General features: G+C 39.7%; 5 protein-coding genes across 8 annotated transcripts in view; 1 reads left to right on the top strand and 4 right to left on the bottom strand.

The window, feature by feature from the left end:
• Nucleotides 1–59,974: 59,974 nt before the first annotated feature.
• On the bottom strand, nt 59,975–67,531 carry mustn1.L (musculoskeletal, embryonic nuclear protein 1 L homeolog). The gene is given in 3 exon segments (NM_001171655.1): nt 59,975–61,768; nt 62,398–62,518; nt 67,474–67,531. Coding segments are annotated over 3 exon segments (243 nt in total). The 5' UTR covers nt 67,489–67,531; the 3' UTR covers nt 59,975–61,661.
• A 5,336-nt stretch (nt 67,532–72,867) lies between these two features.
• On the bottom strand, nt 72,868–100,722 carry stimate.L (STIM activating enhancer L homeolog). Its single transcript, XM_018258907.2, has 8 exons — nt 100,417–100,722; nt 83,631–83,679; nt 81,392–81,487; nt 79,329–79,450; nt 77,788–77,900; nt 77,413–77,490; nt 76,173–76,322; nt 72,868–74,809 (listed from the first exon to the last, which is right to left on the bottom strand). Exons 1-8 carry the CDS (start codon nt 100,571–100,573, stop codon nt 74,693–74,695), a joined length of 882 nt encoding a protein of 293 aa, XP_018114396.2. The 5' UTR covers nt 100,574–100,722; the 3' UTR covers nt 72,868–74,692.
• A 6,083-nt stretch (nt 100,723–106,805) lies between these two features.
• sfmbt1.L (Scm like with four mbt domains 1 L homeolog) lies at nt 106,806–152,618 on the bottom strand. The gene is made up of 21 exons (XM_018258908.2): nt 152,392–152,618; nt 135,127–135,247; nt 134,843–134,937; nt 134,443–134,683; nt 131,547–131,635; nt 130,783–131,017; nt 129,977–130,071; nt 129,453–129,554; nt 129,128–129,281; nt 128,009–128,091; nt 125,432–125,564; nt 124,226–124,339; nt 122,717–122,759; nt 122,343–122,404; nt 120,053–120,189; nt 118,047–118,156; nt 111,804–111,979; nt 110,689–110,867; nt 110,154–110,342; nt 109,140–109,268; nt 106,806–107,981 (listed from the first exon to the last, which is right to left on the bottom strand). The coding sequence occupies exons 2-21, from the start codon at nt 135,152–135,154 to the stop codon at nt 107,841–107,843; spliced, it is 2,535 nt and encodes an 844-aa protein (XP_018114397.1). The 5' UTR covers nt 135,155–135,247; nt 152,392–152,618; the 3' UTR covers nt 106,806–107,840.
• A 36,280-nt stretch (nt 152,619–188,898) lies between these two features.
• On the bottom strand, nt 188,899–208,791 carry rft1.L (RFT1 homolog L homeolog). Of its 2 annotated transcripts, none has more exons than XM_018258911.2 (13): nt 208,445–208,791; nt 205,937–206,022; nt 205,556–205,672; nt 203,744–203,933; nt 199,874–199,975; nt 198,657–198,791; nt 197,616–197,694; nt 197,358–197,408; nt 195,338–195,468; nt 193,449–193,593; nt 192,714–192,819; nt 191,736–191,985; nt 188,899–189,416 (listed from the first exon to the last, which is right to left on the bottom strand). In XM_018258911.2, exons 1-13 carry the CDS (start codon nt 208,511–208,513, stop codon nt 189,252–189,254), a joined length of 1,626 nt encoding a protein of 541 aa, XP_018114400.1. In that variant the 5' UTR covers nt 208,514–208,791; the 3' UTR covers nt 188,899–189,251. The 2 variants fall into 2 exon arrangements, with proteins under 2 accessions (XP_018114400.1, XP_018114398.1); XM_018258909.2 differs by lacking the exon at nt 208,445–208,791 and adding an exon at nt 207,733–208,424.
• A 44,937-nt stretch (nt 208,792–253,728) lies between these two features.
• Nucleotides 253,729–270,002, top strand: part of prkcd.L (protein kinase C delta L homeolog) — a 43,298-nt gene continuing 27,024 nt past the window's right edge. Inside the window, exon 1 of one of the 3 annotated variants that reach the window (XM_018256591.2) lies at nt 253,729–253,828. The gene's annotated coding sequence lies outside the window, so the exon portion shown is untranslated. 3 annotated transcript variants of the gene reach the window in all.

Here is a 270,002-nt window from a genome sequence, read left to right on the forward strand (position 1 = left end):
AGAGATACTCAGTATCATTTTAAAGTGCAGTGTCTAAAGACTGTCATCTGCATGAGCATTATTATACTGTGGTTTTGTATTGGCCAATTCAATATGACGGGATGTTATAGAGTGTTAAGAGGTGGCAGGTATAATGTATTTGGTGCAAAATTGTCATTCTTTTCCAAGAGAAACTTCTCCCCCCTGCAATCAAGCTGTTTCATGTAAGCAAAGTGGGTAATGGTGTGACTGCAAGATGACAGAAAGGGCTAGTGACCCCAAATGGATCAAGAAAACAAAAGTATGAAGAAAGAAATGATGGGGAAAATAAATCAATGGGGAAAAAAAAAGATTTCTTAAAAAGACAAAAAAAAGTTTAAAACACATTTAAAAAAAAAATCCCTGAAACGATAGAATGAACCAATGAAAAAAAAATGCATGAAACCCTCTATGTACTGTACCCGTTCATTTTACTAAACCATTTAAATAATGAAAAAAGGTGAAAAAAAAACGGGAAAAAAAAACTGAAGCTAAAGGACAAGAAAATCTGGGGAAACCAATGGGGATTGGGGACCAGAATATATCACAAAAGGGACTAGATTTTTGAGACAAAAAGAAATGAAAAGAAATTGAACAAAGTTGGAATTTGTATGACCAGGATTGTGTAGCAGGAGGTTTGTTTTTTTTTTCCTTTGGTTGCATTTTGTTTGTTTTTTTGTTTTTTTTGTTGTCTTTTTATACTAAATTAATTAGGGGAGGTGTACAGACACATAAAACTCCAGGTCAGGCTTTTTTAACCTATTTGGGATACGGTGGTCCAGCCCTATCAGAATACCAGCTTTGTATGCCAATTAGATGTTTTCCTTTTCCTGTTCATGCCAGCTACATAAAAGAACCATAGAGTATACACATAGATATCTTTATACCTACACGGAAATTCTGCCTAGGTTAAGATATATGTATATAGAGATAAAAACACATAATTATTTTATTTTTATATTCTTTAGAATTATATATTCAGTGCAAAAAAAAAAAGATTTATCTCATATGGCTATCTTCAGATTTTATGCTTTACTTACAAAGGGAATGAAATATTTTATGCAGAGTGTTCCCCTTCTAATGTTTTACAGAAATTATAAAGTAATGGATAAAACAGTGACCAGATACTTATCAATCATTTTCACTGACCAATATTAGTAGGAACCACTTTATATGGTTTTGTTTAAGAGGAAGCCTTCTCCATAGATAGTAAGAAGAAGAAGAAGCCTTGATCATACATTAGTAGTGCCTATGGAGACATTTTCGTCTTAAATACAAAGAAATACATCCAGTCGCCCAGTCGCACTCGTATGTAGAAATGCAACTCTATAGAGATAAGATGGCTTCTACTTTCCTATTAAAGGTGCAGTGTCATGAGCTTGTTAGCAATGAGTAGAAGACATTAAAGACAAGCCAATCCAATGATTATCATGTTGTTGAATTGTTAGTTCTCATGTGTACCCTTATCAGCTGCAGTTATTAGCTTTCCCACTCAATGATCTGTATGTTCCTCACCCTCTTGTTGATTGGATAATATTTGTATTCTTTGAAATTAAAGGAGCTGGGGACTGGGAGTCATACAGAGCATTGGGGAAGCACAATCCACATCTGACAAGTAGTCCTGTTAACTCTGACAGCAGCTTGTAGGGTGCCATTCAGGCCCTCAACTTGCATGGTACGACTTCAGTGGAGTTAGGCTAGACCATGATATCTCTTCAACATGAAATTAATAGGATATATTATTTAACGATTAATATCTGTGGTGAGCTTTCGGAAAGATGGTTGAGGGCAGGGTTGCCAGGTTGGCTGGTTTTCCTCCGAATTGGGCTATTTTGGGAGGCTTTGGCTGGTTTGTACTTGAAAACTAACCTAGTGTATCTGATATGCCATCCCAGTGCATGCTGGGCAATGTAGTTTTTATTTAACGATTGCCTACATCCTAAGTTAAAGTAATCTAAGGTAGAAGTAAAGTTCACTCTGGAGAACCACATTCGATTCAGTGTATTTTATTTAAACACAACATGTTTCGGACAGACATGTCCTTCATCAGGTGCTAGGACATGTCTGTCTGAAACATGTGTTTAAATAAAATACACTGAATCGAATGTGGTTCTCCAGAGTGAACTTTACTTCTACCTTGGATATATTGTGGCTTGGACGGTGCCACTGACTGTGTTGTATAGAACCCTGATACATTCGGAGTGAGGGACCACCCGATAATCAATAGAATTACCTGTTAAAGTAAGCTACAATACCCAGAATGCAATGTGAGTAGAAAGCTTCTTCTATTTGCTGCAGTTCTAACCTCTCAGGCCCAACCTGTCTGTACTACAGCCTGCAATACAGCCTGTGATTCCATGCTTAAAAGGTGGCTTTTGGGCTGACTTTGGGACTGACTTTGGCTGGTTTGGAAAATTAGACCTGGCAACTCTGGTTGAGGGACAAAGAGTAGAGGAATATTTTCTATTTTGATATACAAAAAGGTAACACCCATATTTATTGTCAAAATGAAAGAATAGAAAGTGTCAACAAAAGATTCTGATGCACCTACAGTATAAGTGGCAAAAGTAATGCCCCTAATTAACCCTTGTAAAAAAAAATTGAGGGTTTTTTTCTTCTTTTTTAAGAGTGAATTGGTTTGTCCCAAAATTGCTCTGATATTTTGATCCAATTTTCTTTTTTCATTATGAAGGGAAATACTCTCAATTTAAAGAGGGATTAAAGGGAACATATTATTCTTATATTGTATGAGTACATAAGCTTATTGTGTGTGCAGAACATTTCTTGCCATAGACATGCAAATGTAGTAAAGGCCACCAGAAATGAATCCATAGATCACACTAGCAACATATAAGCAATTATGCATCCATGCGTAGGCTGCATAATACAAAAATATCAATGTCTCATGTATCTTTAACCCAAATTATACATGTAACTACATTATGTTCTGTGCACATAATGTGATATGATCTCACGATTTACACTCACTATATGGGCGTGATTGCAAATAAATGCAGATTAAACATAGGGTGTACTTTGCCTAAATAATTAAAGGGGTAGTTCGCCTTTACAGTAACTTTTATTATGTTATAGAACGACCAATTCTAAGCAACTTTTCATTTGGTTTTCATCTCTTATTCAAATCAATGCCAGGGTCATTTGGGCCCTAGTTACCAGATTGCTTAAAATGCAAATTGAAGAGCTGCTGAATAAAAAGCTAAATAACTGAAAAACCTTCAATAATAAAAAATTAAAACAAGTTAAATTATCTCAGAATTTCACTCGCTACATAATACTAAAAGTTATCTCAAAGGTGAAGAACCCCTTTAAGGAGCAGAAGATAAAACCAATATACATACAGAGATAAACCGAGTTTATCACAGAGCTCTGTTTTTTAAACTTGGGTACTTAGATGTTGCTGGAATAAAACCATCAGAATTGATCAATGTATGATCAGGAGTAAAGCAAGCATGAAACTGTAGCTACATCTAGGGACGCAACAGATGTAACAGATTAATCCACAAATGACCATCTATGTTCCCAACAGTCAGGACCCTGACACCCAGCATCACAGAATTTACATTCTTTGGAAGTCAAGCATTTAAAGATATTCTAAGACAGAATACAAATGTGTGCAAGAGCAGAAACCCATAACAACAAAACAACTCCTGGTTTTGATTGGCCTAATTCAAGTAAGACTAAAAGGAAAATGTTTGATTGGTTGCTGTAAATTGATGTACTTTTCCACCTCGTGTTTGAGAGCTATTTACAAAGATGGCAGGTCTATCTTTAGTCCAAAAAGAACTGTATAACTGTGTTTCTAGAGGCACGTTAGTGTAATTTTTTTCTAATGCTTAATCCCAGGCTCATTACTACACAAACTGAGATCCAAAGCTTATGACAGACGCACAAACGCAAATATAGCAAACGTACACCTAAATGTGTAATTATATGTATAACTATATTTGCATTTGTGCAACTGTCATAAGTTTTGGATCTCAGTTTCTGTAGTAATGAGCCTGGGATTAAGCATTAGAAAGAAATGACACTAACATTGGAGACACAGATGGGTCTGAATTGTACAGTCCATTTGTGGATTCTTTTAACAACCAGATATTTACACAATCACGACACTGAAAATCAGTTTGATCAATAAACGCAAGATGTATCAGTTCAGAAGCCAACTCATAACAGCATGGCTTCATAACAAACGTGGCCTGCTTAAGACAAATGGAGATATACTGTAAAAATATGGGCACCATTAATAGCTTCCAAGTGGAAGGTATATTTATTTTCTGCATCTATCCCAGGGATAGGCCATCTCCCAGCAAAAGCCTTGATAATTTGATGCTGGGAGTTTAGCTCCATATCAGGCAGGGAGGCCCAAGTGGACTGTTGCAAAGAGTCTATTAAATGTGCCAAAATCCTGTGTATTCTATTGGTTCCCAGTTTTTATGTGAATGGCATTCCTACAATCAACCACAGACATATCTGTAATTTAGTAGGTGATTGTTCAGGTGAGCAAGTGAGGCCTAGGTGGGAAATAGTTGGAAAGAATCACATCCATATCCCTAATCTGTACTTTTGCCATCATCAGCATTTCTGCCTAAATTACCTAAACAGTCATCATTTACATTTTTTTTCTTACACATAAAGGAGTTTCTCCGTTGTTTAGAGGATAAATTGATAAACAGTTACATTTTCTCTTCTTTTTCTCATACAATCTGGGGATTTTTATGGTTAAAAGAAGGAATAGGAGTGTGACACTGAACCATTATCTAACTCACTCAGTTAATGCCATACATGAGGTTATAAAAGCCTGGCCTGTCTGTATTTATGTGTCTATATATATATATATATATATATATATTTGTATAATATGGTTTCAAACCTCCATGGAAGGAAGAGAATGATGAGCACTGATTGACCGACATCCAACAAGAACATTTCCGAGCAAAACATTAGGGATTTTTCTGATTCCGTTTTCAATTCTATATTTCTTTTTTTACTTTTAATTTTTTTTTCTCCTTTTTTAATAAAATAACCTCAAGATATATAAATAAATGTAAATATGTAACTGATGTCCTGGAGAGAAGTATGGGTATGGTGATTTATTTCATTTGTTGGATGCTGGGACAGAACATGATTGTTATCAATTTTTTTGTTTCCGCTAAACACTGTGACATCCAAACAAGAGATGCGTTTAAAAGTCTCCATTGGCCTTGCTGTACCTGTGCCGTGTATACCTGTCGTTGTGTTTGTGTGTTTGTGACTTTGCGCGGCTGTATACCGTGACCATGTCACTTAGAGGGGAGCCAACTGGAAGCCGGTACTGACACAGTGCTGCTATGTGACCTTCAAGGATATTACACTAACTGGTACTGCGACACAGCCACTGTGTATGGCAGGGAATTCAGTTGTTGGGGAATAGAACTCCCAGCATCCTCAATCGAGCCAGCTGCATTCCACACCAGATGAGTTTATCATTGTGGATATACACACTGTATTAGGGTGTGCTGTCGTGATGCTGTTTGGATCTGTTGGATGTTAGCTCTGAGGAATAGCCAGAGAAGAAGGAAGCTCCATTAACTTCAGCAAGTGCTTATGGCTGAGGAGCCGGCATGCGGAAGGGTAAAGCAAGTGTTGCAAGGTCATCTATTGCCTTCTCACTGCATTGCCTCCATACACTCTCCCCATACCTCTTTTAATAGTCTCGGTGTATAGTCACCCAGTAATACGGTGCTAAGCCCAAGGGTTAACCCCTTTCAAACCTTCTTTCTGCCTGTGTTGCTGATAAATCAGTCCATGGAACCTGTGGCAGCTAAAGTGTTAATCCGCCTTATACACAAAACACACAATTCTTTTTCCCTCCCATCTCCCTGCTTGACTCCTTCCCCCACTCAATCTGTCCCACTCCATCAGTCCCTATCTCTTCAAAGCTCTCTCTGTCCTTCCTCTCTCCTTTCTTTCCCTTCCTATGGTTCTTTCCTTTCTTCTTTTCTCCCACCCTCTCTGATTCTCTCTCTCTTCCCCTCCTCTTTTTCTATCTATCTCTCTCAACCTCCTCCCTCTCCCCTTGTGCTCAGTCGTTTTCTCTCTCCCGCACTGCAGGCCTGTTTATCCCCTGCAGTCCACTATCACAGTGAGAAATGTACTGCACCTAGCTTCTCATGTCAGCCTGCAGCAGGAGCTACTATGTGGGGGCAACTCAATGTCCACCCACCTGCAACGTCCGCTTCCATCTGTGAGTAGCACACATCCTATATGGATCTGCAACAGACAGATACATAGACAGACAGACAGACAGATAGATGGGATAGATATAGTTACTGAAACCTGCTTAAAATAAAAATATATCAGGAATTTTAAATCTGTACCACATTGCTTCGTATACAGCAGGAATATCACTTAACGAACTACAGCTCTCAGAATCCCCTTTGATTGCTGGGCCACACGGGGATCTGGAAAGCAACTGAGATCAAGCCTGTTCACCATCCATATCTACTTTTTTTTGGCTGGACGCCATTAAGTTTATATTATACAGAAGAGGCCTAATTTTTTTTTTGTTCACCTATAACTATATTACTGCTCTCTGCTAAAGACTAGAAGAACCCAAATGGATTATCCTTGCTATAAAAGTGACTCTTTCTTTCTGTTTAAAAAAAAAAAAAATACAAAGGGTAGTTCATTGAACTCTATTTTGGAACCTCAAAATCTGAGATGTTTTGCTGAACGGGGACAGCTATAGACATTATATATAATGTGTGTGTGTGTGCTAGGGTTGCCACCTGGTCAGTATTTTACCGGCCTGGCCAGTAAAAATGATGGTTGATCCCAATGTTATTAATAGGGAAAAAGGCAAATATATAGGAAGGCCAGTATTTATTTCCAGAAAAGGTGGCAACCCTAGCGTGTGCGTGTGTGTGTATGTGCATGTGTGTGTAAAATGTGTTTCAACTCACTGATGAATTCCATGACTATAAGGCTTTTATACAGGACATGGAATGCCAAGGTACATTATTTGTCTATAACTTACAAATTTCAATAGGTGAAGTGCAGTTACAGGTATCAACAAGCCACTTAAGGAAAACTATACCCCCCGAACAGTGTAGGTCTCTATAACAAGTTATTGCATAAAACAGCTCATATGTAAAACCCAGCTTTATGTAAATAAACCATTTTCATAATAATATACTTTTCTAGTAGTATGTGCCATTGGGTAATCATAAATAGAAAATTTTCATTTTAAAAAATAAGGACCGCCCCCTGGGATCGTAGGATTCACGGTGCACACAAACAAACCAAACAAAACATACATGATAGGTCACATGAGCCAATTAACAGACAGAGTTCTGTCTTTTGCTTCAACACTTCTTCCTGTTACAGTTGTAGTATTATCAGTTATGTAACTAGCTGGGGGCACAGGTCTGGGTACGGGACATGCAGCCAGGTCTCCCCAACCCCCTCCGTACACAATTTTCTGGTTACTTTAAGTGGTGCTCAAGCTGCTGGGGAGCCCCCCCTGCTCCCCCGGTAGTTCCGCCACTGAGTATCTCTGGTCAGGTGATCTCTGAGACAGCACACAGACATCACAAAATGGTGGTTCAAGGCAAGAGATGTAAAAGGGAAATATTTACTGATATATATATATATATACCAGTTTGGTAAGATTCTTTAATATGCCGTTGAATTTGACAGAAACTAACTGTTGCTTGAATATCCATTTTGGGGTATAGTTTTCCTTTAAAATACATTTCATCAGTAATGCAAAATAACTATATATTACTTTCATACATAGAACCCTAGTGAACTCCCATCCAAGCGTTCCAGCAGAGACTTTCTGAGAATTTCTGAGACTATGGGATCAGACCTAACCTAAACATATACACAGTAAGCCAGGACTGTCTCAGAGATAAACTAATCACATAGAGGTACTTCTCTAGTGGCACAACAATTGACATGTTCATTTGCAGTCCCTTTAAGATGCCCCTCCTGACCATGTAGCATGTGACTAGCCAATGTATGGGAGCACTACGGTGGCCTCTTTGATGCAATTCCTGACCAGATATAGATCAGGCAGGTTTGAAAATATCTGTAACAAATGTAGATAAAAGATGCACGCTTACAAATTGATGTGGTGTACAAAAAAGTATCTCCAAGTATTTATTTGTAAATACTTGGAGGTACTTTTTTTGTACACCCCATCAAGCTATGATGCTCTTAATGTGTTTCCCTAGGCACCTATTATGATCTGATCTCTGGACCAGGGCCCAGATCATCAGATCAACACCATCTGGGTGGCCAACCTCCTACAGCAGTGATCTCCAACCAGTAACTCCTGAGCAACATGCTGCTCTCCAACCCCTTGGATGTTGCTCCCAGTGGCCTCAAAGCAGGAGCTTATTTTTGAATTTCAGGCTTGGAGGCAAGTTTTGGTTGCATAAAAACCAGGTGCACTGCCAAACAGAGCCTCAGTGTAGGTTTACAATCTACATAGGGGCTACTAAATGGCCAATCACAACTCTTATTTGGAATACCAGGAACATTTTTCATGCTAGTGTTGCTCCCCAACTTCTTTACTTTTGAATGTTGCTCACGGGTTCTAAAGGTTGGCCTTTGCTAAATGATTGGATCCATTCTTGTATGCTTTCGTTTAGAACCTTTAAGGTTTTCAAAATCACTTTTAGAGAGTTTAGTTCTTCCTTACATTTCACTGTATGTATTTATAAAGCACAGATTATAAAATGTACAGATTTATTTATTGATGTTACAAAGTGACAGAATACCATATGTTTGCCAACCAAACTCTGATGAGAAGATTCAGCACATAAGCAAATTGCATCTTACAGAAGTGATCCAGACACTGAACAAGACAGGAAAGAAGAAAAACCCTTCCCTGCTCAAAGAAAATGGAATTTCAGGTACCTTTGAAATTAAAAGTAAAAAAGTTGAGCAAGGTTGGCTCTTCTCTGAAAGTGAAACTGACAAAGCAACCAGCCTATATGTGCTTTTGAAAAGAGGCAATTGAGTTTACTGGGGACAGGTTTCTTTGACATTATGTGGTACAACCTAGTTTGTGTCTTCTGTTGTTCTTAATGGCTGTGACCCATGCCAACCAATCAGCAAATACTTTTGATTTGTTTTGTTTATCAAAGATAATAAAAGCAAAAATCAGGTTGGTTCTATTGGATAATTAGATTCAAATTAGAATCACTAGGGACAAATTCGAATCATGTTGCTCCATAAGCCCAAGAAAAGAACAAGCCCTGGACATTATAAAGACAAATGAGCTATAAAGCTAAGGAGAAGTCCACCCCTTGGGGTGCAGAGACACATTTGGAGAGATGATGGAATCAAGGTAATAAACATAGCAGATGCTGGATATAGAAGAGCCTGGTTCTTGCTTTACACAACAGATTTTTGAATATTGGTGTTCTGGTTGAAAAGACAACCAACGTTTCTATGGGAATGCATTGACATGTTCTGTACAGGAAATCACAAGGATTACAGCAACCGGGCAGACAGTCACCCTAGTCATGTAGCTTAAAGCAACTTATCAAATGGATACTTCATTATGTCAACTGCAAGCTTACTGGTAACTATGGGTTATTGAGCAAAAGAAAATTAGCCCATGTTTGCACTTATCCTTTGGGCTTCATTGACATGTTTGAGACATCAGTATATAGACTTTCCATTTGTAGGCCTCCTGCTGTTGCTGAGCTATATTTTGCAGCATCATCTTACAACTGGATGTTTGAAGTTTAGATGAGTAACAAAGATCAAAGGGGTAACAGTCAACTCCTAAAAATGGATTCATTTCTGCTGAGGTTGGATTAAGTTGGCTTAGTTAATTTTAATGTTTATCATTATTATAGCTCATCTATTGAATATTTAAGAAATCAGAGCATTTTAACCAGTTCCAGGCACAACTGGAGAGTGGCAGGTTGCAGATCTCATATACACATATACAGGGCTGTGTATTACTTTCACCAGTGGCAGCCCAAAGACTGTACCAATGCTGCTGTAAACTATGAATAATACATGCTCAAATAGTGCTGCCTGGGCTACTAGCAACACTCTAACCCCATTCAGAAAAGCAGATATTAGCCTCCTCCCGATATATGTATTTTGATTATAGAGTCCAGGGGTAACCACAGCATGTGCCATTAAATTTAAGGTGCATTTTTTCCTACGTTGCCAGCATTGTAGGTGAGGAACGTAAAAAATGTATAGTAACTGGTATATTTTATTAATCTTTTTTACTTTATAAATTACATATTCTGTTGTGCTTAATAGAGATTATATGCAATTCACATCAGGGGCATAACTACAGAGGAAGCTAACCCTGCAGTTGCGGAGGGACCCAGGATTATAGTGAGGCCCTAATTATTGAGCAATTTTAATATATCTCACTAGAATAGGCCAATTTATGAATATTTTGGAGTCCTAAATTGAATTTGCTGCGGGGCCCAGTAACATCTAGTTACACAACTGCAGTGGATTTTATAATTAAAGGTCCCTATAACATCAATAAACTCAACGGTCACCTTTTTCAGGAACCAAAGAACCGGCCTGCATGTTTTTGGAGTGCGGGAGTAAAAATACAAACTACTTGCAGTAGTGCCTAGCTGGAATCAAACCCAGATTTCCTGTTTATATTAAAAGAAGTCTAACTTGTTGTCATTCAGACACTGTTGAACTGCAACTATCATGGTTGTCAGGGAGTTGTAGTGCAACACCTGTAGGTTGAGCATCCCTGACTCAGCTATTACTTTTAACCCCACTTCACCAGCTCTAGCCCTGTTAATACTAAATAAAACATGTTCACTCATCTGCTAGTTTGTGCAGATATATTTATGAGAATCTGATTTCAAAGCAGGGTTGAGTTTATGTGATGAAGCCAGTAACAAGGCTGCCCTCTGCTGGCTAAAATTGTCTCTGTAAGGTTACTCAGACCTCTAATAGCACAATGATCCCTTATCCTCTTTGGATTATTATCATGATTTTAAAATTAATCCAACTGGATGCAATTACCCCGATGAGTAAATCATCTGCCTTGAAATCCCCGCTGACAGTGTGGCAGAGTTAGCAATATTACACAGATAACAATTAGCAAGAGCACCAGCTGAAAATCTGCAGCGTTAATCTGGCTGCACTGAGATGTAGAGGCAAATGAAAATAAACCCAGGAACAGCAGTAAGCCTTGATTCGTATCATACCCGTTATTAAGGCTGGTTGAATACACATGCAGCAAGCGGGTTTTAAGTGCTGTTGATATTCGGTAATCCTCAAGTATATTTATATCACTAATATGGTAGCAAATATTATAACAGCTGGCTTGCAGTGTATCCTGAATTTTACGGCATTTCGGAGTTAGTCTTTGATCTACATAGACAACATGTGTGAGTGGCAAGATGATAGAGCCTGTGCAGCCGAGGGGTTAGAAAGGAGTTGCCATGATAACCGACATCTTTATTCTAGGATAGTAGTGTCCAACTCATTATATGTAGGGGGAGAATTATTCTCATACAGCCTGTTCGAGGGCCATATTATATCTACATATCAGCTCAGAAACCAGTGCAACTAGCATCAGAATTTAATAATTATTCCTGTAGCATCAGCTTATATTACTGGCCAACCTAATTCTCTGCTTGATAATTTGCAACGGCCCCTAAGCTTAGCTTCTCAGCAGCTGCTCCACTGAGCATGTGAGTGTTGCAGACACTTTCCAAGATGGTGCCCCCATGTGACAAGTTTGAAGTCCTGGATCATTGCTGCTATTGAGAAGCTGAAACTTTAGGCTGGCACAATAAGTGCAGTATATAAAATATGGCATTTTTAACCATTCATTTTCATGGTTTAGTTCTCCTTTAAGGCCTGGTCTTCCACACTACAGAATGGCCTAGGTCTTAAGCATTTAGCATAATAGGTCCCACAACTGTACCCATATGTAAGATTTAAGCTCTTTAGAGTATCATATGTTGGGGCTTCCTCTGTTAATGAGCTTTGATGATAGGAGCACCTGCCAATCAGAGCTGAGCACATAACTCCACATACGTTACAGTAGCAGTAGAGAAAACTCCATGACACACTTTGAATATTAATTGCATACACTGGGGTATTTTCTATATCAGGAATCCATTGATTGCCTTTGTATAAATGTGTCAGTATAATTTTTACTCCAAACAAAAAAATAGCTTGTTCCTGGTAGAAAACAAACAAACAAAAATAGACTAATGTGTATACATACACCCATACAGTTGCAATATTTGCGGGCCTCAGTAATATACAGAACCATGTTATCCTGATATGATGGATTACAGAAATTATGAGGCCCTGTACAGTTGAACCACCCTAGCTGTCCATCATGCAGAACTGACCATGCACCCTAGCTGTTCATCTTGCAGACCTGATCTTGCACCCTAGCTGTTCATCTTGCAGACCTGATCTTGCACCCTAGCTGTCCATTTTGCAGACCTGATCTTGCACCCTAGCTGTCCATTTTGCAGACCTGATCATGCACCCTAGCTGTCCATCTTGCAGACCTGATCTTGCACCCTAGCTGTTCATCTTGCAGACCTGATCTTGCACCCTAGCTGTTCATCTTGCAGACCTGATCTTGCACCCTAGCTGTCCATTTTGCAGACCTGATCTTGCACCCTAGCTGTCCATTTTGCAGACCTGATTATGCACCCTAGCTGTCCATCTTGCAGAACTGATCATGCACCCTAGCTGTTCATCTTGCATACCTGATCTTGCACCCTAGCTGTCCATTTTGCAGGCCTGATCTTGCGCCCTAGCTGTCCATTTTGCAGACCTGATCATGCACCCTAGCTGTCCATCTTGCAGACCTGATCTTGCACTCTAGCTCCATCTTGCAGACCTGATCTTGCACCCTAGCTGTCCATCTTGCAGACCTGATCTTGCACCCTAGCTGTCCATCTTGCAGACCTGATCTTGCACCCTAGCTCCATCTTGCAGACCTGATCTTGCACCCTAGCTGTCCATCTTGCAGACCTGATCTTGCACCCTAACTGTCCATCTTGCAGACCTGATCTTGCACCCTAGCTGTCCATCTTGCAGACCTGATCTTGCACCTTAGCTCCATCTTGCAGACCTGATCTTGCACTCTAGCTGTCCATCTTGCAGACCTGATCTTGCACCCTATAGCTGTCCATTTTGCAGACCTGGTCTTGCACCAAGCTGTCCATCTTGCAGACCTGATCTTGCAACCCATTGTTGGGGTGGAGAGTAATGGAAAGTACATTGTACTAGAAGCAAGAACTAAGCAAGGTTTTATTTTATATAAAACAATAATACAAAGTGTCAAACCTTGAATTGCCTTGTACTGACTGACTGGCTGATTATTCTGCAGAATAGCAATATTTTACATTGTTTGTTTTCTCTATACTGTATTATATTGTTAAAAAGGCAACAGCTATTAACCCAGCATATAGAAAGCTGGAAAGCAGTCATGAGGAGAAATAACTGTTTAACAAGGCAATGTTTCTCCAAAACTCACAGTTTAAATGACAAAGCTCCCCCTTGATGAGGTCTCTACAGAAATCTATAAAGAGGTATCACTACCTCTTCTTCCCTGCTGCTAATTCCCCTTACAGTCCGTTCTTAATACCTATTTCCCAATATAATCTCCATGGTTACCAGGAGAAATTCACATCATTGACTGATGCAGCAGCTTGCCATTGGCTGCCGAGTCTGATCTTGGGGGCTAATTCAAAACCAATGGTTACAAAATCAACTTTGCATGGTTTGAGGGACAGCAACAATTGGGAAAGAAAATAAAGTAATGTTATTAGGCATCTCTGTGGCCCATTAAGGCTCTCTAAAGGCTTCTGGCCTTCTGCTAGATATATCAGCCAATCCAACAGTAGCCCAGTTTGATTTTTCTTTCTGCAGTTTATTTCTATCACAGTGGCTAAGTCATATTTTCAGAATGCACACCCATTCACAATAATCTGAAATTTTTCCAGATTCCAGAGTAAAAAAGTACATTTCATTGCTTTGATTTAAGTGACAAACACTTTTTTCTGAAAGCAACCAAAATAATTTTCAGTACAAAATGCCACCTTCTATAAGTACACAAATCGGCAAGAAATAAAAATTCTTTAGTCTGCAGGTATGGGACCTGTTATCTAGAATGCTCAGGACCTGGGGTTTTCCGGATAATGGATCTTTCTGTAATTTGGATCTTCATACCTCAAGGGGCCCATTCACTAAGTTCGAGTGATGAAATAGAGGAAAAATAGTTCGATTTTCGAATGGTTTATTGGCTACTTCGACCATCGAATTGGCTACTTCGACCATCGAATTGGCTACTTCGACCTTCAACTTTGAATCGAACGATTCGAACTAAAAAAGCATTCGACTATTCGACCATTCAATAATTGAAGTACTGTCTCTTTAAAAATTTCTTTCGACCCCCTAGTTCGCCACCTAAAACCTACCAAGGCCAATGTAAGCCTATGGGGAAGGTCCCCATAGGCTTTCCACGTTTTTTCTGATCGAAGGATAATCCTTCGATCCATGGATTAAAATCCTTCGAATCGTTCGATTTGAAGGATTTAATCGTTCGTTCGAACGATTATTCCTTCGATCGTTCGATTGAAGGAATTGCGCAAAATCCTTCGACTTCGATATTCGAAGTCGAAGGATTTTAATTCGCCAGTCGAATATCGAGGCTTAATTAACCCTCGATATTCGACCCTTGATACATCTGTCCCTAAGTCTACTAGAAAATCATGTAAACATTAAATAAACCCAATAGGCTGGTTTTGCTTCCAATAAGGAATAATTAGCTCTTAGTTTAAGATATCAAGTATATACAGAAACTCCATTATCAAGTTTCTGTATAATGGATCCCATACCTGTATTTCCGGAGAATAGAGCCCAGTTACATGTGACACAACATTACTATGGGATATAATAGGTAATTCCATGCATTAATGGGTATATGCATGAAATGCAGAGAGATGCAGAGAGAAGTGAAACATACTAACTTCAGAATTAGATTTTAAGAAAATCTACATGAAATGTACCAACTTAAAAGGAACGTGTTGCCTTCAGTTGTCCAGAGCTTTAAAGTCAAACACTTTTATAATTAGGATTCAGTTTAGCTAAGCATTAAAGCCTTAAAGAACATGGATAAAAAATTCTGTATTTAGTATACTAACCTTACTATACCAGCCTAGAGATTCAGCAACCCTATAACAGCAACGTTCCAGGTATTCAAAGATGGCAACAGCAGATAATGTTTATCTTGTGATATTAATAAGGCATCTTTTAAGTGTCAGTGGCACTGTACATGCTCAGTTTGCTTTGGGCTGCTGTTTAGAAGGGAAGCTTAACCTGCCTAACTGCTAGTTGATCCAGAGGAAGGAAAAAAACCCCATCTGAAGCCTCTCCAATTTGCCTCAGAGGGGGAAAAAAGTCCTTCCTGACTCCAAAATGGAAATCAGACTAGTCCCTGGATCAACTTGTACTATGAGCTATCTTCCAAAACCCTATATTCCCTCACTTGCTAAAAAGCCATCCAACCCCTTCTTAAAGCTATCTAATGTATCAGCCTACCGGTAAATAAAGCATTAGAGAGATTATTATATGATCCCCTTATATATTTATACATAGTTATCATATCTCCCCTTAAGCGCCTCTTCTTCAGCGTGAACATCCCCAATGTGGCCAGTCTTTCCTCATAGCTAAGATTTACCATACCTTTTACCAGCTTAGTTGCCCTTCTCTGTACCCTCTCTAATTCAATAATGTCCTGTTTGAGCACTGGAGACCAAGATGGGGCTTTACCAGTGCTCTATAAAGTGGAAGAATGACCTCCTCCTCCCGTGACTCTATGCCCCTTTTAATACAGATCAAGACCTTATTTGCCCTTGATGCTGCTGCCTGGCATTGCTTGCTACAGCCAAGTTTATCATCTACAATGACTCCAAGGTCCTTTTCCATTATGGATTTGCCTAGTGCAGTCCCATTAAGGGTATAAGTGGCTTGGATATTTTTACATCCCAGGTGCATGACTTTACATTTATCAACATTGAATCTCATTTGCCACTTAGCTGCCCAGATTGCCAGTTTGTCAAGATCATGTTACAAGGATGCCACATTCTGGAAGGAATAAATTGGGCTGGATAATTTTGTGTCATCTGCAAACATTACTTACATACATATTTACATACCCGATCCTGTAGCCAGTTTCCTGTCCGTGTGCAAATGACTTCATTAAGCCCAACAGACCTTAGTTTAGAAAGCAGTCATTTGTGGGGCATGGTATCAAACACTTTGGCAAAATCCAAATAGATCACATCGACTGCCCCCCACTGTCCAGCATCTTACTTAACTCATCATAAAAAACAATCAAATTCGTCTGACATGACCTATCCTTCATAAAGCCATGCTGATTGTTGCTCATAATGCCATTCACTAGGACAACATTTTGAATGTGATCCCTTAACAAGCCTTCAAATAATTTTCCCACCACAGATGTCAAGTTTACTGGCCTATAATTGCCAGGCTGAGATCGTAATACCTTTTTAAATATTGGAATAACATTAGCTTTTCTCCAATCCATAGGTACCATACCAGATGACAGTGAATCTGAGGAAATCAGAAATAGGGGCTGGTCTAAACCTGAACTAAGCTCTCTTAGAATCCAGGGGTGTATGTATCAGGCCCTTGAGCCTTGTTTACATTAATCTTTATTAAAGCTTTATGGATCATATCCTGAGTCAGCCACTGACTAGATTGAGCTGAGCCATTAGTGCAGCTATGAAGTGAGCCTGGGAACTCAGACTCCTCTATTATATACACTGAAGAAAAGAATTGATTTAGCAAATTAGCTTTTTCTGTATCTGTTACAACCATACTGGTACCATGGTTTAAAGAAGCAACACTCTTAACCCACATCTTTTTACTATTAATATATTTAATATATTTTTGGGGTTAGTCTTAGCCTCCGCCGCAATGCACTCTTCATTTCCTTTCTTTGCCTTCCGGTTTGCTGATTTACAACATTTATTACAGTGTTTATATTCATTAAATGCAGCTTCTGTCCCAACAGACTTGTAGTTTCTAAATGCCTTTTTCTTCTTTCCTATTAACTTCTTTACTTCTATATTAAGCCACATAGGGTGATTCTTAGAGCATCTACATTTACTCCTTAAGGGAACAAATTGAGAACAGTGATGATTTAATATCATTTTAAATGACAACCATTTCTATTCTGTGTTTTTAGCTGAAAACCTAATGCCCAATCAATGCTGTGGAGGGCAGCCCTCAAGGCACCAAAATTTGCTTTTCTGAAATTCGTGGTTTTTGGTGCCCCAGTGTATATTTGTTTTTTGCACCAGGCATTAAATGATATAACATTATGGTCACTATTAGCCAGGGGTTCAATGACTTGCACATTTGCTATAAGTTCTGGGTCATTTGAGATTACTAAATCCAGAATAGCCTTTTTTTCTGGTTGGCTCCTCAACAACCTGAGCCATAAAATTGTGATGCAACATGTTTATAAACTTTTTCCTATTAACTGATCTGGCGGTACTGTTGCTCCAGTCAATATCTGGGTAATTATTATATATAATAATAATAATATATTATATGGGGACATCTATCTCTAGGGGCACAGATCTTCGCTGCTAAACATAAGGTGTAGCATTTTTAGCTTTATTCCTTTTAGTTTTCATTTGCCTTTATGGACTCAGCAGAATCGCAATCTGGCAAAAAGTGCTAATTCTAAATCCTACATTCAGTGCATTCCAATTGAAAAAAACAAAAATTAGACTTCATACTTATGTTGAGGCGAGTGACTATGTGGTTGCAGGGGGTTGAACTAACCTGTATAAACAAAACAAAACTGGCAAATTGATGGCTAGGCCGGCCAACACTACTAGATTAATGACTGGCTGCTTCTACGTCTGGCAGCAACAGAAACTGAAATGCAGATGCAGTGGGGTGTGCATATTCACTGGAAATCAAAGCTCAGCAGGAAGGACGAGTTTACTGCTTCACTGGCAGATGGGCTGGCAGCTAATTCCAGGCCTCTCTTGCTGCAGTTAAATGCCAATACTCAAGCTAAGTTTATGCTTATTTCAGGACCCCAGCACTTATAAACAGATTCTGAAATACTGAAATAATAGGGCTCATTTGCCAACCCAGACACATTATGGCAGGCACACAGACACAGGCCATTTGTTGCGTCTAGGTGTGCACAAATAGCCACAGGCCTCTGTGTTTTATTTGGGAGTACAGAGACTTGAAGCTCCCTTCACTAATACAGTACTGACTGCTTTAGTAAATGTTGTATAAGTGACGGCCAGGGGAAGGCATTTAGGAAGATTTTTCAGCCAGCACTGCAAAGTGCCATGTGTAATTAGCACTAAGGGGCATACTCTTGCATCCCCAGCATCATAAAAGACCCCTTACAAGAAACATATATAACCCTAATTTGGTTACTGTCTCTTTAAATAGCAATTTACCCATGGCAATCCAAGGGCCCTGAGTCCCTTTTGCATATGAAAAGTACTAGGAACTGGGATTTACAGTGCAGTGCCACCTAGTGAACACTAAGGAACACACCTCAGGGGGGTTCCACTAGGAATAATAAAACACACAGTTTGCAAATGAACAAATATAAACTTTATATAAACTGTAGTAAACACTTGGGCAACTAATACACCATGCACTCCTGCACTGGGGACACTACCTAAATCACTATGTTGCTTCAACACAGTCCTTGTTAAATATCAAAGTCCCAATCCTCCGGAAGAGGTTAATAACCACACAGTTCAAATTAAATGTCCCTTCCCCAGAGCTCTTATTCCTTAGGTAGCGCTACCATTTCCCAAAAGTACCTCTCCCTTTGGAAGTTAGCAGCAGCTTCCTTGTTGCAGATAAATACAGACTTGTCTTCACTTCGGGGCCCCAAGCTTGTATCTGTGCCAGTATCTTCCCTTGCGTGGCTCACTCACCGGGGTGCTCTCAGAGGTTATCACATTGTCGATTATAGGCAGCTCTGCAGCAGGATCAGTCTCACCAGTGGCACCCTTCTCCTTCTGAGTATCTAGCAGCTTGGCAGAGAACAGGCTAGGCTCAATCTGTACCTCCACAGATTCCACAGATTTAACAGCTTCTCTGTACTTGACAGTCTTACAGCTACTCGTGCTGGCTCTGTTCAGCTCTCTGGAAGACCCCTTGCATTTGGCTCCAAAGTCAGGCACACCCTCTCTCCCAAGGATGCACTGGGGTGCCCAGCCAATCAGATTGCTCTCCAGCAACTGGGCTGGATGATGTCACAGGCAGAAAAACAGTGTAAGGATTCCTCTTGTCCTCTACACATACATAAGACATTCTCCGGCCTCTGGATACGGACCACATCAACACCCAAATGCGATTATAGCTCAACAAGATTTTAATCCTGCCCAGTTGATGTAAGGGAAGATACTGGCCTTTCGTAGGCCTAGGGTTGCTACCTTTATTGTGTTGGGAAAATGGGCAGGGGGCAGGCCGGGTGACATCAGGGGGCGGGCTGGGTGATGTTGGGGGGGCAGACCAGGTGCTATCGGAGGCAAAAAACCCAATCCCCCTACCCTACGGAGACCCCCCTCCTTCCTCCCCCCCAGCCTAGCTAACATTTTTACTTACCCCTCGGTGCAGTTCACGGCAGCCATCTTCCAGGTCTTCGATAATCTTCGACTGAGACCGGCGCATGCGCAGTTGGAGCAGTTTCCCGGGTCTGTGGCAACTGTGCATGCACCGAAATTGAAATTGCCAAAGCGCCAGAAGAAGACACAAAAACCCGGAAGATGGCCGCTGTGAACTGCGATCGCTAAATCTGCACCAAGGGGTAAGTAGAAAGTTAGGGGCATCTCCCCGGGGGGGGGCAGCTAGGCTGGGAGGAAGAAGGGAAGGGGGTCTACGTAGGGTAGGGTTTTTTTAGTTAAGGACTGAATTCTCCTTTAAGCTGACGATTTTGTCAGGAGGGATCGAGTCAGCAGCTATTTCAGTCTGTGTTTGGCCAGCATTAAGTCCCTGCCCCATATATTTCACATTGATGTTGTTGGCAAAGAAACAACAGTGTCCTACCCATTGTTACAAGGACATTGCACTTCACTGAACACCTTCACTGATTAGGCCAAACTATAAGTGTCAAAAAGATAACAGCCCTTCTACAACTTCTACAACTGGAAAATATTTTTGCAGTAATATGAACACAAACATGTGGTAACAACATTAGCACAGAACCTTATTATGGAGGCTAATGGTATAGGCCAGTGGTCCCCAACCTTTTTTTTACCCATGTGCCACATTCATATGTAAAAAGAGTTGGGGAGCAACACAAGCATAAAAGTGTTTCTGGGGGCGTCAAATAAGAGCATTAATTGGCTAACTGGTAGCCCCTATGTGGACTGGCAGTCAAAAGGAGGCCCTGTTTGACAGATCACTGAGGGGGTTATTCAATAAAATCCAAAATTATCTCATATTTTATTTTAAAAAAAACCACAACCAAACTCCTGTGCCAATTTTAGCTAAAAACTAAAAATCATTGAAAAACTCAATAAAATCGACTGAAAATCTGAATCGCTCACCTTTTTCATGCTTTTCCTAAATTGTGCAATTTTTAGGTTTTTTTTGTTGGATTGCTCGAATGTTTCGAGTTTATGCACGAAAACACAGAAAAACCAGGGGTTTTTCCAATGGCAAATTCCAATGGGTTGATTTTGCTTACAAGGCACTGGTTGGGAACCACTGGTACAGGCCAAGATCTGCATCAAAATTTGTTGCTGAACTACAACACCCAGGTTTCATTGGTCAGGCCAGAAGTTGAAACTCACCAACAGTATCATGTAGTTATGAAGTAAAACAAAATAAGTACAATTGAAGTGCTAACAAGTAATGGGATAAAAAAAAACACAGCATTTAAAGGGAGGATTTGCTAATATGAATACAATTTGTATAATGCCATCATCTTTGAAACTTTCAGTTGTTCAGTATTTTTATGCCAGTAGCTCAAATTTCAATTGACTGTAACCAAATGTCACAAAATGTGCTTTAAGCCCTGAAAGAATTAAGATCTACAGAACTGTCAAAGATTGGTTGTCCAAATAAGTCATATACCTGTAATTTTTGGTAATGAGAAGGTGCAACTATGGATGCTGCTACAGTTGTACAGCTGTGTACAAGATACTGCTCAGTCCTGGGTCACCTCAGTTCTGGGTCATGTAATAATGAAAACTCTTTCCTAGAAGCCAGAAGCCTAGAAGCCACCATCTAACCTTCAAAAGGGTCAAGTTCCTTAGACCTGGATTGCCAGTGGATGGAGGACACCTACTAGTGCTTCAGAGGTTTTGGGAATGTTTTTGAGGGTTTTATATGGTCTGACTTTATTGCCAGAATAACCTAACCCTGTAATAATAATAAGTGATTTATATAATCAAATCCTTTGGCTTGCGCCAACTGAAAAAAAATCCCTATTTTTGGCAGCCTACCAGTTCAGTTGCTGGCAGATCTCAGCAATTTGCCCTTAACAGGGAAGTGACTCACAGTTACATTTAAAGTGCTGAGACACAGTTTGTGTAGCAGATGAGCTAGAACTGGCTAATCAGACAAGCTCTCCAAGAGAAAGCTATTCTGATCATCAATTAGCAAGCTGCCCAGAACATGCACATTTCAAGGAAAAAAGTAACAATTTTGTAAATTGCAAATAAGTAATAAATAATGCTCTTTTGCCCGGAGCCTACAAACCATCAATCGGTGTTCAAGTATGCATTTCCCTACAGCCTCTTCCCCAGTCCTAAAACATAACCTTTCTTCCATATCTACCAGTAAATTCATGGTCCTTATCTGTGAGTGTCTCTCCAATAATTTATCATTGTGTTCTCTCTGTATAAAATATGTGTGCTTCCAGGAACCAACTGTAAACGGAGAAACTACAGCTTGTTCCTCCTTGTCTCTAACTCCAACTGAAGTCTCATGCTGTTGGCTCTTCCTTCTTCTTTCCCTGTTGGTCTTAGGGGGAAATAAGCTTCATTAGTGGATAATTAGCAACCCATAAAAACAACCATTTATCTTGGTGTTGTCATATGCTGTTCCACTATCTTGAAAGTTTGTGAGGGGATTAGAAGAAATTGATTTACAGGTGCTGAAGTGATTTGAGTGTGATTTGGTCCTCCATACACATAGTTGGTCAAAAAAGCAGACCTCAAAGGAAACAGAAGTTAGATACTCCCCGAGTACAATGAGAGGCATCTGCTGGTTGGATTTTCTGTTTGGTGTAGCAGATGGGCACTCTACAAAGCCTTCAAAGGGGCTCCTACATGATGCTGCAGTCCAGGGCTTCAAGACAAGACCTGATGTGAATAAGTATTTTATTTATATTGGCGGTGAAGACTTGATTTTAAAAGGCAAATGCATTATTACTTACCTGATGTCTCCCTTTCTCCTTCATTGCTATGTATTTGTCACCAGCAATGGTCTTGTTAGAAAAGGGTCTTGACTGGATGACTCCAGGTCTTGGGCAGCCAAATATGCTGTTACCTGGGAATCCTTTGCCTCTACATCATTAGTATTAGTACAGCTGCATTGTTTCAGAATGTAGAACCATGAGTGGAACAAGCATGCCAAGGTATTCTTGACCAAGTTTTGGCAAATCCAATGTTTGGTGTACTTTTTGAAAAGTAGTTGCAGCTGCTCCATTGCAAGAATTGGCTTTATTCTCGAATGTGACATAGTGGCGAGACTTCAATAAAGGAGCAGAGATTATTCTTTATAAATCAGTTTGGAGTTTGCAAAACTGAGGAATTAAGTTTGAATAATATATAAAAAATTGTATTGGGAGCTATTACTAAGGAAAGGTTATACAGTATGGCTACACTGTGCCATACCACTTGTTCTGCATATTGCAATGCTCAGGGGGTTATTTACTAAAATCAAATTTAGCTGGTCTGGCTTTTTGGGGAAAAAACTAGAATTTTTGTAGAAAAAAACCCCAACATTTTTCAAGATTTATTATACCCTGATGCTGAAAAAAAGCCTTAACCAAAAAAATCCACCATCTCAGACTTGTCGAGGCCATGTATAACTTAATGGGAGATGTCCCTATGCCAGATTGAAGATATTGTGGTTTGCGCTGGGTTTATGTTCGATAATCCGATAAATTCTGGATTTTCGGGCAAAAACACGAAAACATTCAGAAAAAATCATCCAATTCAAATTTTTGCTCAATTTTATTGGATTTTTTCCCAAATCGGATTTATTTGCTATTTTTTATTAATAAATAAGGCAAAATCTGGCATGAGAGTTTGGTCGACCTTATTTTATTGTAATTATTAGATAAATTTGGATTCTGGTAAATAGCCCCCTTAGTGTTATTATGTTTTGTTCTAATTTGTTGTTTCATGATTATTAGGCACATCTATAAGACTAAAGTGAAGCTAATTTCTCAGCCTCAGGTCTCCAATATACTTTAATTAAAAAATGTGTACTGTTTTTATAAGAAACCTGACTGTATGCAGTGAAATTCCCCCTTCATTTACTGCTGTGGATAGGAAATGTCAGACACTGCTCTGCAGGGAAACAATCATACTTATGAACAACAGGGGGAGTCCCTGCCTTACTTCCCAGCCATGCAGAACTCAAGCTACATAGTTTTGTTTCCCTGTAAAGAGATTCGTATTGGATTTTATTTTTGCCTTTACATCCCCTTTACTGTTTCCAACTCCAGCTGCAGGGACAAAGATCATGGAACCAGATTTAAACAGATAAACTGGGATTCTATTTGAAGGATTATTGTGCTGCAGAGTTGGAGAAAGTTTGTATTAAACAGTACAAAAACTTTAAAATCCACATTAGATTACACAGGACCCAGTGCAGTCTGCATATTCTGATTATTAATGAGTCTTGCTGTATCGGCTTCTGGCAGATATTATTTGACTTGTGCTGTTTAGATAATTTATGACGATCCCTAAGCAGCCCAGACACTGAGCATGTGCACAGTCTTGGTCTTGCAAAGATGTTTAACAAAGTTACAAGATGGTGACCCCCTGTGACCAACTTTGAAAACATAAATCGTTTGTTTGATTAGGCTTGTGGTGCAGTAAATTCATGTTTATATTTAGTATACAAAATACAGCATTTCTAGAATTATTCTATTTTAGACTTTAGTTTCCCTTTAAGGAATTTCTAGAAAACAATGCATCTCTTGTGGATGTTTTACCTTCGCCAGTCTTTACCTCTTTTTCAGTCCGCATCAGGCTTCTCCGACTGTTGCCAATGCTGCTACTGGAAGCCCACAAAGAGTTGTGATGTCATTGCATGGAAGGTTGGTGTCTGGAAGAAGCATAGAATGGATGTCAGAAAACTGGGTGCTGGGGTGTGAACAAGGACAGGCCAGGATTTGTGGAAAGGCCACAAAGGCCCGGGTCTAGGGAGGCAGAATTTTAGGAGGGGGTGGCATGCCGCCCAACCACACCCTCATTGGCTTGGAAGCACTGGAGATTTGCAGGAGATACAATAGTTTTTAAAATTTCCTGTGCACCAATGCCCAGTTTTCCGAACCCGATGCTGAAAATTTGCGCATGTGCACAAAGAAAGGGGATGGGACGGGGGCGATGACCAGAAAGCAGGACTAGGGTGCCTGATATGTAAGTCCAACCCTGATATAATCCAGACAAATAAAAGAGACATTTATATTATGACCAATAGGAATAGGAACAATAGCCCAGTGTATTTATTAAATACAAAATAAGTGTCACTTTTGCTGGTGGGTCCAATAGCAAAATTAACAGGTGTGTGAATTCATGTTGTCAGTGTATAAGCACACGATAGGGAGGGTGGAGCACCTTGCATGCATTATGACCATATGTTACCACTCTTTTATAGCATTGAAAGAAATAGAGCTGACGTTAATTTAACCTTCTCCAGTTTTCATAACTTTTTATGTCCTAGAAAAATGATGGTGAAAATATTATCTTGGAAAGCGTCAGTAAAGCACTCTTTTTAAAAAATAAAAAGCCACCATTCCTCTATTATTCTGCTAAAGAAATAAAACTATGTAGAAATATACATAGGACCTGTTATCCAGAATGCTACAGTTATGGGACCTTGGGTTTTCCAGATACGGGATCTCAATATCTTAAATCTACTAAAAAATCATTTAAACATTAAACAACGATGATGATGAATTTTATCTTAGTTGGGATCAGGTACATGGTATTTTTTATTATTACAAAAAAAAGGAAAATCTTTTTTTTAATTTGAGATGGGAGATGGCCTTCCCATAATTCTGATTTTTCGCTATAACAGGTTTCTGAATAATGGATCCCATACCTGTATATATTTATGAAACTATATTAACATAATTGTAAACATATAAAGATAAAAGCAAATGTAATAGTCTCTATTAAAAATCTCCAGAATGCTTACATTTGAATTTCATTGCAGTAATGATCCTAAACGCTGAGCATTCATAGAACTCCCAATGTCAGCGGGGTCTAATTTCATACATCTTTGTGCAATGGGAGATCGCACTGCTCAAATTCAAGATTACAAGGATTAAAAACTCTATAAAGTGGACATAAATACAGTGGCAAGCTTTAAAGAGAAATAAATACTTCCTAAAATTAGCATAAACTATTTTTTCCCTGAGCATAAACAATTTTGTATACAAGAATAACTGGTAAAATATATGATATGATGGATAATGTAGCCCCCTACTGTAATTAATAAGGCTGTTAGATGGAGCTTTGTAACCACTGACCATATAAAAGTAGGGGTACATTATCCTTTATAGACTACAAATAATTGATGGGCATCTGCGTCAATAGAATTCTAAGGGGCAATTTTATGAAAGGGCGAAGTGGCTGTCGCTATCGAAAATTAGCCATAAATCGAATCGCTAATTTACTAACAGGCAAACAGCAACGTAACTAGAGGGGGGCAGGCCCTGGCACGGGACAGTTTTGCTTATGAAGGTGAACTGCCCTTTAAGCTGTGAGTCTAACTTCTCCCAAGGGACCTGTTATCTTATATTGTTACAATTACTTATTTGCTTATCTCAAAATTGTTACAAAAGTATCTTATCTGAACCTTATGGCTGTTCTGGGTTTTCTGCCAAAAGCCAGTTAGAAATGTTGTTTCTTGCAGAGAAAATCGTGACTTTCCAGTACAAACACGGGTCTGCGGGTTGAGCTGTCAAAAATTGGGACTGTCCAGCTGAAAATGTCTGAAGACGTATAAATGACCTATATGTAACCGCCCTGTTCAAATGGACCTATGCATAAGTGTATTAACAAAGTTTTGCTAGCCAGAAATGAACGTTAGTGAACTCACATTCTCTGACAATGGGATGCAGCTTGCCTGTCCACACAGCTGTCAAAGTTAACCCATAGCAATGCTTATTAGTGCTGTTGGCTCTTTCATTTTTCATTCATTTTTCATATGCTTTAGATAGCTCTACTCTAAGAAACAATTTAGCTTGTCTTTACTTATTTTTTTTTTTATTAGGCTGTTTTCCACCCTGCAACTAAAATGTAATCTATGTGCTGGGGTCACTGACCCTAGCAAACAACTGCTTATCTGCTTATATTTCTGTTTATCATTCTATTCATTTTCCATTCTGACTTCCAAGCAGTTGCCTGGTTGCAAGAAAGCTCAATATAAATCCACATAAACCCAAGTATTACTTTAATCACGTCTATTGCCTGATTCATTCCCATTAACAAGATTGTCACCCATAACAATGGAGGCTGGGGGGGGTGCATGCGTGCCATGACGTAAGGCGGATGCACTTACAGGAGACAAAAAGTCAGTTTTTATACCGCTATTCTAACACGCCAGGGGAAGACATGTGTAAGTAGGGAGACGCCGGACGAAGGTCCAAATTGGTTCAATGTCCCCATACCTGCAGAAGACGGGATCGCAGAGGCAGCGTCTTCAAGATGGCACCCGGGAATCAGACAATGATGCATTTCCCGACTCCACGCAACCCAGCTCTCCAGGATTAGGAGATACAGCTGCAGTCTCTCCCCAACAACTCTCCGGTGAGTCTTGAACTCCACTAGCTCACAATTCTATCCAAATACAAATGGCGCAAACGCCAGGTCTGGTTACCATCCAAGTCCTGGCCCAACAGCTCGAAGAACTGCATGAGAAACTGACGAGCTCCATTACTGACAATGTCCATATGGCCCTTAAAGATATACGGGTGGATATTACAAGCTTAGGGGACAGGACAGATCAGATTAAAAACAAGGTAGATGAGCTTATCGCTAGATACAATCAGCTGGAAGAAGAAAATATATCGATGTGAGATGAGCTTCACTCCTTACAGTCTCATACCAAGGATCTGGAGAATAGATCCAGAAGGCAGAACATAAGGGTTAGAGGGATTTCAGAAACCATTCTCCCTCAAGATATTAGACCCTTTCTACGCTCTCTTTTTTCTGCTATTAACGCGGATCTACCGGTAGACGCTTGGTGCTTCGATAGAACTCACAGAGCCCTGGGAGCTAGGCCTCCTAACGCCACAACGCCAAGAGACGTTATTGTCTGCCTGCATTACTTTGAAAGTAAAGAAAGCATCATAGCTAAAACCCGGAAGTACAAAGTACAGATCTTTAATGATATCTCCTCAATCAAACTGAACAAGAGAAGAGAACTTCGCCTTACAACCCAAATGCTGAGGGACCATAATATCCCATATCGCTGAGGTTTCCATTCAGGCTGATCGCGACCAAAGGGAATCGTCAGTATATCCTTCAGGATCACAATCAAGGATCCAAGCTGCTACGGGACCTTAATCTACCAGCACCCGACCCAAAGACACCCCTATCGACAATGAAGAAACCACAGTCTAACCATCTCTCCCCAATCTGGGAAAAGGTAAAGCCCAGCTCCATTAAACCAACGTCTCCTCCATACATGCACAGATCTTTCCAAATGATTAAGGACTATTTTAAAGAAAATGCTCAATCAGTGGAAAAGATCTCTGTTCTATGGGAAGCCCATAAAGCGGTGCTTAGGGGTAAATTAATAGCGATAACAGCAGCTAGAAAGAAAGCAAAATCACTCCCTAAGACTTCATTAATACACAAATTAAACCAACTGGAGCATAAAGCGCAACGCAACCCTTCAGCTGCCATACGAAAGGAGATCCTTGGGGTCCGGAGGGAGCTTAACCTATTTTCCTCAGGGGACATAGCAAAAACATTAAAATGGACTAAGCAAAGATACTATGAAAGGGGAGACAAACCACACTCCCTATTAGCTATAAAATTTAGAGAACAAATAGCCCACTCAGTGATAGTCTTGATAAATAAATCTAATGGGGAAATAACTTTTTCACCTAAGGGGATTGCCTTAGTTTTTGAGGAATATTACTCCTCTTTTTACAAACGCCCGACTATACAGCTTCCAACACATAGTAGGTTCTCAGTCCTTCAGACAATCCTTTTTGAAACAAAATGTACATACAGCCTTAACACCAACGGACTTAGAAACACAGATGAAGAAGTTAAAAACATAATTAAGTCACTTCCCTCCTCCAAAGCCCCAGGCCCAGATGGCTACTCATATGCCTATTACAAAAAATTTCACGAGTTACTAGTACCTCACTAAACAAAACTCTTTAACTCTTTCATGGCCGAGCAACCAATTCTCCAATCAATGTTATCTTCATATATAACCCTACTACATAAGGAAGGGAAGGAACACGGATTTATGTGGTAGCTACAGACCAATAGCCCTTTTGAACTCTGACCTCAAGGTAATCACTAAACTGCTTGCAAATAGACTGGGACCGCTCATGCCCAAGCATATTATTTCAGATCAAGTTGGTTTTATTTATGGCAGGCAGGCGGGGGACAATACCCGCAGAACAATTGATCTAATTGATGTTGTTGATAAGACCAAAACACCAATCTTACTACTAGACGGCCTAGACGCCGAAAAGGCTTTTGACCGCCTCAATTGGGACTTTATGTTTGATTTGCTGAAACAATTGGGCATGGGAGGCCCCTTCTATAAGGCTATCCAAAATCTACATACCAAACCTGCAGCTACACTCAAATTGCCAGAGGCTTCCCACATGCAAATTCCTATACGCAATGGAACTAGACAGGGGTGAATCTTTAAACAATTGGTTCAAGGAGAGCACTTCAAAGCAAAATGCTGTGGAAAAGTATTTATTCGCTGACTACCATACACCTACACATGTGTTTGGTAGTCAGCGAATAAATACTTTAATTGTTTAAAGGATTTGCCTAAGGGGAAGCGGTGACCTGAATGAGGATTGATGCACTGGAAAACATAGGCAGAGCGTAAGAACATTCACTTAAGGTTCTAGACAGGGGTGCCCTTTGTCACCGCTGCTCTATGCCCTATGCATTGAACCCCTGGCGACTGCGATTAGAAACCATAAGGATATAACCCGGCCAAAAATCCATCAACAGGAGTTTGTTATATCTCTATTTGCAGTTGACATTCTCCTTACCCTGACAAATCCAGTAGTATCCCTGCCAAATTTACACCACCTCCTGTCGCTGTATGGCAAAATTTCAGGGTATAAACTAAATATGGATAAGACTGAAGCTCTTCCCCTCAATATCTTCAAATCATGATTTCCATATAAATGGAAAACACACTCACTAAAATATTTAGGCATCCAATTAACCAAAACATATAGCCAATTATATCAAAGTAATTTCCCCCCACTGATACAAAAAATATCAAATCATCTCTACTTAAATGGAATTCTTATACAATATCATGGCTAGGCCGCATAGCTATGGTCAAGATGGCAATCCTCCCCAAGATTTTATATTTGTCCGAGACTCTCCCGGTGGCAGTCCCCAGACAGGTCCTCAAGGATCTCTAAACAACCTTGTTCAAGTTCATATGGGGTAAGTGCAGACACAGATTAGCTTCTACAGTCATGATGGCCAATAAACTGCAAGGGGGACTTGCAGTCCCATCCCTGAGAGCATATTATGAGGTAGCTCATTTACAACAGATCCCAGGATGGATGACATATTATTATACGACCAAATGGGCATATATTGAGGCACTCTGGGTCACTCCAATACACCTTAACTCTCTCTTATGGGGTACAGGGGAAAAGGGTCCCTTATCAGTCCTTTCCCCAATGTCATTTACATTACGGATATGGAAATTGTGCAAGGCAAAGTATAGATTAGCTAATTTCCTCTCCTTGGTAACCCCATTTCTGGCTAATCTCTCTTTCTCTCCAGACCTTTCAGAACGTTTTAAGAGTCATTGGGGTCCACAGGGCCTATTTAGGATATATGAACTTTTTAACCCGCAAGCCATTGACCTTTGAAGAGATTCAAAATAAGTTTCAAATCTCCCCCACCCAATTGTATGAATATGTACAGATCCTCCACTTCGTTAAGACATACCTCCCTAAGAATCTACCTATCTCTCCACTTACATATTTTGAGAGACTTTGCTTAAAGGGACTTCTTCGGAAAGCCTTGATTTATAGCAACATTATGACCATATCTGAGGACCCTTTCCCTAAGCATCCTTACATGTTAAAATGGGAACTTAAACAACCCTCTCTTTGGAGGACTTGTCGGAGATTTGGGACAATGCTAACAAAAGTGCAACATGTGTTAGACAAAAAGAAATTGAAGGACATGAGGGAAATGAAATTTATGACAGCAAATATTAGGGGTTACTGAAATAGATGGGAGAAAGTTTGGTCCAGATGGGATGTATACATAACTTTGACCCATAATGTGAATGATGCCATGCCTCAATTGGATAATGGAGCAGATATGATCTAAAGTGAATTACAACAGATTGACTGACCTTTACCCCCCAAGGGCTTCCCCCTCCCCCCTATTTTTCTCCCACCTCCATTTTCTTTTTTTGGGTATATCCCATGAAAGTTCAATGCTTAGAACTGAAAGGACACCTGCAAAGAAGACACTAGCCAGCATCAAGATATACCTGAAATGTGTTTCAACTTGTTTATTATACTACAACATTATATAAAAATGCAGATATCAAAACAGTTTTTTCATTCATGATTGTCGGACTGTATTTACCAATTGTTTTTGGTTTTTTTGATGTTACTTGTCTTCCTGACAATTGTGTGAACAATGGAGGCTATTACATTTTCTCCTGGCTTTTTCCCAAAATGTGAAGTCACCTTGCTTTTTTTTTTCAAGTTTGAATTTTATGAAACTATATGAAATATGTATAGAGTGATCTTCAGTACCGATATATAGTATGCCATTCGATCCTTTCGACATTGAAGGTTTTATGTATTCTAAGCATTCAGGGGTTTCACAGTATCACAGCTGTAATTTAAGGATTTATTAGGAATGCTCGTACAGATCATCATAACAGAACATAAATACAGAACATTACAGGGTGGGGATTCAGCCAAATCCTAGCAGTACAGGTATGGGATCTGTTATCCAGAAAGCTGGACTGAAAGGTGGTCTCCCATAGACTCAATTTTAGCTAAATAATCCAAATGTTTAAAAATGATTTCCTTTTTCTCTGTAATAACAAAACAGTGCCTGCTAATATATTTCATGGTTACATGATCTTCTAGTAGACTTAAAGGGGATGTAAAGGCAAAAAAATAAAATCCCATTTTTACTTTCTTTAATGAAAACAAAATCTATCTTCAATATACTTTAATTAAAAAATGTGTACTGTTTTTATAATAAATCTGACTGTATACAGTGAAAGTCCCCCTTCGTTTTACTTGTTCTGACTGCTGCAGATAGGAAACTTCAGACGGTCCCTAACTGCTCTGCAGGGAAATTATCATACTTTCAAGCGTCAGGAGGCCCCCCACCTTACTTCCCTGACCTCGAGCAGCTTTGTTTGTTTTCCTATAAAGCAGCCGGCGACCATGTAGAGATTTGTATCCGCAGACCCAGTGAAGTCTGCATATTCTGATTATTAATCAGTCTTGTTGTATCACTTCTATGGCAGATATTATTTGACTTGTGCTGTTTTGATCATTTATGATGATCCCTAAGCTTAACCTCCCAACTGAAGCCCAGACCACACTGAGCATGTGCATGGTCTTGGTCTTGCAAAGATGCTTAACAAAGTTACAGATAGCCCCCTGTGGCCAACTTTGAAAACATAAATCATTTGTTTAATTAGGCTTCTGGTGCTGTAAGTTCATGTTTATGTTTAGTATACAAAATACAGCATTTCTAGCATTATTCTATTTTAGACTTTAGTTCCCCTTTAAGGTATGAATATCCAAATTACAAAAGGTCCATTACCCGGGAATATCCCAGATCCCAAGCATTCTGAACAATAGATAACTGTATTTGCAGTAATTTTAGAAAGTATGAGTATGTTTCTAACATATATTACTGTCACGGTCGACACCCAACACCAGAACAAATGCCAAGCACCCTGGTCTCGGCTCGTGCTTCACCTGTAGTGTAGCTACTTGGATGCCACCAGGACTTAAACGAGAGGTGCAAGGCTAGAGGTTCTGGATAGACAGAGGGGCACGACTGTTAGTCTTTGGGCAGAAGGTCAAGGTACAAGGCGTTAGGCAATAGAGTAGTCAGATCAGGCCGGGTCGGGGCAGGCAGAATCATAGTCAGGCAGGCAAGGGTCAAACCAGGTAGTCAATCAGAGGGTTAAGCAGAATCGAAGTCGGTAATCAGGCAAGAGGTCAGGATATAGATTTTAGAATCGTCAAAAGCCAGGCAGGGTCAAAAACAGCTATCAAACAGGAACAGGATCAGAATCAGATAGCTTACGCTCAAAACACCACAAGGATAAACCTATAACGGGCAAGGTACTGAAGCCAGAATGAGCCCTATATAGGGGTTTGAATTTCGTGCCAAAACGTGCCTTTGCGCGTCTGCGTCATCACGCCAGTGCGCCAGCGTCAATAAAGCAAAAGAGATGCACGCACGCCCTAAGTAGCTGCAATGGTGTCCCCGCCGCACCACTGGACCACCAGGTACGTTTTTTATTACAATTACTTTGGCTTGTGGCCAAATGGATTTTAAAGAAAACAAATATATTTTTTTTTCATGAGTCATGAGCGGATTCAGGAACTCACGGTTTCTAGAATTGATTGCTCATGCCCAGAGATGTTGAGCGGAACCTAATCCATACACTTACAATCGAACAACCTAAAAGTTCTGAAAACTGAATGAAATAATTATTTTGCTCAATACCCAATTTTTTTTTGCAGAATTTGATTATACAAAAATAAGGGTTTGGTATTTAGCCAAATCCAAAATGTATGGATACTGTGGATCCCTATTAAGGAATAGATGTGTGGCTTTTGGCCCACTGCAAGACTATTTAGGCTTTATCAGGTGAGATATTGGGATACTAGTAATCAGCAAATTCCTGCTTACTATTTTCCTCGGCTCAAGCTTATGCATCCCTCTGAAAAACAGGGATAATTTGAAACACCAACAAAATCTCCTGTGCTTGTGACAAAAGGCGGCAAAGTAACAGGCCAAAAAAATATGTATAATAGATAACCAAAGTGCCAGACTGCACTGCAGCAGCTAAAAACAAAACTTACTGCATCCTTCTGTTAAAACAAGTGGATCCTTGGGATGCCCCCTCTTTTGCACCATGACTAGTGAGATGTAGGGGGCACGCAAATCTTTTTAACTCGATTTATCATCACACCCCTCTTCACTTCCATGAACTCCATCATATTTTGGGCTTTTCAGTAATATAACACATTTCTGAGTTTTTAAAGGACCCCTATCTGAATAAGGTTTGGGGCAGTGCAACATAGGGACCCATGGTAGCACCCCTTTTACCTACACCTGGTATAGTGGGGTGAGGGGTAGGCATGGCACAATCCATTTTTTAAATAGCCTAGCTGAGTTTTTTTCCATAATATAAATAGCATGAATAAACCATTTTTGTGTGTCAAAAACACAGTAAACAAGCCAATATTTCAAAAATATTACTTGTATATATATATATATGTATGTGTGTGTATGTGTGTATATATATATATATATATATATATATATATATATATATATATATATATATATATATATATATATATATACACTTTACCCAGAAACTGTGGTCAGTTGTGCTTTATATCAATTTTGTATTCTAGGAAAATATAATCACTCAAATATATGGAGAGCACATTGGAGCCAACCTGCTGTTTTATCAGTGAAAATAAGATATCAGCATTGCTACAGTAAGATGAATGTGGACTATTTACTGTTTATTTCTATGAATGTATTCTGTAAGAACATTTTTTTTCCAGAGGGTAATGGCTTGGTAGCATGCTGAACAGCAGCATCTATGTGTCTTTCATTCTGTAACCCTATTATTTGACTGCCAGCAGTGATTTACTCATTTTGGGTAAATTTACCAAATGGTGAAAGTTCGCCAGCAACGGCTTCGCAACACTTCGCCAGGTGGAAATTTTATTTATTTATTAAAGGGTATTTTACGCTTCTGCACATGCTGCTTTTTATTGCCCACGAAGGAGATATGGAACGTCAGGACTAGGAGCGGAACACCTCTTGAGACGGAATATCTTGAGACGTGCTTTAACTCATTGCTGTCTGTGAGTACAATAGACCACCGGGAATACCACAGATCTTAGTGTGGGTATTTAATATACCCCATCCTACTTCATCACCTTAAACTACACTATTGATGTTATTATTTCACCTCTTATCACAGTTTAAAAATTATCTGTGGGGTGCACTATTTTGCATAACACTAAACTCGTGTTTGGTGAGACATACTATGGGGCAGATTTTCATAGGGTCGAATATCCTCGATATTCGACTGCCGAATGTAAATCCTTCGACTTCGAATATCGAAGTCGAAGGATTTACCGCAAATAGTAGATTAAATCCTTCGAATTGTTCGATTCGAAGGATTTTAATCCATCGATCGAACGATTTTGATAGAAAGCCTATGGGGACCTTCCAACATGGCACCTCGGTAGGTTTTAGGTGGCGAAGTAGGGGGTCGAAGTTTTTTTTAAAGAGACAGTACTTAGACTATCGAATGGTCGAATAGTCGAACAATTTTTAGTTCGAATCATTCGTTTCGAAGTCGTAGTCGAAGGTCGAAGTAGCCAATTCGCTGGTCGAAGTAGCCAAAAAAAACATTCGAAATTCGAAGTTTTTTTTATTCTACTCCTTCACTCGAGCTAAGTAAATGGGCCCCTAACTAAAATTACTACACTATATTATTTTTTTCTTTCCCCCTTGACAACTTCTTTGAGGTGTACAGCGATTACTGTTGGAATTTACTATTTTTTGGGGCAGAGGAGAGCCTGACAATTGCTGGGCTGGGAACATGCTGTATTTGGGACTTAGTTTTTTTAAATAACACAGGATATGATGTAAGTGACATAAGATTGAGGAAGATGTGGCTTCTTTTTAGCACTTCCACTGATCTGAGGTGGCGAAGTCAACTCTGTCGAAAGAGGTAACGTTTAGTAAAATTTTTACTGAATTTGCAGAGTAACGACCTTTCGTCAGAGTGAGAAGTCGGCTGGCGATCGAGTGCGAACGAACGCTAGCAATGGTCTCTTTCGATAGCGAATTGGTGCCTGTTAGTAAATTGGCAATGTCCCTGCGGGTGGCAACGCTGGCGAATTGTCGCTAGCGTTAGCCACTTCGTCCTTTAGTGAATCTACCCCCATTTTGTTAGGTATTGTTATTAAGATATATGCCATATTAAATTGTTTTGGTGTTATGGAGAGCAGAGAGATCTCCCCAGAACTAAACCCTAAATATGAATATGGCTAAAAATGCCATATTTTATATAATAACCTTATTGCACCAGCCTGAAGTTTCATCTTGTCAATAGCAGCAATGATCCAGGACTTCAAACTTGTCACAGGGGGTCACCATCTTGGAAAGTGTCTGTGACACTCACATGCTCAGTGGGCTCTGAGCAGCTGTTGAGAAGCTAAACTTAGGGGGTTGTCACTAATTATCAAGCAGACAATGAAGTTGGTCTGTAATATAAGCTGATGCTACAGGGCTGATTATTAAATTCTCATGCTAATTGCACTGGTTTCTGTGCTGCCATGTAGTAATTATCTGTATTAATTACTAATCAGCCTTATAATGTGACATTTATATTCTTTGTGTACTGTATATTGTTAGTTGATCCCTAAGCTTAGTAAGTAACAGCAGCACAGAGTATGTGCAGTGAATCAGCAGAAAAGAAGATGGGGAGCTACTGGGGCATCTTTGGATCTTTACTGCTAAAGGGCTACGGTTGCCTGGGGCTGGTACAGAAGCCCAAAACATAATGTACAACATTTCTAGCCTACTTCTTTAGTTAAGCTTTAGTTCTCCTTTAACAGACATTAGGAACTTTTTGAGGGTTTTGCTTTCCATCGCTTGGGATGACAGTTTGGTACGATTTGCCATGTGTACTATGGGTGGTTGTATCTCTTTAATTTAGGAAAGTTTGAGAAACACAGATGCTGCACTTGCAAGAATGATGAAGAACTTAGATGATGCTGAGTTAAAGCAAGTCAATCATCCTTCATGGCCAAGATGCAGAGAAGAACAGACCTTTTATACACTACAATATATTTATAAGGGATTGCCTACTGGCATGATAAAGGAGATAAGAATGGCTGGCTGATTAGGAACAACACTATACCTAAGGAATTCCCAGGGTTAGTGGGAGAGGACAGTTCTGAGATTAACGATTCTCTCAGTTTGTGGGATGTTTCAGGAAAATCTATAAAATATTATATAACCTACCTAGACAATATATGTTCTCCTAGTAGTACTTATGTGAATACCTGGACTGTATTTCCTTCCTTAGCCCTCATACAGGCAGTGGCAGAATAGGAATACTTTATAACCTGGGTATGGCAAGAATTATAATTCTTTTTTAATACTTTTACTTTGCCCTTCCTAAATGATATGACTCATTTATCTCATTAACAAAACAAACAGGGTAACATCATGGATGAAATGTTAGTCATATGCCAAGATTACTGTTTAACTGATCAATTTGAATAATGGACGTTTGCACAGTAATGTCTCTGCAAAGCATGAAAACAATGGCACTAGGATTGTGGTATCTTTAGATACTGCTACAGCTTTCCACAAAAACGACAGAATCTCTGTAAATTTGGGATTGGGGGAATGTTTTTAATGCTGGCCCATTCAATTATTGGAAGAGACATGTCTTTAGCAGCCACAGTAATTAATCCATCATACAAAGAGAGCAAGGCTTGCCATTGATCTTTGGTGTAGCTAGTGAGACACTGGCAATTTGGGGAGAGTCATTCAAAATGGTCTCTTTATGTAGATGACTCAAGGCACTCCCCAAACAAGTATCTACATGTCATTTGATTTATATTCTGGGTTATATGTTAAATGAACAGTAAAGGTGGCCATACACGGGCTGATAAAAGCTGCCGACAGATCGAGTCGGCAGCTTATTGGCCCGTGTATGGGGGCCCCACACGGGCTTCCCCGATCGAGATCTGGCCGAAAGTCGGATGGGATTAAAAATCCCGTCGGATCGCGGCCGCATCTGTTCGTTGATGCGGTCCCGCGATCCGACCGCCCGTTTGCGTTCGCTAGGATCCGATCATTGGGCCCTAGGGCCCACGATCGGATCAGCCCGATATTGCCCACCTCAAGGTGGGCATATCGGAGGGAGATCCGCTCGTTTGGCGACATCGCCAAACGAGCGGATCTCTCCATGTATGGGCACCTTAAGCTCACCATCAGGTCAGTGATATTCCCAAGAGATCCCCTCTGGACATGGGTCACAGATGGTGAAGTCCTTCAGATATTTAGGGGTCTTAAGGTGGCCATACACTATAAGATCCTCTCGTTTGGCAAGGTCGACAAACAACAACGGCTGGACGATATTCAGATACTATGAATGGGCTCCAACTGGCCACAGGACCGCATCAACTAGCCGATGCGGTCCTGGAACGTACAAAAAAATCGAACTTGACCGATCGATATCTGGCAGAATTTTGGCCTGAGATCGATCGGGAGCCCCCACACAGGGGCAGATAAGCTGCCGAATCGGTCTAAAGGACCGACATCAGCAGCTTTAATCTGCCCATGTATGGCCACCTTTAGCCACGTTCTTTTACTTTTATTTCCTCTTTTTTTGCTCTACCTTTCCTTCGTAAATTGTTGGAAAATTTAAACAAACCATTGAAACATTTTTCAGGTATGTTGTTCATTTCCCACATAAAGATGGTTATTTATCCAAATCCGAATTTTTATGATTATTTCATTAAAAAAAAGTCCGGCCAAACTAGAATCCACAATTTGACTTTATTTATTTATTTAAAAAGCTTGATTTATTCGGATCGGGGAAAACTCGATGAAATTGCACGAAAACACGAACTCTACAATTTTTTGGATTATTTTTCCCTGAATAGCTTGATTTTTTCTGGCTTTTTCCGGAAAAGTCAGAATTTTTCAGATTATTGCCTGAAAAGCCCTAAATAGTTGGATTTGTGGGCTAATTCCAGTGTAGACCTTAGAAACTTCCAAATAGGATAGGGACCTTTCCCATTAACTTACAGTATATACAACCACGACAGGTCTTATATGGCGGATTTACGGATTCTGACTTTTTGCAGCATCGGGGTATACTAAAAAATAAGTGTTTTTTTCCACTCAAATTTTTCTTGTTTTTAGAATTTGGACTATACTATACTAATAAATAACCTCCTGAATGTTTCTAATATAACAAAATTTGTTAAACCTCTTCTGCAAGCACTGGAGCATCCTGCTACCTGGCAAATATACAAATAATATACTGCGGGCCCTGAAATGAAGCTTTTATGTCAGGAATGTAATGGAGAATGCATACAGCACACAAATTGAGGATTATGTACATACTAGGTGGTATTACCTTTAGGGCATAAACTACGTTTGGCAGTGCCAAATGAACCATATAAATTATAGTACATCTATTATACAGTCGAAAATATTTCTCTTGAATGTGAATAGTACAATATACAGTAACATTATTTTGGAGTTGTTTCTTTGTCTGGTACGTATTTACACGAGTGTATTTTTATTAATTAAATATGACCATAAAGCATGAAGCTTATTTATTAACAAGGCTCCCCAGCATTAAACATGGCTGAGTTTGATCTGACCAGTATTAGCCATAGGCTGCATAATTGCAGTTGGAAAATGTTAGTTCCCATTTGTTCGTTACGAATTATTTCATTTATTAAATCATTTATTGCAAGCCTCATGCTGTAATCTCTGATTGCATCCTGATTACATTCGCTTCTGTGCATTAAATAAATCAGAAGTTTTGCAAATGGAACAGACACCTGAATCAGTCACAGTTTGGGGCCAAAAATTAATATTATTTCCTTCATTTTACACAGACCACACAACCTCCTCCTAACAGTCATTAAGACATTTGCCTGTGTGATTGCCTCAAACTGGACTGATATGCATGTTGTCCTGTAATTGCTTTAATGTGGACTGATCTGCAGAGACACTCTCCTTATAAAGCAACTGCCCGGTGATCAGAGGCCACACTTACCTCTATCCTCCTTTTTGTATGTTTACAGTCTGACATATTTATTAATGAATTCATTGCCCAGAAGCAGCTTCAGGTCCTACTTAGCCTGGTTCCTGAGTTTTACTCAGGGCAACTGTTACAATTGATTTACAGGTATGGGACCTGTTATCCAGAATGCTCGGGACCTGGGGTTTTCCAGATAATGGATCTTTCCGTAATTTGGGTCTTCATGCCTTAAGTCTATAGAAATTAGTTTAAACATTAAATAAACCCAATAGGCTGGTTTTATTAGTTGGGATCAAGTACAAGCTACGGTTTTATTATTACAGAGAAAAAGGAAATCATTTTAAAAAATTTGGATTATTTGGATAAAATGGAGTCTATGGGAGACAGTCATTCCGTAATTCGGAGCTTTCTGGATATCGGGTTTCCAGATAAGGGATCCTATACCTGTATTAGTTGCTGGTATTTCTCTGATGCTGCTGAAAAATGTATCAAACTAATACAGGTATAGGATCTATTATCCAGTATGTTTGGGACCTGAGGTGGATCTTTCTGTAATTTGGATCATTTAAACAAAATCATTGAAACATGAAATTAACCCAATAGAATTGTTTTGCCACCATTATGGATTCATGCAGTTTAGTTACCATCATATACACATTACTGTTTAATTATTTCAGAGAAAAAGTCATTTTTTTAAATATTAGAACTATTTGCTTAAAATGAACTGTATATTAGATGGCCTTCCTGTAGTTAAAGGGGTGGTTCACCTTTAAGTTAAATTTCAGTAAGTTATAGAATGGTAAATTCTAAGCAACTTTTTAAACTGGACTTAATTTTTTATTGTATATAGTTTTTTTATGCGTTAGCCTTCTTCTTCTGCCTTTTTCCAGCTTTCAAAGGTGGGTCACTGACCCCATCTAAAATACAAATGTTCCATAAGGCTACAAAAGTATTGTTATTGCTACTTTTTATTACTCATCTTTCAATTCAGACCCTCTTCTATTCATATTCCAGTTTCTTATTCAAAGCAATGCATGGTTGCTAGAGTAATTTGTTCACTAGCAAACAGATTGCTGTAACGGCAAACCGGAAAGCTGTTGAATAAAAATCGAAATAACCTAAAAAAACACAAATAATAAAAATTAAAACCAATTGCAAATGATCTCAGAATATCACTCTCTACAACAAACGAGTACATTGTACTCGCTATTTAGACCCATAGAGAACCTAGTTGCTAGGACAAAAATCCACTTCGTTTCCAGATATAATAGTTTTTTTTGTGCGGTCCCCTCCTCTCTGATCAGGCATTACTCTCTGGATACCCTGAATCGAAAAGAAATCTAGATTGCCTTTGTTACAGTCCAAGAAGCGTGTGGCTACCTTTGTGTCAGTTTTATTTTATGTTGTTAATGTGTTCCCTTGTCCTTTCTTTTAGGGTCCTACCTGTTTGGCCAACATACTGCACGCCACATTTCTGGCAGGTAATGAGTTAAACCACATGATGGGTATTGCAATTAATATATTAGTTCACTTTATATTATTTCCCAGTAGTGTGGGATGTAAAGGTATTACTTATTGTGATGTAATTGCATGTGATGTACCTACAGCTAACACATTTCTTAGTGTTCTAGGCCTTCCGAACACGAAACGGCAACCTCTTTGTACGATATCATCTAGGACAGGGTCGTTTTTTTCGATTAGTTAGATTTCTTTTTATGACATTAAAAACATCCTGATACTGTGAGCTATAGGTAAGTATGCACCTGGTTGTATCAAAATTTTTAGTTTTACTTTTGGCATTTTTGTGCCCGATTTGTACTTATTAAAGGGTGTGTCACAAGATGTGAATAATACTTTTTTAAATGCTTTCAATAGGGTAGACATTTTGTAACCCCTAGTTATTAATCGATCTCTCAGATGATTGTTTTACAAAATCTTCCTGATCTGAGCACAAAGGCCTTAGTCTCAGGAATTGGCCTGTTTGTATATTTCGGATGAGATGGGGTGGGTGAGCGGACGTAGCTCTTAAAATTGTGTTACAAGTGCATTCTTTCCTATATAAGGATGTTGTTATAGTCTGTTCATGTGAGGTAAGAACTACATCAAGGTAAGAAATTGAAGTAGTATTCATAGGGGCAAATTCACTAAGATTCGTAGTTGCGCCAGTGTCAGCTTCACCGCACTTCGCCAGGTGTATTTTTGCCAGCGCTACGCAAATTCACTAAAATCCAAAGTTGCGCTCAGGGGAAGCGTAAGGTTGCGAAGTTGCGCTAGCATTAATTCGCCAAGCAAAGCGAAGTTACGCTAGCGATGCTTTATTTGCATACGGCGCCAAATTGAAGTTACAATGGAGGTATATGTAGCATCCCTACACAAGCCTGGGAAACCTTCAAAACAGCAAATAACATTTTTATTTTGCCCTACACATGTGCCGACTGTATAGTTAAGTTGCCATGAGTTAGGAAATGTAGGGGGGAAGGAGGGTACCCCCAAAATTTTTTTTGATCTTTCTCAGCCTATCACCCATAAAAAAAGAAAAAACGCCAGCGTTTTTTGGGAAAAATTTTAACTTTTTTTGAAGCAATCCCTATCTACTCTATTGCACTTCGCCTGGTCTGAGGCCGCGAAGGAAGTCTGGCGTAAAAGGTAGCGTTCATAAAAATTTGTGCATCAGTGAATTTGCGTAGTTCCGTCCGTTGCGCAAATTCGCCAGGCGTAAGGGTGCGAAGTAACACTAGCGAATTTACACCATCGTCCGTTAGTGAATCGGCAAATTAACAAAAATGCGCTACGCTAGCAAATTAACGCTTCGTTCTTTAATGAATTTGCCCCTTAGTATATGTAAATTTCAATCTAAGATCATTATTGTTAAGATATGAAAAAAAGTAATTGAAAATGTTATCGTTGCCAGTCCAAATGAGTATAATATCGTCGATAAATCGAGCATAAGAATGAATGTTGCATTTGAATGGATTTTCAAGGTTAAAGACAAATTGCTCCTCCCACCAACCCATGTATAGGTTGGCAAAGGAGGGGGAAAACTTAGCCCCCATAGCTGTGCCACATTTCAGTGCATAGGAATCTTTATCAAACAGAAAGAAATTGTGAGTTAGAAGGTAATGTATGGCATTTAGCAAGAATTCTTTTAGAGATGTTGAATAGGAGCTATATTTGTCCAGATGGTAAGCTACCGCTTCAATGCCCAAAGAATGTGGGATGCACGAGTAAAGCGAAGATACATCAATTGTAACCCACATATGGGATGCCTCTGAATGGAAATTTTGTAATTGTGTAATTAACTGTGAGCTATCTTTCAAATATCCCAGCAGCCTGATAACTAATGGTTGTAGAAAATAATCTACAAACTCAGAGAGTGGTTCCCCTAAGGATCCCATTCCAGCAATAATGGGTCTGCCTAGGGGCGGACATTCTGGTTTGTGGATTTTAGGCAAATGATAAAATATGGGGCAAATTGGTGACTGTACCTTTAAATAGTTTGCTGTAGTAGAATTATAAGAGGCTTTTCTTTTGACTAATCAATCAGTTGAAGGAGAACAATTTGGAATTTTTTCGTAGGGTTACTTGTAAGGTGAATATAGGTGGACTCACTTTTAAGTTGGCGTAATGCTTCATTTATATAATCTGTTTTATTCATAACCACTTTTGCTCCCCCTTTATCCGCAGATCGGATTACAATATCCTCATCATTTTGTAAATTAGCCAAAGCTAATTTCTCTGCATAAGTTGAATTGATTTTTTGGTTATTGTTATGGTGTATGTTAGTGGAGAGTTTAAGTTTAGTAAATTCCCTTTCTACCTGTTTTTGGAATGTTTTTACTGTATTAGGTGTACCGGGAATAAATCAGATTTAGGCCTAAACTTACTAGCATCCAGTTCCATATCTACACCTACTAGGGATGGGCGAATTTTTTCGCCTTGTTTCGCCAGGGAAATGACGCCATAGACTTGTATGGCGGCGTGCGTTAAAAAAAAAAAAGACGCGCATCAAAAAAAATTGACGCCCATAGACTTTAATGGGCGTTGGCGACAATTCGCCAGTGGCGACTTTTTGGCAAAACGAAACGGCTCAAATTCGCCCATCCCTACGAAGTGTCTCCCTACTTCGTAATCACTTTCTCTCTGAAGTTCTATTAGGTTTATGATACTACAGGTTTTAAGTCAGTAAAAGGATGTGTATCTTGTGATTCAACCGTACCAGGATCACAATTCTGTGAATTAGAAGGGGATAGTGCAAAATGTTTCTTTAATAAAATTATTAGTGTATTAAATAGATCAAAGGTCTGTGTAGGGCAAAAAGATAGACCTAACTGTAGTAGGTTTGTTTCAGTCTCTGTTAGTGTCCTTTCTGATAAGTTCAGTATCGTCTGTTCTTTTGTCTCTCTCGTAGGACATATTTCTGTGATGTTCTTGGATCGTCCTCCTCTCCTGATGTCTTGCCATGGAATCTCTGCTGGTAAGGTTTTCCTGTTCTGAAGAATGACTTTGGGAGTCTTTGACGTGTGTTGTTTTTTGAATCCTTCCTTTTTGGGTCATCATGTGAAAAGACATCTCTGGCCCCCATCTCTCTGGACTACTGTGAAGAAATCAAAGGAGGAGAGACAGCCACCGTATCTGATTCACAATTATCATCTGATGTTTCAAAGCATGTAAAGCTAACATGGTTTTTCTTTGATTTCAGAATAGAGCGTTTAGGAGTACTACTGAAATATTTTTCTCATAATGTCTCTATTGTATTTTTTTTGTTTTGATATCCATAATATCTGCTTCTAATGGTTTGATTTTTGTTTCCATCTGTTTATTAAGAGACAAAAAATCTACATGTGTCTTATGGGCATCCACTTCTATTCGTAGGGAATCTAGTTCTTTTTTTAATTCTATGGGCATCTCACTCTTTTTTTCGACTATCAAACCCATCAGTTTTAGTGAACATTCTGTGAGTAAAGTAATCAATTTGGCCATAAATTCTTTATCTTCACTCAAAGAAGTTGGAAACTTCTTTATTCTCAGCCCTCTAGGAATCATATCCAATGATATATCTTTTTCAAATGAAGCCAGTTCCCACCATACTCTTAGTTCCTTTTTAGATAAGTTCTCATATCTAAAGAACAGATCATGTAGACTAGTAGATTTGTTACTACATCCCGGGTTAGAAAAGACTTTATCTAGGTTCTTAGTTCTATCTAACAGAACAGCATCCATTTTAAACTGAAAACACACCCTTTTACCAAAAACAATAAAAACATATATATTTAATTCGCTATGAAAATTCTAGTGTTTATAGTGTCCAAATTTTAGTAGAGTATAAAGTTATAAATTAGTAATAAGTTATTTTTAATTAATTTGCCAATAAGTTATTTATAAATAATTAGGTAAAAGGTAGAACAGATCTATATCCAATAATTTACTAGAAAACCTGTAGTTCAGTTTATCAAGGTCATGAAATGTGGTTGGTAGATTATAGATGAACTAGGATATGGTGTAAAGGTTACACAGTAGTGCATAATTGATTGGAATAGAATTTCTCAAAATACATCCCATGCACAAGTGAATTTAGTAATAATATTTTCAAAACTAAGTATAATGTATGTGCTTTGGGGAGAGAAACACACCTCATATAGTACGCAAATCTGTTGAAAATTATACAGTAAACAATAAATGAGGTGATACTAAAGTTACACACTGTAAGTCACATAAGTTTAAAGGCTCCTGAAGTGTGGACACAAAGTAATGTCAAGAGGTAGCCTGGAGTTTACTGAAAGAAGTGAGCTATAATCAGGTCTACATAAAACTCAATGTGCAGTAAAAGATATGCATTATATGATTTTAGAGTGTCACAAGCTGACCTTTAATAAGTGGACCCAGGTGTATATAACCCTGGGTCAAACGCTGGGGGAGAACCCTGTATGTCTGAATGGTTCAGTCTATCATGTATACAACTTTTTAAACTTGATTGTCTGTACACTCACCGCATCAGGTATGTGAATTTGAGGGGTAGAGATGGGAAAAGATCCGTAAGGGTTATCCAAATGTATACATGTAGATGTAGTTGCTCAATGACTTTCATAAGTGTACGTAAATTCGATAGTCAAATGGTTTAGTCGGTGGTGAGTTGAAGAAAGTATTCACCCAGAGCACAGAAATAGAAGTACAAAGAAGTCTAGTACTAACAGTAGACATATAAGTAGAATAAAAGATAATATCGCTACAGTCCTAGGGTAATTAATAAATTCCAAACAAGGTTTGGTAATTTTTGGGCATTAGAGACTGAAGAGCTTATCACTGTATCAAGGGTTACATATAGGGGTTAACTCTATGTCTATGTATACCAGTGAGCAGGGAGAAAAATAGCAATGTAATACTTATGAGCGTCACAATTAGCACTTAGAGCCCATCAGTAGGTGAGGCTCAAAGGCTCCTGGAGTTTGTGGTGCCGTTGGCGTATGACTTCACTAGTGGCGCGCCGCCTACCAGATCGTGGTAGCGGTGCTCAGATGCTTGTGCTACTTGGGTAATACTAGTGCACGCTACGTGATGTCATAAGGGGGCGCTGCCCGAGGTCTCAGAGTGGACTATGAGACACCTCAAGTTTGCTAGCTATAATAACGGCACCACATTATCCCACCAGGGGAGCCGCGCTATAGGACCAAGAAAACAAAATAAAGACAAAAGAGATCCTCTATTGTCCTAGACATTAGCGAGTACAGTCTTTCTGAGCAGCAATCCTATTCCTATTAGAGAATTTATTGAGTACTCAAAATTTAAACAATGTATTTACCTTATTTATAGTTTTTGATTGTACTGCCCCTTAAAGAGGCAGGCTTATGTGATTTGCCTTTTGTGCAACTGCACCATTTTAGAATCACAAGGTAAAAATGAAACTTGTATAAACTATTTAAGCTCTCCCAAACTGGTTATTTATATATGTACCACATTATCCAATACAAAGTACAAATTCGCTTTCACAAAAAAAAAAACCACAGCCTTTTATAGAATGCGCTTCTTTTATAAGGGTATGTGAGAGTCTGGGACAAATTATATTTTCACGGTAACTATCCATAATCTTGTGTTTGTTTCCAGCTTTGCTCAATTACAACTCCCAGAATACACTGAAAGCCTAACGAGACTGCAGTTCAGCAACAACGGAAACAAGACAACTAAAACAGCTCCGTTCAGGACCCCCATCTGGGCCCCCTGCTGAGTCACCCCCTCCAGGGCCCCTGCCAAGCAGGCCCTTTTCTGAGTCACCTGCCAAGCCGGGCCCTCCCTCTGGGTCCCCTGCCAGGCTGGCCCCCTGCCGAACTGCGCACTTTGTAAAGGGAGGTTGCGTCAGGGAGATGCGTCAAGGAGTGGATCTGGGCCGGTGGGGCCCACAAAAGTCGATGGCCCATCAGGTCTTTTCCTGGTGCCCCGCCAGCCCAGTCTGACCCTGGCTCCATTCGCACACTTTAAAGGAACAGTAACACTAAAAAATTAAAGTGTTTTCAAGTAATAAAAATATAATGCAGTGTTGCCCTGCACTGGTAAAACTGGTGTGTTTGCTTCAGAAACACTACTATTGTTTATATAAATAAACTGCTGTGTATCAATGGGGGCAGATATTCAAAATAGAAAAGGCTCAGGTTACACAGCAGACAGCAGATAAGCTCTGTAGAACATAATGGTGTTATCCATTATCCACTATTTCTCCTGTGCCATATAGACTTTTTTAAATTTCTGCCATCGCTTATATATGTTTATATGAACTATAGTAGAGTTTCTGAAGCAAACACATCAGTTTTACCAGTGTAGGGCAACACTACATGATCTTTTCATTACTTTATAACACTTGAATTTTTTGGTGTTACTATTCCTTTAATAGGATATCACGATCTCTGTGATTGTAAGGCGTCCTCTCTAGTACTCAAACTGCAACTCGATGGTAGGGGCGTAAGAACGTAAGCCGTAGAATGAGCTTTCTTTTGACTTCACTGTAGCCTTGGGTGACTGGGTAATTTTGCGACAGTTCTGGCAAATGTGCTGACATGAACCTGGTATGTTTTTTGGCTGGTCTTGCAAAGAGTAGCGACTAGTTCTTATCCTCTGAAAGTACCGTCCCTCTATTGGATAGGAAATAAATGATTCATATGGCAGTGAGCTAGTTGCTATCCCTAGAAAGGACCTAATGCCTCTAGTGGTGAGGTACCAGGAAAGGATAGGAATTAGTCCAGTCTATGGTGACAAAGCTATAAGCCATCCAGTACAAGGACCTTCAAAGCAAGGACCCAAAAAAGGATAAAATCTAATCTGTTTTAACAGAGCTAGCTATTTCCAATCCTTATAAAGGCCCTAACAATATATTTACCTTTTGGTATGTTAAATAAATAGAAACTAATTTGCAACTCATTAAAGGACATATTTCTGCCATTTTTAGAGATAGTACTTAGTTATTCATATATAAGATGTGTGAAATCCATCATCCTTTGTTAAGTGTGAAATCCATCATACTTTGTTACTGCTACTTCATATGAGGTCCAGGAGGCTGAATTAAGGCCTTGGTGAAGCCTGCTAACATTAAACGGCAGATCCGGCGGGAAGCCCTGAAACCCAAGGTAAATCTGTTGCAGGGAGCGGCTGGTACATTGCTGGGGATGAGAACAAGAGGCTTCTGTTGGAGTGGGGCGGAATGAAGCCTGCAGGACCTGCTCAGTGGTTGCAGCATTAATACCGCCACATTTCCCTTAGACTTACTTTTATTAAGTAGGATGGCCTGGTGTATAACTGGTAATAATAGTGAACTATTGTTAGAGTTGAAGCTACTGTTGAAGTGTAATGGCTGCATGAACCTGCTAATAAAGCACTGTTATACTCTACTCATCCTCGGCTACCATAACATAACAACTATGAGGGGCGTTCTGAGGGTTGTAGTTCAGCTGTATCTTAGTAGAGTGCTTTCATAAACCAACTAAGTCTCTAACCCCCTGTATTTAGATATGTCATGTCCTTACTAGCTGGAATACAGCTGTGAGGTTATTCACCCTCACATACGGCATATGTCGTACTTAGAGATTAGTACTTGCATCCTTTATTACGTCTTACTTGTGAGACGATCATCTATTTCCCCATATGCAAACAAATAAAACCTATTTGTGGCTAGCTACAAGCAGCACTTACTGGTCAGAATGGCTGGAGTCCTAGAGGTACATTTACTATAAGTGGGTGAGGGGCAGAGTCTGAGTACAGCAGTCTACTGGAAGCCATTGCACCTTGTCACTTTGGGGTGAACGGAAAACCAGTTCTTTACTGCCGGCGATGGCAGCAGACTGTGGTCCAGGGCAGTTAGGGGGAAGAAGAGCAGCAGGATCACTAGGTTAGAAAGAAGTTATACTCTTATTTATTTAACTATTAGGCAATTTTTGAGACATCACGACTCACATTGAATGTGCATTTAGCATTGGCTTTGCCATGTCGATGTAACAAAGGGAGGCCGCTGGTCTGTCATAGCGCTAAGTCTAGGTTGCCTAGTGACCAGTATGTGTAGAGATGGGGTTCAGCAACAAACCTGCTCTTCCATTTAGGCTTATAATGTCCCTTGGATCTGCACCAGAATTAAGTCATTGATAGAACTTCGGGGCACTGCTTCTCATCCAAATAGGTCCCCTTGTTTGGCTGTTGTCTGCCCGGCAGCTGCTGCTTTATTCAGTCCCCTGTGTTCACAAATTGCAACCACAACCTGCAGGACCTACTATTATTATAGGGACTTGTGTGAATGCTGCGTAATCTCTAAAGTGCTGTGGAAATGTGCCAGTGCCACTTATAAGCACTTCCTAAATAGCTGAATCTCAAATCACTTGTTAAAATTATTGAAATGTTGTTTATATGCCTGTGTGTGTATTTGTCACATTAGAGTGACTTGATTCTGTGCTACCTGTCACAAGGAAGTCACCCCATCAAAAGCGGGTACATTTCTGAGATGAAACCAGTGTGATTCTCTACTTACAATACCTGCGCCAAGCCGATATTCTATATTCTCTTGCAATATCGTCCATTAAAGACATGGCACTGCTCTGTTTCTATGCTGCCTCAAGCAACGCCACAGTCCCTTCTGACAGTACTAAAAAAAGGGTTCACCTTTTAATTTTAATATATTACAGATATTTCAAAATATACTACTTTGTAAATGATTCATTCCAGGTGTTGGAGGCAAATATCCTCTGTAACTATATAATTGATATAGTTGCATACCAGAGGAACAGGCTGAGATTTGCTCAGGTAATTAGGGAGGATTTTATATTCCTGTTAATTATGCTTCTGGCATTAAATTAAGTTGTGTTGCTTAATAATCCAAGTCTGCATCTAACTTGGCATTTGCAAAAACATGTTCCAGGCTTGCTAGTACGATTACTATTAGGGATGCAACGAATCTACTATTTTGGATTCAGCCAAACTCCCGAATCCTTTGCGAAAGATTCGTCCCAAAAACAGTACCAAATCCTAATTTGCATATGCAAATTAGGGGTGAGAAGGGGAAAACATTGTTGCTACTCAGTGGCGTAACTAGATGTTGCTGGGCCCCACAGCAAATTAATTTTAGGGCCCCCAACATATCCAGTGTTTGTCCTGTTTTACCAATATATGTTCAAATTGCTCATCAATGAGAGCCTCATGGGGCCCCCTGTACCTCCTGGGCCCCCTGCAGCCGCAGGGTCTTCTTCCTCTGTAGTTACGCCCCTGTTGCTACTTTACAAAAAGTCACACAATTTCCCTCCCTGGCCCTAATTTGCATATGCAAATTCAAATTCGGTTCAGCTGGTCAGAAGGATTCAACCAAATCTGAATCCTGCTAAGAAAGGCCGATTTCTGGATTCGGTGCATCCCTAATTACTATACTATGATACAAGGTATTTCTGTAGCTGTACCTTAATAGCATGGTATTGGAAATATAAGCACCTTGAGAGACATGATTACATAAGCACATTATGTTGGGGATTATATTACATATATTGTCCTTTAATCTTGCAGAGGAATCTCCGACAAGACAAAGACAGGCACAATATACTTCCGTTTAACATGCAGAAACTGCCTAAGAGCGCCAAGCAGAAGGAGAGGTGAGTGCTTCTCTTTATTTTAGACTGTATGTTCTTGCAATGTGACGAGACAATTTTAATTTCAGAGATTTCAGAAGAAATTCCAGAAACAATTTGGTGTACGTCAGAAGTGGGACCAGAAATCTCAGGTACCTGCCCCAGTGTTGTTCATATTTCTCTCTGATATTTTTTATTTCATTAAATAATAAATAATGTATTCTATATTTGCAGGCCCAGCTGAAGCCCCGGGATTCCTCTGTAGAGGTGCGGAGTGACTGGGAGGTAAAGGAGGAGATGGACTTCCCACGGCTAATGAAGATGCATTACATGGAGGTGGCTGATCCAGTAGACATGTGAGTGATTGTTGTGATTTCATTTAGTTCAACAAATCTGTCTTTAAAGTGTGTTTCTTTTCATTTTAGTATCTTTTAGATGGCAGCAACCCAAACAGCTTAGCATTTATTTATTTTTGCTGGTTTTTAATTACTTGGGGTTTTATTGTGCTTCTCCTCAAAGAGAAATCTTTTCTGCTTGCTAGAGCCAGTCACACAAAGATGGATTCCTCACACCCCCTCTATAGCTAATCTTCTGTTTTACCTTCAGTCTTACTGCCCAACATATACCTGGTTGCCAGATCAGTGAACTATAAAGGCCAGTTGCCGACTGAATACCAATGTGTGTGTAGATCAACTTAAAATGTACTCTTATGGCAGCCTTTACATTAATAAGGCAGAACAGGAATCAAGGCATCAGTCGCCTTATTTATTGTACTTTTGTAGCAAATTTAAGATGGTTTTTGTGCTAATGCATAATCACATATACAGAACTCAAGTCAAGAACTGTGTCAATTACACAATCATGCTGCTCTGTAGGAGGTGGCCTAAATGCATTATTAATGTTGCATGCTAACCTACATAAAGTGCTTATTATTTCTTGGAAATAATCTAACAACATGAGTGTTGTAAACATTCCTCATGCCAGAGAGTGCTGTGGGTCCTTGGAATACTATGACAAAGCATTTGATCGAATTACCACCAGAAATGAGAGACCCTTGAGGAGCATTAAAAGAATATTCCACTCGGAAGGTGATGTGCCATTGTTTTTGTCCAGTGAATTGATATTTTGCTAGACTAATAACCTATCTTTTCAGATATCAGGCCAAGACCTAGGGCAATGTCTTTGCTACTGATGCCATACTTGCCATGCTTATGTGTTGCACACGTTCAGTCAATTCCTGGGATATTGTGGTCCAAAGGGTGGAGTCAAAGATCTTCTTTGATAAGAGACAATTCAGACTTTGGTGAGTATGCAAGAGGTAGTGCCAGTCTAAGCTTTGTGGGCACTGTTTTTATAAGTGGCAACCAAAGCCCTCAAAGGATGCTGTATCTAATGAACAGGGCTAGTGTAATAACTTGAAGGTAAAGAAGACAGTCTTCTAGATCCATGTCTCTGCATGTGCCACCCTTCTTAGCTGTGTATGATAACACTCCTGAACGTGCAGAGTGTAAACTGATCAGTACTGGAGAATGCCCATAAGCTCCCAGAGCAAATTGTGCAGCGCTGCCAAGGCCATAAGAGCTTAAAGGCCATTTAGAACACTGCAAAATAATCACTCTATCCTTTTAAAATTTAATTCCTGAACCAATCATGTATTATTTTTTATTTGTAATATTGGTGTGTAGGCAGCCATCTCAGGTAATTTTGCCTGGTCTTGTGTATTCAGAAAGAGCCAGTGCTGCACTATGGAACTGACAGGCTATTGTTTTTCCTTCTCAATGTAACTGAATGTGTCCCAGTGGGACATGGATTTTTACTATTGAGTGCTGTTCTACTATCTACCAGGGATCTTTTGTTAGGGAGCTGCTATCTGGTTACCTTCCCGTTTTTCTGCTAATAGGCTGCTAGGGGGGAAGGGAGGGGGGTGATATCACTCCAACTTGCAGTAAAGAGTGACTGAAGTTTATCAGAGCACAAGTCACATGACTGGGAGCAGCTGGGACACTGACAATATGTATATAAGTTGTATATGGTGAAGTCTGCACTGTTGTATGAGAGTCTATGGGGAGAGCAGCACCAGGGGTAGTGGATCCACACTTCCACTGTGAGTACTAATAGGCAAGTTTAGGTGCGCTGCTGTTCCCTATTAAATATTATAATAATAATATATTTAATAGGGAACAGCAGCGCACCTAAACTTGCCTATCACAATATGTCTAGCGCCATGTAAGCTTTAAAAAAAATGTAAATAAAAAAAATCACTTTTCTCTGATTTCAGTGCAGAAGTCTGCTTGAGCAGCCCTATTAACTAATGCATTTTGAAAAAAACAAACATGCATAGTCTAACAGAATATAAAAACATCGAATGTATATGCAATTGAGCAAATATGTTTGTAAATCGTTGTTAAGAAACCCCTCATATTTCATTACAATTTTATATCATGTTGCACATTTTGAAAATAAGCATCTAGAGTTTGATTCACATGGATTCCAGTATTTTCTTTATAGCTAAGAACTTTGCTTACAGTGAATTGTGGAAACTCTAGTATTTCAGTAATATTGTGTAAAAAAAATTTCAGGGGGGTATATCTTAATATTGATCTTTATTTCTCAAACACAAGCTGTTATGAAGTGCTATGGGGTGAGAAGCGCATAACAAGACTAGTTTATTTTTCATCTGTATAACTAACTAAGATTGCTAGAAGCACTCATTTCCCAACCCAAACCCCTTCATAGAGGATGATGTGGACAAAAATGAAGTGACAGCTGTAGCATTTAGGTGAGTGCAAATTTGTTGTCATATGTTTTAACACTAAATTTAGTAATGTAACAATGTCGCTTCTAACAGGCACCATGATGTGAACCTGCATATTTTATCTGCCTATACAGGTGCACTTGTTAGAATATGAAAAATACAGTTTCCTTACTAACTGACAGTTTTATTGGCTTATTGTATAGACGGAGCAAGGTTTTGTTTAGAACAGTAGTTCTAAAACTGTTGGGTAGCCTCAAAGGAGGCCCGGAGCCGGCCTGTAGGGGCCCAAACTTAAGAGCAGTTAGGCTGAGCCTTGGAAAGTATGCCTATTTGCCCTCCAAGATACTACTGGAGGTCTGATAAAATTGAAAAACGGCTATATGGCACAGGTTAACTAATGGATAACAGATAACACCATTAGACAGATAGAACTTATCTTCTGCGTAACCTGAGCCTTTCTCCTTTGAATGGCTGCCCCCATTGCTACACAGCAGCTTAATTGTATAAACAATAGTAGTGTTTCTTAAGCAAACACAGCAGTTTTACCAGTGCAGGGCAACACTGCATTATATTTTCATTACTTTAAAACACTTTTATTTTTTGACATTACTATTCCTTTAATACATCCTTGGTTGTCTTCCAATAGTAGGGTTGGTTCATGTATTTCCATACCCAAATCCATCAAGTGTTGATGTAACCAGATAACTTCTTGACAAGCTTGTTTGGTTCAAATATTTCTTGTGTTTAAGCTTTGTAAGAGTATCTGGGAGTTGGTATCCCTTTTTTGGTGCGGGTTGACCTTCGCAGTTCAGTTTTTGTCAGCAATGTTTCAGGCCTATGTATGACCCTTTATCAAGCACCTGTGGCTATTTAAAGTTGGGGATTATTCTGAGCTGACTCTAATTGTGCCAAACGTGGTTATTGCTTCTCCCCAGAATTTGTTTGGGAGGTTGGCATCATTTAGCATACACCTTATCATCTCTACAAGTGTGCGATTCTTTCTTTCTGCTACACCGTTCTGTTCTGGAGTGTATGGAGCACTTGTTTGATGTTGAATGCCTTGTTCCTTTAGATATGCTTTAGCTTCATTGCCTGTGTACTCCCCTCCATTGTCAGATCTTAGTGTCACAGGATTGCGCTGGAATTTGTTTGTGGATTCTGCTATATACTCCTTGAGTTTATCCAGTGTTTTACTTGTGTTCTTCATTAGATATACTTTTGTGTATCTGGAGTAATCATCTATGAAAGTCACAAAATACTTGTTTCCAGCTAGGGTCTGTGTTCTCATTGGTCCACACACTTCACTGTGGATCAACTGTAAAGGTTGACTTGCCCTGCTCTGACTTGTTTTAGGTAGTGGTAACCTTGTTGCCTTTGCTTTGATACAGCAGATTTTATTGCATGGTAAGATATCCATATCAGAAGTAATATTTTTGTTTAATAGTTCATGTATTGCATCTGGATGTCTGTGTCCCAGACTTCTGTGCCATGTATAAATGCATTTCTGATGAGGCAATTGAGTGGCAATTTTAGCCTTGTTTTCTCCACATTTGAGCACAAACAGGTGTCTGTCTGCTGTTCCCTCAGCTATAATTTCTGAACCATTCTGAAACATACTTTGCCTTTAAAATGAACAGAGCACCTTGCATTTGTTAAACATTTCACTGATAGGAGGCTCCCCTCTTATTCTGGAACATACAGAACATCCAGTGCCGGTCCAAGTCGGCCAGGCGCCCAAGGCAACCCGACCGACTACATCGGCCCCTTCTGAAGTGCACGGGCGATCAAGTGCACAAGCCGATCGTGCGCATGCGCAGAAGAGTGCGCGTCTAGGAAGGGTGCGCGTCTGTGCGTGGCTAGGAAGACGGCGAATTCTGCAACAGGTGGAGAGAGAAGCGGCCGAACTAGGGGCAAGGCACAGAAGAGGTACGGTGCCTGGCGCCCCTCCACATTTCGCCCTAGGCACGTGCCGAATTCTGCCTACCCCTAGTTCCGGCCCTGAGTACATCCTTCACAAGTATTTTGTGTTTTTGTCCTGTGCTTGTGACACACGTCACATAGCCTTGACCAATTCCTTTCACAGTGATGCTGTCCCCATTTGATCAAAGAAATGCTTATCACTTGTCATGTGACTCGTTGCTCCTGAGTCAATACACCAGTTTGATGAGCAGTTATCTTGAGTTAGCTTGAAACATCCACTCCGCTGTGTATCTATACTATCTGGAGTTTTATGTGCAACACCCTTTGCAATTTCTTTTGCTGTCTTTGCCACTGCATGTTTTTGTTCATTTTTCCATATAAAGCAGTCTTTCTTTAAATGGCCTGGCTTTTTCAGCGAAAACACACTCTGCTCTGCATCTCATTTTGCAATTTTCCACGTTTAAGAGCTGTTTCTGGTGCTATGGTTTCTTTCACAGCTCTGTTTTCCTTTCTGTGATTACATTCATAAATTAACTTGCCTTTGACATATTCTAGAGTTATTTCTGACTCTGGTCTGACTTCAATGGCATTTATCAGAGGGCTATATGATCCAGGAAGGCTGCTAAAGGAAGGAAGGAGAGCTGCTAAATGGTTGCCTGTCTTTAATTTACCCTCCAATTCCTCTGAGATATTCTGCAATTTCTAAAGTTGCATTTAAATATTCCTGCATTTCCTGATTTTTCTGCAGTCTCATGCTTAGGGTTGCCACCTTTACTCAAAAAGATTACCGGCCAATGGGGGATGGGCACAAAAAAGGGGCGGTCTGTGATGTAAAAGGGGGCGGAGCTACGCGGCGTGCCGCAAAAGGGGCGGAGCAACATCGCAGAGACGTCCACGGCGCTGGAAAAAGGTAAGTTCTTTGCGAATTGGTGGCAGGCCAGGGGCTTTTTTAAAGGGTATTACAAATTACCAGCAACTGCATTGCCGGTAAATTTGTAATACCGGCCCCGGCCTTTGCAGGTGTTTTACTGGCTAGGCCGGTAAAATACCGGCTGGGTGGCAACTCTACTCATGCTGTATAGCTTACGCAGCAGGTACAGTTTACTGTTTAAAGGAAAACTATATCCCCAAAATGAATACTTAAGCAACAGATAGTTTATATCAAATTGAATGACATATTAAAGAATCTTACCAAACTGGCATGTATATTTAAATAAATATTGCCCTTTTACATCTCTTGCCTTGAACCACCATTTCGTGACTGTATCTGTGCTGCCTCAGAGATCACCTGACCAGAAATACTACAACACTATCTGTAACAGGAAGAAGTTAGGAAGCAAAAGGCAGAACTCTGTCTGTTAATTGGCTCATGTGACCTTACATGTGGTTTGTATGTGTGCACAGTGAATCCTACAATCCCAGGGGGCGGCCCTTATTTTTTAAAATGGCAATTTTCTATTTATGATTACCCAATGGCACATACTACTACAAAAGTATATTATTATGAAAATGGTTCATTTACATGAAGCAGGGTTTTACATATGAGCTGTTTTACTCAGTATCTTTTAATAGAGACCTACATTTTTGGGGGGTATAGTTTTCCTTTAAGTTTGATCTCTCATGGAGTGCCTGCAGTGCATTCCGCATACCTTTTGCTGTAGATTCTTTCCTGATATGAATCAGTTGATCATCTTCCACCAGTAGGCTAATAACTGCTTTAGCCTGTCTGTTTCTTATATCCTGAGTACCTCCCACAGATCATCCTTACATAAAAGCATTTCCACCTTAAATTTCCATAGCTGATAGTTGCTGTTGCTATGCCTGACCTGAACTCCAGACTAGCTGCCATTTCACCATGTGCTCAGCTTCTGTCTGTCTCTCCAGATATTCTCAGGATCAGATTCCAGGGGTGCTGTGATCTGGGCCCATAACCTGTTAGCAGAGAGCTGATCTGAACTGCATGTGCAGCTTCTCTGTAAGTGAGGACAGACAACTTCTGTGTGATCAGTAATTTGGTTGTTTTATAGAACTCAAAATAACGTGTGCAACAGGAACTTTTCATAGAGAGAATACACAGGAAGAGGAAGAAGTAAATTACACAGGGTTACAGGTCAAACATGCATCACACTGCTAAGCAACAATAGACCCTCCCTGCCAGGCCCGGACTGGCAATCTGTGGGTTCTGGCAAAAGCCAGAGGGGCTGTTGTATGGTTCCATAGAAAGTTACCATATAGTGGGCTGGTAGGGGGCTGTTTGGGCCTCTGTGTACTTGGAATGGCAGGGCCTATTTTGACTCCCAGTCCAGGCCTGCAGTCCCTGCATTAAGTAACATCCACTGGAACAATCTCTGTCTGTTGTTTTCCAACATCTTCTGGGTCCTTCCAAGGTTTATGAGAGTTGCTATTAATACAGAGACTCTGGGATATTGGCACCAATAATGGAGGGCCTGTGCATTTGCTGAAACAGACAGGACTGTAATTAGGACTGATTGTATTTAACCTCACTGGGACCATACAGTATACCATCTAAAGAGGCTTTTATACTGTATTATATCACTATAAAGATGCTAATGGAGTTTTATGGAAGTAAATAAATAAGTAAATAAATAACAAAGTGTCTTCTTGGATCCTGTTTAAGTCCCTCTGACAGGCTGACCTGGAGAATTTGTAGGATCCGGTTTTGGTAAGCTTGTGCAGTTAAGAAGCTATTCCATAGGAATATGAGTAGGAAAGGTAAGTAATGACCTCCAATCTTTTCTTTTATAAAGATTTTGCATATTTGTATCTAAACACCTTCCTTATTGGAGGATTTAACCTCTGGACTAGGGCTGGCATCTGCAGGTGCCTCTGTCACATCTTGAATCTGTACTCAAAAAAACTAAATGCATAATACATATTACTAGTTTAGGATTAAAGGATGTAGGTTGTTGTGGACCAGGCTAGAAAGTGGAAGGGCTCATTTGTCATCTACTAGTTGGGAGTTCAGAAAACCTGTATGTGGATTAGGGGTATTTGATAAACTGCGGGGATGGTACGGAGTTAGGGAATTAATAGAAGTCTGTTTGTTTTGCTTGTGTAGAAAATTTACTTTCCCATGTACATTCCTACTCTGATTCAGTCCCCGAGGGAGAGATTTTATTTGGAATGTTGTTGTGAAATGGAATCATAATAGAACGGACTGTCTTGCTAATTTTCCCAGCTCCTCTGAGCTCCCTCCCAGCATCTTCCTACAAGAAAGTCTTGGTCTCATTCAGATTCTGTATTCCATTTAAAGGCAAATGGTAGAGAAAGAGAGAGAGGGAGGTTATTTGATTGTGATTTTGCTTCTTAGTCAGAGGCATAACTTGGGGCTTTGTGACCAACACCTGTGGGCCCTGCTCCCACCAGCAGTAGATGTAAAAGATGGAGGGGGCCCCAGAACAGAGACTGAGGTAGTGCTGCTGCCATCTAGGTTGGTGGAGCCTTTGGAGTCTGGTTCTCTAGTGGGTCCCAGGTGCCCCAGTTGATGATCATTGTGATTCCTATATTTATTGGTTAGACCTCATTTTGCGTTTAGATTTTAGGGTTGAGCACCAATTTACAAAAAGAGTTTGAGAAAAAGATTAGAGAATTGCAACAAAATCAGTTCAATTGCTGATCTGATTATAAAAGGTATTTTTCTCTACACAAGGTAAAATTACCTCCAAGCTGTAAGGATAAGTACAGGTATGAGATCTGTGATCCAGAAAGCTTCGAATTACAGGAAGGCCATCTCCCATAGACTCCATTTTAATTCAAAATGTTAAAAATTATTTCCTCTTTCTCTGTAATAATAAAACAGTGACTTGCATTTGATCCCAACTAAGATATAATTGGAGGCAAAATTATCTTATTGGGTTTATTTAATGTTTAAACCATTTTTTAGTATGGAGATCCAAATTACAGAAAACCACTGATCCCTAGCATTCTGGATAACAGGTTTTAGCTTTTCAGAGCATTTGTTTAAAATAAGGTGCAAGGTGGTGGGTACACGTATGTACTGAATAGCAATGTTTTTTCTGTTCATCCACATTCTTACCATTGTTATGGCTAGTTACCTTATGTGTTGGAGCGTGGAGTGAGCGGTATCTGCAAGTCTTTTCTGGTTATTTGATACAAATAGAATGATTCCCATGTGATCAGCAGAGGGGGTGGGGTGCTCAGTATTAAGGCAGATTTTAGAGGCTTCTGTGCTTTGTTCCTATCATCTTCTATATACAGGTAGGATCCATTATCTGGAAACCCATTATCCAGAAAGCTCTGAATTACAGAAAGGCCATCTTCCATAGTCTCCATTTTATCCAAATAATTCTAATTTGTAAAAATGATTTCCTTTTACTCTGTAATAATAAAACAGCACCTTGTACTTGATCCCAACTAAGATATAATTAATCCTTATTGGTAACAAAACCAGCTTATTGGGGTTATTTAATGTTTACATCATTTTCTAGTAGACTTAAGGCACGAACAGCCAAATTATGTAAAGATCAGTTACGTCCCAAGCATTCTGGATAACATTCTGTCTTATACTGTACCTGTATATTTAACGTGTAACTTTCCTCTGCAGATCTGATTAAGAGAGTCAATGTAATTAACATAAATCAGTTGTGTTCAAGAACAAATTCATTTGTACGACTTTGTTCGCAAGTTTAATTGTAAAACTGGGAAAGTTGAAAAATACAAGGCAAATATAAGAACATAGTGATACAAGAATGAGCAGGAATAATAAGCAAGACACTGAGGGTTCTGTTCTACAAGGTTCCATTCAATACGACCTCATTAATGGCCTGACATTATAACATTCCAAGCAGAAGACTAGTGTGATGCCACAAGGACTAAGACTGACGGTGCAGAAGGAGAATTAGGTTGGGGCCTCATAAATTTACCAAGCGTAGAGCTGACTGAATAGCTAGTTTCATTTGGACACAGTAAATCTCCCTTGCCAAGTTGAGCTGTCACTACTGGTCAATATCCCAATCCTAACTAATTGCTAATACAAGGTCACTCATTCATTGGATAGAAGGCTTCAAGGTTAACTTTCTCCTTCTTCTTCCTTTTAATACAATTACTACTTGAGATATGGACGACGTTTTCATGCTGTCATTTTAGCCTATAAAGGCTGCTCAGAATATTAGGCCTTATTTTATTAGGGATATCATTAATACATTACATTTTAATATGGTGCAACTCAAAATATCTAAATACCTTATTGAAAGTTTAATTTGTACATATAATGCAACAATTAAAGGTCAGTGGCATAACTAGATATTACTGGGACCCACAGCAAAAATTATTTTTGAGGTCCACAAAATGGCTAGAGGTTGACCTGTTTTGCAAATATTTATTGACATTGTGTATGAATTAGGCCTAATGGGGCTCCTATACCTCGTGACCCCCCTGCAGCCGCAGAGTCTGCTTCATCTGTAGTTAACCCCCTGTTAAAGTGATCCCTCCCCAAGCAGAAGATGATCTAGTCCTGAATCCACCTTAAAGAAGATTAAAGGAAGATTATTCCCAATAGATTAGCCATAATAATGCAAGCTAGAATGCTTTACCATACCAGAGTTAACAGCTCTAGAAACTCTATCTGGTTATTTAGGATAGCAGCTGCCATATTAGCTTGGTGTGACATCACTTCCTGCCTGAGTCTCTTCCTGCTCACTCATAGCTCTGAGCTCAGATTACAGGAGGAGGGAGGGGGAGAGAGGAGCAAACTGAGCATGCTCAAGCCCATGCCTTGGAGGTTTAAAATGAAAAAAGGAAGTCTGATACAGAAGCCCATGTGTACACAATATAAAGAATGAAATGTGATGTTTCTTTTGACAGAGGACTCAGAGCAGCATTACTTTGAGGGGTTACTGGTGTATTTATATAGACCTTTCTGATAAAGCTTACTTAGTTTAAGCCTTTCCTTCTCCTTTAAACAAAATGTTAACAAAGAAAAAATGTCCGGACTGGATCATATCACTCTGATGACATGGAGTAAGGCAATATAACTATTCAGGTCCCCCAACCCGATAAATTCACGTGAAAAAAATAACAATATGAATTTTACAAAATACAAATCCTGGATTTGCTACCTCTATGGTATTTCTGAAACAACTAAAAATCATTTAAAGGAATACAGACAGTGCAGTCCATGCGTGACCATAGGAGCAATGAAATAGTGAGTTCCAATCTTTGCACCAGCAGAACGTATAAGCAGGATACAACTTGCTTGGATATAGTGTTAGACTCGGCATGGTGTGCACAGCACAATAAGTAGAAAATGAGCACAAAAATAACTTGTTGGGTCGTTACGTTGTTTGAATGTTCTTTTGCCATTAACCAAAGACACTTTTTGCCGGGCCGGCCTTCGGCTTATCAAAAGCTGTTTCTCCGCCGGTCTTGTTCTGGCTGAACACAGAAGGGGCCATTGTTCCAGATTGTTCTGCAATAAAGAAGATACAAATGATCTTTCATCTACAACGTTGGCCTGAAAAGATCAAGACCAAGTTATTGATGCTGGTTAGTCATGTACAGGTATAAGAACTGCCAGTAATGCTATAATGCTCATTGGCATAGATTCCATTCGATACGGTTAAAACAATGATTTTATTATGGTGGAAAATGCTGTCTCAGGCCCAGTTCAGAATATCCCATAAATTCCATAACTGGCCTGACATCTGATGGTTGGGGAATGGATTACATCAATTTTAGGATCAACCTAGTCAATTATCTGTAATACCCAGGGGATGTGGGATCATTATCATCCAGGCACATTCATCTCATGTTACTAGGGGTTTAAAGGAATGCTCACTGATGTTAAAATATGACTTTTTAGCAAGAGGAGAAAACTGTTTGCTTGTACTGTTCACTAGGATTTTGATACAAATATGCTCATCACCTTAATATACCCCTTTCTGCCACATGAGTGCAATCACTAGGGCTTGGGCTGTACATCCTTTTGCCAATTGTTTTAATCAAGACAAAAATCTATGGCTTTTGTTATTTATTGAGCTAGACAGGGAAGCTGAAGCTACTCCATGTTTGGTCCTTTATACACCAGCCTGTACTCACCGCATTCCTTCATAACCTGGTATGTTTTGGATTTGATTGGGACTTGGTGGGCCAGCTTGTTTTTTGCTCCTTTAAGGTCTTCTTCCTTCATCGGAGGCCTCTTCTTCTTAACTGGGGCATCCTGATAAACATCCAGGCATCAGAGTAAGTTCACTTACAGACTATAGCTCTACTCAAATAGTTTCTCAGCCTCATGATACAGAAAGCTTTCAAATGGGGGGGGGGGGGGGTCACTGACCCTGGCAGTCAAAAACGGTTGCTCTGTGAGGCTACAATTTTATTTGCTGTTGTTACTTTTTATTACTTACAAGCCCTCTCCTATTCATATCCTTGTCTCTCATTCAAACTACTGCCTGGTTGCCAGGGTAAAATACCCTAGCAACCAGATAGATGTTAAAATATCAAACTGAACAAAAAGCTAAAAAATGGAAAACGTATTAAAAAATGAAGGCCAATTGCAAATTTTCTCGGAATATTAATGTCTACGTCATACCAAAAGTGAACCATCCCATGTAAAATTTAGCAGCTCTTTAACATCTTACATTCAGAACAATGTGATAAGATGTCCAGGACACCCTCTTGTCTTCCTAAACACGCTATTCTACAGTTGCAGTCCCTCCCTAGATAACGATAAAACAATTCAGTCCTCTTACTTTCCATATGGGGTATAACTATTCTGGTCTCAGAAGGCGGAGAAAGGTAGTGCCATCCATCTGAAAAGGTTTGTTGATGTTATAAACAGAAGCACAAAGTTCTCACCATGTGTTAGGATTATAGAATGCGCTCACACGTGACATAGGCCGAATGGCATGCTAAACTCATCTGGAGGCGGCTCACTGATTTAACTCTTCAGCCATGCAAGCCCTTTAGTGTGCCAGTAATAAAGATGAGAACATTTGTAATGAGGAACAGAACTGACATTACTTTCTATTTTAGACTCAGAGGGTCACCTTCAGCTGTTCACTTTGGAACACATTGGAACAGATATCAACATCCAGCCTTTCCACATAGAAAGAAGAAAGCAAATGATGCCTCTTCCCGAAGCTAAAATTAGACAGGGGTTTCAATTTGCTGACCAATTACAGATTTAGACAACAATGAATGTTATGGATTTAAAGGAACAGTTCAGTGTGAAAATAAAAACTAGGTAAATAGATAGGCTGTTCAAAATAAAAAAGGTTTCTAATATATTTAGTCAGCCAAAAACGTCAGGCTGGAGAAAAGACTGGAGTGAATATTTAATATGACGCGAACAGAACGCAACTTCCTGCTTTTCAGCTCTCTAACTCTAAATTAGTCAGCGACTTGAAGGGGGGCCACATGGGATATAAATGTACAGTGAGTTTGCAATGGATCCATAGCATGCAGCTCAGATTCAAAAGCAAACAGTTATGGCCCATGTGCACCCCCACCAAGCCTCTGATTGGTTACTGCCTGGTAATAAATCAGTGGAAACCAAGAGAGCTGCAAAGCAGGAAGTAGTGTTCTGGTTATTATGTTAGACATCCAGTCACTCCAGTCTTTATACATTACATTTTTGGCTAACTAACTAGATTAGAAACATGTTTAATTTTGCACAGCCTATCTATTTATCCAGTTTTGTTTTTATACTGAACAATTTCTTTAAAAACAAGGAAGCATTGTTCAGGTTGAAAGTGAATATGGCCATTTAAAGGTGAATTTTATATATGTGTAGTGGGCTAATTTACTATGAGAAGGGGTTCAAGTGCTAAAGGGGTGCAAATTGTGTCCCTTACAGCCTGTAGATTTAGCACTTGTGCCCTTGCTCATAGTTCATGTTGAGAATTCAACCCTAACGTTAAAAAACCCCTACCCCCCTAACTACATAGATCCCCTACCTTCTTCCCCCAGCCTAAGTGTTACCCTGGGCAAATGGCCCTTAGGTTTTATTTACCCCTTGGTGCAGATTCAGGCATCGGAGTTCACGGGCAGCATCTTCTTCTCTTTGGAAATGGCAGAATCGCTGAAGCGGCTGAAGATGGCTGCCATGAACTCTGATGCCTGAATCGGCACCAAGGGATAAGTAAAATCTAAGGGGCATTTGCCTGGGGTAACACTTAGGCTGGGGGGAGGAGGGAGGGGGGTCTTTTGAGGGTAGGGGGCTAGGGGTTTTTAACTTTAGGGTTGAATTACAAATTGCAGATATATTTGTAATTGTTCGTCTTTTCCTCCCCTTCCTAAAGGGTTTCACCACTAAAGCCTGCTTTTTAAAGGGGTTGTCCACCTTTAAATTAACACATTCTAATGATTTAGAGAGACAATTTCCAGTTTGTTTTAATTGCTTATTATCTGTGGGGGGTTTTCAGCAGCTCTCCAGTGTGTAATCTGGTTGCTAGGGTCCAAATTAACCTAGCAACCATGCATTGATTTGAATAAAAGACTGGAATATGAATAGGAAAGTCCTGAATAGAAAGATGAGTATTAAAAAGTAGCAATAACTGTAAATTTTTAGCCTTACAGAGCATTTGTTTGTAGACACGGTCAGTGACCTCCATTTGAGAATTGTAAACAGAAGAAGGCAAATAATTCAAAAACTATAAAAAATTAAGGCCAGTTGAAAAGTTGCTTAGAATTATCCATTGTATAACATACTAAATGCTAACTTAAAGGTGAACCACTATTTTAAAGCCACCCGCCCCCTCTAACCACTTACATTCACCCTGATCCACCCATTTCCCGCCCCAATGTCATAAACCCACCCATTCCCAGGGACATCACTGATCTGCCAACTTCCCACCCCCATGGTGACATTTATCAGCACTTCTCCCTGCAGGCGGTGAGGAAGGTGTAAGTAGAAAGTACATCGTTGGCAAATAAAGTTACAGAGTGATGTTGATCCATCCTTGTGTTATATTTACGTCAATGTGAATAGTGTATTGTGTAGCAACTCTTCCCAAGTATTTGCATCTGTGCTTTGCTTTTAACTAGGGGCTCTCAGCCTTCCGCTGACACATGTATCATATTCAGCACCCAGGCCTCACCCACTGTAAACATCACATGTCTGCTTTATATGGAGGCCTTACTTGTAGCCTTCATACAATACACATAATCAGAACCTGGGGTTTCTAAATGTTGGACCATTTGTCTAATGAAATCATCACCAATAACATCCCAGAAGTCTTTATAATTCCAATCTCCCCTCCCCCCTCATGGGGGTTTCTTTAATACTGCCTTTTCCTTCACTCCTCATATCCCATCAATAACCAAATCATGTCACTTTCACCTACAGACTGTTTCTTAAATAAGACCGTCCATCTTACAAGATGCCTCCATATTCCAATTTACTCTCCATGTCACATATTGACTATGGCAACACTCTATTGATTGGCCTTCCCATCTACACACTGTCACCACTCAGGCCCATAATAAATACTCATGCACCTTATATATTCCCCATCATATATCTCTGAACCTTCTGCCAGGGGTAGCCCTATGGATCCTTGGGCTGCACCTCTTCCCTGAATATTCCTTCAGCCTCCATAAGATTTTCTGCCAATCTTTCAGCATTCTACCAATCTCTTGAAATACATCTCCAGTAGTGTAACCATAGGAGGAGTAAACCCTATGACTGAACTGGGACCTGGTAAGGACAGGTGGAGGTATGGTCACATGCAAGTGCAAACATTGGGGGCCAAAAGCCAGAGCCATAAAATTACCCTGTAAACTGATACACTGTAAACTACTGCCTATGCAAAGTGCAATACCCCAAGTGCCACATGTTTCCTGATAAACCCAAACTCACACCTTGAATCTCATACCACCTTCACCTTTTACATTGTAAGCTCCAATGAGCACGACCCCTGTGGAATATACTGGTCTATAAGAGGAGAGTGTGTGTGTTTTTTTTAATTGTTTTTGCCTGTTTCTATAAAGGTTTTGCTTGGTTGGAATTTCAGTCTTCCTTATGCTGCCATTGGTTCCCAGGCTGACTGGCCACAACCCTTCTTATAATAATAGCAATGCCCTGTGCTACTGAATATTTCCCTACAAGCAATAAATATGTCTTTAATTGCTATTTTTCTCATCCACTTTTACCTTTAAAGGGATTCTGTTATGATTTTATGGTGTAGTTTTTAATTCTAAAGTACACTGTTTACACTGCAAATAATTCATTCTACAATATAAAATTTCATTCCTGAACCAGCAATTGTATTTCTTTAGTTGTAATATTGGTGTGTAGGCGCATCTCAGGTCATTTTGCCTGGTCATGTGCCAGCACTTTAGGATGGAACTGCTTTTTGGCAGGCTGTTGTTTCTCCTGCTCAATGTAACTGAATGTGTCACAGTGAGACCTGGATTTTACTATTGAGTGTTGTTCTTAGATCTACCAGGGAGCTGTTATCTTGTGTTAGTGAGCTGTTATCTGGTTACCTTCCCATTGTTTTGCTGATGGGCTGCTGGGGGGGGGGGTGATATCACTCCAACTTGCAGTACAGCACTAAAGAGTGACTGAAGTTTATCAGAACATGTAACGTGACTGGGGCAGCTCGGAAACTGGCAATATGTCTAGCCCCATGTCAGATTTCAAAATTAAATATAAAAAAATATGTTTGAGAAACTGATTTCAGTGCAGAATTCTGGCGGAGCAGCACTATTAACTGATGCGTTTTGGAAAAAACATGTTTTCCAGTGACAGTATCCCTTTAAGGGCTTCCTTCATGGATTTACCCTTTCTAAGACACTGGTTTGGAATTATAAGTCATTAAGGGGAAGATGAAAGCATTTAAAAAATTACCCTTCATAGTTCTCCTCTCTTCTGCAGGCAGATCCATGGCTAGTCGTGCAAAGCATAAAAGTATATAAACACTAACATTTGAGATTTGGGTGTAGGTATTGTGTCCCTTAATGGGGCTTATTACTAATGAAAGATGGCTGCTATGTGTCATGCAGAATACAGAAGAATAGCGCTATACATCACATCAGTATAGATTCTATGGAATCAGGTGCAGGTACAACAAAACACTGCCAATATTCTTTGTTCTTGGGAATATTCTGTTTTTTGTTAGTAGTTAGACGAAAAGGTTCCACCTTCCTGCCCTGCAGCACTTGACTTACCTGTGGTTGGGACATTCCCGCTTGCAGTGGTCACGCTGATGAGAAGCAGAGGGATTCCTTGTGTAACGATCTGCATACAGAGCCTGAAATCTGGGGCTATATACACACTGAGCAGAATGACGCGGGGGGAAGAGATCTCTCCAGATTCCAGACACACACACACACACACATAGCCTTATCCAGAGAAAGTGAGACACAGACTTATTCTGAAAGATGACTCTGGTTTGGAGAATCCAAGCAACTGCTGTTTGGAGTGGAGTGATATGTTCAAGATAGAACAGCTGTCACTTAAAGAAGGTCTATTATTCACCAAAAATAAGTTATTATTTACTTGCCTTAAAATAGCATTTGGCTGCTTCAAGTGTCAGTACTCAATAATGGGGACATCTGTGTATCAGTGGCATGCAACTGGCATAGATTCACAAAGAGGTTTATGTTTGTATAATAGGCAGGCATCAGTATTATAGCAGTACATCTCCCTTCTTATTTCTTCATCTGGTCTCCTACACAAAACCAGGGAATTGGCAACGGAACACTGGGGAATTACCCAGGCTAATAGGAAAGCAGTGTCTTTACCTTAACGGAAAGCTATACCAACAAAAAATGTAGATCTCTCTCTCTCTCTCTCTATATATATAGATATATATATATAGATATATATATATATATAGATATATATATAGATATATAGTACAATGCTGGCCTTATATAAAGCTCTATCTTCTTTAATAATTTGTGCCATTGGGCAATCCTAAATAGAAAATTGCCATTTTAATTACTTAGGGCAATCCCCTGCGACCATATGATTCAAGTGCACACACACAAACTGTTAGATCACACGAGCCAATAAATGGACTCTTAAATTTGATATGGTCTTTATTCCCACATTTATTCCTGTTACAGTTAGAGCTGCAGTATTTCTGGTCGGCTAGCACTCTAAAGGGGCAATATTTACTGAACATATATATATATATATTCTGGGGGAATAGTTTTCCTATAATGTTTAATGGGTAATGACCTCCCCACCTTTCACAGGTCTCTTGGGTTCCTCCCGAACCACATCAACAGGGCTTCCACAAGGCTTCTTTTCCAAATGGCCAAACTGTTTGAACTTGTCACATCTGGTGCCCTGGCAGTGATCTCCAAATTCCAGCATGAACAGTGAAGCTGGCCAGGTCCAGATTGCAGTGTGCATGGTCCTAGTTGAGGATAACCCAGCAAATCAAAGCATTAAAACACTCACACATCTAGAAGTAGCCAGAGCTCACAATTCAAATTTTAGCATTACCATCTGCTGGTTGTAGCAGCACCCATGTATGAATACAAGTTCCATCTAAGCCATGAGTTGGTACACAAAATTTGAGGCCAACAAACTGTGCTGTGGTCCTGGAGAGGAGGAGACATTTTTGGCTACCAACACATGGCTTTCTATGTGCATGGGGCAAACAGAAATGAGAAGGAGCATTGGTTCATATATATCCAACTTAGTTCTGGTTTTAAATTAGTTAAGCCATTCATGTGTTTACCTTCCAAACAGGCTGACTATTGCACACATCAATATAAACCAATGAGATCATTGCTATAGATTGAATGAGAGCATCGGTCTATAATGATATGTGCAATAGACCATTTTGTTTTAGTTTTCCCATTTCCCATAATTGCTACAATGGTGCCTTTAACAGCATAGAATTGGCTTTCCCACGATTCCAGCTGATCCCATTTGACTTTCCTTTTTTCAAGATGATTTTGAAATGAGACCCAGTAGCGAATAAGAATGTCCTTGGGTGAATATCTTCTATATTCTTTGCATTATCTCACTCCAAGTTTTCACAAAAGGCAGGGAGATTTTCAGCCGCGCTCAATTTATCCCTGATTTGATCTCCTTATGACTGCTGTTTTTGCACTGCAGCTAATTGCTGCGCCTCCCCAGGGAGCAGTGGATTTGCTCTCTGCACTAGAGATTAAAGATATGAAGGAATATGCTTAGGAGCATTTACTCAGAAGTCTTATCCACAAGGCTGATTAGCCAGCTGGGGACAGATTATATTTATATTGAAGAGAAAAGAGCTTTCTTTAGTCGAAGTATAGATCACAGGCCAAAATCAATACAGTTTGACTTTGCTATCTCAGATGTCTTCAGTGGAGCATGTTCTCGTGCAGCCGATCTGTGAGTTAACATGATCACAATGGACGGGGGAAGATAGTACATTGAGTTATTTGGTCAGCCATTTGGCCCACTACTTCCCAACATATATTGAATTACTTTCAAATTCTTGGGTCCAAGCATGCACTGAATTACACGTATGTGTAGAAAATGCTCCATGTGTTCCAGCATCCAAACCATGACTGCAAAGTTTATAGAGAACACTGGGCTCTACAGCACCTATCAATTCCTTATTGCTAATGTCCTATATTATATAAGAAAGGGACGAACCCCCAAACGTACTAAAAAGGCACTAGGTTTGCCTAGGAGCATAAACCTGTTACAACCAATAAGATGTTTACACTTAAACAGGGGACCAGTAAATGCTACCTGCTGATTGGTTGCTATGGGTCACTGCTCCTGGGCAAAATTGGTGCCTTCTATTACATAACCCCCTTATTTTTTTAGAAATCATTTCTTGGGCAGAGCAAGAGGCTAAACATAGCCTGACTGCTGTAACCTAAAAGGTACCCGCAGGATTCAGCCCAACCACAAGCATGTGCACAGTCTTGGTCTTGCAAAGATGTTTAACAAAGTTACAAGATGGTGACCCCCTGTGGCCAACTTTAAAAAGCATAAATCATTTGTTTGATTAGGCTTGTGGTGCAGTAAGTTCATGTTTAGTATCCAAAATACAGCATTTCTAGCCTTATTCTATTTTAGACTTTACTTCCCCTTTAAACTATTTGAGCAGAGGTGAGACCTACAGGTCCAACCACAAAGTTTTAAGAGTACTGTTTATCGATCACATCTCCGCCACAAATGTATACATCATTACTGAGTACATCTTATGTAGTAGCAGCACAAGAGGTGTTTTGAGAAGACCGTGGAGTGGCTTTTCCATTGAGCGTCCAGCAGTATCTATTGGTATAGGAGGAAAAGCGAACACACTCATGCCCTAAGAACCGGGACGAAAAATCTGGTGAGATCTACCTTGTTTGTGATCAAAAGAGGGTGGGGGACGCCCCGCTAGGGGCCCAGTAGGGGCCGCTATTTATGTTTTGTATATAACCTGTCTGTTTGGTCCAAGGTGTATGCCTATGATTAAGGGAGTGATTCCCGAAACGCGTAGGGCGTTGGATCCTTGTATGAATCTGGAATAAAAAGCATATTCCATGTACCGGAGTGCCGTCCTTCTTTTTTGATGTCTAAGTGGACGCCCCGCTATACCCTTTTGGCCCGATTAATATATCTGTGCATTCCTGGTGCCAAATAATGATCTAAATTACTCCATAAGAGGAGCATTATTTGCCTCATTCCTTAAATCTAAAAACATTGCAGAGAATGACTTTTTCTTGGAAAACTATAACTCACACAGTGACATTGTTGTGACTAAGCTTCTATTTGGAGATATGACCAAGCAGTAAACTGTCTAAAAGGAAGATACAGAAGGGAACCAAGTTTATTATGTGACTTGTAAATCAGTAATCATCCTTTTATGAATTTGTAATGAATATTTTTTGGGTCCTAGCCGGCCAGGTTTTATCTGATTTGATTAAGAACCTTTTAAGGATAAATACAAATTCTATATGTAAATACTAACTGGTTTCTAATTTTAAATTATTTATGTTTTATTGGTATCCCCAATAGGACCTTGGAGATTTTAAGGTGTATTAATGGACAAGGAAAGGCAAAAAAAATAAAATCCCATTTTTACTTTCTTTAATGAAAAAGAAGCCTATCTCCAATATACTTTAATTAAAAAATGTGTACCGTTTTATAAGAAACCTGACTATATGCAGTGAAATTCTCCCTTCATTTACTGCTGTGGATAGGAATTGTCAGATGGTCCCTAACTGCTGAGCAGGGAAACAATCATACTTATGAACAGCACGGGGGAGCCCTCGCCTTACTTCCCAGCCATGCAGAACTCAAGCAGCTTTGTTTATGACGATCCCTAAGCAGCCCAGACCACACTGAGCATGTGCAGGGTCAGGGTCAGGCAAAGATGTTTAACAAAGTTACAAGATGGTGACCCCCTGAAGCCAACTTTGAAACCATAAATCATTTGTTTAATTAGGCTTGTGGTGCTGTGAGTTCATGTTTATATTTAGTATACAAAATACAGCATTTCTAGCCTTATTCTATTTTAGACTTTCCTTGTCCTTTAAGGACTGGTTAGAGAGGTGAATAACCATTTTTTCCCTTTATGCCACATTTCTTTGTACACTTTGTAATATGTTTTCAGTAATGGACAGGCTACACAATTACATGCTGAACAAATACAGTACACATGTTCCAAATTGGCTGAACCTCTTAGAACAGGGGTCCCCAACCTTTTTTACTCGTAAGCCACATTCAAATGTAAAAAGAGTTGTGGAGCAACACAAGTATGAAAAAGTCCCTTGGGGTGCCAAATAAGGGCTGTGATTGGCTGTTTGTTAGCCCCTATGTGGACTGGCAGCCTATAGGAGGCTCTATACCTAGTTTTTAAGCAATTAAAACTTGCTTCCAATTCAAAAATAAGCACCTACTTTAAGGCCCCTGAGAGCAACTTCCAAGGTATTGGAGAGCAATATGTTGCTCACGAGCTACTGGTTGGGGATCACTGCCTTAAAACAAGGAGAAAATCGTTATACTGGGGAATGTAATAAAAGTCTGTAACAGGTAAAAATACTTGCAAATATTTTTACAGGTAAAAAATATTTGCTCAAACGAATTCTTTTGTTTTTGCGGACTCAGAAACTGTTTAGCAACCACTTCGACAGTGGAAGAAAGTTTGCGGATTTTATAGTTTGTGCCAGTGCACAGTTTTGTAATAAAACTTCTTACTGAAAAAGTTATGTTTGCTCCAAAGAATACGCCACTTTAAAGCAGAATTTGCAATGCATTAACAATAAGGAAGACTATTGCATTTTAAAATGCTATTATTCTTATTAATCAACTTTTTTTTATCACTTTTTGACTTTTATTATATTTCACAGATTGTATTCTCTCTCTTGCACTGTATTTGCTTACCAAATTGAAAACCATACCGGCCCATTAAAAAGGTCACTCTTTAATTTCCAAGGCTGGCAGAATATTTGTTGTACGGTTGGCTTTGGACTGTCAAGACAGATAACACTCTGTACATACTGTATGTTGTCCAAGTATATAATGAAACAGTAACACATCAGGCATGGACTTGCATATACAGTTACTATATTACCAAATCAACTTTGTAAATACCTGGCAAAAAATACAGACAGTGCTCACCTTTTGAAAATTTGTATTCATAGAGAGGAGACCAAAGCAATAACCTCTGCTGATCCCTCCCATCTTTTGCTCAAGTCAATAAAAGTGCATCAATCTGACATATACTTATGTTATAAAAAGAGAAAGCACTTATCAGTGTAACATAATCCAATAATCGTCAATCATCTTGGTGTTGAAGGGCCTGCAATGACTTGTAAGGTAACATGCTGATCTGGCAGTTAAGGGGTTACAAAGCAAAAGAAAACCGTAACAGACCTCGGCTGAATAACTGGCAATACAAAATAATAATGAATATGTCCCTTTAGATTAGGATTTCTCCCAAAGTACCAAACCCAAAATATAGTATAGGGTCCTGTAGATGCATACATTGGAAAAACAAGTAGATATTGTGCCGTCAGTAGGGAAGTCATTACTGTTATGTACATAATGTACATCAAATAAAATCTACACCAAAAAATTGTCACCTTTTTGACCTTTTGCAGAAAATAGCTTAAAATGTATGAAAATATAAATTAAAAAAAGATGCACAAAAAGCAGGAAAAAAAACAAACAGAGACTGGGGGTAATGAATCTATTTTGGACCCTTTGTTTTCAGCAAGCACCGCAATTAGCTGTGCAGCAGAACTGCAGTTCTTTCTGGAAGCAAAGGGATTAAGGAATGACTGAACCCCAAGTCACCTGTAAGGAATAGAATAATGTTAAGGCAGAGTCTTTCCTAAAGATGGAAGAAGGGCAAATATTTTGGTAGTGGCAGCAAGAACTTTAGAGATGCATTCTTCCTCTTCTTTCTTCTGGCCAATTCTTTCACAGTCTGCTCCAAGCTCTAAGCTTTTAAAACCATAGGTGCAGCCTCAGTCCTAAAGAGAGTCGGCATTGTGATTAAGTGTGAGACTGTATGATTTAGAACATCAGAGCCGTTGATGTGGGAAGAAAGAAAAACAGTTCTCCCTGAGAAAGGAAGGGTTCTTTAACCTTGGATTGCAGCTATAGGCTATGTACTACATCTAACTTCCAGTTTAATCTGTCATTTCCAGTACTGCATCATTTACAACGTTCAGGCCAGTGGTTTAGCTATACCATGATGGTCATTTATATGCAAGACATGAAATATTCTGAGAAGCTGGTAGTACCAAAAGAAAAGAAAAAATTGTTCAAGAGTATCTTACGGCTTACAAGGGAACGTATTAATGCATAGCAATGAGACTTCTGTAAACTCAAGCGTTTTGCTCAGCTCATAGCACCCGCAACAGGTGACTCTCCCAGATGAAACACCAAGTGAGCATATTCACATTCTCAGTCGGGCTGATTTGCGGTAATGACATTTGCCGAAGTCGGTCATTAGTATAGGTCAGTACAGCGGCCAGTGGAGGCCTTGTTTGTGTAAACTTAAAAAAAATCCCATCCAAGAGGAGCTGAATGGGACACAGTTAGAGCAAAGAAGGTGTAAAAGGGAGAAAGAGCCATAAATCCTCAAAGTCTTCACAGCGATGAGCAGAACTGCAGAAACAGAGCTATTTGTATGGCTGCCAATATAGTTCGGGGCCATCTCTGCTTTTTTCCACCAACCACAGAACAGCAGTTGAACTTAAGTCCTTTATTGCACCTGCTTTAAGGTATGTGCGTAAGCAGCAGTCTGTAGTGCAAAAGAAGCCTCCAGTTCCCTTTTCCTTAGTGTCCTCTAAGGAGAGATCCCTTCCCATCTTCCAAGTTAACTGGACAGTAGAGGTAGAGGCTAAATAAAAAACAGCCAAACACTATCCTGTTCCTCTTGCAAGGCCTCGGCTTATTGGAGCCTTTGTTCTCCTGAGACTGGAAACCGCGTCATACAGGAAGGCCAAAGCGATGTTTCTTTTTCTTTACCGGCTTGGAATTGGTGAGCCTGCGCAAGTCATCCTCCCCATCCGACTCCTCCATTTCATCATCTGCTGATATGAGAATCTGGATGGGCAGCAAAGTAGAAGGAAAACACTGATCATTGTTGTCTCTGAAAGTATGTTTTGTTATCTTTTCCAGAATAAAGGGATCCACAATTATATTATAATATACTTATTATTAGGGACAGGCCATACCCCCTTCATTTCTGGATAAAGATAAGACGCTTAGGCGCAGATTCACTAACTTCGAGTGAAGGATTCGAAGGTAAAAAGCTTCGAATTTCGAAGTTTTTTTTGGGCTACTTCGACCATCGAATGGGCTACTTCGACCTTCGAATCGAAGGATTCGAAGTACAAATCGTTCGACTATTCGATAGTCGAAGTACTGTCTCTTTAAAAAAAACTTTGACCCCCTAGTTCGCCATCTAAAAGCTACCGAAGTCAATGTTAGCCTATGGGGAAGGTCCCCATAGGCTTAGCTAACTTTTTTTGATCGAAGGATATTCCTTCGATCGTTGGATTAAAATCCTTCGAATCGTTCGATTCGAAGGATTTTATCGTTCGATCGAAGGAATTATCCTTCGATCGAACTATCTGTGCGATATTCGAAGTCGAAGGATTTTAATTCCTAGTCGAATATCGAGGGTTAATTAACCCTCGATATTCGACCCATAGTGAATCGCCCCCCCTGTGTATCTATTCTCAGTCAGTCAGTGCTTGATGTGATGATCTTTTACAAAGAACTGGGTGACGATTCTGTCTCCAGGGCCACTCTAATAAATGGGCAAAATGGCCAAGGCTAACCATGACAGATGGCAGGAAGGGGAGTAAAAAAAAACAGCCTTTTATATGCAATGTTATCAACTGGATGAACTCTACCATTTTAACCCACTTTTTTTTATTACTCATCTCCTGGAAAACAAAATCTTAGGGCAAGTTTCTTATATAAAGCTGTGATCTTTATTTAAAGAGGATTTTCTCATGGTGTCCTATTTAGAGACTGTTTGAAGCAATGGGATGAATTTCCCTACAGAAAGAGACAGTGCTCTTTAAGGCCTTTGAAGACTATACTTTACCCAATTTAGGCAGAAAAATAAATAAAAAAATAAAAAATACAGTAGTTTTGTTGAAGAGTGATGAAGTGGCATGGGTGTGTGCCAAACAGAGCATGCCAAATGTTACTTCAGCCCAGCCTAGAAGAACACTGATGGGATTGTTTATTCTCAGGCAGACAGCTCCCTGCACTTTATAAACATATGAACCTGTTACAGCCAAAGAATTTCTCCGTTTTCCAGGCAGCAAAAGCAAAACTAAAAATGGATAATATAGGCTTGAAATTAGATATGCATCTAGGTATGAGACACGTTTCTGATGGGTCATGCCTGGCTATCTACAACATCAGCTTACTATTAGACCTATAAACTTACTTCTGATTCTGATTCGTCATATGAAGCCGTTCGCCGATATCGGACTGTGGTGCCATTTCGAGAGTCAGGGCTGCCCTCCCTTTCTTCTGTCTTGGCTTTTGTCTTACCTTTCTTCATTAGAAAATTGTCCACGACCCAAAACATTAATGCCTGTCAATATTAAATGGCCTGTTATTCACATTTAGGCCCTGCAGCACACTACACTATGGGGGGGGGGATAGATTAGTTGGATTTCCTACCATATTCACAAAACTCTATTCATCCACTTCTGTAAATTTGTATTTGAAACAGACTTGTTTCTGGAATTTGCCCCTAAGCAAATCATTGCCTCACATACAGCAAAAACTAGCAAAATAAAGCCATGTGAGGCAATAAAGCATGTTTTATTACTTATTTTATGTTGGCAAAAAGCTACTTTTATATATAAAATGGGATAAAATGCACTTCTGTTTATAAAAATGTCAATAAAGGTTTTTACACCGATTTCTATTAGACTGTTATACAAAAACAGGTCTTACACCTTGAAATTGGGGTTATTGGTGACTGGAGGAAGCAATGCAGAGCTGAGGATGGGGGGAGGGGAGTTACTCTGAACTTTACTCAATTAAAATTATGATAAAATGACATTAAAAATCTTGTTCTTCGCCTATTTTTGTCGTTAAAGGAGAAGGAAAGGTTTGCAGCACATGGGGGTGCCAAATGTTGGGCACCCCCAAGTGATTGTATTTACTTACCTGAAACCCGGGCTGGTGCTCCTCTCAGCAGAAAACTGCACCGGCCCGGGGTTATACCAGTGAGCACCACGAAGCGATCCTCTTCCATCTTCCTCTGTCTTCAAATTTCCTGGGGCAAACGCGTTTGAATGAAATAGCCGACTTTTTAGTTAAAGTTCGGCTTTTCGTTCTACTGAGCATGCGCAGCTGCGTGAAGAAGGACGGAAGAAGATCGCTCCGTGGTGCTCACTGGTATAACCCCGGCCCACTACAGTTTTCAAGTAAGTAAATACAATCACTTGGGGTGACTTAATATTTGGCATACCCAAGTGCTGCAAGCCTTTCCTTCTCCTTTAAAACAACATATGCAGAAAAGCATCTTTAATCAAAAAATAAAAAGTAGTCACAGAGTTGGAATTGTTTGTGCAGATTTCTGTTTGTGAATATGGAGTTCTTGCTTCATTTTTGTGAATTCCCTTCTCTATGTCAAACTCAGCTGCATATACCAAGCAAAAGAAGTGACTCACATTAACAAAAAATGGGACGATCAGCATGACAGTGGCAAGCTCCAGCTGAGGATTTTTTATAGGTTTCACCTTGGCAACCTGTGGATGAAAAAAATATAAAATGTTTTTTTTTTCCACTTAACAGCATAAACATCTCAATTCTGCTTTTCCATATTTCTATATGATAACTGACAAATTAGAAAACTAGCATTTAAATGCGTGGCCTCAGCACAAGTATGCTAAGCAAGGAGCTGCATACACTAAAGCAGAAAAGGGTACTTAACCCATTTTTTTCAGCAAAACATCATGAAAAGTATTGTTTTTGGGGGAATAAAAGTCTTTCCTATTAGAATTTGAGCCCCCAGATGCCTTAGTACAATGATTACGAGTTCTAACCTCTTTGAGATGTGGTATGAGCAAGACAAGGACGATGGCTGTTTTCTCGAACATCATAATAACAATGTAGAGGGCGCACTGCCCAACCCAGGCTTGGCACTGCACAGGATCCCCTATTGGTACAGTAAAAAAATTGTAAAGTGACTTTAAAGGAATGGTTCAGTGTAAAACTAAAAACTGGGTAAATAGACATGCTGTGCAAAATAAAAAAATGTTTCTAATATAATTAGTTACTCAAAAATTTAATGTATAAAGGCTGAGTGAGCAGATGTCTAACATAATAGCCAGAACCCAGCTTTCTGCTTTTCAGTTCTCTAACTCTGAGTCAGTCAGCAACTTTAAAGGGGACCCATCACCCAAAAAAATTATTCAAAATCCTATTGCATCACATTAGTCAAGCAAAATAAACTTTAATTACACTATATAAATTATATGAATCTTGTTTCGTTCAGTCTGGGAATTCAAAATGATAGCAAGCAGGCAGCAGCCATTTTGTGGACACTGTTTTTAAGGCAAGCCTTGCATCATCTCAGAATCTTGTTTGTGCACCAGAATGGGGGACTCAAGAACTGGCTACACAATTAAATGGAGAACGGGGGAATGTGGGGAGAGCGGTAACATCTAGGGCGTAGGGCATAGAGGAGGGGCAGACAATATTTGATTGACAGCTGAGATTTTTAAATAAGCTTACAACAGCTATGAATGCTTAAAAAATCAGTGGAAACCAAGAGAGCTGAAAAGCAGGAAATAGAGTTCTGGCTATTATGTCACACATCCAGTCACTCCAGTCTTTATACATTACATTTTTGCCTAACTAACTATATAAGAAACATTTTTTATTTTGCACATCCTATCTATTTACCCAATTTTTATACTGAACAATTCCTTTAAATAAATGTCATTTTAAAAATATAAAATTGTTAGTCTAATCCAGGGATCCCCAACCTTTTGAACCTGTGAGCAACATTCAGAAGTAAAAGGAGTTGGGGAGCAACACAAGCATGAAAAATGTTCTTGGGATGCCAAATAAGTGCTGTGATTGGCCATTTGGAAGCCCTATATGGATTGTCAACCTAAATTGAGTCTCTGTGTGGCAAAACACTTGGCTTTTATACAACCAAAACTTGCCCCCAAGCCTGGAATTCAAAAATAAGCACCTGCTTTGAAGCCACTGGGAGCAACATCCAAGGGGTTGGAGAGCAACATGTTGCTCACGAGCTACTGGTTGGGGATCACTGGTCTAATCATTTGTTATTAAGCAAATCATAGACCATTCTCATTTAGGTCTATGACACACTGAGTGATTTGGGAAATTGCTCTATGGCATGCTAGCAAAACAGGTGGATAAGTCTGCTTTGTCCTTTCTGAGAAAAACTAACCTGTCACCGCCATTGTGGCCCATGATTTGCTAAGTGAATAGGTGACAGTTATTATTAATTACCATTAGTAAGATAATCAGGTCACCCCACACTAAAATCTGCATGAAAAATTGTTTACCACCATATCCATTTATGTTCTATAAAATATTTTTGAGAAGGTACCATATTCGCCGAATCGCAATGACTCCCACTGCCTCCACTCCACGATGCAACTGACTACTCGAACACCTATATAGATAAGCAACATCCCCAATGTAGCGTCCAGGAGAAAGTTAATAAGATATCTGTTGGGAAGACAGTAAATTAGACCATTAAAATGATTGAATGAATGACTGTATCTCCCTGAACATGACCTAATACAGTAAGTTTATATGAAGGTAGTGATGGTCAGCAGCCAGGAATTTCCTCTGGGATTACTTGAACATTGCACAGATTTCTCTATCTGACATCAGTATTTTCATACAGTTCGTATGACAGTTAGCCGCTATGCACATACAGCTGGACAGTAGTTAACTAGCATTAACATACAAATCAAGTACACTGGACTCCAACTTAGGAGGACCCCAGAAAGTGTCAAAAAGTGTCAGAAAAACTACAGGGCCTTAAAGCAGTAGCTCTTCTTTCTTCAACACAAAGGGTAAATTTACAAAAATTGCGATTAGTGAAAATGAAGTAAAAAAAAAAAGTTGCATAGGTATAGGGTCCGTTTTCCGGAACCAGTTATCCAAAAAGCTCAGAATAACAGGAAGGCTATCTCACATAGACTCCATTATAATCAAATGATTCTGAATTTTAAAAATATTTCCTTTTCCTCTGTAATAATAAAACAGTATCTTGTACTTGATCCAAACTAAGATATAATTCAACCTAAATGGAGACAAAACAATCATATTGGGTTTATTTAATGTTAAATGATTTTGTTTCAGTAGACTTAAAATTATGGAGGACCAAATTGCAGAAAGACCCCTTATTCGGAAAACCCCAGGTCCAAAGCATTCTGGATAACAGGTCCCATACCTGTATGATAATGTTGTAATTCCTCACAAAAGGAATTTCCATCATTATTTTGCCTCTACAGTCATTTTTGCAAAGAAAAATTTGATAGTTTTTTTTGTCATAAATACGAATTGGTCCTACCCATGATATTTTTACAGACAATCTTTATGCCAAAATGTCTCCGCCACAATGAAAATACTGTGGAAAAATGACAATAACCTAATTTAAGTTCATACAGAGAAAAATTTTTTTGCAGCGCAACAATGAGTTTTTTACTGTTTATATGACACTTTTTAAAATTCAGTGGCATTACATCAAATCCATAATAATATACAGTCTGTGAATCTGTCGTACTTGCATCACTTTTACAAATTGGCAACTGACACATTCAGAACCATGTGCTTAGATACTTTTGTGCATTTCCCTAAAGAGTTGCTATTTGAAGAACCTTCTGATAGGAGCACTGCACTACAAATGACATGCTTACATATGTTACATATACCCTAGTAGTCCTACAGTGCAGAAATGCCTGTGCAAAAACACTTGTACACCCCAAAATGTTATTAAAGCAGAGTCTAGAGCAGTGATCCCCAACCAGTAGCTTGTGAGCAACATGTTGCTCCCATTGACCTCAAAGCAGGTGCTTATTTTTAAATTCCAGGCTTGGAGGTAAGTTTTGGTTGTATAAAAACCAGGTGCACTGCCAAACAGAGTCTCAATGTAGGTGGACAACCCACATAGAGGCTACTAAATGGCCAATCACAGCACTTATTTGGCACCTTAGGAACATTTTTCATGCTAGTGTTGCTCCCCATTTCCTTTTATTTCTGAATGTTGCTCACAGATTCAAAAGGTTGGGGATCCCGTGTCTAAAGTCTACCCCAGTCTCTCACTATCCCTCAGAAGTTTAGGAAATCTTTAGTTTGCCTGTGAGAGCACAGAATATCTAGCTAAGAATGGATAAAAAAAAAAATTTCTAGTTTCCCAATTGTCAGGGTCCACTAACCCCATGCCATTTCCCCACAGTAATTTTTGTTGTGTAATTAGGGGTACATAATAGAGAACCATATATAGAGCCATAGGGAGGGATAGATTGGAGAGGCTCCAACTGGAAAACCCTTAGGTAATGAAATTAAAGGGACTGAGAGGATTGATCTGTATGTGAATTAGCAAGCAAGACACTGTATGCGATGTAACAGAATAACAATTGTATTTGCCAGAAGACATACATAGAGCAAGGGTCTTCCCCAGTGAGGTCCGACAAGTAGACATTTGCAAAATGGATAAACAGCATCCCTATAGCTTGCTTGGATGTGTCCAAGAACCTACAAGAGAGGAAACAGTGTTAAAGCAATTATAATGGTTAGTTTAATTAGAATCAGGTTAGTTTTAAGTAGAACCAACAAAACACACAGTACGATTCTATAAGGTTGATTGCCCATATCAACTGCACAATTTAACCCATGTATGTATCCAAGACTTTCACAGCACTACAAAAGTATGGAACTGCTACAGTCTTGATATTCCATTAATAAATATACACACTTGATAAAACCTCTTATAGCCTTATGTTTAGCACCGCGGGTTCTGGAGAAACGTTATTTTGTTTCTACTATGTACTGTATTACTGTATATGGCTGAAATGACAATAAAATCCACTTGACTTGACATATGGGAACAGGAATGGGTGATTTTGTGTTTAAGCACACTGAATGGATGTGGATCCCTGTTCTGACAGTCTACAATTGAACTGATACAATCATGACTGCTTGGGTTACTTTTAATTATTATAATGGCTGTTTGGTATTGTGCAGCCCTTGAGAGTCTCCAGACTGATGGTTCTTAACCTTTTTATCCTCAGAGAACCCTGATAACATATAAATTTAATGATGGTTCACCTTTAAGATAACTTTGTGTGCTATAGAATAGCTAATTCTAAGCAACTTTTCAATCGGCCATCAGTTTTCCTTTTTTGTAGTTTTTGAATTTCTTGCCTTCGGACACATTCCAGCTTTCAAATAGGGGTCACTGACCTAATCAAATAACAAATCCTCTGTAAGGCTATAACTGTATTGTCCTTGCCCCTCTTTATTATTCAGCTCGGGCCCTCTTCTATTCAGATTCCAGTCTTTTATTACAATCAATGTACGGTTGCTAGGGTATTTTGGACCCTAGCAACTGGACTGCTGAAATTGCAAACTGAAGAGCTACTGAATAAAAAGCTAAATAACTCAAAAACCACAAATAATAAAAAATGAAAACCAAATGCAAATTGTCTTAGAATATCACTTTCTAATGATGCTAACAGTTATATTTTTAAAGGTGTTTTCGCCTAAAAAATTAACTATTTTATTTTTTAAAATGCTTTCACTGGATTTTCTTTATTTCAACCTTTAATTTAGTGATCCCCAACCAGTGGTTTACAAGCAACATGTTGCTCACCAACCGCTTGGATGTTGCTCCCAGTGGCCTCAAAGCAGGAGCTTATTTTCAAATTCCAGGCAAGTTTTAATTGCATAAAAACCAGGTACTACTGGTGGCTGCCGGCCTCCTTGGATGCTACCAACAAGCCAATCACAGGCCTTATTTGGCCTCATGGACTTTTTCATGTTTGACCTTCTCCCCAACTCTTTTTACATTTGAATGTGGCTCATAGGTTAAAAAAAAAAAAAAAAAAAAAAGTTTGGTGATGGTGCCTTAATTCAACCCGGAATGGAGCTTTCAAAGTGGCTCCATTTGCCTGTGGTTTGGAGGCAAACTTGTCAGCTATGTAACCTGCTGTGTACCATAATATAGCATAATACTCCAATATGATGGCCAGTGTTTTTCAGTGAGTATACAGCGTATGTTAATGCTGGCTAACTAAGAGCACCATCTTGTGGCAGATTGTGGTAAAGTGTGAATTGTTGCCTAGAATTTGTATCTGCATTATATTTTAATTTGTTTTTTACAGGTTGAAAAAAAGACACATCCATCAAGTTCAACCTTTTAACTCTATTTTAACCTGCCTAACGGCCAGTTGATCCAGAGGAAGGAAAAAAAACCCCATCTGAAGCCTCTCCAATTTGCACCAGAGGGGGAAAAAATTCCTTCCTGACTCCAAAATGGCAATCGGACCAGTCCCTGGATCAACTTGTACTATGAGCTATCTTCCATAACCCTGTATTCCCTCACTTGCTAACAAGCCATCCAACCCCTTCTTAAAGCTATCTAATGTATCAGCCTGTACAACTGATTCAGGGAGAGAATTCCACATCTTCACAGCTCTCACTGTAAAAAAACCCTTCTGAATATTTAGAGTATATAATCATGATAGATGGGGCTACACTGCCTAAACCATGACTGTATAAATATTCCTGTACTCATAGCAGCACATGGATTAGGCAGTGCAGCCTATGGCTCAGGCTCATGATGGAGCACATCTTCTCACAGCAAATTTAATTAATATATAAGGTATAGGCAACTCACCATATTTTCCAAGGACGTCTTTCATGCTTTGGTTCTCGAAAGCGTTTTACTGAAATACAATGGGATTGCAATTAGCTTTCTTTAGACATATTGTGGAAATGATCATTGACAATTCTGAAATGCTGCATGCCTGTGTGCATAGTGTAGATTTCATACTGAGTCACTCTCAATGCATAACTGGCCAACTCATTATACCTAATGATATACGTTGCTTACATCATGCCTGTCTCCATCTGTTTCTTACATTAGCTGTTCACAATTGTGGTTAAAATTTCATTAAACAAGGAAAAGAAATCCTTGCTCATCTGCTCTGGGTTTCCCTTCATCTTAGCACCATAGGTGTCTAATCTTGATTTATGGTCCAATACCATTTGCAGCTTCCTTTTGTGCAAAAAAAGGTCAGGGCAGAGAGAGGGGTGGAATTGAGTGTCCACCCATGTTCTTACGTCTCTTTATATATGGAGGGACACAGCTGGAAAGAGCACAGGTTGCAAACACTTTGTTAAAACCATTGGTCAAGAAACCCCTTGGGATATCCATTGCTCAGTCACAGCTCAGAATGATTTTCTCAACTGCAAACAGCCACACTGGAGCACATTGAAATGCTTGTATCAGCAGGATGACCAACAAAACTGACTGGCAGCAATTGCAGGGATCACAGTCCCTAACATACCTAAAATGTATCCAAATAGACAGGGCCCCGTATAAATATCTTTAAAATCATTGACCATTTGTAATTAATTTATATTGGTAAGTTACTTAGAGTTAAATAAGCTATAATTATGCCAAATGTTATATTTGAATTGATGAATATCAAGGGAATGCTAGACAGGTGACCCAAGAAAACCCTAGAAGAACCGAAATATGCATAGTGACCTATGCACTTGTCCCCTCTTCTTATTTTGTTTCAGTCTGTCTCCATTTCCTTATAGATTGTAAGCTCTTCAGTGCCAGCGCCTCATCCTAATTGTGTATTGGTACAGCTAGCATTTAAGAATTTATCTTTACTGTTAATTTATAAATATATCTGTTTGTATTTATGCTTGTAAAGCACTATGTACATTTTTGGTGCTATATAATCACAATAGATAGATAGATAGATAGATAGATAGATAGATAGATAGATAGATAGATAGATAGATAGATAGTGTCCAAGTGTGTATGGGGTTATTTATTGAAGGTCTAATTTTAGAGCTGAGAGTTTTTAAACCTCAAATGAACTCACAACGTGAATGGTTTCTAATTTAAGAAAAAAATTTGAATTAGAAGTTTGGGGCTAACAACCCGAAATTCAAATTAATTGAGTTTTCCCACTGGAAAATACTAGAATCTCTCCTGTTAAACGAGTTTTCAAGCGAAACCCCCATGAAAAATCTGGAACATCATGAAGGCTATTAACATCGTTAAATGGTTCAAGGGACCTCTGCCATTGACTTCTACATGACCTCCACAGGTTTAAGATGGTGTATTTTTGGATTCAAGCTATTTCCAGGGTCGGGGTATATCAAATCTTGAAAAAATCTAGGTTTTTTTTTATACTAAAATTTTTCAAGTGTTTCGAGAAAAAAAAAGACATTTTTGCCTGAAAAATCAATCATGGGAGTGACTTTTTTTTAATAAAAAATATTACAGGTGATTCCTTATGAAACCGAGGGCACTGCACAAGGCTTTTGCCTATACTCATAAACTGGCACCATGATACATTTCCCAGAAATGAAGTGACCTATATACAGAGTTTCTTTAGGACAATAAGGAAGTAACAAAATGTTACAAAGTAGGCACGTCCCAACACTAGGTGAAATATGACAATCAAGTCTTACCCTTTTTACATACATCTATGTGATTTGTTTAGTAGCACTTCCTGTAAGGTTGCAAGTGTATATTCCCAGGTTATTGTCAGGGAAGCAGCTGATGACACATAACTCTACATAATAAAGAGATACTAATTGCCCTCAGATACTTAGCAACCACCCACGCAGTGCACAGTCACCAGGGTGAGACCACACACTTAGGGGCAAATTTATTAAAGGGCGAAGTGGCTAACGCTAGTGAAAATTCGCCAGTGTGACGTAATTTCGTTACTTCACCGATTTACTAACTGGCGTAAATTCGCTAGTGAAGTGGACCTACTCTAACGCTACTTCGCACCCTTACACCAGGCGAAGTTGCGCTATGGCGAAGGGATGTAACTACGCTAATTCAATAACATGACAATTTTACTGAACGTTACCTCTTGCGCCAGACTTGCCTTCGCCACCTCAGACCAGGCGAAGCGCAATAGAGTAGATAGGACTTGCTTCAATTTTTTCTAAGTCCCAAAAAACGCTGGCGTCTTTTACTTTTTTAAGGGTGATAGGCTGAAAAAGATTGTACATTTTTTTGGGGTTACCCTCCTTCCCCCCTACATTTCCTAACATATGGCACCTAAACTATACAATGGGCACGTGTATAGGGCAAAATAACAGCTCTATTTTATTATATGAAGCTTTCCCAGGCTTGTGTAGTGTAATGTATTTGCGCCGTATGCAAATTAGGCATCGCTAGCATAACTTCGATTTGCTTGACGAATTAGCGGTAGCACAACTTCGCTATCTTTTGTCTCCCTGAGCGCAACTTCGGATATTAGTGAATTAGCGGTGCCCTGGCAAAACTTCGCCTGGAAAAGTGCGGCAAAGGCGTCGCTAGCGCATTTTCGGTGCTTAGTGAATTTGCCCCTTAAAGAAGTGGTTCACCTTTAAGTTAACTTTTAGTATGTTATAGAATGGCTAATTCTAAGCAACTTTTTAAATGGTCTTATTTTTTATAGTTTTTGATTTATTTACATTCTTCTGACTTTTTCCATCTTTCCAATGAGGATCACTGACCCCATCTAAAAAACAAATGCTCTGTAAGGCTACAGATGTATTGTTATTGCTACTTTTTATTATTCATCTTTCTATTCAGACCCTCTCCTATTCATATTCCAGTCTCTTATGCAAATCAATGTCTGGTTGCTAGGGTAATTTGGACCCTAGCGACCAGATCACTGAAATTGCAAACTGGAGAGCTGCTAAATAACTCAAAAACCACAAATAGTAAAAAGAAAATTAAAAACCAATTGCAGAATTGCAGAAGTATAGCAGAATATCTACATCATACTAAAAGTTAACGCAAACGTGAACAATCCATTTACTAAAGAAAGAAAATTCCAAGATACATTAACACTGTGAGTTGGTTTTAAAGGAGAAGTAAACCCTTACTAATAAAATCCTCTACCCTACATAGACCGCCCTCCTAGCTCCCCCCCCTTAGGATTTGCTAAATGACCCTAACTCAATACTTACCCCTCGGTTCAGATTCTGTCTAGCAGAGTTTGTGGCAGCCATCTTCTTTGTTTTGGTAATCTTCGTGAAGTAAGTGCCGTATCGGTGGTGCATGTGCAGTTGGACCAATTTTCTGTTTTGCGACAACTGCACATGCACCAAAAGTCACGGAAAATGCCAAAGCACCGCTCTCTTCCCAAAGATTAATGAAGCTGCTGAAGATGGTGCCCATGAACTGCGTTGGACAGAATCTTCACAGAGGAGTAAGTAAAGAGTTAAGGGCATTTAGCAATGGTAGCACCTAGGCTGGGGAGGAGCAGGGACGGGGGTCTATGTAGGGTAGGAGTTTTTAGTAGCAAGGGTTTGTTTCTCCTTTAAAGATATTTGTACATGGAATTGCTACTGAAAGTAATATTTGTCTGGCTGTTCATATTTCCTGCACTACTGGCTCAGACACCTGAAAAAATGTAGCAGCAGCCAGCTGATTAACAGACCTTGAATAGAATGGACTTCTACCACAACACTTCAAGATTCCGTAATAAAGAAAGAAATAAGCAAATATATTTTAACAGGACTTCAAAGCACTGACAGTATATCGGAAAGTTGCCTACATATTATATTTTCATTATGCAAAATAAACAAATGAACACAAAATAACTAGTAAGGCTTAAAGGAACAGTAACACCAAAAAATGAAAGTGTTTTAAAGTAATAAAGATATCATGTAGTGTTGCCCTGCACTGGTAAAACTGATCTGTTTGCTTCAGAAACACTACTATAGTTTATATAAATAAGCTGCTGTGTAGCAATGGTGGAAATTGAAAAAAGTCTATATGGCACAGGTTAAATAGTGGATAACAGTTAACACCAATATGTTCTACAGAACTTACTGTATCTGCTGTGTAATTCTCCTTTGAATGGCTGCCCCCATTGCTACATAGCAGCTTATTTATATAAACAATAGTAGTGTTTCTGAAGCAAACACACTAGTTTTACCAGTGCAGGGCAACACTGAATTATATTTTTATTACTTTAAAACAATTTAATTTTTTAATTTTACTGGTCCTTTAAACCACCAACACTGGGGGGGGGGGGGTTGGTTAAGCCATGGCAACCATCAGTGATTGGCTTTGTTTTTAGCCAGATGCAAGCAGAACAATCAATGCAAAAATCTGACTGGTTGCCATGGGTTACTGCCCAGGAGCAAATTTGCCCAGTGCTGACAAATGCCAATGCATTATCATTCTAATACAAGCTGATGAAAGCCTATAGCTGCAGTTCGGGAAAAATAGAAGTTACAATATCACATCGCTACTTATTTGTCAAAGTGTCAGCTCACTTACATATACACTCTATCTCTATAACTGGATGCCAGCTCATTTGAAAAAGGGATTTATCATGGATTTATTTGGGTGTAAATGGCAGCACTCTTGTTTAACTTAACACCCTTACGACATAAACACAATGCTGCCAGCAGGATTATTTCTTTTACACAGAGCCCCCAGTGCTGCATTTCATATCTAAATCCTGTGCCCTTCCCATCAGTCTATCATATGCAATTATCATACTACTCAACAAAATGACAGTAAAAGGGACACCACAAATCTCTCGTGTCCTGTACAGGTATGTGATCCATTATCCGGAAAACCATTATCCAGAAAACTCTGGATTACGGAAAGGCATTCTCCTATAGACTACATTATAATCAAATTAACCACATTTTTAAAAATGATTTCCCTTTTCTCTGTAATAATAAAACAGTAGCTTGTACTTGATCAAAATTAAGATATAATTAATCCTTGTTGGAAGCAAAACCAGCCTATTAATGTTTAAAATATTTCCTAGGAGACTTACTATATAAAGACCCAAATTATAGAAAGATCCATTATCCAGAACACCTCAAGCCCCAAGCATTCTGGATAAAAGGTCCGATACCTGTAGTAGCTACTCAGGACAGCCCAATCCTCAAGAGAAATACCAATAAGTCCCCCTTTATGCCACATGCTGGTGGAGATGTTGGCCGGACATTGGAGAGTACAGAAGAACAGATGGCAGCTCATATTTCCACCTTTTGAATAATTGAGTGAGATAAGGAACAGCGCCTAAGCAGCATATGATCACTAGCCATTACTTTACTAAATGGGTCAATGTGCAAGAACTGGAAAGAGAAATGTTCACAGAAGATAAATGTACAAAAAATCCTATATAAAACAGGCTGATTACATTTCTGTACCATACTGATGTTTACATCCAATTTCATGTAAAAGAATTAATCACTCATCTCATTTACACCCAATCAGTCCATGAGAATTCCCTTTTTCAAATGAACTGGCATGTAAACGAAGAGCAAACCATTCACTGATTAAATATTCTACATACATTAAGGGGGTTATTTATTAAAGGGCAGTTTGATTTTTACCCCAAAAAAATTGAGTTTTCAAGGATATTTTTCATTCAAAACTCGAATTTTCAGATTAAAAAAACTCAAATTTTTTGAGATGTATTATACCCCGAAGCTGGAAATATCTCGAAATACTCCAGCTAAAACCTGTCAAAATCATGTAGAAGTCTCAACCTTTGATAACCCCCTAAAGGCAGCTTATTGGCCCGTGTGTGGGGCCATCCGACAGGCTTCCCCGATCAATATCTGGCTAGATCTCAATCGGGCAGGTTAAAAAATACCGTCGCATCGCGGCCGCATCTGTGTGTGTATGCAGTCCTGCGATCCGACCGCCCATTTCGGATGCATTGTGATCGATCGTTTGGCCCTAGAGCCCACGATCGGATCAGCCCAATATCGCCCACTTCAATGTGGGCATATCGGGGAGAGATCCGATCGTTTGGCGACATCGCCAAACAAGCAGATCTTTGCGTCTATGGCCACCTTAACTCCTATGAGAACAAAGGGCTGTTTCCAAGTAAAAGGTGCTTCTTATTAAATACTAAAGCTATAGGATCCTTTATCTGGAAACCCATTATCCAGAAACATCCAAATTATGGGAAACCCAATGGTTTAAAAATGATTTTTTAAGCATACTTAAAGGAGAAGGAAAGCTACAGAGGCATTTTATTGCCAATAGATTAGCTGCAATAGTGCAATCTAGAATGTTATATTTATTCTGTAGAATGTTTTACCATACCTGAGTAAAAACGCTCTAGAAACTCTCTGTTTGTTTAGGATAGGAGCTGCAGTATTAACATGGTGTGACATCACTTCCTGCCTGAGTCTCTCCCTGCTCTGGGCTCAGATTACAGTAGAGAAGGGAGGGGTGGGTAAAGAGGAGAAAACTGAGCATGCTCTTGCCCAGGGCAATGAGGTTTAAGCTGAAAACAGGAAGTCTGATACAGAAGCCCATGTGTACACAATATAAGGAAAGAAATGCAGTGTTTCTTTTGACAGGGGACTCAGAGCAGCACTACTTTGGGGGATTACTGGTATATTTAGATGGACCATTCTGATAAGGCTTACTTAGTTTTAACCTTTCCTTCTCCTTTAAGGTGTATTGAGATGCAAATTACAGAATTGTTATTGCAAACACTAACAATGTTATTTGCAAACACCCAGGTCCTGCGTGTTTTTGGATAACAGGTCCCATACCTGTATTAAGAACCACAACAGGCAGAGCAGGGTGTTTTGGTCACAGCTATTCTCTATGGAAAAGCAGCAGCTGTTTAACACCGCGTGTGTCATTACCCTACACCTGACCAAGTCAGTTTATTGTTTTGAGCGTTTCAATGCCTCAAAATTGGAATGTTGCTTTGAGAAACTAGTAATGGCAAATGAGGTATCTCTATACGAAGCCTTGGAGGTGGGATGTTAAACTACAACTCCCAGCATCCCATGACAGTCTTCAGAACAGGCAGTCCTGTTATGCATGTGGTTTGTGACAGTCAAAGCCAGATGTGGAATCCTTTTAGACAACTAGACACATGACAGTTAATAAATGCACACAGAACACAGCAGATCTAGTTTTTGGGGAAATTCAGTGCATTTCCATTCAGTTCTGGGGCCACACCCTTTGGAACAAGCAAACAGCAGCTGACATTACATGGCCTCGATTGCAGGGGAAAGTTGCAACGTAGCTCAGTTTGTAAAGGACTGCACTGCTGGGTCCGGGGGACATTAACACATGCTGCTATAAGAGAATGTATCTGAAGCAATGTTTTAGCATACCAGTTGCTTAACTTTTGGATTTACTGAACTTTAAACACATAGCATGGATTGTATTTAGACTTTTTACACTAGCCCCCACCCACTTGACCCCAGAAAAGCATGAGGAAAAGCCAAAATGATAATGGCAAATGGGGCAAATATTTTTGTTGTTAGGCTCATAGCTAGATTGGTAAGTCACTGCAGAATGTGATAGAAATAATCAGTGTCCTTTATGTGCAATGCTGGTGCAGCTATGGGTGAGAAGTAAGCGCTACCATAATGGACAGAGTAATAATAATAATATTATTATTATTATTATAAGAGATCACTAAACACGACAAAAGCACAGTAGTTGCTATATTGATGAGAGTTATCTGGCTGTTTACCCTAGCTATAAACATCTATTGTTTCATTTCATTCCACTTGCTCTTTCCTAAAACACACTGTTCCCAGTAGTGATATTTATTCTGCACATACTTCCAAGAACAAAAGCAAATACTCAGAAAGTGGCAACCTGGGGATTAACCACAGTAACTTGAAGTATGGAAAATGATACACATAGCTGTTTAACATCTCCAGTCTATGCAAACACACAGTCTATTTTATTGTGATTTTATTGTGCAATTGGACATACAAGGTTACAGTGAGACGTGGCTGTTTCTCGGCCTGAGAGCTGTAGCCAATCTGTTCACTTCTGCTCTGTCATGTGTCAGCACCTTTGGCACGCGTCTGCCTGGGTGCAGCAGATTTTGTGCAAAAATGTATTCTCTTGCCTTACAAAGTGACTGCACCTGCCCTAACACCATGCCTGTAGGTGTAGTTACATTACAGAGCAGAGGTAAGCAGATGAGCACCCATTAACAAGTCCTAGATTTTAAGTACCCTGATTTTAAGTTTTCCCGCATTTTACATTTTTTGTGGTCCCACCAATTTATAATGCATTTCCCTGATTTTAAAGTGGACCTGTCAACCAGACACAAAAATCTGTATAATAAAAGTCCTTTTCAAATTAAACATGAAATCCAATTTCTATTTTTTATTAAAGCATTCATAGCTGTTGTAAGCTCATTTAAAAATCTCAGCTGTCAATCAAATATTGTCTGCCCCTCCTCTATGCCAATGGCATAGAGGTGGGGCAGACAATTACTTTCACTTTCTATTCAGCACTTCCTTAATGTCACAGCTCTCCACACATTCCCCCGTTCTCTTTACCATTCAATTGTGTAGCCAGGGCATGGAAATGGACATCGGATCCCCCATTCTGGTGCACAAACAAGATTCTGAGATGATGCAAGGCTTGCCTTAATAACAGTGTCCACAAAATGGCTCTTGCCTGCTTGCTATAATTATGAATTCCCAGACTGAAGGAAACAAGATTCAAATAATTTATATAGTGTAATTAAAGTTCATTTTGCTTGACTAATGTGATAAAATAGGATTTTGAATAATTTTTTGGGGTGATGGGTCCCCTTTAAGTAATGTTTTTACATCAAGATTGTGTCCCAAGAACTGTATTATTCCCTCTAAGAATTTTGTATTTGTAAAATAAAGAGGTTTAAAATATTAACCAGATGTATATTTTGCCATGGTTCTGCCTGTAAATGGTCAATTCCAATTAGTCTGCCCCTTACACAGTACTGCACCAATCACTTATTGCTTTAGGTTGTGTATGTAACTGACCGAGAAGCCTTGCACATGCCCCTTATAGTGTAACATTAATGCTGCAATGTTTAACCCTTGTTATTAACACAGTAAATATTGTATCTCAAAGTATTATCAACTCCTGCCTCACGGGTAACATACATCTCTGAAATGCTTTCACACCGGCATAGTGTTTAAAGATTTAAACATAGGCGACAAATCTCCCTGTGTGCCAGTACCCCTTAGGGTAGTGACACACGGGGAAATTTTCGCCCGCATTTTTTTAAAGGGGGGTTTCGTTTGTTTTGTCTTGCCATAGAGAAAAATGTAAATTGCCAGCAACTATACACACACACACACACACACACACACACTGCTATTTGCAATTGCCTGTACACACAAAATGAACAGAGACCCTTTTTGGAGTGATTTAATCAAAATAGCATGGCTATTCAGAAGTAGTGAAAATCTGTGCTAGCAAAACAGACAAGGAGATTAGTAGCCGTGATAGTATGCAAATTCTTGTGTGCGCGGCATGTCGTAAGTACATAAGAACTTATGGATGTAATTTCTAGGGCGGCAATTTTGCATTCTTTGTTCCAGCGACTCATCATTCGCATATGAAGATTAGCCATACAAAATACTCTAAGGACGAGACCCAGGATGTAGATGCTCTTTGTTGTTTATATGGGGTGTTTTTTTTTACTAAAACAAAGACCACTCTCAGGACCTAGTAATTCAAACAACAAGAAAGCAGAGCCCAGATGGGAGTATTGGATTATAAATGCATGGATTACTAGAAGAAATGTCATACTTCCCTTATCCCTAAGGAAAACATCATTGAAGCACAGATTGCTTATGTTAATGTCAGTCTATTGGTGGGCCATGTGTTTGCCTAGCCAAGGCTCAGATACATGGCCCAGTAAAAAATTCACATGACTTCTTCCTTCATGACAACTGCAACATATTTTTTGGTCTAGCGAGAGTAAAATATTTTCATGCAATTGGCATGTGACAGATCCCCATTAAATCAACCGTGTACTTTACATACTAATCGGTATATATTGTACAAGAGCCATAAATAACCTGTAAAATATATCCTTATAAGTGATAATTAGGGACATATGCAGTAATTATTAGTGCTAAGTGATGGCACCTCTTCATTAAACCTGTATATTCATAAAAGGTACCTCCCTTCTTTAAAATATAAGATATTATAAGCAGGTCTGGACTGAGAGTCAAAATAGGCCCCGGCATTTTAAGTACAAAGAGGTCCAATCATCCCACACAGAGGCCCACACAGCCCCCACCAGCCCACTAATTACTGACTTTCTATGGCATCTTATAGCAGCCCCTCTGGCATTTGCTAGAACTCACAGACTGCCAATCCGGGCCTGATTATAAATCACTACATATAATTGCATACAACTGAACCATACTTCACCTACTCATAGGATTGCTCTAAGGGTCTGGCCACACAAGCAGAGTCGAGGAGATTAGTTGCCCCAGCGACAAATCTCCTCTTCTTCGGGGCGACAATCCCCCCGAACTGCCTTCCCCCTGCCCTCCGCCGGCTAAAATGAAAATCGACTGCGCCAATGCACATGCGGCGCTTCGTTTTCCAAAGTCGCCCGAAGTTGCCTCACGGAGGTCACGGAGGCCAGGATGAAGGCAGTTCCAGGAGATTGTCGCCCCAAAGAAGAGGAGATTTGTCGCTGGGGTGACTAATCTCCCCGAATCTGCTCGTGTGGCCAGACGCTTAGGCCAAGGGTTCGTGAACGAGCACTGAGCTCAAGTTTAATTTTCCCTTTGCACTCTTCTAATTGAAATAAGTACAGGTTAATTATATAAAAGCTGTGATCAACCTGTAAGATATAGCCTTACAATTGGTGCACATAAATGTCACTTGTATCAGAACTAAATTTGTGCTTTATACCAGCATCCTTAAAAGATATAATGATTATAAGTCAGTTTGCATTTCTATGATTTGTGTGTCCACTATATATGGGGTTGTTCCCCTTCCAAACACTTTATTTATGATGAAAAACCTGAAAACAATTGAACTGAAAAAAAAAACACTTTTTTCAATTGCTTATCATTTTTTATTTTTGTTTACTGTTTTTCTAGAATTATAGTTTAATGTGTCTCTGGTGTTTCAGTCTGGCAGCTCAGTGATCCACATGCAGATTCTGAACGGTTACAATTTGCTTCATTAGTTTATACATTTCTCAGCAACATCTGTGGAACATTAGCAACTATTGTATCAATCCTAACAGCTGCCTTTCGAAAGATTCCTAAGATATCCAAAAATAAGAAATGTATCCGGTAAATGTATCAATTTAGATCAGTTAGGGGCCGATTCATCAAGGGTCGAATATCGAGGGTTAATTAACCCTCGATATTCGACTAGGAATTGAAATCCTTCGACTTCGAATATCGAAGTCGAAGGATTTAGCACAAATTCTGCGATCGTACGATCGAAGGATTATTCCTTCGATCGAACGATTCGAAGGATTTAAATCCAACGATCGAAGGAATATCCTTCGATCAAAAAAAGTTAGGCAAGCCTATGGGGACCTTCCCCATAGGCTAACATTGACTTCGGTAGCTTTTAGCTGCCGAACTAGGGGGTCGAAGTTTTTTTTAAAGAGACAGTACTTCGACTATCGAATGGTCGAATAGTCGAACGATTTTTAGTTCGAATCCTTCGATTCAAAGTCGTAGTCGTAGTCGAAGGTCGAAGTAGCCCATTCGATGGTCGAAGTAGTCCAAAAAACACTTCGAAATTCGAAGTTTTTTTACTTTGAATCCTTCACTCGAGCTTGATGAATCGGCCCCTTAGCGTCTGAAGCAGCTAACCCCCCCCCAAGCTGCTTTAGAAAGACAGAAGGTGAAAAATATATTATTAAAAATATTATTAAAAATATATATATATTAGTGGGTTACAACCTTTAGGTATCTTGGGATTAATTTTCACCTTGACCCCGAACAGTTTGTTTCCTTAAACGTAATCCCAATTAATCAGCAACTAAATCTATACAGGCGTGGGGGCCCCTCCCGCTAACGCTGTGGGGTAGAATAAATATCATAAAAATGATATTCCTGCCAAAATATTTGTACCTGTTCCATAACTCTCCGAACCCATTATCCAAGCAAATCTGCACCACTGTTCAAGCAATGATAACACCTTTCCTGTGGAACAACAAAGGAGCCAGAATCTCCTCCGCTAGATTGATGGCCCCGTGGGCCTGAGTCTCCCCAATTTTTACCTCTACTATATTGCGGCCCAGTTTAGCTATGTCAATTGGTGGCTGACTCAGGACTTAGATAACCCCAATGTTATATTGCAGGCCAGGCTCTTGGGCTCACTGGAGGCCCTAAGGAACTATGTGTATAGAAAGCCTAGGGATTATCCAACATTACCTCCTTGTATGAAAGCCCCTTATACGGCCTGGATGCATATGGTCAGATTAACTAAAACCAAACAGCCAATACTTTCTCCTATGTTGCCTCTATGGAGGAACTCCCAGTTACAGCAGTTTTATAATGTGGAGGCCATGGGCTACTGGACCTCAAAAAACATCAAATATTTGGGGGACATTGTAGTCAACACGAGGTTTATGGACATGGTAGCGTTGAGGGATAAGATTGCTACTCCCAATTTACCCATGTTTCGGTATCTTCAGCTACGGCACATATTTTCGGCACAATTTGGCTCAGGAGATCTAGAAATGGTGGTACCAACAGTCCTAGCACAATTAAGTAAGGAGGAAACGGCTGAAATGGTCTCGAGTTTATATTCACTCCTCCTGACATCCACTGCCTAGCCTTTTCAGTCAGCCTATAAGCAATGGCAGGTAGACATGCCCGGTCTGAGTGAAGACCAGTGGGAAGAGACAACGGGCAGACTCTACCAATTCTTGATTAGCTCGAGAGACAGGTTAATACAATACAAATTTCTGATGCGGATATATCTCACCCCTAATAGGCTCCACAAAATGGGAAGACTACCCCTTCCCACGTGTAAAAGATGTGGGGTGGCAGATGGAACCTTTTGGCACATGGTATGGTCGTGCCCGGTTATTTCCAGATATTGGTCCGATATCACACTGTATATTGTTGAGGTCCTGTCCCTCCCCCCACTACGAACCCCCGAAATATGCCTACTGGGTGTAGTTGACGATATGGTGCCACTCAGTAGTACCAGAATATTGCTAAGATCCCTACTTTTTTATGCCAAGAAACTAATGATCATTCACTGGATGGCCACCCACCCTCCCCAAAGACCGGGCTGGATTGGGTATGTGAACAAGATGCTCCCGTTAATTAAGTTGACATATGAAGCTAGGGGTCACCCTAACAAATTTGAGAGAATATGGGGTGTCTGGTTAGAAGCACATTTATTGTCATTACCATGATGATACTGTATGTTTTGAGAAATGCAATGTCGTATGTTTTGCTCATACTTATGTTGTTTTCGCTGCTGATGTACCTTTCCCCCCCCAAAAAAACCCCTTTAACAACAAAGGGTACAATATTTCCTATTTAAATTGTATTTGTAGTTTCTGCCCACAACCTTCCTTTTCTCCCACAGCCTTCCTCTACTGTGTTAATCCCTTACAAGCAGCCAGCTATGAGTGTGGTCAGTCAATAGTGGCCGAATTGCAGAAACCTCAACCAAAACAAACACAGTTTAAAAATGTCTCAGTTTGCTCAGAGTCTGTACAGCTATGCTTTAGATGGTGCAAATGTATGCTTTAAATCAGAAAGGGACTGCAGCAGTGCATAAAATGAGTTTGGGTTGGCCTTTGTGGCATATACAAGATACACAGCACAAGTAACATGGCCAGACTCCAAGTATAATATTTTGAAAGACAGAAGTAAGTGTAAATGTCTTGGCCTGCTGCTTGCAAAAGTAACAATGCATTCATAGACAACTCTTGATGTGTATATATGCTGGGCTATGATACAGTGTAAAAAGGAGAACTGATTTCATATTGTTGGCTGGCTAGTATTTTCTCTTCTTGTAATCTACTTTTTTTTTTATTTAGGATTCGGCCAGACAATGAAGCTTTACTATAATGCGCTATAAAGTATTACAAATCCTGTGTAAAAGCAATAAATATGTCTTCTCCTTGTTACACCTGCCCTTTTTATAGCCACACACACTGTATCGACAACGTTACAATTCCTTTTTACCCGTATACACTTCAACTTCCGTAATCTCAACGGTCAAATGCATTCATTTGTCCTTTCTATTCTGGTTACCCCTAACCCAGCTCTCATTATTCATTGCATTTGTAATTATGTGAAGGGAAATGATAAGTTGTTGCTATTTGTGTATTTAGACAATTCTAGTAGGACGTTTAGACAAGCCAATATCGATATCACAAAACTGCACTACACTAAGGAGCAAATCAACACTGAACCCCAGGGTCCGAGAGGTAAGACAGGTATTGCTTGGTTAGGTGGCATTCCAGATATCATAGGGAGCCCGGAGACTCTTCATTTTGATGGATGGGCACAGCTTTTGTACTATCACTGAACGGGTGTTTAGATCAGAAAAACATTGGGTCAGCATGGGTGCAGGCAGGTTAGAATTTGTTTCTTTCCCCGCAATCTGCCAGACTGGAGCATGATGACTAGATACGAGTATCTGATGAATGCAATGCATAACTAATGTAACCACAGGGAAGCAGCTGTGTTCTTAGATCATTTACTAGATACAACAAGCACATACACAGCAAAAAAAGAAGAAGAAAAAATATCATGGAGTAACAACTTTATCTGCAAATATATTTTGTTGCCTTTTCTAGCACCTGTTGATGGGAGTCTGGGAGTTGTAGTTCAACAGCCTTGTCCAAGCCTTTATACAACACAACTTGTAGTTGCCAACACTCCACCAGGGACACTGCCACCTCACCTTCCTGTAGCCCTATCTGTCAAGTCGGATAGAGAAAGATGAATGAAAAGTAAAGACTATCCAGGGAATATTTACCTATGGAAATGTAAATGTTACAAATACCTATAGAGAGAATGAACGTGTAATCAGTGGAAAATCTGTGCTGCATGCAAAGAAGAAGTGGTCAGTGCTGACAAAGCACAAGAGTGAATGATACGGAAGGAACAATTTGATTTTTTTGAGCTCAACTAAATTATTTAAAATCACGATGGGGGATGGATTACTGGCCAATGTAGCGGGTGAAAAACACTGTAAGGGTTATGGCACACCGGGTATTTTGTCTGCCACCCGGCACTAAACAGAAATGGACAGGGGGGTCTGCCTGTACTACATTTTGTTTCATGGAAAATGCCCTGTCTAAGGCACAAGGAATGGTGTCAGCAGAGGCAGAGTAATGTACAGGCTTCCCTAGGCTATAGCTTAGGGGCCCAGTGTGATCTGTTTATTTCTATTTTGTTTAAAATATTTTTTATTTTAGATGTCGGGAGCAGCTGCTGGGAAGAAGGCAGGCAAAGCAGATCCATGGACGTCGCTGGCACGTGCCAAACCCAACACGATGCTGGTGCACGCCGACCTGGATCTGCATGCACCTGGACCCAGCAGTAGCCTAGAAGGGGGGCCTGTGGATGTAACCTAGGGACCCCCTAATCTGCCCCTGGGTGATGGTCAGATCTCAGTGTTGCTGTCAAACAAAATACCCTGTGTGCCATTAGCCCAGCATTAGTACACCAGTGCCAAATATTCTTGGCAAACGAATAGGAAGCCAGACTGGCACTGCTGAAACATCATTACTATCACTATAAAAACTGATAAAGCACTAGTACCACTATCCCATCGGCTAATCAGAAACAACTGCCAAGGACAGGGGTCCCCCTGACAGTCCTGAAGTGGGCTGCTAAACAATTAACGCGGTGTGCCAAATTGAACAACGGCTCGCTGAATTTGACGAACGCCGACCCCTTCGACCCCATTCCCAACCCCCCCCCCCCAGTCCTTGCAAAAAGATTTGGCTCTTCGTCAGGTTGGGGACCCCGGAATTAAGGCACCTGGTGAATGAGGAGAAAGTAGTAAAGAGCAGACATTAGGAAAACAGACAGAAGAGGAACGGGAGGGTCAAATTGCGTGTAGGGGGGCAGTAATTGCTGGACCCTGAAAATCAATAAGTACAATTGCTCAGCACAGAGGGATCCTAATATAAAACCTGAACAAGACCAAAGTAAGAAGCACTGGTTTCTACTAGTTCTCCATATTTTGAATATTGGATATTTTGCTTCTCTTTACACAGCAAACAATATCAAGTTTCACTGCCCCACAGGCAAGGCAGAGTTGGAGAATAGATTGCCCCAGGCAATACATGCAGGCTGAAGCCATTCAAGGACAAGATTGTGTAAATCAGGGATAAAGCTGTCAGTCTCCCTCTGTTACAGACAGTTCTTGGCTTCTGGAAGCCCTGGGCAGGGCTGATGTTCGGGTACTTCAAAGTAGCCATTTTCCTACACCCCTAGAATAAGAGGGGGGTTTCCTTTGGAGATTATCTACCCAACATAATATGAACATGTATCTAGTATAGTCAAGCTGCCAACCCAAGAAGACGCACTAATTGTGGGGGTTGTACAATAGAGACAGTCCTGCCCAGAGTAATGAGAGGCCATGACACTTGAGCCATTGGGGTCCCAGAGTGTTGTTAAACTACAGCCCCCTGCACTACGACACACACGAGGATACTCACACATGAGGATGCTGAAAGCCATCACAGCCAGCAGGCCTTGCAAGAAGATCCCGAAAGAGCCCATCATTGCCCCGTTGCCACAGCCCGGAGCAGTAGGGCTGGGGTCGGGCGGGGACGGCCCCAGGGTCAGGCTCTTGCTGCCATTGCTTGTCCCCATGGCTAGGAGAACCCACTACCGGGCCTGGAGCCAGCTCGCGAGCCGGTCACCGAGGCAACCAGCGACTGGAAACCAGGAAGAGGACGTGTATTGACGTCACAGCTGTGCCAGCGAAGAGCACGGAATAGGGTGCGACACGTGACTCTATGGTGGGCGGGGCTGTAATAGAGTTGAAGCCAACAGGGGCGGGCTGGGCTAATAGGGTCGGGGCGTCCATTCCTCTTATAGTGGAATAAAGTGGGGCTCTCTGCTCTAAAATGGTGTCCGTGTGTGACCATAATATATATATATATATATATATATATATATATATATAGTGATGAGAACTTCATCCCCATTAGTAACTGATAAATGTTGTTTTGCTTTGCAGTAATACAAGTTGTCACAAGATGACACGTGTGGAAGCAAAAGCTTGGGTTTCTTGGCAATTATTTAGTTAATTCTGTATAGAAATCACCTTGTTACACAGACCTACAGATCTGTAAATGCACACAAGGCACTGAAGTTGCTTATTCGGCCAGTTTCTTTATCATGCCTTTGAAGTTGACTTCTTATTCAGTCATGGAACAAGTAAATGACATTTTAAATACGTGACATTGGGCCATGGATTTAACAGTAGCCATTTCTAGACACACTTGCCCCACACAAACGACATACATACAGCTCCTTCCAGTCTGGCCTGAAACAGGACTGGCCATTATTTGGTGCCTTGAATAAGTAACTAATGTACAGTTACATTTCATATCACCAACTTTAAAACATAGAAACAAAGAAAATAGTCGCTGTCACATCATGTGCAAAAGTTATTATTTAGTAACATGCCCTTTGGCACAGATCACAGATTGTACATGAGATTGTACATGCCTTCTGTATCCAGCCTGGAGTCTCAGTTATTCTTGAAAGGATTTTGGCCCCACCAGGGAACAGGGAGAATTCCCAGCAGGGTTGCCAGGTCTTATATTGGAAATCAACCAAAGTCAGCTACAAAACCAGCCTAAAACTAGCCAAAAGGCACTTCAGAACTAGCTCAAAAATAGCACAATATGTGCAGGGAAAAAAGTAAAAAAATTAATATATATGAAAATACACAAATTTTCACTGTTTCGCTAATTTTTCCATGGAGTAAATATGACAGATTTATCCATCACCAGGGGTGTAACTACAGAGGGGGACCCAGCACGTATAGGGGCCCCATAAGGCCCTAATACATACACAATTTCAATAAATATTGGTAAAACTTCTAGTCATTTTGGTGGGCATAAGATTTTTGCCCCGTAATTGTCTGAAATTGAAGAAAGTCACCAGAACATGCTAGAATGGGATGGTAAACTGGGGTGCTGGGCCCAAAAACTGGTAACTCCCAACTTTTACACGTCAGTCTCGTTGCATGCTGGGTATTGTAGTCTTACATTAAAGGAAAACCACCAACCTGGCAACTCTGAATCCCAGTGGGCCCCAGCCGTAGTAGATTGGTGCTGATGTGAGCACTGGGCAGATTTGTGGGAGAGACACAGTGGGGGAGACAGATGTTATTAGAAGAGGCAACGGTTTTGCCGGACCAGTGGCTGTGGGGACCCTTTGAGTAGGCCCAATGGTCCCCAGTCAGACACTGGATCTACCCACAGATTTTCGATAACGTTTAAGTCAGAACACTGAGTCATTCCAAAACCTTCAGCTTGTTTTTCTACAAATAGTTTATAGTGGCTTTTGAGGTATGTTGTCTTGTTGTAGAAGCCATACCATTTTTACCAACAGCTTCTTCGTTGAACATTTCATATTGGCATCCATGATGTTCTGATACAGTATTTAGTGGAATTCATTCTTTTTTTTCTACACATAGAAATGTTTTCTGTGACACTGCCTGCCACACAGGCCCAAAGCATAATATATTGACCCCTGTTTTTAACAGTTGGTAGGTTCTTTTTTTTCATGAAATACTGCTGCTTTTTTTCTCCAAACACATTTTTGGTGATCGTGGCCAAAATTGTTAGCCCCACAGCACTTTTCCCCAAAAGGCCTCTGGCCTGTCTAAATGCTGGTTTGAATACGTAAGACAAACACAAAACATAAATTTTTGATGAGGTTGCAGGTAAATCTTCCTCCCGGTGACTCCACCATGTAGATCATGTTTGTGCAAGCAACACTGCATAGTGGAACATTGCCACATCACTCCTGTGTCAGCCAAACATCCCTGTAGGTCTTTTGCAATCATATGAAGCTTTGCCTTTGTATGAGCAGTTTTCTAAGTCTTACAGATCAGTGTCGGACTAGGGTACCTGGGACCCACCAGAGAACCACATCCAGGGGCCCACCAAGCACATAAGTGCAGCTGCTGTTGTGGCTGCCACAGCCACCCCTGCCTAGGGTTGCCACCTGCCTGTTATTTTACCAGCCTGGCCAGTAAAATTTATGCTTGGCGCAAATGTTATTAATAGGGACAAATTATATAATATATATATATATAATAAAAGAAGGCCTTTTTTTCCAGAAAAGGTGGCAACCATACTCCTCACAGCTTTCACCACCCACCATCGTTCCTCATTTTACATGAAAGAGCAAGGCTGTCTAACTAAAATATGGGGCATAAGCCAAAAGCGTAGCATGGAGCCTCAAAATAATGCACCACACTGACATTTGTAGGCCATTCCCTTTAGTCATAATTATCTGTATATGCCAGTAAGATCTTTGTAGAAAGCAAATAATGAGCATATTAACTCTGGAAATGCACTGCAGAAATGCATTATTAACCCCAGATATGCCGGCTAGAACGTTTTAGAAATGACTTAATCCCCAATCATGCCAGTGAGCATAGCAACACCAGAAATGCTAGCAAGATCACTGCAGAAAGTGGATGGCTTATAAGTATTATCTCACCCACACTTGCACAAGCAGAATACCACAAATTCTTCTTGTCTCCAAATTCTTCTTGTGCTCCCAGCCTCACTTTGCTTTGCATAGCAGAAACTCCATATTTCATTTTGCTGTGCTCGCTGTGTAATTGCCTCATTACCTCCACTATTAGCAGCCATGTTCCTAAGATTAGCAATGGGTCTGTATCACTTTAAAAAAACATCTCAGACCTAACTGTTAACCATTCACTTTAACATGTTAATAAAATACCCCTATAAATATTTACATTTTAACACCAATCCCACATACTTGTCAATTTTAAGAAGCAATAAAGACACACAAGGAAGAATAAATATAACAAATTTATTAGAAACATAAGAGAAAAAATCCAATTCTGTTTCAATTATTAAACAAATTCAGCATCTAAATCATATTTTGCTTTGTACATTATATTTACATAAACCTCCTAAATGAAAATCAGTTAACCCTTGAACTTTCCCAAGTGAGTAATGACAATTTCGCAGTTTACGGTTTTACTTTAAAACAGAATTCTGGCAAGAATATATATATTTTAGAAACCCACAAAATAAATAATGCAAATATACTATATTTATTTTTTCTTCCCCACCATCCAAAATAGGAGAGGGGGCGGAATTGTGAATTTCACTTCTCCTTTTATCATCATCATCATTTATTTATATAGCGCTGTCAAGATACGCAGTGCTTATTTTAGTTTATTAATAGAAAAAAAAAAGTGTATAAAAAGTACATAAAAAGTGAAAGGCATAAGTTATCTCATGTGTATATAAGCCCAGGGTGATAATAGTGCTCAAGGGCTTACCATAGTGGTGGAGGGGCACATGGCAGGGCCTCATTATGAAAAATATAAGTATCCAAGCTGTGGAGATTTCAGCCATTCAAATTACAAGTATCCCTAGTAAAATTAGCGGGTGCCCTAGTGTCTAAAACTGAACTTGGCTACTTGTATCTGGTGAGCACCAGGTATGATTCCTTTCTACAAATGTCATGCCGAGGGTTGTGCTGATGTATGGAAACATTTTTCAGCTTTGCTGCTTTGCCACATTCTTCCTCCTTACACAGGGTTATTTTGAACCCTATGCTGTTTAGGTGTGTAGGTAGGAAGAATGTGAAAAAGTCGCGAAGCTGAATAAGGTTTCCATATGTTAGCACAGACCTCGGCATTATATTTGTGTTCTACTGATGCCGTGTTGCTAGCACAATTGCACTCTGCACTAAAGAAGGTGAATGTCCATTTAAAAATACATAATTTTTGGTCTTAAACAGCCCATTTTTGTTCCTGCCCCTGGTAAGGAGCTGCACACTGCAGCCGGAAGCAAGGTTTTGTTAACTGCCTGTGGCACAGGAACTACAACTGCTGCTCTTTAGAGCCAAGGGGAGTTACCCTTGTTGGAACCCCAAAAGTCTGAAGTGGGGGAAGAGTCAGGTTCATTACAGCTTACTTATTAAAGAGGTTCCACAAGTGCAGTCCTCTGTGTGCTGGGTTAGTTTTAGGCTAGGGCCACACAACATGGATCTCGGCCAGCAGAGAAATGCAGGCCGAGAATCCACTGCCCCACATCTGCTCCTGTGTTGCCTGAACCCGGAATCATTACCTCTGTGCAGGCCGATGCGGCAGATTTCCACGCTGAAAAGCAAGATTTTTAATTAAATCGTGCCTGCAGAAGAGAAGGGGAGCAGTAGGGCAGCAGATTTTCCTCCTGCGTAGAATCAATGTTGTATGGCCCTAGCCTTAAAGGAGAACTAAACCCTAAACATGAATATGGCTAAAAATTACATATTTTATATACTAAACTTATTGCACCAGCGTAAAGTTTGAGCTTCTCAATAGCAGCAATGATCCAGGACTTCAAACTTGTCACAGGGGGTCACCATCTTGGACAGTGTCTGTGACACTCACATGCTCAGTGGGCTCTGAGCAGCTGTTGAGAAGCTAAGCTTAGGGGTCATTGCGATTTATCAAGCAGAAAATGTGGTTGGTCTGTTATATAAACTGATGCTACAGGGCTGATTATTAAATTCTGGTGCTAATTGCACTGGTTTCTGTGCTGCCATGTAGTAATTATCTGTATGAATTACTAATTAGCATTATATTGTGACATTTCTATTCTATGTGTACTGTATATTGTGTGTGGGTCCCTAAGCTCAGTAAGTGACAGCAGCACAGAACATGTGCAGTGAATCAGCAGAAAAGAAGATGGGGAGCTACTGGGGCATCTTGGGAGACATATTGTTACTGCTAAAGGACTGTGGTTGCCTTGGGCTGGTACAGAAGTACAAAACATAATGTACAACATTTCTAGCCTGCCTCTTTAGTTAAGCTTTAGTTCTTTAAGGTAGGAAATTCCTTATGTAAAACATTTTACTTGGGCCCCCAAGTTTTCCTGCACTGCCAACACCTGCTCTGCTCATTCTATGTGTACTGGTTTTCATACCTGAGAGGGTTATTACATCCACCAGTTAAAAATTCTAACATAAATATAAACTGATGAGTAAAGATGTTGAGTAAATGCCATGTATGAGAGATGTAGCTGTCAAAAGCAATTGCTTGGTAAAGCACTGTGCCATTTGTCATGAACAGAGTACCTTACTCTCACTCTGGTATGAATAAATTAATATATAGCAAAGTAATTGGAAGGAAGACAACAATATTTATCAAAACAAACTCAGCTATCTAAAGTTAAATCAAGGGAAAATAAAATACTTTGTTTTTTAATTCCTTTGTGAATGAGAGTGATGCTCTCCGTGTTTTTTTCATTGAAGTTTATAGTCACTGTGCAATGAAGTTTTAGTACAATGTGGAGAGTGGTATTCTAGGACATTTTGGTCTTTGCATTGAAATTTTGTCCCAGTCCTGAACTGAAATAATTAACTGGTTGTTAAGGTTCCATTTACCCTAGCAAACAGGCTGTTGTCTGAATAATAAAGTGGAGGATGAATAAGACAGAGCCTCAAACGAAAGTAATAAATAATAATACACATGAAAAATCCAGCCTCAAATTCAATCTGTTTTCTAGATGCCAGGTGACACTGACCCTAGCAACTGAGCAGAACTTTATATTTACATTTACAAAAAGGCAGAATAGAAAAACAAAGAATTCCAAAAACTACACTAAACTAAGCAATGTCATTATTTCTTAGAATATTAACACCCACATCGTTAAACTGAATCTAGGGTGCAGCTTGGGCCGAATCCTAGCAGTGTTTGCAGGACGCGGATCCAGCTGAATCAGAAGTGCAGAGCATGATGGAAAGTGCTATAAACAGACACAATCCACCATTTTTTTGCACTATGTGCCCCTGCTGCAAGCCTCTGCGTTCAGTTTTGGCAGCACTGTATTCATGTGGGGCATGTACATGCGCTTCCCCCCCCAACTGGTATGTCATTCATGACAAGTGGTAAGGACAAGGCTGCCTTGTGCCCGTTTGCAAATATATAAACAGGCAAGGCAACCTTTGTCCATCTCACCACTGCAGAACTACACCTCCCAGAAACCTGCATTTATAGCTTTGCCGCAGGTAGAGGGCCAAAGGCTGGCCTCAGACCCACTTAAAATTACACAAATTTACCAATATTTCCCTAAATCAGTTTGGTTAGGGAGAGCCCATTCAATCAATGTTCCGTCCTGTCCTATATGTCCTGATTACAAAGGAATGGAATAAGCCATCTGGGCTGCTGCAGCATGATTTACTAATCTAAAAGTTATAAGGACTGTTATTTCTGTGCCCAACCCAAAAAGGTTCATTATAATCTATTGTATAATTTGTTTTTAGTGTGTTCACAAAATATTTTGATTGCTTGCTTTATATCATGCATGGAAGCTGACATTCTGCTTGTCCCTGCTGGATCATAGACCACAGCAACACCTTTACTGTTCAGTTCTTATCTGTGGCTAATTTTCTTGCTTACCTTGTGATGTTCTGTGACACACTAATAGATATCCTCATACATATATTTTATATCCTGCTCAATTTCCCTTCACATAAGAATTTAGATAATTCTTGTCTGTTTCAAGGGATCTTCCCAAGAGCATATGTAAACACCTGGTCCCTGACAGTACGTAGAGAAGTGCAAATCACTTAAGGCAGCAATATTAAACTAGAGGTTTAATACTGCAGCTGTGGATAACTACATCCCCCAGCATTCTCAGCTGGCAAAAGCACAAGCGTGAAATCTGTGACTATAGGCTTTTCATCTTTAGCAAGGATCCTCCCAGTCAGAACATTTGAATTGCAATTATCCTGCAGTTGTTTATGTACAGTGACTGAGCAACCACTTTAATAAAAAAAATATTCTTTGAACAGCCTATGTGGCAGAGCTGTGATTATCAATAAGCTTCCTGTAGTAAATAGGTGGCAATAATGCCTCCGATGTGCCTTAGCTAGTCAAGCTCTGATAGAAAGCCAGCTTTACCCTCTCTACATGGTAACAGAGTCTGACAGCAGCCGCGAGCTTGAGATCCATGAAGTCCTGTACAGCAGGGAGAGTGAGGAGGAGCAGCGCTTTCCCATCAATTTCCTGTTAGGAAGGGGAAACCGTGAAAAGACAATAATGGGAACATGGAACAGACATGTTTTCAGATTTCTAAGAGAAGATACATGTTTTACTAAATGTCTGTATAACATATGAGGAGCCAAGTTTCTGTAGCATCCCCCTTATGCTCACTGCATGTCTAGACTGAGCAGGTCAGGATTGGGATTCAAAACAGTCCCTGACATTTCAGGTACACCGAGGCTCAAATAGTGTTCAACATGTCCAATAAATACTGACTGTCTATGGCATCTTACAGCAACCCCTCTGGTCCAAAGACTGCCAGTACAAGCCTGTATTTGTATCATGTTTACTTATCAAGGAGCAAGCATAGTCCTAACAATTATGTGACCCAGCATCAAAATGTTGCAAAATAACAAGAGCATTTTAAACCCAGCCAGGGACAGCAGTACATGCAGCTACAGTGGCTCCCAAAAATAACAATGATATGGTGGAGGCTTCAAATGATATGCATTAATTAGGCATTTTTTGTGAAACACAGAACAGCTACAATATTTGCATATGCAGATCTGTTAATTTTCTTGCCTAAATACGTAATGCCTAGTCCTGGGACACAGTCTACGTCTGGCTAGGATATTGCATCCACAAAGACACAGGCTACAGAAGGTGCCACATTTCCATTGATTTAGTGCCGCCATCAATCTATATTTGGCCATACACAGCATATTTAAGCTGCCTCTTTAGGGTATGGACTCTCCCTGACAGCCACTTTTCAATTGGTTTTCATTGTTTATTTTATCTAGTTTTCTAGTTTTTTGCCTTTTTCTTCTGACTCTTTGCAGCTTTCAAATGGGCGTCGCTGACTCCCTTCTAAAAAACAAATGCTCTGTAAGGCTACACATGTATTGTTATTGTTACTTTTTATTACTGATCCTTCTATTCTGGCCTCTCCTATTCATATTCCAGTCTCTTATTCAAAACAATGCATGGTTGCTAGGGTAATTTGTTTTTAAGCCTGTGATATATTGGAGGGAAAACATATGTGTTTTCCATTCACCTTCCAAGTTGGAAACTAAATTTGCGCTGTGTATCACAGCCCAATTTTTTTTTTAAATAGATTCATTTAACCTCCACTGCAATTTTTTGGGTTGTTATTATAGCAACATTTTTCCTTTAACATTATACCTGTTCCTGAAAGTGCTTTGCCAAGTTAGCACAGTCTGTGGATTTGATGTACTGGATAACGTCATTGACAGTCCAATCCAAAGGACTACTGTCCAGTATAAGAGGTTCCCTCAGCTCTATCCGAATGTCCTGCGGAATGAAAAGAGTAAAGCTTAGCTGCATATGTAGCTTCTCCAGTGGAAATAAAGACATTTTCAGCCACATATAAACCTACTTGTTAAATGATATTCAAAAATGATATTCAATAAGTAAGACCACCTTTCAGCTGAATGTTTGGTTATACAGTACTAAGCTGCAATATCCAAAATGTATTGCTTGTGTCACAAACTTCTAAAGAGGACTAAATGGTTTGTCTAAATAACTTTTTTTTGTGTAAAAATAACCTAATCCTTCAGCTCATAATTTTGCTTTGTATTTGAAAATAGAAGTATTAGGACATGAATGTATTGTAAAACTAGTTGTTTCTAATGCTGTTTACAAATTCTGCCTTGTCTTAAAGAACTATAAACAGGACAAGATGGTGTAGGGTTCCCAGTGGAGATGTATTTTTGGATCAGTTAACATGTCTATATTTAGGACTGAATGAGCCCTAAATGTGCACCTGTTATACCACTGGTAATTCAGCAGGTCCTAATTCTGATTAGTTTCTCCCAAACACCACTTGGCAGTTGCTTGAAAATCTGTTCTCGATCTATAGCATTGAGGGGTACATGTTTGCCATCATACCCAAATGAGAACAGTTACAGTTCTGGTAGAAAGCAACATAAGGTGGTCCAAAAAGAAGCCATTTTGCAATGTTTCTCCTCTGAAATATCCTTGTCCCTGTAAAACAACTCTTTTGCTCTACTTGCTGCATGACTCTGCCAGTTCTTGCCAGTGCAACATGCTTTGGTCCCATCTTCCTCCAGTCTTGATCTGCCAGGTATTCCAGTTCATCAAATGACCTATATTAATGTGTTGCTATCATACAATGAAGAGAACCAGTGTTACTGGCAGCTCTTCCTCAGGTTATACCTTTGTCATGAGTAATTTCTCATTGTCTGAGAACGGATGGCTTTTTTTCTTCTCTGTGTTTAGGGAGCGTTCACTCCGAGTAGGGGATGTGGAGGAGGAGCCCTTCCCTGAAATTTCTGACTGTTCCTGGATGCTTCCCTCACTGGGGGAATCTTCTTCACCTTCCTCTTCCTCTTCTTCATCACTCCCCTGAATAACAACAATTATTATACATGAAATTGCTAGTAAAACTACACATTTCCACGCGTTTAGTTTCCTTTCTAGCATATTCACACATAACTGAGATTTAAAATGTAACCCTTTTATTCATATTAAATCACAGCTATTTTGCTCTGCCATGTCATATCAACAAACATTTCCTTATCTTTCTGATAATTCTGGGACGTTCTCCTATTTTTTGCCATTAAGGCACAATTCCACCCAAAAGAAATTTGTATAAATGCAAGGAACTCACTGTATTGTATACTAAAGCACTGTATTAAATCTGCTGAAAATAAAATATTTAAAACCCCGAAGAGTTCCTATTGAAGCCCACCTGCGGGCTCCCTCCAGGTGTGTTATCCACTGAAGTTGACATGCGCTTCTTTTTATGCACAAAGAAATTTTTCCTCCTTCTCCTTTTCTTAGCAGGCTTTTTCAGTGCAGCTTCAATGCTTCGCAGAATCCCTGTAGGATTGGTAAGGTTCTTTCCACGTCTCTTCCCATAATAATGAGCTATGAGTAATACATACAGAAAGGTGTTGGTTATATACAAGGCTGTAGTTAAGTCTATTGCAACCCTAGGCCTAACTGTTACAGTGTCCCCCAAAAGTGTATAATGACGTCACGCGCACCATCGCTTCTGCAAAAACTTCACTTCCAGAGTTTCTACACTGGGCCCTGTATTTTCTAAACATATATACATACACTTTTGGAATGCTGGCACTAACGAAAAAATTTATATGAATGACTGTCTGGGTGCAATCCTTAAATGTATTATCAATGTAGTCATCGAAAAGGAGCAATCACAGGTTTTAGGAGTAATCAAAAAAATTTCATGTGGAAAGGCTGGTGTTCCAGCCGAAACGTCAGTTTGTGTCCACATTAAATTTTTTTGATTACTCCTAAGACCTGTGAGTGTTCCTTTTCAAGGAATATAAAAAAAAAAAATATATATATATATATATATATATATATATATATATATATATATATATATATATATATATATATATATATATATATATATATATATATATATAATATGGCCCTGGTTTTATATTAGTACAATTGAATGGCTTATGTTAAAAACACTGTGTCATCATCAACCTAAACAAAAACAGTTAAAAGTTATATTATGACCAGTCCAGTTAGAAAATTGCTTTGACATTTTGAAGAGATAAAGACCTTGATGCTTGTTTATTTGCCCCAAAGATTTACTGGGACTTAGCTGTAGCTTGGGGAAACACTATGCACACAAAGTGCACCCTTAGCCTTAGGCAGGCTTTGCAGCATGAACCCCCCCTTAATAAATGAGCCACCGTGCCTTAGCACCATGTATATACACACATTTTAAATGTAATTTAAAAAAGTGCAAACAGACCCATCCAAGCCCAAGTTAAAGCATTTGCCAGGGGATCCAGATTACAAGTTTGCATAAAAATTCCTTACTGTACTTTGTCTTTGTTAAAACAGAGCAATTTTCTGAACACTGGTCCAGCACCATTAAAGGTCCAAACAGATTAGGGCAGCATTCCAGTTTGAGGCAGGTTTTCCGGCAGAACTCAGGCACTTGGTCTGATGTTCTCACAAGCTCCACTGTGGATCTGTAAGTCTTCCCTTTATACCTGAAATAAACCATAGCATTACGGTATGAAACTGCTGTCCAAATAGATTATTGGAGGACGTATGTGGCCTCACCCTATTTGCACACTACATGCTTCACTGCCCTGAGGAATTTTCATTCCACAGGGTATTTACATATTTACAGAGGGAGTGGGCCCATGGGTTTCTATCACATCAAGTTACAGTTATAATTAAAAAGCCAACATTACAACAAATGACAGTCTTCATTCTTCTAATTTGTAACCTTTCAACTAATTGCTTCATTGGCTTATATAAAGGCATTCTGCCATGATTTTTATGGTTTAGTTTTTATTTCTAAATTACACTGTTTACCCTCCAAATACTCTCTACCATATAAAATGTTATTTCTGAACCAATAATTTAGCTGTAATATTGGTGTGTGGGCAGCCATCTCAGGTCATTGTGTATGGCCATGTGCTTTCAGAAAGAGCCAGCACTTCATTATGGAACTGCTTTAGGACAGGCTATTGTTCCTCCTACTCAATGTAAGTGGAGGAGTCGCAGTGGGACTTGGATTTTTACTATTGAGTGCTATTCTCATATCCACCAGAACAATTCCCATTGGGCTACTGGGGGGGGGGAAGAGGTGGTGACATCACTCCAACTTGCAGTGCAGCAGTAAACAGTGACTGTAGTTTATCAGAGCACAAGTCACATGACTGAGGGCACCTGGAAAACTAACATGTCCAGCCCCATGTCAGATTTCAAAATAAAATCTAAAAAAATTTGTTTGCGCTTTTGAAAAATGGATTTCAATGTAAAATAACGCTGCAGCAGCACAACTGCCTAATGCATTTTTGAAAAAAAAAACCCATGTTTTCCCATGACGGAATACCTTTAACTGTCTGTATTCTGGTATTCCCTGATCTTAACCAAATGTTCTTTTCATTCCAACCCTCTTGCTTCTCTACCACTTGTTACAAAAACAGGGCTATATAAATCTGTCCCTAAACTAATAAGCAGAAACCTCTTATATTTCCACTCCAAATTGTTTTCAATGTACTTCTTCTTCCTCTATGATCACCCACTGCTCTACCAGTTCCTGGATACATACATAGATATATACAAAATTGTGAGTGTCTGTCAAAAGGAACAGTAAACTGGTGACTTTGCTACAATGGCTTAATTCTGTCTGTCTCTCTATGCTGTTAAACTTCAAAGTGCAACTAAAAGCTAAAATGTTTCAACTGTAGGGGGCACATTTACTGTGAGTGAAGGATTAGAATGAAAAATACTTCGAATTTCGAAGTATTTTTTTGGCTACTTCGACCTTCGACTACGACTCGAACTATTCGAACTAAAAATCGTTCGACTATTCGACCATTTTCCCTTCACTTTTGCTAGGTTTTACTGTATGTGGCAAGCTTTTTATTAAATAAAATTGTAGAGACCCTGAGATTTGGGTGTAGTTAACTCAGGCATTCCTCTTTAGTATTTGGACACCTAAGGGCCCTTTAGTTAACTCAGGCAGCTATGTCCCTAGCTGGGTCCACACTAGTACCTGGGGATTGTCCACTAGATGGCACTGTGTGATAATATAAAAGGGTTTAGCACCATGAGGTCTGGGTCTGTCCTGGGACTTTGCCTCAGTGTGAGGTACTACAGGTCCAGGTCTGCCGGAAAAGTTAGTGAAGCGTGAGATAGGGATAGTATTACAGTAATAGTCGCTCTAGGAGTGAAAGTCAGCACAGGGTAGCTAGTGAGCAGATGTGGCTCCAACGAGGAGAAATAGTGGGGTTAGGACCCCGTGGTATTTGAACCACTAGTGTAGGGACTACAGTGGGTGAGTTGAGGACCAGATAGGATACCAAGATCCAAGACCCCAGGCTGAATACAGTGGGTGAGGTGAGGATCAAGTCCGGTGCCAAGATACAAGACCCCAGGCTGAGAAACCCATGCCTTAGTGTTCAACCATAAAGGATAGTGCCCAGTGAGAGTGGTAACTATTTCCCAAGTCTATTGTTACTGATCTATATTGATTTCTACTCCGTCTGTTGCATCTTCTACCCCCCTGGAGGGAATATTGTTGTTGAAGGCTACTCTATAACTGCCAGTGAACATCAAAGTACTGTAACCTATGATCTTGTCGGTGCTCTGTTAATAAACCAGTTATAATTTACTGCAAAGGACTTGTCTGGCTGAATCTACTGCTGCATTTATCCACACCAGGTACCGGGAGTTGCAGGGAGTTGCCCGGGTACACTGGGGGGTCGGGGGCACACTAATAGCAGTGTTAGCCTGGTCACATACAGCCTCAATACACAGCAAAAGTACACTCACGGGTGTGCTACATTTGGGGGCTCGTCCGGGATAGCTTTATTGAACTTATTGCTGTGAGAGAAAAGTGTGACAGGCGCTGCAGTGCCGGACCAGAGAGGAAAAAGGCATATTGGCCTAGCGCAGCTTGCAGCCTGAGTTCCGACCGCCCTAAATTTACTGTTGCCTGAAGGAGAGGGCCGACCGGAAAGTTGTGTGCCCACCTTTCCAGATTGGTGGGGAGAACCAATCAGGATCGTGTAAAGTGGCGCCAGAGGAAAGGCGCGAAACTGTGGTGAGTGACGTGGGCCGAATAGACAGCCGTACCACCCTGTTTAGCCACCCCTCCCCGAGATCAGGAGGTGTGTTACCAACCAATGACAGTATGGGAAATTTGGCAGGCTGGGAGGAGTGGTCTGGCTGCTGATGTCACGGCGGCCATCTTAGGAGGGCATTGTGAGACCAGCTAGTGAGCAGAGCAGACGCAGTATCAGAGCTCTGTTAACGGTGTCATAGAGGCAAGCCCGAAAAGCAGAAATGTCAGATAGTGACCAAGCCAGTTACAGGTCACTGCAGGAGAGACCAGCCGGAGTCATGCTGCTGGATGCCGGCTATCGCTATATTTGGGCAGGACTTTTTGCGGCTGATGTGACGGATGAGGGGAACCCTATCCCGGTTCCTATTTGTGGAGGCTGCAGTGCCATGGTTTATGCGGAGTTGAAGCAGATTACGTCCATATGCCCAAAGTGTCAACGGCCTTGTTGGATCGGGCCTCTGCTGGACGCCAAAGACCCGGTTGTGTCCAGGCCTAGCACTCCGGTCCCGACTGTTACGGCGCCGTCCCCAGCCGAAGGAGGAGATGGGAAGGTGAGCGGGGAATTGTCCACACCCGGGCCTGGGTTAGCGGAAGTTCAGGGCACCCCTATTGAAATCGTAGACACCAACAAGGGGGAGGATAGTGCCATTGCCCTACCCGCGCCACCTGCGCTACCTACCCCACCCACCACTCTTATGGGCCAAACCCCAAAGGCCTTGCCCGCTAGTCCACCCGCCTCCGCTGAAGTGCGAAAGCCTGCAGAAGGAGACTCTAATGCTCCCGTTAGCCGGAGAGTCCCGGTTCAAGATCGGGGTAGGTCCCCTGGGGCCCGAGGACCACGTGGCCGATCTACATCCCGGGGGGTGTCCAGCGGAGGGACAAGCTCAGATGGGGGGATACCTAAATCTACCCTGGCATATGTGGAATCCGGGCAGGAAGAGGTGCTGGCCCCGATATCCTACCTGAAGGGGTTAAAGGAAGGAAAAGTGCCCATGGGTGGTGTGCCCCTTTCGGCCGAAGGGGGTAGTGTATCCACAGGTGAACCGGCCCCTGGCTGGGAGGAATATGAGGCGGAACCAGAGGAACAAGGAGGAGCGGCAGCTGAGCCTATGTTTAAACTCCCCCCAAGTTTCTGGGCCCCGCCAAAAGTTAGTCCTGAGGAGGAAAAGAACTTTTGGGTGTTGCCTGGAAGGGCTGATCCCACTATATTCAAATCAGTGTCTCGCATCCAGAGAGTCATAAATTTCAGGGTGAACCGACTCTGGGGGTATTACATGCCCTATGCCCCACTCTGGGTGTATGAGAGGGTGGAAAACGAGCTGGATGACTGGGTGGTGGAAGAAATCACCATGAAGGAGAAAATGCCCCCTAATATTCTGATACACTCAGAAAGGCCCAAGAGAATGCAGGCTTGGGAATATGTCCGCATGTTGGAGCAGGAATGGTGGTGGGGCCGCACCGTGCTGAAGCACGCAGTCCACAGCAGCAGCAAGTACAATCCTATCCCGAGGCTGTTCAGTGTGGAAGTCACTGGGGATCAAGGCCAGAAGGTGGAGAAGCCTCACCCCAGATATTACACGTCTTATGAGGATGTTAAAAGGCGTTTCACGTACCTGGTGTAAGTCCTAAGGGTGATCAGGGACTGTGATAGAGTTCTGCGACCGTTGGTCATGCCACACCCTGGAGGGTGCTGTTTTCTGTTGTGGGGGGAAGGGTGAAGTAACCACCCCCAGTTAAAGTTGACCGGAGTAAGTCTTTTGCACTTCGTTGCTAACTGTTTATGGAGTTCAAGGAATGGAGCTTTATTTTTGTTATTCATCTCTGGGTTGAGACACTTCAAGTTGGGGAGGCTTCCCCTGGAGTCAGGACTCATAAAGAAAAGAGATTCAGGTTTGATCTGCAGCATGACTGAAACCATGTTGAACTCTGTAGTGGGTTCTTTATTTTTAGCCACTCTAGGGGTGAATCGCACCCACCTGGAAGGAGGACTTTGGCAAACAACCCAGAGACTGTAAATAGTTAAGGGACACTTGTCCCAAAATCCCAATTCCCTTTTCCCGCCTAAGTGCATAAATAATAGAAATGTGAATAAAGAATTTAAGTACAGTGTTGGTAATATGTAGGGTTAATCCCGAGGTAATAGGATTTGGGGGCCACGGCCATGGACCCAGTATGAGGTTGCATTAAAGTATTGATACAGTGCTCAGGAAAAATGCATGTTTGCAATATTTTTGTTTACAGGATCCATTGTACCATGGGCAGTCCTCTGGAGAGGCTGTTGAAGCGTGATGTACAAATAGTAAATGTTATTTAAAATGTGATTTATTGTGCACTTGAGAGTAACTGTTTAGTTTGTCAACGGGGACGTTGACGTTTCTAAGTGGGGGGAGAATGTAGAGACCCTGAGATTTGGGTGTAGTTAACTCAGGCATTCCTCTTTAGTATTTGGACACCTAAGGGCCCTTTAGTTAACTCAGGCAGCTATGTCCCTAGCTGGGTCCACACTAGTACCTGGGGATTGTCCACTAGATGGCACTGTGTGATAATATAAAAGGGTTTAGCACCATGAGGTCTGGGTCTGTCCTGGGACTTTGCCTCAGTGTGAGGTACTACAGGTCCAGGTCTGCCGGAAAAGTTAGTGAAGCGTGAGATAGGGATAGTATTACAGTAATAGTCGCTCTAGGAGTGAAAGTCAGCACAGGGTAGCTAGTGAGCAGATGTGGCTCCAACGAGGAGAAATAGTGGGGTTAGGACCCCGTGGTATTTGAACCACTAGTGTAGGGACTACAGTGGGTGAGTTGAGGACCAGATAGGATACCAAGATCCAAGACCCCAGGCTGAATACAGTGGGTGAGGTGAGGATCAAGTCCGGTGCCAAGATACAAGACCCCAGGCTGAGAAACCCATGCCTTAGTGTTCAACCATAAAGGATAGTGCCCAGTGAGAGTGGTAACTATTTCCCAAGTCTATTGTTACTGATCTATATTGATTTCTACTCCGTCTGTTGCATCTTCTACCCCCCTGGAGGGAATATTGTTGTTGAAGGCTACTCTATAACTGCCAGTGAACATCAAAGTACTGTAACCTATGATCTTGTCGGTGCTCTGTTAATAAACCAGTTATAATTTACTGCAAAGGACTTGTCTGGCTGAATCTACTGCTGCATTTATCCACACCAGGTACCGGGAGTTGCAGGGAGTTGCCCGGGTACACTGGGGGGGTCGGGGGCACACTAATAGCAGTGTTAGCCTGGTCACATACAGCCTCAATACACAGCAAAAGTACACTCACGGGTGTGCTACAAAATGTAAATTAAAAAAAAAAGTGAGAAGAAATGCACTCATTTTAAACAAAGTTAAGGAACATCAATGGATCAGGCCCTATGTCTTGGCCTTCCAAGATGATCTCAATCTCTGGACCAATAGAGAGCCAATAAAATTCATACAGAATATGATGGGAACAAGATAATGACTTACTTTGCTTTGATAGTTTCCGTGTGCTGGGACCATGAAGAATCTTCCTGCAGTTCCAGTTCCCGTAACACTCGACTGGGTTTATAAGCAGCGTTTATGAGCAAAGACAGGACCTGTCATCAGGAGAAAGTATGGGTATAGAGAATGGAAAAAATCGGTCAAGTTAACTTAAAAAAGGGAAATATTTTGTGAAGTAAGTAGGATTAACTCTTTACTCCTAATGGTGTTCCTAGGGCAATACACTGGGTTAATGAAAATGTATTGCTACAAGGAAGCAGCGATTTGTATGCATCCATATCATTCCCTTTTGATCTTCTTAGCTATTTTGCACCCAGTGAATTAAAGGGATGGTTTAACCGTCATGTACAAGCATTTTCTTTGGACAACTACTGTATATAAATAGCTTTCCCTCTGTATAAAGAACCAACAAACTTGAATGGAAGCTAATAGATTGCAAGGCTTGACTGCTTTAAATGCCTACAGCAAACTCAGCTAAGGTAAGTAATAGAACCCTGCTGTTCAACCATTTGAATGCAGAGTCCACAAGCCCTAATACTTTACGGTCTATTAAAGGGTACTGAATGGAGTTGGACTGGCCCTCCAGGATACCAGGAAAACTCCCAGTGGGCTTAGATGTCAATGGGACATCCTGCTGACTCAGCTATTTGGCTATGTATGGCTAGTTCCCATTTCTATACAAGGAAAGGCAAATGAGAGTAAGTAAAGAGAAGAGACTACTGAGAGAATAAGTGGGCTAGTTGTTTGAGGATTTTTGTTGGGCCCCTGGCACCCCAATCCGACAGTGACTAAGGGGTTTATTATTCAAGATTTCGAGGGTAGTTTCACAAAAAACTCACATTTTTTAGGATAATAAAAAGATTTATTATGCCCGAAGCTGCTAAAAGCTGAATCTGAAAATATTCCAGCTAAAACCTGTCAAGGTCATGTAGAAGTCAATGGCAGAGGTCACTTGAACCTTTTGAAGATTTTTTTGCCTTTATGATTTTCAGGTTTTTTTTATGGTGGTTTTTTTCTCGAAAACTGGATCAATTCGAGTTATTGGAGGTTTTTTTTAACCAGTAACTCGATCAATCCAAGATATTCAAGTTTTTTCCCCCTGATGGCATGCAATAGAGTTTTTTCTTATTTGAACATTTTTATTGATTATCAAAGATAGTAGATTAAACAACTGGTAATACTAATAAATTGGCACATATAATCATGTCAAGTAGTATTGTCATGTGTCAGTTTCATAATATTGTACAATGAGTCTTTGAGACAATTAGGGGCAGATTTATCAAAGGTCAAAGTGAAAATTCCAAAAATTCTAATTTCGAGCTAATTTTTGTTACTTCGACTAGGGAATAGTCCAAATTCGATTTGAAAAAAAATCTAAAATTTGAATATTAAAAGTTATCATGTACTGTCTCTTTGAAACTTCGACTTCGACCATTCGCCATCTAAAATCTGCTGAATTGCTGTTTTAGCTTATGGGGGACCTCCTAGAACCAATTTGGAGTTAATTGGTGGACTTTGAAAAAAAAATATAGAATCAGACGATTTGAATGCGCTATTATTACTTTTATTCGAATTTGATCTAAAACCTGACCTATTCAATCCAAAACAGACCAATTAGATTGAAAACTGACCTATTCGTTCAAAAAAAATCTTTTAATTTTGGTTGGTCTTTTTGAATTTTGAAGTTTTTTGAATTCGAACCTCGATAAATCTGCCCCTAAGGATAGAGCATTTTACCTAGTTGCCTCATATTCAATCACGTTTTTTACAATCAGATTTTTTTCATAAATAAGCAAACATTCCAGTTGTGAGTTTATTCGAGGTAGAAAAATCCTCACAAGCTTCACAAACATGACCTTTGATAAATAACCCCCTAAATGTATGTAAACATGCTTTTTAAAGCACAGATACAACAAATATCAAAAGCTAAAATAAAGAAAACTGTCACCATGGATAATATTTATTAAAATAGCATGGAATGAAGACTGCACCTCTTTTAAGACCAAAACACAGCTGCCAGGCCCAACAGACTTCGGCAATTCTGCTATTCTTCCCTTGTTCAGATATGGTCCAGAAAAACATCTGTGGTTGAAGTATATCTTTGGGCAGAGGTACTTCCCGTTGGAGTCTGAGTGGGAGGGAGAGCAAAGTAAGGACATTGATGGAAACCATTTCACTGCAAGTTTAAAGTTTTTTTTTTTTTTTGACAAATACGAATCCTGCTGGACAGGTATGCGTTCAAACCTGACTTGACAAGTGCTGTTCATGTGCAAACACATTTAAATGATTTTTATTATGTTCTTTCCTTCCGTTACAAAGGCTGGGCACTTGAGCAAAAAATAATAATAGTTTTCTCCAATTTGCTACAAACATAAAGAAGAGGCCTGGATCTACAGAGGAATATCCATCATACCTCCCAACATTTTGGAAACAGAAAGTGGGACAAAAAGATTTGGCGTGTGGAGTGTGTGACCACACCCCCTAATTACCATGTCCATTTTACAAAATTTGGCAAGTTATGAAAGTTTGAACACATTTCTGTGGTTTCTATGTGTTATTACAGTTTTGCTAATGAAGGTGAATTGCCCTTTAAGCTGCAAATCAGTCTTCCCAAGAGACCTACTTATCTTATATTGTTACAAAAGTATCTTTTCTGGTTACATTTCAGTAACAACCCTGGGACTGCAGGTGGAGCCTTCAAAATCGGGACGGTCCCACTCAAAACGGGACAGTTGGGAGGTATGTATGCATAAATTGCACATGGGGTTACTGTCCTGCCTATACACATAAACTGTGTGCAAATGACAAGCACATAGTTTACAATTTTTTGACCATAACTCCAATCTATAGGCCTTAGAAAAGCTTTTTACAATATGTGTGACTACAAAGTTCCACTGAGAATAATGCCCTGCTCTCTCCCCTACCACTGAGTTAACTAAATAAAAAATTAAGTATATAGTCCATAATCCATGTGTTGCACAAGAGCATGTGGGTGGTTGCCATACCTGGTAGGGCCCAATTTTGGATATGTGGCCCCATCCCCTGAGCTACTTAAAGGGGAACTACTGCGAAAATAAAAATTTAATATAAGTTTCATCATACTGAAATAAGAAACTAAATACAATCAACTAAACATTCTGCATCGTTTCTGAAATAATTACGTTTATCTTTACTATCCCTCTCTGAGCATCTGTTTCGCTTTATTCTGTCTTCTTGCAGCAGTTGGGTGTCAGACATTCATGGACAGTTAGATCCATTATATCTTTTGCCTAGGAGATGTATTAGAGTTCACTCTATTAAAATTAGGGATGCACCGAATCCAGGATTCGGTTCGGGATTCAGCCTTTTTCGACAGGATTCGGATTCCGAATCCTAATTTGCATATGCATTGCATGACTTTTTGTCACAAAACAAAGAAATAAAAAATATTTTCACCTTCCCACCTCTAATTTGCATATGCAAATTAGGATTCGGTTTGGTATTCAGCCGAATCTTTCACAAAGAATTCAGGGGTTCGGCCGAATCCAAAAAAGTGGATTCGGTGAATCCCCAATTAAAATCAACAGACATCACGTCTCTCTACATGCAGGATTTGTGCAAAAGGCAGTTATTTTGTTTGTACTGGATTCAGTTACTTGAATGAGCTCTAATAGTTTGTTTTGGCTGCCAGGTTCAGTTAAAAAGCATGAAAGTAGCAGATGAAGAAGGCAAATAATTAAAAAACAATAGGAAAAAATTAATGGAACAATGGGATTCACGCTTGCATGCAAGGTTTTTTTCCAGTAAACATGGGTGCAAACATTCTGTTTGAGTTTTTTCTTAAATAAGGTAGTGCTCAAGGAAAAAACATGTGTTTCTTTCCTCTAGCATGAAATCGGGTTCATATTTCCAGTTATTTCTTAGACACTTACTAATACTCTTACTTGCCAATAATATTAAGATAATGGGATGGATTTACTCTCAAAATGTTTTTTATTATCAAATTTACAGATACCGGTACTCTGATACAGGTATAGGATATATAGAAGTCTAGTAAAAACATTGTAACATTAAATAAACCCAATAGGATTGTTCTGCCACCAATACGTATTCATGCAGCTCAGTTACCATCAAGTACAAGGTGCTGTTTAGCTATTACACTGAAAAAGGAATTGCTTTTACAAAAAGCAAAAATATTTGCTTAAAATGGACTGTAGGAGAAATGACCTTCTGGTAATTCAGAGCTTTCTGGATATTGGATTGCCAGATAAGAGATTTAATACTTAATAGAAGTTCACTTACTAAATTTGCAGGGCGCAGACTCTGTTGTGCTTAAACCATTCAGGTTCTTAGAGGCTGGGATTCTACAACAGAACACGTATTCACGTTGTCACCATGCAAAAACAGAGTTAAATTTTCAAGACCAACATTCATGGCTGGCAGCAGATCAGTTAAAAAGAGATACAGTAAAGTGAAATATGGAGAAAGACCGTCAACGCACCATCTATGCAATTACATAAAGCTGAGCGCAGGTTACTGAATGGGTGTTGCTAACCCTTTTACTGCCTGATCCAGCTCTAGCAGCAGTGCATCCGTTTTTGATGGACGTCCTGCAGATTTGGCAGATATCGAAAAGCTTATTATAGAGTGTTTGGAACAGGATATAAAATACTTACGGTTTTTCATGCTGACTGGCAACCGTTTTCTTAGGTGGATTTACTAAAGGATTTAAAGGGAGAAAGTTACTTATTATATAGAAACAACCCTAATACGAGCCATACATTTTGATAATCAATGTCCCCATATGCATTGATTTCCATCTGCTAGACAGTTATGTTGTGTCATGGAGAGTATATACACGATTCTGAAAGAAATGGAGGGTGCATGAGTAAGATATTGTATAATGTGCATAGCTATACACATACATGATGAATTTTGAAAGGAAACCCCCCATCTACTAATCTTCAAAATATATAATATTTTATCTTTTTTTTTTTTTTAAAGATTTTCTTTATTAACTTTTTCCATTTAAATTTAGATTGAAAGTTGGAAGAAATAAGAAGTATGCACATTCTCATATAACGCAAATCTTTTGCAATAAAACAATGTCTCTTATTCTCGGTCCATGCATTGTCTAACCAGCAGTCCCAAATTTTATCTAATTTTTCTGTGCATCCCCGGGCTAGGTATGCTAGTTTTTGTCTCGGGAGACTGTCATCTATTAGCTTTATCCAGTAGCCCAGAGTAGGTGGTTTCATGGCTTTCCATGGCAGGAGCATTGCTTTCTTGGCATAATGGAGAAGCTGATGGATGCATAATCTGTCTCCCGGAGGGAGACTTAGATCTCCAATGTGTCCCAATAATAAAATATTAAATTACCTTTTTTTATTAAAAATAAAATGACCTAGTTCTACATTACACTTTATACATACATCAGGATACCCTTGATATATTCGTGCCAGCCTGTGCGTTGTATAATAAACCCTATTCAGAAATTTTGTGTGGATGTATCTGTCTTTTATTGATATGTTGATTTCGGGTATTTTTTCGTGTATTTCGTTCCTGGAGCCCTCATCCAACTCGGGCACATCCTGGGCCCACTTGCATTTAATGTGCTTTATCAAAGTCCCCTTGCAGGAGGATGGCACAGAACCAGCTGACAGGTTTAGTGAGTTCAGGCCTGCACAAATATTGTTCAAGGGTAGATTCTGTTATTCTATCATTTTAATGGGCTTATGGTAGGGTAGAGATTAATGTTAGGAAAGGCACCATACAAAACTTCAAGAAAAGCCATAAAACAGGTTCCAGTAATGGGACATTACAGCAGAACTGGCCTAATCTATGATTCTTAAGTACTGTTATAATGCACACAACAAATGTTTCCAGCTGAAACAGGGAGTAATGTAATAAAAGCTGTAAGGTTTGCTCCAGGACTAGAAAACCAAAGCAACCAATCAGCAGGTAGTATTAGTGGTTGCTATAGGTTACTAGACCTGAGAATTTAATTTCACTGCACTCAATGGCCTTGGATACTTATGTTGCAGAACACTAATAACTGCTGTGCAACACTGTTGTTTATTAATATGATAAAGATAATTTAATTGTGAGAATGCACTAATCACTGAAAGGTTTAACACATATTTGCTCTTATCTATAATAGACATGAATATAAAAAAAAATCACACCTTTAGATCGAGGCGGGGCACAGAGAAGGTGTCCATTGGTCTCACACCACCCCATTGGAAAGATGTCCATGGATTCCACATGCACAATACACTCTGGTATGGGCAGCTTAGAGCCTGATGGGTAAGGAGGGGTACAATGAACACAAATTAATCAAATACAAAGCAATATCCATATTCAACATCTCAGGCAATGATACAAGCCCTATTTTGTGCGTTTGGTAAAAAGACACAGGTAGGCCCATTTATCAAAGGTCCGATTTCGTATTCATGTGAATTTTTTTTTACTCTAATAAATTCAAATTTACTCACAATTCGACAGGGAGGTTAAGAAAAAAAATGAATGTCTAATATTCAATAAAATAGTTCCGAAAAATTCAAATCATATTCAAATGGTATTCGAAACGTACGAATCAAGTTTTTCTCGAATGTCAGGAAGGCTAATAACATCTCCAAATGGCTCAACTGACCTCTGCCATTGAATTGTACATGAACTCAGCAGGTTTTAGGTGGCGAATATTCGAATTAGGACTGTTTCCATGGTTGAGGTGTGATAAATCTCACATTCAAATTTACATTCGAATATGGGGATTCAAATTTGAATGTGTGAATTTTGACACCGAAAAAATAAATCGAAAATTCTAATTCACTATTTAACCTTTAATAAATCTGCCCCATACTTTATAGCAAAAGTATTGTACAAATAGTTGAGAACAAATGTTGAACATATTGATGCCATTTAAGTTACTTGCATCCAAACACACTCCTTGCACTTCAACATGGTTGAACTAAGTGCGATTAAGTCCCCCCTGCCTCTTCTGCTTAAAAGTCTGCCTATTAATGCTGGGGAACCCTGCACCTAGTGCTGCCCTCAATGTGGTGTTAATGGCGTAGCTCCTACAGTACAGTTGAACTACTCCAAAAGAATCGTAATTTAATGCTGTTTCAACACTACAATACAACCCCCCACTCTAAAAACACAAGCCTCAAGTTGCACCTGAGTTGTAAACATCGGGAGAGACTCCCAGTGCAAGCACAATTTTGCTGGAATTCTAAGAAAGAATGCTGGGATGTGGGTAAATAAAACATGTCCATTTTTGTCCGACAATCACACTTTGCACAATGTAGCACATTTGTAAACCCCCCCTCCCCCACTCAGCAATTTTGATACATGCTTCCAAGGGCAAGCGGGCAAGAAAAGAGATGTACCTTCCAACTGTAGCCTGATATAAGAGCCCATGACCTGGGTGACTGTAGCTATGCAGATTTCCTCTTGCTGCAAAGGGTTGACAGCCTCTAGTTTCATTCGTTCCTGGAAGACATGATCACTCTGTGGCTGTGGCTAAAAAGCAGGGACCATGTGAAGGTAGAATTGAGAATGAATAAGTAAATAATTATTTAAAAAGGCTTGTGCTAAACCACCCAGAAACACTCCCGTTGTTTTCTCTTTTCCCAGATACTTATCTTTCTCACACTGCTGTACAAAAGGCTGTGCCCTTAACCTTACATTAAAGTTTTTGTACAGAAGGACAGTATTTAGGACTTACTGAATGATCTGTATATTTAAACGAGATCTAAAACTTAACCAGCCAAAAGCAACCACATTTTTCACAATATAAGGCTGATTAGTAAATAATTCAGATCATTGGTACATGGCAGCTCATAAACCAGCACAATAATCATCAGAATGTAATAATTAGCCCTGTGGCATCATTTTCTAAGGCAGATGAACCTCATTTTCTTCTTGATGATTTGTGACACCCCTGAGCTTAGCTTTTCAAAAGCTGCTCAAAGAACACCGAGCATGTGTCACTCCTAACAAAATCCAAGATGGGAAACTCCTCTGGCAACTTTGAATGCCTGGATAATTACTACTATAGAGATGCTAAAAGGCTGTTTTAATAAGTTTAATATTTTAGGGTTTAGTTGTCCTTTAAAGGACCAATAACATCAAAAAAATTTAAAAAAAAATTCGTTAGAAAACAACGAAAAAAACACCAAGACAAATTAAAATTTCAAAATTGCAAAGCCTTTATTAAGAAATAACTTACTGAAACTCCACTTCCTGTCCTCTTCTGAAACGGCGATATGGCGACCATCCATAGTGCGGTGCTGGATTTGTCCTCCCTGGCTAGCTCCCATAGGCTTCTGACAGCAGGAAGACGGTGCTGGAAAGCAGACGGCTGGATGAAGAGCTGAAGTGCCCGGTGTGCTCCCGGAACATCCTTGTGCAGAGCAGCGCGCCTCTGGGGAGATCTTGCACGGACTCCTACTAATCCAGCCCTGCAGCAGCAGGCGATTCTTAGCGAGTGCCCCAGGCGGGTGGCAGGGCACACAGACATCGCAGACATCCCCTCTGGGCGCATCTATCAGCACAGGAGCGTTACATCGCAGGAGCGTTACAAGCGGTGTGCGGCTGGTGCCGGCCGGTGTCTGTGTGAGGCGCAAGAGTAAGCGCACACTGACAGCCTCTATCGCTCCGACTTGGAACCGGTACAATCCTAGCAGCATCTCTCCAGAGCGGGACTAAGGAGGCTTCCGAGCAGCGGCGCGATGCAATCCGTGCATGAGAATGGCCGAGTGCTGCTGCTGCCTGTGAAAAAAGTGTGCGGCTGTCAGTGTGCGCCTGGGGCACTCGCTAAGAATCGCCTGCTGCTGCAGGGCTGGATTAGTAGGAGGCTGAGTCCGTGCAAGATCTCCCCAGAGGCACGCTGCTCTGCACAAGGATGTTCCGGGAGCACACCGGGCACTTCAGCTCTTCATCCTGCTTTCCAGCACCGTCTTCCTGCTGTCAGAAGCCTATGGGAGCTAGCCAGGGAGGACAAATCCAGCACCGCACTATGGATGGTCGCCATATCGCCGTTTCAGAAGAGGACAGGAAGTGGAGTTTCAGTAAGTTATTTCTTAATAAAGGCTTTGCAATTTTGAAATTTTAATTTGTCTTGGTGTTTTTTTTCGTTGTTTTCTAACGAATTTTTTAAAAATATTTTTTGATGTTACTGGTCCTTTAATGGGTAGAATATCATGTTGTGTGTCAGCTAGAAATAGAAGTATTGTTGGAAGTTTTTGCAGTGTTTTATATTATGACGTTCAGTTAAGTAGGCAAAATCATGCTCTGTATATTATTTAATTGTAACTTAAAGCATTTACAAAACTGCACACCCGTAACCACTATGGATTGCTTTGTTTCCAATAAGGATGAATTATATCTTTGTTGAATCAAGTGCAAGGTACTGCTTTATTGCTAAACTGTACCATCAGCTGCAGCATCAGCTTTTACAAATTACACAATGAAAGCAAAAATTGGATTGGTTGCAACTGCACAGGGCAATTTTGCACATATGTTAGTAAACCAGCAGTCATTTTTCTCAAGCCCCTTAGACTTCCTATTGAGTTCTAATCTCATTGCCAAGAAGCCATAGAGGCATAGTTAGCCAAACCAAACTATAAATGGAACTTAGTAGCAGGATAAAGCTGCTATGATTTTCATAACATAGACAGACATATTAACATAGCTATGTATTTAGCATAGCCGTGCAAAAAAGATAAGTTAATAGTATACAATAATAAAAAATACAAATAATCTCTGGGTTGTTGTTTTGTGAGCTCAGAACCTCAGATGATGGAGAGCAATGTATTCAGTATCTCAAACTACCAAAGTGACTTAATACCAAGAAATTAGAAGGTTGAAAATACAGAATTTTTTTCTAGTTTATTGCACTTAAATAGTATGGGCTACTGGCAATTATCAGAATAGAAAAAGCTCAAAGAGTTGATGATACTCACCATAGGAAAGTTACTCTCAGGAGCAGCTGAACCATCACACTGAGTTAAATATTTATCCCAAACAAATTCCTCCTCTGAGTGCCCTACAGAAAGCAAAAAGACCAAATGGCTGTTGTTTACATAACTTAGTACATACCCCCCAAAACAAAAAAATATTCCCTATTATATAATATTAGGGAAGGGATTCCCTTAAACAGTGTAATTGGTGTAAGTACAAACATATATTATTAATATTATTACATTTTGAAACAACTGCTTGATACTCTTATTATTCGTATTAGGCATGTCTCCCACCTGGTCCAAGTTTTAGAATAAAATATAAACTCGGAATCTTAGTTACAAACTGGGTTCTCTTTTTGAGACACTGGAAGGAGACTTGAATATTGTACATTTATTAGAAGGCTCTTGCTCCAGGGAGGCCAGTAGGCCCAGGGCCTATATTTTATTGGTGTTTCCTTCTCAGCAAGAAATTTGTGGCAGTACTACTCTCAAGCAGGACAACCCACAGATCCCTTTGTCTTTGTTACGTTGAACCGCACAACCCACCTCCATATGGGACACCACAAGACAAAAAATACTAAATCTTAATTAGGAAAAACTCTGTTCCAATATAATTAAAACAAACAATAAATAATTACACTGCCATAAAACATTTCCAGCTGATTAAAATTAAGGGTCTGCCACATTTGGGGAATGTATCATACAAAAGTTATAGAGGAGGAATTGACTGATAGTGGGCCCCCTAAACTGGTGGGATAGAAGGTGCAAAAATAGCCCTGACTCCATCCATGCCCTCAGATTCAAGTAAGCGAACATAGCCAAGTGGAGGGAATCTGCATTTCAGATTTAGGTTCATGCAAGCTTTCATTGCAGATTGCAGATTGGCTATTTAGAAAGCATGGGTTGAAGACTGTGCTTTCCAAATTCATCTATCTATTATACAAGTCCTCTCAAAAATGTTTAAATTTAATGCAATTTCATTGAAACTTCTACTTCGACTTTTTATTGTTTTATCATTTTCTTTTTTTCTCCTAGTGCTACAGGCATGGCTACAGAAGATATAATGGTATTAGACAACTAGAAATATTACTCATACAATTTCAATCTTTGTAAACATACCAGGTGGGGGGCGGAGGGGCACTCCCATCTTCTGACTTGAGCCAACAGGGAAGATTTCAGTGCTATTACAGTGGCACAAAAAAAGCCGACTAGTTCTTGAGTCCAAAGGTCTGAGATCGTCAAACGCAATCAAGAAGTACCGGTCACTGAACACCTGGGGGCAGTGCAGTCAGATTAAACCGTAATACTGCAAGGGAAATAAGCAGATCCTAAGCCTGCCAAACTAGTTATACTTACACTGCTGAGTCCTACCCACCCAGACATGCTCACTAAACTGAACAATAACAGGCAAGAAGAAAGAAAATTCTATCAACAATGTTACTACCTTAGTGACTGTAGCTGGCATAAAGTATGATGGGTTGGACTGATCCAAGGCCTCTACTTTCATCCCTGCCGAGAAGGAATGAATTGGTAATGGTGGCTGCTCCTGTACAACAGAAAACAGAATCTATTAGTAGCTCAAAACTTCAGGAAGGCACGAGAGTTAACCTCCACAGCCACCAATTTTATATTGGATAACTACATTTACATACAAAAGGCAGATTAGTGTTCCAGGATGGGTCACAACAAAAGTTGAAGCAAACCCTAATGTTTAATTTCAAAGTATATTTATAAAACAGATCATCTTCCCGGGATTTTGAGGGGGGGGGGCAAAAACTTGTTTCCAAAGGTTAAAGAATGCATATGGGTAATCGTTGTGCATTTCATTCCTAACCCAGGTTTCTTCACTCCTCAGCTTTCCAACTGATATTAAACTATAATTTCCATAATTGCTGGCACCAAAGTTACTTATATTCCTCTGTGCATGCAGGAACAATTCTGTATTTAAATTCTGTAATGGAATATAACCTGGAAAAACTCAGCTGGTACACAGTCTCCAGGGTCTGTTTCCCACTTGGTCAATATTTCCTTCCACTCCTCTTCACTCCTCAGGTGTGATATGGCTAAAAGCACAGTAAAGGCATTAGTACCGACTGCAATGTTACCACCTATACGTACTGAGATAGGGTTTTATCAAACTTCCACTGCTAGCACCACAACCAATAAGCATTAGCCACATTGCTTTATAGTGAAGCAGGATTGGTAGAATTGTGAGCTAATACTGCAACCTTAAGCTCTCATGAGCAGGACCCTCTACTGTTTTGAGTAGTATTTGAATGTAATTTATATGTTTAAAGTATAAAACCTTCTACTGTACAGCTTGGCAGAATATGTTGGAACTTTATATATTATTATTATTATTAATAATAATAACAACAATAACAACTGCTTTGGTTCCACTGGACTGACAGACAGTAAAAATAGTCATGTTCTGATTTTCCATACATATGGACGATAAATATTACGGAGTCATTATAATGTTCTCTGAAGTTCTTAAAAAACGTCAAGTTGAGCAAATGCAGAGATCCCTGTATGACACTGCAAGTGTTGAAAGGAGGTAACACAAATAAAAGATGGTGCCACTCCTGGAGACCCTTTGAAGAAAAGCTGCAATTATATGGCTCCTTAAGAGATTAAGATGTCCTACTCCTTCTTTGACTTATTTCTTTATCAAGATCATACATTTATGAGTTTTCCTTCTTATTTTTAACTAATAATCACTCCAAAAATTGTACACCATATAAAATAGAACGTGAGCGGAAAGCAGAATGTACCTTGAGGTGGTTGCATATCATGTTCATGCTGAGCTGCCCATCCGACCTGGTGAAGAAATGGGTGGAGATAGAAGAGCCATACACAATCAGGTGCCCCTTCATACTGGAGCTTGAGCCTGCCTCCAGTATTCTCCAGTACCCTAACAGGCCAGGCCACAAGAGAATCCTGACAGTGTTGAAGCTCCAGCTTGGACCCAGGGCCAAACAGGTCCAAAGGGTCTTTCCCCCGGTGAGGCTGCAGAGAACATATAATTACAATAAAATGTTAAATGGGGTGGTTCACCTTAATAATACAATGTATATATTGCATTCTCAGCACTAAAAGAAGCATTTTTATAATAAATATTCATAACTGAAAATGTAGGGTTCAGTGGATACTCAAATAGCTATTTTCCAGTTAACCCCAATAAGCACTTCTGCGATTGTTCCAAAGCAGGAGATCACCAACGCCATCTTTCAGATCTTCACTTCAGCGCAGCTTACATCAGACACAGTTTGGGCACAGCCGACTTCAAGCACTGATGTGGTCCAATGAACAGCATATATGACTGATGCACGGGGACATGTATATCAGCACTTGAAGCTGGTTGTGCCCAAACTGCATAAAAACTAAAAGGCTATCAAGCTGTCATAGCCAGAAATACTGCCTTACTGGCTTGGCTTTCACGTCCTGTATTCCTGTTAACTATCTTAAAGAAGGGGTGATTTTTCTAGAGGGTAAAATGATCAAGCAGTACAATTCAAGCCAGAAACAAGACACTTACGCCCTCTAGTAAATGAGCCGGTGCACTGCCGACTCCAGTTGAATTTTCAGCCAAGTATTCCTCCCAATTTTTCAGCTTCTCTCTTATTCCTGAAAGTTGTGTTACAAAAGGAGGAAATTTATAAAGCAAGCATTTGATAAATATACAGAAAGTATAGGCATGACGAACCCTTCATTTATGGGACACTCCCAAATAGGACTCAATGATCAAGCTCATCTTTATCATTAATAAGTAGCAGATTTAAATGAAAAAAATCTCTCATATTAAGGGATTGAGGGGGGAGATAAGACAGTCAGTGGGAGCAAGGCTGCACCAGACTCAATGATCGAGGACATGCAAGCCCCCTAATTTCTCAAGGTGGTCCCTGCTCAGAACAAGTGCAGATTTAAATTAATTCAATACAAAATCAATGTCCTGAAATATGTTTGTACACAAAAGAAAATGAATGCATCATTCATTGCGTACACAGGTTATTCCTACACTTTGAATGAGCATAACAACGCAAAGATATTGTTTGCCTTGAAAAAGAGTAAACATGTGAAGGCTCCACAGACAAAGGCAATATTGCGGTCGTTATAGATAGATGCTGCTACTGGAGTTGTCTGTGAGGAATATCCAGATTTTAACAAGTAATAAAGCAACGATGATTTTTGTCTATAAATGAAAATGGTTGTAACTACAGACGAAGCAGATTGGGTGGGGTCAGCATCGACTAGACCACCTCAGGGTGGCACAGAGTGCCAAATCTGCCCAGGGTTCGCTGATGATGTTTAGAAATCCCTACTCCTCCTTTATCAAGATCACACATTTATGAGTTTTCCTTCTTATTATTTTTATGTGTTAAAAAAAAAAATTGGGTTTCATGTTTAATTTGCAAAGGAATTTTATTATACAATTTTTATGTGTTGGTGACAGGTCCCTTTTAAGCCAGGGTGAACATAAACTAAGCCATTTTGCAAATGCAATCATATCAGAGAAAGAAAAGGGCTTTCCAAGTAAGCGATGTGACAGTGTTTCTTTTTTTTATCGATGCTTTAAAACAAATATTATAACAAACCTGGCATTTAACAATGTATGACTGTCTTTAGATCAAATCGGTTAACTGAAAAACGGTGAATGGAAATTTTAGATTGCAGACACACACATTTATACATCTTGTGCAAATAGCAAGTATAGACACTTTCATAGACAAGTCCATATATTAAAGATCCCAACCTCTTATATGTAAAGGACCGGAAGAGATCTATGGAGACTCCTACTATGAAGATCCTGGGGGATCATTCAATAGTAACCTTGTTTCATAATAAGTAGTGTATTGGAAGCACCGTCACTCATGTCTCATGTTTCAATAAAGCTCTCCTACACCATACCTCCCAACTGTCCCTTTTTCGGAGGGACAGTCCCTCTTTTGACAGCTCAACCTGCAGTCCCTCATTTGTACTGGAAAGTCCCTCTTTTCTCTGCACTGAACAGCCAGAAAAAGAAACAAAGTTTCTCACTTAATTGGCTTTTAGCAGAGAGCCCAGAACAGTAACAGGTGCAAATAAGATACTTTGTAACAATTTTGAGACACAAAAACACAGTTTAGATAAGGAGAAATATTTTCAAACTTTCATAACCTGCCAAATTTTGTAAAACAAACATGGTAATTAGGGGGTGTGGCCACAGAAAGGGGTGTGGTCAAAAAATGCTGCGCTACGTGCGAAAAAAAATTTTTGTCCCTCTTTTTACTTCCAAAATGTTGGGAGGTATGCTACACTTCAAAGAAACATGACTGCTTCAAAGGGGACTTAAAGGAGAAGGAAAGGCTTCGTACAGTGGGGGTGCCAAATGTTAGGCACCCCAAGTGATTGTATATACTTACCTCAAACAGCGGGCCAGTGCGCCTATCAGCAGAAAACTGCACCGGACCAGCCCAGGGTTATACCAGTGAGCACCATGGAGTGATCCTCTTCTGTCTTCCTCTTTCCTTTATGCGGCTGTGCATGCGCAGTAGAAACTTTAACTAAAAAGTCGGCTATTTCGTTCAACTGCGCATTCGTTTGCCCTGGGAAATTTGAAGAAACAAGATCCCGGAAGAGGATCACTCTGTGGTGCTCACTGGTATAACCTTTGGCCGGTGCAGAAATAAGTTGCACTGTCATTGCCACCTTTTCGCACTGTTTGCCACAATAAAGCCAAATATTTGATGAAGAGTTAAGCGTCTCTGAAGTTAATCCGGTAGAGCGCCCATGCGCTGAACTGAATTAGTGCTGCTTACTGGAATAACCCCAGGCCGGAGCAGTTTTCTGCTGATAGGAGCACCTGCCAGGGGTTTCAGGTAAGTCAATACAATCACTTGGGGGTGCTTAAGAGTGTATGAAGCCTTTCCTACTCCTTTAAAGGGGTTGTTCACCTTCCAACACTTTTTTTCGGTTCAGTTAGTTTCAGGGAGTTCACCAGAAATAAAGACTTTTTCCAATTGCTTCCTATTTTTAACGTGTGACTGTTTTTCTACTATTGATGTGTAAAGTGTCATTTTTCATGTTCTAAAGCATTGAAAAGTCTATACTACATGAATTGGCCAAGAGTGGGGAGGTAGATTTAGCCATTGGACCTCAATGTATGTATCCTGCACAAGTATAAGAAGTAAACTGCCTGTGGGAGGAGGGAGCCCTGTGGATACAGATTATTCTATTGTCCTGTCTAAAGAGGTGTGCAGGTTTAACCCCAGATGTCTGTGCTGACAGGATGGGCTACCGCGGATAATTAAGAATGCTTAACAGAAAAAAAAGCCTGTATTGTACTTGCCTACATGTAGTATGCGGATATGCAAAAAAGCTGAAAATAAAATGCCAAATTATACCTTATAAGCAGTTAAGGTACTAACAATCAAGCAAAGGCTAAAAAGACCTACCTTCTGGTGGTCTCAGGGACTTTCCGTTCTGCTGAGCCCAGCCAATGGGATGAAGGTCAGAGGTAACAATGTCACACCAGAAATCAGAGGACCTGTCTTCCCCACAGCCAAGATATCTTAGAAGAAGCAGCTTCCCACATGTGGTGATGATGTTGGCAATCCAGTAAACCTGAGATTCTGTTCTGTGAGGGACCTCTAACCTCATTCCTGGAGACAAGCCATTCTTCAGAGATGTGTCCACCTGTCCAAAATGGGCAACAAGGTGTGTAATCAAAGATAATGTAGAATACAGGAGGAAACAGAGATGATAACTGGGTCAGGAGCAGAGACTAAACTCAGTTTTCGATTTACACCTTAAACTCGGATGATATAAAAACATTATACTGTGTACCAAACTTACATGTTTGAAGAAACTGTGAGGAGCAGCAATGCATCCAGTCTCCTCCAGATATTCTTCCCAGTTAAATTCTGCCTCCTCCAGGCTGATGTCAGCATCTGGCAATGAAAGAAACAGATAAAAACTTAAGTGCAAATGGTTATGTATCAGTCATGACAGATGAACCCTTATTACCCCATACAGACAACCACTAATAAGACAATTTTATTGGTTTAGTCAGAAGCATATCATATCAATTGGGTGATAACTACAACACCCTGACTGCATGTTGTTAAAAAGTAACACACCTGTGGCGGGCTGTTCCTGGAGGCTCATCTCAGTAGGGTGTCCTAAAGGGGCCGGTGACTAGTTACAAGGATCTTTTTGAGACCTCACCATGACACCAAAGGGGTTCCACAAACTGAAGTCCTTCAAAGATAAAATAAATAAATAGTACAATATCATCCAGAAAAATTGTGTTTAGGCAACTTTCACCCCGTTTTAAATAAAGAAATCTATACATTAACTTGCCAAAAGGTGTCTTTCGTGTTGACTCCGAGTTAATGATTATCATAAGCATTGCAAAACATATTCTGCTTTCTGTCAGACAGGGAAGTTGCTGCTGCTGTCTTTCTGACAATCTATTTTTTGTTGCACTTCCACTTATGCTGAGCCATTGGAGACCACAAGGAACATATAGCTGCAAATAGTTAAAACATATGTAGTATAAAAAGGACAAGAGATATTTTCAGAAAACTCCAGCAGCTAAAGGACTGCAGGTTGGGACAAATGTTACATTACAGATACAGCAGCTCAGGTCTGGGGAAGATTGTGCTGTGTCTGGCACATGGGGCCTTTTGTTGGCTAAGGGGAATCACCATGGGAGACAAAGAGCCTGAAAATACTTCTTCATTTCTCAATTTCAGTTTTGATCAGTGTGATCAACTGGTGTGATATCCACATGCACATTTGCTGCCAATTTTGTATAAAGGTGGCCATAGATGTAACAATTACAATCTTTCCTGGAATCATCAGATATACAGGTAGAAACAATAGAATCCTACCTGTATCTGACAATTCAGCACTAACAATGGCCGTCATGTTCGGATGCCTTCAAAGGTTTTCTGCCAATATTAGTTGACTCGCCTCCTATCATACACTCACAGAAAATTGTACGAAATATTGTTTTCTACGATATTATTGGTGTGTCTATGGCCACCTTTAGGCTCTCAAAGTGTTACTGTATGGTGGTGCAAGAACTGGTACATAATATGGTGAGGAGAAAGGAGTGGATGAGTGCAACACACAAAATACTTATAGTAACAACACTAGCAGTAACATCTGTAAGAGAAAATGATACATGTATTAAGTCCTCAGGGCAAAAAGAGTGTGCAGCTCCTTCCAAGAGTTCCAAACCCTTTCTTTTATCTGCTGCACGGAGCATGGAATTAGCAGTCTCTCTCTTCATTGCACTCTATGAAGCTGATTTACTAACGTTCGGATTTGCTTTTTTTTCCACTAATTGTATTTTTTCTCTAAAGATGTGGGGTTTTTTTTTAAAAAAAAATTCTCAAACTCTAAAAATTCAAAGTGTAAAATCTATAAAAAAAATTCTAATACAAAGCTTCTCAAAGCAAAAGAAGTCTAGGTTCAAGTCAATGGGAGCTGCGCTGTCCCTATGGGGACTTTTTTTTTATCATTCAGACTTTGAGATGTTTAAGGTTTTTTATGCTCGTAACTGTCTGAAAACCTCAATTTTTAAAAGGTTTAAGAGATATTCATATTTTTTAGCTAATTGTTCAGCTTTTTTCCCATTCATACGTTTTTATTCAGATCTTTTAATACCTTTTGTGGCATTTGTGGTTTTTAGAGAAATAAGAGTTTAATCGTGGTTTTAAAAAAATCTAATACCACTAAAATTTGACCTTTAATAAATGGGCCTCTATCTTTAACTTTCATGTAACGTTTTTTAAGTGATCTTCATAAAATATGTATAAATCTATAAATGAGTAGATAGATGATAGAGATAGAGAAAATTCGCTAGCGAAGGAGATAGGGAGCAAAGTACCGCTAGCGTCTAAGTCCTGGTGAATTTGCGCTCTGGCGAATGGAAGTAACTACGCAAATTCACTAAGATGTGGATTTTACTGAACGTTACCCTCTTGCGCCAGACTTGCCTTCGCCACCTCAGACCAGGCAAAGTGCAATAGAGTAGATAGGAGTTCCTCAAAAAACGCTCTTTTCCTTTTTCAGGGTGATAAGCTGAAAAATGGCGTAAATTTTTTTTGGGGTAACTGGGTTCCCCCCTACATTTCCTAACATGTGACACATAAACTATACACTGGGCTCATGTGTGGGGCAATATAACAATTTTATTTTATTAAGGTTTCCCGGGCTTGTGTAGTCTAATGTATTTGCTGCAACATATACAGTACGTTCATTGAACTTTAACTTCCCACCGTATGCAAATTAGGCAACGCTAGCGCAACTTCGCTTCGCTTGGCACAGTAACGCTATCGAAACTTAGCCGGCAATCTGCGCCCTGGACGCAACTTCGGATTTTCGTGAATTTGCGTTGTCCTGGCGAATCTACGGCTGGCTAAGTGTTTAGGCTGTGTGTGAAGCTGTCGCTGTCGAATTTTCGGAGGTTATCGAATTTGCCCCAAAGTGTTTCATAACTGGACCTCTGTAAAAGGTCAGTCCTGGGTATAATAAAATATGCTAGTGGCTTTATTTCTTTATGTTCATGAATTTTATGCTATTTTATGCTCATTGTTTGCTATTGTAGTGCGATTGCCCACGACCCTCTTCCATTTTGCTGTTCTCAATCTCATTTAGTGCTTCTCTTGAACTATATTGTAGTGACTACAGTTGGCAAGGAGCTATGAACTTTGCTTTCCTAAACACTCTTTAGGAGATTAATGATTCTGTAATGCAAATTGCACTGAACATATAGTAAGAGCAAGTAGCACTATTAGCAAGGCATGTAATACCATTTAAAGGGTACAGACAAGTGATAAAAAACATTGCTACACTGCCTGTGGTCATTTATCAATTACAGCACCATGCAGGAAAGCAAAATACCATTACAAATTTGGATGTTAGAAAGGTGCTTATAACAGCACAAAAATAGAAGACTGATAATCCAAGTTGTCAAATATAAGCCCATATGACAAAAGCTGTGTTATGAATTCACATAAAAATAAGTGTAGATATACTTTGTTGTATCTGCATTTAGAATTCCAAAATTAATTTTGATTTATTTATAGAAAATTTGTGCTGTTTGTAGCAACAAAACTATAATACATACATTTTGAGTTCCCAAAATGTATTTTGTGTTTAAAAATGTATTGTGTACAAACGTTCTTAAAAATTAATTTTGGCAGTACAAAATTAACTCTTTTGACAAACATCTATAGCAATATAAAATAAATGTATTTCAACTACTAAAGTATATGTCTGTTGGCAGGATTATATTTGTGATGAAAATAAAAAAGATCCTCATGTTCACAAAATGTATTTTGTACTAGCAAAAAATAAACTGTATCACGGCTTCCAAAATTTTTATTGTGACTTCGAAATCTTTGAGGTTACAGAATAGGTTTTGTACTAATAAAATATATTCTTTGACTACAAAATTATGTATGTGCTGACAAATTGAATTATGGAAAGTATGCTGTAATAAAAAGGAATTCTTTCAACAGAAAAATAACTCACATAAAATGAATTTTGTGTTACACAATACACTGTACTCATAAAATCCATGATCTTCATCCCTACTCAGCACAGCAAGTGAATCATTTGCCAGGCAGATTACAATTTAGGTGTGTCTCTTCTCAAGTGACAGTGCTTATTGTTATAGTTCAGGATGTTTATTTGTATACAACAAAAACTGCCCTGTCGTGGGAGGAGGGAGAAAACACTGGTACAAAGCCAATGTCATCACTGACCAATCAGCCTATTAGAGGGGCTGCATTATAGCACCACTTTTTAAAGGAGAACCAAAACTTAGCTAAAGAAGTAGGCTAGAAATGTTGTACATTATGTTTTGAGTTTCTGCACCAGCCCAAGGCAATCCCAGTCCTTTAGCAGTAAAGATCTGTGTCTCAAAAATGCCCCATTAGCTCCCCATCTTCTTTTCTGCTGATTCACTGCACATGTTCTGTGCTGCTGTCACTTACTGAGCTTAGGGATCCACTCACAATATACAGTACACATAGAATAGAAATGTCACAAGGCTAATTAGTAATTAATACACATAATTACTACATGACAGCACAGAAATCAGTGTACTAAAATCAGAACATCAGCCGTGTAGCATCAGCTTATATTACAGACCAATCTCATTTTCTGCTTGATAATTAATGACGACCCCTAAGCTTAGCTTCTCAACAGCTGCTCACAGCCCACTGAGCATGTGAGTGTCACAGACACTTTCCAAGATGGTGACCCCCTGTGACAAGTCCTAGATCATTGCTGCTTTTCACAAGCTGAAACTTTTTAGCCATATTAATTTTTAATCCTTTAATGTTGATTATATACTGTAAAATTAATAGTATTTTTTAAAAAAGATAATGTATATGTATTTAAACATATAATGCATATTCTACTATATGTATAAAAATATATATGCACTGAGTTCTGTAAAACGCCTTACTATCTCTATCTGGAAAAAAAAAAATTATATATATATATATATATATATATATATATATATATATATATATATATATATATATATATATATATATATATATAGTGGATACTTAATTTATAAAGATATTATGTCACCGAGGAGTTATGTGACCATATAAATGCACGAGGCTGAAGGTCTCGTTTAAACAGGTCAGATAACTCCGAGGTGACTTCTAATATCTTTATAAATTTCAGTAGGGGGTACATTATGCATTATAATCTACATTTTGTGTGAAATGTCGGGAGGGGAGTGGAGGGGGTTGGCGTCCAATTCTGGTCGCCAGCATCTAATTTGGGCACGCCAGCATTCAATTTGAATGCGGCGGCGTCCAATTCGGATGAGCAACGTCAAATTCGGTGGACGGGGACCCCTGTTATAAACGGCGCGTTCTGACGTCAGAACTCACCGTTTATAAGGATATAATTTACAGTCTGGTCCCATAGGGGCCAGACTGAAGCGTATAGGTATATTTTTTCGTTTAATAACATAAGATTTACATTGTGCTAGTGTAGTCAACATATAGCAATTATATTATATTGTTGTTTCTCTTAAAGGACCAGTAACACCTAAACATACAGGTATGGGATCTGTTATCCATAGACTCAATTTTAATCAAATAATTCAGGGTAAGGCCACATGAGAAGATTCAGGGAGATTTTGTCGCCTGGAGACTAATCGCCTTGTCTTCTGAGCGACAATCTCCCCGAACTGCCTCAGCGTGTTTTCCCATAGGCTACAATGAAAAGTCGCCTGCGCTAAAGCACACGCTGCAATGCGTTTTCAATAGTCGCCCAAAGTTTCCTCCGCCAGGCGACAAAATCTCCCCGAATCTCCTCATGTGGACTAACCCTAAAATGGTTTTCTTTTTCTCTGTAATAATAAAACAGTACCTTGTATTTGATCCCAACTAAGATATATAAAAAAAATCCTTATTGGAGGCTATTGGGTTTAACTAATGCTTAAAATTTTTTTTAGATGACTTAAAGGAAAACTATACCCCCCAAACAATGTAGGTCTCTATTAAAAGACACTGAGTAAAACAGCTCATGTGTAAAACCCTGCTTCATCTAAATAAACCATTATCATAATAATATACTTTATTAGTAGTATGTGCCATTGGGTAATCATAAATAGAAAATTGCCATTTTAAAAAATAAGGGCCGCCCCCTGAGATCGTAAGATTCACTTTGCATACATACAAACCACATGTAAGGTCACATGAGCCAATTAACAGACAGAGTTCTGCCTTTTGCTTCCTCACTTCTTCCTGTTACAGTTAGTGTTGTAGTATTTCTGGTCAGGTGATCTCTGAGGCAGCACAGATAGAGTCACGAAATGGTGGTTCAAGGCAAGAGATGTAAAAGGGCAATATTTATGTAAATATATATTCCAGTTTGGTAAGATTCTTTAATATGTCATTCAATTTGATATAAACTATCTGTTGCTTAAGTATTCATTTTGGGGGTATAGTTTTCCTTTAAGAGATTTTGGACTTTCAGGGATGTGGTTATCTCCATTATAGGCCCTTACTTGTGGCACATTCACTAGGTTGTAGAAAAATGTACACAATTTTTCTTAGAACTGCTCTTGAAACCATGATATTTCTATTTGAAATTACCTTTAGTTCTTCTGATAATAAATATATGAATATGCAAAGATAACATACCTCCCAACATTTCGAAAACATTCCTGCACACATTTATTGGCAGTGATTAAACCTATGGAAAAAACTACAGACAATTTGTTTCTACTGAGATACGTGTGTAGTTACTTGTCTCAAACTTGTGATCCATAGGTATGTGATAGGAGACAAGATGGCATCAAGTCATGTAAATAAATACTCTATCTAAATACTTAATTCCTTAAATACAATAAGTGGGACCTGCAATACTAACTTCTATGATCACAAATAAAGAAGTATTAAATACAGACTAATGAAATATCAATGGATTTTTAATGAAGCCCTGCTCAGACATGTGATGACACCAGTGATTAAATCAATAAGAAAAAAAAATTGCGGCAACTCATTAATTAGCACTGCTGACTTGCAGCTCTGGGGTCTTCAGCTGATTATTACATGCAAGGGGTTTGTGTGTTCTACATTTGTCCGAGACTTACAATAATGCTGAACATTGTGTTGAATGAATGTGGCAGGGACCTTATATCGTAAAGTGCCATGCAAATGAATAAGCCCTATTGGAAGATAATATCAACTGAGATATGATTTTTTTAAAAAAGGGTATCGTTATCAACCTAGGAAGGGCTTCTTTATGGTCAGTGGGATTGATATTGACATACCCATTGTTAAGGTGGCCATGCATGGGCCGAGAAAAGCTGCCAACAGATAAAGTCAGCAGCTTATTGGCCAGTGTATGGGGCCCTCAGACAGGCTTCCCCAACTGTTAAATGTTAAAAATCGGTTCATTGATGCACTCCTCAACCACACCGCCTGCATTCCTGACCTTGTGATCCTAGGGCCCAACAATCGGATCAGCCAGATATCTCTGACTCAAGGTGGGCATATTGGTGCAAGATCTGCTCTTTTGGCAACCTCTCCAAAAGAGTGTATCTGCCCATGTATAGCCATTTTTAGAGCTGCAAGCAAAGCAGGTCATATTTATATAGAGGCACCTATGGGCCCATTCCTGGGCTGGCAGCTTTATAAGAAACGAATACAAAATGCTTACAAAATTCTCCCTGTCCACCAACTGACACTTGCAGCGAAATTTGGCAATGTGGCTGAGGGGAAGACTTCTTTTCACAATCAATGCATGTGTTGTACACAACTGTAAAGTGCATGTGGCAGTCACCAAAGAGCCAACATATTACACAACACTGAAAAATAAATGGGTGTATACAGTGAACATACAGATTGCATACAAATATACAACTGATACAAGAGGTAAAGTGGGCCCTGCTCAAGAGAGCTTACAATCGAGAGCAATCGAAGAAGGTTTTGATAAGACAACCTTAGACAAAGCTGGAACGGTAGAGAATTAGGGGATAGTTACATAGTTACATTGGGTTGAAAAAAGACAAAGTCCATCAAGTCCAACCCCTCCAAATGAAACCCAGCATCCGTACACACACCCCTCCCTACTTTCACACATACCAATACTAACTATAGAGTTTAGTATCACAATAGCCTGTCCAAAAAATTATCCAAGCCCCTCTTAAAGGCATTAACTGAATCAGCCATCACAACATCACCTGCCAGTGCATTCCACAACCTCACTAACTCTAACCCTTGAATAAAAATGAGTGATTGGGGAGTGATAATGTAATAATATAATATCGATTGAAGAGAGATTAGAAGTTGGTTACAATAGCTGAGCAGGAAATGTCAGAGTATGGATGAAATGATACAGCTGGGAGTTGTAGTGCAACTGGATCTGAAAGCTCTCACGTAGGACATTACGGCAGTTTGGCATACAGCAACGTCCCTTTTTTTCCACTAAATTCACTGCTACGCAGGCCTCAGGTTTCTTCATGTTCTCAGTAAATGGGATGCAAGTGTTTATGCATATTTCTGTAAGCCTTCCTTCTGTGTAATGTTTAAGTATATTAAATTATAGTAAGCAACAAATTCATTAGTCAAACGAATGGAAACACAAGAAAACTTACAGCATGGAAAGTTGGGAGGGAGTTGTATCCAGTGCTTGCAGACACACTGCAGCTAAAACAACGTAGTTTATAGGAGTATCCTTCCCTTCCCAGCGTAACGGACCTTGATAAAAGGCCCCAGGCTCTCAATATGTTGTGTTCCTTCCGCACAAGAATGGTCTTGCAGTTCTACATTCTCCGGTTGGAGCCTCACTCACTGTTAAAGGTTTTGAGGTGTAGTAATAGAAAGACGGCTATATTGCTTAATATGCAATTATTAGTTTTCCCCTATACTGAAATACCTCGCAAATAACTTGTAATGGAAGAAAAGATCTTTTAGAATATAAATCCCTTTGTGCAGCAACATCAGTGATTATTTTCAGTAAAATATAACCCGAACAATTTGGCAAAAACCCTGAGATTTCTGACAACCTAGAATTCCCAGGATTATTAGGAATGTACAGCACATATGGATTTTGTATTTCTAATTTTTCTGGCGAATTATAAAATCATAACATGGGTAAATGTAGGGTGTCGGGAGAGGATAATGCAGTTCTTGCCCAAACCTGCCCAATTGATATTTGGCTGATTTTTGACCAGATATTGATTGGGTGGCTCCATTAATAGGCCTTAAAGCTGCTCAGGACCATGTTGGCAGTTATCATCAGCCTTTGTATGGCCAACTACAGTGAGAATTGGGGGAAATGGCCAATTGCTCTCCTAGATACACCCAAGAGCATAAATTGAATGTTTGGCGGTTATTTGTATTTGCTAAAACTGTAGCCGAATGATTAATACACCATGTAATTTGCATGTGCTGAAGTGGGGCTTGAACAACTTTACAACTGATCTACATAAATTCTAAGTTCCCATCACCTTTGGTCAGACCATCTAGCAGGAAAAAAAAAAACCCTGCGGGCCCCTTTAGCACAAACCCCCCAACTCAACTTCTCAGCTGCTATCTATTAAATACCTGCACCCACCATGCCCATGGTTACATCAGACATAGGAGGGTTGAACTTTATAAAAAACAACAGCAAGCCTACTTGGCCGGGTCTGTTAGGAGAGGGTGTGTAAAGATCAGGTGACCATGTGTGTGGTGAGCCACCCCGAAAGTCCCGTTGGGCCCCAGGTACCCAGTCCAATGCTAATGCTATTATTTGAAGTGAAACAAACATTTTTAAAATCATAGTGGAATTTTTTAAGGCTCCCTGTAAATTTAAGAGATTGTGCTTTCTGTTCTCTGTTTTGTCAAGAAGTGGAGCATCACCTATTACACATGACGTGTGCTCTGCTCTAACTGGGAGTTCAATCTTTCTATATTTTTCAAAATACATAAAACTTTTTTTTCTTTATATAGCATCAACACATTACACAGCACTTTACAGAGATGGGTCATCATCGATGCATATTTGCACAATTATTAATAACAGTGTTGTGATGCATTTTTGCGGGATGCACAGAATATGGGATGCATTCACCCCCTGTCCATGTGTACAGGCAGTTTAGCTACTGACAAACTTTTTTTTTTTTGCTTACAAATTGTAATTTTTTCCCCTGAAATTTGAATATTCAAATTAGACTTCTCATGAAATTTGAAATTCTATGAAATATTCCATAATCTTCAGAATCCAAAATTATAAATTTGATGCAACTATAAAAGGTATATGATGCCTCTTTATTAAGGTGCACAATGCCAGTTAGCCGCTGTTTCTAATACAGGTATGGTTGGTAACGTTATCCAGAAAGCTCCAAATTACAGGAAGGCCTTCTCCTATAGATTGCATTTTAATCAAATAATTGAAATTTTTAAAAATGATTTCCTTTTTCATCTGTAATAATAAAAAAAAAATTATATTTATATTATTAATATAAACAATCCTAAAGGGTTTATGTAGGGGCAGATTTATCAAGGGTCGAAGTGAAAATTTTAATTTTCCAAATTTTTTAGGTTATTTTGTTGGAATTCGACTAGGGAATAGTTAAAATTCGATTTGATTTTTTTAAAAATCCAAATTAGATTTTTGAAATGTATCATGTACAGGGCCCTTTAAGAATTCAAATTCGACTATTCGCCACCTTAAACCTGCCGAAATTGTGTTTTAGCATATGGGGGATATCCTGGGATCAATTTGGAGTTTGCAGCCTTCCTGAAAATCTATTTTTCTTGGAGAAAAAACTTTAATCAAATTCGATTCGAGACAGTATAGCGGATTTGCTAACATAGGTGCACCAGTGCAGTTGCCTATTGCAACCAATCGGATTATTTTAAAACTGGCTGTAGAATGAGCAAAACTAATTATTGATTGGTTGCTATGGACAACTACATGTGCAATTTATTTATGTTAGTACATTAGCCATGATGTATCAGGCCTTTATAAAATGTGCGGCTTCATTCATACACCTTCTATTTGGTTCTTTACCAGCCCTAAGTACCGTATTCTTATTTTTTCTGCTATAAATCCTAATCCCATAGAGATGTAAACCCAAAAAGAAACATTCCACTATACATTAAAGGGATAACGCCCTCATTTTGATATGAGCTCATTCAGTTGGGCTTATGTAAAAAACATTGTTGTTTTGTGGTCCCACCTATATATTATGTATAATACATTTCCCACAATACATTTTTTTTCCTTTAAATATTTATTTATGTATTTATTTTAAACACAGATATAAAAGATTCCACAGATTGAGAGGAAACCATGATAGTCTTCCTCTGACTCACAGGAACCATTTCTCCTTAGGCTGATAAGAGTCATTCGACCCCTCCCTCACCTTGTTCTATTGTGAAGTGATGGATTCTGGAACTTGAAGTCCCTCTGTCTTCCATAGTTGGTGCTGCACAGATTCTTAGCAAAGCAGAAGGACTTCAAGTCCCAGAATCCATCACTTCACAATGAAACAAGGCAAGGAAGGGATTCAATGACACTATCAGTCTAAGGGGGAAATGGTGCCTGTGAGTCACAGGCAGATTATCATAGTTTTCTCCCAATCAGAGAAATCAGTATATATATATATATGTAAAAAAAAGATATATATTCCAGAAGTTCATAGTGTTTTACACAAGCCCAACTGAATGAGCTCATATCAAAGAGGGGGTATTTTGATTTGTTTCAAAATAGAACATTTATTATTTAACTGAAGTACCTGTATTTGTTTTTCCCTTTCTGCTCTGATAATTGTGACACCTGAAACAATGAAGCAAAAGTCAGTTCTATAGTCACTCACGCATTATTTTTCATAGATCTTTTAATAAGCTTGCTTCTGCTACTTCGTTTCAAGGGTCAGAACCAGCAGTGCACAGAATGGAGAGGGACAGACCAATGCTGCTTTCAATAGCAGCTACATTTACAAAACTCTAAAAAAAAACTGTAAGGAATTTATATGGAAAGTTGCTCAGTGCTGTCTTTCATTAGGCAAATGTTTACATCCCCTCAATGTTTTTGAAACCCTTTGTGTATTTCAGCAGAAAGAGTGTAAATTCAATATTTGATCAAGAAAGCATTTCTTGGTAAAGTTGCCAACTCTGAATGATAGGTCACAAGAAAAATGAACAGCAAATTACAATATCCAGTAGAGTCGCAGTATAGCCTAAGGCATGCTTAGAATTACAGGTAAAATGTTTAATATTTTGGGGGCTAAAGGAAAGATGGAAGGGAGTAGGCTGCACACCCAGCCACGTTTCTAGCTCAGGAGCGGCCTGCAATGCCACCCCCTTGCCCCCAGCACTTAAATTTGCTGCGCCGGCGGGGGTCCGGGGGCATCACTAGTGCAGAAAGCCAAATTGTACTCTCTTGCACTAGAAGAGCCAAATTTATGTTTTAAAAAACAGAAATTCAGCTCTTAAAAGTTATCAGGAGTGGCTTTTAGACATCCTGGTTTTTCAACTCGCCTCATTGGCGCTGCGCCCCTGTTGATACCTTCTCTGTTATACCTTTTTTTTTTAACAAAATGCTCGAAAATGCAGGAGAAGGCAATATGGGAGATTTTGATCAGATTTTGTGGGTCAGACTTTATCTGACCAGAAAAAAACGTATCATGCAACAGCATGAGATTTTTTGGGATGATACTCTGAACCACCCCACCCACTGTAATGCTAATGGGATCTGACAGTCAATGTATTTCAATGAAACAAATAAAAGTCTTTCAGACCCGTTCTGACTTGTAGGATGTGATCTGTCGATCCGATACCAACCTACAAAATCTCCCGTGTGGTTTAGCCATTAGTCCCATAGTTGTGCCATGGTGTGTTCAGGAGTGACTGTATGTATGATGCAACTCCTTTCAATAGACTGTTCTGGCTTTGATCACAGCAGTTTAGTGCAGTAGAATCAGTACAACTGACTCTGAAATTCAGAAGTACAATATTCTTAAAGGAATACTGTCATGGAAAAAAAATTTAATCAGTTAATAGTCCTGCTCCAGCAGAAATCTGCACTGAAATCTGTTTTCAAAAGAACAAACTGATTTTTAAAATTTATTTTAAAAATCTGACATGGGGCTAGACATATTGTCAGTTTCCCAGCTGCCCCCAGTCGTGTGACTTGTGCTTTGATAAACATTAGTCACTCTTTACTGCTGTACTGCCAGTTGGAGTGATATCAATCTGCAACACACAAGCAAAGACAGGCTTCAATTCTCCATTGTGTCAGCCTAGCTGCTGATTGGTTTCTATCCTACAGTGCAGTGTGCCTATTGCCATAGGCTCCCCTGCACAACCTGGGAAAGGAGGAAGCAGGGAGTTTAACAGATGGGCGGGATTAATAGGTTTTTGCAGAAATATTCAAAAGAATCAGCCTGAAACACTACTATTTAAGCACAATCATTCTATATTTAAAAGATTATAAAGCACTGGTACAGTCTTTTCACAAAAACTCCTTTACGCAGGTAATTCACTCTTTGCAATTCTTTTAGTTCACTTGTTTTCACAGAGTACACTTTGCTTTCCATCTATTTTTTTCTTTTATTTTTCACCATTTTTATATTTTAAAATTTATTTTTCAGCCTCTGGTATTCAACCGTTGCAGCTTAGTGTCCAGGTCGCCATCTCTGTAAACTGCTACAATTTGCTGCATTTGTTGATACATTTATAGGCTGCGTCATCACTCAATCTATGAATTACAATAGCCAACTATAGTAAAGCTCAGTAGGTTGCTGGCGTTAAGATATGTATTAAGTCACTTAACACATTTTAACAGAGAGGCAATTACCCCTTTTACGTTGCTGTCATGGAAAAAATAAGATGGTGCAAATTAAGATTTAGGAACTTCATTAAAGTTTAGAAAACATTTAAGTGTACTTCCTCTGTGAAAACAAAAGAAATCTAAACTATCCCTTCAATTTTAAAGGGGAAGTACACCTTTTAATTTTTTATGTTATACAATATCTTATTCTTATAACTTTTTAATGGGTCTTCATTTTTTTTGTTTTTCAATCATTTACCATTTTTTTTTCTTCTCTTTCCTGCCAGTTTTCAACTTTGGGTCACTGAACCCAGGAACCAAAAGCTATTGCTCTGTGATGCTATAGTTTTTATTGTTACTCTTTATCACTTATCTTTCTTTCCAGGCCCTCTCCTATTTGTCTTCCAGTCTATTATTCAAACCACTACCTGGTTGCGGAGGTTAATTGGGCCTTAGAAACCACACAATTGCTGAAATTCCAAACTGGAAAAATTCTGATCAAAAAGTGAAATAATTCAAAAAACAAAAAATATAAAAAATAAAGACCAAATGCAAAATGTGTCATAAAATCACTATCTGCATCATACTAATAGCTAAATTGAAGATAAACTACGACTTTAATGCTTCATATTTTTTTGTGTGTGTTGTCTTATATGTGTACGTGTATATTTTTATTTGTATAGAGCTACAGTTGTACATAACACTTCAAAACAGAAGTGAAAAGTAAAATTGGCACAATCTGTAAATGATACAGTGTTACAAAAAAATAAAGACACTGGATTAGTACTTTAGCACATGAGCTTACGTCTCAGAATTCAATTCACTAATGTTTATTGCCACATTATTAAACTGTATTTTTTTGTTACCTAAGGTAACATAACTATGCATTTCACTCAAATTTAAAAAAGTTTTTATTAAAAATATGCTAATTGTTTCATACCAGAGCACAGACACACTGTATACAGTAGAACCCCCTATTACATTTTGCAGAGGGCCAGATCTGGGAAAATGTAATATCAAGGAAAAGTATTTTGCATAATATACAGTTGGGACCACAGAAAAACACTGTAAAATGTGGGGAAACTTAAAATAAGGTGATGTTTAAGTGAGGTTTTACTGTGTACAGATACCTGGCTTTTTCACTCTACAGGTACCTGGCTTTTCACTGAATAACATCAAGTCTGACCTAGAGTTAGTCTTTGTTATTACAGGTATATGATCTATTATCCTTGGGGCCTGGACTCTCGAGATAAGAAATATTTTCTATAATTCTCCATATCTTTAAAGTCTGATAAAATAAATAAATAATTAAACCCAATAGAATTGTGTTGCCACCATTATTGATTCATTCAGCTTTGTTACCATCTAGTACAAGCTACTGTTTTATTATTACAGAGAAAAAGGAAATCATTTTTAGAATTATTTCCTTGTAATCAACTCTATGGGAGATGCCCTTCATTTAAAGGGGACCCGTCACCCAAAAAAAAATATTAATACATTAATTAATATTAATTAAACTGTATAAATTATTAGAATTTTGTTTCCTTCAGATTGGGATGTCCTAATTATAGCAAGTAGGTAGGAGCCATTTTGTGGACACTGTTATTAAGGCAAGAATTGCATCATCTCAGAATCTTGTTTGTGCTACAGAACCGGGGACCTGATGTTCAACCCCATGCACTGGTTACACAATTAAATGGTTAAGGCATAGAGGAGGGGCAGGCAATATTTGATTGACAGCTGAGATTTTGTAAATGCGTTTACAACACCTATGAACGCTTTAATTAAAAAAAAAGAATTTGGATTTCATGTTTAATTTGAAAAGGGCTTTTTTATACAGTTTTTTTATGTCTGGGTGACAGGTCCACTTTAATCTGAGCTTCCTGGATAATGGGTTCCTGGATAAGGGACGCAATACTTGTATAACTAAAATACCAGGAGTAATGATATAGTGTAGTCATCATATAATTATGTCAGAGATGATAGCTTTAATAACCTCTAAGTGCCGATTGCCACTGCTCTATAGTAAATCTCTGGGCCACTGAGTTGTAGGAGAGTTAGTACTTTACATAACTACATAACCTTGTGTTTGTGAATCAAATACAAAATCACACATCACCATCTGAGGGCCATATTTATCAAGCTGTGTATTAATTAAAATTGTCATAAAAGCAAACAGTCGCTCAGAAGTGCTGAGTAAAAACAGCATTTACCCATCACAGATTTTTTTACACCACAATTTACTTGCAGACTAAATTTTTTTCAATTGACATTAATGGTTTTCACAATATGGTGTATAATAATGGTGTAAATATGCCAATAAGAGATAATATTCGCCTTTATAAATATGCCATCTATGTTACTCCAATTTTAACCATTTTCCAACATTTTACACAATCTGATAAATTGGCCCCTTAGTGTGTTATAGAGCAGCCTATTCTAAACAGATTTTCAGTTTATTATTTTGCATGGTTTTTTTTTCTTTTTTTATTATCTCTTTTATTTATTTATATTCAACAATAATGCAAACATACAATGCTAATTGTTAGCAGTATATTGTAATATTTAACTTCAAAGGGTAGGGGATGTTAGTACGGGAAGTCAAAGAGTTACAAGTTTGCAAATATCCTGCCAGTACAGCCTATCATACCAGATATTGGCATATTTGTTATCTCATATAGTTTTCTTATACATATTCCATTGTGTTCTATATGTTTGTCCAATTTGCCTGCCAATAAAGCCTTTAAATATATTTTGCATGTTTTTTAAGTTAGTATACCTATTTCCCTTCTATGTTATTATTTTTTTTATTTCTTATCTTTTTGTTTGAGACCCTCTACTATTCCTTTTCCATTCTGACCTTGCTGCCTAACTGCTTAGGTAACTTACCCCTAGCAACCAAATCCCAGTTAATATTCCAACCCAAAAACCACAGGACATAAAAATGTAAATACTTTTAAAGAAACACTAACAAGAAAACAAATTGAACACTGTGTTAGAAAACTGCTACACTGTACTCAAAGTTCATTCTTAGGTGACCTACCCCTTTAAAACAGTTTCCAAACTCCAATCGAGGCTGGAGTAGTGAAACTCAAATCGATATAAGATAGATGCAAATTATTTTGGGCGTGTTCAAATGATACTTAAAAAAAAAAACTCTTGCAATGCAGTTTCATTTTAAATCAGCCTAAAATAAAATCCAAATATTGTAAAGGCAAATAAGGGAGAGCAGCCCACTCCTACTAACAACACACTAACATGCCCTATTATTTTTATTTGTAGTAATGTTTTGCATAAATATATTATTCTTTTTTTTTTTACCAACCCCTGGGGACGTCTTGGCAGCTAACGATTATTAATTTTTATTTAATTCACTTTTTTTCCTCTTGTTTTGCCTACGAAATTATAATTATATGGAAATAATGGGGGGAAAAGTTAATCTTAATGGAAATAAAAAAAAAATAAGAAAGAGATGAATCTATACAGAAGAAAATCATATAGTAGCAATTGTGTGCCCATAAAATAGCAGCTGCAAACAGCATGGAGAGATTTGTCAGCAGTGCCACCAGTGTAACAGGGCACAGCACACAGACTGTGGGGGCTGACTCTATAGAAGAAGGAAAATAACATGAAGTATGGATTGTAGTCCATGCACAAGGAGGCATTCCATTGCCATTTTCCCTGCTATTCTGTGCACAGTAATTGTTGGGAGGAATATTGCTCAGACTCACATAGACACATTATGCTGAGTTTGCATGAAGTTGTTGATCTTAATGTGTTCTTATTGTTATTGTGGCTTTCCTCCTGCCAGTGGCTAAAATGTGCAGAAAGTGAAGGGGGGCAATGGGCAGCCCAATAGATCTATATTGCCAGGTAGACAAATGTCCATGCACTGCTGCTAAAGTGCAGCCAGCTGCCCCCTCCCATGCACACACATATACACAACATCCTCCTACAGGGACACAGTCTTGCAAACTTGGGAAGCTCTTAAAAAACCTCTGAGCCCACACAAAGGCAAGAAACCGGCCCCAGCAGGTAGCCCAGACTCTCCCCTGTCTAAGGAGACCCGTTGCTAAGCTTTTTCTTACCCGTCCGGACTTTTTCCAGGCAGATTTGCAGGGCCCGGTGCGCTGCTCTCTTCCCCTCTGCTTCTCAGCTATTCACCCCCCACCGCTGCTCACTGCCTCATTCCAATATGGCACATCGGCAGCCATTGCGCATGCGCACCACTCTCCTCTCTCGAGCTCACACAGTCTGCCTTCTTTAATTTTTGGGGCTTTTTAACTCTTCCTCCACCCACTTTCTCAGCATTCTTTCGCCACTATCTTCTTTCAGCCTCCCCTATATATTTTGTTTTACTTTTCTCTGTCAAATGAACTGACAATCTAGCACCTGTCTATACATGCATTGTTGTTATTGATTACTTAGAAGCTGAGAGCAGATTTAATTCTTCACATGTAAATGTGACAATACAAATAAATATGCTTTGCATATCCTCTCAATCTTTATATCATGGATTTTTGTTTTTTCTATAACATTTCCTGGACATTTTTTGTTATAAAATCACCACAGAGGAGCCTTTCCCAAAAAGATCACTAATTTGCACCTTTATTACACATAATTAAAGTCATAAAACTGAAGGCAAATATTTAGTGAACTGTATAAAATCCTAAGTAAAAATAGTATTTGGTTTAAACTCTGAAAAAACAATATTATACTGCCTTCATCTGCCTAGGAGGGAATATAAATATGGCTCTAATATAAGTACAGTCAGCAAGTGAACTGCTGCTCCTCCCCAAGTACAAGCAAAAAAAAAAAGCAGATCTGTTTAGATGAAATTTGCAAGGCTTGTCTTTTGGGCAAGCTGGGAGAATCAGTTTTCTTTAGCTTCTCACTTCCTGGCGAGGAATTTGTTCTCTTCTGTGAATGACACACACATCAGGAAATGAGTGCAAGAAAAATGACTTCCCCATGACTTCTGACAAAGAAAAACTACAAGCAGCACATGTGTTTAAAGCCCTGTCAAGGTAAGGGAAGCTTTTTTTTTTTTTATCTCTTATGTTTTGCAATAACATTTTTTGTGGAGTTATTAGCTATTTTTAACTGAACAGTTTGTCAGGATTTAAAAAAAAAAAAAAAAAAATGCTCTGTATTTGAATTTACACCTATATATAAACATTTTCGCAAGGTTTTTGTGATTAAAAAATGTGCAAAAAAATGCTTATGCTGCAAATTAATCATGAATATCTATGTATCAGTGTGATAAATGTGCCCAAGAGGCCTTTAAACCATTACACCCCCCTCCTTTTTATATACAGGTATAGAGTATCTTGTTTTATATGAATGTGCCATAGAGTTCCCTATACTATGTTCTCTAGTCTGCACAGCTGCAGGACAGTTTGGCACTTTGTCACTGGTATTACTAAAAGCTGAGGGATAAATAATGTAATTTTTGGTTTAATGATTCTGGAAGGACTGGCTCAAAAAGTAAAAAACGAAGTCGCTCCCGTCACGATTTTCTGCGTGACTGCCGGTACCGGAGAGTCTTGTTGAAGCGTTTTCGTCTACTGTTGTGTTGGGCTTGTACGAATTGAGATTACTTGCTGGGACGCTGGCGTCCTGAGGTCGCGGAGAGGGCCCTAATCCTGTTCAGGCCTCTCCATTTTCTCTTTCTCAGGAGAGTTAATTAAAAAATTGCTCCAAAAGGTGGATAAACTAAATAGGGAGGACCTAATAAAGGGCAAGGAAAGGAAACAGATAGGAGAAGAAAACAACTGTACATTTATCACAACATATAATCTACATGCCAAAGAAGTGAGAAAAATCATTACCAGACATTGGAATATCCTAAGAAGAGATGAACAATTGATAGGAAAATTCCAGAGAAACCTTTAGGTATTACTCAATCCTGGATTTGTATTTTCCACATTGGAGCATGTGAGCCAACCCAGAAGGGAACGGAGATCTGCTAATACTACGGGCATTATATTGCATTATCGTTTTGTGAGCAGGCAATTTGGCCATATGGTGGTGGAAAAGGATTGGATGTAAAGGAATCTTGCATCGCCATTAAGAGTGGAAGGTTTAAAGGGGAACTACACCCAAAAATAGATCCTGAGACCAGGTGCTCTCGCAATATTTAACGATAATGCACTAATTTTTGGTTTTGTTTATTTCTCTGTTGCCAAAGTTGTGGTCCATATATAATTTTTGGAGATTTCTGCTGACTGCAGCTGAACGTTTCGGTTCAAATACAAGAACCTTCCTCAGGTGGGGTACCCCACCTGAGGAAGGTTCTTGTATTTGAACCGAAACGTCGAATAATTTTTTTACCACTTTTTGCATCAATAAGTCCTGTGTTGTGCGGTTCATTCGGATTGGTCTGTATATATATATATATATATATATATATATATATATATTATATAAACATTCTTAGATTGTAAGCTCTTGAGAAGGGCCCTCTCCCTATTGTGTCCTTACAATATTTAGTTGTAACTGTAATTCAATCCTGGTAAAATGTTTGTTTTTTGCAGGTATGGAACCTAATATCCTGAATGCTCGGGACCTGGGGTATTCCAAATATAGGGTCTTTTCATAATTTGGATCATCATACCTTAAGTCTGCTAAAAATATTTCAAATATTAAAGAGCAACTATCATGAAATTTAAAATGTAATATAAGCTTCATCAAACTAAATTAAGAATTTTTTTAAACATAATCAATTATATTCTGACCCATTTCTGAAATAATCAAGTTACTTTTCACTCTCCACCTAAGCATCTGTTTCTCTTCATTCTCTCTCTTCATGCAGGAGTTGGGAGTCTGATTTTGAATGACAGTTAGATCCAATGTATCTTTTATGGGTGGGGTTCTTTTGCCTAGAAGATGTATCAGAGCTCACTCTTTTAAATCCACCAGAAATTCTGTCTCTCTACATGCAAGATTTGTTCCAACTACATTTAAGTTGTTAGATTTTGTTTGTGCTGGAATCAGTAATGTTATTTATTTATTTACCATGTACTGTAATGCATGCAGAAATAGACATTGTGAGTTAAGTCAGACTTATTATTTTTAGTAGGGAGCACAATATCATATGTGTGGATGAATGAAATGATGTACATCAGGAGATTATATATTTTTGTGGATAATAGGAATCTATTCAGGGTGTGACTCATTATTAAGATGAAGCAGATTTCAACTGTGACTTTGCAGAATATAGAAATATGCTTGTGACATATCAAAATCTTATTTATAGCACATTATATATGTTCTAAAGAGATTGTACATCTAGATCACAGTACTGCACAGGGCACTCTGAAACCATTAAGAAAAACATTTAAAAAAAGCATTACTGTTCAATAAGTCACTACAATCATATTCCTTATTTGCAGAGGCTCCCAGATGGTGGGGTAGGTTTCAGATAGCAGCCCCGTGGATACCAATGTGCATTATAAATCCAGTATATAAAGCTTGCATAAAATTATAAAATATTATGCATATAGTTTACTGAAAAAAATGTAACTATACTTATATATAAAATACTGCATTTTTATAGGGTTTCCTGTAGACACCACAGAGATACAAGAGAAGACATATGTGATTTAGTTCTGTGTTACTCCTAATTTATTGTCCCATGGCACCTAATACTGCATAGATTGTGAGAAAGCGTATATTATTTTTCCTGGTACTGAAAGAGACATTTGGGACTTAATATGGCCCCTCTCCTTTCCAATTAACTCCAAAAATAATTAGTTACTATAGTAGGGTTACCTGCCCCCTGTGCAATACTTCATAAAAGCCAACATAAATTGTAACAAGTTCTTATTTCTGTGGCTGATGTTTAACATTATTTATAAATGCCCCTTTAACTTGTAGTTCATGCACTACTTGGAATATTCTGATAACTCATACAAAGTATGCATTTGAAATCACCCTTAAAAATCCCCATACACTGGACCATGGGCATAATTCTTGTTTGTTTTGCAGTTATAGGCCTTCTCAAGCCGTTTCACCCAGACCTTACAGGCACTGTTTGAAGTTTTGGTTAGGGTTAGAGGTGTCTACAGAAGCTTTCATCTACATTTTAGCATTTTCTCCCCTGACAAAAAAAAACAGAAAAGAAAATCCTTTAAGAGACAAAATATGGCAAGTGACAAGTCAGCTCAGGTCTCACCAGACTCATTCACCAGTGCAACTGGTCTCTCAGTTTGAGTTTGTGATGACAATACTGAGCTAACTCACTAGTGATGTACTGAATTTATAATTTATGGAATACACCTGCATAAGATTTTGCTCAATAACCAACCAAATCTGGACCCTCAGTTGCATATGCATAATTGCATGATTTGCATAATATGTAAACAAAAAATTGAGTTGTCAGTTTAGAGTCACATGACTTTAAAGTTTTGGTTATGCCAAGTACTCACAGTTCAGCCCAATACAAATCCCCAATATGTACTGAATATTGGATTTAGTGCATTTCTATAATTAACAGATAAAACAATACTGTAAAACACATTCCCATAAATTTCTAGGCAAGGAGGTATCTGGGCCCATTATAAACCAATTACAAGTTTTTCATTTTGGGGTGAGTAGTGCCTTTTGTACCAGAGGAGTACATGTTCAACATTTGTGCTGTGTTGCCCTTGCATAAACTGTGCATTCATTTAAAGCAGAGCAAAATCATATAGTGTGATGTCAGTGCAGCTAATGCATATTTACGCCATTGTACACTACATCAGGGCACACAGATATCTGACTGGGTCTGACTAATCTAAGAGGGTAGGAAGTGACAAAGCAAAGAAATTGAAAGGGCATGGAAAACTCCTACAGAAGGTTGTAAAAAGCCTGCTGCCATTGCAGGTACATAGCATGACAATGTGATGGTTAGCATCTCTATTTATATGTTGCTGTGAAATATGTTGCCTCTTTAGAAATAAATGCTAATAATAATAATACTAATAATTGCTGCTTGTCATCACTGAAGTTTCACACAAACAGTAACATAGTAACATATACTATGTATGCAGTATAAAAAAACATTTTACCTCTTGAGTTCCCCTGGTGCTAAATAAATTAATAAAAAAGACGTTCGAGCCGTATGGACCCACCACTAATCCCTACACCCAAAAGGAGATAAATATAGTGTTAAGCATCAAAACAATGAAATGTTGTTATTTCGTTTCTCTTAAATGTTATTTGACTTTTTAATATATTTTATTAAAATGTTACAACTGTAGTATAAGACTGAATTCTACTGATATAAAAACGATAAAACTCTCTCTTCAATAAATAAATCATAAAAATAATAATGTCTATATTTTATTTTATCATATTCTTATATAGCAGGTAAAATGTTTCCCAGCATCCTTTGTGGCAGTGTGTATGATATATACATATATAGCAGTCTTATGTTATCTATCTGTGTGTGTAGGTTGGATGTAAAACCTTTTTCTTGGGAGATTGTGTTTAATCCAGTCGTGTCTGATTCTGCCCTTGAACTGAGCTGCTCTCCTTTCCACTATGAATTAAATGCACACACATATATTCATATATATTTGTATGATCAAGTCAACAGTCTGATATAGTAAAACCAGGGAAACAAGAATCCAAAATGGCTGCTGGAAGCAGAAAGGTGCAGATGAAAGTCAGTCAGAATGTGCTGGCAGTAAGTGTAAAAACTTCCAGTAACTGTCAGTGATTCAGAAAAGGCTGAGCCTGCAGGAAGAGCAAGGAAATAGCGCAGTGCATATTTGGCTGCCACGGGGAAGGAGCCTCTTTCCGTGTGAAGGAGTTTTCCGACATTTCTACTGATGAGAAAACAAGTTTAGCTATTATAGAGTTAAATCTCCCTGTGAAGCTCTGCTGCCAGACTTCGAGAATTCTTCTCCTGTTGCTTTCTTTGTGCTTTGTACTTAGTCCTGTGATATACATGTTATGTTGGCTGGCATTTTTTTCACCTGCTGCAGATCCAGCACCCAGGAAGTTGCCTCCTTGGCACAGCCTGACCATAGGAGATATGCTGCTAAATACACACCAAGCCATGTACGCTGAGCCTGGCACATGGGGAATAGGCATTCATAGTCTGGTTTTTACAGAGATGTTGTAGTTATTTTTCTCTTCTCTGCTACTTTAAGTAATTTAAAAGTTTAACATTAACCCTACCAGGGACAAATACTCTGTATATGGCTGTTTTTTGTGGGTTTTCTTTGCTAGCCAGAGGTCAGTACCCTTCCCAGCAATTTGCGAGTGTGGGGTCACCTTTCAACTAACTTTTAGTATAGTGCTATTCCGAGACAATTTGCAAATGGTTTTCATTTTTTATTATTTGAGTTATTTTTTTTAAATTATTTAGCTCTTTGTTCAGCAGCTCTCCAGTTCGGAATTTCAGCAGCTATTTGGTTGCTAGGGTCCACTTTAACCTAGCAGCCAGGAAATGGTTTGAAAGAGAGGTAGAAACATGAATACAGGAAAGCCTAAATAGAAAGATTAGTAATAAAAAGTAACCGTAACAATAAAATTGTACCCTCGTAGAGAAATAGTTTTTGGCTGCTGGGGTCAATAAACCCTATTTGAAAGCTGTAAAGAATAAGAGCATGGCAAATAATTCAAAAACTATGAAAAATGAAGACCAGTTGAAAAGCTGCTAAAAATAGGTCATTTAAACCATACTGAAAGTTAACCTGAAGTTACACCACCCCTTTAAAACACTCGTACTTGAAAAAAAGAAATGTACACATTACCATGTAATCTGTTGTCACTATAGATTTTTAGAAAGAGGCAGGTCATTCCTGTACACAGAATATAGGCAACTTGATTTTTTCTTTTTTGGTTTTTTTTTTGTTTTAATTTCTTATCTTTTTCTTTTTTATTGTTTTTCTTTTTGCATTCCATGAAAGTTATTTGATACATGTATAACATTTGGTATTTTTGTGAAATTCTGGATATGCTCTTATATAACTATGGATCACTGTAACGGTGATTAATATCTACATGATAAGTATATGATTTTCACATGTTATCATATGATGTATTATATGAATTTATTATAAAAACTGAAAACCAATAAAAATTTATTGAGAAAAAAGAAAATGGGTCGCAGTCTGTATCACTTTTTGTGATAAATAAGGATATTCACAGAGCAGTTTGAAACCTTTATGCAGGGCCCAGGACTCAATGTTCTATTCAAACCAAATTCCTCTACCAACTCATGTTGTTGCAGTTGACTCACTAAAATAGCTGTGAGACATGGGTAAAATCATTCAGCAGTGACATGTGCAAAGACCATAACACACCGTAAAGGCAGCACTGGCAATTAGATTTGACAGTCAGCCTTTTTTGCCCTTGCAATAAAACTTCTAAAAATGATGCACTCTTTTGTTTTAGTCTTCAGTATTAGGCATGACCAGCAAAACTAGAAATCCTGTACTCTGGGAGGGCAGCAGTGAAAAGAGCAAAACATTACACTGTGTTATGGAGTAACACTTCATTGTGCCTAATAGTGCTGTATTGTGCATCTTGTGGACCATTTTGATAGGTACTAGTGCTCCATGCATGGACCCAAAAAGATGCAATTTTGTGCCTCTTAGTTCTCTAGCACTAGCAATATGAATAGGAGAAATTGACCCTAATGGCTTATATTAAATAAACAAGTTTTGATTCAAAATTATAATATATGGGGTGGGTTAGTTACCCTTAAACAAAGTTCATACCCCAAACCCATTAGCAAGACAAGAAAGACCCACTACAGTTTTAAAATATGCAATTTTGTGAACAAAAAGTGTTCCAGCATTTATTAGGAGTGCTGGAGAAATATTTAAAAAATTTAGGAATGAAAATATCCATTTATAGGGATACAAACACAAGTTGGTATCCCTTTAAATGAAAATTTCTGCTATGACATTCCCAGGATCAGATATCTTTGGATTTACACTATTATTTTTTAAATGTTTTATTTAGGAAATTTAGGAATGATAATATTAATTTAAATGGATAATAACACAACTCTGACATTTCTGCTATGACATTCCCAGGATCAGATATTCTTGGTCTGGCACTGTTATTTTTTTTTTAAATACCTTATTTCCAGGGCTATAACCACCTATCTTTCAAGCCGCAGTCATAAGGGAGCCCTGTAAGTCAGATTGTTCACTATTTTCTCTATAGGAGTTTGCAGCAGCCCAACTTCAACAAAGCATGGAGATAACAAGCCCTCGTACTGAATGGACAGACAACAAACGAGGGACCTTACAAGGTTTTGGATACTTTTTCATGTTCCCTTCACATGTTCAAATCACCCAATCTCTTGGAACAGCAGGAAATGAAAAGCAGTGGCAACTGCATTTAGCATCACTTCTGGCCGAAAGACAGGAATTGCCCATAAGGACCGATAATTGTCCAACCTCTAACTTTAAAGGAGAACCACAGAGCGATCCTCTTCCAGCTTCTTCTTTCTTCAAATTTTGGTTTTGGTGCTCCCTGGAACTGGAAGAACCCCGGGCTGGTGCAGTTTTCTGTTGATAGAAGCACCGGCCTGGGGTTTCAGGTAAGTCAATACAATCACTTGGGGGTGCCTAACATTTGGCATCCCCAAGTGCACAAAGACGTTCCTTCTCTTTCAAAGTGGACCTGTCACCCAGACATAAAAAGCTGTATAATAAAAGTCCTTTTCAAATTAAACATGAGATCCCATTTCTATTTTTATTAAAGCATTCATAGCTGTTGTAAACTCATTTAAAAATGTCAGCTGTCAATCAAATATTGCTGCCCCTCCTCTATGCTTTAGGCATAGAGGCGGAGCAGGCAGGTACTGTCACTTTCCATTCAGCACTTCCTAGTGCTTTCCCCACATTCTCCCTGTTCTCTTAACCATTTAATTGTGTAGCCAGGGCATGGGGGTGGACATCAGGTCCCCCATTCTGGTGTAAAAACAAGATTTTGAGATGATGCAAGGCTTGTCCTCATAACAGTGTCCACAAAATAACTCCTGACTGCTTGTTATAATTATGAATTCCCAGACTAAAGGAAAAAAGATTCAAATAATTTATATAATGATAGTAATAATTTTGCTTGACTAATGTGATAAAATATGATTCTGAATATGTTTTTTGGGCGACAGGCCCCCTTTTTCAGACTTTTCTACCTCAAAAATAGAGAGTAATAACAGACTTGCCATCCACCAGATAGCAGGATCTGGGGATGGTACAGAAGACATGTATAAAAAGTGTCATTGTCCCTTTAATATTAAAGGGCTGTCTCATTTCAGAAGTAGCTGCTTTTTTGATTGTAATTTACAGGTAAACTCATGTGTATTGAACTGTGACTGTGACATCAGTACTGAGTACAGTCACCCCCAGTGTTGAGTGTGTCCATTGTTCTATAACAATTCCTACTAATCCTAAATTACTCATACTTCCCCTGCATGTTACATGGAAATCGGAGATCTGTTACTTTATGTATGGAGTGTTTTATTATACCTTTGCATTATTCTTCATCAGTCCTTTCTTTGCTATAGCTCCCTCTGCAAGTCATGCATATATTATATATATATTTTAAGTCTTATATAAACTTCCTACTCTGTAACCCACAGTTCCAAACACATCCCTGACACTTTGCAAGGCTCATTGTTGTTTCTCGCATTTCTGTAGGGTCAAGGTGTTCTGTTTTATACGCTTCAACCTAACACTTAGAACCACAGTGTGTTATAGTGATGGGTTTCCATGACAACCATCTCTGCTGAGGAGTGATCAGATGCAAGGCACTCACACACACACACAGAAAATATCTATCTGGGTTTTTGCTGTGTGTGTTTGGAGTGTTTAGCTATTAGCACAAATCCTCGGTGTGACTTTTGCATGTAACAAAGGCTTTAGAAGAAGCTGCAAGCATTATTATTTTATTTACACATGAATAAATTGACAGTATAACTACTAGTTTTAAATTAGATCTGACATATATGTGTATTTTATTTATACTGGGATCCAATTTGAAAATTACAACCAAGAAAGATTTCAGATTTATTTTTTTATTGTATTGGCTTTTTTAATGACAGGCTATATAATGAATTTTACGCAGACATGCTAGGAGCTACTATAGGCACAGCTGTCTCTGAACATTCCTCAGGGCAGAACCATTTGTTGGGGGGGGGGCTGTTTCTCTGAATTCCTGTTACTTATTTAATAAGACACTAGTCCACCAGTATGGAGAAAAAAAATTATTCTGCCACAGATGTACGTTAGAGAAATCCTCTGATTGGTTGTGAGTGATAATCCCTGTACAAGCAATGGTAGATAGCTGAACTCACTAATATTTCCAGATAGGGCGCCAGTTGTATGTGATAATCCAGTGAGGAGAATACAATGGTGATGCTTTGGTAATTTATTGATTTACCTAGAGCAAAACATATGCAGGAATTTAGGGTAATGCTGGAGAATATTAGAGGTCAAAATGAAATGCTCTCACCAGGTATGATGTCTGTAACAGAAAGGAAGTACACAGGACCCTGGGACAGGATGTGATGTCACAAAGGGAGGAGAGCAAAGCAATGGTTAAAGCAGTGCTACGCAATATGTTGGCGCTATATAAATACATGTTAATAATAATAAAATGGAAATTAACATAATACATTCAGAGGCACATAATAAGAATGACCACAGGGTGGCAGCACTACATAACAGTAATAATAAGATAATGCAGTTACAGCCAATTATAATTAAATGAAAGAAATAAAGGCTGGAACAGCACACTCCCCGTCTGAAATCCTAGGATTTCAATATATATGGAAACATGAATGTCCATGAATGTTCAATCAAATACTGGAACCTGAAAGACAAAGGCAAAACAAAGAAAGCACTTAAACTGAAAATGATGGACAGGAACAGTCAAAATGTCTGGAGTTTTCTGGTTCCTAGGAATAGTCCGGAGATGGACGACTGAATGGAAGAAAAGTTCCTCAAGTAAATGTCATTCCTCAACGGGTAAGAGAAGAACAATCTCGGATGCAGGCCTGATGAAGGACTTGGGATCGCCTTGTTTTGCGATGGTCACTCCCACCTTGCGAACCTTGCCGTCTTCACTGGCGAAGATTTTTGAGATGAGACCCATGGGCCAGGAATTTCTTTCCACCTTCTGGTCTTTCATGAGAACAAGATCTCCTATTTGTAAGTTTGGCTTGACCTGTTGCCACTTCCTACGTGCTTGAAGAAGAGTTAAGTACTCCTTTTTCCACCTGCTCCAGAAACAGTTGGCCAGATGTTGAACGTGTTTCCACTGTTTCAGATATAGGTTACCAGTAGAAGACTCTTCAGGTGGATTAGGAACAGATCCAAACTTCTGAGTGAGAAGAGTTGCTGGAGTGAGAATGGCAGGGGATTCTGGATCCATAGATACAGGTACAAGAGGTCTTGAGTTGACAATAGCAGATACCTCAGCTAGGAAGGTAGTCAAAGTCTCATGGGTGAGCCTTGAGAAGTTTGAGTTCATAAGCATACAGTCCAATATTCTGCGGGTGATGCCTATCATTCTTTCCCATGAACCGCCCATATGAGAGGCATGAGGGGGGTTAAAGATCCATGTACAACCATTATTGGCTAAGTAGTCTTGAACTGGATTAGAGTCAATTTGCAACTCTCTGCAGGCACCTATGAAGTTGGTACCGCAGTCAGATCTTATTTGCTTTACTGGTCCTCTGATGGCGAGGAATCGTCTTAAAGCATTGATGAAGCTTGAAGCGTCCATGGATACTATTACTTCAATATGTATAGCGCGTACACTTAAGCACGTAAACAACACTGCCCATCGCTTGCTTTCTGCATGACCACCTCTGGTCCTACGTGCAGTGACTGTCCATGGCCCGAAGACATCCAGACCAACATAAGTAAACGGTGGTTCGGTGCTTGTCCTATCAACTGGCAAATCAGACATTTGTTGATGTTGCAGTTTCCCTCTTGCTTTACGACATTTAATGCAATGGTGAATTATATGAGCGATCTGTCTTTTTGCTCCCACTATCCAAAGACCTGCGGCTCTTAAAGCGCCCTCAGTAAAATGTCGGCCTTGATGTTGGATTCTTTCATGATAATGTCGTATCAGCAGTGTAGTAACATGGTGATTGGCAGGAATAATGAGGGGATTCATTTCTGAAATCTCTAACTTAGCCTTGTTTAGGCGACCACCAACTCTCAGCATGCCATGATCATCAATTACTGGTTTCAAGTTGACAATGGGACTGCTTTTTGGTACATCTTGCTTGTCATGTATACATTTCAGTTCCATTCTAAAGGCAGTCTGCTGTACATTACGTATCACAAGCAATTCACTTAGAACAATATCTTCTGCTGTGAGAGGTTTATGGCACATGTGCCAGCTGCGACATCCAGTGTTATGCTTCTTAGCAAGAAAACAATGAACAATATGGATTAACCTTGCAATGGTGTGAACGAGTCTTGACCATCTGGAGAAGCGTTCAAAGCGATGACAGCCCAAGCCAGTCCTCTTTTCAGACTTGGTGACAAGGGTACTAACTTCAGGCCGAATCTCTGGATCTTCATGAGGGTCTTGGAGACTGAAGACATCTTGAGTAGGAGTTTCTTCATTCTGGTTCAGCAGAAACTCTGGACCTGTTAACCAAGAAGAATTTGCAGAGACTCTACCAGATGCCGGTCTGGTGGCGCAATCTGCGGGATTGAGATGAGATGGAACATAGTGCCACTGTTCAGGTTTAGAGGACCTTCTAATCCTTTCAATGCGGTTACTGACATAGACATAGAAGCGTTTTGACTGGTTGTATATGTAACCCAGGACAACCTTACTGTCTGTGTAAAATTGAATGTCATCCACATGAATATCCAGCTCACGCTGTATAAAGTCAGCAATCTCTATGGCTAGCACAGTCCCACAAAGTTCGAGTCTAGGAATGGTGTGCTCAGGTTTTGGAGCTAATTTTGCCTTTCCAAACAGAAATCCAACATGCGCTTGATTGCAATAGTCTATTACCTTTAAATAAGCAACGGCTGCAATGGCTTCAGTTGACGCATCTGAAAAGATGTGGATTTCTTTCCTCTGAGTTGTAGAAAGGGATGTTGGGGTGTAGCATCGTGGTATGTGAATCCTGTCTAGTGCATGCAAGCATTCTTTCCACAACTCCCATTTTTGTTGTTTGTCAGAGGGCAGTGGAACATCCCAGTCTGAAATGGACTCTGAGAACTGTCTTAACAGGAATTTGCCTTGTACAGTCAAAGGTGCTAGAAATCCCAGGGGATCGTATAGGCTGTTCACCACTGAGAGAACTCCCCGTTTAGTAAATGGTTTATCTGCACAGTTAACTTGAAATCCAAGGGAGTCATTTGATAAATCCCACCTCAGGCCCAGACTTCTCTGTACGGGTGGGTTGTCTATCCCTAGATTCAAGTCTCTGAATTCTGCGGCATGATCACTGGGCTGAAAGGCTTTCATTACTGCAGCACAGTTAGAGGCTATTTTATGTAACCTTAGACAAGACTTTGAAAGCATACCTTGTGTCCTTTTTAGCAGATCTATGGCTTCCTCTGCTGTGGGCAAGGATTTGAGTGCGTCGTCCACATAGAAGTCTCGCTCAACGAAGTTTCTGGCATCTTCCCCAAACTCCGACTCACCATCGGAGGCAGCCCTACGTAGGCCGTAAGTAGCAACAGCAGGTGAAGGACTGTTACCAAACACGTGCACCTTCATGCGGTATTCAACCATTTCTTTGCTGGTGTTGTTGTCTCTGTGCCAAAGAAACCTGAGGTAATTTCTGTGATCTTGTCGTACGATAAAGCAATGGAACATTTGTTCAATGTCAGCGGTAATGGCAACTGTCTCCTTTCTGAATCTCATGAGTACTCCTACCAGATTATTGGTCAGGTTTGGACCGGTGAGAAGGACGTCATTCAGAGATACGCCATTATGTTTGGCACTTGAGTCAAATACCACCCTTATCTGGTTTGGTTTCCGTGGGTGATACACTCCAAAGGAGGGAAGGTACCAGCATTCTTCATGCTCTTGTAAAGGTGGAGCCGGCTCTGCATGATCATTGCGAAATATCTTTTCCATGAAGGCCACAAAATGAGTTTTCATTTCTGGTTTGTTCTTTAACGTACGCTGCAAGGACATGAATCTGGATAGTGCCTGTTCCCGGTTGTCAGGGAGTCTGGCTCTTACAGCACGGAAAGGTAAAGGTGCAACCCAGTGGTTAGATGCATCTTTGAAGAATCCATTTTTCATTATTTTAATAAACTCTTTGTCATCAATGGACAAGGCCAATGTGTTGTCCTCTGGTGTTGTACAAAACACTGTTTTTCCTAAGTTGTCATAGAGGGTAGGAACGACGTCTGGTGCCTTCAGAAGGTTAGAAAGCTTTTCCTTTACCTCATAATGATGAACACATGGCTTAAAGTGAGATGTGCGACCATTTTTGAGCACAAAGGTTTTAAAGGAGCTCACTTGAGATGGTTTGTGGCTCTTATCTATACATACATCGCCCACGATTACCCAGCCTAGATCAAGTCTCTGTGCATATGGGGCGTTGTCAGAACCATTGCATTGTTGCCGCACCTTGTGGACCCTCAGAATGTCTCTCCCAAGCAAAAGTAGGATGTCAGCATTCATGTCCATAGGAGGAATCTCACTAGCTAGATGTTTCAAGTGGGAATGATGGTATGCAGCTTCTGGAGTAGGAATTTCATCTCTTTCATCGGGTATCTGGTCGCATTCAATTAACGTTGGCAAGGGTATATGAACGTTCCCTTTAATGGAGGAGATAAGGTATCCAGTGGCTCTTCTGCCATAAGTCTCTATACGACCAGAACAAGTGTTGAGGGTGTATGGTGTTGCTTCTCCCGTTATGCCGAAGATCTCAAAGAATTTAGGTTTTGCCAGAGACCTATTGCTTTGTTCGTCTATAATGGCGTACATTCTGGTAGCCTTTTCAGATTTCCCTTCTGGGTAGACATTGACCAAGCACACCTTTGCACAGCACTTGGAACCAGCCTCTTTGCCACATATCTCCATACAGGAAGAGGAGACAGTCGTTGTAGCTAGCTCTCGAGCCGGTGGCTCCCCGCCATGAAGTGCGACGGCACTGGTAGCAGCTTGAGATGGTGCGTTGTCTGAAGGCAGGGTAGGATGCATTGCTGTAACGTGCTTGTCACTGCTGCATACTGCACACCTGATAATAACTTTACAGTCTTTTGCCATATGATTTGATGAGGCACAACACTTGTAACACATTCCAAGCTCTTTGAGTGTCTCTCTGCGTTCTTGCAAAGACTTTGCCCTGAGCCCACGACATTCCTTTAAAGGATGAGGTCTTTTATGGATAGGGCACATGTTGTTAGGGTCCTTTTCTTTAAGGAAGGGGTTGTCCCTCCTAGTAGTGCAGGCCGCAACAAGTGGGACATTTGTTTTCCTAACGGATACTGTTCCCCTTAAGTCTCTATGTTTACTTGTGGTGTTGTCATACCTTGAACATGAGGATGAAGCAGGTAGGTTGGATTCAGTGAAGTCAAAGCTGGGGTCATTCTTCTTCCGAGCCTGGTCACTGATGAATCTGGTAAAATAAGAGAAAGAGGGAAAAGACACATTGTGTTCTCTCTTGTATCTGGAGCCCTGGTCTGCCCATCTCTCTTGCATGCCGTGTGGTAGTTTCAACACAATTGGATTGACGCCATGGGCAGTATCAAGGTAACTCAGTCCTGGCAGACGCGGGTCCATTTTCGCCAATTCTAGTTCTCTTAGCAGGTCGCTCAGATCCTGGAGCTTGCGATTGTCCTTGACAGTTATCTTTGGGAAGGCTTGAAGTCTCCTGAATAAGGCATTTTCTATAGCTTCGGAACTGCCATAGGTCTGTTCAAGTCTCTCCCATGCTGCAGCGAGGCCTTCCTCTGAGTGGCCTGCATGGACTGCTCTTAATGTCTTTACACGTTCTGCAGATTCTGGGCCTAACCATTTGATAAGCAAGTCAAGTTCTTCCTTGGCAGTGAGGTTAAGATCACTGATTACAGCTTCAAAGGTCGATTTCCAGGCCCTGTAGTTTTCGGCACGGTCATCATACTTTGAGAGGCTAATGTTAATCAGCTCCCTGCGCATGATGTATCTGGCAAAGTCTGACATGTCTGATCTCCCAGTTCCCATTGCTGGATTGCATTGTGGTCTCTCTGGAGCATGTAGGGGCTCTGGCACATGGGGTTGAGATTGATCAGGACGAAATGATGTGGCATAAGGATTAAGCTGTGGTTTAGTCTCTGGAGTGTTAGCCTGCTTGATGCTAGAAATTACCTTATTACTGGGGTTTGATGATTTCTGGTACTCTGTGGGTTCACCCAGCTGGCGATTTAGAAGTGGAGTTGGTACATGCGATTTAGCAGGAGGAGCAGGCGATGGTTGCCTTAGCACGTATTTGGCAGTGCGGTCGACTGGGTCTTCCACTTCTCCTGGGATGAAACAGTCTAGGTCGGTACCTTGGCCTAACGCTTGCTCCAGGACCTTCAGTTTAGCTAAGGTAGCTGCTTCTTCCCTTTCTGTCTGGAGGATTTTTAGTTGGGCTTCTGCCTCTGCGTCTATTTCTGCTCTCTTCTTCGCAATCTCAGCCTCCTTCTTAGCAAAGCAACTTCTTACACTAGCTTCCTCTGCTTCTGCCCGGATCTCTATAAGCTTGTCATGCAACGCCGACCTTCCGGAACGAGAGGTTTTGGAGGATGAAAGGGTATATTTGGTATGTTTACTTGAAGTTGATCGATGGGATCTCACCTCTTGTAAGTGTGCGATGCGGAATTCTGCCTTGCTTTTAGCGTCTTGTACTATGGCATCCTTCTGTTCGAGGAGATTCTTTCTCTCACTCAGCTCTTCTGAGGCATCATCAAAATCAGAGTCGCTTAGGAAAGTGATGTACTTTGCAGACAGTCGCTGATAGCGGACATAGGCATTAGTTAAGAGATTCAATAGTGTGGTTAGCTTTGTTGCATCGTTGTTATATCGTAAAAGAGCTGCTATATAGTGTTCAGTTCTCTGCCATAAATCGTTTAAATTGTCACTAAACTCTTCTTTGGTTGCCTCAAAGTTCTCTCTAATCTTTTGTGTTGGCTTGATAACACGTTTAGATCGTACTGCTTGTTCTTCAGTTAACATGGACTCTGCTTCCTGCATATCTGGGTTTTTGGGAGCAGGGTGAGTTTCTGTATGTTCAGTGATTGAGGAATCCACTAAGCCTCTTGTGGACATGTTGTTCCTGTTTTAAGTTGTACTGTCTCTTTAAGAAGGGATTTCAGCTTGCTCACTGTGCTTATGAAGCCACATGCATATAAGATGGCAGACAGCTCTAAGCTTGCTTGCAGACTGCGTATAGACATGCAAAGACTGTAGATTTAAGCTTCATTTTGACTATTCTGCCACAGATGTACGTTAGAGAAATCCTCTGATTGGTTGTGAGTGATAATCCCTGTACAAGCAATGGTAGATAGCTGAACTCACTAATATTTCCAGATAGGGCGCCAGTTGTATGTGATAATCCAGTGAGGAGAATACAATGGTGATGCTTTGGTAATTTATTGATTTACCTAGAGCAAAACATATGCAGGAATTTAGGGTAATGCTGGAGAATATTAGAGGTCAAAATGAAATGCTCTCACCAGGTATGATGTCTGTAACAGAAAGGAAGTACACAGGACCCTGGGACAGGATGTGATGTCACAAAGGGAGGAGAGCAAAGCAATGGTTAAAGCAGTGCTACGCAATATGTTGGCGCTATATAAATACATGTTAATAATAATAAAATGGAAATTAACATAATACATTCAGAGGCACATAATAAGAATGACCACAGGGTGGCAGCACTACATAACAGTAATAATAAGATAATGCAGTTACAGCCAATTATAATTAAATGAAAGAAATAAAGGCTGGAACAGCACAAAAATCACCCCTGACTCCTAAAAACAGTATGTTTTTTCTAAGATAAACATAAATACCTCAGTTTAAAGAGCAACCTCTTATTGAAAATAAAGACTTTTATATCTAAAGGCTTTTAGGGGGGTATGAAAATATATCACAATGCACTATGTTGTAATGAACATGCACACGTTTTATTTCATTTTTTTTTTATAGTTTTTCAGATATTTAACTGTATGTGCTCTAAAGCTAAAGGTTTTTTCCTTGGTCCAGCCATCTGTATCATGCCGTATGTCCCTGCAGTTGGCCATTCCAATCAGTGACTCATGCAGGGCTAACAGACAGCATGAGTCAGTGGGTGTCATTTCCTAAGTGGGTGCAACATGCAAGGATGGTACAATTTTTTGCTTCCTTTGCCTCTTACTCAATCAAAACTAACAATGAAAAAATAGGGATGTACAAATCCAGGTTTCTGTTTGGGATCTGAACAAATCCCAGCACTGCAGCATTTGAATTTGGCTGAACCCTTTAATATCATTCAACCTTACCCTGGATATTGCATATCAGCTTTTTATTTTTCACAGATTAGGTTTCCTATTTTTTTTAAATGTATTTTTTAAATTTGAATGTGAATCTGATTTGTTTTGATATTGGGCAAAATTCTTTGCCGTATGCTGCTACATCAAAAAATGACAGACTGAGTACATTCTTATCGGAAACCACAATAAATAAAACAATAAAGAGCAACTGTAAAGTTGCTTAGATTTATGACATCTAAATGCTAATGTAAGTGTGGACTTTCCCTTTAAGTACAGTGCTTGCCTTAGCCATAGGAGTGGCATCTACTTCTGCATGTAAAGGATAAATGGGGAATGACAGCCATAATTATTTAGTCAACCAAATAGTTAAATATGTCTGTGCTGACTGGTATTTCCTGTGTAATATTGTTTATATGGCTTGATAACACTGCCTCACAGTTTTTGTGAAAGCCAAGAATCACAATATTAAAATGGTACTTGCTGCCTGTACATGATAATGTTCCTCACTGAACCATCACTCTATTTCTAATATTCCAGCTCTTTCTCATCTGAGAACAAGATATATATCCCATTCTGTTTTTAGGGGCTGTTCCTCTTGTGGCTGGCGTGGGAGGGTGCTTATTTCCTTTGGGTACTCCTAGAAAAACTTCCATTACTGGTGTTGTGGATCTCAGGGCCACTGAGAGAGGCTACATAGCAGGACAAAGCAAGACGCAATAGATAATTCTCAGCAACTTTTCAATTGGTCTGAATTATTTGCCTTCTTCTTCTTCTGGCTATTTCGAACTTTCAAATGGAGGTCGCTGACCCCATTGAAGAACACATGCTCTAAGGCTATACATTTATTTTTATTTCTATTCAGCCCCTCTTCTATTCATATTTCAGTCTCTCATTCATATCAGTGCATGGTTGCTAGGGTAAATTAGACCATAGCAACCAGAGTGCTGAAATTGCAAATTAGAGAGCTGCTAAGTAAAATGCTAAATAACGGAAAAACACAAATAATAAAATATAAAAAAACAATTGCAAATTGTCTCAGAATATCTCTCTCTCTACATCATACTAAAAGTTAATTTAAAGGTGAACAACCCCATTAAAAGTGAAGATCAGTCAGGACCCCTACTCTTAAGCCCCGACAAGAGCCACTGGGTCAGCTGTTAGTGTTTCACCCCTGGCACTGAAAATAAATCTGGATTTCACTCCTTAAACTAGACAGGACATAAGGGGTAATTTACACAGTCATTTAATGCTCTTGCACTGACAGCTAGGGCTAGGATCAGCCCAGTAAACAAGCTTGGAGCCATAACCGCAACATACCACACAGGTGGTAATTAAATAACAGATGCAACGTTTGTCCTAGTAACCCATAGCAACCAAAAGCCTTCATTTCGAAGCAAGCATCTTATTGGTTTCTATGGTTTAGTGGAGCAGTCGGCTGTGCAGCAGTTCACAAACAGAAAGTGAAAGTACAATAGAAGGTGCAGATAGATATAAACAAACAAAAAAGTAATTAAAGGTGAAGAACGATCCCTGTTTTCAGAATGAGATAAAATAAAATTGTCAAGTTGCTTTTAAATTACTGGTTATGTTTTAAATAACTGTACTAATTTCAAGTAACTTGCGAGGGAAGTGGATTAAAGTGGACCTGTCACCCAGACACAAAAATCTGTATAATAAAAGTCCTTTTCAAATTAAACATGAAATCCCATTTCTATTTTTTATTAAAGCATTCATAGCTGTTGTAAGCTCATTTAAACATCTCAGCTGTCTACGGGGCTGTCCAGAAAAAAATTGGCAGCCATGGACTGAGGCTGAGGGTCTAAACGTGTAGGATGTTTGAACTTTTAAGTTGAAATATATATGCCAACCTGAGAAGTATATGCATATCCTGCTAAATACAAGTGAACCCCAGGCAGGACTGTTACCCCTCCCCCCATCTTTATTTCTGTGTTGTATTATTGAAGGAAAATCAATAAAAGTATTGTTTTAAAAAGGTGGGGCAGACAATTACTTTCACTTTCCATTCAGCACTTTCTAGATGTCACTGCTCTCCCCACTTTCCCCCGTTCTCTTTACCATTTAATTGTGTAGCCAGGGTATCGGGATGGACATCAGGTCACCCATTCTGGTGCACAAACAAGATTCTGAGATGATGCAAGGCTTTCCTTAAAAACAGTGTCCACAAAATGGCTGCTGTCTGCTTGCTATCATTTTGAATTCCCAGACTGAAGGAAACAAGATTCAAAAAATGTATATAGTGTCATTAAAGTTCATTTTGCTTGACTAATGTGATAGAATAGGATTTTGAATCATTTTTTTGGGTGATGGGTCCACTTTAATGAAATGGTTAAAGTGTCTTATTGTTCAGCCTTCACTGAACTTCAACTCCTTGGTGATTTATAATATTCTTATATTTTACACAAGGGGATACATTATTCTTTATATAAACAGTAGGTATAGACAACAGAATGTAGTTAAAATAGAGAAAAATATGTCATTGAGGTGTCCATATGGCTGCAGAATTCTGAGATGACATTTTTATAATTGAATGTTTTATTGGTTTTGACAAAAAAATAAATGACAATAACAATACATTATTTTAAAGCGGACCTGTCACCTACACATAAAAAGCTGTAAAATAAAAGTTCATAGCAAATTAAACATGAAACCCAATTTTCTTTCTCATTCAAACATCCATACTTGTTATAATGGTGTTTAAATATCTGAGCTGTCAATCAAATATTATTTTCCATCAAATATTATTTTCCATTCAGCACTTCCTGCATGTCACTGCACTTCTCACATTGCCCCTTCCCTCCTCAGGCTGTATAATTATCTAGGACACTGTACATGGGCATTAGGTTCCCCATTCTGGTGCATACACAAGATTTTGGATTGATACACAATTTATCTTAATAACAGTGTCTACAACATGGCTCCTGGCTGCTTGCTGTGATTGTGTAATTTCAAGACTGAAGGAAACAAAATTTAAATAATAAATATAGTGTAAGTAAAGTTTATTTTAATCAACTAACATGATTGAAAAGAATTTGGAATTATTTCTTCGGGTGACAGGTCCCCTTTGATCAATTGTTACAAAGAAAATGTACAAACGTGCATCGCAATATGGCTCAAGTGAGCTGTTTTACTTTTATCCAGGGAAGGGAAGCAGGATAGGAAAGGACAGAGGGAAGAAAAGGTTCAGGTTCCATTTTTTACAATTACGACCTTGATATACTGAATACTAAGTTGTATTGTCAGGTTCCAACCGTGAGCTTTCTATGTATCTGAGCTGGTGTCTAATAGTTTTTAACACTTTAGTAGAAGGTTTACTATCCTTCATAATAAAGAACACACCCAAGTCAATGGCTGCCTGGAATGCTAATAACAATGGTGACAGGCAGCAAAATTCACATGTTGTTACAGCAGTTGCATGAGCAGTCCTGGCACAAAGTTCCTGTTGCCTTACGGCATGTCTATATTGCTGCCTGTCAGCGTTGCTATGGACACTGATTTGACGGTGTGCTTCTGGTAGGACATGCTGTCAAACAGCATAAAAGGGTATTGATGCTGCTCATCGTCTCTCATGTAAAGCTGCCTGGCCATACATGGAAAGATCCGCTCATTTGGTAAGATCGACAAACAAGTAGATCTTTCCCCCGATATGCACACCTTGAGGTGGGTGATATTGGGCTGATCCGATCAGATCATAATGATGGGGATATAGGGTGAAACTCGGGGGTAGAAAGAGAGAGTGAAGCTCACACTGTGTATTAGGGAAAATGTAGACTTCATATATTCTTGAGCTGAAAGGCTTTAACCTTCAGGGCAGATTTATCAAAATGTGAGATTATAGCTAACTACAGAAAAATTCACCCATTTTCTATTTAATCCTATGAGCATATTTAGCAATGGTTGGAGGTTGAAAAATGCGCTTCTAAAAATCCCATAAAAATTAATGGTGAGTGAATGAGTTTTTCTTTGGTGAGCTCTAATCTCACATTTTTATAAATCTCCCTGTTAAAGTATAACCCACGAGTGATGCAATGAGAGGTGGAAATGTAACACCAGTAACACCAAAAAATAAAACTGAATAATTTGATTTGGCATGCCAGGGATTTCCATTCAGGCAATGTAAAATTATTTTGTTGAATCATAAGTGCCAGGCTACTTTTTATTTGTTATCTAAACTAAGGCTCAACCATTCTTCTATGTTCAAATTAGCTTTAGATATTCATACTCTGCTCCAAAAAGCCCAACGGATACAGGCGTTTTCAATAACAAAATACACTGAGAGCATTTTCATATTCTGTTGTTGAGAACAACATGCTTTAAAAACCATTGAATTGGCAGAGCTGTATATTTTACTCACACACGTCTTCCAGTTACAATTAGAACCTGCATTAGTCAGGTGACCACAAAATGGCAGCTCAAGGTAAAAGATACGAAAGGTAAATGTTTAGTCATATGTACAGTATATGCCAATCTGATAAAATTCTCTGATATATCAAATCTATATATTATCTGTTGGTTACTGTCAGGATACAGCCTGTAACAGGCCCCGGTATCAGAACCCATGCCTGCTGTACCACTAGTATGGAAAACTAGTTATGGCTTTAATACACTAATAGCTTTTCAGGAAACATGACTAGGTTTGGCGCTCAGGTTTACTAGATGGGGATTATCTAGGCAGGAGCAGGTCACACATTTTTGATGTTTAGTATCTAAGAAATCAGCGGGAGAAGCTATGGCCAATGAATACATCTACACTATGTTCCTGGTAGGAGTTATGGTTTGGTCCAGTTCCTACTCACAGGAGGTCATACAAAATGCCTGCTAGGCTATGCCCCTTTCATTCCAGTGGGAGGGGGGAGTGTCTAAATTGCATTTACTTAGGAGGACCCATTTCCGTGGGGGTTTATCCCGTTTGTTTCCCCTTACCTCCAGGACCAGGAAACTCTATATTTGGAGCTAAGTATAGGTTTTCCATGTTTTTTACCTTTTATTTTATAAACATTTTTGAATGTATGTCTTTTTTTAACATCTTTTTGTTAATTTGCATAGTTATACCTTTTATAATATTAAATATTAAATGTAATAAGTTTGTTGTAATAACTTTGATGCTCTAAACCAGGAGTGCCCAAAAGGTAGATCTGGTGGTCAGTAGATCTCAAGACACTGTCAACAAACAGCTTGTCTAAATTTCCTTTCTGTTTCATGCTTTTCATTCAGATATTTATTACATTACCTACAAAAAAGATGTTTGTATATAGCAATACACATTTTCTCATAATTCAATATTAAAGTAATATTTTCCATGGTACAGAATTGTAACAATGCTTTTATGGGTGTAGATCCTAATGGAACATCATCACTAAAAGTAGACCTCACATTAGTAAAGTATGGGCACTGTTTTCATGTTAGTGGCTCTCTTTCAGAGTCAGTGTCACCCTAGGGTTAATTGATTATGCAGGTGCATAGTCTGGTATTAACAGTCTAAAACTGCAAATATCTCAAATATAGAGTGTCCTACATTGCAGCTCCCTGGTACCTTGGAGCGTGCTGATTTAACATAGCACAACCACTTATAATTTCTGCCAGTCCATGGGTGCTAATTTCTTTAACATATTTTACCTCTACTAGCAGAATGTAAGACCCAACTCATCCGAGCAGTTATTGGTTAAACTGGATAGTCAACTTTGAACCTCCCAATCCAACCTAGTCAATCAGCAGAGGAAAATAGAAAAGGTGAAAAGTAGACAATAAGTGGAGAAAGAGCAGAATAGTAAGGTAGGAGTAGAAAAAAGTGACGAGAACAAGGTAAATACAGAATGGGATAGAAGAAGAGCAGGCGAGACCAAGGGGGGAAAGAGAAGGTGACACTAAAATTACAAAGCCATACACATGATTCCATTCGGCAGGAATCCTCCAGCACAAAAAGTGTTAATCCAAAAAATTCAGTAACTGCTATTGTTATGAATCTCCTCAGTAGCATGAACTTGTATTTGAAATGATCATAATGTTTTATTTCACTTTTATTTCTAAATAGTAGGGATGCACCGAATCCAGGATTCGGTTCGGGATTCGGACAGGTTTCGGCCTTTTTCAGCAGGATTCGGATTCGGCCGAATCCTTGTGCCTGGCCAAACCGAATCCGAATTTACATATGTAAATTAGGTGACTTTTTGTCACAAAAGAAGATTTTTTTCCACTTTTTCCTTTCCTGACCCTAATTTGCATATGCAAATTCGAATTCGGTTTGGTATTCGGCCGAATCTTTGACCAAGGATTCGGGTATTCGGCCGAATCCCTAAATAGTGAATTAAATCACATTCATAAAACAGATGAGTTATAAAAATAAAATGCAATGCTCATATGAAATCCAGAGAGTCTCATTAAGTACAATGAAATAATATGCAACTGAAGAGTTAAAAAATGATTTGTATAAAAATAACAGAAAGTCTGTTAAGTGTGTGTATAAGTAAAAGTACAGGGAACGGGAAGCACCGTATCCAGGATGTGGTTTTGGAATCGTCTGAATCTCAGCACATGTTACAGGATTCGGATGCACCCCAATTCTACAGCTGAATCGGAATTCTTAAGGTCATGTGACTTTAAAGCACTGAACAGCCAACATTTTTTGTGGATTTTGTTTGAATTTGAATATGACTGTTTTAGATACGGTAAGTATTCGATTTGGGCTAGATTTTTTGTGGAGGATTAGGTATTTGGCAGGATTCAAAATATTATGAATTAGGTTTAATGGTACAGGTATGGGACCTGTTATCCAGAATGCTCGGGACCTGGGGTTTTCCGGATAACGGATCTTTCCATAATTTGGGTCTTCATGCCTTAAGTCTACTAGAAAATTCATTTAAACATTAATTAAACTCAATAGGCTGGTTTTGGAGCTTTCTGGATATCGGGTTTCCGGATAAGGGATCCTATACCTGTAATAGATTATAAGGGGAATATAGCGATAGAACATTAAACCTTAACAAAGAATGTGGGTAATGCTGCACATTATGTTTTGGGTTCTGTACCATCCCGAGGGAACCACAGCCTGTTAGCAGTAGGGTTGCCACCGTTCTTGACAAAAGATTCTGGCCGTATTGATTGGGGACGGGAGTGTGACTGTGAGGGGCAATGCGATGATATAAAAAGGGTGGGATGATGACATTAAAAAGGTGGATCTGGGCTAACTGGGCAAAAATTTGGTGTGCGGGGAGATAGAGGGCAGCTGTAAAATGCCATAAAAAGTCACTACTGTATTTATTGGGCCTGTGGGGGGAATGTCAGGGCTTATTTGGAATCCCAGTCTAGAGTTGGAAGAGGCCAACCGTGATGCAGCATAGGGGGTGGGCCTGGGGCCAAACAACTGCATACCTCCCAACTGACCCAGGCCGCAGGCCGCAGCCCCAGAGTTTCTCTTTGGTCTCCTACACTGACTTGGGGGGAACTGTGACTCACATCTTAAAGGCAAATTAATTAACAAAACTATTTTAACACATAAAACATGAACCTAAAGGGTTAGTTCACTCGTGGAGATTCGGGGAGATTTTGTCGCCTGGCGACTAATCGCCTCTTCTTCTGGGCGACAATCTCCCCGAACTGCCTCCCCGTGTCTTCCCATCCGTTGTAATGAAAAGTTGCCTGTGCTAAAGCACACGCGGCACTGCATTTTCAGAAGTCGCCCAAAGTTGCCTCATGAGGAAACTTCTGGCGACTTCGGAAAACTAAGCGTCGCGTGTGCTTAAGCGCAGGCGACTTTTCATTATAGAGGATGGGAAGACACGAGGAGTCAGTTCGGGGATATTGTCTCCCAGAAGAAGAGGCGATTAGTCGCCACGCAACAAAATCTCCCTGAATCTCCTCTCGTGTGAACTAACCCAAAACCCCCAGACATGTGTTCAGACATTCATTAACCTGCCAAATTTTGTAAAATGGAGGTGGTATTTAGGGAGTGTGGCCAAAATGGGGGTGGTTTTAAAAAGTTCACTGCATGCAAAGAGGCAGATCTTTTTGTCCCTCTTTACATTTTTAAATTGTTGGAAGATATGCAACAGGTACTAGTTGTACCAATGTAATGGCAAATATAATGCTGGTAAATTAGTAATGCTGATATTTTACAGGTTAGGCTTGTTAAATACCAGACAAGTAGTAAGTCTATTTAGTTGTGAAGATCTGTGCCTCTGAAGATGCCCCAATAGCTCCCCATCTTCTTTTCACTGCACATGCTCTGTGGTGCTGTCACTTACTGAGCTTAGGGACGGACTCAAAATATAATGTACACATAGAATAGGAATATCACAATAGAAGGCTGATCAGTAATTAATTCAGATTCTCATTACATGGCTGCTCAGAAACCATTGCAATTTGCATGAGAACTTTATAATCTTTGGCCTGAATCATTACTACATGCAAAGATGCTGATCTTTTAGGCTGCTGCATTAAGTTCAGGAGATAGAATACACCATTTCTAGCCATATACTTGTTTAGTGTTTAGTTCTCCGTTACTGTTTGGTGAAGTTGCAGGAGTACAGTTCTGAGCGTGTAACATTAAGCTGTTGCTGCAACATGTTCAGAATACCAATTCTGTAAAGGTACCAGTACAACACACACATGAATAGACAGTACGTGTCCATAAATTAGCAAGCTTGCTATACACCAGCAGAATATATATTTTGTTCCACTGAATAAGCAGCCAAATATTACATGAAGAAGTGAGAACATATGCTCGCAGCGTAATGCAGTTGTAATGATGTTGGCAAGGAATTTGAGGGAAAATTTTTGCTGTTTCCAGCTTTGACTAAACAGTACAGAAATTGTTAAATTGAGATGCAGATTGCACATTCATATCTTTATTTTATATGATTTGAAACGTACAAAATACCCCTGAAAATAAAGAGGGTAGTAGAAAAGGCATGAAGAATATTTACTGGCATCATAACCATACCATAGGTGGCAGGAAGGATCAAGAAAGAGTACATTTTGAGTACTTTACACCTTTTTTATAATAAATGCTTGAAATGTGAAGTCTAAAGGCAATGTTTATAAGCCTGCATTATTTTTCAGATGATGGAATCAAATACAAGGACAGGCTATCCATTTAGATCAGAGGAAAGAGGTTCCAGCTGACCCAGGCTTGTCTAGCTCAAACTATGGGTGATGCCCCCATGACCTCCCACCCTGGCCCTATTTGTGGATGAAAAATAAGGTATGGGGGGGGTTGTGGCTGGGGTGGGTGGGGCATGGGGAGGTGGGGGCCCGTGAATTACAGCTGGGACAGGGGACCGGGGAGGGCCCTAAAACAGCAGTCCTTTAGGGCCCCAGACTCTACAGTCTGACGCTGCTGGATACTAGGGATGCACCGAATCCACTATTTTGGATTTGACCGAACCCCCAAATCCTTCGGGAAAGATTCGGCCGAACACCGAACTGAATCTGAATCCTAATTTGCATATGCACATTAGGGGTGGGAAGGGGAAAATGTTTTTTACTTCCTTGTTCTGTGACAAAAAGTCATGCAATTTCCCTCTCCACCCCTAATTTGCATATACAAATTAGGATTTGGATTCGGTTCGGCCGGACAGAAGGATTCGGCCGAATCCGAATCCTGCTGAGAAAGGCCGAATCCTGGCTGAATCCCGAACCGAATCCTGGATTCGGTGCATCCCTACTCACCTACTGGATACATTAGATGGCTTCAAGAAGAGATTAGATGGCTGGTAAAATACAGGGTTAATGAAATTAACTTTTAGTACAAAGTTGATCCAGGTACTGGTCCAGTTGCAGCTATGAAGGAAATTCTTTCCCTTCTGAAGCAAATTGGAGCTAATACTTTGGATCAACTAGGCACCTAGTAGCTAGGCAGGTTTCACTTAGACAAAAAGTTTGAACTCAATGGAGGTGTGTATTTTTTTTTTACCTAAATTTGGCTTCCTCTGGAAGGCAGTGACTTGCATGTAGTGTGCAGAACAAATCTGTAAAAAAAAGGAATGTCACAAAATTGTGAAATGCATTGTTGGAAACAAAGTGGAGACTGGAGGAGAGCTGAATGTTCTTTCAGACTGTTATAGCAGGAACAGCAGTGAAGAGAATTGTAAGGGACAGACAAATGCAGCTTTCACTGGCAATGACATTACAAATAAGGACACCTAAAAATTGCTTCCTGCATTCCGGATGGGGAAATCAGGGTTGGACTGAGTGGCCAAGACACCAGGAGAATTTGTAGTGGGCCCATCCCCAGTGGACTCCAGTGCAGGATCCGCAGGACAGGGGAAGCATTTTTGTTTCTGTGGTTGTTTGTCAGTGCAACTGGAGGAACTCTGCACAGGGAAGGAAGGTATGTGCTGGGATGTGGGTTACAGGGGTAGCAAGTTTGTGATGGAAGTGGTCTCTCTCATTACAGTGGAGCAGAACAACACGAGTGAGGAGAGTGGAGACAGGGGACCAGACTAGGCGTAGGCGGCAGAGAAGGTACATGCATGGTACCCCTAGCTTTGCGCCCTAGGCCTACCCCTAGTTCCGACCCTGAATGGGATTGTAGTCCCTTGTGTTAAGTTTTATGATGCGCCCAGAAACCCCAGTCTGCAGGGTCGGACTGGGCCGACGGGACCCGGACATGTTTTCAGTCCACTCTGCCCCCTGATCTCCCCACCTCCGACCCCAATTGCACAACTATAGGACAGGAATGCAGGGGGTCTTGGAGGAGAATTGCAATTAAGGCGGGGAGTCTGTAGGGGGTTGCAGCAGTGGCTGGGGGGCCTGGAGGGGGTGGGGCCCCTGTGATGGAAGCCCTGGTGGTCTTCCGACCCACCAGTCCGACGCTGCCAGCCTGACAATGGGGGATGCTGTAGTATTTTTTAAAATGTTATTAAAATAAATAAAATATCATTTATAAATAAATACAATTTATAAAAATAAAATTTATTTTTAGTATTTTAAAAAGCCCACTAACAAGTCTCATGTTGTGGCACAGACATGCACATACTGAGCACATGCCCCAGCTCACTCATGTAGGATTGGTGGATGTGCTGACTGATTTACATCTCACATATGTTCATAACATACTAGCTAGTGCTCATTATACACATATGTGTTCTCCAACAACGAGGCCACCTGTACTGGGAGTTCCCTCCCAGTGCAGGTGCCAGAGTGCTGATTAATACTATTGCTGTTCAAAATTACGTTTGCTTTTGAATGGGAATAAAGATGCAATTTTTTTGGTTTCCATTCCTGTTAAAACTAAATCAACACACTCTCCATAACAGTAATACCTGATCCTTGTATGAAGAACAGCATGTACCTATAGAGAAGGAATCCCCAAACAGTGACTTGCCAGCAATCTGCTGCTCCCCAGCTCATTGGCTGTTGCTCCCAGTGGCCTCAAAGTTGGTACTGCCAAACAGAACCTCCCGCAGGCTGTCAGTCCACATAGGGGCTACCAATAGCCAATCACAGCCCATATTTGTCACCCTCATGGACTTTTTGCACGCTTTGTTGCTCTCCAACTTCTTTTATATTTAAATGTAGATCACTGGTAAAGAAAGGTTTGAGAAACCGGCTGTAGAGTATATAAAATGTGGGGATGTTGGGGGCTATGCCCGGATCATAGTAGTATGGGGCCAAATGGTTACCCAAATGTGGCCCAAATATGAATATTTACAAGAATCTGTGTTAATGTATCTATCCACTTGCAATTAGTTCTGTGAGACACTACTGATCACAGCAATTGCACTTCAACTGAAGAGCATGGCTGACTTGCAAACAATCACTGCATTTGCCCTGTGACCAAGGGGACCAAGCTTAAAATTTGCTGTGACTTTGGCTACTTGTGATGATTACTGGATGTAAAGTTCCAATTACTGAGCTATGATCCCATTTACCTTCTGCCCAGGTGGGTACATGTTATTTAGTATTTATGTAATTTTAAATATGAGAAATGATGACCAAATGGCTGTAACATTTCTGTGTTTTCTTTACAGATGCCTCTCCTTGCCAGTGTTTGGTTTCATTTCACATGCTCGTATAACTCTGCTTCCTCATTGATTCACCTCATTTCAGTTGCAGCCTTGAAGTTTGGCGCCAACCCACTTAGTTGCCTATAAATAAATATATGGATTTTTTTCCTTTGGTAACTAATGAGTTAGTACCTTGTGCCTTTCTTTGCATGGCTGTCTGAGGGCAGTTCCAAATGCAAGGGGTATAGCGGAACACTGTTATACTGCAGTTAGACGAAGCTCTTAGGGCAATTTGCTATTGTATGGAATAATATTGTAAGAAGCCGAGGCCTATCAATTGTTAGGTGAAGGGTTAAATGTCTAGCCTATTCATTGTATATATTTTTTTTTACATAAAATGATATAGAGTTTAATTAAAGACTACAAGCACAGTTGCTCAAAAACCCACTCAATTGTACTTGCATCAAAATGCAGTCTCTAGACTTCTTTATAGTTGTGGCGATTGTGCTTGACTAACTACAATTGCAGAGGCAAATCACTCCTTTACTGTACATCTCTTCCAGTCTGTCATTATTATTATTATATTAGGTGTTTTTATATATAAATATATATTATATATGTATATATTTATATATAGTCTCCCGATTTTTGACCAGAAATCGGTAGGTTTGGCCCGCTGGAGTGCCCCATAAATTGGCAGATAAGCTACTGACTTGGTCTGAAGGGGCTTAATCACCACCAGCTTAAAGGAATAGTTCAGTGTGAAAATAAAAACTGGGTAAATAGATAGGCTGTGCAAAATAAAAAATGTTTCTAATATAGTTAGTTAGTCAAAAATGTCTAATAAAACAGCCAGAATCCAACTTCCTGCTTTTCAGCTCTATAACTCTGAGTTAGTCAGCGACTTGAAGGGGGGCCACATGGGACATTTCTGTTCAGTGAGTTTGCAATTGATCCTCAGCATTCAGCTCAGATTCAAAAGCAACAGATATGACCCATGTGGCCCCCTCTCAAGTCTCTGATTGGTTACTGCCTGGTAGTCATGGTAACCAGTCAGTGTAAATCAAGAGAGCTGACAAGCAGGAAGTAGTGTCCTGACTGACTTGTTATACATCAAATCACTCCAGCCTTTATACATTACATTTTTGACTAACTAACTATATTAGAAACATTTTTTATTTTGCACAGCCTATCTATTTACCCAGTTTTTATTTTTACATTGAACAATTCCTTTAAATGAGAAGGAAAGGCTTCGTACACTTGGGGTGCCAAATGTTAGGCACCCCAAGTGATTGTACTGACTTACCTGAAACCCTGGCCGGTCCTCCTGTCACCAGAAAACTGCACCAGCCTGGGGATATACCAGGGAGTGATCCTCTTCAGTCTTCTTCTTCTTTCCTTCGTACGGCTGTGCATGGGCAGTAGAACGAAAAGCCGAACTTTAACTAAATGCATTTGCCCCGGGAAATTTGAAGAAAGAAGACGCCGGAAGAGGATCGCTCCATGGTGCTCTTGGTATAACCCCAGGGCGGTGCAGTTTTCTGCTGATAGGAGCACCGGACCGGGGTTTCAGGTAAGTCAATACAATCACTTGCTGGTGCCTAACTTTTGGCATCCCCAAGTGTACAAAGCCTTTCCTTCTCCTTTAAAGGGATTCTATCATGATTTTTATGGTTTATGTTTATTTCTAAATTACACAGTTTACATTGCAAATAATTAACTCTACTATTTAAAATGTTATTCTTGAACCAACAAATGTATTTTTTTTAGCTGTAATATTGGTGTGGAGGCAGCCATCTCAGTAAATTGTGCATGATCCTGAGCTTTGAGAAGGAGTCAGCACTGTAGGATGGAACTGCTTTGAGACAGCTAGGGGCAAATTTACTACGGGTCGGATATCGAGGGTTAATTAACCCTCGATATTCGACCATCGAAGTAAAATCCTTCAACATCGATATTCGAAGTCGAAGGATTTACCGCAATTCGTTTGATCAAAGGAAAAAACGTTCGATTTTCCTTCGATCAGAAATTGCCTAGAAAGCTTATGGGGAAGGTCCCCATAGGCTAACATTGGTGCTCGGTAGGTTTTAGGTGGCGAAGTAGGTGGTCGAAGCGCAAGCACACTTATTTCACAGCCATATCCAAGCCACATCCCTCACTGCTGATTGCTTTCTCTTCACAGCTGCATGGACACCAAGAATGGAGGCGTAGCTCTCATCAAGACAAGCTCGCGGGAGAGGGGTGAGTTGTTAAACCCCCTATTTATCAGCATAACTCATACAGAATGCACAACACTTCTGGATCCTTGGGTTTGCTTCAGCAGGCAGTATACATAGAGTAAACAGCAGCAGAGCAACCAGGAAAAGCAAAAGGTTTTCCTTTCATTTGAGGTCCACATTTCATACATTCATATAGTGCAATGTAATATTTTCAGGTAGGTTTAGAAAATTTCAAACTGAGAAAATTTGATGGGTTCCTATCTGTTCACATTTACTGTATTAAAGCATCAATGGGAAGCTGGAAATGTTAGTCCCATTACATGGCTTCCCCAAGCTGCTAAAAACTGTGGGTGCCAAAGCACCATGTGCCATTGCCATGTAGCAGTTCAGGGAGTTTTGGCATCTGGTTTATTAATAAGGATTTCATTTGGGAACCAGCCAGATGTTTACAATAACCTCTGTCTATGATTTACCTTGCATTATATGCGATAATGCATAATAGAAATCAAATATGTATAGCATGTGCGATCACAGAATAATACCTCCTTTTTAAAAAGCACAGAAGCATAGTGAGTTAAGCAATATCTAGAAAATAATGATAACAGCACAATCATTAATTTATCTCATAGTTGATTGACCTTTAGTGAAGAGACTCCTATACATCTATGTCCCTTTTAAAGGAATTGTTCAGTGTAAAAATAAAACTGGGTAAATAGATAGGCTGTGCAAAATAAAAAATGTTTCTAATATAGTTAGTTAGCCAAAAATGTAATGTATAAAGACTGGAGTGACTGGATGTCTAACATAATAGCCAGAACACTACTTCCTGCTTTCAGCTCTCTTGGTTTACACTGACTGTTTACCCTGGCTACCAGGCAGTAACCAATTAGAGACTTGAGGGGGGGGCACATGGGTCATATCTGTTGCTTTTGAATCTGAGCTGAATGCTGAGGATCAATTGCAAACTCACTGAACAATTATGTACCATGTGGCCCCCCTTCAAGTCGCTGACTAACTCAGCAGGAAGTAGTGTTCTGGCTATTATGTTAGACATCCAGTCACTCCAGTTCAGTTTATACATAACACTTTTGGCTAACTAACTACCGTATATACTCAAGTATAAGCCGACCCGAGTATAAGCCGAGGTACCTAGTTTTACCTACGAAAACTGGGAAAACTTATTGACTCTAGTATAAGCCTAGACACAACTACAGCCCTGTCTCCCAGCAGCGCACATTCTGCCAAAGCGACCCCCCCAGCGATCAACCGGACTTCTTTGCAAAGTTGATGGTGACAGAGAATTGCCAAACGGATTACTGTGTGCATTGTCCCACTGTCCCACTACCATGTGCAGAGGGTGCTGTGTGATATTGCCATCACTTTTAATCTTTCGTATAACCAACAGAGGGCGCTGTGTGATATTGCCATCACTGTTATTCTTTCATATAACCAACAGATGGCGCTGTGTGATATTGCAGTCACTGTTAATCCTTCATATAACCAACAGATGGCGCTGTGTGATATTGCAGTCACTGTTATTCTTTCATATAACCAACAGAGGGTGCTGTGTGATATTGCAGTCACTGTTATTCTTTCGTATTACCAACAGAGGGTGCTGTGTGATATTGCAGTCACTGTTATTCTTTCATATAACCAACAGAGGGTGCTGTGTGATATTGCAATCACTGTTAATCTTTCATATAACCAACAGAGGGCGCTGTGTGATATTGCAGTCACTGTTATTCTTTTATATAACCAACAGAGGGCGCACTGTTATTCTTTCATATAACCAACAGAGGGCATTGTGGGATATTGCAGTCTCTCCCCAAGTGAACTGTTGGTATAGGAAAGATTAAAAGTGACTGCAATCTCAGCTACTGCCCGCTGACCCGAGTATAAGCCGAGGTAGACTTTTTCAGCACATTTTGGATGCTGAAAAACTCGGCTTATACTCGAGTATATACGGTATATTAAAAACATTTTTTTTCCAGTTTTTATTTTCACATTGAACTGTTCCTTTAAGAGTTGCTTCTGTTTTGTCTACCGGCACCAACCTTTTCTGTCTTGTTCAATCCCATCATTTAGGCTTCTCCAAGCAGTATAATTACATGTCCAAACTACCGTAATGATTCTCACTAGTGCAGCATCATCTAGTGGTACAAATGCAACACATCTGTATACGTGGATGACAGAAAAAAGAAACATATCATCCCTTTCAATTATTGTTTTACTGTTCTTTCCAAAAAACATAAAATATCTGGAATTCAGGGTCCAATGTACCCTAACAACAGGTTACAAGCAAATTAATGGTTAATGGGTAAGATACTAAAGGGTCTGCCGCGTTTTCCTCGGTTATAACTGCTACCATATACAAACACCAGGCACTACACAATTGTTCATAGTATCACTATTTTACTTTTTATCTTGTATTAGAAAAATATTTTCCCCAGGGATCCACTTGTTCATAGAAGATATATATATATCTATATATATCTATATATATATCTATATATATCTATATATATATATATATATATATATGTGTATATATATATATATATATATATATATATATATATATATATATATATATATATGTATATATATATGAATATATATATATATATATATATATATATATATATATATATATATATATATATATATATATATATACACATACAGTATATATAAAAAGAATACAGTTATGCTTTAACCATTAATGGATTCAGTGTCCATAGAAAAGTCTGACTTAATAATGAACACAAATAAATAAATGATAAATCTGTGCTTTCACAAGACACCAGGTTCATATCAGGTGAGACATTCCCCTGTGTTCTCAGCTGGTTGTATCTAAGGCATGTGTGTTACACAAGAGCCTGACTCACGGAGATCCTCTTCACACCAAGCATCTGTAATGTCTGTAATCAGAATGCTTTGCAAAAGAGTTGGGAGAATACAAAATCCAATCAAACCCCTGAGGTCCCTTTTCATAGTCAGGTGCTAGGCAGCTTTCTGGGGGGTGAGCAGTGATTCCCATAGGTCCCCTTCTAATTCAACCTTTAATAGTGGTCAGCATTAATCACTTTCATTGTATCGTCGTAATTCTACAGATGATATCAATTTAATCTCAGTTAACAATGTTGTGCCTAAAATATATTGTTTGGGTTTATTTTGGAATACGTCAAACTCCATATCCCCACAGCCTGAATCAATATCCCACAAACACTAGTGAATAAACATTCATGGGCAAGGAATGTCCAAAGTGGCAGGAAAAAAGGCATAGGGAATTAAAACACTTTCTTCCTTCTCATTCAATGTTTAAAGAACAAAAATAGTTGTGAAAATATGTGTGTGTATATGTATATATATATATATATATATATATATATATATATATATATATATATATATATATATATATATATATATATATATATAAAAGCAATTAAAATATTTTAGTCCATCAACAAATGTAGAATCGTTGTGTTGTTCTCTTGTTACTCTTAAAGGAGAGCTAAACCCCGAATATGTACATGGCTAAAAATGCCTTAAAAATGCAGCTTCTCAATAGCAGCAATGACCTGTCAGAGGGAGTCACCATCTTGGAAAATGTCCGTGACACTCGCATGCTCACTGGGCTCTGAGCAGCTGTTGAGAAGCTAAGCTTAGGGGTCATCACTAATTATCAAGCAGAAAATGAGGTTGGCCTGTGATATAAGATGATGACACATAGCTGTTACAGTGTGATCATAATTGCACTGGTTTCTGTGCTGCCATGTAGTAATTATCTGTATTAATTGCTAATCAGCCTTATATTGTGACATTTATATTCTTTGTGTACTTTATATTGTGAGTGGGTCCCTAAGCTCAGTAAGTGACAGCAGCACAGAACATGTGCAGTGAATCAGCAGAAAAGAAGATGGGGAACTACTGGGGCATCTTTGGAGACACAGATCTTTACTGCTAAAGGGCCATGATTGCCTTGGGCTGGTGCAGAACCTAAAAACATAATTTACAACATTTCTATCTTACTTCTTTAGTTTAGCTTTAGTTCTCCTTTAACATACATAAATGTTGATAAACTAAAACAAAAATCAGTTAACATATGCCAATTACACCAATTCCTTCTGCACTACAAAGGGTCCAAAATGTCATTTCACCAACTTCCAGTGCCAAAATAATGCAAAGCATCCAGCAGTAGTAGCAGTTTAGGTCCTTTTCTTTGACATTCTCCATACTCATGGTGAGGTACATATCTGGTGGGTACAGATAACATAGTCCACAGGAGGAGGTCCAGGAAAGATGTCCAGTTTGTGTCACATCACTGCTCTTTCCTCTGATGTCTGGATAAGAGATGGCTGCGAATGAAGTGTGTCAGTTTATTTTCCGACAAGACGACAACACCGAGTGTGACCAAGAAACAGAGTCCTCCTACCATAATGTGCCCCAGTCGGAGTATCCATCCCTTGTCACAACACAGGGAGACCTAATAAAGAGGGGTTAAGTGTTAAAAGAATGATAGTTTGTCATATATCTATCTGTATCATAGAGCAAGTGAGTGCTATTAAACACATACAGCAAAAACTCACCATATACATACAAATATATTATTATATATTATAATATTATCTATATAATACACAAACTATTAATCATATAAATATAATCCTTACGACTGAGCTTAGTGATATCATCAGTTATAATCGGTGTTTAGTAAAACCACTTAAAGGAAAACTATACTCCCAAAATGAACACTTAAGCAACAGATAGTTCATATCATATTAAGTGGCATAAAAGAATCTTACCAAACTGGAATATATATTTAAGTAAATATTGCCCTTTTACATCTCTTGCCTTGAGCCACCATTTTGTGATGGTCTGTGTGCTGCCTCAGAGATCACCTGACCAGAAATACTTCAACTCTAACTGTAACAGGAAGAAGTGTGGAAGCAAAAGACAGAACTCTGTCTGTTAATTGGCTCATGTGACCTAACATGTATGGTTTGTTGGTATGTTTGTGTGCACAGTGAATCCTACGATCCCAGGGGGCGGCCCTTATTTTTTAAAATGGCAATTTTCTATTTATGATTACCCAATGGCACATACTACTAGAAAAGTATATTATTATGAAAATGGTTTATTTACATGAAGCAGGATTTTACATATGAGCTGTTTTATGCAATATCTTTTTATAGAGACCTACATTGTTTGGGGGGTATAGTTTTCCTTTAATAATGAAACTTGTGTATAATATGCTCATGGAAGCCCTTTGTGTCTTGTGATATCCTACAATTAAGGATACATTTTTCTACACAAATATATAGAAAACTAAAAGTGTCCTTTTTACTAGTTACAGTTCAGCTGTGCAAAAATAGGTTTCTCTTGGGGTTTTATATTGGAGTGCTGGGTCAAACTTTGTGTAATTTGTTTATCAAGCCTCACCCACGTGCACCCAATAAAAAGGGATGAGCTGCAGTTTATTGTGTTTTATTTTATAGTATGGGGAGGTGGCTCTCTCCTTAATGCTTGCTCTCCCAACCCCCATTCAATGGTGTTTTTGGAAGAGATCATGCTAAATAAAGAGAAAAGCAGGTATGGTCTTTCTCCCCCCAAAAATAACACTTTTTTCACTTAGGTAGGACTGACGCATGGACACTGCCTTGACCGGCGCATCAGCTTATGCATATTTTGTACAAACTTTGTAACTAAGTGTCTTTTTTACTAGTTACAGTTCAGCTGTGCAAAAATAGGTTTCTCTTGGGGTTTTATATTGGAGTGCTGGGTCAAACTTTGTGTAATTTGTTTATCAAGCCTCACCCACGTGCACCCAATAAAAAGGGATGAGCTGCAGTTTATTGTGTATATATATATTTAAAGTTATCAAGGAGTTTCATGACCATGTAAAACCATAAGGCCAAAGGCCGAGTGCTTATACAGTATATAGGCCGTGAAACGGAGGTGACTTCTGATATCCTCATATTTTACAACAGAGAATATATATTTTTTTTAAATCCACTTTTTTGGGATTGGGCTGAATTCAGAACCGAATCCAACCCCTAATTTGAATATGCAAGTAGTGGGTAAGGAACTGGTATTTTTACAATTTTCTTTTTCATGTGAATTTAAGGATTCAGTTTTGGCCAATATATATTTAAGGGTACTTCAATTGGCTAATACAATTAAAGGAACCGTAACACCAAAAAATCTAAGTGTTTTAAAGTACTGAAAATATCATGTAGTGTTGCCCTGCACTGTTAAAATTGATCTGTTTGCTTCAGAAACACTACTATTGTTAATATAAACAACCTGCTGTGTAGCAATGGTGGAAATTGAAAAAAGGCTATATGGCACAGGTTAAATAGTGGTTAACAGATAACACCATTATGTTCTACAGAGCTTATCTGCTGTGAAACCTGAGCCCTTTCTCCTTTGAATGGCTGCCCCCATTGCTACAAAGCAGCTTATTTATATAAACTATAGTAGAGTTTCTGAAGCAGTTATACCGGTGCAGGGCAACACTGCATTATATTTGTATTACTTAAAAACAATTACATTTTTTAAAGTTACTGTAACATTTAGGCCCATGCCCTCTGAGTGCTTTTTTTTTTTAATTAAGCCCTGTAAGTATGGTTCTGTTGCATTCCCCATAGAGTCCCTTTATATAGAACTAATGTTTTTTCCTACAATCATATAAACACACGGAAATAGGACGGTATAGACATTTTATAGGCACTATGTATAGTCACCTGGAGAAAAATAATTCTAATCACTGGATGTATAATTGCCCTCTGGGTAGTGCTCTTACCTCTGAGTAGCCAGTCAGTGCAGCACTGACAGCCAGGACACTGACAACCACAGGGGATGGCAGGAGGCCAGTGAGTGGCTGGTAAGGGCTCCCTTTATAATACTTCACAATGTAGAGTAAACTGTGGGTGATCCGCAGTCCCATATTGAAGCAGTTTGCTAGAATGAAGCCTACACTGCCCAGCCAGAGGGTCATGTAGTAGGACAAGCACAGAAAACTCACAGACAAACCAAGCATGACGTAATTATACCTAAGAGAAAAGAAAGACATTTCAAGGGAAGGCAGGATGAAATAGTGATATAAAGGATTTAATAATGTCTGTGCTTTAAAACTGATTGGGTGAGGTTCAGTCTCTAAGGTATTTCGAGCGAACCTGGGCTTCCTTCCCAGAATTCCTTCTACAAAAAAATGTGACAGACAAAGTAGAAGTGTGGGAATGAAGGCAAACACTCTATTGCTTTTCTTGACTGTGGTAAATATTCAGGTTCACCCCAGCAGTCATAAGGCATTAAGGTAGTCATCACGTTTAAATAAAAATATGCAGAGAACGAATGTTATGAGTAATGATCAGCAAAATATGTAAGCAGGTATGGATTAGCTATGAAATTCTGCCTTGCAAAATGTAGCTGTGAAACTCACCACAAAGAAAATGCAGCAAGATACCTACTGACCCAAAGTATTTTAAAAACACCTAAAGACTCCAATGTATTCTGCGCAGTAAAAATCATCACAAGAAAAAATGATGTGGAAAAAGTTGATCCATAAAAATGTCCATAGGCTTCAATGTGTCTCATGAATTTTTACCGCTTCATGGATTTTTCTCTGGTTTTACAAACATTAAGGCAAAGCCAAACAAGACAGATTCACTTATCACAAGCTGGGCGTTTGCTTGCTCTTCTATGCTGTGTATCCATTTGAAAACCCTGATAGTACAGAAATTGCATATAAGGTTTCCCCATACTTATAGCAGAAACCTACCTGTCCACATCTTCTTTGCTCATAGAAGCAAATGTAAAGCATTCGGTGACTCCATTGATAGCAAGCAGGAGAACGTACAGACAGTAGCAGCGCAACAGGACAGGACCTGCAATATCACAGACTGTTAAGCTGAAATACAGTATCTTTCACTTTCTAGCCAAAATGCAATAGTTAATGGAGCATTGGTGTCCTAGTTTAGACAAATACAAGAGTCCTCTATATAAATATATTTTGTGCATACTGCTACTGAAAAATGCCTAGTCCTAGTTTAGCCCAACAGATAAAAGCTACCAATACTGGGAAAGCTAGTGAATCAAGTGCAGTGTGTGCAGTTTCATATCACTAATCCAGCAGAAAGAACGGTTCTACTTCATGAATATGTGAAATGGTATAATAAAGCACATAATAAGCACATTTCAGTTATGGGAGGTTAAAATGTGCTATTACTTTTGTAATGCTATATTGGTATTTAAATTGTGGCTTTTGCCCACTAGATGGAAGTGTGACACACTGCTAAAGGCTTTAGACTAAGGCCAGACAAGTCGGATCTTGGTCTGCAGAGAAACTCAGCCAAGAATCTGCTTCTACGCTGCTGCCCTTCTGTCCCTGCACCTGGAAACATTACTTCTGTTCAGGTACATGCAGACTTGGAGGATTTTGGTGCAGAAACAGGATTTTGCATTTTGCTCCAAAATCTGCTGCAACTGCATGGGTGCAAAGCACAGGAGCACATACCAGAACCCCCGCTTAACATGGATCCACCGTATATATCCAGTGCCAGTTGGGAATACGCATATCCAAATGCAACGATAACCAGACCAATAAGCGTCACCAGTTTCAGTAGTGATTCCAGCACTTCAGATGCAGTGGAAATCTCCTCCTGCCAAAAATGCACAAAGTTCCAGTTAGAAGTGATAAAAAGCAATTAGCAGTCCAAGCAATCCAATCAACGGTTCTGCACCTGCTAGTGTCCCATTCATGCACCATAATAACAAACCTGCACATGAAATATGCAGTTTGGATGCACCAACTGCAATCTGAAAGTATCAGCGCATGGTGTGATGAAACTGCCTACATAGTGCCATACATGCCCAGATTGTTATGGTTGAAACTGGTCAAGCACTTAAAAACCTGGCTTTGTGGTTTACCCACTGCTGCAATACCCTGCCTACAGAAATCCACAGAAAAGGCAGGCTTGGGGCAAAAGTGGATACTCCTGGCATCTTCCAATCAGTATATCACAAAAAAAGAAAACTAGCATATACCCACTTGTAATGAAACAGTTTTTTGTGTGTTTATTCCATGCAGTTCAGTTTGAAACCACTTCAACCAGAGGAAGGGATTTGGTTACACACCTCCACAAAACATTGTGTATGGTTTGAAGTGGTGTCAAGCTGAACTACATGGAATAAACACACAAAAAACTGTTTCATTACAAGTGGGTATGTTGCTGTGTCTATAGATTTTAAGCAAAGCTTCTGCACAAGCTGCATTAAATGCAAAAACTGAAATGTGCTCTGTAAACTTTATTTGTATTATCTACTCCCCCTATTGTTACATTTCAGATATGGAGGAACCAAAAACAATTCACAAACTTCCTCCTAATGTCTACTTTGGATCAATATATTCTAACTAGTATCTCAGCCAAGTCCACCTCTAAGCTCTCTGTGTCACTACCCCCTCTTCAGTATACTGGCAGCTCTGCATTCAGCTGCTGTACCAAACCCACCCCTGAACACATATCTTTAATTACAGGAGATAAATCTTCCTGTGGTGCTATCTTGTTCTAGTATGTGGTTAGTGGTGCATTTGCCAGTACCCTTCTTTCTTTCTTAAGCATTCCGTTCCTCTCTCCCGACCTACAAAATGACAATCCTGTCCCACCAAGTAGTTGTTAGCATGGATTTATGAAGGATATATCATATCAAACAAGTGTAATGATGAAGTTAATTAGGAAGTTGGACAGTGAGGATACAGTAGATGTGGTAGCAGTAAAAGTAAGCAAATCTTGATAAAGCCCATGGCTGTGCAACCTGCAGCCCTCCTGCTTTAGCTCCCTGCAACTCTATGGTCTGCACCTTGGGCAACTCACAGCAGTAGTGGAAGTTATACCCATATTAAGAGATTTGTACGACAAAAACAACGCTTGGAAGAGCTACATATAATTGTTGCATTTAAGTGAATTTATCTGTATGTTGGCATGCAAAGATGAAATAACTTTTGTTAGCATAAATAACTTCCAGCTGCTGTTACTTGCATTAATTCTGGGAACTCTCTATAGGCAAATACCCCTCCCCAGCTCTGTGCCATCTTGCTCTGCCGTCTCCATCTTGCTCTGCTGTATTTGTTATCTCTGACTCTCTCTGCCTACAAGTGCTGCTCAGTGATGCCACCCTGATCACCAGACATAGAAAATCATATTTACAATGGTTGAAAGGATGCAGTAAGATTTACTGTAAATGTAGAATTTCTAACTGCTAAATGCTAATCAGAAGGGTATTTTACCAGCCTGGCCAGTAAAACAATGCGTGATGCCAGTTTTATTAATAGGGTAAAAATATAGGAAGGCCAGTATTTTCTTCCAGAAAAGGTGACAACCCTATCAGATGAAACTATTAACTTACCTTTCTTTGATTTGTGACTTTCTTCCCCCGTTCCAGGACCTTAGCAAAAAACACATAGAAGCTCTCCTCAATTGGCAGGAAGATGAAGCGAGCTACGAGTGAGCCCAGATTATTGACAATGTCGTACACGCCTGCACAGAGAGACACAATGGTGAATTTCATACTTTATACTGATTAATTCATCACTTTGAAAAATATGACAAAGTATTCTTGACAGATAAAACAAGCATATTTCTATATGGCCATTCAAACCTAATAGCCTGGTAAATCTAAGCAATCATTCTCACATTTTTCCCAACCATTTAGACAAGAGAAATCACTGTGTCTTTAAAGGCTATGGAGTGTGATGCCTAGCAACAGCACGGCAGCTCATATATAAGGGAATAAAAAGTACATATCAAAAAGGCTCTTGGCAGAATAACCTATCCCATATATATTAATGTGAACATTTGCAGAGAGTTATACCCACCAAACAATGTAGGTCTCTATAAAAAGATATTGCATAAAACAGCTCATGTAAAACCCTGCTTCATGTAAATAAACCATTTTCATAATAATATACTTTTCTAGTAGTATGTGCCATTGGGTAATCATAAATAGAAAATTGCCATTTTAAAAAAAAAGGGCCGTCCCTTGGGATCGTATGATTCACTGTGCACACAAACAAACCAACCAACCATACATGTTAGGTCACATGAGCCAATTAACAGACAGAGTTGTGTCTTTTGCTTCCACACTTCTTCCTGTTACAGTTAGAGTTGAAGTATTTCTGGTCAGGTGATCTCTGAGGGAACACACAGACCATCACGAAATGGTGGCTCAATGCAAGAGATGTAAAAGGGCAATATTTATTTCAATTTATATTCCAGTTTGGTAAGATTTTTTAATATGCCACTTAATATGAAGTACACAATCTGTTGCTTAAGTGTTCATTTTGGAGGTATCGTTTTCCTTTAAAGTAGAACTAACCTCCCCCCGTACCAAAAGCCCCCCTTAACTGCCTGCCATTACCCTACTCTCACCCTCCACAATATGCATTAGTCATAAAGCAACCCCTAAAAACAAATTTGACCCTAAAATGCAGTGCAGCGAAGCTCCAGGGCACCAACTTCCACCTCTTTGTATTCTTACGGGCTCAATGCCGACACATAGCCTACTGAAGCATGCGCAGTTGGGCCAAGTCAGGAATCGGCTTCAACTGAGCATGCTGAAATCAGTGTTGAGCCTTGAAAGAATACAAAGTGGCAGAAGATGGGGAGCTAAACTGCGCTACATTTTAGGGTCAGAGTTTTTTCAAGAGGTTGTATTTCTACTAATACACAGTGCGGGAGTTAGAGGGGAGAGAGGCAATGGTAGTCAGTTAAGGGGGCATTTTGTACAGGGGGGGTTAGTACTCCTTTAAAGGGGTGGTTCACTCTTTCCAGCTTTCAAATGGAGTCACTGACCCCATCTAAAAAACAAATGCTCCATAAGGCTACCCATTTATTGTTATTGCTACTTTTCTTACTCATCTTTCTATTTAAACCTTCTCCTATTCATATTCCAGTCTCTTATTCAAAGCAGTGCATGGTTGCTAGGGTAATTTGGACCCTAACAAACAGATTGATGAAATTGCAAACGGGAGGGCTGCTGAATAAAAAGCTAAAGAACTCAAAAACCGCAAATAATACAAAATAAAAACTATTTCAAATTGTCTCAGAATATCACTCTCTACATCATACTGAAAGTTAATTTAAAGCTGAACAACCCCCTTAATGTAAAAGTTCACATCAGAAATATCACTTCCCCCATGACCAATATAAACTACTGTATATTGCAGCCTCTAGGCTTATGGAATAAGGGGCCTTTTGATCACCACTGTGGTCAGAAAACAGCAGCAGTCAAAATGGCCCAAGTCATGTGTCTCCGCTTGCAATAGCAGGGCATGAGACACATTCTGCTAATGTCAAACACTGACAGTGACGGGCAAAGGATGATCAGGTAACTATACAATACATTTAAGAAGGTCATATCCACTTACCCTGATCCCCAAACGACAGCACGTTCAGGAAAGTCATCACATATCGTTCACCTGTACAGAAGAGTTATTGGGTTATATCTTGCTGTTACAACCACCCCATAAAACATGTTTATTATTTTAACTTGCAATTTACTTTCATGTATATGTTAATAGGATCTTTCGGCCACTGTAAGGCGTGAAACAAATTCATTAAAATATTTTTTATCGTATCAGTGTAGAGGACAGAAATATGAAAGGGTGTGGGAAATGCATATTGACCTTCAGTTAGGATCTGCTTTAGGAATGATTGTTTGAAGAAGCTCCATGCCAGCCAGGCCTGTTTCCAGTCTAAGAATTCCTAGTGGATGCAAAACATTGTTATTTCCTTCTTCTCTGTAATAATAAAACAGTAGCTTGTACTTGATCCAAACTAACATATAATTAATCCTTAGGAAGCAAAACCAGCCTATTGGGTTTATTTAATGTTTCGATGATTTTTTGGTTGACTTAAGTTATGAAGATCCAAATTACAGATCCATTATCTGGAAAACCCCAGGTCCCGAGCATTCTGGATAAAAGGTCCCATACCTGTACCTCCAAAGAGAATAAACCATAGACTAGACTAAACCATTGGGTTTATTTCATGTTTACATGATTTTTTAGTAGATTTAAGTTATGAAGATCCAAATTACAGAAAGATCCATTATCGGGAAAACCCCAGGTCCCGAGCATTCTGGATAAAAGGTCCCATACATGTACCTCCAAAGAGAAGTAACCATAGACTACAGTTAAAATGTTGGGAGGTGTAATTTGCTGCTGTAAACAACTGGATGACCCTGAGGTGAACACTTAATGGGGTATATACCTGACCCCAACTGCCACTTGCATTGTCCGAACACGTATCAGCTATTTCCATATTTCCATCATAGTCCTCCTTTTTTCTCTATGCATGATTTTAACATGTGCATAAGTAGGTTTAAACTGCCTATGTGTGTGGGCATTGATACAACACACCTTGTGATAAAGAAAAGTGCTTGGGGGGGGGGTTTAAAATCAGCACAAATATTCATATTTTCAATTGTAGGAAATTTCACATTAAATACAATTAAGGAGAACTAACCTTAACACTATGGGGATCTAATATTGTATCCCAACCCACAAGTAAATAGTCTCTAGGGAATGTTTTTTTGATGCCCAAATATTTAAAGGTGCTGGTGATTTGTATTTGGTAAAAGTGGATAAAAATTCATATTGGTATTAAAAATCCTGTTACTCTGTTACTAATAATGGGTTCCCTTGTTTTCCATCACTTGCAGATACCTGGGAAGATGAGAATCTGGGCAAGAAGTCAATCATCCTACGGAGTGGAAAGGGTTTTTTCTCTGCTTCCGGGGAACCCAGGAATCTTGCAAAGTACACTACATAACTCAAGGCAAGGACACTGGTATACAGGATCTAGTAAATGGTAAACACAAGGATAAACACATAAATGCACTATATAGATAATGCACATATCAATATACCAGTCTAAAAGCAGCTATACACATACCAATCCTGTATGGTAGTCAGTCGCAAGGTGACTTTTACAAACCTGTCCATTTAATGAACCAACAATATGCATAGTACATAGATACTGGGCCGCCATACAACATTTTTTTTAAATTCAATTTTGTTGCCATGTGTATGCTAGCTTTGGTTCTCGTTATCCAGTTCAGTAGCTGTAGAATACAAGGGATAAGGTACTACCTGCTTTAAATTATAAGGTTGATAATGTTGCCCCTAAAGCTAGCCATAAATGTTTTATATGATTTTTGGTATGTGTATGGTGGCCCAATAACACCGACTGATAGCTATGTACAGTACTATGGATATCATTAAATAGCACCGGTCACCCTTTTTTAATTTACCCTGCCAGAGGTGCGCACTGGAGGGGGATACAATAGTTTTTTTTTCTTTAAAAATTGCCCCTGCCAGGATTAGAGAAGGGAGTCCCAAATGCTTCATGCGCATAATGAGTGAGTTGCGCCACCTGCTCATTATAAGCATGTGTGTGCCCCAACATGGCTGCCTGCACCAGGAGCTCCCTCCTGGTGTGGGCAGCCTAGCTCTGGCGGGGACATAGCCCGCACCTCTGGTGACCTTTAAATTCATCAATCTGGCAGGTTTCAAAATCTGCATGTGCCATGGTGCAATCATTTGGGCTGTTGGCCCAAACTAGTGAAACAATAGAAAGTTGGCCATGCCACAGTATCTGTCGATTTGGCCTGAGGGCCTGTTGGGATAAAATATGGGACCATGAAGGGGCACTGCTTTTTATACTGGCCGCATAACTCAGTGGTTCGCTTCAAGTACAACTTTTAGTAGGTAAATTAAAAGGACTAAACCATTCTGAATGTACTAAACCAAAAAACTAGCCACAGATTGATTGCTATTGGATAACCAACAAGGGCAAATATCTATGGTGGGTTCAAATATGTGTTAAATTCCAAACTGGGGAATGCACATGGAAACATTTTTTAATATCCTGTAAGACTCACCTGAGCCAGAGAAAAGATTAGAAGACCCCACTGGGGACATAAAAGCACCAGGATGACCGTGACAGAGCAGCGGATGATTATTGCAAGACTCTCTGCAACTACCTAAAGCAGTAAGGAAAATTAAAGGGTCACACCAGCACCAAAAACTGCGACATACACACACACACACATATATATATATATATATATATATATATATATATATATATATATATATATATATATATAATATATATATATACAGGTATAGGATCTGTTATACAGAATGATCGGGACCTGTGGGTTTTCCTGGATAATGGAGCTTTCTGTAATTTGGATCTTCATTCCTTAAGTGTACTAGAAAATCATGTAAACATTAAATAAACCCAAAAGGCTGGTTTTGCTTCCAATAAGGATTAATCATATCTTATCTTGGGATCAAGTACAAGGTACTGTTTTATTATTACAGAGAAAAAGGAAATCATTTTTAAAAATTGGGATTATTTGGATAAAAAAAAGTCTATGGCCATCCCGTAATTTGGAGCTTTCTGGATAACGGGTTTCCGGGTAACGGACCCCATACCTGTATACTGTATGTATATATATATATATATATATATATATATATATATATATATATATATATATATATATATATATTATACAAGAGCCATGAATATCCTGTAAATTGTAATTGTCATGGTCTGGAACTCCTTGGTAACTTATAATATCCTTATATTTTACAATAGGGGGTACTTTATTCACTATATATGTTTCCTCTACTTGTTTTCTTTCCATTTAACAAATACATTAGTTTATCATGCATGCAAGATAAAGGCACATAAATATTAAACAGACAATACAATTTCCTTTATGTAACTCAAACTCCCTTCTTCTAGAGCAGCAAATTCTTCCCATGAATTAGGCATATCTTTCATATATGGCCAAAAGGATGAGGATAGCTGCCTGTTCAACATCTCTTTCCAAACAAAGGGTATTAATATCAAGTTGGCCTCCCTTTGCTGCTAAAACAGCCTTTATCCTCAACTTTTCTGGGAAGGATTTGTACTAGTTGTTTGGATTTGTTATTTATATACATAAGGGGTTGGGCACCGGACACCTGGCACTTCAATTCTGCCACTCTCATCTCAGCCAATTTGTTTCATGTAGACTTTACTTTTAACACTGGATTATTATCCTACTGAAATTGGAGCTTTCTCAAAGTTGCCCCAAAGTGGAATGCAAGGAATTGTCAAGAATATAATTGGATGATGAATTGGTATGTGTCAGCAATTCTGGCCAATTACAATAATTAAATGGGCATATAGTGTATCACATTCGAGTGCTCTGCATCATCCTTCATACAATCAAGAGATAAAGACTTATTATTTCTGCCTCATACAGTGCATTGTAGTTTCCTGCATCACATCTGAGACCGATTTCAGAGCAACGTCTACTGTTCTTTTGTTTATTGTGAAGCATGGCTCACTGAAATGCTTTATACTGCTGCACTGATGGAAGTGTTCAGGAATCTCTGGCTGCTTCAAAGAGAATCAAAGTCTCCGATGTGAGACTGATATCAAATAGAAGAAGATCTGGCTTTTTCATCTGTATTAGAAATCAGTTCATCAGTGGGAAATGTATTGAAGCCAAAAAAAGCAGAGTTCTAAATAAAAATAATTTTTTACTTAATAAAAATAAAACTCACTAACTTATAAATGCAGCAGTTAACATAACATGGCATGGTGTTTACAGACATTATGAGGAGTCTTAAACACTGATGCCTGTGTTGCTATCTATCATGAGTATTTGTCAGTACAGGTATGGGACCTGTTATCCAGAATGCTCTGGACCAGGGGGTTTCCGGATAATGGATCTTTCTGTAATTTAATTCATACCTTAAGTCTACTAAAAAATAATGTAAAGGGATCCTTTCAATCGGAAAACATGTTTTTTTTACAAAACTCATCAGTTAATAGTGCTACTCCAGCAGAATTCTGCACTGAAATCCATTTCTCAAAAGAGTAAACAGATTTTTTTATATTCAATTTTTAAATCTGGGGCTAGACATTTTGTCAATTTCCCAGCTGCCCCTGGTCATGTGACTTCTGCCTGCACTTTAGGAGAGAAATGCTTTCTGGCAGGCTGCTGTTTTTCCTTCTCAATGTAACTGAATGTGTCTCAGTGGGACATGGGTTTTTACTATTGAGTGTTGTTCTTAGATCTACCAGGCAGCTGTTATCTTGTGTTAGGGAGCTTTTATCTGGTTACGTTCTCATTGTTCTTTTGTGTGGCTGCTGGAAAGGAAAAGGGAGGGGGGTGATATCACTCCAACTTGCAGTACAGCAGTAAAGAGTGATTGAAGTTTATCAGAGCACAAGTCACATGACTTGGGGCAGCTGGGAAATTGACAATATTTCTAGCCCCATGTCAGATTTAAAAATTAAATATAAAAAAAAATCTGTTTGCTCTTTTGAGAAATGGATTTCAGTGCAGAATTCTGCTGGAGCAGCACTATTAATTGATTCATTTTTTATAAATGTTTTTTTTTCCCATGACAGAATCCCTTTAAACACTAAATAAAACTAATAGACTGGTTTTGCCTCCAATAAGGATTAATTAAATATTAGTTGGGAAAAGTACAAGGGGCTGTTTTATTATTACATAGAAAAATGAAAATAGTTTTTAAAAATTTGGATTATTTAATTACAATGGAGTCTATGGGAGACAGACTTTCCAAATTTCTGAGCTTTCTGGATAACAGGATCTGAATCTGGATCAAGCAAGTAGAAAGGTACAGATCTTACAAAGAGAGCCATAAGGCATATGACTATAATAAAGTGCCCCTTAAGGGACTAAAGAATTAAGGCTCTCTTAGTGACATGCTATTTCTTTAAATAAATCTTTTTTTATCTGCACTTTTCTACTTGACTGGTCCACATTCAGTCCTTGCCTACTTCAGTTTTGGTAGTTATCATAAGTATGCCCCTAAAACCGCTCATTATTTTCACTTTTACATTGTTGATTTTCCAATTTTTTCAGGTTATGTTGGACTACTAGTAAATGATAACCCAGATTTGTGCATTGTAATGTCTATTTGTTCCTAACACTGATAAACTGACAATCCACTCCTTTATTATTGTTTATAGCCAGTTAAAAAAAAAAACAATTCTAAAGTAAAAAAATAGAATGTAGACCCAAAAGGTGTCATTTGTTTACTGCATAGTGCATTTTTGGACACAATACCGTTTATTTCCCCCAGAATTCCAGCATTGTTGCTGTTGCCAGGAGGAATTGTGACTGACTGACCAAATTGCAGACAATGACAGCCTAATGATACAGGATGGACACCCCCCCCCCAATGTTAACCCCCGGGCCTTCTACATTTCCCTAAATCCACCCAATGCTACTGCTTGATCACACAACAGCTAATTATGCTGTGTCATTTTTGATGCTTGCCAGGTACCTTGGTCAAGAGGACAGGCAAGTGTTGCCAAGAAGATCTATCTGCTGGCATTCTAAATCAAGTGTCTGTAGAGCTCTTCTGTGTCTTACATAGTGCGAACCCATAGTTGAATTCTTCGTGGCTTTTCCAGACAACTGAGATTTGCCATTTTGGCATTAATTGTCCTTACAACATTATATATATGATAATATATATGATTATATACAATATCAACCGTATGATTCTGCCTCACGTTGGTGAGACATTGTGAAAGCTTATTTACAGCCCTGTTCAAATAATTGTGAAAGTGACTTTCCAAATAGAGCAAGAACATCATTAACTGGCTGAGGATGATTTGGCTTGTAGCTCACATTTACAGGCTAATATATTTAGCAGTAACAGTGAAAATTGAGCTTCATTAAGAGAAATATATTGGGAGCACTTACCTTTAGTCTGACAAACAGATGAGCTTGGGCAAGGACCCAGAATGGTTCAGCTAAAAGCTCCACCACTGCAGAAAATCCAAATGCCCAGACACCAATATTATAGTGGGGGATAAGTTCTGGTTCTGGAACTTCCAAAATATGCAGCCATAGCCATCCCAAAGTAAGGGACCAGCAAATGCCCAGGGGTACCCTATAATCACAAGAACATATAATACCCCAAAATGTTAATCATAATTTCTACCAATTGTGCTAGAAAATGTTTGCCCTACACTAGAAATGTTGCAGAAAATAAAAAGTGAATCCGTGCTCAACTTTTCCCCTAAATCTAGCCTTACTTATTAGTAATATTCTTACATTAGAATGGTTGTATTGAAATGTTCTGCTGGAGCTAGGTCATATCAAACTGTATCACGAAAACACTGTCACAGCGTTACTTAATGGGATTCAAAAAAGATTTTTCTTTCTTTCTACGAGTCCTGCGATAAATTGTTCCTCTGTTTAATATACATTAATTTGTTTTAATTCGTTGTTATACTTTCATTATCTGCTTAATACCGGTTTCAAGCTCACTCTTAAGGTTTGCTGGCCTGGGTGCGCAAAGCCCCAGGCCCCTCGCAAGGTCACCGGATTCAGCTTCCCAAATAGATGAAGATATTGTATCTTACCCGGACTTCGTTGTGACCCAGGTGCAGCCGCCCTGAGTCCGTCGCTAAGGGAAAACGAAATACTGCACACACCAAAATCCTGGACAGCGCACTCTTCGGATCACTCAAGGAATCACTTGGTCATCAGATAATTGGTAAAAGCTTGATTTTATTGAATGTTTAACATTTTAACAAACTGTATAGCCCTGCGCCATGAGGTCTGACGCGTTTCGTGTCACTGCACTTCATCAGAGGTCTGACGCGTTTCGTGTCACTGCACTTCATCAGAGGTCTCTGATGAAGTGCAGTGACACGAAACGCGTCAGACCTCATGGCGCAGGGCTATACAGTTTGTTAAAATGTTAAACATTCAATAAAATCAAGCTTTTACCAATTATCTGACGACCAAGTGATTCCTTGAGTGATCCGAAGAGTGCGCTGTCCAGGATTTTGGTGTCTGCTGGAGCTAGGCCCCCTTAAGAGTTAGACATAATAGGTCTCATGTACATCCACAACTGCAGTTGTGGTCCCCGCACTTTCTCCAGTCAGTTGTGCGTAACACCACTGCATCACAATATGCTCCTTGCACTTCCATAAAATCGCACAGTCTTTCCTACCTTCTATTCTGAATTAAATCCTTCTTTGCCTATCAACACAGGAGAACCCTGGAGCTTCCTCCACCTGCGCACCAGGCAGTATCTCCTGGGTTCCCCTCAGAGCCCTGCCTCAATTGCTGCAGTTCAGTTGCACCAAAATAACAGAGCACACATACCAAACACCAGAAATTACTCAAATGAACACCAGATATGATTTCATGCAGACTGTGCCTGACTTGCAATGAATTGCACTCATAGTGGCCAAGAGCATCACCACTTTGTGATTGCAATGACACCGAAACTCTGGAAACAAAAATACTGTATTGTAGGAAAAATATGGTGACTGCGATTGATATTGAACTTTGCAGATGTACATGGGTCCTGCTGTTTAAGACATCAGAAAGAAGGAGGAGGTGCTTGTGTATAAGCCCTGAAGCCTGAAAAATGATTAGCCAGGGGGGGGATTCAAAAAGTGATAGCTGACATCTGGGACTTATCCAGTTCTACCTTTTATAAATGGCCCCCTGAAAAACACACTCAGAACTACTACGTGAATTAAGGGATACACTTACGCCAGCCAGGTTAGGTGTATGGTGTGCCTCCAGCTTTGTTGCGCAGAGTGACTGAGACAGGCTCTCCGAAAAGCCTCCCGGGCAAGAAATACCACTGTAGTGTAAAACAGGGTCAGCCTAGAGAAGAATTGGGTATTAGCAAAACTCATAACAAACAAGTATTGCTTGACAATTAGCTCAGTTTAATGCAATGGCAAGCATGCAATACAGAGAATATAGGCAACCATTGGTGCTTTAGCTGCAGTTTAGTTATAGTGCCAAAGAAAGTTGCCCATTACCATGCAGCAGCAATAACACACCTGATATAATAAAAGTTTTTGTGTTACTTGACAATATCAACAAAAATGTATATGGTATTTGTAAATTGAAATATTATATTACCGGACATTAACGATGCCAATGATCTCCTTTGAGACATACCGCAAAGTAAATGCATTCAGTGCAAAAGTGAGCACCCGGAAAAGAATCTGGAGTATGACAAAACAAGAAACAGTTTTGTAACATTTTACTGTGTTTTAATGTGGCATTACATATAGAGATCATACAATGTGTTACTCTACCGCAATCTGTGCAAAATACAATCCAGATATGATTAAGTAAAGGTATTGCAAAGTGAGCTTGAACAGCATCAGAATCCAGCATCCACTTTACAGTCACAACAATCAGGCTTAAATACATATATATTCCCCATCTATAAGCAGCAGAAAGAAGATATCAAACAGGAAGAGATGGAATCAAGCCTCCTATTATTTAAGAGCTTACGGTGTAATATATTTTATTGGAGATGCTGCAACAACACGCTTCACAAGAAAGACCCTATTATTAGTGGATGATCCCATCTCACCTTGACTCTTGCAGTATGCCAACTCACAATGGTCAAAAGTCTTATTGCTGAAAGATAAACTCTACTGCTTATATCATAAATTAATGTTGCCTTATCCTTATAATTTGGATTGTTATTTTCACGGCCAGGATATATTTAGAAAATACAGATTATATTTTATTTCTGAGGATGGTGAACATACAATATAAAAAAATATTTTGTCCCAAGGTCTTACCATATGTATGAGGAGGCCCAGGTGCAACATCCTGAGCCTTCGGCTTAAGGGAGCGGAAATCACCGTATGGATGTAGAGCAGGCACTCAATAAGCAGTCCTCTAGGCAGGCAGAAAAATTTAAGTGGATTCATTTAAGTACAAGCATTAACAGCCTTACGTGTTTTGTGTTCTAGCAACACTTAATCATAGCCTATAATTAAGTTCTGCAAGAACATGAAATGAGTAAGGCTGATAATGCCTATAGTTCAATGAATCCACTTGAATTTTTACTGATTCTGCCTAGAGGACTGCTCATTGAGTGCCTTTTCTACATTCATACGATGTTGAATAACTGACAATATACTAAATGGCTAACCCTGAGAACTCAAGCATGTTAAAGTGATTAAACTTATTGGATGTCCAAACTGAGACCTTCTTGCTGATAAAGGAATTCTTGTCCTTGAAGACTGCTGCTGGGAAAAACCTAGTATCCCATCAGAACCAAGCGATATTACAGTTTTGTCCAATAATAACTCTGCTGGGACCCCCTGCAACAAATGTTTGGGGTTCTCTTCATGTTGTGCTATCAAAAGAGCTATGCCTTAGACCTGCAAATACATGAATCGGATGACACGGTGCAGACAGGGGAATGTGGGTCCTTACTGGCTTCCATGTGGTCTCTGGGCATGAGTAGTTACACAACTAATTCTCTTTTAGGGATGCACTGAATCCACTATTTGGGATTTGTCCAAATCCCCCGAATCCATCATGAAAGCGTTGGCTAAATACTGAACCAAATCCTAATTTGCATGGGAAGGGAAAAAGCGGAAAAAAACTTTTTATACTTCCTTGCCTTGTGACAAAAAGTTTTGTTATTTCCTTTGCAGCCCCTAATTTGCATACACATATTAGGATTTGGTTCGGCCGAATCCAAATCCTGCTGAAAAAGGCCAAATCCCGAACCAAATGCTGGATTCGGTGCATCTCTACTTCTTGTATGTCCTGTTCTGAACACTGAAGAGGTAAGAAGAATTTCACTGGCACACAGGAGTTGCCATAGCAGGGCAAGCCCTTGCAATTTTATTATGCGATTGTGCAACGTTTCGGGGATACGTCCCTTTATCAAGCATCCTTCTTACCCTTGTTGTGAGGTGGCTGATCGCTGGGCACCAGGATAAGAATTTTTGGGTCTGTGTGAAGTGCAGCTTCTCCAAAGCTCTTCTGGACTGAACACTGCAGAACCATCTATGTACTTGGAACCACTTCATTAATGTATAGGGTTGCCACTTGGCCAGTATTTTACTGGCCTGGATGGTAAATATGATGGCTGATCCCGATGTTATTAATAGGGAAAAAAGATAAATATATAGGAAGGCTGGTATTTTTTTTCCAGAAAAGGTGGCAACCCTATTAATGTACTGGTCTGGTCATCGCTGCACCTCAATTGTTGGGATATTTATCCACCCAACTGGCCATCTCCAGTAGTTGCTGAACTACAGCTTTCTGATATATTATATATAATGGAAGATTTCCACAGGTTTGACGCCTCTTTTCTAGGAACTGACAAATTAAAGGAAATACAATGAACCCAAGTTGTAACACACTGAGATATGGCCAGAAACCCTGAATAAGTGAATTAAAGTAATGAGTATGTTAAATATATCATCACATTGTGTAACTATCTGCATTTCACAAAATAAAACTCTTGAAAAATCACTAGGGCTGCAAGACATGAGCCACAGCCAGACAGCTTTCCCTCCACACTTTATATCAGCCAATTATAGTAAACATACTATACTACCCATGATTCATTGCCCTAGCCCCTCCTCCACGCGATTCGGCTCCGAGTACCTGTAGGATGACGCTATAAGATGCTAGTTTGGTGGCATCATTCAGAACCTCTTGCGAACTCATTTTCATAGCGCGCTGTCATACACTTAGGAAACAAGCCGGCGTCCCAGCTTAATACTAACTTCCTGGCTAGGACTCCGGAAGCGCCATTTTTAAAGTGGGAATCAATAGACTCAGACGCACTATAATTCACGCTGCCAGACTCAAAGCACGCAATGCCCAGATTATGATTAGTTGTTAATAACTAAATAGCTTTGGTGGCGTATAGACAAAGCCAAAAACGGCTCCGCTGAAATTTGCCAGTACTGCCACAGAATTCCCGCCCCCTCTGCGCAACCATAGGAACAGCGCGACTCCAAATATGCGGAAGTAAAGGCGTGGGTGGCCGAACATGAACTTTCCCTTGGTCTGATCCTCTGCGTAAGGTGTTGCTGACACCTATCGTTTGTTAATTGTAATTACTGTTCTTCAAAAAGATTGAGCAGAACCCACAGTCTGTGACAAACAATAAATGCATCCAGGGGTGTAACTACAGAGGGAGCAGACCCTGCGGCTGTATGGGGGCCCAGGAGGTATAAGAAGCTCCAGGAGGCCCTAATTAATGAACAATTTCAACATATATTGGTAAAACTGGACAATTTCTGCATACGTTGGGGGCCCTAAAATGAGTTTGCTGTGGGGCCCGGTAACATTTAGTTATACCACTGTACATCCCTGTAAATAAACTGTGATGTGTGGGTCAGAAAAAATCAACCTGCACCTAGGGTTGCGTTACCACCCGGCCGGTATTTTACCAACCTAGCTGGTAAAATACCTGCCAAGGCCGGGGCCGGTATTATAAATTTACCGGCAATTTGTAATACGCTTAAAAATCCCCTGGAACTTAACTTTTCTTTTGCATCTTAAAAGTGTGCGTGGCGCGGCCCCGCCCATTTTGACATCACGGCCCGCCCCTTTGTGTACCCACCCCCCACCAGCCGGTAAAGAATTTTAGAAAAGGTGCCAACCCTAACCTAGGGTTGCCACCTTTTCTGGAAAAAAAATACCGGCCTTCCTATATATTTATCTTTTTTCCCTATTAATAACATTGGGATCAACCATCATTTTTGCCGGCCAGGCCAGTAAGATAGCGGCCAGGTGGCAACCCTACCTGCACCGAACCCTAACCCGCAAAACCTTAACTTGCACCTGACCCTAAAGGTGGCCAGACATGTAACATATTACAATCAAACATTGGTAGCAGGAAAGATCATTCGTTTTCACAACATAACTGTCATATATGCAGATAGAAACAATAGAACCTCGATCAACGAGACAACCGATAAGCAAGGCTTTTTACAATATTGGTCGCATTGTCTCCCACCCAGAATCGACGAGAGCAAGTGGGCGGTCGGCGAAGAAGGGAACTGACTATGGGTAGGAGGCAGAGTGCCTGGCGCCCCTCCACCCTTGCACCCCAGGCACGTGCTTTCTCTGCTTACCCCTAGTTCCGGCCCTGCTCCCACTATACACTCAATGAATATCGTACTAAACTTCATTTCATATGATAATATTTGTGCATGTATCATTCCCCCCAACATCTGGAAAATAGAAAGAGGGACAAAAACATCAGTTTTAGAAACTGTGCAGGAGATCAAAGAGAAAGTCTGGACATTTTAATGGGCACATTGAGACAAACAAGGAGGATACAGAAACCAAACCACACAGCAATTGCAAGTGCAGGGTCTGAAAAAACCCGGTGGACCCCAGCCCTCATGGGCTGGGGTCCACCGGGTTCACGCATGTGCGGGGGGGCCCGGAAGTGTGGAACCCGGTGGGCCCCCCGTGCTCCAGTCCCACCCTGTCAAAGTGTGACAAAGGGGAATTATTATTCCAGATAATGTTTAGCATTTGTAGCCAAAAAGATCCAGGCACTAAATTGCACCTTGACCACACTCTATTTCTTGTCTTTTCATTGAGAATGTTTTCCCTTGTCTTATATATTTATAGGATTTATATAGCATGTATAGTCTAGCTATTAAGGTTTAATTCTTCAGTAAATTACTTCTACATGGGACAGTACCTCTCCACTAAAGATTTCAGCTCTGCATGAGAATCTTTCAACCATGAAACTGCTTTTATTTCCCACCCCATCAAGATCTTTTCTTGGTCAAAAGATCAAGTCCAATTTTTTTTCAAATTTCAAATTTCCAAAAATCGTCAGGGTGTAGTAATGGAAGTTATATGCAGATTAGTAATACTGACCTATGTAAACTGCTTCCCAAGGTGCTCCAACATGTATGACAGGCAGTAAAAGTTCCATATAGATTTTAACTGCCGACTGGGGAACTCTTCTGTTTTAAAAGTTTTCTTGGGTTTTACAAAAACAAGAAAGATATAACATTTGTCCATTGAAGGACTGTAACTGTAACTTATACAGCTTAGAGAGTTAGGTGTTTTAGAAGAATTTGATGATGGAGAATACACCTAAGCTGTTATCTGGGGAACTCTTGTCTCAGCTTATTATGCATCTTCTGAGCGTAGAGCGTAAAACATTGCCCTTCCCAATTGATATCACATCAAGTGTAGGTCAGGAGGGGTAGAAAATCTTGAGGATCACAGGCCTTGGATGCAGTACTTGGCAATGCGTGTATAAGGGCCTTGTAATATTCAATTCCATTACAACTGGAACACTCCCGCTTCAGCTCCTATTTTAATGAAGGAATACAAAGTTTCCAGCTCAAACAAATGGAGCATTGTTAGTGCTAATGTAATTTTGCACAGTCTGGTTTTACAGTATATTTTCTTTGCATTCAATGCTTTAACAATCCAAGCAGCAATTTACTATTATATATTGTTACTACATCCAGTTCTTTAAATATCTGGACGCTCATGAGATATTACAGTCTTGCCACTAAATGCATAGCTATACCACTTTATGTGTCAAGAATATATTATACTATCTTGCCATTACAGTCAGTTATTGAACAAACAGCCTAAGCCATAGCCATAGTGGTTTAGTTTTCTTTTGTTTTTCACTTTAAAGGGCAAGTCAACCCCAAAATAAAAAAGCGCCTAATAAAAGAAAATACAATTCTAAGCAACTTTACAATATACATTGATTACAAATTTTATATGGTATTTAAGTTATTTGTATGTATTACTTTTGAAAGTAGTGTTTGTCTGTCCCTTTCTATTCTCTGCCCTGATGTCTCAGACAGTTGATACAATGTAAGACAAGGCAGCTGATTAAAGGATAAGTAAACCTTAAAAATAAGTGAATGTTAAACTGATGAGGGGGCTATTCTAAGCAATGTTGCAATTTACATTCATTATTTATTTTCTTTTTATTCCAAGATATTAAAGGATACATGTGCTGTTAATATGAATGAATTGTGTTACAACAGCGCCACCTGCTGGTCATATCCCCACCAGTCTGACCAGCAAGTAGTCAAGGAAGTTGTCAGGAGAAAGAAAGAGGCTGATGTTCTTCTTGGAATAAAAAGAAAATAAATAATGAATGTAAATTGCAACAGTGCTTAGAATAGCCCCCTCATCAATTTTACATTCGCTTATTTTTAAGGTTTACTTATCCTTTAACAGACCTGTCTTTGCTGTGAAACCAAGACTTTTGCAACATTGTTTAAAAAGTAGCAACCAAGAGTTAAAGGATAAGTAAACCTTTAAAATAAGTGAATGTAAAATTGACGAGGGTGCTATTCTAAGCACTTTTGTTATTTACATTCATTATTTATTTTCTTTTTATTTCAAGATGTTACGGAATACATGTGCTGTTAATAGAAATTTTGTTACAACAGCGCCACCTGCTAGTCAGTTTACTACCAGTCTGACCACCAAGTAGTCAAGGAAGTTGTCAGGAGAAAGAAAGAGTCTGCTCTGATGTTCTTCTGCTTAGGAAAATAATTAGAAAACCTTTCTCACATCTTTCCTAAGCAGAAGAACATCAGAGCAGACTCTTTCTTTCTCCTGACAACTTCCTTGACTACTTGGCGGTCAGACTGGTGGGAAACTGACCAGCAGGTGGTGCTGTTGTAACAAAATTCATTCATATTAACAGCACATTTATCCCTTACTATCTTAGAATAAAAACAAAATAAATAATAAATGTACATTGCAAAATTTCTTAGAATAGCACAATCATCAATTTTACATTCACTTATTTTACTTATCCTTTAAGCAAATGCTGCTTTCAATAACAAACATTTTCACAAATAACTTTAAAAGTACTGACATTTTTCTTTTATGAGGCAAATTTTTATTTGGGGCTCACTTGCCCTTTAACAAAGCAAAATGACTTCAAGTGTATATTTTAGAGTAATAACTGTATTCCTGCCAACAAAGGACAAGAGGGAGAGGGGAGATGCAGAGTGAGCAAAGCTCCTCCTGGGGGCAGCAATGCTTGTTTTATATTCATCACCATGACTTCTTCAATATATATTATTTATTGTAATATTTGTCATCCTCTATGTGTGACTGCTATGGATGGATTATTCCACCACTTTTCAACTATGACTGTTTAAACTATATAATTTTAATTCTTATTTAAAGGTATCTCCACTTTATGATAAAAATAACATTTTGCCTAATGAATGAAAACGTTACATTTGATTTTTTTTCAAATTTAATTTTAAATGAATATGTCATTGCTACTGAAAGCAGTATCTACCTGTTCATTACTATTCTCTGCTCTGACTCTCTCCTCCCAACTACATGTACTATTGAAACAATGTGGCAAGAGTCAGCTCTCCTCCAGCCAACACTCCAATCCCCACACAGCCTTGCACGCTCCGTGATTACCATTCGATAGGCTTAGACAGGATTTTGACCTTCATCTGGATAATTATATTAAAAGTATGTTGGGGGGGGGGGAATTGGTCCTTCTTTTCCAAAACTCAGATTTCTGCTGTCATACTTTTATTAACTAACCTTATCTCCCATCTTATTTTCCCTGTTGATAGGTTGTCCAGAAACTTGGCACACCCAATTAGCAGATTTGCCTGACATAATGCAACAAGCCTGGTAAGCAAGTATGTTGGGCCAAGCAGTATTTAACACATTCTGTGCCTGATTCATTAGCCTGTTTAGTGTACTGACTGTAATGAGATCTTGTTAGACTTCAAATATATTTCTGCACTGCACATAATCTAAATTCCCAAACAGTTCCCTCTTAGTGCAAAGACACACGCTACTATTTCAGGAGATTAGTTGCCCAGCTACAAATCACTTCTTCTTTGGGAGACTAATCTCCCCAAACTGCCTCCCGCCGGCTAGAATGGCACTCGGAACGATTCGTTTTCTGAAGTTGCCCGATATTTACTTGTGAGGCAACTTCGGAAAACGAAGCGCTCCGAGTGCCATTCTGCTGATGATTTACATTCTAGTCAGCAGAAGGCAGTTCGAGGAGATTAGTCACCTGAAGAAGAAGCGATGTCACTGGGCAACTAATCTCCCGAAATAGCAGCGTGTGTCTCTGCCCTTAAGCTGGACATAGACACTGTTTGTGGAGAGTCCCGACATTTTTCGTCGCACAGAGATTGGTCGTTTGATCGATTGAACAGGTTAGAAAATTTCTGTCGGCTGCCGATAATATCTCTGCATGTATTGCCGATCATACGATTTTCAGTGGGAGACTGTCATCAGCTTTGTTGGACATAACTTTGGTACGATTGCTGTCAGGGGAAGAACATTGGCTGATTTGTTCTTTTACTGCTTTATTTGATCTGAATGGTTAATGGCAGGTCGGGAGATGGGGAAGTCTGATCGTTCGAGGATTTGCGTCTATGGCCAGCTTTATGCTGAATATTTTATCTATACATGTGTTGGATTTTTAAGGATGAGAGAAACAGGCAGGCAATCATGCATTTACTTGTTTTTTTTTTCATTTTGAACATGAAACCCCATTTTTTTCTTAAAACATCCATATCTGTTATAATGGTTTTAAAATTCATATACAGTATTACACGCTCCACCTCTCTGCCTCAAGTTTATGCTAAGCAAGTTAACATTGCTTGACTTAACACTAATTTGGAATTATTTCTTAGGGTGACAGGCAGAGGCAATCCGTGGGCTGCTGCCGCCTGAGGCAGCTACCCCGATGCCGCCCCCCTCTCCCGCTCCGCGCTTTAGGGTCAGAGCGGGTCAAAAGGGGCTGCATCGCTAGTGCAAGGAGCGCGTACTGCGCTTTCTGCACTAGCAGAGCCGAATTTCCGGTTTAAAAAACGTAAATTCGGCTCTTAAAGTTACAGGAGGCGGCTTTTTGCCGCCCCTTGTAACTGGTCGTTCACTGCCGCCTGAGGCAAGGTGCTTACCTTGCCTCATGGCAGGAATGGCCCTGGTGACAGGTCCCCTTTAAAACGCTGTATTTATAGTCATGGATTCCTGCACTATTAGCATGGCAAGGCCACTTTTTAATGAACTGGAGGATTTAGGCCATAACATGTATGGATTTATTTTTAATGACACTGATAAAGTAGCATTATAAGCAGATTGTTCAAACAAAAAACAAGTAAAGGTGGCCATACACGGATAGATCCGCTCGTTTGGCGATGTCGCCAAACGAGCGGATCTCCCTCCGATATGCCCACCTTGAGGTGGGCAATATCGGGCTGATCCGATCGTGGGCCCTAGGGCCCAACGATCGGATCCTAGCGTTCGCCAAACGGGCGGTCGGATCGCGGGACCGCATCAACGAACAGATGCGGCCGCGATCCGACGGGATTTTTAACCCCATCCGATCGAGATCTGGCCGACTTTCGGCCAGATCTCGATCGGGGAAGCCCGTCGGGGGCCCCCATACACGGGCCAATAAGCTGCCGACTTGGTCTGTCGGCAGCTTTTATCGGCCCGTGTATGGCCACCTTAAGTCTGAGCTCTTCAACCGAACATCCCCTTAAAAACCCTGCCATGGCAACACTCCTCCCCTTGCCTCCTCCCCCAGCCCGCCTCTCTTTTTTCCCACTGCTGCTAGCCCCCTCCATTGTTCTTACCTGAGGGCTGGCTGGTAAGGGATGGGGGAGGCTAGGCTACACCTGAGGGGGAAGGGAGGCCTCGCCTAACTGCATTTCTGCCCTAAACGGGCTTCATTCCACCTTAATGACACTGATAAAGTAGTAATATAAACAGATTGTTTCATTTTTATGGGTAAAACAGCAAATCTGCTGTTTTTGTGGACTCTGAAAATCATTATTCATAAAGTGATTCAAGTGCCAGATCCATCAAGATGCAGCATTCCCAATGGCGCTGCACCGATTAGGCGAGTTGAGAAACTGGTTATCGGGTGGCAATAATACTTCTGGTTACTTAAAGAGCAGCATTTCCTAGTTCAGAGAACACAACAATTGCACTTCTCTGCTCTAGCATTGTGGACCCCCTGGACCCTGTCTGGTGCCAAAAAGTTTAGTATAGAGGGGGAGGGGGGTAGCAGCAGCAAGAGAGGCCAGGATAGCCCCTGAGTATTCCCACTAGGTAGTCTACATTCACTATGGAGTGTTTGGGTGTTGCTGAAGGTTATTTCAACATGGAGACTAGTGGCAGTTAGTAAGTTCCTGACCTCTGGAGCTCTCACTGTTATTCAGAGCAGAAAATGAAGGTTGGCCTTCTTCACTAACACAAAAGAGCCACTCTTAGCCACTGACTGGTACAGTGTTGGATGTTCTCATGTCCAAGGGAATATTTAATACCCAGAATCCACAATAAAACCACTGTAAAAGAGGCTAAATAACATCTGTATCACATGGTTTTGTGCTGCTCTAGCATCGTGGATCCCCTCAGGGCGGCAGAGAGGCCAGGGCATCTGTATTACATAGTTTTGTGGTGGAACTAAGAAGGTTAATGAGAACTGTTGTACAGTGAGACCTACCAGTAGATTCCCTGGTGTCCAGTCAGGCCAGTCTCACTCTGGTCTGTAGGAGGCCTACGAGATAGGTTCTCTTTTATTGCTAATGACCGTTAGTCTCTTCATCCCTCCTGGGCATCCAACACACCCAATCCTATGTATAGGGTCTGGAGCAGTGGTTCCATCATGACTAAGGAAAGAATATAGTAGTATAACAAGAAATGTTTTTTCCTTATGCATGATACTGTGTGCAGCTGCTATTACATACTGTATAGTTCATTCTTATGTGCAATCCAGCGTTATTGAGACAGCTTTCCTGTACACTGTTTCTTTATGATCAGAAGAATGCCCTCATGTGTAAAGCAGTAGACTTTTGAAAGTCTTTTTGCTAAATAGTTTCCTGTTATGTGAAAAAGGAAGTCATAACCAAAGAAAACACTTACCTAAGCACATTGATTTCTCCATTTGATGTAGCAACATGTTGATTAAGAAACACTGACTGGGAGATATCAGTTTAGTGTTAGACTGTCTGGGGTGTCCAAAAACAGGAGAAACGGAGGACAATTAAGTTGAGATTTTTGGGGGAATGCTTATTTAATAATTACTGCTCACACAGTATTCTAAAGATATAGGGATATAAGGGATATGGATGTATAGAGGGCCAAAAATATAGAACATGGAGGTTTGGGGTGTGAAAGTTGCGGGAAAAATAAACAAGGTATAAGGTCTAGATTTTGCCTAACAGCCCCTTGACCTTTATTTAAGCCACTGGTGCTGCTACAGACAATTTAATCTTCAAAGTGTAGGTACAACATACAGTGCACTTGTTAAACTTGTTGTGTGTCTCCTTGTTAAAAGAGCATAGGGACAGCATAAAATTGTGCATAGTGTGTTGGAAGTCCATGGGGTAAATTTATCAAAGAGTGAAGTTCCGCCACTAGAGTGAAATTCCGCAGCTCTCAATTCATTTCTATGGGATTTTGAAAGGCGTATTTATCAATGGGTGAAGTGAAAGTTCACCCTTTGATAAATACGCCTATAAAAATCCCATAGAATTTCACTTTAGTGGCAGAACTTCACTATTAACTTCACTATTAACTTCACTCTTTGATAAATATACCCCTATATCTTTGCCAGCTCAGAAGGTTGTCATGTTGGCTTTCATCATTTTAATAGATAAAACATTCAGCACTGAGTCAGCTCGATCGGAAAGCACTGCTTCCCCTTTCTGGTTATCTGGTTATTACAACACTAGGCGTTATTACATTGTTGTTGGCACATGGTCATATTTCTTTGTTTTCTTTATATATGTTCACATGCAGGTCCGGACTGAGAATTAAAATAGGCCCTGGCATTTCAGGTACACAGAGGCCCAATCAGCCCACACAGAGGTCCAAACAGCCCCCACTAGCCCACTAAATACTGACTTTCTATGGCATCTTATAGCAGCTCCTCTGGCATTTGCCAGAACCCACAGATTGTCAGTCTGGGCCTGTTCACAGGAAGTCATCGATATTGTCATTCATGACTGCTACTGGTCTCAGACATTATAGGCTGCAAGCAAGAGACCAGTATTTTGAGCAATGATACCAGAAGCAGGCAGAAGTAATGAATTATAATAGGGCTTATCTAGGCAGCCTCCAGGACCCATGTCTCTCTGGAGGCTCAAGGCCACCTAAAACTAATTATATACTCATCGTGACAGCTTATCAGATAGCAGTAAGCAGTGACAGAGGCTGGTGAGAGTCTCAAAGTTCTCCCGAAAGTAACATTTATTGGTGTGTGCCATATTTCCCATGGGACCCTCACCTTGAGAACAAGCCAGGGCCCATGGTTCATTTAATTAATGTCATATGCAGAGGATTGGGCTAGTTGTATGCACGGAGAGGGAAGTAAACGGGCTTTTATTATAATAGTAACAAACTCTATATTTTAATCATCATAGTTGTAATATGGGTCAATATAGTGTGATTTCAGGCAATTAGACATGTCTATGGTCTACTAAAAACATGGAACTAAACATTTGCCTTCCTTCCCACTATTGCTGCATGTGTCTCAGGCTTAAGCTGGCCATAGAAAAGATCTGATCGTACAAATCTAGGATTCGTACAATTTTCGGACCGCATGTGGTGAGTGCCGACATTGTTCGTCCGGCGGAGATCAGTCGTTTGGTCGATCGGACAGGTTAAAAGATTTCTGTCTGCTGCCGATAATATCTCTGCATGAATTGCCGATCATACGATTTTCAGAGGGAGTCACCAGCTTTGGTCGGACATAACTATCGTACGATTGCTGTCAGGGGCAGAACATTGGCTGATCTGTTCTTTTGTACTTTATTTGGTCGGAATGGTTAGTGGCAGGTCGGGAGATGGGGATGTCCGATCATACGTTGATTCGTACGATTGGATCTTTGCGTCTGTGGCCAGCTTTAGAGATGAGGAGAAGTAACAGGGAGTTTAGTGGGATAGGGCAACTTATCTTCCCACAAAGGGGTGGATTAATGCCTTGGCTATAGCCTAGGGGCCCACAGTGCTGAGGGGGCCCATGAGGAGGCACAAACGCGCTCCGACTCACAAGTTCTCCGTCATGTTCCACTGCTGGAGCCTGGAGGTTAGGGAGATAGCAGGGCTCTTACTCCCAGACACACAGACGGCTGCCTTCCCGGTGCTGCTCACTGCCTCATGCACTCTGTCTGCGCTCTCCACATACAAGCAGGTAGATGAGCAAAAATGAGTATTTATTCTGCATTGCTCGGAGCACCACATGCCTTTCTTCAGATCACAAGGGGCAACCTTCCAGCTGCTATTGAACAGTTGCTTTAAATTTCCTGTAGAGATTTGTTGCCCACAGTAGCACATTTCCCCATGTGCCATTGCCCTAAAAGGACCATTCTCACTTCGCAACGCTTATCTATACTGTAGCGTACCAGAACACATTAATCTATCATACCTTCTTTAATATCCCTTATTTGAAATGCATAAACCACGATAAATCATACATTTACTCAGTACCAGCCATTCAAGTATAAAATATTCATGTGACTCTTGTTTGCTTTTTCACTTATAAAAAAACTATGAATGTTTATGTTATTACATGAAACACATTTCCTTGTAGTCACATCACTTTCCAACTTCCTTCTAGGAAAGTAAATGCATAGGTCACTTATGCTTTATAAATGAGATTTCAGATATGAATCTAACAAAGCATTTCTTATATTATACTCTAGTAGTAGAGACACAGGTCAGGAATTTGCAGACACCACACCCTAACCCACCCATTCTCCTGAATTTCCAAAGATTTTTACAACCTCATCTTAATCTGGACTAATCTGCTCAATATAATTTAGACTAATGATCCTTTATTTTATAAAAAAGAGGATTACATAATTTATATCACTGCAGAACAGAATAACATTCAGTTTGCCTTTCAGGTCTCTGCAGGCCCGGATTTGCAGCAAGGCCGCATAGGCCTAGGGCGGCAAAAAAATAGGGACGGCATGCCGCCCAGCCGCCGTTCAACTACACCAGCTGCGCCGGCGTTTTTTCGCCGGCGCGCTGGGAAGGCGGGCGCTAGGACCGCGCGGCCGCCTGGTCGGACCGCGCGGCCTAGGGGCGCCCAGAAGTGAAATCCGGCGCTGGGTCTCTGTCACAGTCTGTTCAGGAGTCATGCACAGTATCATGTCAAAAACTCAAAAAAATTCCAATATAAAATCGGAATGTTTAGTGGAATTTATTTATTGATTTATTATACCATGAGGATGTAAAAAGTCTAAATCCAAAGATCCGGCATCTCAGACCTGCCAAAGTTGTATATAAGTTAATGGTAGAGGTCCCTATCCTATTTGAAAGTTTCTGTGGTCTGCACTGGAATTAACCGGAAAATCCGACTATTTCAGACTTTTTGGGCAAAAATCTGAAAAATTCGGGTTTTTCACCAAAAAAAGCGATTTGGGGAAAAGCTCTGAAAAAATTGTACGATTCGGATTTTTTGCCTGAATTCATCGAGTTTGTCCCCGATCCAATGAGATTGAGCTTTTTACTAATAAATAAGGTCAAATCGTGAATTCTAGTTTGGCAAGACTTTTTTTAATTTAAATACTCAAAATTTAGATTTTGATAAATAAGGCCCTTATTCTGGACCCTCCTATTAACACACAGACATTTACTTTGTGAAGTCTGAATCCACTCAATCCACAGGTCTATTAGGTTTCTCCTTCCCTTCCCAGCAACTGGTATTTGTCACAAATGACAACTTGATTGTGTGAGGTTCATAGATTGACTGTCCTATAGTGAATCCGAATAGCTCCCAATCAATTGCAGATTTCTTTGGTGCACATATATATTTATACACACACAAACATACATATATATATATATATATATATATATATATATATCTGGTAGTCAGGCAGCCGCACTCAAATACGGATTTTCTGGTTTTCATGTGGGTGCAGGCTCAAAGTATATTGATACTTAATAAAATGCATAGAACCGCACTCCAAAAAGGATCCTTGAAAAAGGCCCCAAGGGGGGCCGAAACGTTGGACACATATGCGAATAAAAAATATTTGATTCACTATACTATTTGGAGTGCGGCTCTATGCATTTTATTATATATATATATATATATATATATATATATATATATATATATATATACTGTATATATATATATATATATATATATATATATATATATATATATATATATATATACTGTATACATACACATACACCAAAACTGCCGCCATCCAGAGACTGATGTTTTTTAAATAACAATACAAATTATCTAGGGGGTAAGGCTTGATGTCAGCTTTTACAGGACCAATGCCTGTTACTAAGCCAAATTGGGGCCAAAATTATAAATTTTTATTATATGATAACATTTTCAATTATAAAGTAGTGGACTAGGGGAGATTGTGGATGCACACCTAAGGCCAATTTCAAAAAGTTTAAAGCCCTGTCTAAATGATTCAAGTAAATATGCAAGTGCATGTAATTTTGAAACAGGGTTTTTTTGTTACAAAGTTATGATCATAATATTGATAAGCCACCATACCACGTCAAGGTAAAACCCCACATGGTGGTCCCTAACTTATTTATCTTTAGTCATAGTAAAAAAGGAACATTACCTCTATATGTAGTAACAATTCTTTATGTAAACATCTCCATAAAGTAGTGGTACTAGGAACTTGCCTTTCTATTCCCTGAGCCTTCAGCAACAATCATATGAAGTTCTCAAAGGGCAAGTCAACCGTAAAATAAAAATCTGCCTAATGAAAGAAAACATCATTCTAAGCAACTTTCCAACATACATTTATTAAAAATGTTCAATGATTTTATTTATTTGTAAATACAATGGCTATTGAAATTTGAATAACTCTCGATTGTTACTTTTTAAACAACGTCGCAAAAGTCTTGGTTCCCCAGCAAAGACAGGTCTGTTAATCAGCTGCCTTGTCTTACATTGTATCAACAGTCTGAGCCATTAGGGCAGAGAATAGAAAGGGACAGACACTGCTTTCAGTAGCAAAACAAATACAAATAACTTAAATACCATAGACAATTTATAATGAATGTATATTGCAAAGTTGCAAGAATTATGTTTTTTTTAGGCAAAAATTATTTTTGGGTTGACATTCCCTTTAACTCACTGAGACTGATGTGGCACCAGGCCAAATCTCTTCAGCACCCTTCCTGCATGTGTGGTGGGAATGTTGTCGGTTGAAAGGCCTGTGGAAAATCGTTCAGTTAAATGTTTAAATGTTATAATAAACAGGGTTGAAAAGTCTGTGAAAAAGAGACAGGCCTTCAGTTAGAGATTTGCGAAGAAGTATAAAGCTTCTTGGCATGTGTTTATTACGGTGATTGAAACAAGTTCCACTATGTTCCATGGCTACTACTATCTTTGTTATAATGCAGATTTATATTTAAAGGCCATGTGTTCACTGCCTAGTGTACTTTGTGCTTTGAGCACCTCAGCTAAGCCGTCAGGCATCTGATAGGGGCTATTTTCATCACTGACAATCAATGGGTTTTAAATACAGGTAGAGAGTAGTTCTTTGAGGCAGTGATTAGTTCAAGCAGTATCTGTACTCTGCCTGGTACTGCAGTGCCATCTGTTCTAAAATTCACATCTGGATGGACCTACAAGTGGGAAGTTAAAAATCCCCGTGTCATGTTTCAGCATAATGAATTTGGGGCCTATATACTCATTGACCTCCATGGGCAGTGGTGAAAAACTTGTTTTTTGCCAAGACTTGCATTTCTCTTGTCCACTGCAAGTGTCTATCCATCCTTATGCCTCAGATGATATTATTCTTTTCTATAATTTTGACCAGACAATTAATCCTGCTTTGCTTACTATTCTTTTCCCGCATATATTGCTAACAAGGATTGTTGTATAATAATTGTTCTAGGTTTGTATGGGAACTTTGAGCCTTTGTTGGTTAATCCAATCACTGTACAGCCCATTGAAAACTTTACGGCTCATTTACAAAGAGGTACCACATTTGTGGTCGTGCAAAGATGGATGCAGCTGTTGCATTAATCAACGCGTTAATTAAATGTGGTAGCTTCAGGGTTCCCATAGTGGCCTGCGTCAGTGGCGTAACTAGAAATGACTGTGCCTCACAGCAAATTATTTTTCAGGCCCCACAAAATATCTAGAGATTGACCTGTTTTTCCAATATTTATTGACATTATTTATGAATTTGGGTCTCATGGGGCCCCTATACTTCCTGGGTCCCCTGCAGCCACAGGGTCTGCTTCCTCTGTAGTTAAGCCACTGGCCTGCGCCAATAGCAGTGCATTTGTACATAAAAAAAATCCCACACCAATGTTTTTTGATGCCAGCACTGGAAATGTCACAATCCCAACTTTGTTGCCTATTTGCATTGAAACTCAAACACAAGTTTGCAATTTTAAAACGTGTATGTGAGTGCAAGTGCTAGAGGGCTAAGAGGCACAAAAAGTATTGTGGCTCATACACAGGAGGCTTGCTCCCTTATTATTAAATGTTGAGTATCTGGTGCAAGTGCAGAAAACAGTTCAAACAGGAACCCTGAACATAATGTTTAGCCTCAGGCCCGTGTCCAAGGTAAGGGCCCACAGTAGAGACATGTGAGAGAACATCCATATCCTGCCCATATACTACGCAGGGCAAACTGAAAATTCTGGAAATGTCTACATAAAATAGCAGAGAATTTTTTCGCAATCTATTCTGCAAGCAGAAAGAGTTCTGCCCATAGGTGCTAATAGATCATCTCAGGGGAAGAGATTTTGCAGTTTGTGCCAAGATTGTAAATACCTACTTCAGGTTCACTTACAAACACAGGACATGTTGCACTTTTTAAATAAAAAAGAACCATGTTTCCACCCACAATGCAAAAATGTTTGTATGTATTAGGTGTAATTGCTTGTTATACACCAAAACATAGCTAATTACCTGGAATGTTTCCACATTTGTAGAGTGGGAATGGCGTCAATACAGAAACACAGACATGAGTAAATATTTATCTCCACAGCCACTAATAAAATACACCGGGCATCTCTACTGGAGCTTTGTTTCTCATGTTCCATATATAATACTGACAAATATGACCGATTGCAAAATTCTCTAGTGGTGTTTGTGTGTATAACGGTACTCCCCTCTCTCTGTTGTAGGAGATAATTCCTACCAATGTGTATTAGATTCCTTCCAGATGTCACTAGCGCAACACAGTTATTTGCAATGTCCAACTGGAGCCAATATCAATAAAAAGTTGCCACCTGATTTATAGATGTGTTAAAATATATTTTGCATGTATACTGTCTATACAGTCCGTTAAGAGGATGGTGATTGTTCGTTTTCATGGACAATGCTTGAACAAGTTTATAGCAATCATTCTGTACAACATACCCTATGTAACCTATGCAAATTGGGATGCCACCTGGCCGGTATTTTACCGGCCTGGCCGGTAAAACTGATGGCTGATGCCAATGTTATTAACCCTTGGAATTGTAAAAATCCCTGATGGTGTTTCCTGACCTCTTTGCTAAAGCTGCATCATTTTGATCTTATCAAACAGTTAAGGAATTTCTGACTGTGCTTCCCTATTCTAAGATATCCCTAGTTGGCCTGTGTAAGGTCTACAATAAAAACAGCATAACACCCAAGTTCATTGCTCTTCCATTTTACATAGAGCTCCAAAATTCTCTGTGACGATAAGTTTTCTGACTATTTCTGTTCATGTATAGCAAGCTTCAGTCACCAAGGGGCACATTTACATTGCTCGAGTGAAGGAATAGAATAAAAAAAACTTCGAATTTCAAAGTTTTTTTTTGCTACTTCGACCATCGAATTGGCTACTTCGACCTTCGACTACGACTTTGAATCGAACGATTCGAACTAAAAATCGTTCGAATATTGGACCATTCGATAGTCGAAGTACTGTTTCTTTAAAAAAAACTTCGACCCCCTACTTCGCCACCTAAAACCTACCGAGGTGCAATGTTAGCTTATGGGGAAGGTCCCCATAAGCTTTCTAACAATTTTTTGGTCGAAGAAAAATCGTTCGATCCATGGATTAAAATCCTACGAATCGAACGATTCAAAGGATTTAATTGTTCGATCGAACATTTTTATGTTCGATCGAACTATTTGCGGTAAGTCCTTCGACTTCGATATTCGAAGGATTTTACCATATGTAAATCTGCCCCCAAGTGTGTTACACAGTAGGGATCATTTACTGTTACCCAGGTTACAAGCACAAGAGCTCTAAGGGGCACAAGAGCACACCCATTGCAATGTGAAAATCCAATATGAGGAGTGGAGTGCAGTATCTGAATGGGTAGGCAAAAGGAGGGGGAATACTTATGCTCCTTCCCCTGTCCACCCCTCTCTGACTAACACAGTCAGCACTGTTTTATGGGCGAAGCCAAGCAGAGAAACCAACCTAGGGTGAGACTGGCTACAAGGAGCCAAAAAGCCCTTCACAATGCAAGACATTCAGTGTAAAGCTTTCTAAAAACAGAAGGTATTTCCCTGCCTCATGCTATACACATATCACTGCCTTAACACAAAAATGAGATTTTAATTCTCACATAAGTCATTATGGGTGTAGACATGCAAATTACTCCTTTATGTTCCTGTGGCCAACTCTGCATCCAGAACCGCTGTTTTATAGCACAGATACAGCCTAATGGTTCAGAGCAATATATCCAAACTTGCAGACAGCCTGTTTCAATCTTGTCAGATCTCATCAGTGCAAGATATTGGAACATGGAGTGGGTAGGACTTGGAGAGAACAAAGCAGAGCAACCAACCTGGTTAGGGTGAGATGGGCTAAAGGGAGCCAAAAAGCCCTTCACAATGCAAGACATGCAGTCAGCGTCGGACTGGAGGGGTCCAGGGCCACCAGGACTGCCTTACCAGGGGCCTGCACCCACCTGCTCTGGGCCCCAACCTCCCATCCACCAACCTCAGGGCTCCCCTGCGGCAGCCGCCCACAGCCCACCTCCACCCCGACCAGCGCATACCTGCGATTTTTTTTCTATTGGTTGGGGTGGAGAAAAATCGCCAGCCACTTCAGGCATGTGGGAGCTTCTGGGCTAGTGGGGCCACAATAGATGGGGCCCACCTGTTTTTTTTTCCAGGTGTTCTACCAGCCCAGTCCGACCCTTCATGCAGTGAAAAACCTTCTGAAAACAGATGTTATTTACATGTCTCATGCTATAGCATTGCCTTGCCACCAAAAATGAGATTTTAAATCTCAACTCTCACATAAGGCATTATGGGCGGAGACATGCAAATCACTCCTTTATGTCCCTGTGGCCAACTGCATCCAGAACCGAAGCCACAAATACAGTGTTGTTTTGAAGAGCAGAGATCTGCAGCAATGAAAGAAAGGCAGAACACAAAGTGCAAAGTGCAAAAAAGGCAGATTGAAGCTTTATTTGCAACTTGCATGCTATATTCTATGAAACCGTGACCCCTAGTTTAATAATTTTTTTTAAATTTTTTTAAATTTTTTTAACAATTTTCCCAACATTTTTATTGAGTTTTCCAAAAACAAGCAAGATTTACTTATCACAGCGCAAGTTGAGTGTGATTAAGCTATTTAACTGCATGCATACATCATACTGTTTACAACACAAAGGCATAATAAAATTGTGAAAACATAAAGATTATAAATGGTTTATATATAGTGTAATGAGTCCCTTGACCCATACAATAAAGTTTAGTAACTAGATCTACTGTATAAGCTAACAAAAGCAACACACAACTAAAACAAATCTAAACCTTGCATGGTGGAGTTATAATAACACTAAATATCATGTAGATGCCGAGTTAATTTTGTTGATCTAGTTTAATTTTGGGAGAAAGCTGAAAACATATTTTTTTGGAAATAAAAATGATACACCAGTTTTCAGAGGATGTACTAGTAGAAAAACCTCAACAAACTCTTGTGTAACCAATGCAACTTGAGGTTGCGGATGTAGGCATGCAATAGCTGTAGAGACACTGAGCAAACTGTCCATCCAGCTTCCTTTTTTAATTAGCCAATAAAATGGATAATTATCACTAGATTTTTGTCCTCTTTATTTACTGTTCATAAAACTAATGGATTTGCACTTGTATTATCTAAATGTTTAATGATGAAACAATTAAAACTGTTATTAGATAGGAAGCAACATGTTATTGAGAAACTCCTTAAAGGAACAGTAACACCAAAAATTAAAGGGCTTTAAAGTAATGAAAATATCATGTAGTGTTGGCTTGCACTGGTAAAACTGATCTGTCTGCTTCAGAAACACTACTATAGTCCATATTAATGAGCTGCTGTGCAGCAATGAAGGAAATTGACAAAAGGCTATATGGCACAAGTTAAATAGTGGATAACAGATAACACCATTATGTTCTACAGAGTTTATCTGTTATCTGCTGTGTAACCTGAGCCTTTTCTCATTTAAATGGCTGCCCCCATGGCAACACAGCAGCTTATTTATATAAATAACAGTAGTGTTTCTGATGCAAACACACCAGTTTTACCAGTGCAGGGCAACACTGAATTATACTGTATTTTCGTTACTTTAAAACACTTTTGATGTTACTGTTACTTTAACCAGCATCTGCCATCCTTTTACAAAACCAACCATGTATAAAAAGTATAAAATGTTTCAGGGTAGGTTATTTCAATTATAGGACAACTTAGTTGTTCTGCTATAGTTTATATAAAGAAGCTGCTGTGTAGCCATGGGGGCAGCCATTCAAAGCTGACAAAGGAGAAAAGGCACAAAATACACAGCAGATAACAGATAAGCTCTGTAGTATACAATGGGATTCTTCAGAACATATCTGTTATCTACTGTGTATCCTGTGCTTGAATGGCTGCCCCCATGGCTACACAGCAGCTGGTTTATATAAACTGTAGTAGAGTTTCTGAAAGAAACACACTAGTTTTACCAGTGAACACCTGAGGAATGATCACCCGATCTGAAACATGTAGTGCATTTTTCAAATAAAGTGATTACTGGCTAGAGAAATCGGTTCTCCAGAGTGATATCTACAATTTATGAAAGTTTGGAAGGTTTGGCGGTGCCTTACTTTGAAGGTGAACCCTGTTTACTTGAAAACTAAGGATCAATTCATCCACAAAGTGTGCATAGTTTTACCGGTGCAGGGCAACACTACATTATATTTTCATTCCTTTTAAACGCTTTCATTCTTTGGTGTTACTGTTCCTTTACATTTTATAGATTTGATGTAGTTCAGTGTAAATTAGGAAAAGGGAGTCAGATCTAACCCCATGGCAGTGTCTTATTTTGTTGCATTCTGTATGGATATGGTTGTTAGAGCATTTATCCCTTTGTTAAAGGGGCCTAAGGCAATATTCCCTCTAATTCCTGAACAATCAGGTGGGAGCTAGGACCCGGTGGCCTACAGGTAGGTGCGACAAAGATGGAAATCTGGGCCTGTTAACAATCCAAAAAAAAACACCTAAAAAATGACAAGCGAAAGAAAATCTAAAAACCTCAAATTTTTACAGTTTTAGAAAAATTTTGAAATAACACTCATTTTTATAGAGAAAATATAATTCATGGGAAAAAAGGATGTTAGTAAATAGGGCCCTGTGTGTTTTGGTATTGTTTTACAAGGAACTTTATGAAAAAATTGTTTATATGTAAGGGAAGAATTTGATTGAAGTGCTGCTCAGTGGGTAGCACTTCTGTCTTACAGTGCTGGGGTCCTGAGTTCAAGTGCAGCATGAGCAATATATGTTCTTTCCCCTGGGTTTCCTCCAAGTTCTCCTGTTTCTTCCCACACTTCAAAAATATACAGGCAGGTTAACTGGCCCCTGATAAAATTGACCCTAGTGGGTGCAAATGTGATGGTACCATAAATTATAAACCCTACTGGGGCATGGACTGATGTGAATGATTTTATAATACACAAAAGCCATGAATATCTTGTAAATTATATCCTTATAAATGGTGAATTCTGATGTCATCAGTTATAAACGGTGAGTTCTGATGTCATTTCTGTCACATGCATATTGCATATTGCTTTAAAGCGATACTGACATCATAAAATAACTTTTTTATTATCTATCATAACATTGTCTTTGAATGCTATTTAATGAAAAAATAAAAGTATTTGCCTGATGCTTTTTCATAACCTTTCTTACAGTAGTCCGTTAGCATTAGAAACTCTAACTGACAGGTTAAGAAGGGACAGTCAGGTTGGCAAAACAGTCAGGTTTGGGAACTTCAAGTGACTTACAAAAGCAGAACTATCAGCAAAAAATTATCAACATGACTTATAGGTAACTTTTAATGTATGTATATATATATTTATATATATATATATATATATATATATATATATATATATATATATATATATATATATATATATACAGTATATATATATATATAGTTAAAAAGGATTGCAGCACTCACAGGGTTTTAGTGAAAAAACCCTGTGAGTGCCGCAATCCTTTTTCACTGCTTATTTCCCATGCTGTCACCCAGGTATTTATTTTGTCTATGGAGTGCACCATTCCTTTGGTTTTATATATGTATATAGATATATATATATATATTTGGGGGAGTCGGCACTCTTGTCACTAGGTTCAACTTGCCTGGGTGCAGTGTCCAAAATTTTTGAAATAATTATTCAGTAAGGAAGGTCCGCACTCTCATGACTTAAAAATTAGATAATGTTTTATTAACAAAAGACTAACGTTTCGGCCACTCCGATGCCTTTCTTAAAGTGACAACAGACAATGAAAAATACATTAAATACCCATGATGGGGGAAAAAGTTAATTGCCTGACATGTCATCCTTGTCATCATCACAATGCATCCAATAACATAACTCAAAATACATCAATACTAAACATTAAGAAATACTAAGAAATACAGATAATCATATCACTGTTAAAACACCCCTATATATAATATATTTTGATAAGAAAATTTCAAGTGTCAGTATCATTATTCAGTCGTAAAAAAAATGATCAAGCAGAATATCATCAGATATCAAAATATTAACTTCCTTTTTGATTACTTGCTGTGTTGTAAAGCTTTTTTAATACATACAGTTAAGTCTTAAAGGGATACTGTCATGGGAAAAAACATTTTTTTCAAAATGAATCGGTTAATAGTGCTGCTCCAGCAGAATTTTGCGCTGAAATCCATTTTTCAAAAGAGCAAACAGATTTTTTTATATTCAATTCTGAAATCTGACATGGGGCTAGACAAATTGTCAATTTCCCAGCGGCCCCAAGTCATGTGACTTGTGCCTGCACTTTAGAAGACGCAAAGGTCCGATCGTACGATGGTTTATTTATGGGAAGATGTCAACAGCTGTGTATCATATCTGTTTCATGGAAATTTGCTTTCACATTGCTACACATTTGATTGGAGGAAGATGCTCAAGGCACAACATTTGGAGAGAGAGCTGTGCTGGGCCTCACCTTGGGGATATTGTTAAAGCCACAAACTTATTTTCAGTTTTGGTTGCTCAGTTCCAGTCATTTGTTGCTAGGAGGCCATATTCCCAGCATGCATTGTGCAAGGTGACACATTATAGATTATAGCAGTGTAACTACAACAAACCAAGTATACCCTGTGCCCTCTGATCATGTTCCTACAAGTCTTCAATTTTCATGTAGCAGGTCCCCTTATCCACTTCACACACATGCGCATAATGAGTGAGCTGGGGAACTTGCTTTATATGAGCAACATGGCCATTCGAAAAGCTCCCTCTCAGTGCGCAGGGCATAGCATAGTAGGGTTTCCATGAAAAATATCTCCAGATGTGAAAGTAGAGTCCCACATCTCTAGTAGAGAAAAGAATGTTGATGTTATAGGTGCTCTTTAAGGAATTTGTAATGGAGACATGCAAATTATCCAAGTGTGATATGGTGGAATTCGGACTGGAGCATTGGGGCCCACTGGGGCTGCAAGTTGAAGGGCCCTCCTGGCAGTCCCTGGGGCCCCTCCTATGCAAAAGACGCGCTACAACAGCTGATTGCCCAATCAGGGGAGCAGGTCTGGGCCAATGGGGGCCCACCAGGTTTTTTCACGGTGTCCTGCCGGCCTAGTCCAACCCTGGACATGGTATAATGGCCTCCAAATTGCATGTGCATTAATGCCATTCATAAAATATGTGCACCCATGCACTGAGGTGAAGATATCTTTGGCTGTATTTCCTCTACTGCTTGATCTGTGCACTGATGCGTCTCCATTCGCTGGAGAGAAATTTTCCCTTGAGTCAGCAGGACTCTGGTGCATAGAGGAAGCAGCAATAGAATAAACCAGCAATGTCTAACTCTTTTATTTTTGAGGACTGATTTCACAATATACTAGAGATCTCGTTTTTTAGGTTCAACATAGGGTTGCCACCTGGCCGGTAAAAATGATGGTTGATCCCATGTTATTACTAGGAAATATAGATAAATATATGGGAAGGCCGGTATTTTTTTCACGTGCCTGCATCTTGAGTTTGATGATTCACAAGGCCCATTTTGATGTGAGCACCAGAACTGTCAATGGTTCAACTTAATAAGTACTTATTTAATGGCCAGATTACATTAAAATTTCGTATGTGTGAGTTCCATGGGTAGGCTTGTGACTGTAAGTATACATTGAAGGGCCACATCTATCCTATAGGATACCAGCCAGATTGTCATGGTGATGAGTGGGTTAAAAAATCTTTGCCCCGCACCAAGCTTAACCTGCCCTCCCCTACACTGACCCCCCATGCCACATTGATTTATATATAGTGATGAGCAAATTTTTTCACCAGGTACGGATTTGCGGCGAAATTATGGATTTCACCATGAAACTGCGGTAAAAATTCACAGTAAAAATTCAAAGTCAAAAAAGTCACCATTAAATAAAAACGCCCATTGACTTTAATGCATTTGGGCTAAAAAAGTTGGCACAAGAAAAAACACCCGTTGACTTTAATACATTTGGAGTGAGAAAAAATGGAAGCACGTAAAAAAACATTTGACACCTATTGAATGCGTTTCGTAAGTATTTTGTCGTTTTGACTAATTTTTTTTTTTTTGCAGTTTCGCTCATCACAATTTTATTGTCTGACATCGCTAGTGCCATTAAAATTTAAATATTGTTCTTATGGTGATATTGTTTGTTATTTAAACTATTGCTATTACAATTACAATTGCCATTATACTGATACTGTACTGGTTTCGGGCTGCTGGAACTCTGCATGACTGCACCTCTGAATGAGTACACGGCTATATTTTCACTATAATAATTTTTCCCTGACAGGTAAGGCAAATAACCACTAACCCTGCATTGTGTTTCTTTTGTACATGAAGCAAAGTCTTTGGTGGAAGCAACCAAACCTGATCATGTCACAGATTTTCCAGGCCAGACCAGTTCTAATTCTGCAGCATTGTTTAAGCTCTAGCTCATTTATACTGGTTTCAATGGAAACAAAACAATGCAAGAGAGTAACACAGAGATTTCCACTGGTAATTTAGCTGGAAAAAGACACAAGAGGCAGTCAATGAAATATACAAATAATTGCTCCTTCTTTGACCAATGTATGTTATCTTATCTTATCTTACTATCTTATCTTACTATGTCCCAACATTAGTAACATTAGTAACCCATTATTACCCTGGCAAATAAATAATATTGTATATCTTTTAAAAATATACCCCCTCCAATGCAATCCCCATGTAAGGTATATGTTTTTATGCAAGAATCACTTCACAAGTTTAAACAAGCTCCACCTTTTCCACTAAATTCACGTTAATGTAACTTTTTGTACAGTGATATTCGGAGACAATATCCAAATGTCACCATTTCTTATATTTCCTCTTGTGTGAAGTATTTAACTTTGTGTTCACACATCTTCCCAGTTTGGAATTTCAGCAACTATCAGGTTGCTAGGGTCAAACTTAACCTAGCAACAGGCAATGGTTGGAATGAAAGGCTGGAAGATGAATAAGAGAGGGCATGAATTAAAGCGAACTAATAAAACAGTAACAATGCTAATTAATGTGGAGCTTTACAGAGCAAACATTGTTTGACTGCCAGTGTCAGTTATTCTGTTTCCTGTAAAAGAGGCAGAAGACAAAGGCGAATTATAGGGGCTGTTCCCCTTCCAAACGCTTTTTTTTTTCAGTTCAGTTGTTTTCAGATTGTCAGAAATATATACTATTTTACAATTGCTCTCCGTTTTTTTTTTATCATTTTTTATCATTTATCCAAAGTTGAAGTCTACAGTCTACTAGAAAATTTTGAGTGATTCCAGCTTTTTTAGCTGAAAACTCGATTAATTTGCAAATTCACCCCAAATTCACTGATTTCAGTTTTTTACATTTGAGTTTTTTCATAAATTAGAAAATATTCGAGTTGGCAGTTTAATAGAGGCATTAAAAAAATCTCACAAACAAATGCGACCTTTCATAAATAATCGTCTCTGGAGTTTGAGTCTGGCAGATTCCGAACTGTTACAATTTGCTGCATTAGTTAATACATTTCTCAGAAGCATCTCTGGAGTATTAGCAACTATTGTATCAATTCTAACAGCTGCCTGTATTGAACTGCTGGGTTTCAGCTCAACAGGGCCAAAGATAAGTAATGTATAAACTAAATGTATCAGTTTAGAACAGTTCACAGAGTCGATGCCCCCCCCCCCGAGCTGTTTTAGAAAGACATTAAGGGTCAGGGCACACAGGCAGATTCGGGGATATTAGTCGCCCGGTGACAAATCTCCTCTTCTTCGGGGCAACTAATCTCCCTGAACTGCCTGCCCTGCCTTCCCGCCGGCTAAAATGTAAATCGCAGGCGGGGTGGCACTCGGAGCCATACGTTTTCCGAAGCCGCCCGAAGTTGCCTGACAAGGAAACTTCAGGCGGCTTTAGAAAACCAAACGCTACGAGTGCCATCCCGCCGGCGATTTACATTTTTGTCTGCCTGTGTGCCCTGAAGTGGACCTGTCACCCAGACACAAAAATCTGTATAATAAAAGTCCTTTTCAAATTAAACATGAAATCGAATTTCTATTTTTATTAAAGCATTCATAGCTGTCGTAAGCTCATTTAAAAATCTCAGCTGTCAATCAAATATTGTCTGCCCCTCCTCTATGCCCTGGGCATAGAGGTGGGGCGGACAATTACTTTCACTTTCCATTCAGCACTTCCTAGATGTCGCTGCTCTCCCCACATTCCCCGTTCTCTTTACCATTTAATTGTGTAGCCAGGGCATGGGGATGGATATCAGGTCCCCCATTCTGGTGCACAAACAAGATTCTGAAATGATACAAGGCTTTCCTTAAAAACAGTGTCCACAAAATGACTCCTGCCTGCTTGCTATAATTTTGAATTCCCAGACTGAAGGAAACAAGATTCAAATAATTTATACAGTGTAATTAAAGTTCATTATGCTTGTCTAATGTGATAAAATAGTATTTTGAATAATTTTTTTGGGTGACGGGTCCCCTTTAAAGGTGAAAAATGAAAAAAGGGAAAATGGCAAAGATGAGTACAGAAGGCAGAGTGGGTCAACTGCTGTTTTGCACTTGTTGGTAGTTACAATGCTCTGTGTGCCTGATTTAGCATTATTATAACAGAAAATAATACAGCCCTATTAAAGTTTTTGTTAAAAAAATGTAATAAAAACAATACCCCAGTATCGTATGTGTTGGGTATACAGATACAGATTTTAACCTCACCCTTGTTTCTATGTGTATATATATATATATATATATATATATATATATATATATATATATATATATATATATATATATATATATATATATAATATAGTGAATAAAGTACCCCCTCTTGTAAAATATAAGGATATTATAAGTTACCAAGGAGTTTCATGACCATATAAAAACACGAGGCCGAAGGCCGAGTGTCTTTATACAGGTCATGGGACTCCGAGGTTACTTCTAATATCCTCATATTTTGCAAGTGGGGGTTCTTTATTTATTATAATACACACATTTCAATGAGTCATGTGACAGAAATGACATCAGAACTCACCGTTTATAACTGATGCCATCACTACTCACCGTTTATAAGGATATCATTTACAGGATATTCATGGCTTTTGTGTATTATATATATATATATATATATATATCCAAACACTGAGCAAAGAAGGCAAAAAATAAAAGAATACAGAACTGCCTGTTATATCAGGATATCATGGTTCACTGTATATTATCAGACTATATAAAAGTGGCTTTATTGGCACACAAGGTGTAGACCTTTAGATGTGTCTTGATTTTGCCCCTGCTTGTGCCTTACTCGTGCCTCTCCAATTGGTTTTCTCAAAAACTAAGAGAAGGGGAACATATTTCTTGGGGATATATATCCCTAATATTAGTTGTGGTAGTTTGTGCAAGTGTTCACCACAAGCCCTGCAAACTTCTGTCGTAGTTCAAGGCTTCATTTGACTCTCTGTATGGCTGAACTGTTTTCCTTCTCTGAATCTCCTACGTCTCACTGGGAACTCCTTTCAGGTAGCAGAACCAAAATAGCTGAAGTTTCCCTTTATAGTGCAGTTGAAAGACCGCCCCTTTCTCTGCTCCCTAACTGAGCCTCCCTTTTTTTACCAAGGACAAGGAACTACGTTGCAGGAGTGTCACAGAAATTGTGTGCTGTTGTATCCAGCCGTTGGTCATGTGTACACCTGAGTCAAGTTCAATACACAGAATTATCTTTTCGAGCTCAATAAATACAGTGATGTAACGTTATTTCTCAATGTGCCAGGGTGTCTCCTAGGTCTGTGTCTGTATGACTGCATTTACCATGAAGAATAGATGTTAGGTGGTTTGAAGCAAATGGGATTTTTCTTCTAACTGAGTCAATCCTCACAAACAAATGTGCTTATATAAATTTGTATTGACTGGTGATGTCAAGGTCAGCTGCTGAATTTCTATCGCTGTATAAAGCTGACCATAGATGCAAAGATCTGCAAAGATCAAATAAAGTAGTAAAAGAACAGACCAGACAATGTTTTGCCCCTGACAGCAATCGTACGATACTTATGTCCGACAAAGCTAGTGACAGTCTCCCACTGAAAATCGTACGATCGGCAATACACGCAGAGATATTATCAGCAGCCGACAGAAATCTTTTAACCTGTCCGATTGACCAAACAGCCGATCTCCGTGGGACGAAAAATGTCGGGACTCTCCATACACGGTCCGAAAATCGGATCTGTGCGTCTATGGCCAGCTTTAGACTTTTCAAAGGCCAAAAATTAGAACGATTTGGTTTTAGTGAAATTAATAAAAACAGACTTGCAACTATAGGGGTTGTGACCACACATGGGCTCTGGCATATAATTAGGTTGTTTGCAGGCCTGGATTTGCAGCAAGGGCACAAAGGCCTGGGCCTAGGGCAGCATAAATTAAAGGGGCTGTTCACCTTTGAGTTAACTTTTAGTACGACGTAGGGAGGGATATTCTGAGACAATTTGCAATTGGTTTTCATTTTCTATTATTTGTGTTTTTTGAGTTATTTAGCCTTTTATTCAGCAGCTCTCTAGTTTTCAATTTCAGCAAGCTGGTTGCTAGGGTCGGAATTCCAGTCTCTTATGCATTGATTTGAAGATTCCAAGAGACTGGAATATGAATAAGAGAGGCCTGAATAGAAAAATTAGCAAAATAAAGGAGCAATAACAATAAATATGAGCCTTGGGGAAAATTTGGTTTTAAGTGGGGCCAGTGACCCCCATTTAAAAGCTGGAAAGAGTCAGAAGAAAAAGTCAAATAATTATAAAACTCTAAAAAATAAATTATGAAGACCAGTTGTAAAGTTTCTTAAAATTGGCCATTCTATAACATACTAAAAGTTAACTTTAAGGTGAACCACCCCTTTAAGTGGTGGCATGTTGTCCAGCCTGTTCCCGGGCACCGAACGTTGGCGACTTTTCACTAGCGTTACTTCGGCAGTGTGAGCATTTCATAGCGAAGATGCGCTAGCGCTCATTTGTGCCTAGTGAAAATTCGTTAGTGATCTTGCGCTTAGGTCAATTTGCATACGGCGGGTAATTTAAAGTTGTATGGACGACTTTATTATAAATGTTGGTGCAAATGGTGTAAGTTACCACTTTTTCTTACAAATGTCCAGGGAACCTTAATAAAGACAAGAGAGTTAATATAATGCCCTACACATGAGCCCACTGTAAAATGAATGTTCCATATGTTATGAAATGTCTGGAGAAAACCTGTTACCCAAAAAAAGTTTGTCAGCCAAAAAAAGTTTCAGTCAAGACTTTTGCAGGCAATTCCCCTTCAAAAAAGGAAAAGTCGCCAGCGTTTTTTGAACTTTGATGCATTTTCAGCTCACAGGATATGATGTAAGTGACAGAAGATTGAGGAAGATCAAGCTGCTTTATAGAACTTCGTCTGAAGTGGCGAAGGCAATTCTGACAAAAGACCTAACGTTCAGTAAAATCCACAAAAAATAAACAATAAAAAAACACTGCATCTATAGTGTTTGTGTTAAAAAAAGGATCAGAAAAGATTATATCATTCAGAGAAGAGAAAGAAAGATTAAAACTAAGTAAGTCTTATCAGAAAGGTCCACCTAAATAACCCCTCAAAGTAGTGCTGCTGCATTTCTTTCCTTCTATTGTGTACACATAGGCTTCTATATCAGACTTCCTGCCTTTAGCTTAAAGGGATACTGTCATGGGGAAAAAAAATGTTTTCAAAATGAATCAGTTAATAGTGCTGCTCCAGCAGAATTCTGCATTGAAATCCATTTCTCAAAAGAGCAAACATATTTTTTTATATTCAATTTTGAAATCTGACATGGGGCTAGACATTTTGTCAATTTCCCAGCTGCCCCAAGTCATGTGACTTGTGCTCTGATAAACTTCAATCACTCTTTACTGCTGTACTGCAAGTTGGACTGATATCACCCCCTCACTTTTTCCCCCCAGCAACCAAACAAAAGAGCAATGGGAAGGTAACCAGATAACAGCTCCCTAACACAAGATAACAGCTGCCTGGTAGATCTAACAACAATACTCAATAGTAAAATCCCATGTCCCACTGAGACACATTCAGTTACATTGAGAAGGAAAAACAGCAGCCTGCCAGAAAGCATTTCTCTCCTAAAGTGCAGGCACAAGTCACATGACTGGGGGCAGCTGGGAAATTGACAAAATGTCTAGCCCCATGTCCAGTGTTGGACTGGCCCACCGGGATACCAGGAAAACTCCCGGTGGGCCCAGGTGTCAGTGGGCCCTCTTGCCTCTAACCATTTGGTCTATTTCATGGTCATTCCCTATTTATTTATGGAAAAAAAGAGGATTAATAATGGAAGAATAGATTATAGTATGTAGAGATAAAAAACTAGGAGTATAAAGAGGTTGAGTGAGGAGAGGAGGAATAATAGTTTGGAAAGTTGGGCCATGGTCTAAGGTTTCCTGGTGGACCCCTGGCATCCCAGTCCGACACTGCCCATGTCACATTTCAAAATTGAATATAAAAAAATCTATTTGCTCTTTTGAGAAATGGATTTCAGTACAGAATTCTGCTGGAGTAGCACTATTAACTGATGTGTTTTGAAAAAAACATGTTTTCCCATGACAGGAACCCTTTAAACCTCCTCGCCCTGGGCGTGAGCATGCTCAAATTGCTCCTCTTCCTCCCCCCTCCCTTCTCTGCTGTAATCTGAGCCCAGAGCTATAAGTGAGCAGGGAGAGACTCAGGCAGGAAGTGTTGTCACACCAAGCTAATACTGCAGCTGCTATCCTAAACAAACATAAAGCTTTTTACTCAGGTATGGTAAAGAATTCTACAGAATAAATATAGTGTTATAGTTTGCACTATTGCAGCTAATCTATTGGCAATAAAATGCCTCCGTAGCTTTCCTTCTCCTTTAATGCAAACAGACAAGAGAGCAATGAAAATATGGTTCACCTGTCATGGTTCACCTGGCAACAGGAATTCGTATTAATAGCAAATTTGTACAAACTGTTTCTGAGCTACCATGTAATAAAAACCGACCTAATCATTAATCAGCCTTGTATTGTGACTTTTATATTGTATATATACAGTCTAATGTAAGTCAGGCCCTAAGCTCTGGATTCTGAGGCAAAGTTCTTCATTGCTAAATGGCTGTGGTTGCCCCCCATAAGTGGATAAAATGTCAGAATATCTGGGTGTTCTAAAAATGGTCAGAAAGCAATGACAATATGCACCTACTCCACCAAAATTGCTCTTCTCCCTTACCCCTAAATGTAACTTGATTTATGTCAAGCAAGTCTACATCCTTCCTCCACATAAATATTATTCATGCCTCTATATGCCTTTATAATTCTGGCCAGTTTTATATTTACTAAGCGACTTGAACTGCCAAATTAAATGATTGCTCTCATGCAACTAAAAATAATATAAAAAAACATAATTCTCTCTGCTAGGGTCCCATCAACGCTTTGCTCTTACTTCCTTATTTGGTCTCCAGATATTGACTAACTCCAGTGCCCACAAAGCTGGTTACTTCCTTCATTTTATTTTCACTAAAATATGCTCTTCAGATGACTTCTCAGTCTTCCCCATTTTTTTCTTTAAAGAATTATTTAATCCGGCTTAAACTCCTTCCACAAATAGGGTGCAGCCATTTCAGTCAACTCTTGGCTTGTCCTCTCTCTCTGAAGCCCAGTGGCATTTATTATAGATGCTCATCACATATTTGTTCATTTTACATTCCAGTGCTCCCAGGGGCGTAACTACAGAGGAAGTAGACCCTGCAACTGCAGGGGGCCCCAGGAGGCCCAAATAATGAGCAATTTTAACAAATATTTGTAAAACATGACAATCTCTGAATATGTTGGGGGCCTCTAAAATTAATCTGCTGTTGGGCCCAGTAACATCTAGTTACGCCACTGAGTGCTCCTAAATGCCAAATATTTTTGCCTATACTGTCAAGCAGATTCTGAATACATTATAACTACACACAATGGGCGACAGCGCATGGGTAAAATCACACGTTCTAGTAGAATTTTACACTGCAGATGTATCCTGCCCTGCTGGGGTTTTGTCAGTGCAGAGAGATACCTCAATTCATATCAATGAGCTCAGGTCATGACATAAAAGCCTGTTATTGGCTGTTTTTCAGTCATCTCAGTATAGTTTATATATCCTTATCCCATGGCTCCTCCTGCCTTGCAAAATTCACTAGAGATCTTGCGCTCAGGTGGGAAATGTAAAGTTGTATGAGCAAATACTTTACATTTACACTGTTTATTAAGTCCAGGGAACCTTAATAAAGACAATAGAGTACATTTTAAGGACTTTTGCAGCCTATCACTCGTTTTTTGAACTTTTCCACTCACAGACTATGATGTAAGTAACAGAAGATTGAGGAAGATCTATGTACTCCATTGCACTTCGGCTGGTCTGTGTTGGCGAAGGCAAGTCTGGCGAAAGGTAGGTAGGTCGGTAACGTTCAGTAAAATCCGCATTTTAGTGAATTTGCAAAGTAACGTCCATTAACCAGAGAGAATTGTCACCTGGCGATAGAGAATGAACGCTAGCGCCCATCTCTTTCGCTAGCGAATTGGCACCTGCGTCCGTTAGTATATTGCCGATGTCCCTGTTGGCGGTAATGCTGGCGAATTGTCGCCAGCGTTTGCCACTTCGCCCTTTAATAAAACTACCCCTATATATCTCTTCAGCTTTTAATGAGACTGCATGCCCAAAGCAATGCCCATTCAACCCAGAAGCTACTGATCAGAGTGATATAACAATAGGGCCACGGTTTGATTCAAATATAGGAATCCATAGCAACTAATCAGATATTTGCTTTGACCTGTATTAGATATGCAGGGAGTAACTGGTTGAGATGGGTTATTAGATCTTGAGAAAACTATGCACATTTGATTAAAGTGCTCTGGGCATGATCAAGCTCAAATCTAGTAAATCTGGCATGAAAAAAAAGCTGCTCCATCCTGCGATGTAACAAAAGGGGAAGAGATCCACCTCCCCACTTGCCCCACATAGGGCCTGTATTTGGCAGGTATGGCCTGAGAGTTTTGGTGGCAGGGGGGTGGGTGAGGGTGCCAATATACACACTGACACACACAGCTTCAACTGCACCTGACTCATCAATAACTTATTATAATAGCAATGTCATCTGTCACCAGGATCCTTGACATGGTGTCATTTTTTTCATCCCACTTTTATTCCAGATCAACAGAATATGCTTGGCTAACATGCCACCAATATATTCTCTTTCTGACACATTTCTGTTCCAATCCAAAGGTTCAATCAGCAGCCCTATAAGAGTAATGATCCAGGCCTTTAAAGATGCCCACAGCAGCTCCCATCTTGGATCCTGTAATGTCATTTTTTGGGTGTCAGTGCCTTGTCAGACTGGGCTGGTGGGATACCAGTAAAAACTGCAGTGGGCTGCAGCCTTCATGGGCCCGCTGACCCTAGCATGCCCCCCCACCCAGACCTTGGCCCTCTCTCCCCAACCAGACCCTGGCTCACCCCCCCCAACCGAAACCCAGGCCCACTCCCCCACCAGACTGCCTCTCTCCTCAATCACATGTGGGACCTGGATGCCCCAGTCTGACCCTGTATCAGTGGCACATGCTGACTATGCTGTAGCCTACTGCTGTTGGAAAGCTAATTTATTTGTAAAGGCACCACCATCTATATTCTGCTGTCTACTCATTTAAACTATTAGCTCCTCCCTCTCTTGTTTGCATCTTTTTGTTACTTAGTTCTGATTATTATTAAATGGGTAGTTCACCTTCAAGTTAACTTAGTACTTAATAAGTTATAGAATGGTCAATTCTAAGCAACTTTTCAATTGGTCTTGATTTATTTTTTATAGTTTTTGAATGAATTGCCTTCTTCTTTTGACGCTTTCCATCTTTCAAAATGGATGTCACTGGCCCCATCTAAAACAACTGCTCTGAAAGGCTACAAATATATTGTAACTGGTACTTTTTATGACTCGTCTTTCTATTCAGGTCCTCTCCTATTTATGGTTGCTAGGGTAATTTGGATCCAAGCAACCAGATAGCTGAAATTGCAAACTGGAGAATTGCTGAATAAAAAGCTAAATAACTCAAAAGCCACAAATAATAAAAAATTTAATTAAATTCCAAATTGTCTCAGAATATCATTATCTACATCCTACTAAATGTTAATTGAGCAACCCATTTAATGACATGTCTAGTCCTTTATAGATACGCTAAAGCTAGTATAATAACAGTTACCCATAACTCCCCAATGCGTTAAAATAATGTTCCTTGCATACCAGTTAGAGCTGCTGTCTACAATTGTGTGTACTACAATGTTAAACAAATTTCCAGATCCTAGAGGGGGGCGGGGCCCTGGTGCGTGACGCACAGCCGGGCCCCGCCCCCTCCGTACGGCCGCATTTGGCCGCATTTTCAGTGGCGCACGGACTGCAGGGGGGCCCTGAGGGGGTGCGGGCCCTGGCCCGCTCGCACCCTCTGCTCCCCCAGTAGTTCCGCCACTGCAAATTTCCTTAAATACTTTATGAGGAGTGAAAGCAATACCACATGGTATACAATGTATGTGAAACAAAATTGCAGCTAAGCATAGCTGATTGCAATATACTGTATATCTGCTCTCAGTGGATTAAAAGCAAAGTGCTAAACTAGTTAACGTTTTAGCTGGGGGTGTTTTGTATCTAATGTTGTAATTTCCCCATCATTTGAGCATTGTCAGTTTACATAAAACAAAAGTACCATAATTATGTTACAAATGCGATGGCATCTCGGTTTACAGGGAAGCCAAGATTAACTATGAAGGTCGTCTGAAGGAAATATGAGTACTGGTATGAGATCAATTATCTAGAATTCTTGGTAACTGGGGTTACCAGTAAAAGGGATATGTGGAACACTGTGCCTTTAAGCTCCTTAAAAACATTTAAACGTTTGGATGTAAACCAAAGGATATACATCTATTATAAATCTAAGTGACTTTGCATTTGTCACTGATTCTTAATGGTTTTAGAGCAAAGGCACACGCTCAGATTCGGGGAGATTAGTCACCCGGTCAGAAATGTCCTTTTCTTCGGGGTGACTAATCTCCCAGAACTGCCTTCCCACTGGCTAGAATGCAAATCGCCGGCAGGATGGCACTCGCATCACTTAGTTTTCCAAAGTTGCCCGAAATCGCCTCACAGGAAACTTCGGGCGACTTCGAAAAACGAAGTGCTTCGAGTTCCATCCCGCCAGCGATTTACATTCTAGCCGGCAGGAAGGCAGTTCGGTGGAGATTAGTCGGAGATTAGTTAGAAGAGGAGATTTGTGGCCGGGCAGCTAATCTCCCCGAATCTGAGCATGTGTCTCTGCCCTTAAAGTTAATTGTAAATTACATCACTTTTGAAAGTAGCATTTATCTGTTCATGGTAATTCTCTGTACCACTGGTTCTGACTGTTGAAGCAATGTAACAAAAGCCAGCTGACCAATGAAAAAGCATGCAAGGCATTGTGGGAACTGGAGCATTGGCTGGAAGAGAGCTGGATGCTGCTATGTTGTTTCAATAGTCAACCAGCAGTACAGAACACAGCAAGAGACAGAATGATGGAATATTGCTTTCAATAGCAATTACATTTACAAAACTTTAAACTCATTGAAATAATTTGTCATGGAAAGATGATTTTGTTGATATCCTGATTGCTGTTTATCTAGACAGGCTTAGATTCCTGTATTACAAAGCAATCTCAACTTTGAATAAATACAGTAATCACACAGTTAATGAATTTGGGAAAATGTATTGCTGATGATAGGTTTTATAGCATATTACATTTACAAAAATCTTAAAATGTTAACATAGATCGGCTGTTTATTTGCCTGCTTTATCACCACGTATAGATATATATTTATACCTGCATTTAACTAAAGGGCTAGTAACAGGCCTGGACTGGGATTCAAAACATTTCAAGTACTCAGATGACCAAAGAGCCCCCCACCAGCCCAATAAATAGTGACTGTCTAGGGCCATCTTACAGCATTGGCAATCTGGGAATTGACCTAGTTGCTGACCCCTACTTATTAGACAGCCAGGAGACTGGAAGGTGATTAGGAGAGGATCTGGATACAGGGGAACTTTACTAAAAGCAGTAGTGTAACTAAACTTTACTAAACGTATATACTGTAACTCTCTCTTGGATGCTGTTAGTACTGGAGGTGTGTCAGGTGTTTCTATAAGCAGAAAACTGATTCCAGCGAGCACCACGGAGCGATCGGCTTCCTTGTTCCTTGTGTTTAGTATGATGTAGAGAGTAATATTCTGAGACAATTTGCAATTTTTTTTTATTTTTCATTAATTATGGTTTTGGGGTTATTTAGCTTTTTATTCAGCAGCTCTCCAGTCTGCAATTTCAGCAATCTGGTTGCTAGGGTCCAAATTACCCTATCAACCATGCATTGATATGAATAAGAGATTGGAACATAAATAGGAGAGGTCCTAAATGAGTAATAAAAGGTGAGTAATAAAAAGTAGCTATAACAATAACTGTGTAGCCTTACAGAGCCTTTGTTTTTAGATGGGGTCAGTGACCCCCATTTGAAAGCTAGAAAGAGTCAGAAGTTGAAGGCAAAAAACTATAGAAAAAAAAAGAAAAAATGAAGGAAAAGTTGCTTGGAATAAGCCATTCTATAACATACTGAAAGTGAACTTAAAGGTGAACCGTCCTTTTAATCTATCTGATGTGTGTGGTGGTTATATGCCCTTTGAGAAGGGCGGTTGGTAAAGTCACATCGGGTGATTGTATAAACTACGGAGATCTTACAATTGCATCTATGATAGCCTTGACTTCCAGAATATTAATTCAGAAGACGGGAATATGGTTACGTACATTGTTAGGCCACACCCGAAAACTGAGCGATTCTGAAATCAATAGCTGGAGAGCTTGTAAATGTGTGGGTGACAAAGAGCAATACTGTATAAATGTTCTTATCAAGCCAGTGGAAAGAGTGTACAGTGAAACTGAATATAACACACAGGGATATCACATGGAAACTGTAAGGTCATAGCAAATGGCACATGACTATGCATAATCCTCTCTGCCTTATAATAACAAAAAGTGTGTGTGGGTGTTTTTCTTGCTGGCGGACAAAGAATAAGAGAACGCCTTTATGGAGGCAGGGAAAACAATGCTACTGATTTCAGCTCAGTTAATATGTGGCTGTAACCAATGTGAATTTTTTTTCCTGAGAAATGCTGCAAGGATACTGTAGTTTTTTCCGCATTGTTCATTTGAGGAATTGAAAAAATGAAAATAATTTATGTCATGAATACATCCATTTTTGGAATGGGTCTCCTAGGGCCCACCAAAGAACCTAACATACAAAGCCCACTCTCACAACAACTAGATGTAGATAGTTCTAAATACTACAGGTGTAATACAGGCCTAAAGGGAAAAAAAGAAAATTTGATGGGAAGTTTCCTAAGCTGGGGTTCACTTGGTCCTGTGCCAAATGGAAGAACCCTGATCATATCAAACTTGTATGAACAAGCTGCTACAGCATCCAATGAAGGGTGAGTGATAACATCACTCAATAACAGATTGTCTCTAGTCTTCCTGTCATCCCATAGTCCTTCAAACCTGCAGCTGAGGAAAATGTGGGCTATAGCTGCCAATGTTCAGATGGTCAAAAATGTGTTGGGTGCCTAATAAATCTCTTTTTGCTTGAAAAAATATACATAACTCAGGGCCAGTGTCGGAATGGCCCACTGGGATACCAGGAAAACCCCCAGTCAATGGGCCCTCCTGCTTCTATTTATGGGAACAAAGAAGCTAAATATATAAAAATAAATAGAAAGAAAAGAGACTTTGCGAATAGAAGTTGAGTGAGGAGAGGAAGAGGAAAAATAGTTTGTAGAGTGGACCCATGGTCTAAAGCTTTCCTGTTGAGCCCTTGGCATCCCAGTCCAACACTGTGCAGGGCTGCCAATATTTATCACAGCAGAGTCTCCAAAAATCCATAAAATCAGTGTTATCATCCTCTTCTAAATATAGGCAAAAAAACAAATCAGTGCAGCAATTGACATACTATAGACTGACTATACAATGTACTTTGCACATTGTGTAGTACATGTATTACACAGGTGTTTGTGCTCTGTTTCGGAACACAGAGATCTGAGGCTTTCCCTTCGGATAAAGAGCTGCCTGGGTCAGGCAACATTCTATCCAAGATGGGGCAGGCAGGTAGGCCTCCTTCAACTGCCCCCTTATTTGTGCATCAGATGCGTAGGTTAGAAAGCGACAGGAGTAGCAGCCCATATTAGGGCCTTGCAGGGTTTAGACTGGAGGCACCCCCAGGCCAATGCTGGGGCCTTGTCCTTAACTCCTGTCCTAAGGCAGTTCGTAAAGACATGGCTGTGCTGCACCTCCTGATAGTGCTGAGGAGCGCCAGATTTTTTGATCCCGGGGTGAAAGTGGTTGGTAAGTGAACACTCTTTCACTTGCATCCTGGGGGGTTAAAAATAAAATATGTTATTGGTTAGGCCCATCTGAGAATATTTGGTTTTCTTTATTTATTTCTGTGAAATAGAATCCACTCATTGGGAATGCACGAATCCCAGAACTGTATTTTTCTGTTCTCCACTTCTGCATGCAAATACAATGCAGAGGTAAAATATAATATAGTTATATATATCTAGAGGAATCAAGGAGAGAAAAGATTGCAGCGAAGAAGAAAATATAGAGAAGTGTTAAACAGATAAAGAGGCTGGAGGCATAAGAGAGGGTTATAGAGAAAAGGAGAGAAGAAGAACAGGGGAAACAAAAAAGAGAAAATGAAGGTATTAAAGAGATACAGACACCAGAAATTAAATTCATTTTTTACATCTATCATAATATTGCCTTTGAAAGCAACTTATAACTTTGCCATAAATAATTTGCACAATGCTTTTACATTACCTGTCTGATTACAAAAACAAACCTCTCAGCAAAAAACATGACTCAACATGACTCAACATGACATAGGTAATTCTTAATGTACATTCATATTTTAAAAAGTAGTTTTTTAGTGTCAGTATCACTCACAGCAGCAGATTAAGGAATAGTGAGAGAATGATATATATGAAATATACTTGGGTAATATAGAATATGATGGGGTTGTGCTATGTTATGATGCACAATACACAGAAAAGGTGCTGTGAGGCTTTTTATAACAATGGGTGTGGCTTATGGTTGTGGGAGGGGCTTGTTTTAGCACGCTTTGTTACGCTCACCACACACAGCATCTCTCCACTTTTTTCACTTCAATTCAAGAACTGCATGAAACTGTCTTTCACCCTCTGACCAGATGCTGCCTGGGCCGGATTTGTGGCAAGGCCACAAAGGCCCGGGCCTATTGTGGCAGAAATTTAGGGGCGGCATGCTGCCCATCCGCATTTAAGTAAGTTGCTCCCCTTCTGCGTCCCTTCCGTGTCTTCTTGTGCCTGCACGTATACGCACATGCGCACATCTTGAATAGGTGTATATGCACATATACATGCAGGCACAAGGAGACGGGGAGGATGACGCAACGCAGGAGGGCAGGGCAAGGGAAGTGGGATGCTGAGGCAGAAGGGGACATAGAGAGGGGTATGCATATGAGGGGGGCGATGAGCAGAGGCGGCCTAGGGGCGCCCCATTTGTAAATCCAGGCCTGGATGCTGCAGTTTGTGGAGTTGGAAATGCATATGTGCATCAGTGCTCTTTGGATCACCCTCTGTGGCACCGAAAAAACACATTAACTGTGAGAAGAGTAAGCTCGGTTTCCCAAATTGCAACACCTGTAATGCCGCCTGGGTATAAATTGCGTGTCGTGCAGTTTTAAAGAATTGTTCTTAGGCTCAAGGCTCATGCTGTCAGTGAAAGAGCATAAAGAAAGTTAAAACACTATTACTTTTCAACGTTTCAAAAGCACGTGAATGGGATAATCATGCTTAATGAAGACATGAGGATGAAAATAAATGGCTGTAGTTAGAGAACAGAAATAGATAGAACTCTGAAACAGTAATCTCATTGTCTTCCATAGGTGAATGACTGGAGAATATAACACAGATTTAAATATCATACCCCTAAATATTTAATACTTTATCACTATGGATTATTTAATTTCAACTAGGGGTAGGCAGAAGAGGCATATGCCTAGTGAGCAAAAGTGGGTTGGGGATACAAGGCTCCTAGATACATATACCTCTGCTGCCCCTTATCCTCTGGCCCTGTAATCAGGATCACAACACAGGCAAGTAGAGCACAGGAGTGAAAGTTGCTGAGTGGAGGGGGGATGTAGTGAGTTGCGAGTGGGGTGGAAAAATAGTGAGTAGAGGGGTATATATATTTGGTTGTATTAGGGGCATGTTATATTAAATAAATCTGTGGTCCATGGTTCACACATCCATGTAACAGTGTTCTAGAAGTTATAACGTGTTTAATAAACAGTCTTTCAGGCCTTAAGGAGCAGTGGAATACAGTAATAGTAACAAGAATCTTGCTTTCATCAGTCTTAATCTGGCCATACAAGGGACAATATTGGACTATAACTTGGCAACTCTTGTCATTAGACCCCTGGCCTGTGTACGGGGTTCAGCTGGCAACACAAGGGACAAAATGTGTAATACCTGACTAATCATCCATTAACAACAATATTGGTAGACATGTGAATAGTCATACTGCACTAATTTAACCAACTCACCACGAGGCCAACTGGTCTGATTATTTGGTAGGGGTGCGACCTGTTCATTTCCTGGTTAGCCATTGACACCTGGGTCAACAGTTGCCCTTCCCTTTCCTTTTAGTTGTGATTTATCAAAAGGGCAGTACGCCCATTTTTTCAACATGAGTTTAATGAATATGTTTTATGTTGATTATATAAACTAATGCTTTAATTATGAAATATCGACGGTTTTTGTTATTTCTTGCACTAAACATGGCAAATCTGAAATTTGAAGTTAAGTCACATTCTACTTTTGGTTTGTAGGAGCACAATCATAACAAATCCCCAGTCCATTGAGAAGCCCTCTGTGTAAACAAACCCCATTCTTTCCCCCAGTTGTAGCCTTTGTTATACTATGCAATAAGGAGCAGTTCATTATTCAGAGGGCTTCTCCTTGGATGGCTAAAGTAGAATGTGAGTTTCATTTCCATTTCAGAAATTGCCTGTTTGTGCAAAAAAATAATAAAAACCATGCATAGGCACTAAACAAAACGCAAAAACTATGACATATACAAGACATATTCATTGAACATAGTAGATTCTGTGCATGCCTAATATTATAACCAGCCCTCTTGTTGAACTTAGTCTGAGCTTGTAAACAAGCAAACATAGCAAACAGAGGGATAAGTAAATATACTTTACGAAGCACCATGAAAACGATTCCTGCTTCCTAATGAGGTAGAAACATTTTACTAATAAGAAATCTGAATAAAAGCCTGCTGCAGGGAATGTCAGGCAGGAGTCAGAACTGGCACTGGAAATGGTGCTGAAGGAGAGAAGGTGGAGACAGAAAGAGCAATAAAAAGGTTAAGATAAATAATGTGCCTTGCCAAATCTGAAATAAAAAAAAAAGGTTTAATTCCTGTACAAACATTTACATTTCATAACAAATGCACCACATTATTCATGTTCTTTAAGATTATTCAATTATACAGCAGATCTTTGTAGGCCACCTTAACAGTCCTGCCACAGATAAAATCCCAGTTTGCATAAAAAGTTCCCTAATGGCACAGTATAGTTGCCCTTTAGAAGCGATAATGCGATCCCTTGTTATTTCTCTCTTTTGAAAATGATGGTAAGACAGAAGTGCATTTGTTGAGTTCAATTGGTAACCCAGAGCAGAACAGTTAGAAACTGATTTCCCTGCAGAGGAATGTGGCTACCGCTCAACATGAGATTTTCTGTCTGTGCTTCATTTTAAATTTTAAAGAAAATAAAAGAGAAGTAAAAGGCATTGGTCACGGCGTGAGAATGAGGAACCTGACAGCTGAAGGGACGGACGCCACACCCACAGAAATAAGATTCTCATGCCATTTTTATAAGCACAATTTATTATTATTTATCTTATGCAAATGTTAAATATTTTTCACAGTGCTGAGTTCCTCCAATCAAACTCGGTTGGAAATACTAAATATAAATAAGGCTGCTTTGAAATCTCATTGAAGAATGAGAAATGCTTGTGTGAAACATGGAAATCCTTCCTGTGTGTGCAGTGACAGGTGGATGAACGCCATAGTGGTGCGTTACTTGCCAGAGGAGAAAACACATCAGGCTTACGCTGGTCATAAACAGGCCAATTCAGATTGCAGGATTAAAGTAGATAAAATAACAAATCAGACAAGGTTCTGCCCATTAATTGACAGACAGCAATCATATGAAAGTTACGTCCCGGAATCAGTAGTGACAGTCACCCATGGATATTGTCAGGCAATACATGCAGAGATATTATCGTTCTCCGGCAGAAATTTTCTAACCTGTCTGAGCAACTAAACGGGTAATCCCCATGGTACGAAAAATTGTTGGAACAATTATTCTGAACCCACACACAAAAATTAACAAAACATCCTTTCATATGATTTTATCAGTGGGGCCTATTTATCAACACTGGGCAAATTTGCCCATGGGCAGGAACCCATTGCAACCAATCAGTGATTAGCTTTTTAAAGCCAGCTGTAAGTAGAACATTGAATGCAACAATTTCATTGGTTGCTATGGGCTACTGCCAATGGGCAAATTTGCCCCAGTGTTGATAAATGACCCCCAGAGTGTCTATGGCCAGCTGTAGTCTGCATCATATTGGGCTATGAATAGGGCCTGTCTGCTAGGCCTGTCCCACCAATACCTTGGCCCAGTAGGTGGATGTGGGTCGATGCACTAAAGTGCTTGGGCTTCACTCTACTGTGCGTGCATGAAAAGTCTTAGGGGGAATTCGCAAGAGTGGAGATAGACCATTTTTGGAGTAAAAGTGGTGGTAAACTGGTGTAAAATACTTTCTCCAAATTCACAAACAGAAAGCTACCTAAATTCCAACTCAACAGCCACAGGATTTTTTAGTGAAAGACACTTTACAGACACTTTTATGAATTTGTCTTTCAAATTATTCAAATGGCGCAAAAACAACATTTTAAACGTAATTTTCTCCTGACATTTAAAAAAAATGAAATAAAGCTCATTATTACTCTTCCCCGTGTGTCAGATCAATTCTAAAATAATCTGCTTTGTTTTGTTACACACCTCTTATAGAGAGTTATTAGCATATTAATAGGGATTAGCATTTTATAGTCAGGTACAAATAAAACACTGATTAAACAAAAAAAGTATATTTTATATAATATTATATAAAATAAGCAACTTATATTATATAAATCTAAAGAAAAAGTAAAGCCTACCAGACAATATTTTGGTTTTAGCAACACTGAGACACTTGACCTAAAATAATAAAACATATTTCTGATTCAAATTCCACTATTATGCAAAATAGCATTTTTTGTATTTAGACCCTTATATCTTATTACAGAAGTATAATTACACAAACATGTAGGCTGATTTAGAAAGCCCAGGAAAAGTTATGTATCATTTCCCTGAGCCTGTGACACGAAACGCATCAGGCCTTGGTTCTTAATTTATGGAAAATAAAATTTAAGCTTTTATTAACCTTTTACCATCTGACTCCGGCTTTACTATCTCGTGGGTCCAGGCCTGTGCCAGCCTCTTTTGAAGTTCACTGTGATGGCATTGGCTGACAGATTTAGTAAGAGCTAAAGACAAATTCAGAAAAAATGTCGTTAAAAAAGTTGTGCGAAAGACAAAATCTGAAAACTGTCTGTTTAAAAGACAAATTCACAAAAGTGGAGAGGTTTGTGAATTTGGTGGGAAATCCAACATTTTTATGTCCACTTTTATTTTGTTTCAATATCACCACTTTTGTGAATTCCCCTCTTAGTCTAATTGAAAGCAAGGTAAAATGGCATCCATTTGACACCACATTTGTCTGCCAAGCAGAGGCCATTTTGTGTGTTTTGACTACAGCAGTTCTCCACTGGAGCCCAGAACTGGTTGAATCACCCAGTGCTTGATAAAGGGGGCAACCCCGAAACGTTGCATGCTGCAATAAACATTTAGCAAGGTATAACCTGCTTGCATTACCTGTGTGCCGGTGAATTCTTGCTGCCATTGAATCACCCAGTGTGCCATGGGCCTTCAGGTGAACATCCACTTTAAAATGTCTTTATAACCTCCAGGTCAAGTGGCCCCTAAAGCATTAGTGTCTGCCCCACCCTAAAACTGTGCCTGGCAAAACGTCTTACTTTACCTTACCCTGTGGTGCTATGGCCCTTGCAGAGCCCTGGCCTCCTCCACAACGCTTCTCCGCTCTTCCCGATCCAACGCACAGCAACGCCAGTTATGTACTCCCATGGTTCTCAAATCACCCTACTCATCATTCAGCCATAGTTTTCTTGGGCTTCTCGTGAGTTGTCCCTCCTGCCTTTGATGGTAGACCTTCCTCAGTGCTCACTCCTCTCCCATACTTTCCCAGCCATGATTTTGTGTGCCCCCTGCCCTGTCTTCCCTGCAGTCTACTGAATAGTAGTTATGCCTTCAGGTTTTACTTGTATTAATAAGATTATAATAATAATCTCACTTTGTATTACAGCCCTGGCTGAGGGAAAGTGCTTGGGGGCCATTTTTATGAGGAGGGACTCAATCAATAACTGTAGGAGGGCCACAGGTTTGACATCTCTAAGGTATACACTAATGCTATCTAACAATAGGGTTAACATATAATATTATTTTTTTATTTTTATTACGTTTTCTCTGATGGGGGGCCAGGGTAAGATCGTTCCTGGGTAGAGGTGGATCTGAATTAGGGTTGCCAGGTTGGCTGTTTTCCAGCCAAATTGGGCTACTAATTTAAAGCCCAGGTGGGATTTGAAAGTATAAACTAGCCACGATACGGATTTTGGGCCTTTGGCTGGTTTGTACTTTGGAGACCAGCCAAAGTTTTTTCTTGCCTGAATGTGCCAAGCCTGCGTCTCCCAATGCATGTTGGGTAATGTAGTTTTTGCTTAACAATTTGCCAACTGTCAAGTTTAATGTAAGACTACAATACCCAGCATGCAATGGGACTTGTGTAGAAGTCGGGAGTTACCAGATTTTGGGCTCTGTACCCCAGCATTCTCGTATTTTCCGATGACTTTCCTCAATTTCAGATAATTTTGGGGCAAAAATCTGCTGGCCACCAAAATGTCTAGAGTTTGAGCTGTTTTACCAATATTTATTGGAATTGTATATGTATTAGGGCCATATGGGACCCCTATACCTCCTGGGCCGGAACTAAGGGTAGGCAGAGTAGGCATGTACCTAGGGCGCAAAGTTTGGAGGGATCCAGGTGCCAGTAACTTTCTCGGCTGCCTACCCCAGTCCGGTCTGCAGAGTCTGGTCTTCTCTCTAGGTTGGCACAAAGGGAGGATGGCGTACATACTTGCTCTTCTAGTGATGCACCCGGCCAGTGCGCATGCGTTCACGTGCGGTCTCGTGGCGGAGGGCCGATGCTGTGGGCAAGGTTGCCTGGGGCGCCCTGGTAATTCTGGCCCTGCCCTGGGCCCCCGCTGTAGTTACGCCCCTGGAGACGCCCGATTCTGTCCCATTTTGCTTCATAGAAAAATTTGAGAAACTGTAAAGATTTGAAAAAGGCGTATTTTCACATATATTCATTTATTTTTTAGACTTTTTTCACTGCACATATTGTGCTATTTTTGGGCTACTTTTGACGTGCCTATTGGCTAGTTTTGGGCTGGTTTTGTAGCTGACTTGGGCTGGTTTTGAAAATTATACCTGGCAACCCTGATCTGAATTGTGACAGAAACAATGATGGTGCTTGAGAGAGTCTGTGCGGGTAAGAGGCGGGCAGGAGACTGAGACAAGGAAGTTCACGGGCAGGAAACAAATTGGTACAAGGCGAGTGGGCGTGGCACTGACTGAGAGCTGATCTGGAGGAGGAGGGGACAAGTCGCATCCGGACACTTGGGGAAGGTGTGGGGACAGAGAGAGACGGAAGACAGGCAAGTAAGGTAAAAACCTAGTGAGACAAGGAGGGAAGGAAAGTACAGGAAAGCGAGGGGGTGGAGCCAGCGAGGAGGAGGGAAATACTGGGAGGGGGACACGACTTCATTACACACGGAAAGCAATAAGGAAGCAGCTTTTAGCAAGAAACACTTCTCCAAGGAACGGACTTTTGTGACCGGGGACTCGCAGCCCTGCTTGACAGGTGAGTGGCCGGTACCATTGTCTGTGGAACGGAGGGGGGAGCTTTTGAAGCGTAAAAGACTTACACAAGGTTCAAATTAGTTCTTCCAAGAAAAACTTTACACCAGTTGATGAACAGAAAGGCGAAGGTGCCATTTGTGCTTCAGCAAGAGCCTGGGGTGGGACCAAAGTGCTGGAGAAGTATCCGGCCTGACGTGCAGCCCAGAAATGCCTAGAACTGCAGCTGGGTGGGGACTGGTACCCGGATCTGGCCGGACTCCTCGGGCACTGGAAGAGGCTTAATAGTGATACTGCTACTGGGAGGGACTGCTGGTCTGGGAGTTGTAGTTCAACCACAGCTGGAGAAGTTAAAAGGTCGGTGAAACTTACCGATTTAAACATAGATCATTCCTGTTTGGTATAACCAGTCACTGCATCATGCGTTTGATTGGTCTGTATTGCTAATGCAATAAACAGGGTCATGGAGCTGACAATCTAAAACTGCTGCAAGGGCTCTGTGCAGCTAATTCCTCCCTTGTCTTACCCACTCTCTCTGCCTGCTGGATACCTACAGAGCCTCCCTGTATCATGTCTGATGTTACTGTCCCAGGAGCAGCCTACAACTCCCATAATCCTTAGCCAGGCAGTGGCAGAGCTAGTGGTTCAGCAGGTCTTTCATCATGCCAGCCATTTCTTGTGCTCAGATTGGGTTTCATCTGTTGGAAGTAAAAGTTTAGTGTAATGATGTAATGGCTGTACTGTCAGTGGCACACAGCTGGGGGCAGAGGCTGACATTGTATGCTTACACATGTGCATGTGGCATGCGTACAATATACACACACACACAACTGCTGGATCCACATCTTGTGTATTCTCCTTCCATGTTGTGCTGTGTGAGCTCTCATTGTAAATATACACTAAGGCAGGAGGGCCCATACTTTACTAATGCCAGGTCTACTTTTAGTGAGGCTGTCCCATAATGATCTACATCCATAAAAGCATTGTTAGCATTCTGTTCCATGGAAAATATTACTTAAATACCGATGAATGGGAAATTGTATATTGCTATAATTAACAAACCACTATTTCTTATGTCACGTTAACATAATAAATATCTGAATGAAGAGCATGAAATAGGAGGATGGTTTAGACATATAACACAAATATTTGTGTTTAATGTTTCCAAAACTTCCCAAGTTCAGTACAGTAGTTTATATGTTTCTGGTAGAAATTGAGGTTTAGGTCTCCTTCCTTTCTTTAGCAGCACTTCTATCACACTTTATGGCTGAGATTCTGGCTATTTTTGCAAGGGAGCTATCTGACCACAGTGGTCCAACATCCAACCTGAAATGAGTTTTGCATTATACATTCATTACAAATTTGCAATGGTTTTAAGTTATTTGTATATATTATTGTTATTTAAAGAGGTGTTTGCCGGCCTTCTGTAGTTTAGCTTTTGAAACAATGTAGCACAAGTCGGCAGATTGACAGAACTGTCTTGCTGGAGGGATGCGTTAGATGTGCTGAATAGTTAGTCGAAATGTTGTGCTTTTATAGTGAAATATTATTAGTATTCAATATATGTTTCTGATAGAATTTAATGTTTAGGTTTCCTTTCTTTCTCTCACAGCAGTTCTATCCTGCTTTATGGCTGAGATTCTGGCTATTTTTGTAGGGGTGCCTTTAGACCAGCGTGGTCTAACATCCTGCCTGAAATGAGTTTTGGATTGTAGTATCCCTTTAACCAGGAACCTGTATAAAAGAAATCAGCTGAAGTTTTGTGCTGCCAGCTGCTGTGTGTGTGTGTATATAGAATTGTAGTACTATGCGATAGGTTCAGCAACTGGTAATAATCCTGGGCTTGCTTCTCCCCAGGAAGATGGCAATTGTCAGAATGCTCTATTGAGCAGGGTCTTATTTATCTTCAGTATTTGTACAGTGCTTCAGAATATGTTGGTGCTTTTCAAGCATGTGTAAATTCTTATTATAATAATTGTACAGTTCTTACAGTAATATGGGATTTGCTGCCATACTTTGTGATGATAACGTGTTTTAACATTCCTGCCCTAAAGCAAGGAGGTTAGTAGAAACAGACACTCAGCACTTGAAAGATGAGTGCATTGGGGTAGTACAGCATTCCTGCCAATTAGCCCAAACATTAACACGCCCCCCCCCCCTTAAAGTTTAGGTCCAGACTTGAAAAGCAAGAAACAAACTGAGTGTTTTCTAGCCTTCCACTGTTTTGTGGGCAGACTGGGATTCCGCTACTGTTAAAGTGGTTGTTCACCTTAGGAACACTTTTTTTTTAAATTGTTTACCAAAAGTAAAGACTTTTTTCAATTGCCTTTTTTTTTGTTCTTCTTATTCTTTGTTTTTACATGGTTGCACAGATTTTAACGTGGAGGACAAGTCTCCCCGTCTCTGTTGTTTCAGTCTGGTAGCTCAGTATTTCAGGTGTAGATTCTAAACTGTTAGTGAGGCAGCTTCGGAAAATGAAGCGCAGCGAGTGCCATCCCGCTGGCGATTGTTCATTATAGCTGGAGGGAAGGTAGGGGAAGGCAGTTCCGGGAGATTGTCGCCCCAAAGAAGAGGCAATTTGTCGCCGGCGCATGTGTCCTTACCCTAATGCTTGTGACACACGGGGAGATTTAGTCCCCTGCGCCCGAACTGCCTCCGTGTGTCTTCCCGTGCTCTAAAGCACACGCGGCGCTTCATTTTCCGAAGTTGCTTTAGAAGAAAACTACGAACAAATCTCTCTGAATCTGCCCGTGTGTCACAAACCTTAATGAAAATCTGAAATTCTGCTCAGCAGTGACAAAGATAAGAAATGTATGGATCAGCTAAGAACAGTTGAGTCAGTGACTCCCCCTCCCAGAGCTGCTCTAGAAAGACATAAATAAAATAATTAAACCTAAAACTTCAATATTAAAAACATTCTGGTGAACTATCTGAAAACAACTGAACTGAAAAAAGTGTTGGAAGGTGAACAACCTCTTTAATGGGTATGCACCTAATCCTCTATTTTAAGATTTGGCCTAAAAACGAATCCTTTGTGGAAGATTCAGCCGAATAGCAAACCGAATCTGAACCCTAAGTTGCATATCTAAATTAGGAAAAAGAGGGAGAAAGAGAATTGCTCAAGCAGCACTTGATTTGATTTCCTGGGATTGTGTGATGAAAAGTCACGTGATTTTTATTTTTGGAGTTTGGCAAGGCACTTGGATTTGGCTGAATCCGAATCCTGCTGGAAAAGGCAGAATCCCAAACCGAATCCTGGATTTGGTGCATCTCTAATATTTCTGTTCAGGCTCGCTTCATCTTCCAGTCTCTTATTCAAATTTAGTCTGGTGGACCCTAGCATCAAAATAGGTGCTGAAATTCCAAGTTGGAGAGATATAGAACAAAAGAAAAAAATAACAAAAGCACCAGAAAATACTGGGCACATATGTAATAGTTTGCCCACAGTTTATATTATTTGCTTTGCTTTATTTATATAGTGTCAAAATGTTATAATTTATTAGGTATGGCCACCTATTAAACCACACCTACTACAAATAGGTAGGTGGATCTGTGCATTGGTTCTTAAAGGAGAAGGAAAGGCATCCTGCACTTGGGGGTGCCAAATGTTAGGCACCCCCAATTGATTGTATTGACTTACCTGAACCCCGGGCCGGTGCTCCTATCAGCAGAAAACTGCACTGGCCCGGATTTATTCCAGTGAGCACCATGGATCGATCCTCTTCCGTCTTCCAATTTCTCCGCGCGGCTGCACATGTGCAGTAGAATGAAAAGCCCAACTTTAACTAAAAAGTCGCCTATTTCGTTCAACTGCGCATGCGTTTGCCCCGTTTCAAACTAAAAACTTGCCTGGAGGTTTTGCTCCCCCTTCAACAGGAGACAGCACCTAATGGATATAGCCCATGTTATGTAGTGCTGAATTTATTAACTGAGAGAAATTAACTAAAAGTATAGGTGATAAAGCATTTGTTCCCCCAACTGGCCTTTAAAATGGGGCAAGGAATCGTTGAATACAAATTTAGGAAAAGTGTAAAATGTTGTGCAACAGACAAAATCTGGAAACTGTCTGTTTAAAAGACAAAATCACAGAAGAGGAATTTAGAAGTTTGTGAATATGGTGGGAAAATATGACAAATCTATCTCCATTTTATTTTGTCTTAATATCACCACTTTTGTGAATCCCCCCTTTGTCTTTATTCCAGCACTGTAATAAGACTACAATTGAGCTTCAGTTCTCTGTGATCAGGAGTGTGCAACACAGTGCAGACACTGACAGAATTCTGCCGGAATTCTAGTAGACGAGACCCATAGTATTAGCCAGAACGGATGTCCTGGACAGGAGTAATCTGATAGGCTGCATGTAGAATTGCTCTGTTATTTATCTGATCAATTGCCGGGTGCACACAAGAAAGTAGCCCATCTGCCCCTAACCCTGCCATTACCCCCTCCTTTTCTTTTAATGTGCACAAATGAATATTCTTTGCATTTTTTATTTAGCATTGTTTATTCTGACGATCAACGTAGAGCACTGTCCCAGTGGATTTGTGTTGTACAGCTGTGCTGCATTTTTTTCATTGTTAAATTCCATTTGTTGGAATGGAAAGTGAGCCTGGGAGGGCTCACTTAGCAGATGGAACATTTTTTTGTGTTGTGGTTATTTTCAAGTAACATTAATGCTTATTTTGTAGATGGGATAAACAGCCTTAGGAGTTCTATTATAGGTGCTGTAAAAATTGCTGACTGTGGGACAGTTACTTCCTGTCTTGCACCCAAAACCTGTTATTAAAGAGCATTTATTACAGTAAAATCTTTAAATATCTTTAAAATATTTGAACCCTGCACTCTGACTGGGAGAATCCATACTATTTGGGCTTAGCTCCTTTTAAGCACTATGCCACCCGCACCAGAAAAGAGCTCCTGGTATGGACACCACCAATGTTCCCTCTAGGTTGTGTGCCCATGCGCAAGCACGTACATTTTGAGGACAGTGCACACACAGAATTTTGTTCGATAATACAAACTTTTGTATCGATTCTGAACTGACCACACAGTTTTTAAAGGAGAACGAAAGCTTAACTAAAGAAGTAGGCTAAAAATGCTGTATATTATATATATATTTGGGCTTCTCTACCAGCCCAAGGAAACCACAGCCCTTTAGCAGTAAAGATCTGTGTTTCCAAAGATGCCCCAGAAGCTCCCCATCTTCTTTTCTGCTGATTCACTGCACATGCTCCATACTACTGTCACTTACTGAGCTTAGGGACTGACACAAAATATACAGTACACATAGAATATGAATGTCACAATATAAGGCTGATGTAATTAATACAGCTAATTATTACATGGCAGCACAGAAACCAGTGCAATTAGCATCAGAATTTAATAATCAGCCTGTAGCATCAGCTTGGCCAACCAAATTTTTTGCAAGATAGTGACCCACTACGACAAGTTTGAAGTCTTGGATCATTGCTGCTATTACGATGCTGAATCTTTAGGCTGGTACAATAAGTTCAGTTTATAAAATATGGCATTTTTTAAAAACTGTGTACACAAGTTTCAAATTAATTCTTTTGCGCATATAGCCAAGAAGGAATTAGAGGGAACATTGGATACCACATTGGGAATCAAAGCACACAAATTATGAGGAATGTCCCAGCTTGCTTGTTATATACATGCATGAGATTGCTTATTAGGGCTACAGACAAGCGGTCTTACCTGCGCTCCCCTGCGTTGCGCTTCTTCCGTTCAGTCGCATACATGCATTTAATGAGCAATCTCATGTATGCATGCATACATATCATGAGCAGTTTCTGCATGCATGCATATAATGGGCAAGCTTGTGCATGCATATAAGGGGTTTTACAGAGGAGCAGTTTTACCTGCGCTGCGCTTTCTTCCGTTCTGTCGCAGGGGAGAGCAGGAGTAGACACACTGAATTATTGTCAATGGGGCTGTACTCACACAGACACATATATGTGGCGAACGCAGATAAAATGCAACATGCTGCATCCCAACCTGCGTATGGTGCTTACATGCATCTGTGTGAGTACAGCCCCATTGACAATAATTCAATGCGTCTACTCCTGCTCTCCCCTGTGACAGAACGGAAGAAAGCGCAGCGCAGGTAAAACTGCTCCTCTGTAAGACCCCTTATATGCATGCACAAGCTTGCCTATTATATGCATGCATGCAGAAACTGCTCATGATATGTATGCATGCATGAGATTGCTCATTAAATGCATGTATGCACGAGATTGCTAAATATATGCATGCACGAGATTGCTCATTATGCACAAGAGTCTGACAAAACTTGACGGTCCACAATGGGAGTTCCCTCCTGGTGCACGTGGTTAGGAGCAAGTGTAAGCTCTATAAGCCCACACGTCCAGTGGAGGCAGCAGTTTTACTATGTTAGGTGCCCTTTAACAAATCTGCTTATAAACGGAGTAGGGTAGGCCTTACCTCAAAATTATTATTTTATTTTTAAAGACATGGGGCAAAAAAAAGATGTGCCTCAACCACATTGGTTTTGTAGTGATGTGTTCCCTATATCTATATAGTGGTGCAAGTTTTAACAGCAGAGAGGCGTATACCAGTGTAGAATAGCGTAGGCTGTTAGCAAACATATTAGGCTTGGATATCTGAGTTCAAAAGCTTGTAAAGGTATGGGACCTGTTATCCAGAATGCTCGGGACCTGGTGTTTTCCAGATAACGGATCTTTCTGTAATTTGGGTCTTCATGCTTTAAGTCTACTAGAAATTCATTTAAACATTAAATAAACCCAATAGGCTCGTTTTGCTTCCAATAAGGATTAATTATATCTTAGTTGGGATCAAGTACAAGGTACTGTTTTATTATTACAGAGAAAAAGGAAATCTTTTTTAAAAATTTGGATTATTTGGATAAAATGGAGTCTATGGGAGCCATTCTTTGAGCTTTCTGGATATCGGGTTTCTGGATAAGGGATCCTATACCTGTACCTATCAGTTACTGCAAGGTATTGCCCAGGATGCCACTGGGAGTATATATATTGTGTGCTGTTTTGGCAGAGATGAGCAGACGTTGCTTACTAGTGATGTGCCTGACCCCAACCTGCAAAACCCTTACCTGCAGGGTTGGGTCAGGTGCAGGTAAGGGTTTTGCAGGTTGGGGGTCAGGCACATCACTAGTAAGAACACCTTGAGAAAGACACCCCTCTGTCCATGTGTCAAAAGTGATCATTTGACTTGAGGTCACTGTGGTATTTCTCTGCCAGCGCAGGTCCTAAGTTTGATCCCCATCATGAATTATATTTACATATGTATGTTTTCCTTGTGCTTGTCTGGGTTTCCTTCCACAATTAAAAAAACATACAGGCAGGTTAATTGGCTCCTGGTAGAACTGACCCAAGTGGGTGTCTTTGTCCATCAGTCTCTGATCCATATGCTGAGAATGTTCTTACGGGGCAGAGGGACTGAATTTCAGTTATACCCTGAGCATCTTACTATTATTCTTCTATTCCAGCAGAAATACTGTCAGAAAACAGAAAATAAAATAAATAAAATTAACAATAGATTTTCTTTCATCAAACATTAGGTTAGGCCATCTTAAATTACTGGACTAAGAATGTTTATAGTGCTCCTCCAAGGTGATTGTATTTATTCCACCATTGTGTCTGTTTGTTCTGCTGCTGTAAAACATATCACACAGGTGTACCTGGGCAACTGGTGTTTGGCCACCAGAAATAGAGACCTTGTGAGTTGCCTTGGGAATGAGGAAACGATAATAGTCCACTTCAGAACATGCCGACAGTGGCACATGGTTAGAACGGCCACCTCATGCCTTTAGGGCTCTTACAGACGAGTGTTTTTGCCTGCGCCCCCCTGCGTTGCACTTCCATTCAGCCGCAGGGGAGCGCAGGAGTAGACACACTCAATTATTGTCAGTGGGACTGTACACGCACAGACGCATGTAAGCACCGAATGCAGGTAAAATGCAACATGCTGTGTCCTAACCTGCGTTTGGCGCTTACATTCGTCTGTGTGAGTACAGTCCCATTGACAATAATTCATTGCGTCTACTCCTGCGCTCCCCTGTGGCTGAACCGAAGAAAGTGCAACGCAGGGGAGCGCACGAGCGTTTGAAGCGCAGGAGTAAAAGCATTCAGTTTTTTTCAATGGGGCTGTACTCACACAGGCGCATGTAGGCACCGAACGTAGGTTGAGACACAACATGCTGCATTTTTCCTGCGTTTGGTGCCTACATGTGCCTGTGTGAGTACAGCCCCATTGAAAAAAACTGAATACATCTACTCCTGCGCTCCCCTGCGGCTGAACGAATAAAACCAGAACGCAGGGGAGCGCAGCTTCAAACGCTCGTCTATAAGGGCTCTTACTCACAAGCGTTTTTACCTGCGCTCCCCTGCGTTCCGTTTTTCGGCGTTCAGCCACAGGGGAGCACAGGAATAGACGCATTTCATTTTTTGAAATGGGGCTGTACTCACATAGGCGCATGTAGGTGCCGAACGCAGGAAAAATGCAGCATGTTGCGACTCAACCTGCGTTCGGCGCCTACATGCGCCTGTGTGAGTACAGCCCCATTTGAAAAAATGAAATGCGCCTATTCCTGCGCTCCCCTGCGGCTGAACGCCGAAAAACAGAACGCAGGTAAAAAACACTCATGTGTAAGAGCCCTAAGACAGGACACAAAAATCCCCTTGCTAAGTGGCTAATTAGCAATTAAGATACAGGCTGTACTGGTTTCTGTGCAGAGTGCGTCTAACATACTTACCTGTATATATGTAGGACTATGAAAAGGTGTGAGTGAGCAATCCTAGAAGGCAGGAATCCACCTGTAGAACATTATCTAATAGCGTTTCTTTTTTTCGATACGATTTTATAGAATGTTACATTAAGGGTGCAGGGAGTCTTTCTAGATTTCCTATCATGCACTGCAGCAGCTGAAATTGTTTGTTTGTTTGTGGTTTTCTTTGTATGGTAGGAATCCTGTGAGGAGCAAAGGGGTAATACCAGTATCTGTGGGTTGTTCTCATGGGATATATTTGCAGAGTGAAACACAACCTGTTTTCTTGCTTATGTATATAAGGCATCTCCTAATAACTTGCATTGGGAGCCACCCTTAACCCCTCCTGTGCCATGCTTGACCCCTATCTCTTGCATTCCCAGGAATACTTATCCTTTTCTTCACCCATACTTTTCACTGCAAAAAAACCCTGAAGTTTATGATTTCCACTAATAGCCGTTACATGGGTGGAGAGGGCAGCTGGTTATTTCCATGGTATAAGGTGTATATTGCTTTCCAGCCAATGTTTGGGTTTAGCTTTAACAGGCTTTATTGGGGATTATATTATGCGTAGAGTGGAAGTAGCCGTGCAGATGATTTTTGACTACAACTCCCATCATCCCAGATGCCCTGGTAGTTGTAGAACAACACGTGGCTGGCCTTAGTTTGCCAGCCTGCCATAGATAATGATTCTTGTCATACAGAAAAATGCAATTATGGTGGGGAAACCCCAGAGTATTATTTCTGTGCTCCGAAACCGATAACAGACTCCTACACTTGCAGTTTCACTGCCATGACAGACTCCCGCCATCTCCCGCCTTCAATGTGTAGGAAGGGCGGTCCCTTTTTGTGTTTACTTTATTCAGGTGTAAAATATTGACACATTTTAAAACACTGCAGTCTTCGTTTACTGTGCTCCATTGCGGTAACCCCTAGTCACCTATCAGCAACTAGCTACAGTCAGTTATGTGCAGTCAAAATAATTGGAGACTGTCTCTGCTCTCTTGTTGCCCTTGGTTACAGAACGGTTTCATTGTTGCATCTGGGTGATTAAATAAGTTACCTTGTCGTAGGTGTAGCTCTATAAATATTGTTTATTTCTGAGAGACAACACTACATTTGCTGTGCGAGAGGGATTTCTGTTCTTTCGGAAAGCGGAATAGAATCCTGTGCCAGCTTTGGTTTGTGTGGCCCTGAGAGTGCAAGCCCGGACTCGATAGATGCTTCCCGTTTTTTTTTCTGCTGCAGGTTGCAAAGCCAAGTTCTGGTTCAACCAGTTCTCGTGTTTTAAGTTGTATCAAGTGGTGGTGGTGGTGGTGGTGGTGGTGGGGGGGGGGTGTAAGACAGAGAGCAGAAGAATAAAAGCAACATTTGTATATCTGTTATTTAAATCAAAGCACAAAAGCTTGAATAGGGTGGATGTATGGGGAAACTGGTTTGTTGGATGTGTAAGCTAGCTCAATAGCTCTCAGACATACAGTGCAACTTAGTCACTGGGATAGACCATGGGATCTTAATATTAGAGCTGCTTTTAACTGGCAACAAATAGATCTCTTTGTCTCCAGCAAGACAAGGTGCCTTTATGATTATTAATATCATAGGAAATAAAGAAACCTCTTTCATACTTGCCAGAATTAGGGAGACTGATTATAGTGTGCAGACTCATATTGTTTTTATTTCTTCTGTCTCCTTTTTTCTTTTTAAAAGAGACATTTTGCTAAAGGTCCCATTTAGTGGTGTGCAGGCCAAGAAATGCTTGACCTGCACCGACCCTAACCCACACCCAACCCTAATCCGCCCCCGGGTCGACCCGCTGTTCCCTCTATATTTATAGACACACAAATAAAGCTGCCTTTAAAGGGGTTGTTCCCCTTCCAACACTTTATTTCTGATAAACCAACTGAACTGAAAAAAAAAGACTTTTCCCAGTTACCTTCTATTTGAGACTGGTTTTCTGAAGTATAAAGTTTCATTTTTCACCTTCTTTTGTCTTTATGAACTCACTCTGTGAGGGGATGTGAAAAACTCTGTAACTGTTCTACATTGATACATTAGTTGATACATTTCTTACTGTTGTCCACAGCATCCCTGAGTTTCATTTAAGGAGATATATACCCCCCAAACAATGTAGGTCTCTATAAAAAGATATTGCATAAAACAGCTCATGTTTAAAAACCTTGCTCCATGTAAATAAATCATTTTCATAATAATATACTTGTTTAGTAGTATGTGCTATTGGGTAATCATAAATAGAAAATTGCCATTTTAAAAAAAATAAGGGCCGCCCCCTGGGATCGTATGATTTACAGTGCACACAAACAGCCCAATCAAACCATACATGTTAGGTCACATGAGCCAATTAACAGACAGAGTTCTGTCTTTTGCTTCCAAACGTCTTCCTGTTAGAGTTGTAGTATTTCTGGTCACATGATCTCTGAGGCAGCACACAGACCATCACAAAATAGTGGTTCAAGGCAAGAGATGTAAAAGGGAAATATTTACTTAAATATATAAACCAGCTTGGTAAGATTCTTTAATATGTCACTTAATGTGATCTGTTGCTTAAATATTAATTTTGGGGGTAAAGTTTTCCTTTAAAGGCAGCAGTTGGTGGAATAGTTGCTAATATTCCACAGATGCTGCTGAGAAATGTATCAAACTAATGTAACACATTTTAACAGTTCAGAATGTGCGCCTGAATTACTGAGCCGCTGAACCAATATCAAATGTATGTACCTGCCAATATCAAACTCCTGGCTCAGACCTTCTATATTGGGTGCAGTGCAGTTGAAGTTGCATGGGCCTGCTGTAAGTGAGATGTTATAAAGCAGTCCTGTGGAGCTAAGTAAATGAATGCATCATAAATCTTTCTGTGCCTTTAGTGTCCCCTACACTGTATACATAGGACACAATTTACATATTTTTCACACAACTAAATCTGGAAGCAGAAACACCGTGCATCTGAACTGAAATGGTCTGTGGCTGTTTTGGAGAAAAAGCCACATTTGCTTCCCCAAAATATATTTCTGGTTTTGTGCTCCAAGTCATGTAGGGGATGTGCATCCATGACTTGTGATAGGAGCTGCCATTGCTATTAGTAGCTGACCCTGTTGTTTTACAAGTGATTGCTTAATATTATTGTACTTAATCACTTCTCAGTGAAACAAAGTGTCATTTCTTAGCTTCCATGTGGCCTGATGTGGCTGTGTGTGTGACTGGGTGCTGTGTGTGTGACTGGGTGCTGTGTGTGTGACTGGGTGCCGTGTGTGTGACTGGGTGCCGTGTGTGTGACTGGGTGCCGTGTGTGTGACTGGGTGCTGTGTGTGGGACTGGGTGCCGTGTGTGTGACTGGGTGCTGCGCCTAAAACATGGAGGGGTGCCTGATGGCTCCCTATATTAATGAGTTATTTATTACACTTTTCCTTGAGTTGGATAGTTGGGTACTGTGCGTGGCTGGGTGGTGTGCGAGGCTGGGTGGTGTGCGTGGCTGGGTGCTGTGCGTGGCTGGGTGCTGTGCGTGGCTGGGTGCTGTGCGTGGCTTGGTGCTGTATGTGGCTGGGTGCTGTGTGTGACTGGGTGCTGCGTCTATAACATAGAGGGGTGCCTGGCGGCTCACTTTATTGAGTTATTTATTACACTTTTCCTTGAGTCTGATAGTTGGACTTTGGATCCCTAGGAAAGAATAGCATTAATGTAGTGCACTAAAGCCCTTATCTGCTTTCTATACACTGACACCAACTTGCATTTTCTTTCCAGTTCACCTTGGAGGTTGCTCTCTGTGTAAAATACTGCCTTTTTCCTTACACTTACACAAACAAGTCAAATGTATATTATTCATATAGGAATATTTCATCTCTAAAGTAGTGGATTTCATCATCATCATCATCATCATCATCATATATTTATATAGCACCGACAAGATACGCAGTGCTTTATTTCCTGCCCATGCCGGGGAGCAGCAAAGCCAGGCTTGAATTTCGGGCTTGGGTGCCCTTAGGCCGCTGGTTCCTAGCACCTGGCACACAAAATCTTGGCCTGAGCAAAGCACTGGATGGGAGCAATCCAGCCTGAACAATATTTAGCACTAGCACTCATTAATTTTTTTTTTTATAGTTTTTTATTTATTTGCCACCTTCTTCTGACTCTTTCGAGCTTTCAACTAGGGTCCACTGACCCCCTTCTAAAAAACAAATGCTCTGTAAGGCTACAAATCTATTGCTATTGCTACTTTTTATTACTCCCTTTTCAATCCAGGCCTCTCCTATTCATATTCCAGTCTCTTATTCAAATCAGTGCATGGTTGCTAGGGGAATTTGAACCCTAGCCACCAGATTGACGATATTGCAAACTGGAAAGCTGCTGAATAAAAAGCTAAAATCAAAAAGTGCAAATAATAATAAAAAAATAAAACCAATTGCAAATTGTCTCAGAATATGACTCTCTACACCATACTGAAAGTTAATTCAAAGGTGAAGAACCCCTTTAAAAAATTAGGTGCTGACACTGTACATTCAAAGGCAGAAGCAGTTGTGTGTGAGATGCAATATGTCTGATGGAACAGTGAAAGAAACACGTTGCACCTCCCTGTTAATGTGAGTTCTCATTTTATACTACTTATTGTTCCTGTGCAGTTGACTCTGTCTGCGGAAGAGTCATACTACTATTTTTATTCATACCTATTTTTTTTTTCTGGTTATGTCATTGGGATATTTCAGAGTGAAAAGGAGTAAGTTGGGTAAACAGAAAGAAATAAAGAACCCTAATGCTGCCACTTGAAGATGTTGTTATTCTGGCAGCAGGCTCCACACATTGCAGGATTGTCTCCATTCAAAAATATATATTTAGATAGATAGACACAGACACAAATTCACATAAAAATATATATATATATATATATATAAAATCAGTGGAAGGCGATTTCCAGATTTAGAGACAATGTTTAGACTGGTATTGTGCACTAAATATAATTGAAAGGGAAAATTTTACATTAGAAATCAATTAACTGCAGCCTATGTTTAGTAAATGTGTTCCACAAATAATATCCTCTGAATATTCATTTTAAAAAATATCTGATGGTTTATTATTGTGCTCTTTTTCATGCTCCCGCTTATGCGTGACTGATACATATAAGTGCTAGGCTCATCCATAGGTATGTCTGCTGACTTGACCCTTCTAGAGCAAGTTGGCAACTTATTGGCATGTGTCTGGGGTGCTCACGATTGGGCTGCTTGACCGATATCTGGCCAAAACTGGTCTGTTGGGCAGGATTAAAATCAGTGCAGCGTCTCAGTAAGCCTACAGTACAGTGTATCACGGCTTTTCCAAAAATCATCACCAGTGATCTGCTCAACCTGATTTGGCCTAGCACATGAGCAGCCAAATTGGGCAAAATTTATTCACTGTTGATCTCACCAAACAATTGGAGCTATAAGTGGCTGTGAGGGGTTGCAATCTTCTTAAGGGGTGTGGTTCACCATTAAATTGACTTTTAGTATGTTATAGAATGGCTAATTCTAAGCAACATTTCAATTGCCTTCATTATTTTTTTTATTTTTTAACATATTTGCCTTTATCTTCTTGTTTCAAGCTTTCAAATATGGGTCATTGACCCCATCTAAAAAACATATGCTCCATAAGGCTACATATTTATTGTTATTGCTACTTTTATTACTTATCTTTCTATTCAGGCCTCTTCTATTTGTATTCCAGTCACTTATTCAAATCAATGCATGGTTGCTAGGGTAATTTGGACCCTAGCAACCAGATTGCGGAAATTTCAAACTGGAGAGCTGCTGAATAAAAAGCTAAATAACTCAAAAGCCACAAATAATAAATAATGAAAACCAATTGCAAATTGTCTCAGAATATCACATATGCCATTCCCCTGGCAATTCACATTCTTGACGGTGGGAAGGCACTTTGGGATGATTAAACCCTGCAGTAGGGAAGATTTAGCTCAGGCGACTAAAGGTCCCCATAGACCAATCCGTCAAATTATCACGGGGTTAGTGGGAATCGAATGATCGTACATCTTACAATTTTTCGTCCGACATCTGTCAGAAAATTGATCGGCCAGGTTAAAATTTTTTTAATGGTCCCAGTGCAATCTATTTATGTTTGCAGGATGAAGCAGGCAGCTACCCTCAGTTTTCCTGGCAATATCCCTTGAAATGGTCTTTTTAGTTGATGGACAAATCATAAATTTAAACAATCGTTTCGAGATAATCGTGGTCTTATGATAACAAAAAGATCTTTTCATTTATGGCCAGTTTAAATCTCCCCACCACCCTAAAGCTCTGCTTCTGTGGGCTACTAACCTCCTAGGGGGTTATTTATCAAAATCCAAAAATACTGTATCTCATTTATTTCTGAATTATACGCCGACCAAATCCGCACGGGTTATTTCCCCTTATTTATCAATACATTTTCCCAAAAATTTCCTGTTAGGGAAAAAAACTCGAATTAAATAAGTGAAAAATTCGGATTGTATGAATTTTTTGGATTTTTGCTTGAAAACCACTAAATTTTCGGATTATTGCACGAAACCCAGTGCAGATCAGGATATCTTCAGGACTGCTCTATTCACTTAATTGCAGGTCTGAGATGCCGGATTTTCGCATTCTGACTTTTTCCATTCGCGGGGTATAGTAAATCCCGACAAATTTGAGGGGTTTTTATCAGTAAAAATTCTGATTTTATAGTAAACAAAAAAACTTGTATTTTTCGAGTTGGCATTTGGACTTACTAAATTAAATAACCGCCCTAGTGTGCCATTGCCCTAAGAACCGGATCCCAGCGTGAGCCAGCCTTTTGGAACAGCCAAATGCTTAACAGCATAATTTATTTGCAGAAGGGTACAAATAGTCAGAGGTTTCTCACTAATAAAGCCATTAATATGTAAGAAAGCAATTAATCGTAGTTCCACTATACAATACATTAGTACTACTGTTGTACACGTCATCCTAGTGCCCTAGTGAGTGTGTATATTACTATAGAAATATAGAAATATAGTGTGAGATTACAGATTACAGCATAGGACTGTGACTGGTGATTCACCCTAATGTTCATGTGGAATTGCATTGATATAAACCTTGTCCTTATCTGTGCGAGGGAACTGTCCCGGGGCGTGCCGCTAGCCTGTCCTGCTCCATCCCTGGAATCATTTACCACAGCATTTCCGGAGCTGTGGCCTAGGATAT

Source organism: Xenopus laevis, chromosome 4L (assembly GCF_017654675.1).
Source record: "Xenopus laevis strain J_2021 chromosome 4L, Xenopus_laevis_v10.1, whole genome shotgun sequence".
Taxonomy (NCBI): Eukaryota; Metazoa; Chordata; class Amphibia; order Anura; family Pipidae; genus Xenopus; species Xenopus laevis.

Coding starts and splice junctions, on each gene's coding strand:
- rft1.L (XM_018258909.2), bottom strand. CDS start 207,861: ATGAAGTGGTTCCAAGTACATAGATGGTTCTGCAGTGTTCAGTCCAGA. Junction 206,023..207,732: donor TCAGCCACCTCACAACAAGG/GTAAGAAGGATG, acceptor GTCATACTCCAG/ATTCTTTTCCGGGTGCTCAC. Junction 203,934..205,555: donor ATACACCTAACCTGGCTGGC/GTAAGTGTATCC, acceptor TTGTGATTATAG/GGTACCCCTGGGCATTTGCT.
- sfmbt1.L (XM_018258908.2), bottom strand. CDS start 135,154: ATGAGCCTCCAGGAACAGCCCGCCACAG. Junction 131,018..131,546: donor CGGCTCATTTACTAGAGGGC/GTAAGTGTCTTG, acceptor TGTTCTCTGCAG/CCTCACCGGGGGAAAGACCC. Junction 122,760..124,225: donor TGCCCCGCCTCGATCTAAAG/GTGTGATTTTTT, acceptor TAAATCCTTTAG/TAAATCCACCTAAGAAAACG.
- stimate.L (XM_018258907.2), bottom strand. CDS start 100,573: ATGGGGACAAGCAATGGCAGCAAGAGCCTGACCCTGGGGCCGTCCCCG. Junction 81,488..83,630: donor AGACGTCCTTGGAAAATATG/GTGAGTTGCCTA, acceptor CCTCTCTTGTAG/GTTCTTGGACACATCCAAGC. Junction 79,451..81,391: donor GGGGAAGACCCTTGCTCTAT/GTATGTCTTCTG, acceptor TCTTCCCAACAG/ATATCTTATTAACTTTCTCC.